Genomic DNA, 281,402 nt, shown 5'->3' on the forward strand with positions numbered 1-281,402 from the left:
CGTGGCACTGGGGCTCCTTGGGCACCATCTCGAATCGCTGCCCCATGGTCTCTGTGTGAGATTTCCCCTCTGAAGGTCAGGGAGTGGCCCCATTTCCTCACTCTCCTCCTGGCAGGCCCAGTGCGGCCGTGAGCTGTGTCCCCATGTGGCGAAATTGCCAACTCCAGTCCTGCTGTGTCTAGCTCCTCACCCCCACCCAATTTTAAATGCACTCACCTGGCTGCAGTGGTCGGGGCTGCGGGTTGGCAGACACCCCACTCACCCCCATTGCAGACTGGATCCCGTGGGCAGAAGAGCAGAGGTGCCCACGTGCCCGATCCCCGGGCCCGAACAAACCCAGACCAAGCTCCTGGCGAGGGAGGTGACTCCCACCTGAAGCAGGTGGGCGGGGCCTGCCGGGGTGCCAGGGGTTCACAGCAGGGGCTGGGAAGGTGGCCTCTGGGGCCCTGGGGGGCAGCCCCTCCTGCTGGGGACACAGGGAGCAACCAGTCCCACGGGAAGCGGGTGCTGCCCCTTCCGGGGGGTGCAGGACATCACTGGGTGTGGCTGAACCAGGGAACGTGACCAGCTCACAGAAAACCCCGATTTCCACGCAGAGAAGTTGCAGCTTCATTCTGCGTGTGGTCCCTCCACATCCTCTCTGGAGGCCACGAGGGGCTGTCACTGAAGGAGACGGACGGGGGACATCCCGGGTGGTGGCAGGAAGGAAGGTGGAGACAGCGCTGCAGCGGCTTACGGACCCCTGAAGTAACGGGCAAGGTCAGTGCCGCCCTCAGTGGCTCAGCCCCCCCCCCCAGGCAGTGACACAGAGGACGCCGAATGCCTCCCAGGCGACTGCAGCGCCCCCACTCTCCCCTCCTCTGCACACCTCTGCTCCCCTGTCACCTGCACACGCACTTGGGGCCAGGTGGCTTTTCACTGCCACTGCTGGATGACAAAGGCCGGGGGCTCAGGCTGCTCCTCTGTCGCTGCACAAGAGGAGATGAGCCCCTGCCCTGCCCCGGCCGCTGCAGAGAAAGCTGGGACCCCGGGAGAGCCCCTGTCTCTGCACAGCTCGCCTTGTCCTCTCCTGGGCAGCCTCCTCGTGTCACCCCTTTCCTAACTTCTGTCATTTTGCACTTGCCCTGCCAGCTCTTTAGCCTCAGAGCTCTTTAGCCATCCTTTGATGAAGACATTGAAATGCCATTCTCGGAGCAAAATCCTAGAACAATGCATATTGGCAGCTGAAAGCGATATGAACTGAGGCCCCTTCCTAGCCAGAAAATTGGACGCAGACGCTGGCTGCCACCCGCGTCTCACCGCACCAACCTCCTGTGCAAAGGCACTGTGGCAGCTACATCGCCCTCCTAAGACGGCGGCCTTGGAACTCCTGTGGCACAGGTCGGCCCTCCCCTTCCCTGCAGAGGTCTCCATAGAGACAGCGGGCAGCTACTTACTTAGAGTTTCCGCTCTCTAAATGCCCAGTGCTGGGTTATTCACAATCTAGTTGTGGAAATAAGCTGATGCTTATGCCCACTAAACCACAGCTACAAAAAGAAGACAAAAACATGGAAGAACTAGCTAGTAAATAGCACGGTGCTTATTAAGAAGCAGAGGTGTAAAAAAAAGGAGAAAGGTGTGCATGGAGGCGGGGCAGTTCAGAGAAGCTTCTGGGAAGAGGTGGTGATCATACCAGGCTTTGGAACAACCAGAATGTGACGTTTTCACGACTCCGTCAACGAACAGAAGGAAGAAACGAATCAAGGACATTTTCGAGCTCGTGTGTGCGTCTCTACCATTTACTGAGCACGTTACATACGTGATACTGAACCATCGTGACCCCTTCTATGCAGCTGTCCTCACCATTCCGGTTTGGGGCTCCCCCTCCTGTGCCAGCCCTGCAGGTCACCCCTTCCTGCACACTCCGGGGGCGGGACCCGCTCCCCAGGAGGCAGCCCAGGGAGCCAGGCCTCGGCAGGTCTGCAGGATTCCGCACTGGCTTCCAAGCCGGGGACCGACACAGGCTGCAAGACGCGCACCAGGTGCAGCTGTGACGTCCTTTCCACTCTTGCCCTTGCTCAGCCTCAGGACAGATGGCTGGAGCCCCTCCTGCCGCAGGCCACAGGCCCACTCCGGTGACCCCTGCGGCCTCAGGTGGACGCGGAGCTGCACCCAGACCCCTGCGCAGGGGCCTGCTGCACAGCTGCACATGCTCCGGGGTGGTCTCCCGCGTCACAGCCCTTAATCACGTCTGCTAAGTCCCTTTCGGCATGCGGGGGACACAGTCACGGGTTCTGGGATGAGGGTAAGGGCAACACTGGGCCACTGTTCAGCCAGCCAGTCTCATTATTGTCGTCATTCAGTCACCAGCAGTGAGGTGGAGGGAGCGGGGAGGGGCGGCAGCAGATCAGCCAGGCCCTGCAGGGCTCCGCAACCGACCTCTGGCCTTTGCACTTTGCCCTCGGGCCTCTGCTCTAGCGCTGCATTCTCTGCAGGGAGGGCCGAGAAGCGCCTTCCACGACACAGCCTGGTCCTCTGCCTTGGTTGCGTGCACGCTGCGTGAGGACAGACAACGTGCATTCCGTTCCCGTTTTGCAGGGGCCGCGAGAGCCGGGCGTCGGCGGGTGCTGCCTGTTGAACTGTGTCCTCCACAAGGACGTGTTGGGGCCCCGACTCCTGACACCTGTGACAGTGACCTTATTTGGAAATAGGGTCTTGGCAGATGTCGTCGGGTTAAGGTGAGGTCAGGGTGGCTGGGGCGGGGGCAGGGCGGGGCGCCCTTAGAAGGACGGGGACACACAGACACGGAGGGAGGAAGGCCATGGGACGCCGGAGGCAGAGACTGGAGTGACGCAGCCGCAAGCCGAGGAGTCCTGCCGTGGACGGCAGCCGCGGGGAACGAGGAGAGAGCCGTGGGCCGGGGTCCGCAGAGACCCCGGCAGCCAACCTGCGACACCTTGACTCTGCACCTCTGGCCTCAGCACTGTGAGGGAGGACAGTCCCGTAGTTTGGAGCCCCAGGTTCGAGGCCACTTGTTACAGCAGCCCAGGAAGGGGATGGGGCAGGACACGGGGCCTGTGCGTGCGCACCTGCGGGTCTCACGCCCAGTCGCTACGGGAACCACAGCTGAGCTGGCGGCAGAGGTTGTCCTGGCCCGCCCCGCCAGCCCCCACCCTGCAGGTTTCCTCCCTCCGCCTACAAGTGGGGGCACCCTTCAACCTTGGTAGAACCTTGCAGCAGCTGCCCCCCATTTAAATAATATTTTAACTTAAAAAATAGACATTTAAAAATTCACATAATTAAAGTGAAAATGCAGCGATGGTTGCCACCTTGCTGTCCATCCTTCCAGGCTCTCTCTCTCCCCAGCCGAAACAAGCACAGTGGTCGCGCCCTTACTGGGGATAGTCGTTTGGCTCAAAACCCCTGCCACGTGTTTTATAGGGGTCGTCTCATCTCCACCGTACAGCGGTCCAGCCGTAATGACTGCCTTTCGAACGTGAGGATCGGAGAGGGTAAGAAACTTGCCCAAGGTCACCCCCAGGATTCACCTGCAAAGCCAGCGATATCCATCTCAGTGCAACCGAATGTCCTCACCCCGGGCAGATCCCTCTGCAAACCGCAGTTGGTTCCCTGGGCCGGCGGCACCACGCCCCTCCGCCCCGGGCGGGAGGGAGGTCAGCTTCCCAGCTTTCTCCTCCGCAGGTCTCGGACCCAGGCCACGGGGTGTGACCCGCGTGGTGTGTGGGGAGCCTCGGCACACAGGCAGCTGGCCAAGACCCCTCCCTGACCGAACCTGAGTCGGGCTCCTCTGACCCCCTTCCCACCCAGCCTCGACCTCGGATTCCTTGCCTGTGGCCACGGAGAACCCTCCCGCCCTTGCTACCAGATCGGCTTCCTCATCCCCACCATCGACCTCTAAATCCCTGGCCTGTCTGGGGCAAGAACCCCCTGCCCTGGATGCCTAATCGAGTTAGTAATATTCCATCCACTGCTGCCCCCGCACTGCTCACTGGCCATAAATCCCCAGTTGTCCCGGCTGCGTTTGGATCGAGCTCAGTTCTATACTAAAGTCTTTTCCTACTGCAGCAGCCCGAATAAAACCTGCCTTGCTGCTTTCTACATGTGTCAGATACAAGATTATTCTCCTACCAATTTCTCCTACCTATTTCTTTTGGGTAGTTGCTGAAGGAGACTTTGCCGGCAGAGAATGTGCGTTCTAGGGCCTTAGTGCACCTTGCTGAGTTGCTCTGCACAAAGAGAAGAAACGGGTCGGCCTGCGTGCCCGCCGGCAGCAGGTGCTGGGGGAGGCCCTGGTTTGCTCGGCCCCTTTCTTCCAGGGCTGGCTCCTGGGCTCCCTCATGTCGCTGATATTCTGCAGCTAAACCTGATCTCTGCAGTGACATCCCCCAGCTGGCCTCCCAGCCCCCTCCTTCCCACTGCCCCAGTGGAGGCTTAGAAAGTGCTTCCCCACGTCTTTAATTATAGCGTCAACAAATGCCCCGACTGCAGTGGTGAGGCTATTTTTGCTCTTTCCCTGGGAGGTTTTGTCTGGCTGTCTCCCCAGGTGCGAGGCCCTGCGCTGGGCAGGCTTCACCCCTCAGATGTGGGGTCATCCGGACTCCAGTGCCTGTGGCTTTCCAGAGCCTGGCCGGGATCTCCCGGCGGACAGGCCTGGGCTAGGAGGCTCCCACCAGCCCGCTGCCTGGCGCCCCTAGAAGGGGCTTTGCCCTGGGGTCTGTGAGTTTGGATGGGAAGAACATTACACCTTCATTTTTATTAATCCCTCCTTTCCCTTAGTGATGGTAGAGACACGCACAGTAGCTGTGACTTTGTGCACAGGGAAAGCGATGGCATTTTCACATCTCAAGTGAGCCATTGCTGGTATCGCTAAACATCCTTCATGCACGCCACCACGTAGGAACCACGGGGCTGCCACGCCCTCTGCCAGCCGCATGTGTGGCATTCGTCTTCCCGCCCTGCGACCGGGCAAGGGGCCGGCAGGGATCAGCCCGCTGTGTCCCCCGTGAAGAAGATATTCATAACAGAATTTTCATGAAAGTGGTTTACTTTGTAATCTTGAGTATTTCATGTTAAGAATTTAAAAGCTGTTTTCTGAACAGGGCTCCACAGGTGCCGCTGGATGCCGGGGGACCCATGGCCCAGAAGCTGTGACAAACGCCCGCCCCACAGGCGGGAGGGTCCCCTCCGCAGCTCAAGGACAGCCTGAGGTCACTTAAAGGTGGAGGCGACTCCCAGGGGCCCAGGAAACAGACCAGGGCATGGGGAGGCCGGACGGGTCCTTTCTGAACAGAAAATCGGAGGTTGGACGCGCCAGGGCTCCCTAAGTCCTGCCCTGCCATGAATCCACATCCTGTCTGCACCGGAAAAACTGTGCGAGCTGTTTCCCCACATGTCTGATAGGTGCGATTTGTGCACTTTTTTATTGGCTTTATTGAGGTACAACTGACATACAATAAACTGCACAGATTTAAAGTGTGCAATTTGGTAGGTTGTGACATGTGCACATGCTCACGAAGCCACCACCACTGTCCTGGTGACCAGCACGACTTTCCTTGCACCTCTTGGAAGTTCTTCTGCTCACTGCACCCTGGCTCTTCCCTCCATTCCAGGCAACTATTGACCTATTTTTGGCCGCTGTAGATTAGTTTGTGCTTCCAACAGTTTTATGCAAATGGCTCCTTTCACTGAGCATGGTGATGTTGAGAGAGTAGGGGGAAATAACCTTGGCTTGATCTTTTCTGCCAAAGTGTCAGGAAGTAACACACTTCCACATGTCTTACTGTGCCTGACTAGCCCCCCCCCCCAACTTCAAACATTTACTACACTAAGAGCCCCTACCTCCTCTTCTTTTGTGTCTTAGCAACACACCTTAGCCAATCGGGTAAGAACAAGATTGTGTGGTCGAAATCTCTGCCAATGGGATGAGACACAGCCATAGGTCTGCATGAGGGATAAAAAGGTAAGGACCCCCTGTAGTGCACACTGGCTGGCTGCTCTTGCTGCCACTAGGTGCCCTTCTGATCAGAAGTAAAGGTTTTGCCTTGCCGAGCCAGTTTGCAGTGTCTGACTATTTTCTTAACGACACCACGGATCATTTCTAACAAGAGTCATCCATGTCCCTTTGAGCATCCACAGCTCACTCCTCTGCACTGCTGAGCAGGAGCCCACAGTGTGGACACACCATTTGTTCACTTACTCACTTGTTGGTGGCCGCCTGGGTTTTCCCTGGTTTTTGACTTTTACAGATAAAGTTAAGAACGTTTCTGTACATGTCTTAGTGTGGACGCCTTCCCATCTCTTGGGTAAGTGTGGGTGCAGGGAACAGCTGGGTCATATAGTAGGTGGATGTTTGGTCTTTCAAAGTCCTGTTCCATCCTACATCCCACCAGCGGTAGATGAGGGTTCCAGATCTCCCATGTCCTCACCAGCACTCACCAAGGCCAAGCCTTTTGACAGGCCTGTTACATCTATTCATTTTAAAAGGTGTTCAGTGATGTCTCATTGGGGTGATAACTGTATTTTCCTGGGGACTAAATGATACTGAACATTTTTACATGCTTGTTCATCACACTATGTCTTCTTTGGTGAGCTAGCCTTTCAAATCTTTTCCCCATTTATTTAATTGGGTTGATTATTGACTTATGACTGAGTTTTGAGATTTCTTTAGATATTCTGGATATAAGTTTTTTTTTAATCAGATATGATTTGAAATTATTTTCTCAGTCTGTGGTTTGTTATTTCATTCTCTTAATGGTGTCTTTGGAAGAGGAGAAGTTCTTAATCTTTTTTTTTTTTTTTGAGACAGAGTCTCACTCTGTCACCAGGGCAAGAGAGCGATGGTGTCATCGTAGCTCACTGCAACATCAAACTCCTGGGCTCAAGTGATCCTCCTGCCTCATCCTCCTGAGTAGCTGGGACTACAGGTGCAGGCTACCATGCCCAGCTAATTTTTCTGTTGCTCAGGCTGATCTCGAACTCCTGAACTCAAGTGATCCTCCCACCTTGGACTTCCAGAGTGCTAGGATTACAGGCGTGAGCCACTGTGCTGAGCCTTTAATCCTAATGAAATCTAATTTACCTAATTTTTTTAGAAGAGATTATTTCAAATTGATACTTTTTCATTTGGTAGAATTCACCAATGAAGTCATATGGGATTAGACTTTTTCTTCCAGGAGGGTTTTAACTACAAATTAAATGTCTTTAATATGTAATATTCACGATATCTGTTTTTCTTAAGTCATCTTTGGTAGTTTATGTTTTTTAAACCATATGTCCACTGCATTTAAGTTGTCAAATTTATTGACAAAAAGTTGTTCACAACATCTCATTACTATCTTTTTAATATCTGGGAAATTTATAGGGATGTCATTTCTCTCAGTTCTGATTTTGTTAATTCATTTCTTCTCTCTCTTTTTCCTGATCAATCTGCCTAGAGATTTATCAATTTTATTGATCTTTAAGAAGAAAAACTTTTGTTTTTTAATGAGTTTATTTATTGTTCTTCTGTTTTCTATTTCATTGATTTCTGATTCATTGTATTTTCATTTTCATTCAGTTCAAAATACTTTTTAATATACCTATTGATTTCTTCTTTAATTCATGTATTATTAGAAAGTATTCTATTTTGTTTCCAAATATTTGAGGATTTTCCAGGTAGCTTTCTGTTATCAATTTCTAATTTAAATCTATTGTGGCCAGAGAACATACTTAGTATTACCTGAATCCTTTTAATTTGTTGAGACTTGTTTTGTGGTCTAGAATATGGTTTATCTTAGTAAATACTCTGTGTGAACTTGCAAAAGGTATGTGTTATGTTGTAGAGTGGAGTGTTTTATAAATATGAATTTGCTAATAGTGTTGTTCAAATCTCCCATATCCTTGCTGGTTTTCTGACACTTATTCTATCAATTACTGAGAGGGAGGCATTGACACTTCTGAGTATAGTTGTGAATTTTTCTATTTCTCCTTGCAGATCTATCAGCTTTTGCTTCATGTGTTTTAGAAGCTCTATTATTAAGTGCATAAATGTTGAGGGTGATTATGCCCCTTATGAACTTACCCCTTTATCATTATTAATAAAACTTCTTTATCTCTGATGGTATCTTGTATGAAATCTTTGTCTTTTAGCAATACAGCCCAAACAGCTTTCTTTTGATTAGTGTTAGCATTATATATCTTTTTAATATCCATTTACTTTTAACCTATATGTGTCTTTATATTTAGAATGAGTTTCTATAGTTGGGGCTTGCTTATTTACCTACTCTGTCAATGCCTGTGTTTTAATGAGAGTGTTTAGGCCATTTACATTTAATGTTTTCAATCTACTATCTTGCTATTTTTCCTAATTATCCTATATATTCTTTGTTCCCTTTGTTCTCTTTTTCAGCTTTTTAAACTCTTTGTTCCCTTTGTTCTCTTTTTTAGCTTTTTAAAAAAATCAACTGGATTTTTAGAAAATTTTATTTTTCTCTTTGTTGGCTGGTTATAACCCTTTCTCATGACATTCATTGGTTGCTTTGGGGTTTATGGTATACATCTTTAGCTTGTCAAAGTCTACCTTTGTGTAATATATCCATTTTCCTACAGTATAAGAACCTTACAACAGTGTATTTCCAGTCCCCCCCCCATCCTTTGTGCTATTGCTTTCATACATTTTACGTCCACACATGTTATAAACTCCAGAATACATTTTGTTCTTAGACGCAGATTTTATATGGTCTCATTTTCTTTCATTCTTTCTGCTTGAAGGACTTCCTTTAACATTTCTTTCGTTCAGATCTGATAATGATGAATTGTTTCAGGTTTTGCATGTCTGAGAAAATTATGTTACCTTCATTTTCTATGAATTGAAGCAGATATTTTTACTGCTAAAGAATTCCAGTCTGACAATTGTGCTTTTCTTTCAGACTTTAAAGATACTGCTCCACTCTTCCTTTAGCTTGTTCCAGACAAAAGTTCTGCTGCCATTTTTTGTTCTTCTGTATGTAATGTGTCTTTTATTCCTGGCTACCTTTAAGATTTTCTCTTCATTATTGGTTTAAAGAAATTTGATTATTTTGTGCCTTGATATAATTGTTTTATGGTTTTTCTTGTGTGTGTGTGCTTGGGGTTCATTGAGATTCTTGGATCTGTGGATTTCTAGTTTTTGTCAAATTCAGAAAATGTGTTTGTTTTATTTCTTCAAATCTTTTTCCTTCTCTTTCCTCTCCTTTACAGACTCCACTTACATAGATATTACTTTGCTTGAATTTGTGCTCACTTACTGATGCTCTGTTACTTTTTTCAGTCATTTTCTTCTGTATGTTTTATTTTGTAAAATTTCTATTGCTATGTCTTAACTTTCACTAATCTTTATTCTTCTATGTGGATTCTGCCATTAATCCTATCCTGCACATATTTCATCTTAGATATTGTCGTTTTCATGCCTAGAATTTTGATTTGGTTCTTTTTTTTTTATATCTTCTGTGTCTCTACTTAATATGTTTATTATTCTATTTCTAGAACATATGGAATTATGTTATACTAACTGCTTAGTGTCCTTATCTAATAATTATATTATTTATGCCATTTGTGGGGTCACTTCCAATTGGTTGATTTTTCAACTTAGTATGTATTTGTTTGCTTTTTTGCATGCCTGCTAAGTTTTGGTTAGATGCTAGACATCATGAATTTTACCTTATTGGATTCACACACACACACACACACACACACACACACACACACACACATATAAAATTCTTGAGCTTATTCTGAGACACAGTTACTTGGAAATAATTTATTTTCTTGGGTCTTGCTTTCAAGCTTTTTCAAATGAAAACAGAGCCCCAGGATTTAGTCTCGGGCTAACTTTCCTTGCAACTGAGGCAATGTTCCTCTGCGTGTGCTGCTTGGCACCCTGTGACTTGTGACGACCTACACTCGAGCTGAGGGAAGCAGGCATGAGTCCTGGTCCTGCTTTATCTCCCAGGATTCCTCCTTGTAGTCATGTTGGGTGATTGGGTGATTCCTCCTGGCCTCAGGTAGTTTCTTCACATATACTTGCTGAGTCACTGAGAATCTGAGGGGACCCATCACCGATTTCTGAAGTTCTCAGTGCAGCTGTCTTGTCCTCCGTACTCTGCATTGGACTGTGCATGCCTTGGCGTCCCTGAACGCCCAGCTCTGTCCCCCCGCTTTAGAAGACCTCCAGGTCCCCCTTCCTGGGCTGCAACTGAACACTCCCTCCAGGCAGGAAGGGAGAACAGCCACAGGGCTCACCTGTGCGCCCTCACACCATCCAGAGCGTGTTTCTTTTCTTGTCTGATGTCCCAACCATTGCTTAATACATCTTGTCCAGGTTTTTCTTTTTTCTTTTCTTTTCTTTCCTTCTTTTGTTTTTTAAAGCTGTCTCAGGAGGGAGCGTGCTCTGGTTCCTGTTACTATCTTGGCTGGAAGCTACATTTCTTTTTTCTTTGCTTCAGTCAAGAGAAAGTTTTGCTGGAAACATTTATTCAACAAATATTTATTTACTGACTGTCAATACGCCTGGCTGTGGCTTGGACACGGGGAGGTGTAGCCATGAATAAAAACAGACAGGATTCCTGCCCTCAGACGCGAGAGAGACATTGAATGATTCTCACAATTAGCGGTTTAATTACAGTTGGGATAAGTAAGGGTTATAAAAGCTGACAGCGCCCCAGCCGTTGTGGTAAAGTCAATGCGATGGTTATTTATGAGGGTACAGTTTGGAAAACGCACCGTGACGCGTTCATCACGGCACGGATGTGGGTCCGAAGGGGCTCTCGGATTCCCCAGGCGGGAAATGAGGCGAGCCTGGCTAAATGGCGCAGGCGCGGAGGACGAAGAGGAGGACCTAGAACACCTTGATCCCTACCTGCTCCTGTCCCCTTGGGGAGGGGGATACTGCCCCCTGCCAGCTGGGGACCGCAGCCACCTCACTTCAGCAGACAGCCCGGCAGACATGCCTCGGCACACACGTGCCACGCCTGGTGCCGGGCGCTGAGGATGGAGCAGCCAGTGGCACCAGTGAGCTTCTTCCATCGGGGAGGAAAGTGTGACAAGGTGCCAGGGGTCGGGAAAGATGGACCGAGGATGTGACAGGTCACATGTGAAGTGGAACAGGATGGCAGTTACGGTGGTGCAGGTGGTGAGAGGGAGGGAGGAGAGGAACGAAGGCTCGGCTCTGGGGCAGGAGGGCACACGCAACCTGGGAAGAAGGGAGGGGTGGCAAGTGCCGGGACAGGGACTGGACAGAGGGGTCCTGAGAGTGCCTTCCCTTGGGTAGTGACTGAGCATCCACACCTATGAAGAAGGATCTAGGTGTCTTGGTTGAATGGGAAGCTGGCTTGGGACAAGGAGCAGGTTGGAGGAACCTGAGATTACATAGATTGAAATCCCTCATTTGTCTAGGTCATCTCTTAAAATTGGAACAAAGACATTCCCGCTTCCACATTCCAGGCGCTGGGGATCCAACCGGGAAGCTCACGGCCAGGTGAACAGGTAAGTGCTACGCCTGCTCAGGGCTGTCCCAGTGTGCTGTAGGAGATCCCAATGAGGACCTGGGACTGGGGGCGACTCGGTTTCTCCTCCACTGTGACTAGGACAAGACGCAGACACAGGGCCTTCACCTGCACACCTGCTCTCTCCCTGCCCCAGCAGAGAAAATGGAGATGTTCGGGGACTCCAAGACTTAAACAGGAGAATCACTCGGAAGTGCCTGCTCCTTGGTGACTGTGTTGACCAGGAGGAGGACAAAGTTGCACAGGAACCAGGGAGGAAAGTGCCCCAGGCCAGCTCTCCCACCGAGAAGCATAGATCAGTTCCCTGGACAGCCCAGGCCCAGCCCAGCTCTGCCCCGCCTCGTCCTCTGCACTGGACCCGAGCAGTTCACCAGGGCCCGGGCGGGACCTTGGCACAGGGAAGAAACTTCTACCGTGGCAAACTCGCCAGACACCACCTGCGATCGGGCTGCTGGTCTCCAGGGACTACAGACGCGGCAACAAACTCCTGTAGCTGGGCCGTTCCGTTTTTCCTTTCCTCCCTCCTGCGTAGCCCAGATACTCAAACCATCATCACAGAAGCAGCCGGGGGGCCTATTCTTCCCCACCCCGCCCTTTAGGTGGGAAAAGGAGGCCCAGAGATGAGGAGGGCTCCCCTGGGGTCCCACAGGGAGCTAAAGACGTAGCTGGGACTAGACTCCCCCAAGTCCCCCAATGTCCAGCCCCGACTGGCTCCTCCCTGGCCCACATGCCCGGTCCCTTCCTGAGCCAGGAGTCTGCCTGGCCGTGCCCTCTCGACCCCAGTGCACGTGACTGGCCCTTCGTTCCCCAGTGCCATTGATGTCCTCGTCCCAAACTGTCCTGAAGAGCGTCAACCCAGCAGCACTCGGCCCTGGCTGGCAGGACCCACTTACATTTATTATTCACACCAGGGAGGCTTTAGGAGAGGCTGGGCGCCCATCGACCAGGAAGTATAATTATTGTTTCATTAAAGATTGATTACACATGTGGCCGGTCATTTAAATAATAGCTGTGCTGACACCGTTAATTGAATGACGAACGATCCCACCCTTGCTCCTCTGAGTTAATGCTGAGAGGCGATGCCAGCACTTCCCTCTGCCCCGAGGTCGGACAGGGACCAGAGAAGGGCGGGCAAAGCTCACAAACGATGGCAGCTTGAGGGTCAGAGACGCCAGGCGGGGACGCGCCAGCCCGACCACGTGCTCACGGTTCACGCGGACACTCACGGCTGCCAAGAACTCAGTCAACTTTAACTGTCTCCATGAGAAACTTAATTTCAATTTAATAAGACAGATACTGTGTGTGGTTTAATGTCGCTTCATCATTAAAAGCAGATTGGTGGGGGCTGAGGGCGCCGGACGGCCCCTGGAGGGATGGAGAGATCAGCGTGGTCCTGCCAGAACGGACTGCGCACCGCGGCTGGGGGAGCCAGGGGGAGGCAGCCAGGTGTGCGTGCATCCATCCACGGGTCCCTGCATCCACTCGCAGCGCACCTGTCCCGAGTCCTTTGCCGTGAAGGGGTAAGCGCGGGAGACAGAACACAGGGCCCTCGCCCTCCCCAGCCCCCAGCCAGGCGGGGAGGGAGGACATCGCTCATTTCCCGCCAATTCCCAGGCTGGGGCAGGGGCAGAGCCCGGCGCTGGGCAGGCGCATCCCAGGCCCAGGAGGCCCCCAGGGCAGCGGCACTTAACAGGCGCCACGGGGACCAGAGTCCCCACTCAGTGTCACTGGAGGCACCGTTTCCCGCAGCCGCCGGCCTCGCTCTTCATTTCCTTGCGTTGGGTGAAGCCAGCGCCTGAACTGAGTTGCCGCGACTAACAGCAGATGCGGGGAAGCGCGCGGCCACGCCCTGCGCAGTGAGGCGCCCAGACCGGGGGCAGGAGCTGCGGGGGATGGGCACGGGCGGGGCCGCTGCTCTGCACAGTTAGGACGTCCCTGGTGCCTGGGGACACTGGGGAGGGACGCAGCGGGGGAGCAGGCGGGTCCCTGAAGTTCTGCCGAGATCTGGGCTTTGTGTTTTCCTCTCCAATCATTGAGTTCTTATCCATTGAGTAGCCAACAATTGCTCTGTGGAAGCACATCTTGAGGTCAAATAAGAGAGTATATATAATAAAGAAGTGGCCTGATTATGTCTCTCTCTCTCCTTTTTTTTTTTTTTTTTTTTAAGGAAAAGGGACTAAAATGCAGCACTGTGGAAAATTAAAATCTTGAGAAGGCAGCGTTAGAAAAATACCAATTTGCCTCCCAAGCGGCCCTTCCTCCTTGAATAATCAGACAAGATACTGCTCCGCGCAGGCTGGGTTTGCTGAGGCTGCGGTTTGGGGCTCCAGGAGGGAGCTTCCTCGCTGGCGGCCCAGCACCGGGGACAGGCCTGCCGGGCCACCCTGCTTCCCGCTCTGAGTTGCCAGCGGCCGCCCACGCCAGGGCCCAGGCCGGCCACAGACACACTCTCTGCAAACCGGAGAAGCTGTCCCCTTCTCACGGCAGGGAGTCTGGACAGGGAGGGGCATGGGTGCAGGGGGTGCCCCGAGGAGCTGCATTCTCTCCGGCCGGGACGCGGTGGGGACGGACGGCAGGAGGGGCCGATCCTTCCTTCAAGGCCAAGCGGCAACACAGGTGTTGCGCGAGAGCGTTTTGATGTGTCTTTTAAAGTCTATGACAAACGAAAGCAGCCCTGTCGTAAAGAGCGAGTGGGTAAGGTTCCGGGTGGGGGCGCCCTGCCGGGTGGCAGCTTCCCTCCCTTCCCCCTTGCAGTAGCTCTGGGGGAGGCACTGCGCTGTCCCCTGCTACAGGAGGAACTGGAGACGCGGGGACGGTCCAATGTCCCCCGAGGAGGCTTGGCAGTGGGGCCCACACAGCTGGAAGCTTTCTCACGGTCACTGTTCTCAGCCTGGGGTGAGGGGTTGGGCACCCCGCCGGCCCCATCTGGGCTGGGAGCACTTTGGAGCCTGTTGATTGTTTTCACCTTGGGTGACCCGGCTGCAAAGCCACTCCAGGACCAGAGCCGCACAGGGTGTCTGCAGAGCCCATGGAGCCCCTCTGGGCGGCCTCTGGGCACAGAGGAGGCAGGGGGCCCGGACCTGGGGGAGTGGGAGATGGGAGGCCCAGCGCCACGGGAAGGGAACAGCAGCCCAGGCCTCTGCTGCCACTGCCCACCATGCCCTGCAAAGCCACCGTCCCCACCAGGGCTGTGGCTGCTAAGTGCAGAGCAGGCCCAGCCGGCTCCCTGCAGCTGGGAGTCCCCTCCCTCTCCCCTCCGTCCCCCAGAGCAAAGGGGGGGGGCACACAGGGCCTGCAAGTGCCACTCTTGAGTCTCGCTCTGTGGGAGACTTGGGCTGGAAAGTGGTTCTTGGATAGGCTGCGGCCTCAGGCCATTAGGCGCCTGCCCGGCCCAGCACATCGGGTCGGGATGGGCTGGGAAGGCCCATTAGCTCAGCAGGCGGCACGTTCCAAGGCCGAGGAGGACGCTCCCGTCCGGCTCATTAACCTCGTTTCCTCCCCTCCCAGCCCATCTGGACTTGCTCCTCTCACCTAGCACCAGGCCCATTTCCGCCCCGCTAATGCCCCAGGAGAGCAGCCCTGCGCCAGGCAGGTGGGAGGTGAGATGGGAAAACGCAGCCCTCGGAGAGCCGGGCGTCCCCGGTGGCCCCCTGCAGCAGCGTGGGGAACCGATGGCGCCGTCCTCTCTCTGCTCACTGTGGAGTCTCTGGAGGTCCCGGCCCTGGCGTCAGCACAACCACTTTAGGGACATTATTTCCCCAGTTTTAAAAGCCACGCGTGTCGATCGTAGAAGGCCACACAGCAGACTGAAGCCTGAGTCCCTTTGCTCCACTCTGTGCCCGGCACCGGGGATGCCTGTGCGGCTGGCACAGGTGGCACGGCTGGCACAGGTGGCATGGCTGGCATGGCTGGCACAGCTGGCACAGGTGGCATGGCTGGCATGGCCGGCACAGCTGGCACAGCTGGCACAGCTGGCACGTCTAGCACAGGTGGCACAGCTGGCACGGTTGGCACATGTGGCATGACTGGCACGGCTGGCACAGGTGGCACAGCTGGCACGGCTGGCACAGGTGACATGGCTGGCACGGTTGGCACAGCTGGCACAGGTAGCATGCCTGGCATATATGGCACGGTTGGCACAGCTGGCACAGGTGGCATGCCTGGCATATCTGGCACAGGTGGCACAGCTGGCACAGCTGGCATGTCTGGCACAGGTGGCACAGCTGGCACAGCTGGCATAGCTGGCACAGCTGGCATGTCTGGCACAGCTGGCACAGGTGGCACAGCTGGTATGCCTGGCACAGCTAGCACAGCTGGCACAGGTGGCACAGCTGGTATGCCTGGCACAGCTAGCACAGGTGGCATGGCTGGCACAGGTGGCACATCTAGCACAGCTGGCACAGGTGGCACAGCTGGCACAGGGCCAGCCAAGCAGCAGTTCCAGTGGCTCCCCAAGGCCCGTGTTCCAGACCCAGGTCCTGGCACAGGGATGGCGCAAGGGCTGGCCAGACCCTGTTGGCAGGGCAAGGGGCAGGCCTGGTGCCACAGAGCCACCCGAGAGACTGGGTCGAGGTGTGACACCCACGCTGTCAGGCTGCCGGGCCTGGGCGGATCCGTTCTGACTGCACTGGTGGGCTGGAGTCCCCACCCCTCCCTCGCACAGATGGCGCATTTGTCACCTACTGCTGGGTGGCAAGTCACCTTAGCCAATCACCTTAACCTTCCTGTCTCACGGTGTCTGCGTGTCAGGGATCGCGGGCAGCTGAGCGGGTGGCTCTGCCCCGGTCTGTCACGGAGCTGCAGTCAAGCTGTGGGCGGGGCGAGGGCAGGGCTGGGCCGGAAGAGCCGCTCACCTGCCGAGGGGGTTCCAGCTGCACCCCGTGTGGACCTCCCGGCGGGCTGTTCCCTGTCCTCCCAGCGCAGCAGCCGGCTTCCCCGGGAGCAGCCGGCCCCCGAGCGAGCAGGGACAGGCTGCAGCGCCGGGCGAGGCCCACTCTGAGCAGTCACACGGGGTCACCCGTCCTCCGTCCAGCCTGAGGAGCCAGTCAGTCCCGCCGCCGCCAAGGGGAGGCCGGTGCAGCCCCACCTCTTGCAGCTGGGCTCGCCAACAAAATCGTGGCCAGATTTTAGAATTTCCGTGAACAACTTTCCATATTTCTCTATGCTGGCTAATGCCTGCAGATATAAACGTTTAATTTTTATAAATTGTATGATATTATGTAATCTCTACTGAATCCTGATATTTTCATTCAACCATATCAAGGAGAAGAGCCAATGTCTGGAATTTCGGAGAGGCATCATTGTTTTTGGCATTTCAAACGTTGCATTTCCAACAGCACAGTGCCCCAGTCTGTGTTTATTAAATAAATGGATGCTAGACCAACGCCTGGTGCCACCATTCAAATATTCAATTCATCGCCCGTGGGGCGTTGCAGTTGGATTCAGTGTTCTTTGATTTTAAGCAGACCGCAGGTAAACACCGTGCGGAGACGCTGCCGCTCCGGCCGCTCTCCCCCCAGGCAGCTCTGCGTGTGTCGGGGTCTGGGCAGTGGAACCCGAGAGGGAGGGCTGCGTTCCCCTTCCAGGTTGGCCGTAAAACCTCTGGTTGTCACTATCTGTCAGGAGGAGCAGCTGAGCTCTGGGGGCTGTCTGTGCCGGCAGTGAGCCCACCACGCCGGCACGCCCTCACCCAGGGAGCTCCTGAGACCTTCTCCGAGGGGGCTGGGCGGGGTCACAGGGCTTGCGTGCATCCTCGGTGTGGACCCACATGTCAGACTGCCCTCCACACGTGGCCGTGTACCCTCCCAGGCTTTTTCCGTGGCCCTGCCCCGGCTCCTGCAGGTGCTCCACAAACAAGGCAAGGTGTGGCTCCCCCAGGCAAGCTCACCAGAGCTCGGGTCCTTCCTGTTCTCTGGTGCTGGTCGTGCGTCCCTCCCCTCCTGGACAGGGCACTGCCTCGATGGCCCGCCTGGTTCTGCTCAGCACTGTCACCAATATCCAAGGAGCTGCTCCATGTAACCCGGAGCAGTGGACACCTGGGGCTGCCCTGCGCACAGGGCCAGGCTACCTCTGTTCCTGCTGTGGCCATGCTGTCCTGCTGACCGGTGGCTCTGTCCCAGCCTCCTCCATGGCACCGGGCTCCTGGCAGGCAGCTCTGCCTTGGTCCAGCCTAGCACCCAGTAGGAGCTGGTGACATGTATGGTGAAAATGGCTAAAAGCAAGAGTGAGCCAGTGAGCGAGAAGCCACCCCACCCCCAGATTCCCAGGGTAACGCCCTTAAGCCCCAGGATGTCAGGATGGGACACATTTTGGAGACAGGACTTTTCCAGAGGTACCTACGTTAAAATGAGGCCACCAGGGTGGGTCCGAATCCAGTCTGACTTATGAGTGTCCTTACAAGAAGAGGAAATGAGGACACGGCCACCCACAGAGGACGGACCCTGTGGAGACACAGGCGAAGACGCCGCCCACGAGCCAGGAGAGAAGGCTCCGGCGTGATCCGCCCCGCGGCACCTTGATCTCGGGCTTGCACCTTCAGAACCGGGAGATACATTCCCGCTGCCTGAGCCGCGGTCTGCCGTGTGCTTTGTGTGGTGCAAGCGCATTGCACGGGGGGCTTTGCACACGCCGGGGCATGTGGCAGAGGGGGGAGGGCCAACGCCTTCGGTGCGCAGAGGATCAAGGGGCTCCTGTCACAGGTTCCGCCCGCCCTGCCAGGGCCCCGCTCCCACCTGCCGTCCGGGTCTCTTGCTTGGAGCCCGCTGGTTTGCCCTCATTAGCTGCTCTGGATCCCACTTTTAGTGCTTTTATTTCCACACCTCTGAGTCGTCAGCACATTTCATGTCAGCGCCAGTACGAGCCGAGAAGGCCAATTATTCCCCATTTGGAACAAGTTCCCTCCAGCGTGAAGAACTTCACATAAAAAGTTGTTCATTTTATTTCAGGCAACTTGGAGAGAAGTTACGCCCCATGATGCATTATAGGGGAAAAGGTGCAAGCAAATGTGTGCATGCGTGTGTGTATGTGTGCTTGGCGTGTGGATATATGTCCACGGAATGCACGAAGGAGCCGGGCTGCAGACACACATGGCCCACAGGGCCTCCCGTTTGCTGGGGGAGTCACAGGAGACCGGGGGCTGAATTTGGGCTCAGCCCCTTTCTGCACGATCAAGGAAGGGTCAGTTACTTAACCCCTCTGGGCCTCAGTTTCCCCATCTGCATATGTGTGGGTAATGACCATTTCCATCTCAGACGCATAAAGGGATAGACACGGTGTCCACCTGGGCAGTCGGCCAGCTGCGCTGCCACTACCATCCTTATATGGCTTGTCCCTTCTGATAATCCGTGAGGCAGGTGGGACAGAGCTTTTTAATGTGCCCATTGTGCAGAAGAGGAAAGTGAGGCTCAAAAATGCTAGGGGTGTGCTGAGCCGGGGCTCAAATTTCATGGTCTTCCGATTTCAAGCACGCTGCTCTATAGGACAGGTGGGACAGACCCCAGCCCCGGGGCAGGTGACAGCAGCCACCTGGCCTGGACCACGGAGGCCATGAGCGCTACCCAAAGAAAGGGCATGCCTCCCACAGGCGTGACTGACGTGGGAGATAGTTGCCTCAAATCAGCACGTGCTAATAGTCACCTTCGTGTCCTGAGCAAGTCACCGAAGAGTTTCGTCAAGGGCGTGCATTTGCTTCTGTGGCCTTTAAAAAGCCCAATTAAAGTTTATAGCTTCGGATGTGGGAGCTCACCTCCCCCTGATCGTGAAGTCTGCAGGTGGAGTGGTCTCGGGAGGGGACCTTGCTTCCCTCCTCCCGCTGGCCCCAGCGCCAGCCTGACCGCCGGCCTCCCGGGAGGGCTCGGCAGCGGGCCGGGCCGGGCAGAGGAGCACGCACAGAGCGGGCCAGGCGAGCCCGCACGTCTCTCTGCTATTGCACAAGGAGCCTCAACGGGCCAGATGTGTGACTGCCGCACCGTGGCCAAGGTCCGGTCCCGGCCCCGAGGGCAGGGCTGCAGAGCACCTGTACTGGAGACTGCTGGAGTGGGTGGGACACAGGCATCGGGGTCCCCAAAGGAGCTCCTGGCTGGGATCATGACGGCGACGAACACGTCCGTCACCTCCCGCTGAGGGTGTGTCTGCAAACTGTGGGAGCATCACGGAGGCCCATTTGCTGTGACGTGCCAGCCAGTAGCTGCAGGACCCCGCACGGTAGAGAGAAGAGCTGGCAGGGCCCGTCGGTGAGCCGAGCACCCTGCAGGGCAGAGGCCAGACAGATTCCCGGCCATGCCTGCAGCGGCTGGCGACGCAGCTGGGGAGGAACTGCCAGGAGCCAGCGTGTCCACCGACAGGCGTCCAGGTGGAGAGCAGGAGGCAGAACGGGAGCTGGGCAGCCCACAGGAGGGGGCCGGGGAGGCCGTGGGCCTGGCAGGGACACAGAAGCAGGGGCAGGACTGGGACGTGGGAACTACCTACTGTATCACCTACCAGGGCACCGTGGACTTGGTCGGAAGCCGAAAGAGAAGGCCTCTTGAAGCAACGCAGTTGACGTCCTCGTCAGTAGGTGTGGGGACAATTAATTGGCACATTATTCTGAGCTCCAAACAGACGACCAGCAATCCGGGTCCTGGCCCAGCTTGCCACCAGCCTCTGCACGCCCCTGGTCACGGCCACGCCTGGCCTCCCCTGCCCTCCCAGGAAGCCAAGAGGTTGGAGAGTTGGCTCCCAAGGCAGGTCGGCTGGAAAGTTCTCTGATTTTGTGACACAGCGTGACGTCAGCCAGGCAGGGGCAGCGGGGCTGAGGGGTCCTGGTGCCCAGCTGAGGGCTGACTGTCCACAGGGACCGTCCGCCTCCCTGGAACGTGGCAAGGCCTTGCCGCCGGGCGCCTGTCGCCCTCTCCCCTGTCACTCGGATAGGGGCAGCCCCTGTGTGGAGGAGCGCTCCCTCTCCGCCCGGGTCCTGGCTCGTGCCAGGAACGAGCAATTTCTAAGGGCCTTTGCGGATCAGGGGCGCGAGCTCTGCGCTAGAGCCATGCGGGGAGCAAAGGGCGGCAGTGTCCCCCTGTCGGGACCACACCCAGGTGCAGAGAGGCCGGGACCTCCTTCCTGGGCCAGCCTCAGGTCCCCTCCTCCAAGCAGCTTTGACAGAGCCCTGGGTACACCTGCAAAGCACACGCCGCCACGGTGCTGCGGGGGAAAGGTCACGCCGCCCTTGCCTGTTCAGCCTGGCTCTGCAGAAAGGGCCTAATTACTAATTAAAATCCGGGCGGCTCGCGCCGGAATACTAATCCGTACAGCTGCATCTCACCGCACCCCCTAAGGATCAGGGCGGAGGGGAGGGGAGGGGAGGGCAGGCGTTGCTTTTCCCCGGTTTCGTGTTTCCGGCCTGGGACAGCCCCTCTCCTCTGCTTCTCAGAGCCCCTGCGGAGGGCTGGACTCACTCTTTCCTGGGGCCACAGGCAGAGGTGGGGCGTCCCAGAGGGTCAGGGCCTCTGCCCCCCCCCCCACTTCTTGCTTCTGCCCAAGGAAACCCCTCCGGCCAGGAGAGCCCAGCTCGGGCCTGGCCTGGGAGGGGGCGTGTTCCCTCTGAAGGGTCCGGCAGGCTTTGCCCAGGGGTCCCCACGGTGACCTGGGGTGAGGGCCCGTGGAGGAGCATCTCCCGGATCTAGAAAAGCGCACTTTCCCCAGCTCTGCGCGTGGGGCGGGTGAGCAGGGCAGTTTGAGCGGCTGGAGGGTCGGGCTGGCTGGCAGCGGGAGGGCCTGGCCACCCTGGCCCAGCCCGGGTCTCGCTTGCGCCACCGTCTCCTTTGTCCCCTGCACCCATGACCGTGGCCACGGCTGGCTCGTCCTCACGCTTCAGGCCCCCGTGGATGCTGTTCGCAGAGAGAACCTGGCCGCCCCCCCTCCTGACAGAGCCCCCCCCCCCCCGCTGTAGGCCTTGGGGGCCTCCCCCTTTGTTTTGCTCAGGGCCTTTGTCACCGTCTGAGATGGACTTGCACGGTCAAGGGGGCTCATCCTGCCCCCGGGATTGGCAGCTGCGTTGCAGCAGAGCCCTGCTTGGCTTGCTCACAGTCAGCTTGAGACGCCAGCCCCCAACACCTCGATGAACGGGCGAGGGAATGAATGATCAGCCCCTGCCACTGGTACGGGGGCCAAAGAGTACGGCGGGCGCTGCATGGGGGCGCAGGGCTAGACCGGGAGCTGCAGCCACGGCCAAGGTGGCGTGGGAGAACCCTGTCTGGAGCATGGCTGCCCAGGGATGCCTCACCCTGCACCAGCAGGGAAGAACCTCCCTGAGGTCTTGGAAGGAGGGCCGGCCAAGGTGGCTGTAGTATAGATCCACCCCTCTGCTCACTGGCTCCAAGATCCCCCGGGGCAGCCAGAGGCCGGGGCCGCACCCCATCTGCAAGGCCCGGGGGGCATGAGGGGCTCTGGAAGCCCCGTCACCACCCCGGCCGGAGGCACCTGCCTTCCCCTCAGGGTGATCATCAGCTAGGCGCTGGCGGACAGCTCCCGTCCCATGCAAGAGTGCTCCCTGGTGCTCCAAGTGCTTCAGGAATGAGGACTTGGGTCACCCCGCCAGGCCGGGAGCCCACTGAGGGCCCAGGGAACGTGGACAGCAATGGAAAAAGGTAGTTGTAACACCAGCCATGGCCATATGGCCGGTTATAGCACCAGGTGCGTGTTACGAGTTATTCCTCGCCTAGATTGTTCGGACTAGAATCTGTTTGTATTTCATCAGCCTCTTCCGTGTCCCTGCTGTGTCCCTGAGGCTGCACGGACAGCGAGGACCTTCTGTCTCCGTGGTGGGCAGCCCCCAAGATGGCCCCATGACCCCCGTGGGTACTTGTGGCCTTTGCAGTCCCCTCCCCAGGTGTGGGCTGGACCCAGGGCCCCACTTGTGATGGATGGTTAGACTGTGACAAGTGGGGTGTCACCTCCGTGACCAGAGACTGGGTTACACAAAGACCGTGGCCTGCACTTAGTGTGCCCACCGTGCTTCCTCTCTCCGGGAGGATCAAGCAGCCACGTTGTGGCCCCACAGAGAGACTCAAGCCAACAGCCACGTGCGAGAGCTTGGGAGAGGATCCTGTCCCCCGCCCCCTGCTGTGGGAGCCTTCGCTGCTGCCCCAGAGACGCCCTGAGCTGCTGGCACAGGCTGAGCCACGCCCGGTCGCTGCTCTCCTGTCGGGGTGGGGAGGGGACGCTTTGTGGACGTGGCAGCAGCCAGACCCGTGGAACAACTGCTGCTGCTGCGGCTTCCTCTGCGGGTTCTCACACCCGGCCAGGCGTGTCCTCGAGCACCTGGTGAAGGGCCCAGCTCCCCTGAGGGTTCTCACACCTGGCCAGGCGTGTCCTCGAGCACCTGGTGAAGGGCCCAGCTCCCCTGCGGGTTCCCACACCCGGCCAGGCGTGTCCTCGAGGGCCTGGTGAAGGGCCCAGCTCCCCTGCGGGGCCTCAGCGTGGGCGAGGCGGTGGCAGTGAGATGCCCTGCAGGGGACGGTCCCCGCAGTCTCCAGGGTGTCCTGACCCCACCAGACAGGAGCTGTCGGTCCCGCCGCCCCACTGAACCGGCTGCAGCACCGACAGACAGGCGCCTCCGCAGACCGCGGTGGCGTGAGGGCAATCCCACCCCAAACCCCCCAGGTCCGTCTCCCGGTGGTTCTGCTTCTCTGGTCAAAGCCTCATGGGACCTGATCCCCGCACGGTGAAGCCTGCGCCGCTGCTCCCGCAGGCGAGAAGGCAGCGCCTCGGGTGTGCGGCAGCCGCTGAGGGCAGCCGCAACGTCCAGCCGGCCGGACCTTCCGGGGAAGGCGTCGCACGGGACACGTGAAATTCACAGGATTGGCTGCGCCTTCTAGCACAGACACCAAGCCCCTGCCCAGTGGGCTGTGTGCCCTGAGGGCCAGGACCTGTGACCAGAGACACGTGTGTGCACATGGCGTGTGCATACACACAGACACCCCCAGACAGATACACAGACACACACATAGACACGTGTGCACATGATGTGTGCATACACACAGACACTCCCAGACAGACACACAGACACACACAGACACACACACAGAAACACGTGTGCACATGGTGTGTGCATACACACAGACACCCCCAGACAGACACACACATAGATACACACACAGAGACACATGTGCACATGGTGTGTGCATACACACAGACACCCCGAGACAGACACACAGACACTCCCAGACAGACATACAGAGAGACACGTGTGTGCACACGGCATGTGCATATCCCCAGACAGACACACAGAGACATGTGTGTTCACATGACATATGCATACACACAGACACCCCCAGACAGACACACAGACACTCCCAGACAGACACACACATAGACACACACAAACACAGAGACACGCGTGTGCACGTGGCCTGTGCATACACACGGGCACCCCCAGACACACAGGGACACGGACACACACACAGAGACACATGGACAGACACACAGATGTGCATATAGGGACACACACCCATAGACACACAGATGTACCCATGCACACAGACGGGAAGGCTCACTGCAGCCTCGTGTAAAATTTTTAACCCCAGGCTGGGAAAATCGGTCCCTTGAAGGGAGCACTACAGACGCTTGTCTTCCTGGATTCTTTGAAGCTTCAGGGGAGACAGGGGTCTCAGAACTCGCCATCCCACCTTGCCGTTGACAAACGGCGAAGGACTCCTCGCTGTGGATGCAGTTTAAAGGGAGGCTGGCGCCTGAGTGGCGTGAACACCCGGGAACACGTGTCTCCTTCGGCGTGGCGCCCACAGCGTGGAGCGTGTCTCCTACGGACGGTCCAGGCTGCCGCCCCAGTGCCTCCCCCCCCACCCTCCCCCGGGAGACAGCGTGGATGCCCAAGCCGAGATGGCACAGACGCCCCCGACTTGGGCCGTGACCCCCTCCTGGGAGCTCCTTCGTGGCAAAGGCAGACCAGGGGACAAGGAGGCTGCCACTCTACAACGTGGACTGCACCAGCGGGGAGCACATGGGAGCATCTGGAACCCCCTGCGGGTGGAGAGGAACCACCCACCCCTGCCTCCCGAGAGGGGCGGGGCGTAAGGTGCAGGGAAGGCCGGCGTCTCGCCACGCCCAGAACCAGCCTCACTCATCATCTGCCAGCGTGTGCACCTCCGTCATCTGGGCTCCATCCGAGACCCCGCAATGAATGGGGCGGTGGGACTCAAAACGCTTGTTTGAAGACCAAGACTGCATCGAAAACACGTATTTGTGCATTAACTGTCACCTTCCTCTGGCTCCAGGGCACCCCGAGCCATGGCTGCGTGGCAGGGTCCCCAGTCCTGCAAGTCCTCTGGCTCCGCCCACTCGGCCAGGCAGACGACTGCCACGTGTGGCTCGGACAGGGGTACAGGCCACACGGCTTCCCCAGACCCAGGTCCCCATGGGGCCGTGGGGGCAGCTCTCTGAACCCAGGAGGCCTGAGCGCCAGGGTGCAGGGCGTCTACCTGTGTTTTATCCTTCTCCCCCAGTGCCAGGCGCCTGATAGGAGCTCATTACATAGTCACTGAATAAGTGAGCTTTGCATGAATTTAATAAAAGCTCTGCAGAGTCGGTGCTCCCAGACTTCATTTCTCCCTCCTGACACTTGATGGCTGTTAAATCAGAACGCGTGGTCTACCTCCTTCCCTCCATCCGTTCTCCCGACACTGCACGCCTAAGGACTCTTGACAGCTACGAGAACAAAAGTGGGTGGTGTCTGAATGCATTTGGGGACATTTGCACAGGGCTCCTTCGCCCCGGTAATCAGGTCTCGCCCTGATTGCCGCGTGGGAGGTTATTCTGCCGTGGGACTTGGGCACAGGCACCCAGGTTTGGCCCTGACACTGCAACTTCAGACAATGAGTTGAGCGTGGGAAGCAGCTGGAGGGTTTGGTTTGACGTCTGGAAGAAGTCAGGACAGCGGGGGGTGGCAGGTGAGCATGAAGCGGGCAGAGAAAGCGTGCAGGGCTGTGGGCATTCTTGGTCGCTCAAAGGCCTGCTGAGAGTGCAGAGGAGGGCTTCGCTTCGGCACCATTTGTTTCGTCAGGAGATAAAACACGGAGTTTCCGTACGACCTGGCCATTGCACCCCTATGTACATACAAAAGAGAAGTGAGAGCCTATGTTCACATAAAAACTCGTGCATGAATGTTCACAACAGCATTATTTATAATAGCCAAAAAGTAGAAACAACCCAAATGCCCACTAACTGGCTGATAAATAAACAAAAATGCAGTATATGCATACAATGGAATATTACCTGGCAACAGGAAGGCACGGAGTGCTAGTACTCGCCATAGCACGGATGAACCTTCAAACTGTGCCAGGCGGTGAAGCCAGGCACAAAGACCACATAGCACATGACTCCATTTGTACAAAATGTCCAGACTGGGCACAGCCATAGGGACAGAAAGTGAGTAGTAGTTGTCTGGGGCTCGGGTAGGACTCAGAGGAGGGGTGGGATGGGGGAGGGACTGCTAATAAACACAGGATTGCTTTTGGGGGAGATGATGAAAATACTCTAGAATCAGACTGGGCTGATGGCCGTGCAGCTCTGCGAACACACTATACTAAAAACCTGGGAATTGTGCTGTGCGAATGGTAAATTTCACGGTGCGTGAATTACATCTCAATAAAGCTGTTGATAAAAACCACAGTGGTCAAGAAAGACTCTACGCCTACCCACGGCGGAAGTCCCACTGTGCGGCGGAGCACAGCACCCGTGCGCCGAGCAGGGCTGCCGCTCCTGGTGAGCCAGGCCTGCAGGGGCAGGCGGGACACCAGCCCCCCAGCATCGGCAGGCCATGTGTGCTTCGGACGTGGATGGGAACGTGCACTCTCTTCTCCTTTCCTTTTTAGATCTGAGATACAATTGAATGTCATAAAAGGCATAGGTCTTAATTTAATAAATGTTAAGAGTCATAGGCACCACTGCAACCATCTCCCTAAAACCCCCGATTATGGAAAGTTTCCGTCACCCCAGAAAGCTCCCTCCAGCCCCTCTCCAGGCAGCCCCCGGCCCCAGCAACCCGCCCACCTCGTGGTCCTCATCACCGCGACTTGTCTCGCCGGCTCTAGAAAGCTCACAAATGGGACCACGCGGTGCTTTTGTGTCTGGCTTCCTCCACGGAGCTACACGCTGTTCCCTTCCATCATTGAGTATGTTCCAGCAAAACCGAATCAGCAGTTATCTGTTCTCCTAGTGGCAGGCGCTTGGGCTTTTCCAGTTGGGGTTATCATGGATAAAACTGCTCTGAATATTCCTAGACACGCCTTTTTGAGGGTACGGCTTCCGTTTCTCTTGGGCACGTCCTGAGAGTGGAATCGCTGGGTGTCGAGAGCCCCCCCATATGGATGTCTTGACAGCAGGGGTCCCCTCTGACCCCTCCCTGCATTTCCCATGCCCCGTTCCCCGCCCGGCACAAAGAAGGGCCCTATTCATCCATTCGTGCATTCAGCGGACGTCCCTAGTGCTTGCAAGAACGCAGACCTGGATGGACGAGAGGATCACTGACCTTGTGCTCCCGATGCTCACGTTCTCATGGGGAAGAAGAGGAGATAAACAAACAGACAGTAAACAGGGAGATAAAGCTAAGCCCAGGGAGAAGCACCCAGGCCAACAGGACGGAGGGTGGTGAGGCCAGACCCAGCGGTGCGTCCCGGTGAGGAAAGCACAGACCGGCTTTGCGGGGCCCTCTCTCCAGCCCCGGCCCGGGCCCCCAGCTCTGCACAACGCTGTCCCTGCTTGGTGACCCGTTCTCTGCGCCGGTTCAGGTGGAAGTGGGCGTGGGGCTGAGGGAAGTGCCTGCCTCTGCCTGCTGCGCCCGCGAGCCCTGCACCCTCCCCTCCCAACCAGAGCGTGGGGTGGTCGTGGCGAAGGAGCAAGAGAAGGCGGGACGGTCTCCAAGCCTCCTGCACTTCTGCCCAGTGCACAGGACGAATGTGCAGAGCACGGGGCGCGGGTCGGTTAGCAGAGGACCTGTGTCCTCCCTGAGAGCCGAAGGAGGGGACACCCTCTGGCTGGAGGGAACTGCAGCAGAGCCTGCGCCTCCAAAGCCCCTGGCATGACAGTTTCCTGCCACTCCTGTCCTCGTCTTTAAAGAAGTATGTCAGCTCCCACTGCGGCCCTGAGCCCTGCAGGGTGAGGAGGAAGAGGGCAGGGCACACATCACAACTGGGCACACAGGAAACAGTGTCAGAAAAGAGTCCACCTGCTCACCTGACCACTGGGCGTACGACCAGCGGCCACACTGGAGCAGGGGCCACCCAGACCTTGCTGCGGCCGCAGGCCAGCCTCGCCAGCAGGCACTCTGTGGGCCCCGGCGGCAGCCAGCTGTGGCCCTCTCCAGGGGCGGGCACGCCAGCGATGCCCCTCCCAGGGCCATTTGGAGAAACACGATTTTTGTCGCTGCTGTTGCTGTTCCCTAACACAGGTTGGTCTGGGCCCTCCGACGGGGCAGTTTATAGAGGCTGTCAATTGGTGGGTTTCTAGGGAAACCTGCCGGGACAGAACTTGGGTTTCAGGGACGGATCTGAGGCAGACATGCCCTAGAAGTGCCCCGAGCTCTGGTAACATCACTTGCTTCCTGCCATTTACGAGCACAGGGTGCTCTGAATGCATGCTTCCAAATCCAGGGCAGGGCCAGCGTGGCTCCGTGCCTCAACTGCGCGAGAGCCACGTGGGGCTGCCCGGGAGACACCCCCGGCCCCGGGGAGGGCCCAGCCCCTCCCGCCAGAGGCAGCAGTTCTTGGGCACACCCGACAGGCTCCCCTGTGAGTGCTGCGTAAAGATCAGGAAACATTTACCATCCCCCCGTGGCCCCAGGAGGAGGAGGGAGCAGGAGAGAGCCACGGGGTTAGAGCCCAGCCCTGCAGGCAGGACTTGACCTTGTGTAGGGAGCTCAAGGGCGAGCTCAGTTTCCCACGTATATAATGGGTTTGAGGGTCGACCCAAGGTGAGAGACACCTGAGTCCACGCAGGGGGCGCCGCCCAGTGGCCCTGAGCTACGCAGGATGCGGGCAGACTGGCCACGGGGTCAGGGAGCAGGTGAAGCCACGGCTGGTGGGAGAGCCCAGCGGGGAAGGGGGGGTCCAGGTCAGTGGGAAAGTGCAGCGCTCTGACACGATCTGGAATCTGAGCCAGAGCACCGCAGCGGAGGCTGAACCAAAACGTGCTCAGTAAAAAGATGGGAAGGAAGGATCACACGTGCTAACAGCAGTTATTCCTAGGTGCTTTTTAATTTTCGCTGTTAATTTTCTGCATTTCGCCAAACTTTCTATAATGAGCACGTGTGGCCTTTATAATCAGAAGACTGAAAAAAATCACCGTGATCAAAGCCGCACTCATCAGAGCTGCTGCTCCTCGCGGTTTGCGCACACGCCGGGCGGTTCCGGCTGTTAGCGTGTTAGCTCATCCCCGCGCCTGCAGGTGAGAAGGGCACGGGTGGAGGAAGTGGTGCCGGGTCACGTGGCTGGGGACTGCAGAGCTGCATTCCTTGGTCACACACTGACTTTTCGATGTCACCTGGGTTAACGGCACCCAGCAGTACTTACAGAACGCTGTGGTCTGGACCGACTGTGCCTCCCCAGACAGAGTCCCGGGGGGGTCTGTCCGCCATCAGTGACGGGCCCCCACTGCCCCCGAGCTGGGCCAGACAGCACCCCGTCCCCCGGCTCTTCCCCCCAGGGCCAGGGCGGGGGTCCCAGAAGCAGGAGGTGCAGGTGAGGCAGGCCCCAGGTGGGCACCACAGGGTGAGCTGAAGGGCTTCAGCGAGGCACGGACGGGGGCAGCCGGTGGACCCATAGACCATGGCTTGCTGTCTGTGGCCTCCACGGTGCCTTGGCCGCCCTGGGAGGGCGGATGACCCCGCAGTGGCCACGACCCCCAGGAGGGATCATGGGGTGGGACCTACTTGGGGGCCAGGAAGACCCGTCTAAGCCACAGTGACTCGTCCAGCGGCAGGTGACACAGGGCCCGCAGCTGCGCCAGGCAGGGCGGGGCGCTTTTGTCCAATCGGAGCTGAATCTTCCAGGCCCATGACTCTTGGGACCTGGTGTCAATGTCCCCACAGCCCGCAAGGCAGCTGCGCCATCTGAGAAACCTAGTGGCCCTGAGAAACAGGGGATCGTGCAGGCAGCGCTGGCAGCTGAGGGCCAGGACGCCCACAGGGGCTCCTCGGGAAGGGAGGGGACTTCTAGCGTTTTCCCAGGGAGCTGAAGCCCCACAGCTGCTGTTGCTGCTGTTGCTGCCTCCAGGGACGCCGGGTGGGGCTTCCGGTGGGGCTTGGTGTCTGCATGTGAGAAACCTGTGTGGAGCCTGGCACAGAGCTGGGGGGGCCGTGCCCCCCGGGGTGGCCGAGCTCAAGGTGCTTGGTCCCTCCCTGCTTCCTCATCTGTCACATGGGGGCCCAGCCCACCCCCCCACGGAGCTCCTGGGGGACACAGAAGCTGCGGTCTGTGGAGCAGACGTGAGTGGCTGTCACCACGGAGTCTGTCCGTGCCCAGCATCCTTGGAGACAGATGGCAGGAGCCTCCCTGGCTGGGGGTGAGGCTGTGGCCGCTCTGGGGGCTCGGGGCTCTGCCGCCTGTGCCATCTTCCCTGGGGTTCTGCACTTGGCGTTGGTGGGTCACACCCTCTCTGTGCCCAGATTCACAGACTAAGATGGAGGTGACTCCGTGGTGACCATGGCTGGGTTCTCTCTACCTCCCAAAGAGCGCTGCCCTGTAGGAGACAGACCCAGACAGGGACCGTATGTGTCAGCGAGTGTGCCTCGCCCTGCAGGGACGGTGGTGGCCACACTGGCTCTGCCCAGTCCCCCCGGGTGACCCAAGGAGACCCTGCCAGTGCCGCAGGACCCAGGAGAGAAAGGGGCAAAAGAGGTGAGGAGTGTGGGAGTGTGACCGTGCCTCTGTGTGGGGTGTCCCTGCACACCCCGCATGTGCGGGCACCCGTGGGCTCCCGAGGGGAAGGGTGAAAGGTCCAGGCACAGATGCCCAGGGCAGCCCGAAGGGGAGACCCTGCCCCCCGCTGCCCCGTCCTGGGGTCTGAGTGCAGCCCGGTCAAGGTCCCTGCCTGGCTGCCCGGGGAGGTCACCTCTCCAGGACAAGCTCTGCAAATCTAGCCCTGTTTCTTCCACCCTGGGTGAGCCGAATTTGAGTCAAGGCCCAGGGAAAAGCCTAAGGCAGAGTTTCGGAACTGTCCTTGCAGTTGGTGAGGACATTTTCATGACAAAAAGGGCATCTTAGAACAAATGGCCTTCTTCAGATAGAGTCGGGTTCCTGCCGGGAGAGGCCTAGTGCTGCTGCAGATCTGGAGGGGGTCACTGGGGACCAGCCACCAGGCAAGGCCACCTGGGGCCCCTGGGTGACACCCAGTGTGCCCACCGGTCTGCCCCCAACTGGTGGTCCCAGATGGACTGGACTCAGCTCAAGGGAGGAGTCAGACACCATGAGGCCACCCCTCTGCCCAGCCACAACTCATGTCCTGAGAAGTGACCCGGCCACCCTTTCGGGGGCCTCAGACTGTGACATTTGGGAAAACCAAGGAGTGGGCTTCCAGAAGTGGCCCCAACCCCATCCCATCCGAACCCCAGCATGTGGCAGCTTCCTCAGGGCCATGGCTGCCTCTCTCAGGACAGGTGTCCCTGCTGGGCATGGCCACCTGCAAATCTCCGTCTGGGAGGCTCAGCGGGTCTGAGCCAGAGGAGAGGCGGAGATGAGCCACACGCAGGTGAGCCACTCCCGGCCTTCACGTCTGCAGACACCTGGCTCAGAGCCGGAGCCTGGTTAGAGTGTCTTGTGATAGGGACACTTCCCTGCCGTCTACCCTCCAGGTGGCCCTCCCAGGACCACTGCAGCTCCGCCCCAGGGAGGGAATGGAGAGAGGGTCTCCTGGCAGAAATTAGGGACCCAAGACCTTATGCACCTGTGACCAGCCAAGTGTCCTGGGTCAATCACTTTCCTCACTCCATGCCTCAGTTTCCCCATTTGTGCAAAGAGGATCCTTCCGTGTTCTTTGAGGTCCAAGATCAGGCCTTACAAGAGTAAGGTCAGGCCATCTGGTGACAAAGAGTGTGCAAGGTGGCACAGCGAGGCTTCGCCAGCCTGCCTGCCTTTCTGGTTTTCTTCCCTCTTCTGAAACCCCTGCTCGCTGTTTCTGCCCCACCACCCACCAGCTGCCCAGAAAGGTCCCCAGCCTGCCAGGTAGGGAGAGGGAGACTTGTGATGAGGTCACCTGAGCTCAGGTGGGATCTGCATCCCTGAAGAGGAGCTTTGAGGGAGAGCAGTGCTGCCCAGGGCTGGGTTCCCGCGGATGGCTGCTCAGGCACGGGCGGGGCACCTGTGCTGAGGCCGGGCACAGGGAGGGGAAGGGAGCGTTTCCCCGGGGGGCTCTCAGGGGCAGCAGGCAGGTTCAGGAGACGCTCAGCCAAGAGCCGGACATACCAGGGCTCAGTTCAGCCTCGACCTCCCCTCATTGAATTTCCCCGACATCTGTGGGCCTCAGTTTCCCCATCTTTAAAGGGGGGCTGCAGCGCCTGGGCAGCGAGGCTGGGTGGGATGCACTGGCCTGGCCCGCTGCCAGGGTCTCTCTGCCCACACCTGAAGCTCCTCAGACACCGGGTCTGGGGGCAGCGGCAGATCCAGCCAGAAAGGTGGGCAGAGGCTGTGGCCAGCCTTCCAGAGGAGGGATCAATCAGTCCCGGGGCAAGGCTGCACCACTGCAGGACGAGTTTCCGAAGTCTACCCCCAGACCCCCTGACCCCCCGACCCCTGGCTCACTTAATAAGGCTCTCGGCAAAGGCAGCGCGTGAGCCCCAGGCTGCCCGCCCCTTGCCAAGCTGCCCACGGCTTTCCTCCGAGCTTCCCCGTGCAGTCCCGTCAGCCACGGGCAGAGAAGCAAAGCACACACTTGAGGCTGGCGAGGCCCCGCCAGGGACAGGAGGCGGGGGGCGGGGAGGAGGCAGAGTCTGCAGGCTGAGCCCCTGGGAGACCGGCCGGTTGCAAGGGCCGAACTGGCCCAGCAGACTCGATGGGTTCCTTTCCCAGACGGAGTCCTGTCTCCCCACGCCCTACAGGGTCTCCATGGCGGCAGGTGGTGGCATCTCATTCCCACCTCCACCTGGAGGGGCTGGCAGGCTAGGGGAGGGGAGGGGAGTCCAAGCCCCAGGCCCGGCCTGCAAAGCCTCCCTGCTGAGCCTCCCTGCTGGCTTCTCCTGCCTCCCACAAGGCCTCAGGAAGCCACAACGCCCTCGCCAGCCCTGACTCTCTTTCCCCGTTTGGGAGATCATCTGAGACCCAGGCCTAGTTGGATCCAAGTGAGGCTGTCATTCCCTCTGGGCCACCCAGGAGATGAGGGCAAGGTGTGCCTCCACCCACCCACCTGTCCATCACCCACCTGAGCAGGGCAGGAGGGCAGAGAGGAACAGTGGGGTGCCATGGGGACATGTAAATTGGCCGCCAGCCCTGCCCACCATAAGGCCCCCGCTTCCTGGCGGACCACATGGGCATGCGTCAGGATCCTCAAATGAGCAAATGCACCCACAGCCGTGAGGTGCGGCTGGGTCCCCATCCCCCAGGTGGGTCTCAGCTATGGGTAGGCAGCACCAGTCTGGGCAGGTGCCCCAGGCCCCCAGCATCTCTGGGGTGGAGTGCCTCCTTCCGGGAAGGTCCGGGCTGTTGTCGCCTCATTTACAGGTGTGGCAATGGAGACTCCAAGAAAGAAATTGCCTAGAAAGAAATTGCCTAAGGTCACACGCCGAGGACAGGTGTGAGGCAGGCCAGCAGACCTGCCCCGGGAGCCCTCCCTATCCAAGATGCCCTGTGGCCTCCGTTTCCACCAGGAAGGGCCCAGGGACAGTGGCTATCCCGCACCCCGGGGGAGAAACACCACTTCCCAGGGTCTGCGAGGCCGCCTGGCCCAGAGCAGATTGTGCTCAGAGGACAGTGTGTGGGGAGGGCCCAGCTCGCTCCAAAATCTCCTCCCGCCCTCAGTTTCCCCCTGTGTCAAATGCCAGGCTCTGAGCTAGACTGTGTGACTGCAGAAAACATCGCAGAGAAGCCCTGATTCAGAAAAGCACGCACCCCCCTACACAACACACACTTGGAACTGGCCCCGCCACCCGCCCCTCGGCAGGTCACCCCAGTGTGCTGCTCGTCTCCTGGCCCCGCCGGACACACAGGTCACCTTCGAGCCTCGGTGGCAGGTGCAGGGCAGTCTGCTCCACGGCAACGGCTGTGGCACCGTGGGGCAACAGAAATGATTTAATTTATTGCCGGTCCCAAGAATAGGGGGAAACAATAACAATTCTGTCTTGAGCACCGAGAGGGCGTTATTCACAGCCGCGAACTTTCGCAGCAATCTGAATGCAAAACAGGATGTGCCGTATTTATAGCATTTTGTCCCAGTTGGAAAGGAAGGCGTTTGAGAGCAACACGGCGCTTTCCTTTAAACTGCTCGCTGAGAAAATGGCAAGACAGTCAGCGTTCCGGGGCGGCCGGGAAGATGTGCGGTACCGGAGAAGGCGGAGCAGAGCCACGCGTGAGGGGTCAGAGTCAGCGGCAGCCCGCGCCGAGCAGCGCCGGGGGGCTTTCTTCTTATTTAAAATAACATCTCTATTGATTCCCGCATCCTTGCCCTGCGAGCTGGGGACGCAGGGAGAGGCTCCGTGGACGGGCCCCCAGGGCAGGAAGCCTCGCCCCTTCCCGAGCGAGCCCCTAGGGACCCCCTCCGCTCTGCACCACGGCGGGCGGGCAGCCGGCACAGCGGACTCAGTTTCCCTGCTCTTGAGAAGGGAACCAGCGCTGCTCTCCCCTGGGGGCTGAGATGATTAATGAACAGCGGAGGAGAGCTCTGCAGATGAAAAATGTCCCCGCCGTCCCGGGGATTAATCATATAATGCGTGTTCCATAACTTCGTGGAGACTTAATTACCTGGAGTCGACAAAATGATTTTCCCCTGGCTCCTCTCGGGAGGAAGCGGTCCCATTCTGGAGCCTGCGGTACAGATTCTCGGCACAGAATCAAAGCCCTCTTTTGCGGCAACAGAAAGCTCGGGAGTGTTTTTATAGAACGAGCGAGGACAAAAGCGGCCCCCGCGGGCACCGGTGCTCAGAATCTGGGGGCAGAGCAGGGAGGGACAGAAGTGGCTCCTATTTTGTGATTTAAAAGAATAGGACTTGGTCCTGTTTCCTCGCCAGCCCACCGAGAAGAGTCCCTGGGCCCCTAGACAGCCTGCCCCAAGGCACGGGGGCGAGGGGTGTGAGGCTGGCCTCCCCTAGGTGTGGCCGCTGTGCCGTCCCAGCTGGAGCCCTCCAGCTAGTTTTCGGGGCATGACCCCAAGGCCCTTCATCAGAGAGTCTTGGGGGCAGGGGACTTGCCCTGTTGGCCCGCCCTGAGGCGATAACCACTGGGCTCCCCTCCCCGCTTATCTGAAGGTCTGTCCTAGGCACACACAAGTCAGACTCCCTGTAGCTTCCCGAATGTGCCGCTCACACGTGAGCTGGTGGCCCTGTGCTCTGTCACTAGGAGGGTTCACGTGGCTCAGGCTGGTCATTCTTTGGTGACTGTGAAGCTTATGGGGGCCCCTTCACTGCAGAGTGTCCCGCAGTCTTCCCGCCTCTGGAAAGGAGACATTTGAGCTACTCTGAAAGATCAGATGCAGGTTTTGCTCCTATTTTTTTGCACCTGGTAATTAAAGTAATAAATTCCCACTGCATAAGCTTTGAAAAGCAAGGAGAAATAATCTAAGAAGCAGGGAAGCCATGCCGAAGGCATCGTCCAGGGACACGGTGGGATTTGGGGGGTGGGGGGTGAAGGCATCGTCCAGGGACACGGTGGGATTTGGGGGTGGGGGAGGAAGGCATCGTCCAGGGACACAGTGGGATTTGGGGGGTGGGGGAGGAAGGCATCGTCCAGGGACACGGTGGGATTTGGGGGTGGGGGTGATGTGCCATCCCTGGCAATGAGAGGACAGGGCTAAATTCGGCACAGCGGCGGTTAACAGGCAAAAGCAAGTGCCCAGGGCAGGTGCACTGGCCAGGCAAGGCCCAGGGGCGGCGGGTGGGTGCCCGGGAGAGGCCCCGTGGCGGTGCCCACACACCAGGCGACGGCAGTCAGGACCGGCCCGGGAAGAGCTGGGTACACAGGGCCTAGAGGCTGCCGGGGGCGACCTGACTCCAGCAGGACGGCGTGGTGGGTCTGAGCAGGGGTGCCACAACCCCCCACGGAGTGGACGCGGCTGGCAGGGGCCGCAGAGGGTGGGGCAGCGGTCCTGGAGGGCAGGGACGTGGTGGGTTCCCGGGCACCGAGGAGGTAAAGCCGCTGGAACGTGGGGCAGACTGGACGCGGGTGTGGGGGTGTCTGATGGTCTTCCCTCCTCCCCCTTGCAGCTGCGGCAGCCGGAGCTGGGGGTGGCCAGCGAGAGGCGGAGCCATCCTGCTCACTGTGGGGCTTCCCCAGAGGACTCCGGCGCCACAGCTTCTAGGGGCTCCCGCGTGCCGGCGGTGGGTGGCTGTCAGAGCAGTGTGCACCCCGCCCCGGGCATGCTCTCCGCTGGGGACTTTGCCGTCAGAGTGGGGCCGGCGTGGTGCCCACCCCACAGATGCGGAGACCAGCCCGGGAGCAGGGCCCTCACGGCCAGCCGCCCGTGGGCTCCAGCTCCAGTTTCGGGGCCCAGCTCCTCGGGACCCCGTTTCCAGGGTGGATGGACAAACTGCCTCCCCCGACAGGGCCTCTGCTCTGTCACCTGCAAAGTGGGAATGATGGCAGGACCTTCCAGAAGGCCGCCAGGGCCTCCATAGCAGAGTTTCTCGCTCCTCCTCGTCTGCCCCTTGGCAGAGCTGACCAGGCAACCCGGCCCTTCCACCAGCAAGACCGTGGCCTTGGACTCCCCGCCGCCAGGGCAGTGAGGGGCCGCACCCACTGCTCTGGGCCCTTGCAGGGCTCTGGCGGGCAGGGAAGCCAGTCCTAGTCCGGCCCACGGTTTGCGTTTGCAGCCACTGGGCCGAGCAGGGAAGAGCCTCACTGACCGCGTAGGAGCCTCCGCTCCCCCCTGTGAGATCCTGCACCGGCCGACCCATCGCTGGCAGCCGTAGTGCAGAAAGGACCGTGCGGCCGCGCCCTGACGGCAGCCTGCCCGAGAGCCCGGGCGGCACCCCCGGCCCCAGCCTGGCATCTCTCAAAGGCCTGAAGCCCATCCCGAGCTCCAGCCCAGGAACAAAACCCCCCACCTTGCCTGCCGGCTGGGCCGCGGCAACCTCCCAGGACCCCAGATGCACCCTGCAGAGCACTGTCCTCCCGCCTCGGGTCCCAGCGCGTCAGCCAGGGGCCGGGGATCCCTGGATTGAGTCAGCCAGCTCCCCGGTTTACTCATCTCTTTGCTAGTGGAAGCATGTTCGAAAGGGAGGGGAAAAAACAAACAAAACCCTTCCTTAAAGGTTAAGCTTGCTGCTCTTTAGAGAGAGTAAATTATCTCAATCAGGGAATCTTTGTCACCCTCCCAGCTGAGCTAAACCGGAGAGATGCGATGGGAGGACACAGGGCTCCTTCGGAAGGTGAGCCGGGGTCTCGGGGTTCCCAGGGGGGCTCTGGGGTCAGGACCCCCCTCCTTGCAGAGCAGAGGGCGTGAGGTCGGGGAAAGGCCACTCACTCGGCTGTCAGCACCGTGCCAGGGAGCGTCAAGGCACGCCACCTTCTATAGTTAGGTCACCGTGAATACTACTGACGTCAACGGTGGCTGCAGCCTGTGTCTAAACAGCCACCTGCTCTGCAGTGGCCCGAGGCCCCAACACAGGCTCAGGACTAAGTAAAGACACCCCCGGGGCCACCCTGGCATCCGCACCCTCCGGGACCGAACGCCCTCCTCCGCGCCTGTCCCTGCAGGTCGGCTGCCCAGGCCTCGGTCCCCTTGCTCACAGGAAAGGGAGCTGAAGAGGTCTCGATGTCTAGACCACCCCGGGATCCGCGACAGTCTCTGTCGGGCGCGCGGGAGCCGTGCGTGGCTGCACCCCGACTTTCCGTGGGGAGGACTTGCAGGTGGAGGGACCGTCGCGGATGCCACCACGGCGTGTGTCATCCCAGACGGTAACCGCAGCAGCTCCTGGCTCACAAGGCTCAAAAGGGGAAACTTTCACCTTCCTCGGGGCCGGGGAGTCAGCCAGTTCCCAACGGCGGTTCTGGTCTAAACGAAGAGATGACTCGGGGGTCCGCACTGCGCCGGGGACAGCCAGGAGGCACGCGCCGACCTCGTCTCACTTCTTATTTGCTGCTCCTTTTGAAACGTCTCTTCCCGGAGCACTCTGGGGAAATCACACAAGCAAAGTGCTTGAGAAACAGGCTTACAAGGTTGTAACCTGCTTCCCCAGCTTGCTGCTCAGATTCGGACATTTCTAGAAGGATTCTTACACTTAGAGTGACCTGGCCAGGGCTGAAGGGTTTCCCGGACATGGGACATTCACTGCTGGGATGGTGACAGTCCCTGAGCCCTGGTCATGCCCCTCGCCAGGATGACTGACAGGTGGCCAGCCAATCAGTCTTCCCTGGGATTCCTCTCCTGGGGTGGGCGGGCACACCCTCTCTTGCCCCCACCCCTGGGGTTCACAGAACAGAATGGAGGTGACTCAGTGGTGGCCGCAGCTGGGCTCTCTCTACCTCCCAGAGAGCACCCTTCTGCAGCAGGAGAGCAAGCCCCAGACAGGGACCGTGTGCACACGCGTGTGCACGCGTGAGCCTGCAAACCCGCCTGCCCACCCACAGCTGCCTCTTGTGGCCAGGACCAGGGATGCTGGGAGGATGGAAGGAGCCTCGGGGCTGGCGTCCCACCCGCTACCACAGAGGGGCTGCTCGGGGATGAGGGAGGCAGAGGAGCAGGTATTCACATGCAATAAATATTTCATTCCACCCAGGGCCTCTCCTGCAGCGTCGTGTATCCGAGATTAGTTTATACATTCCACCCACATCACAATACCCTTCAGCAAGGTTAATCCTGTCCTAATGCGAGTTTAAAAATTAAATCCACTTCGACGAACAAATGTCCTGGGCAGCCTCATCCCATCCTTTTACGCAGAGTAAATATGTTTGCGCAGCGGCTCGGGGAAGCAGGCTCCGATCGGGTAACACACGCGCCCAACACGGCTGCCCGCCCCCGGCCCGTGCATTATATATGACAGGTCCCGTCTAGCCCCGCCACCACGCCGGCGAGCGGGCAGCGGCCTGTCAGCGCGTTTAAATCGAGAGCAAAACAGATTGCGTGCCGGCTCCTGAGAACAGAAAGCGGCAGAATAATTTTCATTTTAAGGACAGCTAGTTTAGCTTAGGCGAGAACATGCTCCTGGATCTTTTTTGTCTACCCGAAAGCTTAAAAAAAAATATATATATATATATATGTAAAAGTAAACAAGAACCACAAAAAACCCCACCCTGCACGCCCCAATCTGCCTACTTACTTCCCCACTTTGTTCCCTGGAGTTTCCAGGGGTGACAAGCACCTCTCCCCTACGCAGAGCTGAAGGGGGGCACCGTGGGGTTTGTTTCCGAGTTCTAGGGTTTGTTGGCTCAGTTAAGATTTTAAACATGGGACTCGGGGAGCGGGGCTCCCGCACGGAGAGCCGGCCTTGTTCATGTCCCGGGGACGCTGGAGCGTTCTAACGGGGATTATCTGCCTCCCGAGATATAAATTCCAATTTACTCCGACACAAACTATTACCCTGCAAACACTGGTCATCTGTCTTCAGGTGCCCGGCGGATACCCGGCGCCGGCGTCATCATCTCTGGGAAATTAAAACGGGCCTGGGGGTGAGGGGCGCTTCCTGCCCGAGCCCCAGCACCCCCCGCCCAGAGGCCGGCTGCCCTCGGCAGTTCCAGGTCTGAGTTTCCCCCTCGGGCTGCGCTGCCCGGTGGCCTCGCTGTCGACCCTTGCTCCTCGCTGGAGCTGCCCAGCGCCCCTCGATCCGTGACTGCAAGGGGCTCCCCAGAAGCCGCTGCTCTGCCAGCCGGGGGTCCGGCAGGGAGGAGGGGGCGAGCTGGGAGCGGGAAAGGGGGAAGACGAGGAGCCCGTTCTACTTAGTGAAGCATCCCAAGAATGGAAAAACCAGCACCACATGTACTCACCAACCAGCAAATTGGTATTAACGGATCGACACCTAAGTGGACATATAGGAGTAACATTTATCGTGTGTCGGGTGGGTGGGACGGGGGGAGGAGGGGATGGGTATATACATACGTGATGAGTGAGATGTGCACCGTCTGGGGGATGGACACGCTTGAAGCGCTAACTCGAGGGGGGAGGAGGGCCATGGGCAATATATGTAACCTTAACATCTGTACCCCCATAATATGCTGAAATTAAAAAAAAAAAACTTCTCTTTGGGAAAAAAAAGTGTTGATTGTAATGGCTTCTATTTTGATTAATAAAGATGTATTTGAACCTTAAAAAAAAAAAAGGAAAAAGACAAAGGAAGGGGGAAGCAGCGGGCGGGCCCCGACCCACCCTGAAATACCAGGAAGAGAAGTCGCCCTGTCAAGGTTTTCGGCGTCAGCCCTCCCCAGGTGTCTAAGGACCCCGGGCCGGGTCCCTGGGTGTCGGGGACGCCCAGCGGCGGCACTGTCTTCCCAGAACAGTGTTCTTGAGACGTAACTCGCACCCCATACGATTCCCTGTTCAAAGGGCACAATTCCATGGTTTTTGGCATATTTGAAGAACTGTGCGGCCATCGCCATGTTCCAGTCTTAGGACATGGTCACCACCTAGAGAAAGCCCCTCGCTTTGCTGTCATCGCTCGGGCCCCCTCTCCCCCAGGCCGCTGGCAGGGGCGAATCCACTTTCTGCCTCTATGGATTCGCCCCTCTCTGGGCGCATCTTGTAAACAGTCTTGACCATGGGGTCTGGCCTCTCTGGCTCAGCGCGCTTTGAAGGGCCCTCCGCAGGGTGGCGTGAGTCGGACTCTGCCCCTCCTAGGATCCCCGGGACTCCGCCTATGGGCGGGCCACACCTCGTTCGGCCTGGCGTCCACTGTTTGGTTGTTATGACTAATGCAGCAATGAGCACCGTGTGCAGGGGTTTGTGTGGATGTGTGTGCTTTCGTTTCTCTCGGAACACACCTGGGAGGGGCGTTGCCGGCCTGTGGCAACCCACGTGCGAGGAGCAGCCAGCCTGGGTCCCGTCTCACGCTCCGCCTGCTGGGCACGCTCCTCCCTTTGCCGGGCCGTGAGCACTGGGACAGAGCCCCCCACCCCGGGCCAGTGTGGCTGTCCCCGGGCCCGATTCCTACGCAGGAGCTGGGGGCCTGTTCCGTGAGACCCGCGTAACAACACTCTCACCAGGAGGCTCCACAGACTCCACGCCCTCGGACGGGAAGGCCCAGTGCCGCAGAGATGCCAGGTGTCTGCAGATGAACCCGCAGACTCAGTGCGATCCCAGCCAAAAGCGAGGGATTCAAAAGTGAGCTAAGATTTAAGGTCCACGAATAGACAGCTGTATCGACTTACATAAGAAGAGTTAAGGCGGTGGGCTTGTCCTGTGAGACAGTGAGACGTCCTGCAAAGATGCGGAAAGGAACACCAGGCGGTGTGGCCACAGAGCATGGGCCAGAGCCAGGAGCTCAGGCACACGGCCCGCACTGACCTCCCGTGGGAAGTTCAGGCCCCACGAAGGTGGCCCCACAGAACACGCGTTTGGGGAGACGGTTGCTCGCTGCACCAACGGCATTAATGAACCCCCAAAACCATACGGGCTGAGTCAGTGGAGAGAGAGCCGGTTGGATGGAACGAGACATTTGCAGCGTCTTAAGCCAACAGATGATGCGTACCCGGAGTTCGAGGCGTACGCTGTGAGAGGCAGCCCCAGTAGAAAAAAGAAAAAAGATGGGCAAAAGCTAGGAGCGGACGGTTTATACGAGTTAAAGTCACACTGGTGGCCGTGAAGCTAACGAGTCTGGGCAAGAGGTTGCAAGTCTCCGGCAACACTTGGAAAGCTGGGCGCTCAGGGTCGGTGGGGAGGCGTGGGATCCCGCACGGCCCCCCACTGGGGGCAAAGCCGTTCTGAACAGTCCAGCCTCACTTGGCCAAATCAAGATGAATTTGACCCAGAAATCCCAGTCTCGGTGTGCGCCAGGGGGACTCTGGCTCAGGTCCCCCGGGGGCTTCACTGCGGCCCTGGCGGTGGAGGGGGAGGTGGGCCAGAGCCCCCCGCCCGCCAGGCCGGGCAGGCGGACGGGGAAAGGCCACGGACGCTCCAGGGGCAGACTCGCCTGCGGAAAGAACGCAAGGGACCAAATTAGACACGCCGCGGCGGGGCTGGCAAAAGCCGCACGCGCACACTGCCGGGGAGAGGGAGGTGGGATTGGGAGGAGGTGCGACAAATGCCCCATTTACCTAAGTTAAAACATACGGATTCGTTTTGCAAGAACACGGCTAAAATATAAAGATGCCCACTGAGCAGACGGAAATGGGTGCTCAGGCGTGGAGAGGCGTGGGGAGGGAGCGTGGGGGCGGGAGGGAGAGAGGAAGGAGCGGGCGAGGACAGGAGGGCTGGTGCCCCAGCCCTGGGCCTTCCAGGTGGGTTTTCCACCTCCCGGTGTTTGCGGAGCCCCTGGCATCGCCCACCCTGCACCCTGCTCTCTGCAGCAGCGGCCCCACTACGCCTCCCGGGAGGCTCCCGGGGCACCCAGTCCACCACGCTGTCCTGGAGGCCCCGAAAGAGGACTGCGCCCCATCTGGGCGCTCCCTTGCTGGGGGGCCGCGGTGCATTTTCATTGCATGGCAACAGCTCTTCTTCATCTAATAATAGACTCCCCACGTCACAGTGTGAGGCCCACTGCCCTGCCGGCCGACGGGCGTGGTGTCCCTGGGGGGTGGGCACGGTCCGGGGGAAGGACCCACCCCCACCCCCGCTGGCCAGCCTCACTGTCTGGTCTCCAACTCGATCCTTTCTCCGGCCGCAGCCCCAGCAGGTGTGCGCGGCAAGAGCCAGCGGTGCTTGGCGTCCCCAGAGTGGAGGCAGGGACAGGCAGGGAGCCCGCGGCCCTGACGCAGCCCCCTGCCCCCTGCCTGTGGCGGGAACAGCGGGTGGCACCTACGTGTCCTATCCACTTTGCAAAACATTTTATTTTAAACTTCCTTTTTATGGTGAACTATAACACCCGTCACCAAAGTGCATAAACCAAATGTGCGCCACCCCCACGAAGCCCTGGCCAGCCCCCACGTCCCTTCCCGATCCAGAGGCGGCCTCTTTCGGGGGGGGGCAGGGGGGAGCAGCCGTCTGGGCGGCGCGAAGTCTGCCTTTCTCTCGCTGCCGCGGTGCGCAGTGCCGTCCTCACGCTGCCGCTGGGTCCTCCCGGCTTTAGCACTCAGCCCAGACTCAGGCGACACCCTCTCTCCGCGCGGCCGGCCTTCCTTCTCCCTCCACTTGTGTGTGAGTTTCTTTTTTTCTTCTTCTTCTTTTATTTTTTATTTTATTTTATTTTATTTTTTTGAGACAAGAGCCTAGGTTTTATTTTTTATTTATTTATTTTTTTGAGACAGAGTCTCACTTTGTTGCCCAGGCTAGAGTGAGTGCCGTGGCATCAGCCTAGCTCACAGCAACCTCAAACTCCTGGGCTCAAGCAATCCTCCTGCCTCAGCCTCCCGAGTAGCTGGGACTACAGGCATGCGCCACCATGCCCGGCTAGTTTTTTCTATATATATTAGTTGGCCAATTAATTTCTTTCTATTTATAGTAGAGACGGGGTCTCACTCTTGCTCAGGCTGGTTTCGAACTCCTGACCTCTAGCAATCCGCCCGCCTCGGCCTCCCAGAGAGCTAGGATTACAGGCGTGAGCCACCGCGCCCGGCCTGTGCGTGAATTTCAACAAGGCTCTTGCACGACGCTACGATTTGTTCACTTTAGCTGCTGAAAAGGGGTCCCCGGTATGAACACACCTCAGCCGATGGGCCCCTCCGCTGCGGATGACACTAGGGTCCCCGTCCCTAGCAGGGACGGGAAATGCCTGCACCTGTCTCCTCCGCGCCTGCACACGCCTTTCTGCTGGGTAGCACTGGCGTGAAGATCGCAGTGACAGAGCACGCTGGTCATGCAGAGCTCTTGAAGGTACCGCAGTGCTACACGACAGTCCCCCTTTCTTACACTCTCTCACCAAAACCTTGCGTAGCTTGCCGCTCTGCAAATGTTTAAGCCTAGGGTGGTTTCTCGCGTGGTTTTCATTTCTGTGATCACTAACGAAGTCGAGCATGTTTTCATGTTTCTATTTTCTATTAAATATTCTCTTTTTTAAGCGTCTGTCAGAGTCACATTCCCACTCTCCAGGGGGTGGTCGATTTGTAGAAACTCTTCATTCTGGATAAGAGGCCACACGGTCACTTCCGTGTGAGATACCACGCCCCACCCTGTGGCTTCTCTTTCCAGTCTCTCGGTGGTGTATTTCACAAATAAGACAAATGGTCTTAATTCCGATATCAATTTATAGACTTTTCCTTTACGGTTAGTGACTTTCCGTTCTGTGTCAAATACCTCCAGGGTTCTTTGATAGCTTATGATATGGTCTGCGACTGCCTCACCTTTCACAGTTGGATCTACAAGTCTGCGAACATTGATATATATATATATATATATATTTTTTTTTTTTTTGGTATGATGAAAGTCAAGTTTCATTTCTTGATTTTCCGTCTGGATATTCAGTCATGCACACCCTTTACCGAAGGTGCCTGCTTTCCTCTTTCTCTGCAGAGCGGCCGTGGCCGCCAAAGGTCAGTCTCTGCCTGGGCTCGTGTCTGGACACTCCAGCCGGTTCTGTCGGTTTATTGTGTCCCCGAGTCAGTGCCTCCCTGTCCCAACTGCTGTGGCTCCGTAGCCCTCACTAGCACCACGCAGGCAAATCGGCCTCTTGTTCTTGCTCCACAGTCTCTTGGCTGTCAGCCCTTTGCCTTTTATATACATTTTAAATTTTCACCTTACCAAATTAGCACAAAGAAATCGGCATTTAATTGATAACGTATCGAATCTCTAGATCAATTAGGGAGAAATGAATTATCTCTATGATATTGTGTTTTCTGATCCATGAACATAGACTATTCCGCCTATTAAACTTTGATCTTCCTTTAGGCCTCTCAGTCCCTACTGGTTAGTTTTCTACACAGAAGACCAGCATATATTTTGTTATATTTACTCACCGTTGTTTGACGTTGGTATTGCCACTGCAGACTTCTTAAATTTTATTTTTAAAATTCTTTATGGCTAGTTTTTAAAAGCACAATTTGTGTTTTGCTAAACTTATTTGTTCTGCTAGTTTATCTTTAGAATCTCTTGGATTTTCTACTTACTGAATCATGTCTTCTGAAAATAACAACTTCGTATCTGCCTTTCCAATCTTCCTACATCTTCGTTTTCCTGCCTGCTGCACTGGGCGGCAGTGACGTCCAATACAACCTCGCCCAGACTAGTGACCACAGCATTCTCCTTTGTTCTCACTTATCTCTGGGGATGTTTTCCAATTTTTACCATTAATTATGCTGTGACTTCAGTATTTGCAGCTTCTGCAGATCTGGGTCTACACTCTATTATTTCTGTTGATTCTTATGTGTGTGTTATCTTTTATTCTCATGAGTCTGGTTATCTTCGATTGTCTTCTGGCATTTAATCTGAAAAAATAATGACCTAGAACAATGCTACTCTTTTTCAGAGAAGATTTTTATTGGTTTCGGCTTAGAACCTGAGGGCATTGCAAATATAATTTCAGGAGCTGAGATTTTTTTTCCTGGGACACTTAGATGTCTCCAACCCAGTTTGCAGCCCACAAGGAGCCTGGACATTGCTCATCCAGCCTACCCCCAGGGTGCAGCCCCCATGGATCCCAACCCCACATCCATGCCCTCGGCAAGCTCTGCATCCCAACCTTTGACCTTTACTGATGCAAGATTGTGAAAATAACTGCCCAACTTTTCAGCTGTCATTGGGGATTAACAAATCTCTGTTGCAAAGGAGGCCCCAAATACTGGTTTCACTTCTCTAAGGTCTCTGTCCTTCCCTCCCTGCCAGGCAATCCCGTCCTGCATGGTTGGCTCGACTACGCCTTCAAGCAAATCCCTCTTTTAATGTTTTGTCTGCTTGTCCTCAGTAGGACGGGATGGTCCCACATGCCTAAACTACCATTGCCAGGAGTCAAATGACTCTCATTGATCCAACTTTAAGATATTTTAACACGTCAGAATCTTGCATGCTTTTATATTCTTAGGCCCACATACTCTTGGGAACATTGACTTGATGTCTGGCTGCCTTGCTGGCATTGAACCTGAAATAATCCCACTGACAATGCAAAGGAAAGAAAGTCCCCTCACACCTAGAGGGCTGCTGGCAGGTGCAGTTGAGGGACATAGACCTGCTGGCTCTCTCCCTGTCCTGACTCAACCCTGGGTGACTCTCGCTCCTGAACTGGCTCTCCTCCGAGAAAGGAGGCTGCACCACCGATGTCCAGCCTTGTCCCGCCTGGTGCTCAGGGAGACTAAATGGCGTCTGAGTCAATGAAACTTATCCCCCTGCCCCCACCAGGAGGCCGAAGCCACCCATAGAAGTATGCAAAGTCTAGCATTGCAGTCTACAGAGGCTGGACAAAAAGTCCTATGTCCTCCTGAGCCACCCACTGCTTTGCTAAGCCCCTTGTCAGGCCATCAATCCACTTCTCTCCTACCTAGGTTGTAAACCCCAGCTACACGCACTGGGCCAGAGAAACAGCAAACCAAAAACAGCTCCTCTCTCTGCTCCTCCCCTCCTGTGACCACTCGGCTCTTCTTAGTGCCGGCACTAAGATGCACAAGATGCAGATACGGCCTCAAAGATTTGGGGGGACATGAAGTATCTTCACCTTCAGGTGTAAGGAACAGGAGCGACCCCAGTGATCCACAGGGCTCCAGACACTGGGTTCCAACGCCCGGCTCTTACTAGCTACGTGACTTCAATTTCTCCACCTGTAGTTGTCAGATAATTTGCTCTGCTCCCTGGGACTGGTGCGAGGATCATGAGATGTCAGCGGCACTCGGGACGCAAGAGGTGCTCAGCACGTTTTTCTCTCCCTCCCTGTTGACTGCCCAAGGACTGGCTCAAACCCTGAATTTTCTGGAAATCAGACAAGGCGGGAAACCTCCTTCCACAGAACCTTCCTTCTCTCAGGGTATTGCTTGGGTGTAGCTGGGAATGAGGAGGGGGCTTGGGGGGGGGTGAGGGGGCTTTAATTAAGCTACAAACCAGGCAGACTCTTTCCGGAGGGCTGGGGAGCTCTCTGGACTAGGAACAGGGCATCTTCGTAGGGACGTGAGCCCAGCTAAGCATCGTGGCTCGCGGGGACCTTGCTGGAAGGAAATGTCCCGCCTGTTGGTGCAACTGAGCAACCTGTAGGAAGCAGGTGTCCCCAGGGGAACTGAGAAAGCACAGCCCGTCACTAGGGCTGCTTTCCCTGCCCTGTAAGAGCTGGAGCCTCCTTGGAGTCGCAGACCGGAGGGCAGGGCAGAGTCGCCATGACCCCGGTTGTCCTATTCCTGCACCTCAAGGACCTGCCTGCCTGGGCTGCTGACACCTGTCCAAGTGAGATGAACACAGGTTTCCTGCTCTGTGAAAGCGGCCAACAACCCGCCTATGAGCCACCCCGGGTGTCCCAGGCCAAGCCCTCGCACCGGCCGGCTTGGGAACACGCCCAGCCGCTCGGCTCCCCGCGCAGGTGCGGAGGGGGGTGCTCAGGGAAGCCGCGGTCTCGGAGGGCGAGGAGACGGGCTGAGCTCTGAGTCCATCAGGATCCCTGAAAGCCTGGGATTTGCCCCGTGGAGACCCACAGACAGCTCCAGACTCCATCACCGAGAAGGAAGAAAATATTGTCGACTTCTTCTGTCTTCTTAAGGGCCCATGCGAGAGGCACTCTGGGATTTTTCTAATCCGGGGGCCTCACGGGCGAGCGGGCGGGGTTTGTTGGAATGTCTGATCTCCGGCCCTTCCCCAGAGAGTCTGTCTGACCCAGGGGACACGGGCGGGGCCGGAAGGCAGCGACTGCTCCTTGCCCATGCGGAGCGGCCGGCTCTGTGACCACGCGACAGTGACGACAGTGTTCCTGAGGACAGCCGGCCGCCGCAGCGCGGGACTTATTTATGGGGGAAACATAAATAGTAAATTGCAGTCTGCTCTGGGGGAGCGCAGGAGGGAAACGTACGCCCAGTGGCAGCTGCCGGGTCTCCCCGGGAGAGCACAGCCTGGTTCCGTGTTTGCCGAGTTCTCCCTCAGGAGCGCACGTGCCAATCTTGTCATCCACAAAGTTTAAAATGTGTTTTTCAAACACGGAGACAATCTCTGTCCGGTCCCAGCAGAGCCACAGCTCGCTCTGGGTCCCCGGGGCAGACCCGTCCTCTCTCCCGGGGACCCGGGAGACCCCTTGGCAGCCCAGTCGCTCTGTGACCACGTGCCAAGGTCGGGCAGCGAAAACCGCACTCCCAGGCCCGCCCTCCGGCCGAGGCTGGTGGCTCTGGCTGCAGCCACCTGTCCAGACCCGATGTCGCCAAGGGGGCAGGTGCCCTCGGTTCTGGTCGCTGGCTTCCCTACAGGCCTGAGGGCATCAGGCTCAGGGCGATGGCACTGACCCGGCATTCGTGTCTCTGTGCAGAGGTGACGCTGCTGGGCCTGGAGGGCTCCGACAAGCTCAGCATCCTCCGAGGCTGCCCGGGGCTGCCCGGAGCCCCCGGGCCCAAGGGAGAGGCGGGTGCCCATGGAGGGAGAGGTAGGTGCTTCCAGGGGTGGGTGGCAAGAATGGGGGGGTGTCTCCTGCTCTTCTGAACTTGGATGCCGAGGGGGGGATGCCCACTGGGCCCGGGAGCCTTGGTCTGGGCCCACCTCACAGCCAGGGGCAGCGCCGACCCCAGGGTCCAGCGGGGGCTCTGGACGTGCTCGGGCGGGGGCTGCTGTTCCAGCTGGTTCCGGAGCTGCGTCCTGCGCATTTCTGCAGGGCGGTTGCCGAGGCCTTGGCTCCCTGGCAGCTTCACGTGAGCCCTGGCGAGACTCCGCAGTGCGTGTTCCTCCCTAGTCTCGCCCAGACGTGGTGCCCACTGTCTTCTCCCCCCAGCTCAGATGAGGAAACTGAGTCCCAGAGGGGCCAGGACCTGCTAGGCTCACACTCCAGTGAGGAGGGGAGCTGGGATTTGTCCAGGCCAGCTTCAAGCCATGGCTGGCACCTCCCGCCACCTGCCCAGGGTGGCTTTGGGTACTTGGTGCAAGGCAGATGGCACTAAAATCTCAAAAAGGAAGCTGCCCTGGGGGTGAGCTCCTTGTGCCTGGAGGTGACCAAGGTGATGCCTGCACAGCACTTGGTGAGGACGTCCCAGTGGGGATGGGACAAGCTTGGATGTACCCGTGCATGGCACATTCTCCAAGGTGTCCAGGCTCAAGGTTTCTGTGGGCAGGGCTGGGTCAGGTACTATGTGCATGATTCCCATCATGGACCCAAGAACAGGACTTCTGTCCCCTGTGCCCTACTGAGGGGACAGCAGGGAGGAGGCTCTTCCTGTGGCAGGAGAGGCTGACTTCCCTGGGGCCAGGTGTCTACCAGTGTGCAAGCTGGCTAAGGTGCTCCAAAGCAGGATCCAGCCCCCATGCCCCCTCCCAGCCCACAGGGACAGTGAGGACACTGGGGCTGCCCCTCCTGGGGGCATCAGGGCAAGCAAGGGCTGGGCTCTGGGCCCAGGCACACATGGTGGGTGGCACCGGGTCACTGGGTGGTCTTCAGCCCCCTACTGAGGCCAATAACACTGGCCTAGGAGGCCACATGGCTGCTGGCGTCCCCTCTCTGGTCAGACCCCGTGTGCAGCGCTGAGCCACGGCTCCAGGAGCTTGGCCACGCTGCGGAGCCCCATCCTCCCTCCTGGGACTCTGCTCTGGAGGCCGCCCCTCTCTCTGCGGGAACCCAGCAGGACAGGTTCTCTGAGCACAGGCTCCTGTTCCAGGGCCTGGTCCCCAGCTAGACAGCTGAGCTCTGGGAGAGGACAGGGACCCGGACTCACGGTCAACACAGCGTGACGCCAGGTTGTAACAAAGAGCAAACGGGAGCTGGGGACGCCCCTCCCTGAGCCCGAGCCAGGCGCAGGCCTGGCCATCAGCACCCGCCACTGTGCAGGCTCTGTCACCCCCTGTGGCACCACCAGGCTGCGTCCGGGTCCGAGATCTGAGGGTCCCTGGGACCAGAGTTCGCGCAGGGCGCAGGACCCTGCTGCCTGGGGCGAAGGTTCCCAGGAGAACAGTTCAGGTCCTGTTTTCTCAGTGATGCGTGTTTGCATTTTGCAGGAGAAGCAGGTCCCGCCGGAGCCCCTGGGAAGGCAGGACTCCTGGCTCAAAGGTGAGGAGGGGACAACCAGGGGGAGGCCCGAGCAGGACGCTCAGGCCTGTATGTGAAGGAGGGAGGGACAGATAAGGACAGAAAGGGAGAGAGAGGGACCTGGTGGTATCAAGGCCTTGGTGTCCCCTTGCCCGGCACCTGGATCCTGACCTCCTAAGGCCTTAGTGCGCCAGAGTGTGGTGCCCGGGGCAGGAGGCCAGGACTGTGCCGGGCTGGCTGCTGCCTTCCCACGGCCCCCCACCCCCACCCCAGAGCAGCTCTGCTGCGGGGAACCAGAGCGGGGGTGTGGTGGGGTCCCTGGGCTGAGGTGACACTCTGGGGTCTCTCTCATGTTCCCACCTCTCTCTGCAGGAGACCGCGGGGAGAAAAGTGAGCTGGCTGCGTCCCAGGAAGGGCTCTCAGATGCCCCGTAACCCTGGGTGGAGGGGCTCGGCCACAAGTCCCTGTCACTCTGGGCACCTTTGTCTTAGCGCCGATGGCTGCGAGGAGGGCAGGCAGGAGGGGGCGTGTGCACTAGCGTGGCAGGGCGGGGCTTTGCCAAGGGGGCTCGCTCCTGCAGAGGTGGGCTCTGGGCTCCAGGCGTGGGGCAAAGGAACCTCTGTGTCCAACAGGGCCCGTGGCCTCTGACTGCTGAGGCGGGTCCCAGCTGCCTCCATTTGGACCACAGGTGAGACACCTACTAGATGGGGTGAGGAGACACCTGCCTCTCAGCCAGCCTGCCCAGCTGGGCCAGGACAACTGGAATCCGCTGATCTCTCAGTCCAGGGAGGCTGCGGCTAACCGGTGGCTGTGGCCAAGAGAGCAGGCCACGTCCTGGAGGGGGGCCCCATGACTTCTCGGGGTGGGGGTGGGGTGTCAGCTTCAGTTGCTTCCCCAGGAAGGAACCCTGGAGGGAGTACGGCCCCATCTGCCTTCCCTGCCCCCATCGCCTCCCAACCCCACACAGTCTTCCCACCATGCATTCATTCATTCATTCATTCATTCAGTGGCAACTCACTGAGTGCATGCTGCAGGTCAGGCCGGGCAGGGGAGACTCTGCCTGAGGACACTGACGCTCCAGTGGTTGAGGGGTGACCAACACCCGCAAGGCGAGGGTATGGTACGGGTGCTCAGAGGGTCTGGAACCGAGGAGAGGGGGAAAACTATGAGTGCGTGTGTGCACGTGGCATGCTGTGAGGTGCATGTGTGCAGCAGTGGTTCAAATGCTCCTCAGGTGACCGGGACCCCTGCAGGTTCCCTCTGCCTGGAGACTTGCAGGGCGGGTGGGGAGGGGCATTGCAGGTCGAGGAACAGCGGGGCAAAGGCTCAGAGGCAGGGCCGTGCTGGCAGGTCGAGGAGGGAAGGAGGCCGCTGTGGCCCGAGCAGAGCAGAGGCGGAGACAGCCACGGACCGAGGGCTGCGGGGACCTGGGCTTGGCGGCCACGGGGTGGCTCCCAGCGCTCACTGTGGGAGGTGAGGAGACCCCAGCGGGTGTTGGAGCCGTGATGTGTCCCCCCCATCTCGTGCATTTTATCAGGCTCACCTGGGGCCTGTGCAGAGTCGAGGGGACCGGCCACAACTTGGGCGAGGGTTGATGGCAGTGCGGACCACGGTGAGAACAGGTTGGGTCCTGTGAATTTCAAAGACGGAGGTGACAGGATTTGCTGAGAAGAGGGGGTAGGAGGTGAGAGGAGGGGATCTGCGTAGGCTGCCTTCGCTGGGCTCGAGTTGGCGTGAGGGCCCCGGAGCCTCCTTTGGGCGCTGGGATCTGCTAGAGCTCGCCTCTGCAAACGGCTGGCGGGCGCAAGGCGAGAGCCCTGTGAGGGCCCAGCTATAAATGAGGCCCGGACCCAGCTACAAGTAATGACAATGACTAGCCACCGTCCCCTGTTGGCTTCTCTCTAACTGCCACTCTGGAGCCACACGGCCGGTGGTCACAGACGCTCGGCTTTCTCCGTAGATAGCACCACCGTCTGGAAACCTAGCGGCAGTTTCTGAGTATCTTCCAGGCCCTGCCTTCCAGTGGAGCGGCTGACCCTCCCAGACCGCGGCCCATGCGCAAGGGCTGCCTCAACTGGCCGTGCGACCCCACCCAAGAACCGGGTCAGCACAGGAGACAATTTCTACACCCCTATGGCCCCCCACCCCCAGCCCAGCCAATAGGCAGACTCGATTGCCTGCGCCAAACCGTCTTTAAAAACCCTGTCCCCGAGTTCTCAGGGAGGCGGATTGGGAAATTTCTCCTGCCCCCCCCCCGCCCCGTGGTATGAGGATTAAACTCTGTCTCCGCGGCAGAGCCTGCGTCCCCGCACCAGCTTCCTCCTGGGCGGAGGGCGGGTGAACCTGGCTGGCGGCAGCCATTCTCCTTCCCCACCAGGAAAGCGTCACCTGCCAGGGCTCTCCCGGGAGTGAACGCCTCACCGACAGCCACCAGCACATCCCGCGAGAAACATCCGGCTTCAGCTTTCCAAATCCACGAATGGCGATCGCGTGGGCCGGGGAGGCGTGGGACTCCGGGCATGTGCCCAGAACTGGCGTGTTCAGCAGTGAGGGTCCCACTGCCCTTTGGGACTGTCTCAGATTCCTCCGAAAACTGGAAACCACTAGCCGGGGAGTTCCTCGGGCCAGGACTGTGGAAGAGGCAGGTCCTGGCGACGGGAGACGGACCGAGAACGCCACACTTAGTGTCCGTGCTGCTCACCCCTGCTCGGCAAATCGTCCAACACGCAGGGCTCACACAGCCCACACGCGTCACCGCACAGCTTCTGAGGGCAGGGCCCTCCTCTGCGTGGGGGCGGGCACTAGTGCACCTGCAGGCTGACACCCCACCCTGTGCAGGAGGGGGCACCGGCACACCTGCAGGCTGACACCCCGCCCTGTGCAGGAGGGGGCACCAGCGCACCTGCAGGCTGACACCCCGCCCTGTGCAGGAGGGGGCACCAGCGCACCTGCAGGCTGACACCCCGCCCTGTGCAGGAGGGGGCACCAGCGTACCTGCAGGCTGACACCCCACCCTGTGCAGGAGGGGGCACCGGCACACCTGCAGGCTGACACCCCACCCTGTGCAGGAGGGGGCACCGGCACACCTGCAGGCTGACACCCCGCCCTGTGCAGGAGGGGGCACCGGCGCACCTGCAGGCTGACACCCCGCCCTGTGCAGGAGGGGGCACCAGCGTACCTGCAGGCTGACACCCCACCCTGTGCAGGAGGGGGCACCAGCACACCTGCAGGCTGACACCCCACCCTGTGCAGGAGGGGGCACCGGCACACCTGCAGGCTGACACCCCGCCCTGTGCAGGAGGGGGCACCAGCACACCTGCAGGCTGACACCCCACCCTGTGCAGGAGGGGGCACCAGCGCACCTGCAGGCAGACACCCCGCCCTGTGTGATGACATGATAACTGTGAATTTGTTTGTCTACTCGTTTATTTGCTATCTTCCCTCAATAAAACATTTCCCAAGAGGACGCTGCGGGGACTTGTCTGTCTTGTTCCCCGCTGTGTTACAGGACATAATCCGCGCCTGGCACGTAGTAGGTGCTTATTAAATAAATATAAGGATTTTTCCCTCCGATTGTGAAGCCAGAACACGCTGGAAGCCAAATGCCTGTGTGGCCCAGGGACGCCTCCCAGGTCAGCAGCAGGGCAGCCCTGCACGCAAGGAAGCCAGTCACAGGACGTTAATTTCTGGTCGTTGTCCCTGGATTGATCTGTTATTGACTATGCAAATGACCTCGTGCAGGGGTCAGGCGGGTCTGAGTCCTGCGCTGGAGCTGTGTGGACGAGGCCGGGGCTGAGGAAGGTGCCAGAGCCCGGCTTCTGAGCCACCCACCTGGATGCAAAGAGCCTGCTGGGAGCCAGGGCAGGTGTCGGGAATGGACGGGAGGCAGAGGGGAGCTGTGCGGCCCCAAGCTAGCCTCTTCCCTTCTCTGGGCCTCAGTTTCCCCACCTGGGGCGGCTGACCTGTGCCTGGTCCTCGTTCCTCTGTGGGGTTTTATTTGCTCGGCTTTATTTAATTTCTTGCACATAGAAGTTCACTCAGTGTGTTGTTACCTTGTTGATGAAAAAGATCAATTCAAATGTAATTTGTCCGTTCATTAACATTACAACTTCATAAGTTCAGCGCTTCCGCAAGCCTTTAAATATGGCTTAGAAACCCTGTTCTATCTGCAACAGGCATGTTTTCACGACTTCCTTTAAGAGGTCCCGTTCCCTTCACTGACTTAGTTAATTTAGCAGCTTTAAACATTGTAATTGCATTTCCAAAATTAATGTATTTAAATTTATGTCTTAGCATTTCAGTTGTCTACCTTTAATGAAACCTTCTGAATATAAGCTAATTTTTTAAAGAAATCTAATAGTTTAAACATAAGAATGTGACAAACTTGGGGAAAGTCTCTTAAACGTTCCCAAACTGTACATCCACCCAGCAAGATTTCCACCTCAAATCACTAACTCGTTCGATGACTCAACCTCACATTTTTAATTGGATCATCAGGCTGTGGCTGTAATAGGCCAAAGACTCTTGAGCATTGCGGATTCTCTGAATGCCAAGCTGACATGGATTTCTTTACGCTGAAATAGTCACACTATGAATTGCAATCGCTGGAACCCGTCTAGCTTTAGGCAGACATAGTTATATCTGCTCAGGACGGCGGTCACCACGCAGGCAGCCCCGGTGACCGAGGACCTGGGAAGGTGGGCAGGCTGCCGTGGGCGTCCAGCGAATGCCCCGACAGCCCAGTGTCTCTGTGTTTGTCCTGCTTCGACGCCAGGCCTGGCGTGGCCGTGACAGCTGCGGGCTGGGACCATATCTCCATCCTGGCCTCAGCTTCCACCCCCCTGCAGACCCCACTCCCCTGCCTCTCCCTCCTGGGCCTGCCCCCCCTCCCATCCCTTCCCTGCCCGGGGCCCCGGGGCCCATGTCCGTCCCGGTCCCCTCCCAGGCCCCCGGAACCGCCAGGAGCTGCTCAGCCAGGGCCACGTCCTGAGCAGCTGGCACACCGTCTACCTGCCCGACTGCAGGCCCTGCCCGTCCTCTGCGACATGCACACGGACGGAGGGGGCTGGGCCGTGAGTGCGAGGAGGGTCCGGGCAGGGCGGCCTGGGAGTCCTAGAGACCGGCTCTATGCCTGGCGGGAGAACACTCTGGAATTCTCTGCTCCCCTCCGAGTCCCAGGGAGACCCCCTTCCCTGAGGATGAGGAGAATCAGAAATGAGGAGGAGATGACCCGTGGGTGAAAGTCCAGCCCACAGGGTGAGGCTCGGAGGGGGTCCGCTGCCCTCCTGCTGTGCGGCGTTGGCCTTGTTGCCTGCCCTTTCTGAGCCTCCATTTCCCCCTTCTTCTCGTGGGGTCTGAGATGAGACCGGGTGGCTGTGCTGCGGCGCCGGCCTGCAGTGCTCTGAGAACTGTCAATTCCTGCTCCAGGGGAGGCCGGGGCCGCCTGTGCCGGGGTCGTCAGCCCGGCCTCCCGTGTCCCGTCCTGGCTTCCGCGCAGGTTTTCCAGCGCAGGGTGGACGGCTCCGTGGACTTCTCCCGGGACTGGGCAACGTACAAGCGGGGCTTCGGCAGCCAGCTGGGGGAGTTCTGGCTGGGGAACGACAACATCCACAGCCTGACCGCCCAGGGTAGGGCCGGGCCGGGGCTGGGCTGGCCTGTGCCTGGATGGAGCTGCCCTGTCCCTTAGACTGAGCCACCTGGAACGTGGGACCCGTCCCCTGGGCCTGCAGGGGTCCGACTGTGAGTGCACAGGTCACACTGTGACGTCCCAGGACGTTCATTCCCTGCTGTGGCCCCAGAGCGCTGGGATCAGAGGGTGTTCGAGCTTTGGGGTGAAGGCCTCTGCCAGGCTGGTGGCACCTGCGCCTTAGACGCTGAGACTGGGATCGAGAGACAGACCTTCCCCGCCTCCCACGGCGTCTGTCTTTGCAGCGGCACATCGACCCCAGGGAAACCCCTCCCCTGCCTTTTCCAGCTCTGGCTTTGACAGGCCCCCAGACGGCCACACTCACCCGAGTGAGAGGTCTTCACCCACCCTGGGGTCGTGGCATTGGCTTCCCCACTGGCCCTGAGGCCGCCTGCAGCTGTGGGCACCTGCCCCGTGGGCTCCACTCAGGTGCCTCAATCTCGCGAAACCACCTGCAGGGTCGCTTCTTGCCCTGCCGTGTTCGAGGCCTCTGCCTTGGCAGCAGAGCTGACACCCTGAGGCTGCGCAGATGGGCGATTTTCAGGCCCGGCCTATGAAATCGCAGGGAAGACGGAGACATAGGGGCCATCCCCGAGGGTCTCACGCTGGCAAGGAATTTCCCTACGTTCCCAGCGCGTTTGTCTGGGATGCCCGGCTCACACATCCCTTAACAATTCATCCGACTTCACCTCTCAGGCCTGGTGACAGAAGATCACCCGGCCGGGACCTCTAAATCTTTCTCCAGCAGGAACCTGCGAGCTCCGTGTGCACCTGCTGGGCTCCCAGGGCGTGCGCCACCTCGCCGAGTATAGCTCGTTGCAGGTGGCCGGGCAGGGCGACGAGTCCAAGCTGGTCCTGGGCGCCTCTGTCAAGGGCAATGCAGGTGCGTGTGGTCTGGGCTTCGGAGCGGGGTCTGGGAGGCAGAGGCAACCTGGCTCCGTGTCCCCTGGGGACCGTGGGCTGCAGACCTCACCTCTCCGAGCCCGGTCACCCCGTCCATCACGTGGACCTAACGCCTGTGTCTCTGTAGCGTTTGACCACGGGACACAGCTGGGTGACACGCCTATGGCTGTGCCTGCCACACGGCAAGCTGAGTGCAGCCTGAGACACTGACCATTGTCACACCTGGAAGAAGGTGGTCATTTCCCACAAGGCCTGAGAAACCCGTTTCCCAAACTGTGTTCTATGGAACACCAGCCCCGTGGGGTATTCTTTACTAGAAAGGACTCAGACCATGGGATTTGGGGGGACATTTCTGCCAGAGCATCCGAGTGGGGAATTCCCAAGGCACATCCTCTCTGCACACGAGGCCTGTCTCCCTGCTGTGCCCAGAGCTGCACAGAGCAAGGGGCTCCCTGGGGGACTTCAGTGACAGCAGCCTTGCAGTTTGCACACCCCTTTTCCACGCTCGATCCTGTGGGAGACCTCCGGGGAGGGAAGGAGAGCGGGCGGCAGCACCCCGCTGTGTAGGCGGCACAGCAAGGCCGCAGGACGCACCGTGGGCCCTGGGTGAGGCTGGCCGCTCCCGCCCAGGGACCACCAGGGCAGAGGCAAGGTGCAGGCTGGAGGTGGGGGCGCTCCCGGGGAGAGAATGGTCCCGATAGTTCTGGGGACCCCTGGAAGAAGGAGAAAAGGGTTGTGGGGACGAATTCCCAGACCAGGCGGGGAGAGATTTCTTTTTGCTCTCCTGTAGCCCAACGCCCGGGCAGGTGGCCGGGGCACCTGGGGCCGCAGCTGCTGCAGCTTTGCGGTGGGGCTGGCGCCAGCCGGGGCGGGAGCAGGGCCAGGGCGGGGCCTCACGAGGGCCGGGCTGCTTCTAACAGCCACAGACCCTGCATTTTCCCTGAGCAGGTGACTGACTCTCTGATGTTCTACAACAGCACGTTCTTCTCCACCAAAGACCGGGACGACGACCTGAGTGCTTCCAGCTGCCCCGAGACGTGCCGGAGGGCTGGTGGTACTGGGACTGTCACGAGTCTAACCTCAACGGTTGCGACCTCCGGGGGGGGGGGCACGAGAGCTACGCCAACGGCATCAACTGGAAGACGGGCAAAGGGCAAAGATACAGCTACGGGGTGTCGGAGACGAAGGTGCGGCTCACCTAGCCCGCCGGGCCTCCTCCGCACGCACCTGCAGGGGAGCCACACCCGAGGGCGCGGCGGCATCAGACGTCCCCCTGTGTCCCCAGCGGGAGCATGCTCTTGCCACGCTCCGTGACTGGTCCTTCGCCCCTGCCCCGTAAACCCGTCACACACGCCCCACAACCCCGCCGGAGGGAGACCTGCGCTCCTAAAATATGTTTGCTGTCCGACACGTTTTTCCAGACCAAATGTGTGTTCCTTGAGCACCCCAGGCTTTGAGCGTTTTCCCGCCTCTGTTAAACAGCAGAGTGGGGACGCCCACCCAGCAGGCGGCATGACTGACGGCCAAGGAGGCTGGGTGGCTTTTACGTGGACTGCCAACGTCCCTTCATCGATGTGGGGTGACACCTCCCCCAACTCCCGAGTCTCTCGTGGGCCCTTGCGGCTCGCTCACAGCACTGGACACGTCTTTAAGAAGGTTGCTGTGGCCTAGCACACGCTCACAAACGGGGGACGTTAGTTACCAGGGACGCCTTTCCTCTTCCCGCCACGGCGGGGTGGGTGCGCTGGGCGTCTGCCCGCTGCAAAGAGATGGAAACCTGACCCCGGTCCCGGGGGAGGAAGGAGCACGCGGGGCAGCTGGCAGCCGGCGTAGAAGGACAGAGGGGTCCTTCTGCACCAAAGATTCCCTGCCCTGACACGCATGAACACGTCCACGGCAGAGACTGTGCTGATATGATTAGGCGTGTAGACCTGGAGGCGGGCCATCTCGGATTAGCCAGGTGGCAGTGGGGCGCCGAAGCCCTCGGCTCCGGGGCGCTGCAGGCCTGCAGGCGGGAGCCGCACCGGCCTTCCGGAAGCCGAGGGAGACGAGAGTCCCCCATCTCGCCACACGGGAGGTTTCTCGGGACGTAAGAGGCACCAGGCACAGAGGGGACATTGATGAGTGTGACCATGTTCGAATCCAGAACGTCTGCCGCCAAAGGACACTTTGGGAGAATAAAACGGAAGTCACGCAGGGGCAGAGCCGCTGTGCTAATGTGCATCTTTAGTTTTCTCCTGTTGCTGCAACCAGTCGCCATGAGCGTCGTGGTTTAAAGCAACAGGCATTGGTTCCCTGGCAGCTCTGTGGGTCAGGAGTCCCACGGAGGTCTCACCGGGCTAGACCTGGGCTATCTGCGGGGTTGGGTCCTTTGGGCGGCTCTGGGGAAGAACCTGTGCTCTCGCCAGCTTCCCCGGGCCACTGGCTCCCCTTGGCTGGGCCCTTCCTCCAAGTTCAAAGCCAGTAGCGCCACATATCCCCCTCTGAGCGCAGCCAGGAACGGTTCTCCACGCTGGCGACCCACGCAATCAGATTGCACCCGCCCCACTGCCACCTGGCTGATCCGAGATGGCACGCCTCCAGGTCTACACGCCTAATCACATCAGCACGGTCTCTCTGCCGTGGACGAGTTCATGCGTGTCAGGGCAGGGACTCTTTGGTGCAGAGGGCAAGGGGGTAGTATCCTGCCCACCACAACCAATAAAATATCAATCACAGGCGCGTATCTGAAAGAACTCCTGCCAAAAAAAAAAAAAAAAAAAAAGCTTCAAATAAAAAATAATTTTTAAAAATGTCCAGAGATGATTAATATAATGAAAGCCATAGAATTATGACTTTTGTGTTGGGGAATCTGGACAGATTTGATATTGCATTCTCTTATAATGTTTAAAGAATTTGGCCTATTATAAAGAAAGTTTCATAAATCCAATCCAAAATGTGTAATTAGCTAATTGACTTAGTTTTACACTATTACAAGGAAGTCTTAGTACATTTATACAAACAGTATTGGAATATTTAAGAGACTTTGGGCTCGTTGAATTTCTAAGTTTAGTTATTAGATTTCTTAAAATTAATGAGTGCTAAGAAGGTTTTGTTCATCAGACAGCTGAAATACTTAAGAAGAAATCTGAATACATTCCACTTATAATTGCCATCTAAAATATCTGAAGGGATTTAATGAACTCAATTAGCAGTATCCAAAAGCCCTTAAAAGGTAACTATGAAGATTTGCAGGTCTTATAAATAGAGAAACCAGAACTGTAAGCCAAACTTAAAATATTAAAGACAAATTTTTTTTTTTTAATTTATAGCTTTCAGAAACTAACCATTAATTTGAAGAAGCAAAGCAAACCTATAAAGAGTCTTTCCTAATCAACCAATTTTTTCCCAAACTCACATCATCAAAACTCAGTGAGTCTTTGTGATCTGAGGGATGAAAGGAAATGCGTGAGAAGACAGCAGAGCCTCTTCCTCTCCGGTCCGTGATGCTCTTCTCAGCGGGGGGCAGGGTGGTCTCCCAGGCCGGAGTGCAGGCACGGCCCCATCCAGCAACACCTTGCTTGGCCTTTGTGGCCATCCACACAGTGTTGTTTTTTGTTCCTTTTTCTTTCCTCGTTGTCCACCTTTCGTACTAGTTGAATATTTTTATGACCCCATCTTCCCTCTATTAGCTTATAACTTGTCCATTCCTTTCTTATTCTTTGGTTTATATGCTTGAGATTGCAATGTGTTTCCTGGACTTTCTACAGTTTAATGCAAATTATTCCTTCTCCCACTTTGCCAACAAAGACCTTAACCACTTTTAACGACATTGAACCCCTTCCTGCCTTTGTTGTCACATACCCTAACCGCACATTTGTTTCCAACCTCACGATCCTTATTCAGAGGGGTTTCTTTAAATATTTGAATTGACTTTTGGTTCAGACCACTCTCACCTGTGTTCTGAGGGGGCATGCAGCCCGCAGAAGAGAGGGCATGGGTGGGGCAGGCTCAGCTGTCACCTCTGCCCACGTGATGTGCTGCCACACGGTTTCCTGCCAAGCGTCATTGTCCGAATGGACAGGAAGGGCTCCAGGTATCCCCCGCTGAGAGCTGGGTTTCAAAGATCTGGGGTGGGGCCTCTGAAGAGTCTCCCAGGCGGCTGTGATGGGCAGCCAGGCGTGGGGACCGCTAAGGTGTGAGTTTCAGAGAGCCGGCTGGCGGCTTGATGATCTCAGCGCAAGCAAACAAAAGCCGGAGACACTCTGGCTCATCGGAGCAAAACTCGCAGGAGCGAAGACAGCATTTCCTGGAAAGGGAAAGGGAGCCGCGCAAATTGGCGCAGACAGGTTCCCGTTAGCATCCACGCTCCCACGGCCCGGACGGGCAGGGACGTCACCCGGCCGCTCACAGCCCTGAGCTTCTCGGGCGGGAAACGCCCGCTTAGCTACGGAGGTGCCACGCCTGGAGCCAGGCGTGCCTGACGTGTGGTGGTCTGGGGTTTTGGGGGGTTGCTTTTTGGTTTCTCAGATATGCATTCTGCATTCTTTCTGGCAACACTGGTGCAGGACCTCGGAACCCCTGCCGTGCAGTTCGCTTGGCCCCCTCAAAATCCAGCTCTTCCGGAAAAGCAGAGCTGGGCTTGACAAGAGGAAGACCTTTCCATGTCAGCAGCGGTCCGGGCCGGCTGGGCTGGCGGCCGTCCAGGATGGCGGTGAGCCTCCTGCACCTGCGGGTCTGCCCGGAGCTGTGGGGGCAGCGGCTCCAGTCCTGGGTGAGGGGACGGACCACGGCAGCCGCGCCTCGCCTGCCAGTTCTAAGGCTCGATGGTTTGTATCTGGACCCAATCAAGGTCAAGAGCACCCTCCTGTCGGAGAGGGCTCTGGATTCGGGCAGCCCCGTCTGCTGCCCCGGGACAGATGGACTGTTCCAGATTGCTCCGGCCCTGCTTCCTGGCGGGACTTGTGCCACATCTCGGGTGGGTGCGTGGGACTCCCCGCCTCCTGTGAAGCTCCGGGAATCAGATAACTGGCCGCCCCCCGCCCATATGGCCTCAGCTGATTAGTCACAGTGACAGCGACAACCAAGCAGGGTAGCCCAAGTGCGGCCACAGAACTGGGGAGGCGGGGCTGGCACGGAGCCCGGAGTGCGCTTTAGAACCGGCAGGAGGAAGGAGGCCTCTTCTCTTCTGCCCTGTACCCCTGCCCTCACCCGGCCACCTCCCTGCAAAGCTAAGGAGCAGCAGCTGCTGGAACAGACAGCCGCAGGGTCTCAGGCCCCGAACAGTGACAGCCCCTTTCTTGCTGCGGTTTCTAGCGTGGACGAGGAGGGAGAGCCGCTCTGCAGGGACGCGAGGAGCCGGGTCCCCTCGCCGCGTGGCTCCGTGTCTTCTCTCCCCGAGACACGTCTCCACTCGGATGTGTTTCGTGGCTCATTGTCCCGTACCTGCCGTCGTAGGCCCGTCTGCCTGCCTTGACGTTGCAGCTGGGCAGGAAGGAGCTTTGCTGCAAGGCTGAATCATTTTGTCCAAAAATACATCTCGCTGGTCTTTGTTACTCAACAGCTCTGAAAATCTCATCTCGCACTGTGCAGGGTCTATAAATGTTCAGGCATCCTCCAGCCCCCAGCCCGGCCAGACCTCCAGTTCCTGGAGTCTTCATTCCGTTTTTAGTCCTGCTTGCAAACTGCTCTCCTCTTCCCCAAGCTCTTCCGTCTCTTGTACTGCCTTGTGGGGCGTCTCACCCCGTCTCAGCTGTGCGGCGCGGCCTGGCCACAGTGCCGAGGCCGGGAGGAGAGAGGGGCAGGGCAGGCCGCGGGGCTCTCGGGGCCCGTGGGAAGCGGTTTCTCGTGGCTACAGGGCAAGCCGTGCAGAGGTGACGGTGTTTGCCACCAATTCTAAAGCCACCACTGACATAACAGCTTTCAACACAGTCAAGCCACAGCAAGTGCGTTCCCGGACCGCCATGGAATTAATCATTATAGAAATAAAAACGAGAAAGAAAGAATTCTAGAAAATCTGTACAAAATCCTCGATATCTGGATACTAAATAACATTCTTCTAAATAACACATGGTCCACAGGAGAGGTCCATGTGAAGTTGGGAGAATTATGTCCCAGGAGAAGTTAGGAAGAATGCTGAAGGGAGCAGGACCACAAGTGCGAGAGACCGCGCTCGGGAGGGAATCACAGCCCCGCGCCGTGCGGAGGAAGGCAGCCCCGATCGATCCTCAGCTCCCACCTGGAGAAAGCAGGGGACGAAAAGCAATTTAAATCCAAAGTGAGGAGAAGAGAGCGAATAATAATGAAAAAGAACAGAAAATAGATGGAGAAAATCAATGTAACCAAAAGCTAATTCTCTGAGGTCAATAAAATTTGTAAACCTCTAGCCAGACCAGACTGAGAAAAAAATGAGAGAGAGAGAGAGAGGAAGAGAGAGAGAGAGAGGGAGAGAGGGAGAGAGAGAGAAACACAAAATATCGCGGCCAGGAAGAGAGAGATGATGTCCCTCCATAATCAGCAGATATTAAAAGCGACAGAAGATATCACGAACAATTTTACGCCGATACGTTGGACAAGAGAAATGAGCGATTTCCTTGAACCACCAAAGTCACATACACAACCTGAGCAACCCTAGACGTAGAAAATAAACTGAAATTGTCACTAAGGCTCTATTTTTATTATAAAGAACCTTTATCAAGACACTGCAGCACTGACGTGAAAGCAGACAGACAAACCAACGGAACAGAACAGACCGTCCACAAAGCAACTTCCAGGCCCAGTGTCTTCACTGGTGAAGTCCACCAAACATCCACACTCTTCCTGAAAACCAGAAAGCTAGAACTCCCTCCCCACTCATTCAGAGACCAGCATTCCCCCTACAGCAAAACTAGAAAAAAAAAATCATTGCAAGAATAAAACAAATATAGACCAGTATCCCCCACGAACACAGATACGACAATTCCAGGCAAAATCTTAGCAAATCGAACCCAGCAACATATTAAAAGAATCTATCATGAGCCAGTAAGGCTCAGTCCGGGACGGAAGGCTGGTTCACCATTTGAAAATCAATGTCATTCTTCATCTTAGTAAACTAACAAAGGAAAACCATACTATCATCTCAAAAACAAACAAACAAAAAGACCTTGGAAACATAGTTGATAAGCTCTGTCCATTCTAGACTTTTGGACAGGCTCTGAGCAAGCAAGGAGTGGAAGGCAACAAGCTACCACGTCTTGTTGTCTTTTCTGATCGCTTTCATTATCTCATAGTTCTGTGGGCCAGGTGTCCACACACAGCTTAACGGAGTCCCCGGCTGAGGGTCTCCAGGTGTCAGCCGGGGCCATGGTCACGTCGGAGGTTCAACTACGGGGTGATCTTTCAGCTCACCCAGTTCGTTGGCAGAAGCCAGTCCCTTGCGGTTGTAGGAGCGAGGAATTCATTTCTTGCAGGTCGGTGGCTGGAGGATGCCTGTAACTCCTGTCCCGTGGGCTTCCCCGGCGTGGCTACTTCCTCCCTCCAAGACGACAAGGGAGAGAGACTCCGGCAAGACCGGCAAGGGAAGAACCGCCGTCTCGTGCAAAGTGATCGTGTGCACACAACGGCACACCCAAGGCCTCTTCCCTATCCCCTGTTGCTGGAAGCGGCCACGGCCTGTCTGCACTCGAGGGGAGGGGATCGGGCCAGGCTGTGAGCAGCTCGGTGCAAAACAATCAATTGGTGTCGGTTTCCGCCTCTCACTCTGTGGCAATTCATTACGGCGGCGATAGAAAACCAATACTCCCTACATCGTGATAAAGGGCTCGTGTTCAGAACACAGAAAGAACTCTTGGCGCCCAGGGAAAAGAAAGCAAACCATCTAATTTTTAAAGGCAGGTACACGGTCTGGAAAGATGCTTCTCTGAGGACGGCGTGCGGACGGCAATAAGCACGTGGAAAGAGGCTCGAGTCGCCACTCACGAGGAAAACGCGAACGACGCCACCGTCAGACTTCACCGCGCCCCGTGAAAGTGGCCATAAGGACCCACGGTTCCTGGGACTGAGCAGGGTGAGGAGGGCCCGGTCTGCCCGGCGCTGCTGGAGGGAACGGCGCAGCCACGGCAGAAAACCGCTTTGCAACTCCGTGGCCCACTGCCCACGCGCCTCCCGTGGGATCCGGTCGTCTCCGCTCCTGCGCGTGCTCCCGGGAGAAGTGACAACATACATCCACACGGAGACTCGTGCACGAGTGCTCCACGGTGTGACTTGTGCTGGCTGCAGACTGGAAGCGACCTGAACGTCCACAGCCAGCGAATGGCGAACAACCGCCGTCTGTTGGTGCGTGGCGCAGCACGCGGCGGCGCGGCGGCAGGAGCTGGCGGCTGCGCGCTGCCACGTGGGCGGGCGCACCTCCGAGCAGGTCCGCTGAGGGAGAGGCTAGACGGCAGAGTGCACGCACGCACTCCATGCTTTTATTTAGACACAATTCTAGAAAAGGCAGCTAATCTGTAGTGACAGGGAGATCAGATCTTGCCTGGGGACACAGAGGGTGGGGCCGGCTGGGGGGCTGGACGGCCAAGGGGCCTGCGGAAACTTCCGGGCGCGGCGGATATGTCGGCTGCCTTGGCCGTGGTCACGGTTTCCCAGGCGCATCTGCAGGAACTACTCAAGCTGGACACTTTAGAGACGGCGCCTTGTCTCATGTCCAGGAGGCCCCATGGGCCCTCACGAAAGTGGCCACTTCCCAGGTGTCCTTGAGGCTTTTCCTCCTGGTCGAAGGGCGATCGGCCCACCTGCCCGGCACCGCGCACCTGCCAGCGACCACACCCTCCCCTCAGCACCTGGTCCCTGCCCAGGCAGGAGCGGACGTGCACCTTTCACAGTTCCCACGGTCCTGGAGGGAGGGGACCCTGGAGCCAGGAGAGGGAAAGAGTGAAGAGCTGCGCGTGGACCAGGTTCACGGTTACCTGTGAGTGAACCCTGCCCTCTCTGTTCCCCCCACTTCCTGGTTCAGGACGACCGTGTCACCCGGATGGCGAGCCCCCTCGGTGTCAGGGGCATGCCCTCCACCACACCACAGAGCCAGGGAGGACACGGGGCCATCAGGCCAGGGTGCAGCCCGCCACCCCAGAGACCACGGGCCCCAAACGCTACCCCACGTGACCGGCCTGTGCGAGCCCACAGACAGAGCCGCAAAACCGACTCTCGGTGCTAAGCCTGGAGCCACAGCCTGCTCATTCTGAGCACATGCTCTGAATAAATTAGAGGAGGGTGCTGACAGCAGTCATCACACCAGGCCCGCCCACTCCCGGTGCTTCTGTGGGGCTCAAAAACTAAAATAAGTAAAAAGCACATCAGAAAGCAAAATCCAGGGGCCCCCGCAGTGGAGGATAGGGCTGGGAACTCCTGGACACGCTCCCCTACTCACCGTTTCCAGGCCAAGACGTGGCCCTGGTGGCCGAGAGTCCCAGCCCCCGGCCAGCCCAGGGATCCCTGTGCCTGTCACAGGGCCAGGTGGGCATGGCTCCAGGCGGCTGAGTCAGAGCCAGGGCCCCGGAGGCCCACCTGCCTCGGGGAGCATGTGGCGGGAGCCGCGGACTCCCACGCAGAGCTAGGGCCGGCAGAACTCGGGAAGCTGGCATCTGCTGTCCCATGGCTGGGGCTGGGCTGGGAGGTTTGCCAGGTGCCACCTCCACATCAACTCCTTCAGGCCAGGCTGCCCCTGGGAGGGATGACCCCGGCCCAGCGGGGGCCTGTCCCCAGGGAAGGCCAGGAGTGGACAGGCAGCTCACGGGAGTCAGAGCCGAGCCAACCTCCCAGGTCTGGGGCGAATCGACCCCACCCGGAACCTTCCAGCCACCGGCGTTGGTGGCCCCTCCCACGCAGGCCGGGCTGCCACGCAGACAGTGGAGCTCGGGAGAGGCGCAGCGCACACTCGAGGGGCGTGTCCGTGTGCATGTCGGCCTGCATGTTGCAGACAGGAGCCGAGTCTCATCCCAGCTCCCTGCACATGTTAACGCGCTGCAGCCCCTCCGCAGGTGTGTGCACGTGTTAACACGGCCATAGCCCCTCCGCAGGTGTGTGCATGTGTAACACAGCCACAGCCCCTCCGCAGGTGTGTGCACGTGTTAACACGGCCACAGCCCCTCTGCAGGTGTGTGCACGTGTTAACACGGCCATAGCCCCTCCATAGGTGTGTGCACGTGTAACACAGCCACAGCCCCTCCATAGGTGTGTGCACGTGTTAACATGGCCACAGCCCCTCCATAGGTGTGTGCACGTGTTAACACAGCCACAGCCCCTCCATAGGTGTGTGCACGTGTTAACACGGCCACAGCCCTTCCATAGGTGTGTGCACGTGTTAACACGGCCACAGCCCCTCCGCAGGTGTGTGCACATGTAACACGGCCACAGCCCCTCCCAGGTGTGTGCACGTGTTAACACAGCCACAGCCCCTCCACAGGTGTGTGCACGTGTTAACACAGTCACAGCCCCTCCATAGGTGTGTGCACGTGTTAACACGGCCACAGCCCCTCCACAGGTGTATGCACATGTTAACGAGGCCACAGCCCCTCCACAGGTGTATGCACATGTTATCGAGGCCACAGCCCCTCCACAGGTGTATGCACATGTTAACGAGGCCACAGCCCCTCCACAGGTGTGTGCACATGTTAACACAGCCACAGCCCCTCCACAGGTGTATGCGCATGTTAACGAGGCCACAGCCCCTCCGCAGGTGTGTGCACGTGTTAACGAGGCCATAGCCCCTCCGCAGGTGTATGCACGTGTTAACACAGCCACAGCCCCTCCGCAGGTGTGTGCACCTATTAACGAGGCCATAGCCCCTCCGCAGGTGTATGCACGTGTTAATGAGGCCATAGCCCCTCCGCAGGTGTATGCACGTGTTAACACAGCCACAGCCCCTCCGCAGGTGTGTGCACCTATTAACGAGGCCATAGCCCCTCCGCAGGTGTGTGCACGTGTTAACACAGCCACAGCCCCTCCGCAGGTGTGTGCACCTATTAACGAGGCCACAGCCCCTCCGCAGGTGTGTGCACGTGTTAACACGGCCACAGCCCCTCCTAGGTCTTTGCTAGAGGCTCAAAGGTCTCCAGGGGTCACAGATTGAGAAATGTCATCTTAGCTAAACAGCACACAGGACCCAGCAGCATTCCCACCTCGGGGTGGAATCGGGCAGAGGAAAGGCAGAAGACGCTGGGAGGAGACAGACAGAGACACAGGGGCGAAGCCGGATACCCAGAGGAAGGGGAGTCCTGCGGGGCTGGCAGCCCACCCAGGGCAGCCCTTGGGGGAAACGACCCCAGTCCGGGAGGGCTGCCCTCCCTCTGCCGTGAGGGAGCTGTCTGGGCAACCGGCAGGAACGGAGGCGTTGCCAGTGCTTGTGCGATGACAGCCTTGTGGGCACGGCCCTCCGTCCCCTCCCGAGAGGACGCTCTGGAGGAAGGAAGGCCTCCCCTCTCCCGAGTGTGGGGAGCAGCAGCGCCCGCCTGCCTCACTTAGTCCTCGGTTTATCTCTGATGAGGGACCCACAGGCACAGTGAGCGAGGATGTCCCAGGGACCCAGGACTGCAAGTGGCAGGAAGCCTGGGCCCTGCAGGTCAGGGGGACAGCTGGGCATAGAGGCTGGGGACAGGCGCCGTCACCTCTGAGTGCAGGGCCTGCAGACTTCCGTAAAGGGCCGACTACACAGACCGTGGGGTTGCAGGTCACTCGGTCTGTGTTCCAACTACTCTGCATTGCCTGTCGCTTGACAGCTACGTGGGGAAATGGAAACAAGCCACGGACGACGTGGCAGCCATGGGCACGGCCGTGGGCAATAACGTTTTATTTGCAAACAGCCACCGAGTGTCCTGCTTTGTCCACGCCTGTCCTGGTCAGTCGGAGACTTTCCCAGCCCTAAGGACATCTATGCCACCCGCAGTGCCAGACCACAGGACAGCAAGAGCACTGGGAGAGCCATGGGGACATGGCCAGTGATGAGGCAACACAATGACAAAGGTGTCCCACGTTTGTCTTTATTGGTAGCGTGTTGCCGCGAGGTCCGGCGCGACAGTGGCCCTGGGGACGGGGGAATGCACAGAACTCTGCGGGTCGCAGCCCACAGCAACGAGTTGAAGCCCTTTCACTCCCACCATGACAGTGGCCAAGATCCCAGGTGTCCTTCCTTTAGAGGGCTCAGGGATCCGCCCCCCTCCGGCCAGCCTGTTGGGGACCTCCTGGTCAGAGTCCCGCGCTGGTGAGCCGCACCTTCATCTCCGACACCTTGTAGCTGTAGTTGTACCCTTTCCCCGTCTTCCAGTTGATGCCGTTGGCAAAGCTCCCGTGAGACCCCCCGAGGTAGAGACCGTTTAGGTTTGACAAGTGACAAGAGTCATGCCACCAGGCTCCTTGGTACTGCACAGCGCAGTTTTCACCAACACTGTCGTTGTCTTGGTCTTTGGTGGAGAAGGGGAAGTTGTTGTGGTATGTCAGAGAATCGCCTGCTCAGAAGAAAAATGCAGAATGCTGCACATAGTGCCAGGAAGCCCAGAACCTGGGCCCAGCTTAGAGCTGCCACGTCCAGGTGGCCACGCTGTGCGCTGCACAACTCAAGGCACACCACTCAGTGAACTCTTGCTCTGCGGGCACAGTAGCCTTGGCACCCCCTTGTCTGGTCTGCGCCTGCCAGCAAACAGGAATTCTCTCACTTAGAGAGGGGGCCGTCCTCCAAGGAGAGCCCCGTGTGGCATAGAGTGGGAATTCGGTCCCTGCAGAAATGCACTGAAGTTTCATCTTTTCCCAGCATCTGTCCGTACCGGGAGCAATTAATTAATAGTAGCGGCCATTTACCGCACTTTTGTTAGATGCATTTCACAGTCTCCGTAAGTACAATTAACCGTGGGTAAATTATCTTAGCGTCTGGATGAAGAGCCTGGTTCGGAGAGGTTAAGTCACCAAGACGTCACACGGCAGAGGCAGAGCCAGGACGCCAAGCGGGTCTCTCTGCCTCCCAGACCCCGCCCCGCCGCGGGGGCCCTGCCCGGCGCAGACACGCACCTGCGCTGCCCTCCACGAAGGCGCCCAGGACCAGCTTGTACTTCTCCGCCTCACTCTCCACCTTGAACGAGCTGTACTTGGCGAAGTGGCGCGTGCCTTCGAAGTCCACCAGGTCCACGCGGAGCTCGCTGGTGCCTGTCGGGGGAGGGTGTCGGGTCCCAGCAGAAGGGCCCCCCTGCCTTCCGGCACGGGAGATGGGAATTCGCCTAAGGTTTTTTTTTTTTTTGGGGGGGGGAGTGTCTGAAGTTGGCATCCGAGGGAAATTCCCTCAAGTTCACGACAAAGGCCTTTGTCGTATGAGGGACCTTGGAGACCAACTTCCCTCTGGTCGATCCTCTGCACCCAAAATTGCTCCACTCCAACTTATCTGATGTGACGAAATGTTGCTTCGAAACCACTGTTTCCCTGTAACGGGCTGTGAAGCCGTCACTAGCCCAGAACAGGGAACTGATCTCGTCCTTCCTTTATCTGGAAGGGGCCCGGCACCCGAGTAACCGGCCACCGGGGAGGGAGGAACAACATTCCCCAGGGTCAAGGACAATCTGATGCTCGGGTGGTGGGCAGGGACACAGACAGTGTTCTCCTTCCCCCAGGAGCCGCTGGCCCGGCTGTCAGGGTGCGAGGACCAGCCCAGAGGGGAGTGACTCTCCTGAGATGGCAGCTCCAGGAGGAGGAGAGTGGGAGGAGGAAAAGGAACCGGAGTTTGGCCACGCCCCAGAGGCCACTACGTCCCTGTTCACTCTCAGCTTCTAGGGTGCAGGTGGCACCCAGCCTGGCAGAGGCCTTCGCCCCAAACCTCAGGGGCCGCAGCAGGGAATGAACGTCCTGGGACATCACAGTGTGTGACCTATGTGCTCACAGTCGGACCCCTGCAGGCCCAGGGGACGGGTAACACGTTCCAGGTGGCCCAGTCTAAGGGACAAGGCTGCTCTAAGCCCAGCCCAGCCCTGGCCCGGCCCTACCCTGAGCGGTCAGGCTGTGGATGTTGTCGTTCCCCAGCCAGAACTCCCCCAGCCGGCTGCCGAAGCCCCGCTTGTACGCCGCCCAGTCCCGGTAGAAGTCCACGGAGCCGTCCACCCTGCGCTGGAAAACCTGCGCGGAAGCCGGGACGGGACACGGGAGGCTGGGCTGACGTCCCCGGCACAAGGGGCCCCGGCCTCCCCGGGGGCAGGAATTGACTGCTCCTGTCAATCAGAGCACTGCAGGCCAGTGCCACAGCACAGCCACCTGGTCTCATCTCAGACCCCATGAGAGGAAGGGGGAAATGGAGGCTCAGAGAGGGCAGGCAACAAGGCCAACGCTGCACGGCACCGGGGCAGTAGACCCCATCCGAGCCTCACCCTGTGGGCTGGACTTTCACCCTTGGGTCACCTCATCCTCATTTCTGATTCTCCTCATCCTCAAGGAAGGGGGTCTCCCTGGGACTTGGAAGAAGTCCAAGAGAGAATTCCAGAGAATTCCAGAGTGTTCTCCCGCCAGGCATAGAGCTGGTCTCCAGGACTCCCAGGCCGCCCTGCCCGGACCCTCCGCGCACTCACGGTCCAGCCCCCGCCGTCCGTGTCCATGTCGCAGAGCACGGGCAGGGGCCTGCAGTCGGGCAGGTAGACGGTGTGCCAGCCGCTCAGGACGTGGCCCTGGCTGAGCAGCTCCTGGCAGTTCCGAGGGCCTGGGAGGGAACCGGGATGGACATGGGCCCCGGAGCCCCGGGCAGGACAGCGGTGGCAGGGGGAGGGGGCAGGCCCAGGAGGGAGAGGCAGGGGAGTGGGGTCTGCAGGGCGGGTGGACACGGAGACCAGGACGGAGACATGGCCCCGGCCCCCAGCTGTCACGTCTACGCCAGGCCCTGGGCCTCTCAGCTCCCAGCACGGCCCCCGCACAGTGTCCCGGGGCCTGGCCTTTGGGGCAGACGATGACACATAAGCAAAGCGCCATGGGATGTGCCGGTTCTCCAGGCAGCGGCTGCCAGAGGCCGCGTGTCCCAGGGAGCCCGGCAGGTGCGCAGAGCTCCGTCCTGGGCTCCCCAGCGAGGGGCTGGCGCGGGGTGGGGGGCGATCACCCACCTGTGGCACACGACTGAGTCTGGGCAGCATCCCCTGTTCGTGGGGAGAGAGGAGACACTCGTCACGAGGGGGAGCTCGGAGCCCGGTCCCCACCAGCCCGACGGCTCCTGGACACAGTGGAGCAGGGACTCGCAGCGCCCCAGGTGCTCCCTGCACGGTCACCTCCAGCTCCGACTAGGGCCACGGGGCTGCCTCACTGGAGAGGCACAGCTGGCCCCCCCGTCCCTGCCTCCTGGGGGCCATGGTGGCAGCGCCCATCCTGCAGCGCCCACTGGCCACGCTGGCCTCCCGCCCTGGTCGCAGCCGGTCAGCTCTTCCCGGCCCGGGTCATTCCTGCTCAGACGCGTCTGCGCCTCAGAGTCAGGTCACCGCGGGGACCCTGCCGGCGGCACCGGTGCTCGGGCCTGTGCCCCAGGCCTGTCCTTTTTGCTGTAGACACGGGAGTCTTGTGATTTTTTGATTTTTACTATTTTTTAAATAAATGAACATATTAGACAAAACTTTAAAGAGGTCAAATGACCACATCTAAATGTCCTAATCGTGTGGCCTTGCCCATCACTGGGGCAACGGCTGGCAGATGCCACGCTTGAGACCCAGGGGCTCTGAGTACCCAGTGCATGGGGTCCTCCCACTGTCCCCACACAGCCCAGAGGGACAGGGACCTGGGGCTGAGCACCCCCACCGGGGTTATGGGGCATCCGAGAGCCCTTCCCGGGTCGCGGCCGGCTCACCTTTCTCCCCGCGCTGCCCCTTCTCCCCGCGGTCTCCTGCAGAGGGAGGCGGGAGGATGAGAGAGTCACCCAGATTGTCACCTCAGCCCAGGGACCCCACCGACTCTGGGTTCTGCTCAGCAGAGCTGCTCCGGGGGCCGTGGGAAGGCAGCAGCCAGCCCGGCACAGTCCCAGCCTCTTGCCCCAGGGGGCCACACACTGGTGCACCAAGGACTTAGGACATCAGGATCCAGGTGCAGGGCAAGGGGACACGGAGGCCTTGGCACCACCAGGTCCCTCTCTCTCCCTCTCTGCCCCTCTCTATCCCTCCCTCCTTCACACACAGTCCCGAGCATCCTGCTCAGGCCTCCCCCTCGTTGTCCCCTCCTCACCTTTGGGCCCGGGGGGTCCTGCCTTCCCAGGGGCTCCGGCGGGACCTGGTTCTCCTGTGAAATGCAAACACGCGTCACTGAGAAAACGGGACCTGAACTGTTCTCCTGGGAACCTTCGCCCCCCGCAGCAGGGTCCTGAGCCCTGCGCCCACTCTGGTCCCAGGGACCCTCAGATCTCGGGCCCGGACATGGCCTGCACAGTGGCGGGTGCTGGTGGCCAGGCCTGCACCTGGGCTCGGGCTCTGGTTGGGTGTCCCCAGCTCCCGTCTGCTCTTTGGGGCAACCTGGGTGCCATGCTGTGTTGACCATGAGGCCGGGTCCCTGTCCCTGGGCAGGCGCCGGCCTGCTCTCATTGGGCGGGAGGTGCCAGCCATGCCTGAAGCTGGCCCGGGCGAGTCTCAGCTCCCCTCCTCACTGGAGTGTGAGCCCAGCAGGTCCTGGCCCCTCTGGGACTCAGTTTCCTCGTCTGAGCTGGGGGGAGAAGACAGTGGGCACCACGTCTGGGCAAGACTAGGGAGGAACACGCACTGCAGAGTCTCGCCAGGGCTCATGTGAAGCTGCCAGGGAGCCAAGGCCTCGGCAACCGCCCTACAGAAATGCGCAGGACGCAGCTCCGGAACCAGCTGGAACAGCAGCCCCCGCCCGAGCACGTCCAGAGCCCCCGCTGGACCCTGGGGTCGGCGCTGCCCCTGGCTGTGAGGTGGGCCCAGACCACGGCTCCCGGTCCCAGTGGGCGTCACCCCCCTCGGCATCCAAGTTCAGAAGAGCAGGAGACAACCCCCAATTCTTGCCACCCACCCCTGGAAGCACCTACCTCTCCCTCCATGGGTGCCTGCCTCTCCCTTGGGCCCGGGGGCTCCGGGCAGCCCCGGGCAGCCTCGGAGGATGCTGAGCTTCTCGGAGCCCTCCAGGCCCAGCAGCGTCACCTCTGCACAGAGACAGGAGTGCCGGGTCAGTGCCGTCGCCCTGGGCCTGATGCCCTCAGGCCTGCAGGGAAGCCAGCGACCGGAACCGAGGGCACCTGCCCCCTTGGCGATATCGGGTCTGGACAGGTGGCTACAGCCAGAGCCACCAGCCTCGGCCGGAGGGTGGGCCTGGGAGTGCGGTTTCCCACTGTGGTGGGCACTTGGTCTGTGCTCCCCCCGGGGCACTGGTCGGGCAGGGAAGTGATGCCCTGACCCGGAGGCCACCCTGCCTGAGGGCAACCCCCTCCTGGGTGCCATGCGTCCTGGGCACGTCAGCTTCCCCTCTGTCCTCTCAGCTGCCACGTGGGGGTTGTAGCAGGGCTATGGCAAGGGCTCGATTATAGGACAAAATTTTAAAAATGTTATGCAATTCAAGACCTTTAGGACAAGCGTCACTAACAGTAGGTAGTTTCAATAAATATTGACAATAAATATTTCTAGGAAACTCAGGGAATTTATGTTCACGCCAGTATTTTCGCTGCCCGACCTTGGCACGTGGTCACAGAGTGACCGGGCTGCCAAGGGGTCTCCCAGGTCCCCGGGAAAGAGGGTGGGTCTGCCCCGGGGACCCAGAGCGAGCTGTGGCTCTGCTGGGACTGGACAGAGATTGTTTCTGTGTTTGGAAAATACGTTTTAAATTTTGTGGGTGACAATTTTAACACGTGCTCCTGAGAGACAACATAGAAAATAAGGAACAAAGGCATGCAGTCCCCGGCAGGCACGGAGTTTTGACCTTTTGTGCAGTTTGGGTACGTCCTTACCCCTTGCTCACTATTCAGAGCAATTATAGACTTTTGTTTTCTATTTCCTTAGTTTTGCTCATTAAAAAGAGTTCTTAATAATTTTAGACAATTAGGGGGAAAGGCACGTTTAGCGAAGAAAATTAACTCACGGTAACATAAGCAGCGGAGGGGCAGGCATTCTAGGTCTTTCTCTGCAGTGACATGGCAACCGTCATTTGCCCTGGGCCACCATGAACGCGTGAGGGACCGTGGTGCCCACTGGGACCTGTGCCAGTGCTCACCTGTGCTGCGCTCACAGCTACGTCCTCAGTGTGGCCAAGCAGCAGGTGAGACAGAGCCTCCCGGGGGTTGCGCCCAGGGCTGGAGCTGCTGGGGGGCACTTTGAGGGCCCCCAGGAGCCCAACGGAAGGAGGTCTGGAGCCCGAGCAGACCTGGGCACCCACACTGTGCCATGTCAGGGCAACAGTGGGAGCCCTGTCCCCAGAGCCAGGCAGATCGCAGACTGGACGACCTACTGTTCTGGGCCTGACTCTGCGGGCCGTGCCAGGCTGGGAGGCCAGAAACGGTCATCACAGCCCCAAACCTGACCAGGGCCTGCCCCAGGCCAGCACCCTGCACACACTCCACGTCCTGGCGCGGGTGAGGCCCCGCTGGCCCTGCAGACGGAGCCCAGGCGAGGTCTGCAGGCTGCGCACCTGGCTTTGCACCCGGCCGGGCTAGCTCCAGGGTTCTGCTCACAGCCCCGTGTGAGGCTGCACCTGCTTCTTTGAGAGTCTGTCTCCTCTTTTTAACAGTGGCCTTTTGAAAAGGAATAAGGGCGGAACGTTGACAAGGAGCTTCCAGCTAGGACTGGCATGCAGTGGTCAGTAAGTGGCCATCAGCTCCCAGGGACACGATCCCTCTGCTCACCTGGGGTCTGACTCACCTGGACAGGTGTCGGCAGCCAGGGCCGTGGTGCACAGGAAGGGGATGACCAGGAGGACAGGCGTGGCCATGGCGGCTCAGCTCTACCTCTCTGGTCTCTGCCACGGAAGGGGCTCCCTGGCTTTTATGGGGCTGCGGCCACTCCCTGTCACCTCTGGCTCCGTTTCCCTTCCCCGGTGGGGGCGGGCACTTCCTCCCGCTGGCCTGGTGGCACCAAGTGGAGGCGGAGACGACCCAGCACCCACTCCTTCCACAGGCCCCACACGCTTCCTGTCAACGGCCTCACTTCCCAGCAGGGACACGCTCTACCCCGCAAGGGGCCTCCCCAGGGCCCGTGTGCGTCTTTAGAGGAGGCCCAGCCCAGCCCCTGGGCCCTGCTGTGCCAGGAGCACTCCCTGAGGAGTCAGGAGGAAGGGAGTGTTTGTGATCCAGCTCTTGAGCCATTCGCTTGCAGGACATGGGCTTCCGGTGCATGGAAGTTGGGGGATGTCCCATGTTGGGGGGATGGCTCCCAGGGGCTTGGTGCCAACCGTAGCAGACCTGCGACTGGTGGGAAGTGGCACGGCCAGGCTGGGAGATTGGCAGAGGAGGTGACAGCTCGGGTCCGGCCCCAGTGCATCGGGGCTGTGGATGCAGGACTGCGATTCAGGCTGCAGCAGCTTCAGAGCAGCAATTGCTCCCAGGGGCCACTGGACATTCCACCACCACCCCACCCCGTGGAGAGGACAGGCTGGACTGGCCCAGGTTTGGACGCTTTGTCTACATAGCTCAGAGAAGGGCTCAAACCTCAAGCAATGGCTCGCCTTGGGGTTAGTCCCATTAGAGACAGAGGTGGCCAGTGTGCCCCAACTCCCACCCACCAGCAGCCCCCACACAGGTGTCGAAAGGATTGGAATCAGTGACCCGAGTCAGACAAACCCACGTGACACTCAGGCTCCACAGTGTATGCCAGTTCCGTGGGCCTGGGAATCTGAAGCCGTTCAGAGACCTTTACTTTGACTTTCAAGAGCCGAGGAGCTGCCAGACCCCGTACGGGCAGAGCGTGGCCGGGAGAGGCAGGCTCCGGGGAAGAGCAGAAACAGAACCCAGAGGCGTGGCCTCCCTCCTGCCACCTTCTCTCCGTGGCCTGGCGTTGAGGCAGGACAAACACAGAGACACTGGGCTGTCGGGGCATTCGCTGGACGCCCACGGCAGCCTGCCCACCTTCCCAGGTCCTCGGTCACCGGGGCTGCCTGCGTGGTGACTGCCGTCCTGAGCAGATATAACTCTGTCTGCCTAGAGCTAGACGGGTTCCAGCGACTGCAATTCATAGTGTGACTATTTCAGCGTAAAGAAATCCATGTCAGCTTGGCATTCAGAGAATCCGCAATGCTCAAGAGTCTTTGGCCTATTACAGCCACAACCTGATGATCCAATTAAAAATGTGAGGTTGAGTCATCGAACGAGTTAGTGATTTGAGGGGGAAATCTTGCTGGGTGGATGTACAGTTTGGGAACGTTTAAGAGACTTTCCCCAAGTTCGTCACATTCTTATGTTTAAACTATTAGATTTCTTTAAAAAATTAGCTTATATTCAGAAGGTTTTATTAAAGGTAGACAACTGAAATGCTAAGGCATAAATTTAAATACATTAATTTTGGAAATGCAATTACAATGTTTAAAGCTGCTAAATTAACTAAGTCAGTGAAGGGACCGAGGCCTCTTAAAGGAAGTCGTGAAAACGTGCCTGTTGCAGATAGAACAGGGTTTCTAAGCCAAATTTAAAGGCTTGCAGAAGCGCTAAACGTATGAAGTTGTAAGTTTAATGAACGGACAAATTACATTTGAATTGATCTTTTTCATCAACAAGGTAACAACGCACTGAGTGATCTTCTCTGTGTAAGAAATTAAATAAAGCCGAGCAAATAAAACCCCACAGAGGAACGAGGACCAGGCACAGGTCAGCCGCTGCAGGTGGGGAAACTGAGGCCAGAGAAGCGAAGAGGCTAGCTTGGGCTGCACAGCTCCCCTCTGCCTCCTGTCCATTCCCGACACCTGCCCTGGCGCCCAGCAGGCTCTTTGCATCCAGGTGGGTGGCTCAGAAGCCGGGCTCTGGCACCTTCCTCAGCCCCGGCCTCGTCCACACGGCTCCAGCGCAGGACTCAGACCCGCCTCACCCCTGCATGAGGTCATTTGCATAGTCAATAACAGATCAATCCAGGGACAACGACCAGAAACTAACGTCCTGTGACTGGCTTCCTTGCGTGCAGGGCTGCCCTGCTGCTGACCTGGGAGGCGTCCCTGGGCCACACAGGCATTTGGCTTCCAGAGTGTTCTGGCTTCACAATCGGAGGGAAAAATCCTTATATTTACTCAATAAGCACCTACTACGTGCCAGGCGCAGTTTACGTCCTGTAACACAGCGGGGAACAAGACAGACAAGTCCCCGCGGCGTGCTCTTGGGAACTGTTCTATTGAGGGAAGACGGCAAATAACCAAGTAGACAAACAAATTCACAGTTATCATGTCATCATCTACAGCTCGAGAAAGCAACGTGGGCTACAAAGGAAGTATAAGTACCGTGTATCATTAACGTGACATAAACGGAAATCTCTGTGGGCTAACACACACACGCACACAAACATGTACTCACACACAAACACACACACACACGCACACAAACATGTACTCACACACAAACACAAACACACACACATGCACACAAACATGTACTCACACACAAACACACACACACGTACACACACACACAGAAAGTCTATCTCTCGCTCCCTTAAGAGAACACTGTGAGTGCCCCACATCAGCCAGCGTCCCTCCCACAGTGATTTTGGTCTCAGCTGCCTCTGGCACACGGCTCTGCCACCTTCCATGCCAGGCCCCTGCCCTGAGCGTCACCTCCATTCCAGCCACCTGTAAGTGAGCACCGAGGCGGGGCTTCTGCAGGCTGGTGGTGCCGCCTCTCCCTTCCACCCGCCACCCCTTGGCCCGACTGTGCCGCACGCAGCCCGGTGAGCACAGGGCATACTGGGAAATGCCTGGCTATGGCCGAAGAAGGGGAAGCGGGTGTTGCTGAGCTCAGGGGAACGGGCTGAGGTCATCTCAAGGTCACCATTTGCCTGGAATATGTTTTGCATCCATTCGCTCTCATCCTGTTTGTCCCTGAGAGCATTTCTGGCAAACAGCGTGTCCCGGCGTCCTGCTGTGCTTTTAGCCTTCCTGACCACCCGCCTCGAATGTGCGGGTGATTGACGTTAACGCAGTTATTAGCGTGGCTCTGTGGGGTCCGCCGTCTCGCCATTTATCCTGTGTCCTGCCCGTCCTCTCCCGCCACCGTCCTTTAGGTTGGTCGAGAATGTTTTGCACCTCGCGCTGTCCCCTGCGTGGCCTTTCCAGTTCTCCCTCTCTGCACCCTCGTGGGCGGCTGCTCCGGGGACCACGATGCTCATTCCCGCTTGTCACCGTGTCCCTCACACGGCGATGACGCCACGTCTCACGAAACAGAGGAAGCTTACCGCAATCCTTTTCCTGTTAAGAGATTTTGCTTCTACATGTATAATGAACCTGAAAACATATAACTATTATTTTCATTTTTAAAATTTCAAATTGTCTTTTAACAACAGTTTTTAATGAGGGGAAATTATTCTGAAGACACCCTCAGATTGACCCCTTCCTCTCCCCTCCCCTCCCCAGGCATCAGCACGTCCACCCGGCCACATTCCTTTCTCGAGACCTTCCTGCCGCGTTGCTGGGGTGTGGTCTGCAGGCCGCAGACTCCCCCGGCTTTCGCCCAGCTGAAAGTGTCTCTGCTCTGGTGACATTTAAGAAGTTAAAGGCTGGAGTCAGACATGCGATATTTGGGGTAATGTCTGACAGAAAGAGGGAAAGATCTGGGTGGATTTAAGAAACATCGAGGAGGCCGGGGCACCAGAGAACAGTAAGGGAGATGATTGGTAGGAACAAGTGTGGAAGGTACTGACTGTGCAGGTGTGCTGGTGCCCGCCCCCACACAGGGTGGGGTGTCTGCCTGCAGGTGCGCTGGTGCCCCCTCCTGCATAGGGCGGGGTGTCTGCCTGCAGGTGTGCCGGTGCCCCCTCCTGCACAGGGCGGGGTGTCAGCCTGCAGGTGCGCTGGTGCCCCTCCTGCACAGGGCGGGGTGTCTGCCTGCAGGTGCGCTGGTGCCCCCTCCTGCACAGGGCGGGGTGTCTGCCTGCAGGTGTGCCGGTGCCCCCTCCTGCACAGGGCGGGGTGTCTGCCTGCAGGTGCGCTGGTGCCCCCTCCTGCACAGGGCGGGGTGTCTGCCTGCAGGTGCGCTGGTGCCCCCTCCTGCACAGGGCGGGGTGTCTGCCTGCAGGTGCGCTGGTGCCCGCCCCCGCACAGAGGAGGGGACACTAAGTGTGGCGCTCTCGGTCCGTCTCCCCTCGCCAGGACCTGCCTCTTCCACAGTCCTGGCCCGAGGAACTCCCCGGCTAGTGGTTTCCAGTTTTCGGAGGAATCTGAGACAGTCCCAAAGGGCAGTGGGACCCTCACTGCTGAACACGCCAGTTCTGGGCACATGCCCGGAGTCCCACGCCTCCCGGCCCACGCGATCGCCATTCGTGGATTTGGAAAGCTGAAGCCGGATGTTTCTCGCGGGATGTGCTGGTGGCTGTCGGTGGGGCGTTCACTCCCGGGAGAGCCCTGGCAGGTGACGCTTTCCTGGCCGGGGACGAGAACAGCTGCCGCCAGCCAGGTTCCCTCGCCCTCTGCCCAGGAGGAAGCCGGCGCGGGGACGCAGGCTCTGCCGCGGAGACAGAGTTTAATCCGCGTAGCACTGGGGGGGGGGGGCAGGAGAGATTTCCCAATCCGCCTCCCTGAGAACTCGGGGACAGGGTTTTTAAAGACGGTTTAGTGCAGGCAATCGAGTCTGCTAATCGGCTGGGCAGGGGGTCGGGGGAGCCATAGGGGTGTAGAAATTGTCTCCTCTGCTGACCAGGTTCTTGGGTGGGGTCGCACGGCCAGTTGAGGCAGCCCCTGCGCATGGGCCGCGGTCTGGGAGGGTCCGCCGCTCCACTGGAAGGCGGGGCCTGGAATATACTCAGAAACTGCCGCTAGGTTTCCAGACGGTGGTGCTATCTACGGAGAAAGCCGAGCGTCTCTGACCACCGGCCGTGTGGCTCCAGAGTGGCAGTTAGAGAGAAGCCAACAGGGGACGGTGGCTAGTCATTGTCATTACTTGTAGCTGGGCCCGGGCCTCATTTATAGCTGAGCCCTCACACGGCTCTCGCCTTGCGCCCGCCAGCCGTTTGCAGAGGTGGGCTCTAGCAGATCCCAGCGCCCAAAGGAGGCTCCGGGGCCCTCACGCCAACTGGAGCCCAGCGAAGGCAGCCTACACGTCCTTCCCGGCATGTCCCAGGTGTGTCGGGAGGAGGAAGAGGGTGGGGGAGGAGGCCCAGGCCTGGCCCCTCTGCACCTGTCAGCCTCTGCAGGCTGAGGGGGTGGTGACAACGGTCTGCAGAGCCCGGGCAGGGTCTTCCAGGCCTCAGACTCTACCGGACACCTGGCCAGGCTGTCCCTGAGCCCCGTGCATCTGCAGGGACTGTTTTGGAGCAGCAACGTCCCCTGTCCCGCTGGGGGCAGGTCAGGATGGGTTCTGGGACCCGAGGCGAAGTAGGACAATCTTGTCTTCCTGTCCCACTGGCTGACTTCCCAGAGGAAACCCGACAAATGTCCACGACTCCCGTGCCGGTGGTGCCTCGGTGCTCACCCAGGGCTGTGTCACCTCGCGCTGGGCCCTGCTTCCCCCACGTCCCGAGTCTCAGTGGGACAGCTGAGCACCCACCACTCCAGACAGCCGTATGGCCTTCACTGGGTGTCCTTGTCACCCCTGTGGGTTGAACCCTGGGGGTTGTCCACTCGCCCTCTGTTGAGATAGTCAGGAGGATGAAGTCGCCTTTGTGAGACGGTGGGATCAGCAAGAACGACTCCTGTCCGTGCTCCAGATGGGCTTGTTATTAGAAGTATTCAAATCTGACCACGGCATCTACATAATACGTTTTATGTGTATGTAAAATGTGCATTTTATGTATGTATGTAAAATATGTGTAACATTAAGTAAGCACGCCTATAACTTTATTCAGTGTGACGTACTGGATCCCTGTGTGTCAGATTTTGGCACTGGGGCTCATCGCAGCTCTTGGTTCAACCCACTTGGCTCTGAGGGGTGTTCTCAGCCTGCGGAGGTCTGGGCGGGTGGGGACGGACGTGGTGTTGTCTTTGTGTGACCGAAGAGAAGTGGGTCCCAAGCACAGCTGCTCACAGGGACCAGGGGTTCGGTGCAGGACTTAAAACACCGCAGGTCCGACTCCCAGCCCCATGTGCCCTCTTGTGCACCTGTGCAGGTGTGTGTGTGTGTGTGTGTGTGTGTGTGTGTATGTGCATGATTTAAACACCACAGGTCCGTCCCCCAGACCCATGTGCCATCTTGTGCACGTGTGCAGGTGTGTGTGCATATGTGTGCATGTGTGTGCGTGTGTGGCATGTGTTCATGTGTGTGTGGGCATTTGTGTGTTCATGTGTACATGTGTGCATGTGAGTGTGGAATATATGGATGTGTGTGTTCTTGTGCACATGTATGCGTGTGGGGGCATGTGTGTTCATGTGCACATGTGGATGCATGTGTGTGTGTGCATGTGCATGTGCCCCTGCAGTACTGCTGGGAGATCTGGCCCATGGTCTAAGTGCCCCCAGGTCCCCTCGGCTCTGCTCTGCACAGGCCCCAAGTGAGCCTGACAAAATGCAGGGGGGCCACATCACGGCTCCAACACCCGCTGGGGTCTCCTCCCTCCTGCAGTGGAAGCTGGGAGCCACCCCATGGCCACTCCCTGGTGGGGGGCTCCCCCGCCCACACCCGAGGGGAATTCCGTGGGCGCGCAGCCCCTGGGGCTGAGCAGTTTTCTGGCCTCGTGCTGCTCCTGACGCTTTCAGGGTTGCTGTAGGTCCCAGTCACCGACTCCCCAGACCCGGCTGGAGGCTCTGTCTGCAGGACACCTCGGGATGCCACCAGCTCCCGGCTGTGGGATCCAGGCGCTCCACACGTGACACCCGTGCCACGGGGCCACCGGACTCTGCTGCGGGGACCTCGGTCCCAGCAGGCTTTGACGACTGCCAGGGTCCGGCTCCTGAGCCGCCGTCTCCAGCTCGTTCAGATCTATCGCGGCCACCTTCATCCAGCCCGAGACGTCAAGACGCGAACGTGCTGCTCAGATTCACCTCGAGTTTTAATTGGCATTTGTTCCTCAAAGCATCTCAGCATTTCTCAGTTTGGTCTTTAAAATGTTGATGTGGAGAAACAGTTGCTTCCTCCAGCCTTGCAGAGGCTTGACGTGTGGACCGTTTCCTGCGGTCCTTTCCGGGGCTTGTCTCTGCCGCTAAGGCCTTGCCAAGTGCAGTCAGGAGCCGCCCGTGTCACCGTCACCGTGTTTCCGGCCTCTTCCCCTAAGGCTACGAGTGATTGGTCCGTGATGTGCCCACAAGCTGTCACGTCACCCAACGGCAGTTTCAAGGGATGCTCCGGCCCGAGGCAGGGCTTAGCAGCCCTCTGTCCACCTGTGCTCTGTCCTGGGACGGCAGGCCCCACGTCCTCCCCTGACCTGGGCAACGCTGCAGGTTTCCCTCCTGCTGTGGCTCTATCGCAGCCCCCGTCCCCCACAGTGGCAATTTTTACAGGATTCAGGACCGCCGAGTCGGTGGCTCTTAAGCTTGAACATGCATCAGTCACCCGGTGGGCGTGTTAAAACGCAGCGTACCAGGTCCGCTCCCAAAGCCTCTGACTCAGCTCAGGAAGCCGCACGGCTAACAAGGCGATGCCCCCGCTCCCCGCTGGCGCAGCCGGTCTAGGCGAGGCCGCAGTGACGAACAGCCCCCGACTAAGACAACGGTGCCTGTCCTGCTCCCGCTGCAAGTCCAGGCAGCCGGCCCGAGGCTCACTCAGGGGTCCCGCTAGTGGTGCAGATCATGGCAGATGACACGCAGGAGTGGACTGCTCCGTCAGGAAGTCACATGTGTGCCTCCTGTGTGCTCAAGGTCATCGCCTGAGAAGAGCCCCCTGTCCCCGGTCCCGTCCCCAGCCGCAGGGCCCAGGGCGTCTGCCCCTGCTGACGTACAGCTGTGCAGGACGGAGAGCCAGGTGCACGCCGTGGCCTGGACGCCCACATCCCCGGCAGGCCTCGTGGCTGGCGCCCCAGGGAAGACAGCTGTCCACGGCCAGCCCCTGCCACTCCTGAGGGAAGAGCTTCACCCGAGGGTGGCTGGGGCAGCCCGTTCCCCCCTCGTTCTGTGCTCACCGCCATGGTTTTGGGCCCTCCTGGCATCCTGGGGCCACTGTGCACAGTGAGCATGGGTTTGATGCAAGGAAGGGGCCTGGTCACACGGTAAGAAGACAGCCAATCACACCTCTTCACGGTGGAAACAGGAAACTCCATTTATTGAAAAAAAAACTATTACAATTATTCCTTCGTTACACAGGCTTAAAATAGTTTGAAGCACCCTTCCCTGGGCATTACAGTTAAAACGTACGACATGTCTCTGGGATTTTTAGGAGATGTACAGCCTGTCATTGGACATCATATTTTAAAGGGCCTGACGTCCTGGAATCTTCACCGCAAGTTTTCTGCTTGCCGTTTTTCCTTCTCACCAACATCTGTCCAATTATATTTATTGGGAGGAAAAAATGAAATTACGCCAGAAGACTTTCTGCAAATATAAGAAGTAACTTTATTGCAATATACCGTAGCTAAAGTGGTCTGGGGAGAAGGGGACACATTTTGAACTTCCGTACGAATCACAAAGACCATGGAGGGACCGACAGAGGAAGAAAATGACAAAATGAAAAGAACAAATCCGGTGGGGTGAGAAATCAAAACAGAATCACATGACCTAGACAAAACCCACAGGGCATCACGTGACAATCCTCGGGTATGGCTTTTGTTTTGAAGAGAGGAAGGTGACAGTCACTACCGACGCTGACATCCTGGGCTCCAGAGACTCTCCAAGCCGGACTTTTCTTTGGCAACAGCAAGGCTTGGTTTTCCAGGACACTCGGAAATCCGTGCGGGTGACGTTTTGCTCGTCCTGGCTGGCTTTGCCGCGGTTTCCGGAGCCAGTTCCAAGGAGGCGGGGTGGAGGGCGGACAGCACCAGGGCCGGGGCAGCCCCCAGGGACCCGGACCCCTCTTCCCACGGTGGAAGGAAAGGGCGTGGCGCGGGGCCACTTTTCACAGTGACGGGCTCACCTTTCCCGGCTGCCCCCGCGGGTCCTCCTGCACAGGGATGAGAGGTTCCCAGAGCGCACCTTCCGGAAACCCGCGTCCAGGACGTGTGCAGATGGCGACCGAATTGCTTACGTGGGAAAGAAGAGCCGCCGCAGCCCTGCAGAGACGCGCAGGGTCAATTGCACATTTCTCTGTCCACCAAGGCCGCGTCGCGGGCGGCCGGGCGGAGACAGCGCGGGGGACGACCCAACGGCTTCCATTCCGGTCTCGGAACAGACACAGGAATTAGCACCACAAACATTCGGCACCCGAATACAGTCTGCCACGGTCACACCGCGCACAGGCAAGAAGAGTCTTTTTGTTTTGGGCGTGTGTGGTTTCCGGATCGTGTAGGCACAGCCCCGGACTCGCAGCGGGCCTCGAGGGAGCTCGCCGCCACCGCCCGGCGGGAAGGAGGGTGGCCTGCGTCTACCGCAGAGTCCCCGGCAAGAACTCAGACTGTGCAGGCAGAGCCAGGAAGAGGGAAGCAGGGAGGAGGAGGCCCGGCCAGGTGCCCCAGCGTTGCCTTCAAGGAGGTCTTAAACAGATAGCACCACAAAAGAGAAGTGTAAAAAATCAGCACCAGTTTCGTTGAATCATCACCTACAGAAAGTGTGGTTTCCCTGCCCTGGACACTCTCCCGTCAGGCTGTGCAGGAAGGAAAATGGGAGGAGGGAGCAGTTGAAATTAACTGAAGCCTGGAGTTTCATCTAAGTGCATGAAGAAAAAGGCAGACGCATCAAATTCTTTTTTCCTCCCCATTAAAAAATACAACTCTAGAGCCAATGGAGCCATGGTCTGCAAGGGGCGCTGGTACCTGCTCTTCCGCTGCAGCGAGGCCTGGCTGCCGGCACCTTCCGATCCACGGCACGTTCCCGGCGGGGCCGGGCGGGGGCCTGCCCACTTCTGACCGGAACTGGGCTGCACCCCCCAGTCCCCCCTCCCCCCACGTTCTTTCCTGGGGGGCTGAGGCCGGGTTCCGTGCGTGATTGAAAGCCAGGCACACTTAACATTTATAACAATACAATACAAATATTTACTTAAAACTCACAAAAACATAAGCACCTTTAATCCATCGGAAAGGCACATGCAGAAAATGACATTTGGCCTCGGAATGGATTGTGTTGAGGGTCGTTAAAAACAGAGGCTTTGGTGACGGTGGGTGACCTTTACCGGGCTCGCCTCGGAACACTTTTGAAGGTCAAGGGAAATACACATCTTCAAGTTGAATTTAAAAACAAAAAAGTGACATCCCAACACGGCAGCCCCTCCCCCGCCCCTGCGAATTACTGGTGGTCAGGACATCCAGGCGGTTGGGGGCGGGAGGCGCGGCCCCCGCCCCTCCCTGTGGCGTGTGGCGCAGGCCGGGTGGGCTCGGCCCCAGGCTGTGGTGCAGCTAGGTCATGTGATTCGGCTCCGGGGTGGGACGCGGCGCTTCCCTCTGTTCTCCCTCTGGGCGTGGGGTCCGGCGCCCGGGGGTCCGAGGCGCGGATGAAGTCGGGCGGGAGGGGAGCGAGAAACCTTCACTGTCCAGGATCGGAGTGTGCACGGGACACTCAGGAACGACGTGCTGAGGTCACGAGGTTGCGCTGGGGAGACCCGGGCTCGGCGGCTCCTAGCCCATGAAGCAAGCCGGCCCCACCTCAAATCCGAATTTCTGTGACGCTTCGCCGAAGTCATTGAACATGATGTCCACGATGGGCACTTGCTCCACTTTGGGGGTGTCGATCTCCAGAACCGTCTTCTGGTAGCCTTTCTTGGTCTGGGGGAGGGGACACAGGCAGGCGGAGGTTCAGCACAGGGGGGCCCCCAGGGGTTGCCCATCACCCCCACCCCTGCATGGCTCCGAAACCCAGGAGGGTGTCCTGCCCCCCCCTCCCGCCCCTGCACCCCGACCCCCGAGCAGGCAGCGATTCACCCTGTTCCTTTGGGTAGTGCTGGAGGGCACACACTTCCCAGGGCTTGTGCTAACCCACAGCCGCCCCTCGAGGTGAAGGGCCTCCCCTGAGACTTCCCACACAGCCCGGAGGCACGAGGCAGGTGGAGGCCCAACCCACCCCCACGGCCCGGCCCACTGCGGCGGGTTCTGCTTCCAGGCAGCACCGCCAGGCCCCAGGACGGGCCACGGACAGGCGGGGCCCCCTGCAAAATGAAAATCGGGGCTCGTGCTCAAAAGTGCAGGATTCCCAGATGGCACCAGCAGAACGCTGGGCCAAGCGATGGCCCTTGTCACACCCGTGAGTCTGGCCCTGCCCTAAGGCACTCAGTGGGCTGGGTCACCCGGAAGTGAGAAGATGCTTGCTGTTCACAAGTGTGGGAAGGAGAGGGGACCCCACACACCATGTGGCGCAGGGGAGCACTGGGTAAACCGAGGCACAGGGTGACAGGGACAGCGCCCCGAATGTGAGGCCTGCAGGACGACTCAGCTCCCACCCCTTTCTCAGACCCGTCGGGCAGGAGGTAAGCCCAGGAGGCCAGGTCTCCCAGAACACAGGGAGCAAAGGTGCAGGAGCACCGGTCCCCAAAGCCACCCAAACTCAACTGAGCCTTCGGGACACTCACGAGTGAGGCAGAACTGGCCCCGTCACCCCACAAGTTCCCTGTGTCTGGGTCTTTCCCAGGAAACACACGGGATTCCGCCTGCCGACCCGTCTTGGACAAGTGGCTTTCGCTGCCTCCAACCGAGCCGAGACTTAAGCGATCTCAGCTGGACCTGGGCCCGGGAAGCCTCTCCCTCCGCTGCCCGATCCCCAGGAAAAGCCACCCGAGGGCAGAGCAAGCCGGAGCCAGCGGGGACTCCGTCCGGGGGGCAGCGTCTCTGGGACGCACCCAGCAGAGGTTGCTGGCACAGACCCCGAGGCCAGAGACCCCAGCATCACTCCTGCCTCTGCCGTTGTTCGCCTTCCTGACCGGGGAGGAAGGCAGGGCCCGGCAGGCTGCACTCGCCACTGCCTCGTCTCCTGTTTGCGTCCCCCAGGCGACAGTGTTAGGAGGAAGGGCGTCTGGGAGGTACCCAGGTGGCGGGTGGCGCCCTGGCACCTTGTACAAGAGGCCCCCGCTCTGCCTCTGCAACCCAGGAGACCCTCACCAGACCCTGACCCTGCTGGCGCCCGACCGCAGACTTCAAGCCTCCAGAACTGTCAGAAATAATCGCCTGCTGTTGACAAGCCACCAGGCCCATGGCCATTTGCTAGGCAGCCCAGACCCTGAGCAAGACATTCCCGCATTTCCGACTCGAGTGAGGCAAGTGCCTGTTGCTCCAGGCTGATAAACGTGGAGGGCTAACGTGTTACAAGCAACAAATGGACCCGTGCATGCTGCGTGACTCAGTTTCCTCAGCGTGCACAGGGGGACACCACCTTCACAGAGAAGGTGGGGCAATGGCATGCACCTCGTCTATGCTGCCCGCGAGCCTGGCTCCGGCTCTCGAGCGTCCATGACGTCACCTTCGCGGTTCACTCTCCTCCAGCCCTCGTCCTCCCCTCACCCCTGCCTTGGCGGGAGCCTCTCTCCTCGCCGCGGCGGGCTCAGGCCGGGATTGTTTGAGAGCCGGGATCAGAGCGGCAGAGGGAACACGGGCTCTGGGGGAGCCTGTCGGCCCTGCACAGCGCCGACCCCACGCCAGAGCCCTGGAGTCCCTGGGTCCAGGGCGGGTCCAGAACCCGAGTCTTGTTCAGCAGTCGCTCAGACAGTTATGACCTACGTGGGGTCCAGCCAGCCTTTGGGAGACGCTGTCCCGAAGCATGTCACCATACGGCGGCTCAGGAACACAGCAGCGCAAACACTCGGGTTTCAGGGCAGCCCTGCCCTGTCTGCGGCCTGGAGCCTGCCTGGAGGCCGTGGGGGGAGGCCGGGGGCCAGGTGCAGCGTGCTGCTGCTGGGAAGGAGAGACAGGCGGCAGCGGCTGGGCATGTCATCCAAGGCCACCATGTGCTCTAGTTGTGAAGCCTGGGGAGGCCGCTGACCTCTCCGCCCTGCCTCCAAGCTGGCAGAGAGGTGCCGGAGACCCCTCTGCCTGTCCGGCCCACGTCCTCTAGCCTCTGCGCCCTGGCCCAGTCCGACCCAGGGAACCAAACGAGATGGCCCGGCCCGGCCTGGGCTTCACAGGGACAGTGCTGTCACGGGGAGCCGTGTGACCCCAGAGACGGGGCGAGGAGCCAGCGAGCCGCCTGGCAGGACAGCATCGGCCCAGCCCCCACTGTCCCCCCCGCCACCCCCGCCCCGGGACGGCGAGCCAACGGGCCACCTTGGGGACAGCATCGGCCTCTCCCACCGGGGACATCGGCGTTTGCCGAGCGGGCGGGTGATTTCACCTGGATTTACGGGGCCCCCTGCTCCAATTACCAGAGCGCTGAGACGGGGCGCATTTAGAGCCGGCCGCCGAGCGAGCTGTTACCCCGTTATTCCGGGGGCATAAATAACCATTACGGGTGGCGACGGCCCCCAAGGGCACACAAAGCCGCGCAAACAGCAGGATTTATGTGCCGCGGCTCCTGGCCCTCTTGCCGGGTGATTTGTGCCTCTCTGCGGGCCCGTGCAGAGCCCCGTCAATCAGGCTCCCTGGCCGAATGGCGCCCGCCTGCGCAACGCCAATTTCCCGGCCGCCGTTATTAAAATATGAATCAAGCAGGCCTCGGGGCTGAGGCAGGTCTTCCCAAGTTCCGGGCGGTGGGGCCTCCTGCAGGCGCCCCGTAATTAAATGGGAGGGCTGTGACTTTTCACCACGGCGGAACTCGTCAGGGGTCTGGGGTGGGCAGGACGCCCAGGGGTCCGGCCGCTTCCCCACACGCCGGTCCCCACAGGCGCCCCGCACCCACCGCAGCGCCCTTCCTTCCACCGGCGTCTCCCTCCTCCCGCTGCAGGGCTGCCGCTTTGGGGTACATGGGGGGGACGCAGGAGCCAGGTCCTCCGGGCCTCGCGTCAGGGGAAGCCCTTGGAGACCCCTGCAAATCTTGACGGTTCTTTGTGCAGAACCGCGGTTCCACAGGGGCAGATTTTGACCCCAAGGGACATGCGGGAATGTCTGGGGACATTTTTAGCTGTCGTAATTGGGTAGGGGGCTGCCGCCGGCGTCCAGTGGGTAGAGGCTGGGGGTGCCGCTAAACGTGCTCCGACACCCGGCACAGCCCCCCCACGGAAGAATCACCCGGCCTTGAATGTCAGAGCTGCTGAGGCAGGGAAACTGCTCTAGAACCAAGTCTCCTCTGCGTGACTTAAGGGGCCAAAACTAGGAAATGACAGGTGGGCGTCAAGGACAAGCCAACAGTGTCTCAATTCTCAGAAGAGCTTCCTGATACTGAGACTTTGCAACCAAGGCCAGGGCTGTCTCAGGAGGTAGTGAGGTCCCTGTCAATGGAGGCATTCAAGGGGCAGCTATGCCAGGAAGGGGCTATGGTGGGAAGAATGCTAAAGTGGGAATCAGGAGACTCAGCTCTGCCATTCCCTCTCTCTGGGGCTCAGGTTTTGCACCTGTAAACTACAGTGAAGATGCAGATCGGTGGTTCCCACTCAGAGGGGGCAGGAGTTTCCAGGGGCGTTTGGCTCATGGAGGCTGGCCATGCCGAGCGCCCTGTAAACCGGTGGCCATGATGCCCCAGATGCTGACAGCACCCCAACACCACTAGCAGCTGCCGAGCCAGAGGAGGGGACTTTCGCTCGTGAAGTCAGAAAGACATGAGCCTGGCCCAGGCCCAGGAGGCAGGCAGGGCCAGGAGCCTGGGTTCCAGGCCCAACAGCATTGCTAGAAACTTCTGGGGCCTCCCAGTTTTGCAGTTGGCATGAGTAGGGGTGGGAGTTTCCTGAGAAACCGGGACGGAAGAAGTTGAATCTTCCAGGAAGCTCTTAAGAGCAGCGGGAACCTGTCCTAGCCAGGGTAGGAAGCCAGGGCCGGCCTGCCCTCTAACTTCGAGGTTCTTAACAGATGTGTCTTTCCATTGCCTTCCAGGGAATGTTCTCCTCCCTGGAAATCTGTGCTGTTCCTTTCATCAGGTGACACATACTGGGCCAGCCAGAGTGTTTCCCTTTTTGCCAAGGAAGCCAGGGAGCTCGAAGCCTAATGCAGGGCTCTATCTGCTCGGGTCCTGCCTCTCTTCTATAGGTTCCTGATTTCTCGTCACCTCCATGCTTACTTACTGCCTTGCACTTGGGGGCCCATGTTGTCTAAAAATAGTCACAGGAGCAGGGGTCACATCTGGGGCTTGTGGTGTGTCAGATGCAATTCTGAGCTCTTTCTAGGCAGGATTTGATGTGCTCCCCGGAAAGCTCCGGGAGGCAGGCGCCGTGCTGTCCTCGTTTGGGGAAGGCAGAGGTGCACTCAGGAAGCAGCGCGGGGCGCGTGTCAGAACAGGTGCACATGCTACAGGTGGGGCGCACTGGTGTTCTGGGATGGCCTTTCCCAGGAACGGGCTCCCGACCTCACACGGGGAGGGTCTGTGCATTCCACAGTCGGCCCCGGGGCACCGGCTCAGACCAATCCCGGAGGGCGGCTGCGCGGGGAGAGAGGCCGAGACTGGGTGAAGACACCCCTGCCACGCGTGGCCTGCCACGCCCCGTCCCAGCATGGCTCTAAACTCAAAGCAGCCCTAGGCGGTCAGAGCTGATCCCTTTAGAGGGCAAAGGAGCTAGACTCATCAGGACTCAGGGCCCGGCGCTCCCCGGGGCCGGGCAGGGGGGAGGCAGGACCGACCGGCACCCGGGTCCGCCTGGCACCAAGTCCTGCTCTCAGGGTTCCCAGGCATCCCGGGCCCTGAGTCAACACCGCTGTCTCGCACTGCCCTGGCCCCGCCCCTGCTCGGAGCCCCAGCAGGCTCACTCGGGACAGGTGTGCAAGCCGGAGGTGCCGAGGGGGGCAGCGGGGTCGGGTGGGAACCCCAGCGCCAGCCCCGACCGGCCTCGAGGGCTCAGCAAGCCGCTCCCCACGCGGCCCCAGACCCGAGCCATTGAGCAGAGCCCCCCTCCAGCGGGAGACGGCCTCGCGTGTGCCGGGCACCGGGAGAGCTGCTGACCTCGGCCACGGCGGGTGCTACCGCCACTCTCAGAGTCTGCAGAGCACTTCCTGGGGTGGCCGCATGCTCGCAAGCAAGCCCAGAGGCAGTCCCAGCCCCCGCAGAAAAGATCTGCCAGGGAGAGGGAGGCCCCGAGTTCCGAGCTGGAACCCACGACGGGTCTTCAACTCTTTGCCCCATGTCACTCCCAGGGACAGCGAGGAACCCAGGACCCTGGCTTTTCCTGCCAGGCCTCCGAGTTCCTTCCTGACCCACAGCACTATATGGAAGGTTCCAGAAGCTCTGGCTACGTATGCTCAGGATTCCAGGTTTTCTGGCAACCTGGGGGCCCTCCCTGCCCCTCCAGCAGGCAGCTTGGGGCCCGGCACACAGCAGACCCCCCTGGCGGGGTGCTGAGCGGGCACCGGGCCCCACAGATGCACAGGGTGGGGGATGTCACCCAGGGTGGGGGCCCGGGATACTCACCGCGCAACCGTCCACCAGGGCGCGGATGTAGGGGCTGTTGTCGTAGGACATCTCCTCGTCGTTGGAGCCCAGGAAGCGGATGGCCTTGTCGTAGCTGCCTGTGGCTGCGTCCTGCCAGGCCACCGACTGGTAGCAGTTGTAGGTGAGGTTCTGGTGGGCGGAGGCGCTCAGCAGCCGCAGGAAGGTCATCTGCACCACGCCCACGGGGTTGCCCTCGGCGTCCACGTAGGAGAGCTGGGGGAGGGGGAGAGGAAGGGTCAGGGGTCAGCGGGGCAGGGACACACACGGCAGCAAAGCCACAGTGCGCACCACGCCGGGGGTCACCTGCGTCCAGTCTCCTGGAGGGCACTGCCTGGAAGCACGCTATGCCCACAGACCTCCCGAGGCCAGTGCCCTCCGGCTCTCTCGGGGGCTCCCAGGACCACAGTGAGCCAGGCCCCATTCCTTCAGGGACCTAAACGACCCAGCCACTCCTCTCGGCCACTCTTCCCTTAAGGGACGGCCTCCCAGGGCAGCAAGCAGGCCTGCCTGCGGCCGGGGCTCCGGCAGCTGCCTTGCTGTCTGGAAGGGGCAGCCCAGGACTCTGGTGACAGGGTTGCCACTGAGCGTCCCCGCCCTACGGCAAGTCCCGGGGAGGCTCTAGGGGAAGACAACCGGCTACATCATCAGTGGCTTCTTGGGCGTCACCAGCTGGGTACCCAAAGCTGGGCTGTCAGCTCAGCCAGCCGGGGGGCTGGTGCAGCGAGTCCCAAGAGATGTGTCTCAACTCCGGCATCTCTTTTGCAAACTCGAGCTGCCCCAAACACTTGTTGGTGCCGGGGGCCCCCCAAAATGGTGCCTGAGCCTCTCTCCCCACCCCAGCAGGCCCCCGAAGGCCCCTCTGCAGGGAAGGCCTGGCTGAGCAGGGCTAGGCCCGTCCCGTCTGCAGCGTCGGGGACTGGAGAAGACAAACTCCAGCGTCTGAGACCAGCTGTCCCCACCCTTGGGCAGCTGCCACCCCAATTCTGCTTCAGACCCTGTCCGAGCCCGCCCCAAGAGACCCGCGTTGAACACGTGAGGAAGTAAATCCACATGCCAGGAGTGCGTGGGCGTGGAGTGTGGGGAGAAGGGGGACACACTTCATAACCCGCTTTTTGAACAGCTCCGGCTAGAGAGAACCGAGGTAAAGAGGGTGGCCGGCCCTTCCCGCCAGGGCCCCGGGACACGCCGGGCCCCCAAGCCGTCGGCAACCTCCACACGCGTGGTCGGGGCAATGGCAGCCTCGGGCGGCCGTTGAGGAGGAAAGCGAGATACCAACCGCAGTCTGCGCGTCCGGAGCTCGTCTGGGTGGCAAGTGACTGACTGGAGGAGGAGGAGGCATGCGCGGGGAGGCGTGGCAGCGCCGCCAGGAAGGACCCCAAGCCCCCGCGCCCACCCGGCCTGCGTGGAGCCCAGACCCCCGCGGCCAGACGCCGCCCTCCTGCGGGGAGGGGTCGCCGCAGCGTGGCCTCAGCGTGGCACGGGCCGGGCAGCCCCTGCAGGGAGAGCCCGAGCCCTTCCAGGGGGGACCCCCGCCGGCCTCCTGCCCGCTGGGGAAGCTCCCAGAGCGAGAGGCGAGGGCCTGCGAGGGGCCCAGAGGCCAGCGGGCATCTCCCCGCCCCCACCAGTGTCTGACGCCGGCCGCAGTCGGAGGAGGCCACGTGGGCGGCGGCCACGGTGGCTATTTCATTACTGCTTCGTCTGAGTGGGGAAGGTAGACATTTTCCATTTTCCCATTTTGGAGGGCGGGGTGAGCGCCGTCACGGGAGGGGAGGCGGGGCTGCGCGCAGGCAGTAACAGCAGGACCACAGGACGGGCCCTGCCTTCGCCCCCACGGCCCCTTCCCTGCCTGCTCTTTTTTTTTTTTTTTTTTTTGAGACAGAGTCTCGCTTTGTTGCCCAGGCTAGAGTGAGTGCCGTGGCGTCAGCCTAGCTCACAGCAACCTCAAACTCCTGGGCTCAAGCAATCCTTCTGCCTCAGCCTCCCAAGTAGCTGGGACTACAGGCATGCGCCACCATGCCTGGCTCATTTTCCTATATATATTAGTTGGCCAATTAATTTCTTTCTATTTACAGTAGAGACAGGGTCTGGCTCTTGCTCAGGCTGGTTTCGAACTCCTGACCTTGAGCAATCCGCCCGCCTCGGCCTCCCAGAGAGCTAGGATTACAGGCTTGAGCCACCGCGCCCGGCCTCCTGCCTGCTCCTTTATGCCATGTCCCCACCTCTGTCCACCCCGGCCGGGTGGCCCTGGCCACTGGCCTCCTCCGAGTGCGGCCCGTGCAGGTGCATCTGTGCACCGGCAGCTCGTGGGAGGGGGAGCGAGGCGGGAAGAGACAAGGTGGGGAGCGAGGAGGACAGGGCGCCGGGGCCGCGGTGCAGCACACAGAGGAAGCCCCGCACACGCGGGCCAGCGCGCAAACCGTGAGCGTCGGGCAGCAGCTGGAATGGCTTGAACATCAACAAGGGCATGAGATGCTAACACTAGCCAGGAAGTGTCCAGGTTAAGGGACGACAGGTTTCGGAGGCCTGGACAGCGCCAAAGTGGCCAGAAGCCACTGTTCTCTGAATCCCTGGGCGGGGGGGCGTGGCCTCTGCACCCTCCCAGGGAGGCCAGGGCAGGTGCGGTCGGGGTGCAGTGACAGGGCCGACGGTCAGGCCGGAAGCCACATACATGACCCAGGCTGGCTCCCAGGTGAGAAGGGATGTCTTTCCCAGGCCCCCGGGGAATGGGGCCACCAGATCCCAGGAAGGGAACGAAGGGGAATATGGGCTCTGATGGCACTGGGCACTCTGCATTCTGGAAGCTTCCCACCAGATCCCAGGTAGGGAATGAAGGGGAATTTGGGCTCTGATGGCACCAGGTACTGTCTGCATTCTGGAAGCTTCCCACCAGATCCCAGGCAGGGAATGAAGGGGAATCTGGGCTCTGATGGCACTGGGTACTGTCTGCATTCTGGAAACTTCCCACCAGATCCCAGGCAGGGAATGAAGGGGAATCTGGGCTCTGATGGCACCAGGTACTGTCTGCATTCTGGAAGCTTCCCACCAGATCCCAGGCAGGGAATGAAGGGGAATCTGGGCTCTGATGGCACTGGGTATTGTCTGCATTCTGGAAGCTTCCCACCAGATCTCAGGTAGGGAACGAAGGGAAATCTGGGCTCTGATGGCACCAGGAGCCTGTCTGCATTCTGGAAGCTTCTCACCAGATCCCAGGAAGGGAACGAAGGGGAATCTGGGCTCTGATGGCAGCAGAAGCCTGTCTGCGTTCTGGAAGCTTCTCACCAGATCCCAGGAAGGGAACGAAGGGAAATCGGCTCTGATGGAACCAGGAGCCTGTCTGTATTCTGGAAGCTTGATCCCCTAGCTTGCTGGAAACCAGCATAGAACTTGGCCTTTATTCCAGAAAAGGGCGCAAATCACACCCGCGACATGCAGGGAACATGCTCCCTGGAGCGGGGGCAGCGCTGGGCCCACACCTTAGTCCAGACTGGCTTTCGGTGTCTGTGCTGGCCACAAAACACCCGGTGTGGGTCTTTCAGGGAATGCCGAGTTGTCCTCCTTTGGGGGATGGGTTATGTAATTATGCACGCCCCCCCCCAAGGAGTTAGAACACAAGCAACACAGTCCTGTAGGGTGCAGCTGAGAGCCGCACGGCCGGGTGGGCCGTCAGGGGTCCCTGGGCCGCAGGAAGAGGGGACGGCCGGCCTGGGTCCCGGCAAGAACTCGGAATAGCAGGGAGGTCCAGGATCCGATTCCTCTGACCTGCCGCTGGGCTTAGCGGAGCCCCCCATCCCTAGAGTGTCTGACCTCAGCTCCCAGGCGGTGGGGGCTGTACAATTGTAGGCAGTGGCCGGGCCTGGCGCGGGGCTCACACCCAGCTCCGGGCACCCCAAGTCTAGACCGAAAGCCAACCGCCCACTCCAGGCTAGGGTGAAGGCTCCCGGGGATGGGGAGGGTGGGAGGAGGGGACTCCACACCCAGCCGAATCTCGCGGTCACGTGACGCGCCAAAGGGCGAGAGCAGGTGTGGCTCGTGTGTCCCATGCAGAGGCGTGAGCCAGCCCGAGCCGCCGTGAGCCAGCCGTGTCGCAAGCACGCAGCGCCCGGTGGCGGGCCGGGCGGCCACTTACCAGGGACCCTCGCTTGTACTGACTATACCAGGTGGAAGGCTGCTCTTTGGGCCAGCGGGCCATTTTACTCTGCAAGATACGAGACGGGCGCGGTTAAAGCGACAACCGCGCGGGGCCGAGTGGCGCCTTACCAGTTTCCCGCGCTTGAATTCACTGAACCAGGAACCCGGGTTCTCTTTGGGCCAAGAAGTGATTCTGGCCTAAACGCCGGCAGGGGAGGCAGGAGGAGAGAAACAGAAAAGGAAAGGGTTACTCTTCCCGCCTCCAGAGGCCCCGCGCCCCGGCCCACGCTGGCGTCGCCAGGCGGCAGCCTTGGCTGAGGGGCCCCTCGCCCCGGAGCCCCGGGAGCCCAGGCCCTGGGGACAGACGGGGACGATGGAGATGAGGATGACGGCAGCCCAGGGTGACCACGGGGGCCAGCGCCGGCCAGGGCGCCCCGAGGGCAGGTCGCACCCTGCGCTGAGCAGGCCTCCTGCGTCTGGCCTCCAGCTCGGCGCTGGGGAACCGCAGGAAATGCCCGTTGGGCGAGTGAATGAATGAATGAATGAATGACCCAACGATGGAGCCTCAGACAGTGCTGAAGGTAACGAAAGCCAACATGTCCTGAGGGGCAAGGGAGATGCGGGCATCGGCTCCTATCCTCACTGCCTGGGGCCGCACCCACTGTGCATGTGTGTGCGTATATGTGTGGTATGTGCATTTGTACTGTGTCCGTGTGTGGTGTGGTTCTTGGTGTGGCATGTGTGTGTGGTGTGGTATGGGGTGTGCGTGTGCGTGGGGTGTGTGCATCTGTATCATGTTTGTGTGTACGTGGTATGTATAGTGTGGTGTGTGGAACATGTATGTGTCACATGTATATATATGTGTGATATGCATGTGGTATGTGCATCTATATTGTGTTTGTGTGTAAGTGGCATGGCTTGTGGTGTGGTGTGTATGTGTGGTGTGGTTTGTGGCATGGTGTGTGTATGTGTGTAGTATGAGCATTTGTATTGCGTGTGTGTGGTGTGGCGTGTGCTGTAGTGTGGTTTGAGGTGTGGTGCTTGTGTGTGGTGTAGTTTGTCATGTGGGGTGTGTGTGTGGTGTGGTTTGTCATATATGGCATGTATGTGGTGTGGTATGGCATGGTGTGCATGTGTTGTTTATGGTGTGGTGTGTGTGTGTGTGGTGTGGTATGGCATGGTGTGTGTGTGTGTGGTATGAGCATTTGTACTGTGTGTGTGGTGTGGTATGGCATGGTGTGCGTGTGTTGTTTATGGTGTGGTGTGTGTATGTGTGTGGTATGAGCATTTGTACTGTGTGTGTGTGGTGTGGTATGGCATGGTGTGCGTGTGTTGTTTATGGTGTGGTGTGTGTATGTGTGTGGTATGAGCATTTGTACTGTGTGTGTGTGGTGTGGTATGGCATGGTGTGTGTGGTGTGGTTTGTGGCATGGTGTGTGTGTGCGTGTGATGTGTGTGGTGGAGTCTTCTCCAGGACTGGGGACCGGGGCCTCCTCCAGGTCACCCGCGGGTCTCCAGTTGACAGGAGACAAGGCCCGCCCCTCCAGTGCCTTCCTGGAACCGCAGCACAAGCCAACAGCTTCATCACAAGGGACAGCCCTGCCCTCCTGGGAGCTCCCACTGGGGTTTGCTGAGCCTGCAGATATGCAGGATGCTGTGGGATGCATGGATGGATGGATGGACGGACGGGCGGACGATTGAGCCCTTCCTCTTGGAGGGAGACCTGCTTCCTGCACAAGCAGGAACAAGGCACCGCAGCTACCCGGGGATTTACTTGCTGCAGGTGTGGAGAGAAGGAGCCCAGGGGTGGCCTGTCCCAGCCTGGGGGGACGCAGGTCCCACGGGGCCCAGGCCCCAGTCACTCGTGGTGAGGAAGCACAAGTCTGATTCCTTATCGACTCCCCAGCTTTCTCCTCCGAGGGGGCCTTGTGCCAGGAGAGCCAGGAAAGGGACCCCCTGGAGGAAAAGGGGTGTCCAACCTGCCTCTTGCCCCACCCAGAACTCTGCCACCCTCCCTTGTTTCCACGTCTGCTGCTGTCAATGCCAAGCTCGGTGACATGACAGTAACTTCCTCCCGGGACAGTCCAGAGGTGGGGCCAGGGTGAGCTTCGCCCCCCAGCCTCCTGCTGTGGACCTGCAGTTCCAAGGAGGCCTGTGGCCCAGGGCCACCAGGGAGGGTCTGTTTGCTCTGGGCCTAGCGGCCATGGCCCAGCCCGGGACACCTGGCGGGAAGAGCAAGGAGCTGTGGGTCACCGGGAGGCCTCACGCCGCTGCGAACGCCAGCCACGGCCGCCCAGGAAGCCTCTGTGCTTCGGGGAGTCTGTCCCGTGAGTTCCCCGGCAGCGAGGCCATTTGCAGGGGACAGACCGAGAAGGAGGGGTGAGAAGCAGTGTCCTTCTAACTGAGCTCCTTCCTGGGCCTCTGGCCGGAGGGAAGGAGACAAGAACCCAGACGGAAGGTCCTTATGCGAGATTCCTCTCTCCGCAGCACAGGCCGGCTGCTAGGAAAGCAGGTTCTCGAGGATTTATAACGTCAAGGCGGGGGAGGGGACACGTGCCCCGAGAGCCCCACAAATCTCCCAGCCGGTGTGCCGGGTGCGCCAGCAGGCCCCGACCCCAGGGGGTGCCGGCGCTTACCGTGTTTAGGCGTGATTTAGGGAGCCATGGGGTGGCGGTCCCCGGGGAGAACTCAGCAGCTCTCCCTCTGGCAGGAACTGCTCCTTCGGGGCCCTGAGGCCATTAGGAAGCTGCAGCCGTGGAGCACGGCACACGCATGTGCTGGGCCCGCTCGGCTAACACGTCGTGGCCTCCAGAGGACAGCTGCCTCCATCTGGGGTCACGTGACAAGAGCGAGGCTCCAAGGGGGACCTTATGGAGGAGCTGTCTGCTCAGGCCCGTGCCGGCTTGAAGGCTGGAGTGCTAGTCCTCTTCCCGGTTAGAGAAGGGACCTTGTCCTCCTCCCTGTCCTGGGCCAACATGGTCCCCGCCTCAGGTGCACACTTGAGGGACAACACAAGCTTGTGCACACGAATGCCTGCCTCACCTGCACATCTGTGTGCGCACGCACCTGTCCACACAAACTCCTGTCGCAGAGCTGCGGCCCTTGAGGGGCTATTTAAGTGGGATTCCACAAAATCTCAATGACTCAGAACCAAGCTACTCACCCCTAATTCCTCGCTATTATAGACAGACTTTAAAATAAAGCACTTGGTAGGGACTGGAGCTAACCCCGTGGAAATAAGCTGGTGCTGAGAATTCAGGCAAGGGGTAGCTTCTAGAAGTCTTTGGGTCACTTTATTATACTTGTCCCCAAATTCCCTCAGAGGGGTTTAGGAGGGTCTCACTGAGTCACCTGAGAGAGGTGACACCCAGAGGTTGAAGTCCCCACACTGGGTGGCAGGTGGAAAATCCTCAGCCTTCTGGATCCCTAGGCTGCATAAACCCACTGTACTGAAAAAAGTATCTTCCTAAAACAACTTCAGGCCTACTTCTAGAAGAACACTCTCACTTAGGAAACTGCCGTGTACACGAGAAACATCTGGAGCCCTGAGCCTTCCTGTCTTGGGCCGAAGGGGCGAGCAGGGGACGCAGGGACTCACCCCCTCCGACTTCTTGTCCGGGAAGACGCATGTCGACCCTCCGGCTGTGAAGTTGCAGTAAACTTTGAAGGAGTCCCTGGAGCACCCTTGGTTGGGATCTACCCAGTATTCACCTGGATTTCAGGGACAGGCAGGGAGGCAGAGTCACGAGAACGGCTCCCCGGGTGGTTCCGGAAGCCGCTGGGACGTTCCAGTCCCGCAGGTAAAATGCCGGCCGGCAACACAACGCCACTAACACGGGACCCACTAACACGGGGCTTGTTTCACGGCGGGGCCGTGAAGAGACACGTGGCCACTCCTTCACCAAGAACCCAGCTGGAGTGTGCGGCAGGTTGCGCACATGTTCCAGTGCCGGGGGGGGGGGGAGACCGGCCCACTCTCTGGGTGGACAGAAGTGCAGAGAATGTTCCGGAGTGAACTCTGGCAGCTCATGCAGGTGGGATCAGAGCCCACTGGAGCTACAGACTCCCTGGGATCCCGCAGGAGAAGCCTCCGCGCTCCCCGGAGGGAAGGCGGCAGCAGGTGCGGGACGCGCCGACCGCCAGGGGGAGTTGGGGGCTTGGCGGCAGACCGAGGGTAAGGCCTGCTCGCTCGTGCACGGGTCGGACACCGACCCCGACGCCCGCCCTCACTCGGGCCTTGCTGGGTGCCGGCCCAAAGCACGTCGTGGGCGGGCTCAGGTCACTGCCCTCTCACAGGGAGTCTTCACTCCCATTCAACAGATCGGAACACGAGGCCGGGGCAGCCTACCCGCCCAAACATGGCAAAGATGAGACTGGAACCCGGCAGTCTGGCCTCACCGCCTTGGCCTCTTTTCCCTGCCTCCTGGGACCGCACTGCCTCCCCCCTGCAATGCCCCTGTGAGGTCAACCAGGGGGAGCCCCCTGCTCTGCACCCCAAGACGGGAGGCGGTGCCTGGCCGGGCAGTCCTGGCCAGTCTGCCTGTCCGGGGGCCCCCGTGGGGCCAGCCCGCCCGCCCGCGCTCACCGTCGGGGAAGTCGGGGTGGCAGAGCTGCAGGTCCTTGCAGGTGCGGGCGGGGTTCTGCTGCGTGCCCAGCGGCCGCTTCATCTGCTCGATCTCCAGCTTCAGCGAGTTGAGCGAGCCGAAGATCTCCTCCATGCCGTCCGCGTAGTCCGCGTAGCTCTCGCCGGCCCCGTCGTCCAGCAGCTGGCTGGCGTCGATGTTGCGCCGCGTCCTGGACGCCTGGATCGGCAGGGGCTGGATGACCTCGCCCGGGGGGCCCTGGGGTGCAGGACAGGGCAGCGGTGGGTGGCAGGGGACCACAGGGGGCCCAGGGTGGCGGGGGCCACCGGGCACCTGGGCTGCACAGACATCTGTCTATCCCGGCACTGCTCTCTTCCCTCTTCCCTGGCTCTGGAGCATTCCACGCCCATCCCCCTGCTGGGCTCCTGCCTGCACTGAGCTCCTCTCCCTGAGCCTTGTCCTGGCCGCCCCGAGGCCCGGCCCCTCCCGCCTCTGTGGCCTCGGGCCCTGTCTGCCATTCTGTCCTCAGTTGGACCAAAGGCCGAGTCTTGCGGAAAGCGATGGGATCTCCCATCTCCTGTCCCTGCAGCCCGCTGGGGCTGGGCACAGCGGGGCCAGTGAGGGCTGCTGACCCAAGAGCCCCTCACTTCCAGGCAGCCCGAGCGGGCAGACATTGCACGGCCAAAGGGGGCGTCCCTGGTGTGCTCACCACAGCTGGTTTACACACGCTTCAACCTGCACCTGGGGGCCGGCCTGGTGCACTCCATATGCACGCACACGCACGTACCATACGTGCATGCTCTCTCTCTGTCTCTCTCTCTCTCTCACCTGGCCCACTGTGCTTCCCAAGGCCAGTTGGCCTGTGAGCCCCCTCAACAGGCCTGTGTGACTCATTTTCCCCCACTGCACCCCCAGGCATGCAGTGTGGGTTTCATCAAGTCTCAGGAGGAAGCCCCGCAAACAGACGCATCCCGAGATGCCCACTCAGCGGGCCAGAACCCCACCAGCCTCCCCCTTTCCAAGGGCTACGTACCGGCGGGCCGGGGGGTCCAGGGTGGCCTGCCTCACCCTTTGGGCCAGTTGGACCCTGAGGAAGGAGAAGAGAACCAACACCTGGTCACAGAGGCACGAGATGACTTTGAATCCACCCTCGGTTCTAGAATGGTCCCCGGAAACCCGTGTGGGGGCGGGATGGGGACGGCAGAGACCCCTCCATGCTCCTGCATGCCCTGAGATGGGAACTCGGGGGACAGGGTCCTTCCTACGCAGGGGAAAGTGGCCCGAGCGCCTGGTCTGAGACATGCCCGGGCAGTGTGGAGAGGGAGGAGGAGCCCAAGAGCAGGGCCGCCCTGAGCGCAGGCTGGCATCCACGGCGGTTCTCTCGCAAGGGGACCACGCCCTGCCCCGCCGCCCGGTCAGGGCAGCGCAGTGCTTACCGAGGAGCCCTTAGCACCTTTTGGACCCGGTGGACCCTGCAGGAGCGGAAGACACAGGGTTAGAGAGCCGGCCCCGCACCTCTGCACCTTGCACCAACGGCCCTGCCCAACCTGGGCTTCGCCCCCTGGTGCCCGTGCCCCGCCCACAAGTCTGCGTCCGTCCGCACTTGCCTGGCGGAGGCAGGGCAAGGCCAGGGCTTGGCCGGCGCTCACCCCACAGACAGGCACGGGCTGCCCTGCATGCCTGCCGAGCGGGAAGTCACAGCTCAGGCGGCCACCGAAGGACAGGGCAAAAGAGTGTGTCCTGGCCTCGGCAGGGTGGACAGATGCGCTCTGCCTCCTCTTCCCACATACAGCAGGGGCGGGGCCGGCCTCAGGGCAGCCAGGGGCCCCCTTGGGACACACGACCCCCCTTGGGACACACGTCCCCCCTTGGGACACACGACCTCCCTTGGGACACACGACCCCCCTTGGGACACACGTCCCCCCTTGGGACACACGACCTCCCTTGGGACACACGACCCCCCTTGGGACACACGTCCCCCCTTGGGACACACGACCTCCCTTGGGACACACGACCCCCCTTGGGACACACGACCCCCCTTGGGACACACGACCCCCCTTGGGACACACGTCCTCCAGGCCCAGCCCGTACAGACTGGGTAGGGGCAAGTAGAGGCGCAGACCTCCAGGATGCCCTTGGAGTACTATCTCCTGGCAATGTGTGGGGCCCCAGGCTGGGGAGCCAGAGGAGGGGACCCCAACTTCTCAGGTCTGGGTCATGCTGGCCTGCTCCTGCAGACTGGGGGGCCTGGAGAGCCAGACACTGCCCCCCACCTCCCCTAAATGCCCACAGACCGCAGACAAGTGTCCTCATTTCCTGACGAGCCCAGAGCCAGAGGCTCCTCCCCACCCAGAGCCCCAACCAGAACCCAGGGCCCAGCGACCCCACTTCCTTGCTCCTGTCATTTAAAACCCCAGTGGGGGGTTCATGGGCAAATGTACCCTGGGGTCCCTGTTCTGCTGTCTACGGGACTGTACGTAACCCTCCAGCCCCACACCAAGGCCCTGAACTGCTCACCCCTGCCCCCCGCCCCCCACCCCACCCAGATACACACCGGCAAGCCAGGGGGGCCAGGGGGCCCGAGCGGGCCGGAAGGACCAGTGATACCCTGAAAAAGAGCAGAGAATGAAGTCCATCACCCTCAGAAGATGAGGAACCGTGGTGCGGTGCAGTGCCAGGTCCCCTCTGGCCCGTCACAGCCTGTGTCTGGCTGCTCTCCAGTCCTGGGGCCGGAGCACTGTCCAGGGAGCCGTCCCCCCGGGCTGGCCTGAGTATCCAGCCCACGGCTGACAGCCCCCAGCGCTGCTGCCCCGTCCAGGCTGGAAGGACTCTCTTGCACCCGCAGGGCCATGGGGAGGTGACTTTCTGTGGGTTGAGACACCCCTTTTCATGCTTTGTGTGAAACACAGAAACGATCGCTTGGACACCCCGGCCCAGACTTGAACCCCGCCTCTGTCTCTGTTCATGGCGTGGGGCTCCCCGCTAAAGAAGCCCAGGTAGGTGGTCTTTCCCTTTCTGTCTGTCCTGCCCAGCCCCTGCACCTGAGCCCCAGATTCCGCACAGACTGTCCCGGGCTTAAGCCGTGAGCCAGGGTGGTGGAAGGCCGGCAGCCTGCTGTCACCGGGGAGCCTTCCTCCCCATCCTTGGGCGTGCAGGGACGACTCTGGCTTCGGGCCACTTTGAGCAGTGCACAGATCCTCCGGCCCGCACCTCTGGGTCAGCACCTGCCACCGGCAGCACGGCCAGGACCACGGTGTGGGGCGGGGCGCGTGAGCCAGGAGGGTGGACACAGAGGGGTGCTTTCCCTGTGGCTGTGGGGACCTGGATTCCTCCCTGATACTCAGGGTGGCCGGGCCACCGTGCCCTGGGCCAGAGCGCTGCTCTGAGGGTGCTGCTGTGGCTTGGGGACACTGGCCGGTGGGAAACGCTCATTGGCCCAGGAGGACGACGGCCCATGGCAGGGTTTCCAACAAGCTCTGCCCCCCAACACCACCCTGCAGCCACCCAGGGCCCAGCGAGGGGTCCACTGTGCTCCCAGCCGAGGGGACTCTGCTTGCTCCTGCTCTGTCCCCTGCGTCCTGACACCTGCCAGGCCCGGCACGGGTGGAAGTGGGCACGGCTTGCTGGACACATGTGTGCCGTGCACACCTTCCTGGGACGTGGCGATTTCCCAGGCTAGATGAGGACACGTGGCCCTCATGGCGGAAGAGCAGAGACACAGCGTGTCCCCTCATCCCCTCTCCTGCCTCCGGGGCACATGCCACCCTTCCCAGGCCAGGCTATGTCCACGTGACTCCCAGTCGCAGGGCAGGGGGAACTGTCTGGCTAGGGGTCCCCGGGCTGTGGTTTGCAGAGGCTGCAAACTGCAGCAGCTACAGTGGCTTCCAGGAAAATCTGGGGCCCGCTGCGTGCATCTGGGGCAGGGCAGGAGGAGGGGCACGGACACCCAGGCACTGCTCAGCGATGCTGGCAGATGCCACCAACAACCATTGTGTCCTCCTGGGCACTGGTGGGGTCAGAGGCTCCTGCCCGCTCAGAGTTGGAGACACGTGCTCTGATTGAGTCCCTCCAGCTCTGAGGCCACCACGGCAACGCGGAGGGAGCACCGGCTGCCGGTCAGCGCAGCTCCCCATGCCCTGGGGGAGAGCCCGGTCCCGAAACAGTCCCCGTCTGCGAAGTAGGACGCCTGGGTCTGGGGACACGAGAACGCCCCTCCAGGCTCCTGCCGGCCCCAGGTCCTCTGGGGAGGAGAGTCCGGGGTTCTTAGCTGCTTCTTGCCAGCCCAGGGCAAGAGGACGACTCACGCACCTGTTCTCCCTTAGGACCGGCCGAGCCCTGGGGGCCGGGGAGGCCACGGTCGCCCTTCTCGCCCTGTTCACCCGGAGGTCCGATGAGCCCGATCAGGCCGGGATGACCCTGTTGGCGAGCAAAGACACAGAGGGGTGCTCGCCTCACACCTGGCTACGGCGGGCCCATGGGCGCCACGGCACAGCCCTGCCACGGAAGCCACGGAGCCACGGGCGAGCCACCAGTGAGCATCTCCTGGAAGGAACAAACTCAATAGACAGGTCGAAGACAAACCACAGGCACAAGTCACACCTGGAAACAGACAGAGATACAGACACAGCCCAGAGGGACGGAAGGGCTGCTCCAGCATGGCAATTTTTACGCCTGTCTTTCTACTTGTGTCCCCTCTCCTCTGTGGACGGTGAGTGCGTGCACCTGCTCTTACAAGGAACCGAAACTTTGTGGAAGGACACAGAAGGAAAGCCACAGAGAATCACGGAGACTGTAATCATTTGTTATTTCCTTTAAAATGAAAAGTCTACAGCATGTGCTTTATATGGGTTGTTTATGTTTTTCTACATGCTCATGAGCCCATAGAAAGCTCTGGAAGGATTCCCCAGCTGTCCCTGTTTTGGGACTTGGGGTGGGCGGGGCAGACATTAGATGGAGAAGAGACCTCATCGTCTTCTTTACATACACCTGTTTGGCTGGTGAGTACATTTTACGTTTGTAAATAAGTCAATGTAAGTAGCAAAAAATCACCACCTGTTAAAAATGAATTAAAAAGCGAACGGGCTCTGTCCCGCTGCAGAACCCACACACCCCCACCTCGGGGAGGGCTGAGACCACCGTGTCCAGGGCCAGCAGCTGCTCCTGGGGTACCCAACGCCCTCCAGCCGGGGCCTGGGCGCCAGCCAGAAGGTTCTGTGCCAGCTCTCGGGGCCGTGGGGACCTCCCAAACTGCCCGGGCTCCCTGCAGGTAGGGACGAGCCCCAGAGCAGAGCCCATCTCCCTTTGCTGGGGTGCCTGAGGTCCCCTTACCTTTTCACCTTTGGGACCAGAGTCTCCTTTAAGGCCGGGGAGTCCTGGAGGACCCTATGGGAGGAGGCAGAGGGGTCAGAGTCCTCATCCTCATCCCGGAAGGTTTAGGTGGCAAGCCCGCCCCCACTGCCCTGGGGAATGTCACTCACCAGGGGGCCGGGGGGACCGTCCGGGCCTGGGGACCCCGGGAGACCTTGTTCACCCTGAAACACAGAGACCCCCAGGTGAGTGCCCGGGCCCCACGCCTCCGCCCTCGGCAGCCCCTGCACCCGCCCAGGCCCACGCAGCCCACTCACCACGGGGCCCGGGATCCCGCGTAGGCCGTCGGGCCCCGGCTTCCCAGGGGCACCCTGCGGGCCGATGGGGCCAGTCTTCCCGGGGGGGCCTTCCAGGCCGGCTTCTCCCTGCAGGGCAGCGAGCACGGAGGGGCATCGGAGGCTGCTCCACTCCCCCACACTGCTACGGGGGCTGCCCTGGCCCACGCTCCACCCTGCTAACTTTCTCAGCCCACGGCTGCCCAGCCGCCCCCGACCACGCCAACCACGGCCACTATTTCCCACGCAAGGGTGGAGCCTGGAGACCCCCACCGCTGTGTCATTTAACGACAGGCATCCCCAGAAGGGAGGTGACGGTACCATCCCAGGCCCACTGGTCACCTCACTTCGAGGATGGCCTCCTGTGTGCTCCGGCGGCCAGGCCCTGTGCTCCCTGCATGGGCCCCCGTCTTTCCCTCAGCCCCCTGCGGTGGGCACTGTCATCATGCCCCGTTGCAGGGGTGGGCAGCTGCAGTGTGGCCGGCCCTCTGGCACAGTGGGACTCAGCCCTGGGACCCCCAACACCCACACCTGCTCGCCCCCCTCCAGCAGGCTGCTGGGTGCCAGGACCAGACACCCGTGCCCCGAGCCCCCACCTGCTGCCTCCTGCAGAGAGAACCAGCTCTCTTGCACAGGCTGCCCGGGAGCCAGGACCCCTGAGGCCACTCCCAGGCCGTGTCACCTCCTCTGTCCACATGTTGCCCCTCCCACCCACCGCTCCCCTCTGGAAGGCCTATGTATGGCCCGGCCCGGCCGAAACGTTACCTTGGCTCCTTTCTCTCCCTGTCTGCCTTCAGGGCCTGCGGGGCCCGGGGGACCCTGGAACAAGCAAGAGAACAACAGTGGCTTGTGTGGCCTGCAGGAGCGGAGGGATGAGCTCAGCACGTGGACGCAGACAGGCCCGGGCCCCGGGGAGGGGCGCGGGGTGTGGGTCTGCCCCTGGCTGCCACCAACGTGAGTCCCGAGGACCCCAGTCCCTGAGAAAGGCCCTGCAGGCCGTCTGCAGAAGCGTTTGGTGCCGTGAGTGCTGGGTGGCCTCCCGCACCTGGGCGCACACCAGGCAGCTCCGTTCATCGCAGCACCGGGAAATGACTAGACCGTCCCCTGTGCAAAGAATGCCTTGACATTTGTCCCGAGTTTTGCGTAAAATCTGAGCCGGGGAAAGGGAGTCTCTCAGCTCTGTGGCTGCTGTTCCCCCAGGATGGATATTTCGGATGGTGTCAGCGCTGGCACATGGCCCAGCGGCTCTGCAGCCAGACGATGCAGCAGGAAGTTGAGTGCAGGACATACTCGGAACGCAAGCACCTTCCCCACCCGGGCTGCTCTGAGCACCCCGGCCCCAGCCAAGACGTGAGCCAAGACGGTGAGGGAGGCAGGGCGGCGGGGGGCCCGGGGGGGGAACGCGTGTCATGCAGGGCGTTGACACCAAGGACGTCACTTGCAGAACTATTTACCCTTTTTCCTGGAGGCCCGGACGGACCTGGCTCGCCGGTAGGGCCCGGGGATCCCTGGTGTTGGAGAAAGAACACACGGAGCATTAGCAGCAGGGCCTGTTAGATGAAACCGTGGCAAACCACCCAGAGCTTCAATCTAATCTCTCCTCGGCCAGCACGTGAGGTCCCAAGAGAGGGTCTCCCGGGGCTTCTCTGCTGCAGCCTCCACGCTGATGAGCACACAGCCCCGGCTCGCGGTTTGGCCGCTTGTTGGGGGAGAGCTCTCCCAGGATGGGCGTGATCCTCACTGCAGCCTGGCAAGGGGCGTCCTTAGCATCCCCTCACGAAGAAGTGGGGACACGTACCGTCCCCAGGGCAAAGGCCAGGACGTGGAGAAATGGGAACACCTGTCGGAGAATCTGGCCCCAGAGCTGTGTCCCTAACCCTTTCTTTGCACAGCTGCCCACGGCAAACCAGTGACACAGAACTTTTGCTCCTGGGTCCATGATTCCTGGAAGCAGTTTGCCCTGGGGGGTGCAGGAGGGGCGAGGGAGGCCCGAGAGGCCTCAGGGGTCCCCTCCAAGCCGCATCCTGCCCAGGGGCCTGCTGGAGTCCATCCATCCCAGGGAGATAGTCTTGGCTCGAGGCAGTGTTTACAGCACTCTGCAATGTCTGGTGCGAGCTCAGTCAGGCAGGGAGGGCCCCGTGGGTGGGGTGCTCAGCCAGAGAGGATAGGGGTTCAGGTACAGGGAAACAAACACTGCCGCTACTGCCGGGCGTGGGGCCGGGTCCTGCGAGCCCGGGCGCCGTGAGCAAAATCACTGCCAGGACTGAACGTGCCAGGACCGAGCACGCACTTCCCATTCTGAAAAGGGTCCACAGCTTTTAACCGACCCTCAGATGGAGCCTGCAAGCCACTGCCCCAGCTGGGAATCACACGGGGGGCTGGGCTCAGGCTTTTCTCAGAAATGAACCGAGCGAGCTGCAAGGTGCCGGGAGCACACGGGCACCTTCCACCACGAAGCCGGGTCGGGCTGCGGACTCACCGTCTGCCCAGGTTCACCGTCGTCTCCTTTGTCACCAGGGGGACCGTCTTGACCCTGCGGGGACAGAACCAGGCTCCTGCTCTCTTCTAGATGGCACCCTGAGTTCACCCACTAGTGCCCCACTGCATCCTCAGCCCTTCCCAGATCAGAGCCACCCTGGCCCCAGCACACGGCTGCTCAAGGGGGGACACCCTGAGTTCACCCACTAGTGCCCCAATGCATCCTCAGCCCTTCCCAGATCAGAGCCACCCTGGCCCCAGCACACGGCTGCTCAAGGGGGGACACCCTGAGTTCACCCACTAGTGCCCCACTGCATCCTCAGCCCTTCCCAGATCAGAGCCACCCTGGCCCCAGCACACGGCTGCTCAAGGGGTGACACGGTTTCTCCACCCGATCATCGGGAGGTGACGGCCGCCCCAGCGAGGACTCGGCGAAAAGAAGCCAGAAGAAAGGGGAAGGTGATAGAGGGACTTTGCCCTCCTGGACACCTACCGCAGGGCCGGGCTCTCCGGGGGGGCCGGGATCTCCAGGAAAACCCACTGGGCCCTAAAAAGGAGAGAGAGGCAGGCACGACCATCAGCAACCTGCCGAGACCACACTCGGCCACACGGTCACTGCCCCAGAAAACCACCTGCCGCCGTCCGGCTCCTAGAGCAGTCCGACAATTCTGACACCTCAAGGGACCCCGTGACCCGGAAGCCCTGTCACGTGCAGTGACGCCAACAAGCCTGGCCGGGGGCGGGCAGAGCAGGGCTCAGCCGGTCTCTTGCTGTCCAGAGGCACTCGAGGGGCAGGCGTGCTGCCCACACGTCCACTCCCGGGAGCTCCAGGCAGAGCCCGAAGCCTGGGCCTTCAGGCTCCTAGAACATCCCTCTCCGAAGCCACTCCTGAGGCCTAATCGGGCAGGCCAGAGGCGGGGCACCCCCCGGGGGTGACTGCTGTGTGCGTGCACGTCGGCGGCTGCTAGTCTGTGTAGGTGACCCTCCCTCCAGAGGCTTTCTCCTCTACCCACCTCTGCTCTTTCTCACCTCCGCCATGTCGCTTGGCAGCTGGCGTGCAAACCTCTAGACTTTGGAGAAACTACCCCAAGACATGCAACAGGCCCATAGCCATTCCCAGAGCAAAGCACGCCCTGCCGACAGGTCCGGATGCTCTGGGATGCGCGGACCCTCGGCCCCACTCTGTGGGCCCCCAGCATCACAGAAGTACTCACGGGGCTGCCTTTGGGGCCGTCGTCTCCGGGAGGGCCTTTGGGTCCAGGGGGTCCAGCAGCACCAGAAGGGCCGGACTCGCCCTTCTCTCCCCTTTCTCCTTTGGGTCCCTGGAGGGCAGAGCCAGGGTCCAGCTTTCAGGGCTGGCATGGCAGGCACCGGCCTGGGGGACAGCCACAGCCCCGTGTGCACCCGAGATGGGCGGAGGGGCCCTGGCTTTCCAGGGCTCTCTGGGGCCAAGATGCAGCTCTCAGGGAGGGACCAACTCCCGGGTGAGATGGCGGGCAGGACCACGGTGCTCAGGTGGGGGTGGCAGCTAAACACCCAGGAGGCCTTGGCCACCTGCTGCCCCAGCTGCCGCCTGGGCCCAAAACCACCCTCGGGCTGGCTGCACAGTGAATGTTGGTGTGATGGGGTGACAACACTTGCCCCCCGTTTACGGCAGCCCGAGAAAGGGCCTGGGACATCACTGACAGCAGCCACTGCCGGTCACTAGTCACAGGCGGTCACTAAAGTCTGTGCATGTGCGCACAAACACACATGCACACACGTGCTCACTCCCCGACAACATGCCCTCTTGTTTACGTAACTCTGAGGTGGGCATATCATATAACTCCCATTTTATGAATGGGGAAACTGAGGCAAGGCCAGGGCTTCTGATCCAGCACCTGTCCGCACGGCCGCTCGGGCGAGTCCCACCCCCACGCAGAGTCACTCACCGGAGGGCCTCCTTCTCCCGGAAGGCCAGGCTCTCCCGCTTCGCCAGGCTCACCCTAGGGAGACACGCGGCACCGTTAGGCGCTGATGGGAACCGCGGCCCCAGCACCAAGCACCTGCCAAATCCCACCTGCAGGCCGCCGGGTACCGGGGACCCAGGGGTTAGTGGGACAGCGGCCAGTCCCCAGACGGCTCCCCGGAATGGAGGGGGCACATGATGGACACAGGGAGGGTCCCCAGACCGCTCCCCGGATTGGAGGGGGCACGTGATAGACACAGGGAGGGTCCCCAGATGGCTCCCCGGATTGGAGGGGGCATGTGATGGACATAGGGAGGGTCCCCAGAGGGCTCCTCGGATTGGAGGGGGCACGTGATGGACACAAGGAGGGTCCCCAGACGGCTCCCCGGATTGGAGGGGGCACGTGATGGACACAGGGAGGGTCCCCAGATGGCTCCCCGGATTGGAGGGGGGCACGTGATGGACATAGGGAGGGTCCCCAGATGGCTCCCCGGATTGGAGGGGGCACATGATGGACACAGGGAGGGTCCCCAGACGGCTCCCCGGATTGGAGGGGGCACGTGATGGACACAGGGAGGGTCCCCAGACGGCTCCCCGGATTGGAGGGGGCACGTGATGGACACAGGGAGGGTGTGCGGACTGTAGGGGATGCGGTGGTCTAGGAAGACTTTCCCGAGAACTAAGCCCCGAGGGCTTTGTGGAGTGATGAGAAGCGAGGTGGGCAGACGGGACAGTGTTCCACTTGGGGACAGCAGGGCAGAGGCAGGGAGAAAGCCGCACCCACCCCTCAGGGCCACGGCCACCGGGACGGACACAGGGAAGGGGGCGTGGGCAGGGGCAGCCAAGGGACGGTGGGAGAAAGATGCCGCCATCCCCCGTGGGCACGGCAGGGAGTATTTCTCTTTAATATCTGTATCACAAAAAATGAGCAGTGATTGAAAGCTTCTTTCAATTTCATGGCCGATGTCAGAAAGAAAGCTCTGGAAACGGCCCATAGGGACTCGAGTGCACAGGTGCACCTTCCTGTCTGCCCTCTTGTCCAGAGGAGCAAAGGAAAGTACCTTACCATCAGGCAGACTCAGCAGCACTGGCATGGAGTCCCACCTAGCACATGTGCATACACACACACAGATGTGCACACACAAAAGGCACACATAGGCACACAGATGCACACACATGAACACATGCATGCCCAAATGCACTCATGCACATTCATGGACACACATGCACACACATGCACACATAGCCACACACAGGTCCATCATGTTCCTTGAGTCATCCCAAGGGCTTAGGCCCTAAAATCCACCAGATCAAATGGAGAGGCCCCAGGCTATGAGGAAAGAATTCGGCGGAAGTGGAAACTGGAGGCACGGACACTCCACACTCCCAGGACTGGATGAAACTTCCACCCTTGCTAAATCTGGGGAAGGTGGCGGGGGCTCTGCTGGTGGGGTGCAGAAGGCTGCCACCAGTGAACACGGCAGAGCTGCGAGTTCCATTTCACGAATCTTCTTCTAAGTTTCCAAATGTGTTTGCTAGGAACGACTCAGCCAAGCCTTTGCACACTTCTGCGTGGACACACACGTGTACACACATGCACACACCTCAGTCACAGCTCTGCTACTGCAACGGGCACGAGGCCTTACCTTCTCCCCGACAGCACCAGGGTTTCCTATTCCGCCCGGAGGGCCTTGTGGCCCGTCAGCACCTGGAGCTCCGGAGGGTCCTCGGGGGCCGGGGGGACCTGGGGGGCCCTAGGGACAGGGGGAGGCCATTGAGCCCAGAGGAAACGCAGACTTCCCCAAACGTCAGCCGGCTGCCGCCCCGGCAAGGTCTCGGCGTCCAGACACACTCACCATCTGGCCCACGTCTCCGGTCTCACCCTTCTCGCCTGGGGGTCCCGGCAAGCCCTGGAACGGGGAACGCGCGGTCAGGCCCTGCGCTGTCAGACACACACAGCTCTCACCCTCGCCCCGACTCGAGGCGCTGAGCCTCCAAAGGCCCTGCAACATGCCGCTGCGAGCCCAGCTACCCACAAAGACGTCCCGGTTCCAAGGCTCAGAGCCAGCCCGAGGACACCGTCAGGGAAGAACGCAAAGATTTATGACAAAGGTGCTTACGGCCGGTCCCATAAAGCAGTAAAACCTAATGAGCCAACAGCAGGGAGACGCCTGGATAAATTATGTCACCACCAGATGCCGGGTTACTGCGTAGTGACTAAAAATCATGTTTCCCAAATAAATAAAAAGCCGTTTGTTCAAAGCACATTTAACAACATTCAGCACACCTCAAAACATAAGATGGAGAGAGCGGCGTACAATTTTCTACGTAACATACGACAGAATTTGGATTTTGCAAAAACCGAACAAAATTACGTGTGCGCCTGCACGTACATGAATGCACAAGTTTAAAAGGCATGGGAGGCCGGGCACGGTGGCTCATGCCTATAATCCTAGCACTCTGGGAGGCCAAGGCGGGCGGATCATTTGAGCTCAGGAGTTCAAGACCAGCCTGGGCAAGAGCGAGACCTCATCTCTATAAAAAATAGAAAGAAATTAATTGGACAACTAAAAATATAGAGAAAAAAATAATTAGTCAGGCATGGTGGTGTGTGCCTGTAGTCCCAGCTACTTGGGAGGCTGAGGCAGGAGGATTGCTTGAGCCCAGGAGTTTGAGGTTGCTGTAAGCTAGGCTGACGCCACAGCACTCACTCTAGCCCGGGCAACACAGTGAGACTGTCTCCAAAAAAAAAAAAAAAAAAAAAAAAAAAGGCATAGGAATGAAATGTACCCACATGTTTGTAGTTTATTTCTAGGTGACATTTAGAAGTCATTTTTTTTCTAATGAATTATCAGTTTCTACAATGAGCATGGACATACATGCAACTGTTTAAATAAGAGCAGTAACCTGGGGATGCCTGGAATTCTGGGAATTTTCAGCATTCTGATCGGATGGGGGCCCAGCCAGTGCCCCCATTCTTAAAAAGCCAGGCGAGGGGGGCATCTGAAGTGGACCCCATGTGGGGAAACCCCAGCACTCACCTGCAGTCCCACTGGCCCGGGGGGACCAGGAAAACCTCGGGGACCCTCATCGCCCTTCTGCCCGAACAGGCCCTGCTGGCCGCGGGGACCTGGCTCGCCGTCCGCTCCCTGCGGGGAAACCATTGAGCCGCGGTGAGGACCTGTCACGGCACCACGGTGGCCCGAGGGGTGCGGGGCTTTCCCACGGTCGCCGGCCGCAGATACTCACGGAGGGGCCTGGCTGTCCGATGGGGCCCTGGGGACCCGTTGGCCCGGGAGGACCCTGCGGGGAGCAAGACAGAAGCGGGGGTTGTTCTCAAATCTCGGATGAGGCCGAGGGAGGGGGCGGACCGTGTCCCGCCCGGACTGGGAACAGTCAGCTCGGGGTGGGGGTAGGGGGGGCTGATGCACCCGAGGTCATTGGTTCAGACCCCAAACGTGTCATTCACCAGAGGGAACACCAACACGATGGTGCGGGCCATGCCGCAGGCCCTGGGAAGTGGGTCAGGATCTTGGTTCGGCCCCGGGCATATCGCTATGGTGACAGAGGCAGCTGCTCCCAACGTCTCCCGAGAGCCCACTGGGCATCACCCCGGGGCCACCACCCACCCGAAGCATGAGCACGCGAGACCCCACTCGACAAGGATATGGCAGCACACAGCTCATCCAAGGCACTCGAGCCCCACCCTGCACAAGCCGCTGTCATGCGCTGCCTTCCAGAAACCGCCAGCCCAGAGGACGCGGGAGGAGGAAAGCAAGCAGGAGCAGGAGCCCACGTGGTGGGCAGGACGCGGCCCAGGGGCAGGGCTCCCAGGAGCAGGGCTCTTTCCTGCCCGGAATCTACATATTGTGGGGGGCAGACTGCTTGGAGAGCAGGAGACCCTTCCCGCCATCGGGAAGGAGCCGCTAGGACAGGGACGGGCTTTTGTAAGAACACACTAGTATTTCTGAACAGGTGAAAGAACAAAAACAGGGGAAATTAGCAGGTGGTCCATGGCGCTGCCCCTGCCAGAGTATTCTGGTTTCTTCAGCCTCCAGGGCTACGAGCAGGTTGCAGAACCGAAAATCTCAGGCACGGAATTGCCCGGTTGGCTGCAGGCCACCACACCTGGGAATGCCCCCTGCTCACTGTGACACCGGGAGGTTCACTCGCAGATACGCACACAGGAACACACACAGAGGATCTCCAAAAACACACACTCGAGATTTCAGCCACGTGTTCTATCGGTCATCAGCCACGTCAGTCGGGACCACGAGTGGCCCTGAGCACGTGGCCAGCCCGTGGCGTGGCGCTGCCGCTTACCTGTTCACCTTTGTCTCCCTTGCTGCCCTTCTGTCCCGGCTCCCCGATCTCGCCCTGCGGGGAGATGTGGAAGGTTCCGTTAGACGCCCACAGCCTGCTCAGACCATTCCCGTGCCCCGGGATTAATCCCCCTGGGAAGAACAGCGTCCTCTGCAGGCAGCCCTGTAAGCTTCCTAGGAGGAAATGCTCCCGCACATTAATTTGATTTCCTTTTCAAGATAAGGGCTAAAAGGGACGAGGTCTGATCTGATCTGATGCTGTTTTGACTTGAAAATATGGGAAAGGCCGAATTGAAATCATTTGCTTTTCCAGATCGGACTGCTAACATGACAAAACAACAACAGGCAATGCGGTCACTGTGTTTCCACGGAAGTTATTAAAATCCTCTCCGGGGTTTCTGCCGGGGCAAGGCTGTCTTCCACCGAGATGCAAGGCGTCACCTATGCGGCGGTGACAAAGTCAGAAATGTCACCAGAGAGCTATCATAAACGGAAAGTTAGCCGAAGAGCTAAGCTTCGCTGTGTTCATTAAGTGAAGTATAAAGACAAGGTCCTGCGATAATAGCGTGAGGATTATAAAGCACATTCCTAATGGCAGGGAGCCCTGATAATGCGAGCGAAGACATTTAAAAATAGATGTCGAGTAAAACCTCAGGACAGCGGCTGCGCGGGCTCAGAATGGAAATGCTCGGTGGGGGCGGGGAGCACCTGCGTGCTCTGGACTCAGCGGCACGTTGGAGGCGGCCCCGAGAGGCCACACGAGGCAAGCGGCTTCCGAGCGCGCACGGGCAGGCCAGGGAGTTCATTCCCTGCCTCCACGTGTGTGCTGCTCTATCGTCCTCTCTCGCCGCGACTGCAGGGGGTCCCCGGCTGGGCCTGCCGGCTGCCCGGGCCCGCGGGCGTCCCGCCGCCCCCTCTCCCCGCTGGCTGGCCTGTCCGGGCGTGGCCGAGCGTCACTCTGCACGCTTACCTTGTCCCCGTCTTCTCCGGGAGGCCCCACGGGGCCGGCTGGGCCGGGGAGCCCCACGGGACCCTGGAGACCATCTCGGCCGGCGGGGCCTTGTGGGCCCTTCTCACCCTGGGGGACAGAAGACGCCTGGTCACACGTGGCTCCGGCGTGGGAACCTCCCGCCAGCAGCTCATCACCCCAGGGGGACTCCTGGGCGGGAAGGTGGGTGCTCCTGCAAGTGCCCGTCACCGCAACCCGGGGGGCTCCAGCCAGAACTTCTGCTGCCTCACTCCACTCAGTCCACACTCATCCTATGAAGCGGGGAAACTGAGGCATGGTTAGAGCCTGGATTCAAACCCGGCCAACCAAATTCCTGAGCCTGTGCCTGGATTATCTAAGCCAGTGAGCAGGAGGGCCTGTGCGCCAGCCTCCGCCAACTTTCTGGCTCTTTATATTCTCTGCAGGCATCATCTCTGCACACACACACACACACATGAATATGCATGTACACACATACAGACATGCACCAAAGGACGTGCATGCACACATGTCCATATATGTGTACATACGCACGAACAAGCACACTGCCGTGAATGTTCACACGCACACATGAATATGCACGCACTGGTACACACATACGCACCGGGCATGGACGCGCACACGGATGTGCATAGACACCCCCATTATTTCGCATCCGTATAACTTTGATTCATTTTCCTCCTCACTGCCCTGTGGCAGTCTCCAGAGATCCCCACTGAGTTCCTACTTTCTCAGTTTTACCAGCCGTCACATGGCCCTGAGAGCCGCTTGAACTTTCTCGCCCCAGCAGGAATCCCTGCCCGCCAGCAGACACACAGACAGAGGGCCTACCCACTGGGGAGGGGCGCAGGGGAGAAAACGTGCGTCCGGTGTTTGGACCTAAACTCGACCGGCGTCTGTCCTGCGCCACCATCCCGTCCTACCATCTCTTCCCTGCACGACTCACTTCCGACTCCCCGGACTCGGTTTCATTCGTGCACACTTCTACCCTGCCGAGGCCAGAGAGTGCCTTGGCGAGGGGTCGGGCTTTCGTGGAACCGGCTTCCCACGTGGCTGGCCAGGTCGGGAGTTCTCGGAGACACCCCGACCTTTTCTTGACCTTTTGTCCTCTCTGCATCTGTTCCGGGGGAGCAGCAAGCTTCTCCGGGGACAGAGCTGCTCCGGCACGGTTTCTGCTTAAATATTTACTCTTGAAACAACCAACTGCACCGTGTCCCCTGACACCTGTGCACTCTGCCCACGTGCGCTGAATGACACCAATATGCTCCAGTTTTCCGGCTCGGAATCCAGCCGGATCCTGGGTCACCGAAACGGCCAGCAACATATTTATTGGACGGATTCTCAGCGGCGCAGATGTTCCCAGCGTGCCTTCTCGGGGGGCTCTCGCCCGGGGAGCACGGGCTGTGCTCTCCACCCACGGGCCTCTGTGAGCGAAACGCACAGGGCGAATCGCGCCTCCCCGACACAAACCCCTCGCTCACGTGCCTGACTCGATGGGACTCACCCGTGCTGAGATCTGCAGAAGCGCCCTCCCCCCCCCGCCTCTCCACCCTGAACGCAGGCTCCCCGGGCCTCCCCGAGTTGGGAAGGAGAAGGGGCTGAGCTGGACTTGGCGTCCGTGGCTCTCGGGACGCAGGGGCAGGCGGGAGGCCGCGGCACTGCGGGGCAGGGGTCAAACGTGGGAGAGCCGCTCCCGGACGTGAGGGTGTTGCGTGGGCTCTCTCTGGAGGGGCTGGCGGGAGGCGCCTCGGCAGGAAGGGGGGCTCATCCGCGACGGGGCAGCTCTCAGACACGCTCCTCCCTGCCCCTGGGGCTTCACAGAGCCGCAGGGTTCGGGGTTCACCGAGAGGCCGGCTTGTCGTGGGCACCGAGGACAAAGTCCTAGCTTCCCTTTGTCCGCCTCCCACCCTTCCTCGCTGGACAGCTCCGCTGCACGCCTGCCCCAGACCAACAGAGCGGGGTGCCCAGTCCCAGATGTCCTCCTTTCCCATGAAAAGACCAGCCGTGGGTTCGGGCCAGCAGGGAGGAGCGTCGCACACAGCACAGCTGTGTCCCATCCACACACGTGGCACCCGGAGGGGGACCAAGTCCAAGTCCACAGGGGACAGACTGCCTCCGGCCCCTCCCTCCTTCCGTCCGTCGGCACGTGCAGGTGTGGACAGGCCGAGCCCTGCCAGCATCACGCCCCCCGGGCCCCCCCAGCTCGGCCCCCTGGCTGCGAGAACGTGGCCGCCACTCGGACTCCTCCCCACAGACCTCAGTCAAGACACCTCCGGACACACACGTCCCGGAAGATGTTCCCCAAGTCCCCAGGGAAACACTCGTGGGGACGTCACAGGGGCAAGGGCAGGCTGGCCGGGAGGTCGACCCCAGCACCTCCCAGGGGAGGGCTCCCCCAAGCCAAGGCCGTACTTACGGGAGCCCCTTTCTCTCCAGCCGGCCCTGGAGGACCCTGGGGCCCAGGTCTCCCTGGAATTCCGATGGGCCCGGCAGCACCGGCTGGACCTCTCTCCCCCGGAGAGCCCTGGGAGGGGCAAGAAAATGGTCTGTTTCAAAAGCTGTCATACCTCCTGGACATGACCTCCCGAAGCACCCCTTCCTCACTCCAGAGCCCACTGTGGCTCCCCACGGCCCTCTGCACGCACAATCTCCGGGTCCAGCAGTGGAGGCGTGTGAGCCTTCGGGCCCTCTTAGCTCCTCTCCTCTCGTGTTCCAAGCTCACATGCCCCCCGCCCCCGACACCCGACAAGCCTTCCTCCCGAGCTTGCCTTCAGCGAGCCCCCTCCTCTAGGAGCCTGGCGCCCCTCCCGCCTTCAGGGCCTGTGGGCGCAGAGCTCACTTGCCCAGAGGCAGCGTTGCCCACGGGGGGTGGGCACCTGGCCTGATCTAGGGGTCACACGGAGAGGCCACTGCTGCCCAGGAGGCCGGCCCTGCACCCGCCTTTATCAGAGGAAAGGTGAGAGTCTGTGGTCATGCCACCTGGGGGGCGGGGGCAGCCCCCCACATGGCCCCCAAGGCCTCCAGACCACAGTTAGTGGCTGGGGAACGTGGAATCCTTAGGCCTCTCATACCCAGCATCATAAAGTGGGGAGGGGGCCCCCTAGTTTGACAGAGAGCAAGCAAAAATCCCTCCGCCAACAGGTCTGGGGAAAGGGCCTCGAGCCCGCGCAGGGCGGCTCCTACTGGGCAGCCGGCTCTAGAACGCACCCTGGGGCCCAGCCCCACTGGCCAGCCCAGACCCTCGAGAGGCTTGTGGGCTCCTCCTTGCTCTGCCTGGGAGAACGCTGGGCGGGCCACCCTGGTATCCCGTTTCCCATGTGACGTGCCCTGGGCCCCTTCCTCGTCCCGGCTGCCAGCTGGGGACATGCCGTCCACACCCTGCCGAAGGGCACCTTCTCCACCAGGTCCCCCGCGGGACCCAGGGTGGCCCGGGCAGCTGCTCGCCCTCTCGGCTGCCAGGACCCCACCGTCTGGCCCGGGGTGGGTTCCAAGGAAGAGACGGGACGAAAGCCTGTGACTCACCGCAGGGCCCGGGGGGCCGGGGGGGCCTTCGCTGCCTTTCAGTCCCAGAGCACCCTGCAAAGCACAATGGCCTGGGTCAAAGGCAAGAGGGGACAGACCCCTACCCAGGGCTGCACACTCCCGAGTTTACCCCCCGCCTGCCCCTCACTCACCACGGGGCCAGGAAGCCCCCGATCCCCAGGGAAGCCGCGCAGTCCTGGAGGGCCGTCTTTCCCGGGGATGCCGGCAGGGCCTGGGTCACCCTGGAAACAGAGATTAGCTTTCATGGGAGCCGGTGACGCAGACCTCCCGTCAGCCTCCGAGCGATGCCCGGATCAGGGCCTACTGGGGGCGAGGGCAGGACTTTTGATTCAAGGCCCACCTGGGACGTGGGCTGGACTGCGCCCTCCCTGGCCACTTGGCATAGAACGAATTTCTGAGTCTCAACTGGACTCACTGGCAGCCCACGTGCCGGAGCCCACGTGCCGGAGCCCACGCCAGAGAGCCACGCTCATCCGGCCGCCTCTGTGTGTGTATCCGGCCACCCACCGGACTCATCTGCCCCTCGCCACCTGAGCTCCCTGGAGCGCCAGAGCCCTTGCCCCAAAGTCCCGAGGGGCCACGGTGGGCCGAGTGGCAGCTGAGGGTGACCTCTGCCTCCCCGTACATCTGGTGCTCCTCACGAGACTGGGCCCAGATAAAGGAATCCACGGCTAAAAGCGCTAAAAGCACTGGCCTAAATGGCCTCGTCACACGAGGGACTCGCTCCAGCCTGAAAGCACATCCGAGAGGAGGCCCAGGGCCTTCCCCGAGGTGCATTAGGGTTTGGTATCTTCCAGCACTTTCTCTAGGGCCCAGCGTGGGAGCACAGGGGGTCTCCCCCAACCAGGGGTCAAGTGCCACTGCCCTCTTCCCATGCACAGAGCTTTCCTGGTGTCTAAGGCACACGCACGTGAGCGTGTGCTCACATACCCAAGTGTGCACGCACTTATTCGGGTATGTGCACGCACACACGCGTGCGACGTTTCATATACTTCTTTATTTGCTCTACTGTTTTCACGTTTACTCTTTTATGTGGTCACAGGAAAGGCCGGAGAGCCTGCATTTTCTGCATCTCCTACTGAGGAGCTGAAAAAGGAAGGGCTGTTTATATCCACGGGGACACGTAGGAAGCTCCGGCCACCCACCTGGGGCCCCCACACCAGAGGGGGGACACAAAGGGGACAGTTAGGGCTGACACTGAGAGGGGGCTAGACACACATTAGGTTTTCCCTTTTATAGTTTATTTTTCAGCCTCTCATGGTGAGGGATTTTTTTAAAGGATGATTTTCTACTAAATTGCCGTGGACATGCGGAGTGTAGGAGTGTGCCACTGTTTCTGGGAGTGGGGCTGGCGGCTGGGGAAGAGCAGCTGGCAGAGGGCGAGGGTGGTTTTGGCCCCTGAGGCCCGTCTCACACCCAGCGCTGTGCGGGCGGCTCAAATGCTTGTGCAAATCAAGAAATGGTGAGCTGGACTCGGGGCTTTAGAGCAAACTGGCGCAAAGAGCGTTTGTTTGAGGATTTTACTCATTTATCAGAAAAGAACACGAGAAAGCAGAGATAAAGTCCCCAAAATGACTCCTTAGGAAAAGCCCAGACTTGACACAGAATGTTCCAGAAACTCACCTTCGTCCCTTCTTTTCCAGCAAGGCCTGGGAGCCCCTGTTCACCCGGGGGGCCGGGGGGCCCAGGGTGGCCACGCTCCCCCATGGGGCCCGTTTCTCCTGTGGGACCCTAGGGGGAAACGAGCGTCAGCCACAAAACGGTTTCAAGAAGGTGACCTTCTCTTCCCCAAATCTCAGGACAGAGGGCAGGCAAAGGGCCCTCTGCAGGCCACCAAACCAGCATAGTGCTCTGGCAAAACCCAGAAGACCAAAGCAAATCCTGGCCCCGCCCTTCCATCCCCCTGCCCGGCACCTTCCGGGAGGCAGGGCAGGGCCTGCACTCCGGGGCTGCAGCCAGGACGGCTGAATCGGCCTTGGGAAAGGCTGGGGGTGGGAGCCATACTGGGGCGAGAGCCGCGTGCCCTTCAGTGCCTGGGCCGCAGCGGGTCCATATCTTACTTATCGATACATTAGGGTTGCCCTTTGCAAGAAGCAAGTCGACGGCTTCCCCCCTGTGTGGCCTCCTAAGGCCATCAGCCCTGCGCTGAGCCACTCCTCCCATTGACCTCCGGTGGTCAGACCCTCGGGCCCGGGGCCCTGGCAGGATCCGGTGGCAGGAGAGTCCGGCTGCCCTGGACGGACGCCCACAGCAAGGACAAGTGGACACGGCTGGGGTCTGTCCTGGGGCGAAGGCCCCGCGCCCGAGCCCAGCCCCGGCCTGGCCCCGACGGGACCACGAGCCGCAGGCAGGTGTGTGTGCTCTGCCTGCTGGGTCCTCGGTGCGCGTTGGATGCTCCACTCACTCTCTCTCCCCCCAGTGCGGTGTCTGCGCGGGGCGACCCTCCCGTGTTAACAACTTAGCGTTCTGTCTCAGCACATGCATCCCCAGAACCGTGGGGGGGCTGACACCTGAGCCACAGCCCTCCTGTGCAGGTGGGGGGTGCAGAGGACCCAGGGTCGAGGGATGAGGTAGCTCACCTGAGGGCCAACCACACCTGGGGGACCCGGAGGGCCGGTCTTGCCTTGGAAGCCCTGAGGAGAGAGAGTCACACACTGAGACTGCAGGAGGGGACCACGCCGCCCCCCCAACCCCACCCCGTCCCCAAACAGCGGATGTCCCAGATTTATTTGGGGGGGCCCAGCTTTGCGCTCATTTCGCGAAGCTAATGAAGCCAGGCAGCTGGTCTCACCAGCGGATCCTCGGCCGCCATTTCTGTGCTACAATCGCTCATCTTTGCGCGTCACTAAAGCGCTCGTTTTCCAAGCACACGCGGTGCCGTTCCTAGACTTGGGAGCTACCTCTGGGCTGTTTCTCATTAGTGGCTTTGCGGGACATGCCTGCTTTTGTCATTGAATGCCTCTGACGCACGCCAGGTGATTTTACCAGCATGTTCCTCTGCGTGCACTTGGAACGGGCAGGAGCAAGGACTGGCTGCCTCACACCCGGCAGCCTGGCTGCATTATTTTTAGCTCGATGCAACAGGAGCGTCTCATCTCTGCACGGTCATGTGTGTGCAGCAATCCTGGCCTGGTGTTGGGCGTCTGCTGTGCTTTTGCGCTCTCTTTCAAAGGAGAAAGAGCGAGAACCGTAGGCAACGTGAGAGTAATTTCTGGGCTGTCTGTAGAGCACGGCAGGTGTCAAATGAGATGCCACCTGCAGGTGCCACCTGATACTTGCGGGGACATGCAGATGTTCTGCCTGGAGGCCTTGGAGGGAAGCTCTAGACTCTGGAGAAGGAAGTGGCTGGCTCTGCAGCCACAGCGAGGACTGGAACGTGGGAGAAGCGGCCGGCCTGTGCTGACAGCTAGCATCCAAGGGCTTGGGAGTCCACACTCGGCTGCTGCGTGCGCGTGAGCCGATGGCAGATTCAGCTTCTCTGCAGATTCTAGGAGGGCTGTTTCCTTTAAGCCCAGCTCAGCTGTGTACAGCAGGCTAGTAACGATCATTTTTAATGCGGTATTCTCTGTAGCTTGCATTTACAGGGTCAGAAAGAAGGGGTGGCGGACAGGTTGGACCCCCTGCTCAGCGGACCAGGGGAAGAGTGCCCTGGGGGAGGCAGGAGGCTCAGTGAAGTCTTGCCACTGCCAGGGTTAACCACGGAAACGAGAAAGGCCTCCCTCTGGCCCACAGCCACCCACAGCTGCTGAGGATGGAATCTGTCCTCAGCTGTTCTCTGAGAATAGGCTTTTGGTTCACATTCAAAACAAGCAAGGGCCGCTCGCGTTTTCATTTCCAGAAGAAAGAAAAAAATCAACGCCCTAGGAGCCCACGGAGGAAACTTTATGTCCCAGGTCGGTCTCAGAGATGGGGGTGTCCACCGACATCATCCCAGCACCCCTGTGCCCAAGGAGGCAGCCGGAGGTGGCAGAAGGCGGCTGGGAAGTACACACCTAACTTGCTGAGCAAAGACAACTTGCTGAGCTAAATTATTGTACCAGCCTCTTTTCCAGAGTAACTCAGAGGGAGAAAGGCATATAATATGCAAAACTTTCTATCTTGTCTCCTTGCAAAGGCATTAGAGAAAAATATGCAAAGCTCAGAAGAAATGTTTTAATTTTTCTCTATAAACAAAAGAGCACGGTAATCCCCATTTATCAGTTGGCACTGCCACGCAGAACACGGGTGAAGGTATAATTAAAAGAGGTTTCATCACAATGAACCAAAGACAGGCAAAAGAGATTTTTCAAAAGAGCAGGTACCAAGAATATATTAAATACGGCATTCCAGAGCCCGTTTTCATGAGAAGGCTGACTTATGCTGGGAGAGGGTTCTGTAGGCTTTTGGCCACTAAGAAACTGGCTGCAGAGACAAAGGGGCGACCCTCGCACCCCGCTGCGTCTCTGACTCTCCCCGAGGGACATGCGTGCATCTGCACGATGCATCCTTTACACCGGATGACGCAGGTGCAAACACAGGTGTGGAACCCAGCACGGTGACAAGAACGTCACCTAGCACAAGTCCCGAGGTACTCAAAGCCCGGTGCCCCCAGGCTGCCAGTGTGACCAAGGGCACAGGTGTGCCAAAACCCTTTCGCAGGGCGTGCTTTCAGGGGAGCCCAGCCGGATGCCAGACGGTGGACAGGGCCAGGGAAGGATCACGTTTCTGCTAAATGCCTTTTCTCCCAGCTGGAAATGTTGGGGTCGTTCAGTGTCCAGAGGATACAGCCTAAACGTGCATTTCTAAAGGCATGGGCAAGCTCGAAGGTGAGCCTGTGATCGCAAAGATGCTCATCATGTGCACCACCCGTGGTCCCCAACTTTTTTGGAAGACAATTTTTCCATGAACTGAGGCCCCCCCACCCCGTGCAGGGACGTGGGAGACCAGCCAGCAAGGGCGGCAGCCCACGCACCCGGCACCACGACACTCACCGTCTCGCCTCTCTGTCCCGGGTGTCCTGGGAGCCCGTCCTTGCCTGGGGGACCCTGTAGAAAGAACCAAGGACATTTCACTCAGTTCTGAGAAGCACCTGCCTTCGGGATTTAATCCACGCCCGGCAACGGTCAGTCTCGCTTCCCTGGCTCTTGCTCCCGGAGCATCCCCCAGGAAAGGCAGCCGCCCAGCAGCCACAGTGACGGTGACCGCTGAACTGAGCAGTAGGGAGGAGCCCGTGCCAGGAGCCAACGTATCGCCTGCCCCACCCCACTGAGGGACGCGCTGTCACCGTCCTCGTCTCCGGGGGAGAAGCGGAGGCCGAAGGGCCAGTCGAGTCCCCAGGTGTCCTGGGACCCACCTGTGCCCAGCTCCAAAGTCAAACTGCCCCCACCCACCGCCCTCCACCATCTACTCGGTGACAGGCCACCCGGCAGGTGTCTTTTCTTTTTAGAGGGTTCTTAGGGGAAAGGCACTGGCCCTGGTGTGAGCCGAATTGCGCCCCCAAAAGAAACGTTGAAGTCCTAACCATGAAACCTAACCCGGAAACCGTGACTGTGACCTCATTTGAAGCAGGGCCTTTGCCAGTGTAAGCGAGTCAAGATGACGTCATATAGGGTTAGGGTGGGCCCCAGGTGGACCCCAACCCAGCAACCGGCGTCCTTATAGAGAGAGAGGTTTGAAGACACAGAGAGACAGGGAGGAGAAGGCCCACCAGGGTGACGTGTCCACAGGGGCACGTGGACTGTGTCCTGGGGGGCACAGCACTGACCCTGCCCGGAGCCACAGAAGGGACCGGCCCGCCGACACCGTGACTTCAGACTTGTGGCCTCCTGAGCCGACAGAGGGCAGTGGGCAGCCCTCCTGCCAGCCCCGCCAGGCTCTCCTCCTGCCCCCCTCTGCCCGCCTGCCCGCCTCGAGGAGCTCTGAGCTGCCCCTGGGAGAGACAAGCATGCCCAGGACATGCCAACTTCCGCCGTGCCCGCCCGGCGAGGAAGTGCGCGACTTACCGGGGGGCCCTTTGGTCCAGGAAACCCCGTGGGTCCTTGGGGTCCGTTGGGTCCCTGGGGACAGAGAATGGCCAGGTTGAGGACAGAGACCCTCCCTCCCCCCAGCAGGTTGGGGCCCCGAAGCTCCCTCCGTTGTCTTCCCGCGTGGCTGCTCTCTGCACGTGGGCATCGCTCCTCACTGCCCCCCAAATCCTCCCTCCATTGTCCCAGCCCCTCCCTAGCCACAGAGAAACAGGGGGGGGCCTAGTCAGGGTACTGAGGGGGCCAGGCCACAGGACAATGCCATAGGGCCACCTCCTGTCATCTCGGCCACCTCCCAAACCCCAAGACCGGGGCTGGGGTCTGCGTCTCTCATCGTTCCCGGGGACCACCCCCCCAACCAGGACCACAGGAAATTGCTCTCCTTAGCAGGGTCTGGCTGCACCCCCTTCCCCAGCCCAGCCCAGACAGCCGTGAAGAGGGGCCGAGTGACACCAGCTGCCTCCTGGGAGACGTCCCCAAGGCTCACGAAGCTTACCCGTTCACCAGGAGGGCCGGCCGGGCCATCACCTCCGGAGTTGCCCTTGGGAGGGAGGGAGAGAGGAAGCTTATCATCATGATCACTTGGATGCAAAGACTCCAGCCAAGATCAGGGAGACCTCCGGGCTGGTGCTGGCGGTGAGCACTCCCAAGGTCGCCCGGCCCTCGGTAAGGGCAGGGCGCCAGCGCTCCCCAGCGGCTCCCAACGCTGGCCCGGCCCCTGTCTGCAACGCACAGCTGACAATGAGCTGACTGCAACAGGGACCTGACATTTCCAGAACAGTCTTCCGAGTCAGACTAAGGCTGTGCTCCAGCCAGGAGGCACGGCAAGAAGTCACACAAAGGCAGAGCACAGGGATCTGCTGGAGGAGCCCCCACGGGACGGCGGCTGCCCAGGCCCTCACGGGAGAGCATCGGCTCACGGGCTGCGAGACCCACCCAGGGCTCATGGCAGAACAGCTATGGGAGTCTGGGCGGTGGATTCTGGGGGGCCGGGCGCTGTGCCCAGGGGCAGGCTCCTCAGCCGGAATCCACTGGGAGCCCTGCCCGGATGCCGGGGGACAACCTGCTCACGAAGCACGCACACGGCAGGCCCGGGCCCGGCATGCCGGAAAGCCCTTTCTCTAGGTTTCTGGTAAAGATCTCCGTGCAGCTTTCAAATCCCTTTGCAAAAAAGAAACAGGACGCCCCCCCACACCAGCCCTGGCAAGGCCGCCTCTGATCTGCCGTCGTGGGCAGCCCAGTCCTGCGAGCGTCACCCTCGGCCCCTCGATCCAATGTCACCCGACTCATCTAGAGGCTGCTGGAGGGGACGAGCTCCTTCTTAAGTACACCCCCAAAAAGTCTGTGTTTTTTTTTTTTAATGAACAAGGCCACGGACACCCCAGGGTGCTCCATGTCTCCGGTGGCAGCACTGTGACCTCGGTCCCGCCCACTACAGAGGAGACCAGGACATACCTTGGGGCCAGGCTTCCCGGTGATGCCCCGGGGGCCTCTCTCGCCCCTCGGACCCTGGACAGCGGGAGAGAAGAGAGGTCAGTTCAAGTCCGCAGACGCAGAGACACCGTCCCCGCTCCCCGAAGTGCTCCCCACAGTGCTCCCGGCTCCCACAGACAACAGGACGTTACCGTCGGGCCTCGCTGCCCCCTCGGTCCGGGCTTCCCGGGGATCCCCTAGAATCAGAGAAGGGGCGGATCAGTCACGCTCAAAGTGCCTGGCACTGCGTGGTGGCAGCCCTCGCCCGGGTGACGTAGAGACGGAGTCCCGGCAAGGCCAGGAGGGACACAGGCCTTCCCGGCCCCCGCCTTAGCCTTATTGTAGCAGGTGCCTCACCAGGGCAGGGAAGCCCACCCTGCAGCCCCCTGAGAACCCGGTTCCGTCCCTGCAGCCCGACAGGCCTTTACGAGCATCGTCCAAGCCCCTCTCCTTAAAGCATCTCCTCACCCCTCCGTCCCCATCTTCCTCCCTCCCTCCCTCCCTCCCTCTCGGTCTCCCCTCCTCAGCAGGAGGGAAATCATTATTGCAAGAAAAGAGAAGAAAGTCAACCCCTTTCATACATAATTTACTTTTGCTACAGTTAAGAATATTAGCCATTAAATTTTCAGCAGGCTCTGCCCATGGAGAAACCTGCAATTTAATATATAAATCTTGTATCCGAGAGTCACGTGCCCCTCCGCTAATAGAATTTAGACTCCTTTATCTGTGGTTGTTTTGCATCTTCCGAACCACAGAAAACAAATGCGCTGCATTTATTTTTCTCCAAAGCGAAGATGCAGCAGCTGGGAACGCACGGTTTCCCTGCAGGGCGGGGGCAGGGAAGGCACCCCCAGCTCCTCGTCCTGGATCGTATCCGGCCGCTAACGAGAGGGCCCGAGCGGATCCGTGTCACCCAAGGCCGCCTGACAAGCTTCCTCGCACCGCGTTCCGTGCATTTGCTGCCAGGACCAGAACCGCTTTCTGGAGCCTCCCATTTTGAAATGCGTTTAATAGAGCCATTTATAAACGATGAACTAATTATGCTGCTTTTTAACGACGCACTCCGGTTCCACCGCTTCAATTATATGGCAATGTCCTTTGGCCTCAAATAAATATTTGCACGCGAAAATTAACGAAACATCTGCTTTCTTCCGCCGCAGACGCGGCAGACGTTTCTCCTGTCTTCTCGACTGGCCACGCCCAGGCACCGCGACCTTGTTACGGAGCGTCCCGGGCAGGCCTGGGCAGCAGGGACTCCAGGAGTGGGGAGGACACAGCTGCCCAGCACCTCGCTCGGAGGAGAACAGAGGGTGACCAAATGTGTCGCATGGGCGGGGGCTCTCGACAGCGGCAACTTGCGAACGGGGAATGACTGAGTCAGGACCGGGGGAGGCCGTGGGACAAGCAAAGACAGAAAAGAAAACTCCTTTTCTCTTCCCTCTTAAGGCAGCTTAGAGGGAAAGTCCACTTGGGTAGAAAGGGAGGAAGCTGGTTTGCACTAACGGCCTAGAAGAGCTTTCCGGATCGAGGCTCTTAGCAGAGAGCCCTACTTTCTCAACAGCCGCCCTCCCTGGCCTCCACCTGCCCACCCCGTCACCGCCCGCCCGAGCCTGCAGAGCGCGGCCTGCGCTTAGCGCCAAAGGTCCCGCGCGCGCACGGCTGGCGGCTCAGCAGCGCAGCGCTGGCAGCAAAACGGTGAGACATGAGCAGGTCACTGCCTGGAGAACCAGCCGCTACCCGCCAAGGCCCCGCGCAAGCCACCTGGGCAGTGGCCGGGCTGTCCTTACCCTGCCGCCCTTCTCTCCGTTGGCACCAGGAAATCCAGGGAATCCAATGGAGCCCTGAAAGAGAGTCGGGGCAGAGGCATGAACGTGGGGACGGAAGATGGGTCACGTGGCACGTGCCACCTGGGGGAGGGGGCTGTCACAGCGCATGGCCTCTGACCCCAGCGCCACCCGCCCACCTATCTAACACCCACCCACCACCTCCCCGGCCTGCTCACACACCCTCCCATCCAGTTCCCCATCCATCTATCTACCCGCCCACCCGGCACCCACCCCCACCCACTCATCTGCTCAGTAAGTCATAACCTCCCAAGCGTTTTGCCGACTTCACAACTAAAATCCCAAAGTGAGTCTTTCTCGCCACCCTCCCCCTCACACCGTGTCTGCAAAGCGCTGGCAGGTGTTTCGGGGGAAAAGGGGACACGCACTACTAAGATTAACTGGAGCTGGGACGTGGGTCTCACATTGTGACACTGTGTTTGCTGTGCCTTGCTGCCACGCTTTGTTGTCTTCCCACAATACCGCTAAATACGGCAGGGCGGCTTGCAGAGCCAGAAATGGATGCAAATTGGTGCCTCGATTATAGCCTCTAGCAGCTATGTCATTCTAGAAATCGAGGTGCACACAGACAAAAGGTGAACTTGAGGACTTTGATCTGGCACATACCCAAACACCTCCCACGTGGGGGAAGAGGCGCAGAGCCCCACGGTGGACCCGGGACCGCGTCTGAGGCCCGCCCACCTGCCCACAACGCAGGTTACAGCCCTCGGCGGGCCTCTGCCCTCTGCGGGGCTCCACACCCTAAAATCTGACCTGAACTCCTGCCTGCGTCCATCGAGAGCCCACAGATTTGCAAACCTCGTGCTTCTCACGGGGGGCCTGAGCTCAGCCCGCCACACGCATGCCCACCCGCCAACCGGGGCAGGAGACTGGACCCAGAAAAGCCCCGCGGAGGGGACACAGAGCTCAGCTCAGGACCTGGGTCGAGTGCACACCAGCCCTCCGCTGCCTCCGGTCCTGCCCGAGGACACACCTGCGGTTTCCAAGTCCTGCCCACCCCTTTCCAAAAAGCTGCCCGAACTTGACTGCCGCCACCCTCCCATCTCTCTTAAACGTCTCCTCTCCTCTCCTCTCCCAAAGGGACATGCATTTAAAGAGGAAAAAACACGCCCATCAGCTCCTCTTCACCCACATCAGGGTGACAGTGCCGTGGTCAGCAGCCACGTCCCAGCCACGTACAACGCACAGCTGTGGAACACTGAACAAAACCCCTGGTTTGTAGCACGCGGCCGCTCCTGCACGTGGGTGCGTGGCCACACAGAGCGTGGACAGCAGCATTCCACGGGAAGGGCGGGAGGAGCGTTTCCCCAGCCCGGCGTGGAAATGCCCGGAGGCGCACCGCCCCACGGCCACCCGCCCGCGTGCGCACAAGGCCTCGGGTGAGACCCAGGGGCGCCGGCTAACAGGAGGCGTCCTAGGGCGCCCACGCAGATCTGAGCCACCGGACCGCGCTTCTGCTGTTAATGATGTCTCTAGTGCAGGCAGCTGGTTACTTTTTAAGGAAGAACCATGAATAATAAAATGCAGGATTTGAACAAAAACGTTTTCAATGATTTCCAAAGCCTCGAGGAGCTGTTTCACTTAAACCTGAACATGATTCCACACAAGAAAGGTTTCCCTTCCCTTTCATGCTCTATTATGAGCAAACAGCCCTCAAACGGCCCCAGCGAGCAGAGCCGAGAGGGGACCAGTGCGAGAGTTTGGGGTGTGGACAGAGGCCCCCAGCCGGGCGGCAGGTGCAGAGGACTGCAGGGCTGTGCCGCCCAGTCCAGGCAGGCTCTGGCCCCATCTCAGGCCCCCAGGCACCTCCGTGCACCTCGGCAAATTAACCCGCAGGCACCTGAGAGGCACCGTGTGTCACCCCTCCCCGCCCCCCATCACACAAGCCACTCGGGCAGCAGGATGGACGAGCAGGTGCAGGGATGGGGGGAGGGGCAGCGGAGCATCCCTACGGCGTCTACTGGGACACCTCGCACGGTCGCAAGTTACCTTGGGCCCTTGTCTTCCTGGGTAGCCGGGCAACCCCGGGACGCCGAGCTTTCCCTGGGGAGGAGGAAGTGCGGCATTAATGGAGAGCGTAGCATTCCCTGGGTCGTTTGCTCTGAGCACGGGAAAAGCCCGAGTGTCCTGGCAGGGGCTGGCGGTCCCCAAGGTCGGAGGGCGTGCATCACAGAGAGGCCCTGCCTGTTCTCTGGGACAGGGTCACCAAGCCCCCGGGGAGTAAGGGACACGGATCGGGGACTGAGAAGCAGGACAGGAGGCCGGCGCCACTGTGGACGCAGATGTGCTAGAGGCAAACGCCCTGGAGGGGAGCGCCTCTCTCTGGGAGTGTGTCGTCGCCCTTCTGCACGAGTCCCAGCGGCGGCGCAGGCCGGGCGGGCGGTGTGTGCCACCCCACGTGCTCATTCCCGCCGGGACTGAGGGTGGCAGGACGAGAGTGGGCAGCTGCTGGCCCCAGGCAGCCTCTGGCAGCTGGAAATGGCAGGCTGCCGTGCCTTCAGGACATGGTGGGGGACACTATTATCGCCCCCAGTGTGGAGGTGGGAACTCAACAAGGACTGGGGGCCCAGTGTGGGCAGCGGGGCGTGGACCCCCAAGCTTTGCGACTGCCTAGAAGAAGGAACTCCTCCAACAGAGGGCTCAGAGAGCCCCACTCAGGACCAGAGAGGCGTGGTCCATCCACCCCTGTTCCCTGGAGGGAGGGCCGGGGGCCTGGAGGAGCCTGTCCAGGAACCACCCCCACGCCTGGGGAAGGAAGGGCCCAGCTAAAGCATCTAGGGGGCAAAGAACCCTCCGGGCAGGGTCCGGCGTCCGGCACACGAACCTTCTCCCCAGGGGGCCCCAGAGGACCAGGGTCGCCATTGGGGCCTCCACGACCTTTTGGGCCTTCGGGGCCATCTTCTCCTCTGGGACCAGGCGGGCCGATCTCCCCCTGCAAGTCAGAAAAGAGGAGGTGAGGGAGACCCCCACAGCCACCCCCAGCACCATTCTGAGAATGAGGGGACAGGTCCCAGGCGCCGTGGTCAGAGCCACCGGCCATCCCAGCCTCACAGCGAGGCCGCTGAGCCGCTCCTCACGACCCCACAACACGAGCCCACTGCGCAGCAATTGCAGGGCTCCGCCGAGCGGGGCTGACGTGAGGTTTCCTGCTATTTATTTTCTCAAGGCTGCACACACTCCTACTTCCCAATTACCTTCTCTAAATTGAGTGCCTCTTGGCTAAAATAACTTTGGTTAACAATAGTGGCTCTGAATTGCTACTTCCCCAAATAGAGCAGAATGACTGCAGGTCGCTCTCTTCTTCTGAAAGCCCAGGAGGTATGGAAATGGACCACGGCCCTGCTTCCCCGTGGCCTGGGCGTGACAGGCACTCAGAGACAGAAGGGCTGAAATTCTGCCTGGTCCAACTTCCCCAAGTTACAGGTGTGTGTGGGGGTCTGGACCCCGACAAGGAATGGGGGCCCCGGGGCCAGCCAAGGCTGCCAGCACGCCAGGGCCCAGTCTCTAAAAGCCCGGCCCGGCGCTGTGTCTCCTGGGCCCTGCTCTGCTCATCTGCTTCCGAGAGCAGCCCTAGAACCACCGTGGACCCCACAGCGAGAACGTGCATCACGTCGATAAAGCAAAAGAGAAGTAACTTCCTGATTCTTAGGCTCTGATCTGTCTGCAGGCGGAGAACTCTCTCCCCCTAAGGAGTGCTCCTCTTGTTTTGCGAAATAACCCTTCGCTTATGCATAGAGCACCCACAAAGCGCGGGGCGCTGGCTCTGCCCTCCGGGAGAACTAAGTTCTCCCGAGCCCACCCGCTTGTCCCCAGCCCGAGTCCCGAACCCGGCGTCCTCACCCGGTCTCCCTTGATGCCCATGTCTCCTTTAAATCCAGGAAAGCCGTCTTCACCCTGCACAGGGACGAGAGGAGGCCTCAGTCCAGGCACAAGAACGCACCTCCCGGCCTGCCCCTCGCCGAGCCGCACTCGGCACCAGACCCCAGTGTCACCAGCATTGTCACTGGGCAGGGCGGATTGGGGCGCCCGGCCCTTGCGAATGGCTTTCCCCTTAGCCCTTTGCACTCCCAGACATAAGCTCTGTGGGCCTGGCTGGCTCAGTGCCCGGCAGCTGGAGGGCCTCGGGCTGGTCTTGGGGGCCCAGCTTGACGCTGAACTTCCTGCATGACGGGGCCTCAGCGCTCAGTGCCCAAGCTCCGGGCATCGTTTCTCAGAGCAGGTCTGCCCTATCTCCCGAGTGCCGCAGGCCCCGATGGATGAGTGGGGTGACGCTGGAGGAGGCAGCTGGGAGGAAATGCCTCCCAGACCAGCCTGCTGGTAGCTGCTGGTGCGGCCGATGGGCGCAGGGACAGGCTCTACGAGGGGAGAGCGCCCCACCGGACACCACCCGGGGCAGCAGCGGTGGCTGCATTTCACAGGGAGCTGGGCCATCAATGCTGTGTGTGAATTTGGGGATTCGCAAGCGAGGCTGTCAGAGGTCAGCGGCCTGCTGTCCACTCGGGTCCCAGGTCTGGACTTTCCCCGACCAGGACATCAGAGTGAAGCCCCCAGAATGTCCTCCAGGGCAGGGCTGGCACCCGGGGGCGCGACCGTGCTCGGGCCTCTCTCTGGGGAATCAGCGACCACATCTTGGGCCAGGAAGAGCAAACGGACAGGCTCAGGGGACCCAGCCAGGTCACAGACATCCAAGTGCCAGCCGGGAGGTCACGCCCAGAGGGAGGAGCTTTCTGTGACGTGGTGACAATCCTGTTCTCCCTGGCCAGCCACAGCCCCAAGAGCTTTGTCCATGGTGTTCATAAAGTGCTGGCAACTTATCGGCAGTGGCCACAAGCGATACAAAAGGTCCACAAAGACGATTCCTCACCACTGCCCCTCCCTCCCCCGGCTGGTCTCTGGCTGCCTACGTGGCCCTTGGGGACAGCAGCGTGGTGGCCCTCCTGGCGAGAAGGCATGACCATGCCCTCAAGCAGCCCTGTCTCTGGCTAGGGACAAATGTGACCAGACACAGCAGCAAGGCGGGGATGCTGGGAAGTCACCTTCAAAAGGAAAGAAGGTCCCCCTTGCGGGAGCCACCGCAGGGACGAGTGGGACAGGAGTCCTGGGACTCGGGGGCCTGCAAACAGCCCCATGGGGCACCAGCTGATCTGTGCGGGACGTGCCCGTCCCTAAACCCGGCGGGCTCCACTTAGAAAGCAGCGCCCTTGGGGCGGCCGAGTCGCTGCTCAGAGGCTGCCCCGGATCGCAGGCTCGGAGCATGCCCGTGGCAGACACGCTCTGGACAGCGCCAGGACCGCGCGAGCCTCTTTGCCGCCCTCCCAAAGGGCAGCCGGCCGGGCCTGGATTCTCAGCAGACGCCACCAAGCAAGGACATCTTAGCTGGTGCGTTACGTCCGCTCCAGACGTGGCCCCTCGATGTTCCACCTTGGGAACGGTTCTCCAGCTGGCAGATCCCGTGGGAAAGGGCCCAAGCGGCGTCTTCCACGGGTGCCAAGCCGAGCCTCGGCACGTGCACCGCCCCAGCATGGGTAAGCAGACACCAGGCACACGCACGCCAGCCCATGCTGAAACCCCGCATGGTTGGGAAACCCCGCAGTCTGCCCAGCCAAGGGGTCTAAGCGTCGTAGGGAAAACACGTCCCGTGACTGCGCTGAGTGGCAGGAAGACCCGCAGTAAGGGGAGACGGGGAGCGGGCACAGAGCGATGCAGCCCCCGGAACCCGAATCTGTGCCTTCAGCGAGCACTGAACTTGGCTCTGAACTCCCTTCCACCAACATGAAAAGGTGACAGTGGCCAGGCACGTAGCTCCCCACTGTTCAGAATGCCACGCCGTGGGGTGTGTCGAATGTTCCAACTGGCAGCCCATGGTGGCACTTTTTAGTTTTTTTTTTTTTTTTTTTTTTTTTTGAGACAGGGTCTCACTCTGTTGCCCAGGCTAGAGTGAGTGCCGTGGCGTCAGCCTCGCTCACAGCAACCTCAAACTCCTGGGCTCAAGCGATCCTCCTGCCTCAGCCCCCCGAGTAGCTGGGACTACAGGCATGCGCCACCATGCCCGGCTAATTTTTTCTATATATATTAGTTGGCCAATTAATTTCTTTCTATTTGTAATAGAGACGGGGTCTCGCTCTTGCTCAGGCTGGTTTTGAACTCCTGACCTCGAGCAATCCGCCTGCCTCGGCCTGCCAGAGTGCTAGGATGACAGGTGTGAGCCACCGCACCCGGCCCTTTTTAGCTTTTTTTTAACCAGAATGATCCATCCAGGCCTGACCTCCCCCCCACGGTCTGAGCTACACCGTATGCTAATCAGCGTCGCCCATCACAAAGCCAGGCTGGCCACGCCCACGCAGCTGCCGGTCCTGGTGGCACCAGGTACATTCTGCCCTCCGAGCCATGTGGAGCCCGGGGGGGCCCGCCTGTCTCCATCCCTGCCCTCCTCTGTGGCACCATGTGGATTCCTGCAGTCACAGGGCCACCCAGGGAAGATCAGACAGCAAAATGGACCTTTTGCCACCTGCCTCCTTTCCGCCTGGGAAGGGAACGTGGGGCAGAAAGTGTCTGCTGGCCTCGGGGACAGTGGCGGGCTGTGCATCGCTGCCGGGGCAGGGGCCGGGCCTTCTCCTTGGGCAGAGGCGCCAAGCCCAGACCCACTCGCCCCGCCACGAGACGTGCCCCACAGTACCCAGGGCCCGTCCCCTGCAACTTGTTGTGTTTCCCTTTGCAAACAGACACATCTTCACTTCCCCTCCACACACAGGCGGCATCCAGCCCGGCTTGCTCTACAAGCCCGCTCTGGCCTGGCCGGGCGGGGGACACTCACCTTCTCACCCTTCGTGCCCTTCAGGCCACGGATGCCGTCCGCCCCCTGCAGCAAGGGAAGGAAGGAGAGAGCAGTTAGGAGCTGGAGCCTGCACCGAGCGCCCACAGGAGCAGCTCTGAGCCCGAAGCACTGAGAAAGGCTCAGCTCTCATGGCAGAGGGATGAGCCCACCGCCGCCCCCTCGGACAGGCGCCCGGGCGCACGTTTCCGTCAAAGTAGGAAGGTCCCCCATCCTTACACAGGCTGCACCAAGGCCCAGATCACCTGTCATTCCTGGGCTGACCTCCACGGACCTCTCCCTGCAACCTGAGAGGCCCAAACCCGCCCTGGCCCTGCCCAGGGCCCACGGCCCGCAGCCAACACCCCCGTCTCGGGGCCCTCCCGTTCCCCACGCTAATGTCCCAGAGGTTTGGGGAGCAAGCGGGACGTGGCGTCCAGGTCAGGCCAACCCGTCCACGTCCCAGGCCCTGCTCTGTGGCCTCTGACAATGTCCCAGATGTCTTCGTGCCTCCGTTTCCTCATTTGGGAAGTAGCAATGAGGACCATCCTTACCTGGTTACCGCTGCCGGGCGGGGCACACCTGTGAGGCCTACAGGACAGCGCCAGGCACGCAGCAGGTGTGCGACAAACAGTAGCTGTGTGCCATCTGGTTATTGTGATTCAGCGTTATCATTAATGTGTGACACGCTGTAACATCGTCAATTAATGATCACAACACTCATTGCGGCTGTAATCGGCGGAGGACACACCGTCTCACCTCCCTTCTAAACAGGGACTCTCAGGGCAGGCCTGGGCCACTTCCCGACGTTCCCACTGTGCCGAGAGCCTCGGCCGGTGGAGGTAAAGTCCGTGGAAGGGAATTACGCAGCCTCGCCCTCACTATTGGCACCTCCTGGCCTCAGACCTACAGAGACTGAGCGCTGAGTCCACTGGCTACCTCGGGCCACCTGCCCACGGAGCGCCAGGAGAGGCCAGGCTGCAGGACCCGGGGCTGCCGGCTGCCCTCTTGTGGCCGGCGCTTCCCACGGACCTTGCCGTTCTGGCCATTGCCTGGGTCCCGGGCAGGGCGGGGACAGGGAGGGCTGCGCACCGCGGTGCTCTGCCGCACTGCGGCTGGGCAGGGACTGCAGGGCCTGGCCCGCCCGGAGGTGTGGGAGGGCTGGGCCAGGCGCATGCCCACGCTCCCTGTCCACAATGACGCCGGCTCCGCGCTCTGCCAGGCCGTTACGGCTGATGGAGAGGCACCTGGCGCAGGGGTCCAGGGCGCAGGGCAGGGACGCCGGAAGGCGGGGGCCGGAGGAAGCTGGGCAGCTCAGAGTGGCTCTCGCTCAGTCCTCCTGACACTGGACACACTAACGTGGATGGACACCACGGTGCCGGGCTCGGCCCTCGGGACGGCGGGAACAGCTGCGGAGACGGCACGGCCCGGGCAGGGAGGCCGGCGCCAAGCGAGCTCCTCTATGCTCTCGTCCCCCTGAGCCTCTTATGGGATGGGGAGTTCAAAACGCAGAGGAAACAACGCAGAAACGGAGTGTGCGTCATGAGCATGCGTGTTGGGCAGGGACAACAGCAGGCGCTAAAATCATCCGGGCCCCAAACCTCCCAAGGTGGCAAGCTGGGACTCAGTTTAGCCCACTGCCTCCAGGCCCGCGGTCTCCAGGCACTTTCTGTTTTGATTCCTAGCAGGGTGCCTTCTTCCAAAGTCGCCCCAGCCAGAAGCCCCCAAGGGCACAGAGAACAGGTGGAGCTGCCGGGCAGACGGGGGCTGGGGGCACGCAGGGCCCACCTGCCGTCCCACTGCGGCCAGGTTCGCCCCAGAGCAGGGTTTCAGAGCAGCTCTGGAGCCCCACGCAGTAGGACGCGTTAGGAGAGAAAGGAGGGATTTCCGTTTTCAGGGCAGTTTTGAATTCTCTCCACGCTTGTTAAGAAAGATAGCAATTTTAGATTCTACTTGCTTCCTCTGAAGCGCAGATAAAAATCGCAGGTGTGGCTGAGGAGACAGACGCTTCAGCCAACACGGGGACCCAGGTTTAACCTGTGCGGTGACGTTTGCTCCTATTGCTGGCGCTGTCTGGGTGTAGCCCCCCTCCCTCCTGCGAGTCCAAGGATGGGTTTGCGCGGTTGGCGTTTCTTTCCAGTAGCGCTAAACACGCTGGCACAGAGTGGGGGAGTCCAGCACCCACTCTCCTCTCTCCGGCTGAGAGGGCTGGGGGACACCACCCCCCTGCCCTGCCTGTCCTTATGAAAACAAGGAGACCGGACAAGCACTAAGACGCCTCCCAGGCCTGAGTGCTACCACTGCATGGTCCACGTCAGAGGAACGGGACCGACCAGACAGAAACAGGGTTCTCAGCTGCAGAACCGCCGACACTTGGGCCAGAGAGTCCTTGTCGTGGGGGGCTGTTGCATGCATATAGGGGCTCAGCAGCACCCCTGGCTTCTGCCCATTAGGGGGTCTTCTGGCAACCCACCAGCGGCGGCGGCTCCCCGAGGAGGGGTGGGTGTGACTTTGCTGACGGTTAGGCTCACACGCATGGCCCTTCGGGAGGACAAGGACAGAAGGAAACCCAGAGGAAGGTGAAAGGCCAGTGATATCAAGGGAACACAAAGAACCTGCTATGAACTGAGCATCTGTGTCCCCCAAATCCGTTTGGTGAACCCTAATAACGAGCACGGCAGGATTAAGAGGCGGGGCCTTTGGCAGGTGCCTGGGTCATGCGGGTGGAGCCCTTAAGTGAGGCTGGGTTTCTGCCCCTTCCGCCAGGGGGACATGGTAGCGCACGCAGCCTAGCAACCGCAGAGCTGCCGCGCCAGACACGGAGTGAGCGGTGTCCCCGACTTGGACTTCCCGGCCTCTAGAACGGTACGAGATAATTTTCTGCTGTCTATCAGCTACCCAGTCGATGGTATTTTTGTGATAGCAGCCTGAACAAAGACAAAATCCTTTCTCAGGAGGAAGGTGGGGCTTTGGTGGAAAGTAACTAGATCTCTCTCTAGGGACCGTCTCTAACGGCAACTGTGTGGCCAGCCCACCGCCGCCGCCATTCGGGCCGAGGCTCATTAGGCAGTTGGCGCCACCCACCTTCTCTAGCGCCTGGGAGTACAGGAATCTAGCTCCCCAGTGACAACCGTTTTAAACCTGGGTTTTCCTTCCGCCCTCTGCTTCCAAGTCTCCCTGATTGCTCATGTCATGAGTGAATTTTAATCAGACAGACACGGTAAGAGCATTCTTCATAAACATTTCACAGCAAACACCTTTCTAGCTCACAGCAGCGGCGTTGTGCCATTAGCCATGCACGGGAGCTGGCGAGGGCTCTCGCTACGCGAGAAGAATTTGTAAGATACCCGTGCGCGGGACTCACATAATCAGCGTTTCTGCTAAATCGCCACCCTCATAAAAGTCGCCAGGCGCTTTGCTGGTAAAAACGGGCTTTAGGGAGAAACCTGACCGGCTCTAGGCTCCCAACCACTGGGAGGTCTCTCTTCAGCCACTCTCGAACTTGGAACATCCTGGATCCTGGCCAGTGGGAGGCGGGGGCCCCCGGGGACAAGGATGAGGCACTTAATCAGGAATCAGCACGTCTGGGCTGAGTCCTCCCTGACCGCAATGCCGACTTCAGTGCAATTTGGGACAAATCGCTGAAGACTGAGGTCTCGGGCTCCCCATCCTCCAGCCCCAGGGCTGCCCCACGCTTCCCACGTGCAGCCATGAAGGTGCGGCACGCTTGGAACTGCAGGTGCAGCAGGGGGGCTCGGCGGTGTGTCTGTACGAATCCCTCCAGCTGTGAACTGGCTGTTTAACACGCACACACACATGCACGCACACGCATGTATCCTCCTTCATAGCATGCTAAAATCACTTTGAAGGAAAGGATCACCGTGAGTGTTTCTGTGAGGCTTTAAGACGCTGCAACGTCTCAGAGAAAGGAGAGAGCCTGTCCACGTACGTCCGCAGGGGGACGCCCCTCTGCACGCAGACAGGCCGACGTGTCCAGAGAGCAGTGCGGCTCCAGAGCGACACGGCCCCCGGCAGACACCGCGAGTTTGCTGCTGCAGCGGGGACCCGTGTTCCGGATGCCATCTGGAGCTCTGCAGCCTGTGTGACAAGGTCCCAGGAAGAGCCCCTCGTGGCAGAAACCCGACCGTGAGTAAATGGGCGTTTCTTGCGAACCTCATCTCACAACAGCGCCGGCCCGCCCTGGTGTATCCACGGGGACAGACTCTCTCTCTCACTTTTTGAATGTGCAATGTCTCGGAAGGAAGGTTTCCGAGCTGCCCCAGGAAGGAGGCCGAGCTCTGCCACCCGAGAGGAGGGCCCCAGAAGCCCGACGATGGAGACGCTAACAGAGGCACGCGGCAAAAGGACGCACTCCTGTCCTGACAGATGGCCACCGGCGTGCCAGCAGCTTTGTCACAGGGTGGCTGGAGACCGTGCCCACGCCCAGTCAGCCCTCCCAACTCAGGCAGGCCACATCCCCCAGCTCGGGCCCACTGTCCTGGGACCCAGCGTCCTCACGTGGGACTGGGAGGAACGGGCCACTGCAGTTTAGGCCGGAGGGAGGTTTAACCACAGAGGAACCGCTGAAAACCAGGCAAGCCATGCCCCGCAGGAGGACCTGCAACTGCGTGGCTCTCTCTCACCTTGACTCCGCGAGGACCTGGGTAGCCGATGGGACCCTGGGGGCCAGGCGGACCCTGAAATGAAAGGGAAAAGCCCATTGTCGCCACGTCAGGTGGGGCTGCCTGGTCCACTCCAGTGAGCTCCTGGGTCCTTCCGGCAGGAGTGGAGCTCAGCCACCCCAGCTGAATCCCTCCTGCTGTGGACACCTCTGCCCCACGCCAGGTGCAGCCAGGTCAGCAGCCCAGGAATTAAGGGGTGGGCTGGGGATCGGAGCCCGTGAAAGGCCGGCGCTGCTGTGCTGGAAGCACACACTTGTCCCTGAAAATATGCAACCCAAGCCCAGGGACTCCAGGAAGAAACAGGAGAGTCTCTGGCTGGGAGCAGGGGACAAGGGCTGGCTGTCCGGGAAGGGACATCCTCCCATAGTCGGAGGGCCTTGGCCAGGGCCGTCCGCAGCTCCCCAGGGCAGGGCGCCCTTGGTCCTGGTGGGGCAGCAGCCGCACCTCCCACTGGAGAGGACCCGGAGAGGATGGGCGCGGTGGGCGCCTGTGCCAGGCTGCAGCTCCGTGGGGCCGGGCGCGGGCTGCCCGGCTCCTGCCCCTTCTCGAGCGGGATGCCCAACCCTCGGCAGAACCGAGCTCGGCCGGTGCCGGGGAAGGAGGCAACGCCTCCCGCTCAGGCTGAGAAGCCAGTTCTCGGAACGGCCCGTGTGTGCAGCGGGCTCCAGGCGCAGGCTGCTCGGCGCAGCCCCGGGCTCAGAGTGGGGGGCGGGCGTGGCAAGTACCCACCTGACCTCCTTTCTCTCCTGGAGGGCCTTCTTTGCCAGGGTGCCCCTGTCACGAAAGAAAAGGCCCCAGTCAGTCACCCGCCACCTAAGCAAGCAGCATAGAACAAGGCCGTGGTGGCCGACGTCCCCCCACGTCCTTCCCTGGCCAGGGACAGGGTGGGCGCCAAGTCCAGGGTGGCCGGAGGGCGGCCAAGCCCAGCCCTGAGCCTCGGCTCTCTCATCTATCTGCACAATGGGCATAGCAGGCCAACAGCCAGAGCCTGTGGTGGTGGCGGGAATGGGCACAGCTGGCGTGCACGGTGGCTCCTGGCCCAGCCCGCCCTGCTGTACAGACTCCACAGGCCATGGCGTGTGGTTGGGGACGGGGACAATGAAGGCGCCTGCTGGAGGTCCCCTGGCAACAGGAACCTGGGAGTAAGGAGCTGGGCCCGGATGCTGGGCCTCCACACTCCGGGACCGGACGCTGGGCCCCCACACTCCGGGACCAGCAGCCACGGCGTGGAGTTCGGGCTCCAGGCAGCCCGAACCTGGAGTGTCTGTCTGCAGGGGGAGCCGGAGGACGGGCAAGGAGGCCACCTGCCTGACGGGGCCCCAGCGTGTCCCCAGGTCCCCCGGTCACCACCCCGTCTACCTGGGCCGGACCCATCTCGTTCCCAGGGATGCGGGTTTCCCTGAGTTTCCGACACAGGCCTGTCACTAGGAGCCTCAGAGCTCACAGTCGGGTAGCCAAGCGTACGTGACAAAAGCAGAAAGACCAACGTTTGCCGTGTGGAGAGACAGTTCCACCAACAAGGATTCCAGCAAAGAGACTGTGCAGTGTGGCCAGGTGGCTGGCAGGGCAGGGTCTGACTCTACTGGATACACCCGACCTGCTGTGTGTCCTTGGGAATGTCACTTGCCCTCTCTGGGCCTCCACTTCCTCACATGTAAAATGAAGAGTATGGATTAGGTGCTCTTTTACCTTGAGCATCCTAAAGATCTAGGACTCTGTTTCTAGATATGGCAGTGCTAAAGAGACCCAAGTCTCTTCGATAAATGATCTGTGTGTGGCTTTTTTCTTTTTTTTCTTTTTTTATAGAGACAGGGTCTCTCACTCTGTCACCCAGGCTAGAGTGTGTTGGCACGATCATAGCTCAGTTACTACAGCCTCTAACTCCTGGGCTCAAGCGATCATCCCACTTCAGTCTCCAGAGCAGCTAGCACTATAGGTGTGTGCCACCACACCCAGCTAAAGTTTTTATTTTTGTAGGTGTGGGGTCTCACTGTGTTGCCCAGTCTGATATGGAACTACTGGGCTCAAGAAATCGCCCACCTCAGCCTCTCAAAATGCTGGGATTACAGGCGTAAGACACTGCGCCCAGCTTTGAGTGTGGTTTCTAAATTCATATCAGTTGTACAGTCGGATTTGAAGCCTTTGCAAAAATAGCCTATCTGGATGGCAAAGCGAGTCGGGGTGCAAAAGTTCCCTTTTGGGGAGCCCGTGGCATGGGGCGTCTTTGAGAAAACTCAGGCACCGGTAGGACCACGCCTGCTGCTCTGGTCTGGAGGGGCACCCTTGGCTCCCATGAGGCTGTCACCAAACGAGGCTCCCAGCACCAGCACCTCCTGGTGGCAGGGCTGGACGCAGGGATTGGAGCGGGGTCCCGTTTCGGGGGCCAGGAGTGGCTCTTTGTGGGCCTTGTTGCATTTCCACCAAACACAGACATTCTTCTGTTAAGGGACTTGGGGTGGGGGCATCTGTGGGCGGCTGCGTGCCGGCTCCAGAGGGAGGCGCCCGGGGCAGCCCCGCACAGGGTCACTGCGGGAGGCCAGCACCCTCGTCACGTGACACTCCCCAGTCCAGGCTGGAGACAGGAGAGGGCCTGCACCGGAGCCACCGCGCAGACTGGCCAGCGGCCGGAAAGCACCAAGACTGCCCGTGACCGTAACGGCCAGTGAACGCTGGCGGGCGGCACTATTGTGACGAGCATTCGGGCTGAGGGCAAATTGTTTCAGATACATGCTAAGACTATCCGGCGTCCTCAAACTACGGCCCGAGGGCCACATGCGGCCCGCCGAGGACATTCGTCCGGCCCGCCGGGTGTTTTTGCCGCCGCTGCCTGTCCTGCTTAGCAGCCGCCGACTCACCCCGGGCCCGCAGTGCGCATGGAATGTGCACCGCGCTATCCAACGGCCCTCCAGCGGTCTGGGGGACACTGCACTGGCCCCCTGTTTAAAAAGTTTGAGGACCCCTGTATAATAAGTTGTGGTTATAGGACAAGAGTAACCGGGAGCGGCGAGCGTGGGGCGTGGTCATTAAAACAGTCTGAACAGAAAGGGACTGAAAGGAACGAGGACAAGATGATGAGGGTGATGGATCTTTCTGCGGCGAGGGGGTGGAACCTTTTCCTCCTTCTCTCCACTTGTTTGCATTTTCCAATACTCTGCGATGAGCATCACTTTTATAATGGAAAAATAATAAAGCCTAAATTATTTGTATTAGATATTTTTTTCTGATTAAAAATGTAATATATGTTCATTGCAGGCAATTAGGCGAGTGGAGAGGAAATTAAAGCCCTTCATAACCTCAGCAGGCGGAGGACTGTGGCTAATTGCATGATGCAGACCCTCCACGCTACTTTCCCCGCATATATGCATGCGGAATTGCCACCGCCTGATATATTTTTAATTTAACATTATATTGTGAGCATTTTCTCATGTCACGGAATATTCGTTGAAATTCAATTTTTACTGGCTCTGTAATATTCCGCTGAACCGTAATTCATTTAGCTATTTCCCCGTTGTGTGCCATCAGGAATTATTTAACAATATATTTCAGCGTATTGAGTCTGCTTTGCTGCTTCGAAACACCTTATACTTCTTGATGGGTTTTAAATTAATCTTCCTTTTTTTCAAAACCAAATCCAAAGCAATACGAAGGGGGAAAAAAATAATCCCTATTGTGCTACCTCTCTAAAGGAGAATTTTTTAAATCTTTTTTTTTTTTCTTACAAATTCTCATAAAGCAACCGGATCCGTGTCTTCAGGCTGACCCACGGTTTCCCTTCTGTTTGAAGCACCTTCAAGCGTGAATTGGCACAGCCAGGTCCCAAAATACAGTCACGATTTTAAAGGTTTAAATGTAGGTTGGGGAGGAAAAATGGGGAGTGTATGAGGGACAGGCTGCTGGCCGCACGGGCAGGGGGCACCTCAAAGCCCCCCGTTCCCCCACACAATACGAAGGGAAACTGGGGACCCTCACTCACTGGGGGCTCCAATGTGGGGCGGGGTTCCCGGGCAGGACCAGGCAGGTCAGCCGAAGGCGCAGGAGAACAGTCGGGGCAGGGAAGAGGGGTGCAGCCCACCCCACCCCAGCACAGCCCCCCCCAGGGCCCCGGGCCTGGCCACTCGCATCACGCACTGGGGCACAGGAGCAGGAAGCACGGCAGGAAGGACACCCGTCAACCTGTCGTCAGCAGCGTCACCCGTGCAGACGAGATCACAGGTGGTTTCCGATTGGTTGCCATTTTATTTATTCTCCTAATTTTCCCTAACAAGATGTGCTATTTTTATAATTAGGAGATGCAATTAAATATAAACGCGCGTTAAAGGACACAAATGACCCATTGGAAAGGATTAATCACTCGGTGCTCAGCGCACTCAGCAAACTCCCACGTGGCCAGGTGGCTGCAGGTCCCCGGCGTGGCCCCCACGGCGTGAGAACCACACTCGCTCGCGTCACGGAAGGGCGACTGTGATTTGTGACTCACCGGACCAGATGATTATCAGCCGCGTGGGGAGCAGGCCCCGACCAATTGTCAGCATATTTAACTTTCTTGTTTCGCTTTTAATGGCCTTATTAAAGCCATAAAATACACTGTGTTTTAAATAATTAATTTGGCTAATCTCGTCTCCTGAAACAGGCTTTCGGCATCAACCGAATACTCAAAAAACAGATGAAAAAAACCCCAGCAGCAACTCACAGAGGGTGGCGGGGAGAGGTTCACACCCATCACACACACACACACACGTGTGCACACAGGCACGCTTGCACACACGTGTCCCGAGCGTTTCCCACTTCCCCACGCCGCCCCTCCGCACAGCCTGGCCGCAGATTGGATCTGTCACTCACCCGCCGTTTCCAGGCGGAATCTAATTTAGCTCCACAGCTGTGCGCCCGCACATTGCAGACGCATCCGCTCGCCGCCCTCCCCCCTGCGTGCGCAAGGACACTAAAAATACACGCGGCCTGCCCTGCCTCCCCGCTCCCAACACGGGGGCCGCACGCGGTGGCCCGGTGCCCGGCCCAGCCCTGCTCATTGTTCGGAGCTCGAGGCTGAGTTCCGGCAATTAAACAGCGCACCCTGGTAAGCAATCAACGTTCCGCTCCGGCTGAAACACGCCATGCAAAGCGTGTCTGAAACCCAACCATCTCCGAGCAGCCAAGCTGCAGACCAGACGGGTCTCCATCGACTGAGCCCAGAAAGGGTAAACGAGGTCCAGTGGCCCCCGGGGAGCCGGGGTCCTCGGCCCCGCAGACGGGGGCAGTGTGGGGAGGGAGCGAGGGGGCAGGGCTACTCACCGGGGGGCCGTCGGCACCGGGCATTCCTGGGAGGCCTGGTTTTCCCAAGGGGCCCTAGAACAAACCAGAGGTCCGTGAGGAGACACCTGGGCTTGCCCCACCTCTCTGCACAAACCCACAGTCACTACTCAACATCCCGGCTGCACCAACACTTGTCCAGAGGCGTGGGCAGGGGCGCCGTGCCCCCTCCCGCCAGCCGGAAGCAGCACCCACGGGGGGGCTGCCTCACCTCCTGCTGCCCCCAGCACCTTTGGGCTTTACCGTGAGAGCCAACCCGCCCCCCAAGTGTTCCGCCCCCTCGTCCCGACGTCCGCCTGCTCAGACCCATGTCCCAGGAGCCCTTCCCGCAGGCCAGGAAGGATCCTCCTGTCCTTCCTCATGTGTCATGCAAACACCCCGGGGCCTGGCGCAGTGGCCCAGCCAGGGCAGGTCACCGTCCCTTAGGCAGAAGGGGGTCCCAATCCCCGCAGCAGCCCAGCCCTCTGCACTCCCAGGGATGCTGTGACCAGCGTCACCCCTAGAGGTGCTGCCTGAGCCGCCCAGTGGCCTGGCTAAGGCACGAGCTCCAAAAGGGCAAATGCTTCCAGCTCTCAGAACTCCAGGGCCAAGGACCCAGTAGGTGCTGGAGATATATTTAGGGTTGCCAAATTTAGCAAAACAAAACAACTCAAACAACAACATACAGTTCAAACGTAACTGGGTGTCCGGTATTATTTTTCTTGTTAAATCTGGCAACGCCTATACACACTAGAGAATGAATGGACAGATAAGTTTATGAATCAATGAGGAACAAAACTCCAAGGTCTTCCTCATGCCTGTCGCTCAGTTCCTAGGACTCTGAGCTTCAGAGCCCCTGGGGGACACTGAGGCACGTGCTGTGGGCCAGCAACGACAGAGGTCCCCCAGGGCCTGGGCCAGGAAGTGCACCTGCAGGCAGAAGGCCGCCCCCACCATGCAGCCCCAACCCACCTACCTTTTCTCCTGGAGGGCCGATTGCACCCTGGGGGCCTGGAAGACCCTAGGAGGGGAAGACAGGAAGGTGAGGGGACTGCCTGAGTCACCACCTTCCCTGCCACCCCTCATCTCCCCACCGACCGGCTCCCTCATCCGGGCAGCCTTCCCTCCGGGCAAGGTGAGGGGCTGCGAGTTGGAAGGGGTAGAGCCCCCGTGGCTGTTCCCAGGGAACCGGGCTGGAGACCCCTCCCTCCGCCCGGGTCTGATGCCAGAGCCACCTTCCCCAGGCTCACTTACCTGGGCACCTGGGTTACCCTGCTGTCCCGGGGGGCCAGGCTCTCCCTGGGGACCCTACAGGAGACAAAAGCAAAGGCACCGGAGTGGGCTCTGGGAACTGCACCCCCTTCCTTGGGGCCTGGTCCTCGCCCCCCAGTCCTGGCCTCTCCTCCTTTCAAACTGCTCCCGAGTGCCTGAGGCCCATGGCGGGGGCCATGCCCTGGGGCGGCCGGGAGGGAAACGGCAGGTGGGTCCCGCCGCAGGGAACAGAGCCAGGACTTGGCACCCCCGAGGCTGCTGGCGTTGATGCAGACACAGTGAGCACTACACTGTGAGTCTACAGTGCAAACACACCCGGACACCCGTCCAGGAAGGGACACGCAAAAGGAGCTGACCAGAAGCATTTTATCCGCCAGAAAACTTCCAGATCACCCTGTCATGCTTCCGTCCCCCAGTGCCCTTGAAGCAGACGTGGGTGTCCGGGAGATGGGTCTCCCGGCGTTGGAAGGTGACACGTTCATCCCCAGCAGTGAGAACGTGATCTCCCCCACGCCTGTGCTGACCTGCCCCGACCGTGTGGATCCGGGGCCGGCTCCCGGCTTTGGGCACCGCCGCTCTGCGCTAGAGGCAGCACCAGGGCGGCGGCGTGTCTGTGCCCCCCCCTCGCCCTCCCAGCTACGTGGACGGCAATAGCCCCGCCCGGCCGGGCAAGGAGCACGCCAGGGGACGTCACCCGGGTCCCGGGGACTTACCACGTTTCCTTTGGGGCCTGTTTGGCCATCCATACCCGTGACGCCCTGCAGCAGGTTTAAAAAGAGAAAACATACACTGAATGCGGAAGAATTAACAACGCCCAAAGGGAAAATCCCCCACCAACCGGTGTGTCAGACAACGGCGCAGTCTGTGGGGAAGGGGAGCAACTTGATCCCAAATCCCTTCCCTGGAGAGTCCAGCAGCCCAGTAGCCCTCCGCTAAGGCCCGACGGAGCTGCCAGGCCCCAGATCCCACGGGGCAGGCCCCGAGTCCCAGAAAAGCGGGTCAGAGGGCTGATGAGGTACAGGCACAGGCCCTGGTCTGGGGGAGCCGCCCCCTGGGGCAGCCCCCCCCCCAACCATGGGCTTCTCCTCCTTCTAGAACCGTCACAGGAGCTGCTGGGAGCTCTTGCAAGCAGGGAGGAGACATGGCACCCTGGGCTCCTGCTTATCACCCCGACGGCACTCGCTATGTGCCGGAAATGAACGCAGCCCACGTGCAAGGGGGCTGCCAGGCCGGCCAGCCTCGGGCCCCCACTGCAGGCCCGCACCGTGGGAGCTGGGTGTTTTGCGTGTGAGCATTAAAGACCTGCTCACACTTCACGCCAGCTGCAGGCGGGTGTGCAGAGAGGTCAGCACACATTCGCTGCCCCAGTGAGTAGCTGAGTAGCAGCTGAGTAGCGGGGTCTCCAGGGCCGTGATGGGGACAGACATGCAGATAGGTGACAGGACTTACGGGAGGTCCGGGAGGGCCTGGGGGCCCCTTGGGCCCAAGCAGACCACGTGGCCCCTGCGAGAGGAAAAAGCAAAGGAAGTTTCAACTCAGCCAGGAATCCCAGCCTCTGCTCCCTGTCCCAGGCAGACCCTGGGCCCTGCCGGCCCCGGCGCCTCCCAGAGCCTTGGCTGGTGACTCGGGTCTCCGTGTGCCCCAGGAGAGTGACCGAGACACCCTCTCGACCTGCTTCATCCCCTCACCCCATCCCCATCAGCACCGGGAACCAGGGCGGTGCCTGGAGCTGGGGGGGCTCAGGGAGGGCATTGGGCAGCACCCCCAGGGAAAGGGGCCTTTCAAATCCCCCGCACTTCTGACACCTGCTCCTGCTGGGGGCTCGGGGCTGGCGAGCACAAAAGCTCTCCCGGAGAAGTGCCACACAATGACACCCCACGGCATGGAGCGCTCCTGCCCAACTCCTGCTCCCAGCTCCCTCTCCAATCCCTTTCTGCAATGACACTGGGATCAGAGGCTGCAGGGCGGGGAGGCAGGAGAAACTAGGTCTCCGATGGGAGCCTCCCGCCGGGATGCGTGCAGGGGAAGCGTGGAGCTCAGATCTTTTTTCCGGGACGGCCACGGTGGCTGAGAGCAGGGAGGGGCATGGGAGAAGAGACCCTCACCCCACGGGCAGCACGGACTGAGGCCCTGCTGCACCTAGGACAGTTACGAGACTCCTGAGCTGAGCGGCAGTCCCTGCCGGCCGCGATAACCCCGCCTTGCTGTGAGGGCTTAACCAGCCTGCACCGGAGGCACACGGACCACAAGTGCCCTTAATTTTAATAGCATCTTTTCAGATTCAATAGAGGAGAATCCTTGTCATGCTCATTGCCCCTTAAACGTTTCCTTCGTTATTTTAATACCTAGTCCCATAAATGTTTTTTAGAAGCTAATAGCCCAGAAGGTATTGCTGCTCAGACGTGTGTTGAGGAGACAGCGCCGTGGAGCTCTCCTCCGCAGCTAGCCGGACAGCGAGGAGACGATTTAGTCCCCCATGAATCACAAACGCCGACCCCGGCCCTCCGCGATGCGGCGTGGGTGATATTTCCCACCCATTAGCACCGCCGGATGCTCACAGCTGTGCCGACTCTCGTAATGACAAAAGAGACAATTTAAAGCAACACTAAATGAAAAGTGATTAATGTCCTTTTCTCATGGAGGAAATTTGCTTTGGGCCTAAATCCGAGCCAGCTTAGGGAAAAGAGCTTCGTGCAGCTGCGGCGTGGACCCTACCTCGGGCCCCAGACCCCCCCAGGTCCCTCAAGGGCCCCCACTTCCTCCCGCAGGAAAGGCCCAGGCCGGGTCCTGGGGCCGCCCGGCCAGCCGGCCCCTCGCTGCCTCTCTCCTTCCCCAGGGAAACACCCCGATTTGGCTGTTCTGGGGTCCGAGCCCCCTAATCTGAACTCGAGTGGCTCCAGGGCAGCCTGTTGCCACGCCGACCACCCACAGTCCCGCCGGGCGGTGCACTTACGGGCTCCCCGGGCAGCCCCCTGGGCCCGACTTCTCCATCGTCGCCCTGTGGGGGGAAAAAGGCAAGATTTTAGGGACAAGCTGTAAAGCGTGGACCCCAGAGAGACCATGTTCCTGCAGCCGTGGAGAAGGAGTCTCTGGCCTGGGGCTGCTTCAGCGTGGGCTAGATTTGCCCGTCCCCGCACCCGCAGGGAAGGCCCGCAACGTCCTCACTGCGAGGTGTGCGGACCCTGCAGACGACAGGCGCAGCCTGGGTGCTGAGACACCTGCTCGGGAGCTCACAGGCCACAGCTCCAGGGGGAAGCTGGGCAGAAAGACCACCTAACTCCAAGGGTTGGTTCCCTCATCCACGGCGTGCACTTGAGTAGGGCACCAGGGCAGAGCCACAAGATCCCCGGGCCACCTCCTGGGGAGACAAAGGACTCGGCCTGAAGCGCACACCAAGAAGAGCCTTTTCCCTGAGGCTCCAGAAAGGCGTGCTCCCCTATGTCCACCGGCTCACACCCAGGGCTGCTCGCAAGCACGCTGTGCCTGGTTAAGGCACTGCCTCTCCCTCTGGCCCCCTGCACGAACAAGCACTTGTGCTCACACACAGCCTACTCAAATGCAGGTGCACACACACCCCCACACACCCTGTTCATGCACAGTCATACACACAGCCACGCACACATGCCTGTGCACACACACAGCCATGCACATATATGTGTGCACACATATACCCACATGCATACACAGTCATGCCTACATGCCTGCACACAAATGCACACATACACCTCGTGCACCCACATGCATACACAGTCATGCCTACGTGCATGCACACAGGTACACACACCCCGTGCACCCACATGCATACAGTCATGCCTGCACACAGGTACACACATACACCCAGTGCACCCACATGCATACACAGTCATGCTTGCACATAAGCACACACATACACCCCATGCACCCACATGCATACAGTCATGCCTGCACACAGGCACACACATACACCCCATGCACCAACATGCATACACTGTCATGCTTACATGCATGCACACAGGTGCACACATACACCCCATGCACCCACATGCATACAGTCATGCCTACGTGCATACACACAGGTGCACACATACGCCCTGTGCATGTACATGCACACAGTCACACACATGCATGCACACACATGTCTCCTCTGAATCAAGAAGCACAGGCATCTAGAAGGATCCCTCTCTCCGTCCTCATCTTGCAGCGGACCGTGCTGATGCCCAGGCAGGAGAGGTGCCCTGACAGCGTCAGCCTGCAAGCTGGTGAGACAGAAAGGCCACTGCCGCCTGCTCCTCTTCCCCACTTCCCGAGCCTTCTCCCTAAAACACCCCTAACACCCGAAGCCATTGTCCCAGTGACTGGGGTGCATGGGGGAGGAGTCCATCTGCACAGTGGCCCAGACATGGCGCCAGCCTCCAGCCCCACAAGGGTGCGCAGAAGATCCCCAGAGCTCCAGGTACACATGCCCCGGGCCCCGAAGCCCCACCCCAGTCCCTGCGCCCACACGGAGAACAGCTCCCCTCCCATGTCATCCAAATGGTCGGTCACCTGCTCCCTCCACCTATAGGGCCACAGAGAGCTTCTTCCTACCCCCCAGCCTGCTCTGCCCCCCCAAATCCCTGCGCTGGCCCCTGCATGCCTCCCCTTGGCTCCCCGCCCAGAGGAGGTGAGCCGACACGCTGGGCCCCGTGAGATCTCTGGCATCTTTCCTCCCAGGGGCCGGACACCCATCTCCTGCGTTGGAGGTGCCCTTTTTGATGCCTGTGAGTGGTGACCCCAGCTCCACCCGTCAATGGGAAGGACAGAGCCAGTGGGAACGCCTGCGATTGGCGCTATCTCCAATGCACCAAGCCGCCTGGCAGCACGCGACCACTTGGCGCACTCGGGAGTCCCTCCCTGCTCCCCGCCACCCTCCCCACGCGCCAGCCACATGCCTTTCTCCCATGGCCGTTCTGCCGGCTCACGGAGGAGCAGGGCAGGCGGGTGCAGCTGGAGCGCCGACGGGATACCTACCCTTTCTCCGTCCTCTCCCGGAGGCCCCGGCGGACCAGAAGGACCAGGGTCACCCTAGGAAGCAAACGGGGCCAGCGTTAGCCACTCCCAAGCAGGCCCCCAGGTCTCCCCCTTTGTTCGTGTCGAATTCTGACAGGGAGACTCCCACGAGCTCGGAAGAACCCTCCGGTGGGGGGGCAGTTCTTTCGGAGACGGCGTCTGCCGAGCCGAGGGCCCAGCGGCGAGACTCTCACCTCGGTCTCGCCCGGCGGCCCCGTGCTGAGAGGGTTGCTAGACGGGGCACTCAGTGGGCTGGGGGTGGGGGGACAGACACACGGGCACCCTGGGGACACTGATCCGGGCTCGCCTTGACCGGAATCTCCGGGGAGCAGGGCACAGCGGCACCCCATCCCCGCACCCCTGGGAAGAGCCACCAGCTCATGGCTGCAGAACTTGTGTGCAGTCGGTGCTCACTGTGTGCGCATCAGTCAGTCCAGACGACTGGCAGTGAGTTGGGGGCCACCCTCGTGGCTGTACAGTTCCCACGTGGTTGTTGGAGAATGCGGACACAGCTGCTTTGGATTCACGGCAGCAGCCTCATTCCGGCACGTTCCGGCACGGAGATGATTCTTACTGGCCAATCAGTGAACCGTGTGCGTGCCTGTGTGTGTGTGCCTGTGTATATGTGTGTGTGGGGGAGTGGGTGTGTGCCTCTGTGTGTACACATGCATGCATGTGCCTGTACGTCCTCAATGTGCTAACACAAAAGAGGCATCAAAGACGTCTACGTCAAAAGAAAGCAGGTGACAGAGAAAGCGTCTGACAGCCACAGAGCGCCGCCATGTCGAGTACACCCCACATGGGAGGAGAAGACCGGGCAGGTGGCCAGGTGTGGCCCTCGCCCTCCCACTGCTCCTTAACAGGAACAGCCGCTGGGAACCGGCGCCAAGCCCTGGGCCACCTCTCACAGTGCAGAGTCCTCAGCAGCCCCCTCTCCCGAGATGCAAAGGGTCCCGGGAAACGCACACGGATTTCTGCAAGGAGGACCCACCCTCACCCCTGCTACGCCCCTGCAGTGACTGGGCCCACCTGGCTCACTCACCACAAGCTGCAGACGGGAAATCCAATTTCTCTGGGCTAACAGAGACGTCACCTTGGGGTTCACTTGCGTGTGCTGCCCCTCGTGAGATTAGCTGAGTGACTATCTTGTAACGGAGGGGACCCGGCCCGTGTGGGAAACCTGAGGCTGTCTGGAAGGGCCCTCCAGAACCCCCTCCGCTGCACAATCGTGCCGACCGCCTGCTGAGAACACACTTACCCTTTGGCCCTTCTCACCCGGCAGCCCCGCCAGGCCATCAAAACCTCGGTCACCCTGCAAGGAGCACAGAAAGGCCACTTCAGACACCACCGCGCAGGCGCAGGCGCAGTGGTGGCCGCCCTTCCTTGGGCCGTGTGTCACGCAGCAGCGTCCATGCACCCCGGGCCCCGGGTGATTGGCGGCCACCGGCCAGCCCTCCCGCCACAGCCAACCTCTTCTCCCCAGACACCAACACGGGCTGCAAAGGGAGAGGTGGCTTTTGTCCCCGAGTCCCAGGCCGCGGGCCTCGATGGGTCCTTCTCCGAGCATGCCGGACAGCTGCTGTGGAGTCAGTGCGCACGTGGGAGCCATCGGGAGCGCAGGGACCTGTCTGCTCCGCGCGGCACCCTCGGTGCCGGGAGGCCGGCCGGGCGCAGAAGCGCCCACGCTCTTTGGCGGGGGACTGGCGCTGCTGGCCCTCGGCACCCTGGCTCCCTGGCCGGCAGGAGCAGCGCCCCATCTCACGGGTGTTGCAGACCACGAGGGTGATGACAAGGGTAGGATATTTTAGGGTTTTGGTAATTTTGTTGCTGAAGGAAGACCGCAGTCTACTGAGACAGAGCCAGTGAGACCGCACTCTCCGTCCATCTCCCCGGTCTCGCCTTAGCTCAGGACTCACGGGAAGCACCTTGGACTTCAGCCAGGACCGTTCACCGGGGGACAGGGGTGGTGGACACCCGGCATTTGGTGATGACCCAGTCTCCGTCCCTCATCTGCATAAGAGCCGCCATCCCCACTGTGGGCCCCTCCTTGGAGAAGGTCACCCATGCCCCCCGGCACCTCCTATGGTCTTGGGCAAAAGCGTCCAGCAGCTGAGAAGGGGGAAGGGCCAGGAATGGGGCAGGCGCTGCACACCGAGTCCGGGCAGAGCTGGACAGGCTGGCGCCCGGCAGCGGTGTGTGGCAGGGGTGGGTGTCGGCGGCCCCAGCAACGAGCTCCCAGTGCGGGCTTGCTCCTGCTCCTGCACTCACCACGGCAACCCCCAGGAGCCCGGACACCCCCAGCCTGGACAACACGACCTCCTGCCCCTGGACCTGGGCTTGCCCCTGCCTGCGTGGCCTCATCCCCCAAGCCTTCAGGAACGGTGTCACGGCTGGGCTGCCACCCCCACCCGGGCTCACCCGCTCGACAGGAGCAAACTTCCCGCTAAGGAAACTAACCGCGACGGCCACACGTGCTTCTGAAACGCAGCACCCCTGCCCACCCCGACCCTGGGCTCCATGTCAAATGCCGGAGTTGTCTGACCCAAGCTAGTCATCACTTGTCATCACAGGCACAGCCGTCTCATGACAGCATCTCGGTCCTGTCATCGGCGTGACCACAGGGACGGACGATGGGGACCAAGGCACCGGGGCACCAGAGGGCAAGCGGCAGCCTACCTTGGGGCCGGTTTGTCCCGGCATTCCTCTGGCTCCGTCACTCCCGGCCCGACCCTGGAACAGAGGAAAACCGTCAACACGAAAGAGCCCGACGCCACCGAGGCCCCCGGGCAGCGCACGCACCCCGGGACACAGAGTGGCCCTCTGGGGCAGCTGCCTCAGGGGTGAACATGCCCTTCGAATGGGGGGGAGCAGCCTGCCTCGTGTGGCCGAGCCGGGCCTGCACCTCAAGTCCCCGCCGAGGGGGCAGCCCCACCCCGGACCTGGGCGCCGTCAGCCCGAACTGTCACCGGCCACCAGGTCACAGCGCCGCACACTCACCCGTCTTCCGGGCTTCCCCGTCGGACCTGGCGGGCCCTGCACGCCTCGGGGACCCTGCCAGGAGTCAGAGGACACAGGGTCAGAGGTGTGTCTGTATTTTCAGAGGAAGGAGCAAAGCCGTGTCCCTGTGAGTGCCGACCCAGCCCGTGGCTCGTGGTCCCGGCTGCCAGCACGCGGGCGTCTGGGGGAACGCCGCATGGATCTGCCCGAGCCGGCGGGCAAGGGACAGAAGACACAGCCAGCCGCGGCGTCGGCGGCTTCTGCTCCACTCTCGGTGTTGCATAAAGGGACGGCAATTCCCACCCATTTCCCTGAAGACATCCAGCCACTGGGCACCGTGCCCGAGAACAGGGACGCCCTCCAGCGGGCAACGGCAAGGCTGCCACGTACCTGCGGCCCCATGTCTCCCGGCTCACCCTTCAGTCCTCCGCTCCCAGGAGGGCCCTAGGGGACAGTTGTGGGTTAACACCTGCTCAGAGGAGGGACGGGCCAGGTGAGGGCTGTGGGGGATGGGGACGGGGGGGAGGGTTGGGGAGCTACATGTGGATCTGCCCTGGGGGCCCGCACGCGGCACTCGGGACCCACAGCCCGACCCGCCTGCCTTGAACAGAACCGGCCCGGGAATCTGTCTGGATCACTTCCCAGTGTGGAATGAAATTCCAGACTGGGGAGCCCAGGAGAACCACAGCGCCCCAGGAGACATTTCTCTCTCCCGACACACCTGACTGCAGTCCCTCAAAGTCCCCGGCCTCGGGCAGTGAATGTGTGCACATCGTCAGCGCGAGACCCCCGTCAGTGCAAGACCCCCCGGGATGCGGGCAGCAGATGCCCACTCGGCCTCTGTGAGCCCGGACCGAGCCCAGCCCCCACGGCACCGAAATCCCGCACCTCCTTGCAAACTCCCGCTGCGTGGAGACCCCAAACCCAGCCCCGGTGCCCGCCCCCGCGTCTGCACCTGGGCGCCCTGGGCACACGCCCTGCGTGTCTCGTGCACCAAGGACCCAGGTGAGAGCTGAGCGGGGGCCACGGGGCCAGCGCAGGGCTGGCTGGACACGCTGTGGTCGGCCCCAGGCTGGGTGACTCTGGCTCTAGCGCAGGCTGCAAAGTTTATCGGGCCCCGGAAGAAAGAGGCTCGGGTCCCTGGTCCATGAGGCAACGTCACGGCCAGTGTAAGAAGGGACCTCTGGGACTTCCCCAGGCCCCTGGCCGCCAAGGCCCTGTCCCTCTAATGGGCCACACCTGCCTACAGAGGTGTCCCTGATGGTAAGCGTGGGGATCACCGCTCACGGAGTGTCCCCTGTAGGGCGCACTTGGGGCTCAAAGTGCAGGGGTGACAAGGGCCCGTCTCCCCCCGCCCCGCTCCTCCAGGCCCCGTCTGGTTTGGGACGGGGTGGCGGCTGTTTCCCAGGGACCGCTGATGTCAGCTCTCCCTGGGACTCTGCTGAGTGGCCCTGAGGCACTCTTGCGCCCCCCACCCCCACAAGGGGCTGGGGCAGCACCAGGCCACCGTGTCCCTGCTGGCCACCCTGCTGGGACCAGATGCTCCCTGTGTCCATGCAACTGCACGGCCACCCACCACCATCCACTGCGGACACGGGCAAGGGCCGCCCCTACGGGGCACGGCTCCCAGATCTGCTGATGACTTACCACAGGGCCGGGTCTCCCCGTGAGACCCATTGGGCCAGCCGGTCCCCTCAGTGCCAGCTGCAAAGGAAGACGGCACATACTGAGAAAGAGGCCAGCAGGGAAGGGGCAGACTGGACAGGGAAGGGACAGAGGCTCTGCGGGCAAAGGTCCCCTGACCTCCCGGGAGCCCACCCACCCACTCCCGTGGGGCAATCCGTACCAGCCGAGTGCAGCTGGGGTCGGCACCCGCCTCCTCCCTTTGGGGACCCCATAGCTCCTTCCTCTCTGTCCCCCCCAACACGGTGAGGGCCAATCTCCACCCTTCGCCCTTGGCTGAACTGGAACAAGCCTCGCTGTCTAGGTGGGGTGGGGGGGTGTCCCCACGAAGCGAGGTCCTGTCACGACACACTTTGTTTCCTGGGACGCACTTTGAGCACATTCCAGCGACCCGTTAGGTGTTTGGGGAAAGGGGGTGGGGAACCCACACTGCCCCAGGCTGTCACCCATGACCCCATCCTGATGTGACCCCACCTGCCACCCCAAGAACCGCTTCTGCTCCCGCTGCTACGTGACTCTGTTTCCCCGGCAAGATGCCGTTTTTTTTTATTGTGGAAGACTATTTTGCATTATGAAATCTATAAGCCCCTCACCACTCAGCTTCAATTAAAATACCTGCAGATAAGCGGCCGGCCAGGCGGGCCCAAGTCAATAAATCTGGGACAGGTAATGGGGCTGGTTACGCACCGTGTTGCATCACTCGGGCAATTTGTTCCATAGCAACAACTCGATGCTTACCCTGTCCTGCAATTACCCTGCGCTCTGCTCATTAGCATCTACTCCAGCAGCTCCAGAGCCACATAAATATTCCTCCAACAAGGGACATTTAGCAGCTTCCTCCACTGCAGGATCTCCCACCCACCCAGCCCGCAGGGCAGCGTCTATTCCTGCCCCGGGCGATCTCAGCAGCTCGCTAATTAGCTGGCTTGCAACAAGGAAGCAAAGGCTTGTCTGCAGACCCTACCCGTTGGGACCCCCCAGGGCGAGAGCCAGAGGCTCTGGGGTCCAGGTGCCCAGCCGTGCCCAGCCCCAGCCCAGGAGCTCGAGTCAGCCCCGGGCACCGCTCCCAGGAGCTGCCGGGGTTTCTCTCTGCATCCCGGGAGCCCCACAGAGAGCCCACATACAGGGGAGGGGGGCAACCAGGGTGGAAGTGGGCCCGTCCGGTCAGAGGTAACCGGGGGGCACAGAGGCCCTCACAAAGTCGGAACCTGGACCCTCCGAGAGGATGAGGAGCCCCGAGAAACCTCTGCATTCTTCATGCTCACAGGACACGGAGGACTGGATGTTCCCACGCTCCAGACCCCACAGGCGGGCACGCAGCGTCAGGGAGGCACCTGCCCCCCAACAGGCCCTGAGCCAGGCCCCAGTCCCGTCAGCCCAGGCGCTGGGCCCCGACCCGCCAGCACCCGGGACCCGCGCATACTCACCCTGGCCTGCTGCAGGATGGCCTGCGCCTGGGACTCCTGGGCTGAGACCATGGGGCCTTTGGAGCCTGCGTCACCACCACCGCCAAATCGGAACTGCAGGTGCAAGATGAGGGTCACCCAGGCGCACTCACACGGCGCCCAGGCCAAGGCCACGCCCACGGTCCCCTTGGGTGACCGCAGAGCCTTGGAGGGTCTGGTGTGGAACCCTCTGGCCCCAGACCCCACTGCAAACACCGTCCACCCCAGGGGTGTGGAACTGCCCCGACCCCCATCAAGCTCAGCCCCAGGGACACCTGGAGACCCCCCCTCCCTGTGTCCAGGAAGCCCTTTCTGGTGTGCAGAGCGTCTCACCCCGCGACCCCACAGCCCCCGGGTACTGCTGAGAACAGCCAAGGGCAGGAGGGAGTGGCCACATGGAGGAGGCCTGAGAAAGACGTCCCTGCCCCACGACAGGGTCCCCTGACCGTGCCCAGCCCCCGAGTGCCACATGGACGGGCAGCGCGGGGTCTCTGCAGCAAACCTCAGTCACAAGACTGACGCACGAGACCAGCTGGCGCCCTGGGAGAGGCCCCCACCCTCCCGGCCGGCTCCCCATGGAGGAGATGGTCTCGTCCCCTCAGCAGACCCCAAGCTCAGGGGAAGTCAAGTTCAGGGAGGCCTGAGTGGCGGGTGGGTGGGACGCCCACAAGCTTTCTTTCAGCCAGAGGGACCCATTCCCTCTTGGAGCTGAACCCCTGCCAGCGCCCGGGGACAGGCGGGTGCCCTGTCCTCCTAGCCCATCCGCCTCGCCAGTGGGACACCCTGAGGACCCCAGCTGGCAGAGCCTGGGCGTCGGGTGGCTCAAGGCTATCCTGGCACTCCCGCCTGTAAAATGTGCCCTGGGAGTAAAATGGAGATGGGGCCTGCATCAGGGACCCCAAGAAAAAGCCTGAGAACCAAATGTCACCGTCTCCCACATCTGTCCTGGAAAGGGGGGGTCCCTGTGAGCTTCCCGCCTTCTCCCCATGGCCCGTCGAGAGGGCTGAGGGGCTGGGGTGCTCGGAGCTGAGCGGCAGGGAGGTGCGCCGGCGGGTGACTGCCCACCACGGGGCACTCACACTGGGGGCCCCTCGAGCCGCCCCGCACCCCGGGCCCGTGTGTGAAGCGGGGCTCAGAGGGCCTCCTCCTCCACTCTGCCATGGACGCAGCCGCAGGGGCCTGGGCCTCATTTGGACACGGTGCTTAGGTCCTAATCTAGAAAGTTCTGGAGTAAAACCACTGGGGCTACAAAAGATGACATAGGACCAAGGAGGTGGCTTCCAAGGCCACACCTGGGCTGTCCCCCGCTGACAGGCACCGGCTGGTCCCCCTGGGAGCTGAGCGCCCGACCCCGCATGGCAGGGAGGGAGAAAGGCCGCCCACGCCAAGAGCACAGTTTCACGAGCTCCCCCCGAGCGGTCCCGTCCCCCCAGCCGCCCGCCCCACAGGCCAGGTACTCACCGGCAGCATGAGCATGGTCCCGGGGGGGCCGGGCAGGCCATCGGCCCCAGGAAGGCCTGGGCGTCCAGGGGGACCCTGTGGACGGGGGCAAGTAGGCTGGGTCAGCGAGCTGCCAGGGCTGTGGTGAGAATGGGGGGGAGGAAGACGTAGCCTGCCCGGGAAACACCCTGAAAGTGCACAGAGGGTGCAGGACCCCACGGCATGGAATGTTCCAGAAACCCCAGCCCAGAGAAGGGAGGGACACAGCTATGAGCTGAGGATCAGGAAAGGCAGAGGGTGGGGAGGGATGGAGGCCTGGCTGGATCTGGAGGAATTCAGGGAGAGCAGAGGCAGGAGGGCGCCTGCCGCAGGCGTGGGCAGGAGCCCCGCAGAGACCACTGGGGGTGGACATGTCAGCCCGTCATTCCAGGAACCCCCCCTTCCTGGTTTTACACCAACAGGAAGCGAGAACTGGACGCTCAAAGGCCCAGTTCCGCTTGTGCTGCCAGCGAGGGGCTCAGCCTTCACCTGGCTGCACCCCGCGGCCTGCGGCTGCTCGGACAGAAGCCGGGACCGGGCGTCCACCTGCTGGGACAGACGCGTACGGCAATGCAGACGACGCTGCACCCTCCCCAGACCCGGCTAGTCTGGTCTCTAAGGCAGGACCCGGCAGACATCCCAGGACTGGATTCTCTACAGAAATCCACCCAGTTTCAGGACCGTGCGAATGCAAAACCAGCGAGGGGCTCATTTCATTGCCCGCCATTCCGCTAGCGCAGGCAGACCCCCGAGGGCTCGCAGGACCCCAGGGCCACACTCCAGGGTAACTGACCCGTGGCGGCGGCAGCAGCAGCGCTCAGGTGCGGCAGTGAGATGCTCTCAGGGAGGAAACGTGAGATTCGTTCCCAATTCCCAGCCGGGAAGACAAAGAACCTGAGTGGTTCTTCGGGAACTCTCCAGAAGGGTGACATCACCTGGGCCTGAGCCAAAGCTCGCCTGCCTTTCCTTAGCAGCTATGGTTTTACAACACGAGAAATAATTCATGTTTTTGTGAAACGCACAACACAGATTCATACAGCGAAAGTGAAGTCCCCTTTGTGTCCAGACGTAACCAGGGCCGAAGCTCTGTCCTGCAGACAGGAGGAGCTGGAAACACACACGTGTGCCGGGCACACGCCAACGCACCTGCCACCCTGCAGAGTGCGGTTTGGGAGGAGGTTTCTCTCTACTTTAGTGGCAATGTCCCTCCCCAGTGTCCTGCAGTCTGCTCTTTCTCCTCATTGCAAATTACAGCCCATTTCCATAGCCTTCTCCATTTCCACGCCGCCTTGGCACCTCCCAGGCACCACGGCCCCTGCCCCAGTCCCCGGGAGCCTGGCCTCGAACCACCACCGTAAGGCTCCGGAGAGAGTGACAGACTCCTGTGGCCTGTGGGGCTCCCCACCCACCTGCCACCACCAAGAGGGGAAAAGGCCCAGGCTTCTCTTCTTCCTGCTTTGACCAAACCCCAGCCTGGGAAGGTGCAAGTAAGGAAAACAAGAGGTGAGGGTGCCTGGCCTTTGCTCTGTGCCAGCGCCACGTCTCTATGTTACTTGATCAGTTGGCCTCCAAATCAGTGCCCCCCTTGGCCAAGCAAGAGTGTCCTGAAAGCTGGCACAGAAGGGCCCTGTGCCACGCCTGTGCCAGGTGAAGAAAGAAGGCCCCCACTTCCGAACTAAGAAATCGCTGGTGTCTAGCAGGGTTTTCCCCGAGGCCGTCCAGGCATCTGTCTCCTGCACACAGAGGACAGGGCAGAGTGACCAGATGCATCTGCTGCCGCTGCAGATCCGGGCCCCGACACTGAGCCTGTGACCCTCAGCTCAGCCTCAGCAGGAGGCGCGGGGCACCCTGCCAGGCTGGGGACGTGGCACACGGTCCCTACAGGGCCGCCGTGTTGGAGTGAACCTAGACCATGTATGAGTGTGAGCATGTGCGTGTGAGTGTGCATGTGAGCCTCTCTGAGAAGCTCTGTCAGGATGTGCCGACCACTCTCCAGGTACAAGGACAGACTGGAACTACATGTCCTGTCCCCAGGTAGCCAGGAGACACGGGGACAGATAAATCCCAAGCCGCTTGCCTGCCCCGCCGCGGCTCTTCTCGAAGCTAATTCCTCCTGAGCTGGACGTCAGCACGTCTGTCCCTGGACTCGCCCTGTCTGTCCCGTTGCCAGCAACCTGGCCTGCGCCCCTTCCCCGACTCGCCCCTGGTGTGCACCCAGCAGTGGGTGGGGGAGTGACAGGCGGCAGGCAGCGCCCCAAGGCTGGTCCCAGAGAGAACGCACAGCGCCTAGGAACCTCACTGTCCAGCCGGGGGTAGTAACCGCTATCCTGCAGGGCTTGGCTCACAAACCTTCTCGAAGCACAGAAAATGTATTCGGGCAAAACCCAGCCTAACCTGGAAACGTAACAAGGACGGCCAGAGGCGGGAGCCCCGCCAGACATGGGGACGGTGGATCCACAGTGCGGGCTGGTGGCGTTACTGCCAGGCTGCACATGGGGGTCATGCCGGCGTGGCCTCCCCCAGGGCATGAAATGCGCCCCCATCACGCAGGGAGTGGGGTCCCTATGCACAGTGCTGAAGACCCACCTGGGAACAGCCTCTGTTCTGGCCCTGAGACGTCCAGGAAGGAAACCTGCGGGGCCTCCCAGGGGCAGACCCAAGCCTCCGGGAGGCCGCTCAGAGACCCAGAGGGCAGGTCATTGCTTTAACAAAAATGATAAAACGTGCCACAGATGGGAATCTGCACAAAGTCTACCCCGCGAGCAGCAGACTGCGAGGCCAGCGGCACCAGCTGGAACTCCCGGAGGCAATTAGAAGGTAAGTGAGCTGATTTCCAAATGAAAACTTTAAACTGTCCGGAGGGCTGCTGAGATGCAGAAGTATTTTAGCCACAGCATCCCGAAAAGAGCCACTAAACTGGACTGCGTGCGCTGGGCTGCCTGAGACACCAGCGTGCTCGAGGGGTGAGCAGGGAAGAAGGCATCCCCTCGGAGATGCTCGAGCACACAACATTTCTTTGGCAGGCACACTGACGTGGGGTGCCGGCGAGCAGCGCCGAGCCCATCCCCGTCTTCCGGGCACGTCTGTTGAGGCCGCGGGCGAGGCGCCTGGGAGTCCTGGGAAGGAAGGACCCCTCCATCTTCCACGCCAGCCCCACCTGTCCGTCCTCCCCGACCCGCCCGAGGTGGCCAGGGCAGGGCTCTGCAGAATACACGGTGCTCAGCCCCCACAGGGACACAGCTGCCACCACGGGGTTATTGGGAATGTTCTCAAACGCAATTCGCAAATGCACAGCTCCGGGTGCTGCAGACCTGGCCCGTCAACAGCCCTCCAGGAATCCCAAAAGAGCAGGACACGTATGGAAATGCACTAGCAAGTGGCATGCATAACGGCCACCCAGCCCAGCACCTCCCTCGGGGACACCCAGCTCTGTCTGTGGTTCTCTTCTGAGCCTGAGAGCAAGAGCAGGCGCCTCTCTGTGTGGGTGCCAGGAGATCTGGGCTCAAGCCCAGTGGCACCTCCATCTCCCCGAGGGACCCCGGCAACCCCACCCTTGGCCGCCTGCCTGTCTGTCAACCGAGGAAGCTAGGTAGGGTGATGGCTCAGGCCCCTTTTCAACTCTGTCACTGCACAGTAGCAGGAAAGGCTTCACGGAGCCAGCAGTGCAGACGCAGCCCAGAGTGCAGCCCGGAAGAGAGGGAGAGCCATGGGGGCAGGAGGGACTGGGAAAAGGGAGCGGCCACCAGGGCCCCGTCCAGTGGAAGCCCGGGGCCGGGGCAACAGCGGCGGGTCCCGGGCACAAGATGCCCCGATGGGATGCCAATGGGTGCAGGGCGCTCACAGCTGCCCAGGGTGTGCCTGCAGGGAGCATGGTGCAGGGAGGAGGACACGGGAAACGCAGTCGGGGGCCTGTCCTTGAGGAACTTACCGTACAGTTAGGAGGAGAAGGGAGGGAGCAAAGGGAGGGGCGGGAGTCAATCCGCAAAGGGTCAGAGGAAGAGGAGGAAGAGCTGCAGTCTCAGCACGGGACGGCTGGGTTGGCGGAGGGGGGAGGAAGCTTCCAGACCATGCAGGGAAAAGCCCTCCCAGACAGACAGGCGATGGAGACCAAGCAGGTGACAGGGAACAGAATACGCCGCCCCAAGCCGTGCCACGGTGGTGTGAGCACTGCTCTGTACAGACGACAAATGAGAACCGACAGCCGCAGGGACGGCCCCCCTACGTCCCTCCTGCCAAAGCCGGGCTGCCACCTCCCGTGTGAAGGCCCACAGTCCCCATCCTGCCACCCACCCTCCCCGGCCCTGCTCCTGATCCGCTCTGGGAGAGTGGCCACCCGCCTGGGGCAGCACAGACCTCTCTGACAACCTCACCTGCCACCTGGTCACTTTCCCATGGACTGTCACCCCTCGAAGCCCAAGGGCCCCTTCCTTGGTCGAGCCACTTCTGCACCTCGCATGTCACACGCCCCCAAGTCCAGCCACTTGCTTTGCTTTTCACTGCGTGTCTGAGACGCCCCCGTGCCCATGAGACTAGAGGCACTAATAAAATTGTACACCTGTCCTCCGATCACTCTGTCTCTTGTCAGCTCAGCAGGCCCCAGACGCTGAACCTCAGAGGGCAGAGAAAGTTTCCCCTCTCTGACATGGGGACCCTGAGGTTGCCCGCTGGCAGGCAGCAGGGCAGGGTGCCGACCCCACGCCCAGGGACCGCGTGAAATCCTTGCGCTCAGAGCAAGCTGCACTGGGGGGCAGGGCCAGCATCCCAAGCAGGGCGGGCTTGAGCCCGGCCCAAGAAGGGGGCAGCACCCGGCTCCCAGCAACACTCTCCCACGTGGGAGGGCCCGGGGAGGCCAGTGGCTGCAGGTGTCCCCAGACTCCAAGGACAGCAGGCTCTGGGGGACTTGGCTTCCCGGCTGACCCCAGCCTCCGTGCCCTTGCTCCTGGCCCCTGACTTGCATGTAAGGGCATTAGCTACTGAAACCAATGTAGTCTACTGTTGGGGCCACTGGCTCCTCCAGCAGAGCAGCTGGCTCAGGCCGCAGTTCCCCGAGGCACGGGCAGGGCCACCTGCCTCTGGCCCTGAGCCAGGTCCAGCCCAAAGCCAGGGGCCAAGGGGAGGGTGTCCTTCCAGCTCACACCACTGGGTTCCCAGCGCTAGGCCAGTGCCAGCACCATGGGCGCTCGGGAGAAATCCGTGTGACGGACAGACAGACAGACGGAGGAGCGGACACTCAGCAACAGGGGTCAATGGGTGACGTCAGTGTGGCCATCACCCCATCCTACATCTAAGGGGAGAAAGCAGAGTCCCTCAACGCTGTGCAGCCCACCCTCATTAGCATGTAGACTCAGCCACACGCGTGAGTCCACCCGATGGTGGCTCTGCAGGGGCGACTCGGCCACTGCCCCGTCTCACTTGGATCTGCGGGGAGGGGTCTCCAGAGCGAGCTGGGGCAGGCTGCCGCCCCCACCAGCATAACTCGAGCCGTGCAAGAACAGCAGCCATCCCTGTGGCCTGTCTGGGGCCGGGGCACCGTGGCAGAGGCCGGAGGCACGTGAGGATCAGCCTTAACGGGGCCAGCCATGGCCCCAACTCCTGCCACGTCCCTCGCTACAGAGCGAGACCGCCCTCCTCTGGGCGCCCAAAGCCCTAGCCGTGAGAGGCAAATTTGCGGAGAATCTTCCTGTGCGGCCCTGTCTGACCGGGGTCTCTCCGAGGTCGCCCAGACACAGAACGACAGCTCCTCTCCCCTCGCTAACCCAAATCCCACTCCTCCAAAGACCACCCTCGGCGCTCACCTGGCCCCTCCCCAGCACGTGCCCCATGAAAGGTAAGGAGCTCCCCCGGCTCCTGGCACCTGCCCTTGTCTGGTCTGCTCCTCCTTCCCCCACCCTAGGAGGACGGGGCTCCTGGGAGAACCTGGAGGCCCCGGCTGTGACTTACTCTCCCGGAACCCCCAAGTCTTCCTGGGGCTACGGGGCCTCTCACGGCCCTGAGCGTTGCTGCGAAGCCACCAGGCACTGACACAAGACGCGCCAGACAAGTCCCTGCACAGCTGCCCCTGGAGAGTCCCTGGCCGTGGGCCCCCTGACGCTACCCACCACCCCCCATGTGACCCAGTCCAGCCCTCCGTCCGCCCCCCAAACACCTGCACGGTCCACACCCCGCTCCAGGCAGCGGGCCAGGACTGGGGGTAAACACCCCCAGGAGCCACACACGCCTGCTCCTCTCATCCCGCTGGACCACCCGCTTGCAGCTGCTGGTCCTATCGTGTCACACTCACGCTCATCAGGACAGGCAAAACACGGCAGCAGAAAAAGAAAACACGGCGGCCGGGCCACAGGGACCCTCAAGGCTGCAGTACCCAGAGCGCCCGCCAGGTGTCACACGGAATCGCGGCGGCACGGCTTCACCTCCCTCCTGGGACGCAAGGACTCGTCCTCTGACCCAGAGCAGGAGGGTGAGCGGGGAGGGACGAGGCCAGCCAAGCTCCCCAGCAGGGGAGGGGATGAGGTGGACCCCGTGCAGCGGGGCTGTGCCAGGCAGGGACAGACACGGCCCAGGAGCTCTGCAGCTGTCCCTGCCGTGCGCCACCCCTTGGTGGCCTCGCCAGCCTGCTGGGCTCACGCTTCCTGGAACCGCCTGCCCCGGCATGGGGCTGAGCCAAGGCGACCTCTGGGGCTGTCTTTAGAGGAAGGGGTGGTGTTAGCAGCACGCGGGTTCGAGGCAATTTGAAGAAGGAGATCAATGTGCCCGCTGTCACCTCCACACCCAGGGGACAAATGGCCACGGACAGGGAGGAAGCAGGGACAGCCCCACCGGGCCGTAATCATGGGGACCCGAGTCAACCTCTTACCCTTTCTCCAGGGTCACCGACTTGGCCTACGGGACCAGTAGTTCCTGGAGGTCCAGGAAGACCCTAGAATGAAAAATAAAATCAGGACGGAGTTAAAGACGCAGGACAGGCAAAGTCCTCCCCCTCCCCCACCTGGCTCAGCTAGGGTACAGGTGGGAGCCGGGGACCCCTGGGCTCTAGGGTGTCTGCAGCAGTGGCCCAGCCCCCCTTTTCCATCCAAGACATTTGAGGGGTGTCACCAACCCTGCCCCTGCCAAGAAGTGCCTCCCACAAGTCACAGGAAAACAAAAGGTGATACTCACGGCGGGGCCCTCCGGGCCAGGCGGCCCCTCCACCAGCATGCCCTGCAAGAGACGGGGAGGGGGCGCGTGAGACCACCTGCCCTCCCACACCCGGACCCAGCTGCCTGCACAGCCTCCAGCTGGGGGGCTGGGAGGCCCACAGACCCCGGGCCCTGGGCAGCTGCTGGCTGTCCTGGTGGGGTCTCCAAGGGGGCTGTGCTGGGGGCCACAGTGACTGTCGCCCTGGCGCCCCGAGGTGGAACAAGCAGCCCTGGCCAGGGACTGACAGGCTCCTGTAAGAGCTGCAGCAAGAGGAGCACCTGAAGATGCCACGACGGGGCAGAGGGACCCGCCCCCCAGGCTGCCTGGTCTGCCTGAGGGAGGGGTGGACCCCGGACACGGGGCCCTGGTGCATCCGGGGAGATGAGGGCAAGAGGCATCGCAGGCCCCAGGCTGGATTTCCGTCCCTGGCCAGGACAACTGTCAGGCCTGGTGCTGTGACCTCCAGCCTTCTCCTCCCCCTGGGTGGTAAATGCTTCCTCCCATGCGCATAGCAGCCTCCCAGACCACATGGGACACCTGGCCACGTCCACCTGGGTGCTCGGCTGCCCTCCCTGCCCAGCCACTGCCCTCACCAGCCACGGCCCACCTGCTCGAGCCCCCACCTCACTCGCTCCAACCCCAAATGGGGACAAGGCCTCCTGCCCCTCAGTTGCCTGCACCCCAGGAGAGGCAACGTGGACAGTGACCTGGGCAGTGACGTGGGCAGTTATGTGAGCAGTGACATGGACAGTGATGTGGGCAGTGATGTGTACAGTGATGTGGGCAATGACGTGGGCAGTGACGTGGGCAGTGATGTGGGCAGTGATGTGGGCAATTATGTGAGCAGTGACGTGGGCAGTGACGTGGGCAGTGATGTGGGCAGTGATGTGGGCAGTGATGTGGGCAGTGATGTGGGCAGTTATATGGGCAGTGACGTGGGCAGTGATGTGGGCAGTGATGTGGTCAGTGATGTGGGCAATTATGTGGGCAGTGATGTGGGCAGTGACGTGGGCGGTTACATGAGCGGTGATGTGGGCAGTTATGTGGGCAGTTATATGGGCAGTGACGTGGGCAGTGATGTGGACAATGACGTGGGCAGTGATGTGAGCAGTGACATGAGCAGTGACGTGGACAATGATGTGGGCAGTGACATGGGCAGTGACATGAGCAGTGACGTGACCAGTTATGTGAGCAGTGACGTGGGCAGTTATGTGAGCAGTGACGTGGGCAGTGACATGGGCAGTGACGTGGGCAGTAACATGGGCAGTGACATGGGCAGCAGCGGGAGTGGGGGCTGCAGCTCCCTGCTGGACAGAGCCCCCTGGCCTGGCAAGCACTCCCTGCTCTGGGACCCCCATCTCCAGCCCCCCACCCCAAGGCAGGGCTTCTCTCTTCACTTCTGACCCATCAATGCCAGGCTCGGGCCCCCCCACTGCCCTACGTGTCCTCCACGTTCCATGCCCACTTCGGGGGGTCTGAGGTGACCTGCTCCCACCCAGGGAGGGAAAGGGAACCCCGCCCGGCAGGATCTGGGCACTGAGAAGGCAGCGGGACGGCACTGGCCGTCCTGGGACCAGGCACGCTGGGCTGGACCCTGCTAGGCGGCTTCTCTTGCATACTGCGTGGTGTGGCCACGAGTGGGGTGATAAACAGTGACATCACCTCCCCGTTAATTCTTGTGACCCCCCCCCCAGCAGGGTGAGAGGGCACATGGCCCAGGGGAAGGTCTCCGTGCCTCCCCATCTTCCAGACCAAGGGGAAATGGGAACGGGTGCACTCGGGCGTGAGTTTGCTGTGAAACAGAGCAGCCCTCTGGGGAAACGTGGCAAGTGCCGTGGACTGCACGTGGCCCTCAAAGTTCACGCTAGGAACTGCATCCTCAGGGCCACAGCGTGGAGAGGTGGAGCCTTCTAGAGGAGGCCAGGCTGTGCAGTCTGCCTTCAAGCACGGACTAAGGCCGTATCGCCGGAGCGGGTTCGTTATAAAAGGCTGGGTTTGGCTCCCTTCTCTCTCTCCTGCCTTCTGCCGTGACATGACGCAGCCCGCGGCCCTCGCCAGGCGCCCGTGCCATGCTCGTGAGCGACCCAGCCTCCAGAGCCACGGGCCAAAGAACTTCCCCTAATTGTCAATTACCCAGCCTGGGGTGCTCAAAACGGCTAAGACAACACACCGCCAGGGAGCGGAAGGGTTTGCCCGGCCAGGGGAGTACAGGCCGCCAGCAGGCTGGTCGCCAGGCTGGTGACAGAAGACACAGGCAGGGGGCTGCAGAGCTCCCCGGCACCCCCATTCTGCCCACCAAGGGTCCCCGGTCCCCAGGAAGATGTATGCTGTGTCTGCACAGATGTACATTCAGAGAAACACTTGTGCGTGTGATGCGCACAGAGTTCAGCCAAACAGCATCCTACACCCCAGCTTCCCCTCTTCCCCCGACAGACACGGCAGGGGAGGCTCCGCAAACGAGCTGGGATTCAGCGGGAAACCGCTGGCCACGCAGGGCCGGGGGCTGCAGCTGTCTTCCCAGACACACGCGCCGTTGTTCTCGGGGAACTGGGGCAAGGCCGGGCGGGATCTCCCTGGAGAGCCATCCCAGATGGCTGCAACTCGGCACGGGAAGGAAGCTGGGAATGGCTGGGTGGACGGGTCCAGCGTGGGGGTGGATTCCTGCACCTTTCCGGGCAAAGCTGTGGCCCGTTCCACACCCACCACCACAGCCCACCACCACTGCCAGCCACAAGGGTCACCAGGACAGCGGCATGGTGGGAGGGGGCTCGCTAACCTGAAAGTATTGCATCACATCCTGGTAATTTGCCACGAGAGCACTTAGGTGCTCTCACCACAGAGAAAACAAGAAAGGGCATGAGGTGACAGGTGTGTCACTTTGCTCAAGGTAGCAGTCGCTCCACCGTATACATGTACACCAAGGTGAGCATAGCAAACATCGATAATCACATGCAAATTAGAAAAAGAAATAAAAGATCTCAGACTTTGCTGGAGTCAAAACAATTCTCAACCAAGGTCCACCCATCTGTTAAACAACATATTGAAGAAAGAAAAAAAACAACAGCAGAAGGTGGAGATGGAGATTTGGACGCCCACCGCCGGCCTACGGCCCTGGGTCTGGCCCTCCCCGGGGCCTGAGGCCCAGCGCCGCCAGAGCAATGGGGCTGAGAAACCTGCCTCCCCCAGCTGAGCGGGTTATTCTCGTCCTTTCGAGGAGCCTCTGGCCCTGCAGCCGGGGAGTGGGCGCTGGCTCTGGGAGGGAAGGAGCCCGGCACGTGCGTGGAGCGGGTGCACCGCCCGAGAGGGGCACCGTGTGGGCAGGTGCCGGGAGGACGGGAGAGGCGTCTCCCAGGACTGGGCCATCTGTGCGCGTGCGGCTGAGCTCCGAGGACATCTGGCGATGCCCGGGTTGAGAAATTCCAACTATGTGTGTGATCTCTCCGGGGACCGCCAAAGGCCCCGGGACACTCCGAGGGGCTGGGAAAGAGCCAATGCCGGCCGGGGGAGGGGATCTTTGCTCAATGCATCCAGATGGCCCTGTTTTCTCCCCAGCGCAGGTGAGACGGGTTTTCTGGAGACCTGGCGTGTGGGCTGGACGCCTCCACTGCCTCAGCCCCTGCTCCGGCCCACCCTTGCCCACCGCCCTGCCAGCTGCTCACGGCGCATCGCGCCTGCGGGGTGTCAGGCCCCTGACCTCGGCCCCTCTGAGACCCCAGGGTGGCCCCTGGGGATGAGGACGTCCCAGCACAGGGAGGGCCCCCACCAAGCCCCCCGACCCAGGAGGGGCATCTGGAACGTCCCCCGCATTTCAAGACCCCGAGTCGCCCCTGACCCCGTCACCTAACACGGTGGTTTCACCCAACTGCATTTCAGCACAGGGCGGCTTTGTTTCATTCCCTTGACAAGACTCTGTAAACAGTGCTCCACGTTTCAGCAAACGTACTCCAGGCCATTGCGTAAAGGCGTGGAGAGGTGGAGCCTCGGCTGGCTGTTCCCACCCCACGGCCACCTCAGACTGACAGCGAACCCCAGCCCGCCACCACCCGCCTCCTTCTAGAACGTTCCGAGTCCTTTTTATACCAGGTGAGACCGACACCGTGAGGCGCCCAGACGTGTGTCCAGGGCAGAGTCGTGGTGACCAGTGCATACCCGCCCACTCCCTGGAGGCCTAGAACATTCCCCCACCCGGGGCTCTTCCCGAGTCTCAGTGACGGCAGGGTGTGCAGCCCGGGAGGTGGGGCGGCCCCTGCCCCACCCGGCGCACAGCTGCAGGCGCCCGGGGGCCTGGTCGCACCCGCACGCCCCACGCCCCCAGCAGTGGCCGCCCGTCCCGGGAGGGGCAGGAGGACGTCCTCACCGGCTCGATGATCGCTGGCTCTCCCTTCTGGCCTTTCTCACCGCGAGGCCCTCCGATCTGGGGACGGCAAGGCACAGAGGGAGAGAGAATGAGAGACAGAAAGGGAAAAGAAAGTCCAGGTGATGCAAAACCCCGGTGAGGCAGCAAAGCCAGGGCGCCTCTCTCAGCCGGCCAGCGCGAGCGAGACAGTGCCCCGAGGCCACACGGCCGGTGGGAGAATGGATGGCCCTCTCTCAGCCAGCCAGCGCGAGCGAGACAGTGCCCCGAGGCCACACGGCCGGTGGGAGAATGGACGGCCCTCTCTCAGCCAGGCCAGCGCGAGTGAAACAGTGCCCCGAGGCCACACGGCCGGTGGGAGAATGGACGGCCCTCTCTCAGCCGGCCAGCACGAGCGAGACAGTGTCCTGAGGCCACACGGCCGGTGGGAGAATGGACGGTGCCTCTCTCAGCCGGCCAGCGCGAGCGAGACAGTGCCCCGAGGCCACACAGCCGGTGGGAGAATGGACGGCCCTCTCTCAGCCGGCCAGCGCGAGTGAGACAGTGCCCTGAGGCCACACGGCCGGTGGGAGAATGGACGGCGGCTGCGGGGCCAGGTGAGGATGCAGACTGTGCCGCCCCGCCCCACTCCTCCCCATCGCACCCCGAACGCCGAGATCTTTCCACGGCTTTGGGATGGTGCACACACCCCTCCGCCTGCCCCGGGCGGCGCACCCGCCCGCTCACCCCTTCGTAGATGGTGTCCTGGTTCGCCGGCATCCCCGGCCCGATCTCCGAGGGGGAGATGGTGGGGTCGTAGAACGGGTCGTAGTAGTTCTCGTCCAGGTTCCGGATGGTTTCCTCGGTGAACTCCCCCTCCGAGTCGTCCCTGCCTTCCCCTGGAGATGGAGCTGGCTGCAGGGGACAGGAGGGAGCAGCAGCGTCACCCGGGAGGGCGCGGCCTCTGACAGGCGCCGTGCCCGGCACCGCGGACGCCAGGCCAGCTGGACAGAGACGACCCCCTCCTCGGGCTCCAGGTCCAGCACCCTCAGGACTTCAAGGCCGCACAACTGGAATCTGGAGTCCCACTGTGGGACGAGGTCCTGCGGCCCCTGGGAGCCACTTTGCCACCTCCTTCCTCCCACGACGGGGAACATCAACCCACACCTGCCCAGGCGCCATGGCACCCCATTGCAGCTGCGCCACATACCCAGGGCCTCCGAGTCTCGAGACAACACATCCCTGACCCCACGACCACAGACGCAGGGGGTTGGACCCATTGGACGGGGCGTCCTCCCGGCACCAAAGAACCCAGCATCCCATGGGCACCATCTCTGGGCGCCGGTGACACTCTGTGCGGTAGGAGACCCCGCCCCAGTCCAAAGCCCCACCGGCCTGGCGGCGGGCAGTGCCAGGGCTGTGTTGTAAGTGAGCACCCGAGACCCAGAGAGGAGAGGTCACACTCCAAGGTCACGGGCAGGATTTCGGGCCAGTCTTCCTGAGGACCAGTGACCACCGATGCCCAGCCTCATGGTCACAGCTGTCTGCCCAGATCCTGGCTCACGAGCCTGACCACCCCCGGCCACAGGCTGGGACTCTCTGTCCACGCAGGCCCCTACTTGTAAGTCTCCACCCGAGCCCAGGGAGACTTGCGGGCGAGGGCCAGTTCGCAGGGGAGAGCACTGAGTAACTCAGCGCGTCGGGGATTCCGAACCTGCCCGGCAACGGCATCCCCCGGGGAGCCTGAGACAGCCCCGCTGCAAAGAGCCAAGGGCCAGGGCTGGCGGGCGAGGGGACACAGGGGCCACCCACGGACGCCCCGGGTGGAACGGAGCAAGGAGGCAGCTCGGGGTCCTGACCCAGCCCCGGCCCTTCCGCCCTCCCCTGGACCAAGCCGGCCAGAAGGGAAGAAATTACGTTGGAGGCGTTGGCGGCGTTGGCAGTGTCCACAGTGCTGGTGGGGGTCTCGGCGCCCGCGCTGGGGCCGGTGGGCTGGTCGGGGCTCCCCACGCCCTCGCCGTAGCTGAGGTCGTCGTAAGGCGAGGGGGGCGTGTAGTAGTCCTCGCTGGGCACGTAGTCGTAGTCCACTATGCCAGGGTCCTCGTCCTCCCCAGCCCTCTGGCTGGTCTCGGGTGCGGGGGCCGCGTCCGTGGGGGGCAGGGTCAGCTCCTGGGCACCAAGGGCAGGGACGCGGAGTCAGGGCCACGGCGGGCGCCCTAACTCCTCTGAGCGGGAGAGCAGGTGGCAGAGCCAGGCCTACGGGCCGATCAAGAGGCCTGTGGACCCGGGACAAAGCGGCCTGTGTCCACCCAGGTGCCCCGAAGGGGGACGGCCCGCCCACCAGCCCAATCAGAGAGCTGGGAATGGCTTGAGGCCACCTGGTTCCACCTAAGAAAAGAGCGAAGCGTATCTCGAAATTTAAGAGCCCAAAGTAGCAGAACGTTCCAGGCTCTTCCAGCAACGTTGGACATCCAGGGCATCTCCCCCCCCAAGAAGGACGCACTGACGGACACTCACAACCGATCACGGACGTGTGCCGAGCACGTCACGGCCTCCCTCCCCACGGTGCCCTCCGTCACGCTCCTGCCCCAAGCCGGGCACTCCTGGGCACGTCCCCTGGGGCGTCTCACCGCCGCTGGCACTCGCTCCAAGCCCTCCCGCACCCCAGAGCCCAGGCGACGGCAGCACGGGGCGGGGAGGACCCTGGGACCCGCCTCGGACCACGCCGTGACCCATCGGGGAGCCCTGAGCTCACAGCTCGCACGGCAGCTGCGCCGCCGGCCGAGGAACCCGAGACCCGAACTCATCCCGGGGCTCCTCAGGCCTGGTGGACACAGGACGGGCACCAAGGGCCAGTGACCGGCCACGCGGTGGGAGCCACATCCCGGCACAGCTCCCATCTCCAGATGTCAGCACGGAGGAAAGCCCAGCGCTGCCCGTGAGCGCAAAGCTCCGGCACGACCACCTCCAGCCTCCCCCTCCCGCCTCCCGCCTCTTCCGGCCTCGGCCTCCCTGCGCCGCACCCAGCCCAGCCCCCGCGTGGCCCAGACCTCGGGGATCTCGGTGGTCTCTCTTGCAGCTTCCACGGGCTTCTTGGTGGGGGCGGGCTCCTTCCCCAGGTCGTCCGGGTCCTCGTAGTAGGGATACTCGTAGTAATAGGTCTCACCCTCGCCGTCCCCTTCCGGGTACTGAAAGAGTGGATTTTGGCCACGTGAGGCGGGAGCACAGCCTGCCTGGCTCTCCACCCTCCTGCCCGGCTGGGAAGAGTGACACCACCAAGTCCTGCTGCAGGTCCTGGATGGGGTCCTTCCCTCCCAGCCCCTCAGGAGGCTGAGCCAGCCCTGCCAGAGGCCCAAGAGAAGAAAAGTCCCCTTGAGCAGAAGAAGCTGAACCCTAATGGTGGAGACATGTCACCCTCTGGAGCCCAGGGCTAGGACACGCAACCGAACGGTGGCTTCACCTGGCTTTGCAGCTGCCACTGAGCTCCCGGCCCACAGCCCGAGCTACAAAGCCCAGGGACCACAGGAGGGCCCTCACAGGGACAGAGAGAAGGTCCTGCCCTCAGAAGCAGGAGGGGCCGGCAGGAAGGCCTGGGCTGCAGGAACTCAGCCGCAACTCCCTCTAGCCCCATCCTTGGGGTCTGTAAGACGTGGCCCGGCCCACAGGATCCTAACCTTCGTGAAAGCCACCCATCCTTCTCTTCCGACTAGAGGTGAGAAGGAAGCCCGAGGAGAACACACAGCAGGATTTAGCATCACTTAGCAAAGGTGAGTCAGACTTGGCCAGGGGTAGTAGGGGATTTTCATGTTGAGGCAGCAAAACCGCCAGTGAGGGAGACCGGGTGTGGCTGGGGCGTGGGGCCAGAGGGTGAGGAAGGCCAACCTGCGGCCACAGTGGGCCCCATCAGAGGGACAGAGTGTCAGGCACATCACTGCCACTGTGGGGTCAGAGGACCGGCCATTCTACGGTGGACACTCGTAAGCCGTGTTCTCTCTGATGAGCTGCGGACGTCCCCCCCAGCAGATGGGGTCCACGGGGCTCCTGCAGCAGCCCTGTGCACACACGCCCCTCAGGGACATAAGCCGGGAGGTGAGAGACACCTGGCCTGACTCATCTAGGAACACGTTTGAGAGGGTCAAGGAGAGGGTTAGCGATGACAGCCTCTGCATCTCCGTCACCGAGGAGTCACCTGTGCAGTAAGGTGAGTCAGACATCCCACGATTCACCCCCAGGTCCACTCGCACGCTCACCCGGCAGGTTTGCTTAAATGCAGGGTCCCATGGCCCGTGCGCCCTCCACAATTACCCTGCCTGCAGGACCCACCCCCTCCCAGCAGTCTGCCCATGGCCCCACCATGAACCCAGCCGGAGCCGACTCACATATTCATCTGGATTGGGGTCCTGCGACTGTGGGGTGTCAGGGACCGCAGTGTCACAGTCGGGGCTGTAGTGCTCGCAGTAGTCGTAAGCTGCCCGGTGGTCTGAGACAAAGAGCAGCTGCTGGATGTCACCCTGGAGAAGGACAGAAGCTCGTGAACAAGCAGCACATAGGACACTCACATGGGGGACGGGAGACCCAGCCTTGGAACGGAGAGAAGCCCAGGCCAAACCGCAAGGGGAGTTTGTCCTCAGAGCCAGACTCCCTGGAAGCTGCAGCCCACAAAAGCTGTTCTAGCTAGGCTGGTCCATCCATCCATCCACCCACCCACTCATTCATCCATCCGTCCATTCTTCCATCCATCCATTCATCCACCCACCCACTCATTCATCCATCCGTCCATTCTTCCATCCATCCATCCATCCATCCATCCATCCATCCATCCATCCATCCATCCATCCACCTACTCATTCATCCATCCGTCCATTCTTCCATCCATCCGTCCACCCATCCACGCATCCATCTATCCACTCATCCATCCATCCATCCATCCTCTCATCTACCCATCCATCTATGCATCCACTCTTCCATACATCCACCCATCCATCTATCCACTCATCGATCCACTCACCCCTCCATCCATCCGTCCTCTCATCTATCCATCCATCAATCCATCCACTCATCCATCCATCCACTCATCCATCCACCCACCCACCCACCCATCCATCCACTCATCCATCCATCCATCCATCCATCCACCCACCCACCCACTCATTCATCCATCTGTCCATTCTTCCATCCATCCACCCACCCACCCATCCATCTATCCACTCATCCATCCAACCATCCATCCTCTCATCTATCTACCCATCCATCTATGCATCCACTCTTCCATACATCCACCCATCCATCTATCCACTCATCGATCCACTCACCCCTCCATCCATCTGTCCTCTCATCTATCCACCCATCCATCAATCCATCCATCCACCCATCCATCCATCCACTCATCCATCCACCCACCCACCCACCCATCCATCCACTCATCCATCCACCCACCCACCCACCCATCCATCCACTCATCCATCCACCCACCCACCCATCCATCCACCCATCCATCCATCCATCCATCCATCCATCCATCCATCCACCCACCCACTCATTCATCCATCTGTCCATTCTTCCATCCATCCATCCATCCACCCACCCACCCATCCATCTATCCACTCATCCATCCAACCATCCATCCACTCATCCATCCATCCACTCATCCATCCACCCACCCACCCACCCACCCATCCATCCACTCATCCATCCACCCACCCACCCACCCACCCATCCATCCACCCATCCATCCATCCATCCATCCATCCACCCACCCACTCATTCATCCATCTGTCCATTCTTCCATCCATCCATCCATCCACCCACCCACCCATCCATCTATCCACTCATCCATCCATCTACCCATCCACCCACTCATTCATCCATCCATCCATTCTTCTATCCATCCATCCACCCATCTATGCATCCATCTACCGACTCATCCATCCATCCACTCATCCATCCATCCACTCATCCATACATCTACCCATCCATCTATCCACTCATCCATCCACTCACCCCTCCATCCATCTGTCCTCTCATCTATCCACCCATCCATCTATCCATCCACTCATCCATCTACCCATATATCCACTCATCCATCTATCCATCCACTCATCCATCCATCCTCTCATCTATCCACCCATCCATCCATCCACTCATCCTGCCAGCCACCCATCCATCCACTCATCCATCCATCCACTCATCTATCCATCCACCCACTCATCCATCCATCCATCCACCTATCCACCCACTCATCCATCCATTCATCCAACTATCCATCCACTCATCTATCCATCCACCCACTCATCCATCCATCCATCTACCTATCCACCCACTCATCCATCCATTCATCCAACTATCCATCCACTCATCCACCTATCCATCCACTCATCCATCCACCCAACCATTCACTCATCCATCTGCTCATCCATCCATCCATCCATCCATCCATCCATCCATCCACCCATCCACCCATCCATTCTTCCATCCATTCACTCAACAGCCATTACTGTGCACCTACTTAGCTCCAGCCACTGCATCACACACTGGAGATGCAGCTATGACCCAGATCCACTGCCTTATGGTGCCCGCATTCTCCCCCAGGGCACCACTGACCTGTCTGTGCCCCACTGATAGCTCACATCTGCCCAGACACCATAGTCACCGGGCTTCCTCTAATGCTCCCATGGGTCCCACAGCCTCTCTCTAGCCAGCAGCTCCTAACGGGCAGAGCCTTGAGTGGAGTCAGGGAACGCAGCGCCCTAAGCCCAACCCAAAGGAGCTGGTGACCACCCGGCACATGTCAGAACCACACGCCCCAGCAAGGAAGCTGCACCCTTCCTGCCTTCTGTTTGCTGAAGCGTGTGAGCCCTTCTCTGCCGGACGCTGAGCTGTGCCCACAAGAAAAAGGGAGGCACATGAAGGGAACAGGTGTGGCCTCCCGTCTGTGGGACCATGGCAGTGCTGCAGGGACCTGTCATCTGAAGTCACTAAGTGAGGGTCCACGGATGGCCCCGCGGCTGTGAAGCAGGGTGCCGGAGGTGGGCACTGCCCCGGGACAGGATCCACTGCCCTCCCCGCTTCCCGAAGGCTCTGTGGGAAACTGGCCCAGAGATGGGCTAAGGTGGGGTGACTCACTCTCAGAACTGGGGGGGCAGCCTCAGTGCAGAAAAGCCAGGCCCTACCTGGTCCCTGAGGCTGGTCCCAAATGCTCGGGCCCCGCCCCTGGGTTTAGAAACCTCGAATGATGTGTGAGGAGCTCGGACCTCAGAACTGCCCCAAGCAGACCTGACGGGCGGGCAGGGCGTGGGGAGTGACCCCAGACAGCTGCCGGCCACCGCCCTGCCAGGGACCCGCATCACAGCAACACAGGGACGTCTCCGGGGAAACAGGAGAGGAACCAACGCCCAAAGTAGACGCGCTCTGCGTGTTGCTGCTTCCCATGCCACTTGCCTGCCCCTCTCTCTCCACCCCTCTCTCCACCCCTCTCTCTCTCCATCTCTCCACCCCTCTCTCTCTCCACCCGTCTCTCCATCCCTCTCCCTCCACCCTTTTCTCCACCCCTCTCTCCACTCCTCTCTCTCTCCATCTCTCCACCCCTCTCTCTCTCCACCCGTCTCTCCATCCCTCTCCCTCCACCCCTCTCTCTCCATCTCTCCACCCCTCTCTCCACCCCTCTCTTTCTCCATCTCTCCACCTCTCTCTACACCTTTCTAACTCTCTCTCCACACTTCTCTCCATATCTCTCTCTCCACCCCTCTATCTCTCCACCCCTCTCTCTACACCTCTCTACACCCCTCTCTCTACCCCCCTCTCTCCACTCTTCTCTCTCCACCTCTCTCTCTCCACCCCTCTCTCCCCACCCCTCTCTCCACCCCTCTCTCTCTCCATCTCTCTCTCTCCACTCCTCTCTCCACCCCTCTCTCTCTCCATCTCTCTCTCTCCACCCCTCTCTCCACCCCTCTCTCTCTCCATCTCTCTCTCTCCACTCCTCTCTCCACCCCTCTCTCTCTCCATCTCTCTCTCTCCACCCCTCTCTCCACCCCTCTCTCTCTCCATCTCTCTCTCTCCACCCCTCTCTCTCTCCATCTCTCTCTCTCTCCACCCCTCTCTCCACCTCTCTCTCCACCCTCTCTCTCTACCCCTCTCTCTCTCTCTCTCTCTCTCTCTCTCTGTATCTCTCTCCCCACCCCTCTCTCCCCACCCCTCTGTTGCTCCACCCCTCTCTCTCCTTCCCCCTCTCTCTGCTCTCCTCCTTCCCTCCCTCCCTGCATGTCAGAGGCTCTTGGCCCATGCTGTAAACTCCCCAGCAGACGAGAACCATATGACAGGAACAGTGAATCAAAACCACACATTTTTATTAAGCAACACGACTTCTGGTTCAAATTTCATCCAATTCAAATAAAATATTTTTTCCTTTCAACTGGCAACTCGACATCTGAATCTATAACCTCCAAATGCACTTCATGGCGGGAGAAGCCTCGCAGCCGTGGCCCTGGCACTCAGGTCCCCCTCCATCTAGCAGCCACGGGGCTGCCTCCTGCAGAACCCCACGCTCCACGGGCCTCGGGCGTGCCCTGCCCACTCTCGCACCCCAGTGCCCGGCACAGCGGCCACACCTCGAGGGCCCTGCGCTGGCCTCAGTGGGCACACCCCGCCCACGCACGCCCCACGGCGACCAAGTCCCAAGCCTGGGTAGGAAACACTCACGGCAGGCAGGAAGCCGGACGCGCCCCAGTGCCCAGCCCGGCTCCCTGGCCTGCCGCCACCTGCCCACACTGCGCACAATGGGCACGAAGCCCTTCATCCCCAGGGACAACCCCCCCAGCCGCCTCCCCAGCTGCTCCTGCTGGTTTAAAACCATCTGTTCACCAAATCCTCGAGTGGAACTTCACGCCGCAAAACGTGCCTATTTGTCCTGTGGGAATGTCCACCAAAGCGCAGGGGGTCTAAGGGGAGAGAAACTGCCGCAAAGCCACCTGCGGGACTCTGGTGAGACCACCTGCCTCTGCCCTGGGCCACCCGGTCACCGCACAGTGCGGAGCCAGGCCCGGAGGACTCCGGGATCCGGGTGCCTGGGTCTCTCGGGGGCTGCACTCGGTCAACTGTTCTGAGCAAGATGAGGCCGCAGCTGATCCAAAAGCACCGACGGGGGCCAGAGGGGCCAGAGGTGAGCAGGCAGCCCTCAAGAGCCGGGGCACAGGGCAGCCCTGGGTGGGGTGCCGCAGGGCACCCCCTAAAGTGTTCCTGAATCCCTGAAACCCTTGTGCGTCCCCGACCCGGCGAATGTTGTGATGGATCCCGGCTGGAGAGAAGGCCCGGCCTCCTGCCCATTCTCGGTCACACACGTGTCCCGACGCCACGAACCCTGGGCCCGAGAGACTCGCTGCCACGGGTCTGGGCGCCTGGGATTCAGGAGCCAGGAAAGCCCCAGAGATTTCAGGACGCGGCCAGAACTGGACCCGCCGCTCGAGGGCAAGAACACCTCCTGCGTCCCCAGCGGGACCTCGGGAATTCCTTCCGGAACATTAAACGAGAGGCTCCTCTCTGGACACAGTGAGGGGCGTGTGGAGACTGCCCGGCCCGGCTGTCCGCCAGCCAGGCAGCCCCAGGCGGGGGCAGCCCCACATAGACGGGGAACCTCGGCCTCCCTCCCGCCCCAGCCTGCTGCGGGGACCAGACAGCCCTGCCGGAAGCTCAGAAAAGCCCTCAGCAGGACCCTGCCACCCACTGGACTCCTCCTCATCGTGATCAGATGCAACCTCAGCATCCTTCTCAACCCAGGGCTTTTGGAAGCCGCTACCCAATGCCCAGGAGATGGTGCGCCACCCCGGACACCCCAATCTGATATGTAGCACCTTTCAGATGTAAAACTAATGGTCGTAACTCCATGGCTGTATTTTGAGAGCATTTCCATGGGGCCTCGTGTGGCACGAGGCTCCCAACTACAGACTGAGACTCGTTTAATAAGCCTGCCCCCTCGGCGAAGCCTTGCACGGCACTTGCCGGCGGGTGGCCCCTGCGTGGGCTTGGTGTGTCAGTGTTTTAGGGGGACAGGGACGGGCGCTGGATCCTGGGCTGCCGCACAACGCTTGGTGACAGCCACAGGGACCACACAGAGACGCCTTGGGCTGCAGCCCCACAGGACCCAACACGGGGGGGGGGGGGAGGTGAGGCGGCTGCAGGCCGGGATTTGCCCAGCGGGCTGCACCCAGGCCCTTCCCTGCCGCGTGGGTGGGCCCTGCCCCCGGCACCTGCAGAAAGGCCAGCTGCTCCCCTCGCCCGCCAGCACCCAGCAGTCCCCGGAACCAGCCGGACACCCAGCCCACAGTGGCCAGTGGTTCCCGTCAGATGTCACGTCCAACTGATGGATGCCACTGCACACTTCCCCCGTCCCTGGCCCGCATGACAGACGTGACCCCCACCTTCCCTGGAACCACTCCTTCTTCCAGCTTCCTCCCCTTCCTGGCTCCTTTCTCCCCATCCACCCTCCTGCCAACAATCACGGCCGCGCCTCCCTGTGCCGGCCTCCCGCCCTGCATGCAGTGTGATGGGCCACGGAGCCCTGAGGTGAGGCTGTGAGGTGCTGCGTCTCACTCTCTACTGTCCACTGTCTTCTCCTGGAACTTTCCGGCCCTCCTGCAGGGCCGAACAGCCCCCAGACACAGGTGAGGCAGCCAAGCAACCCACAGCCCACCAGCAGGCCGGCAGCAGGACCTGGGGTCGCCTGCTGTGTGTGTGACCCTGTTCGTACCCCTGCATGTGTGTATGTGTGTGTGATATGTGTGCACCTGTGTACACATGTGCATGCCTGTGTATGGTATGGTGTTTGTACAGGTGCATGTGTACACATGTGCATATATGTGTTCGTGTGTGTACGAATTTGTATGCCATCATATCTGTGCATGTGTGCACTTGTATGTATACGTACATGTGTCTGGTATGTGTTGCATGCATGGGTGCACACAGAGCAGGCTGCTGACTGCAGAGGGCTCTGGCAGTGACACCGAGGTGCCCAGGACTCAGTCCCCTCCCTCAACAACAGCCCAGGGGCCCTAAGGCTGCTGGACTGACCCTGCCCCATATCCGAGCGCCAACGTGACAGCCTGTGTCAGCACATCAGACTCTCTGCACGCGCTGTCCGCGCCTTGGGAAAGGCCCCGTGTCCCATGGCGACCCTGCTCCCAGCCCTCTGTTGCGTCTGGGCGAAAGCGACTCACACATGGGCCCCCCACGCCCCATCCTCACAGCCCCTCCAGCAGCGGGGCCTCCTTTCCACGCTCCCTTCCCCACTGCACAGAGGCACACGCAGGGGGTCAGAGGGGCAGGGCACTCTTGCAGGACACATGTGCTGTTACGGTCCCAGAGCCGCGTGGCACAAGTCCAGGCCATGGTGCCAAGTCACACGTCCTGCACATGGGACGACCTTGGGACCCCACTCCCCACACCCCGCCGCATCGTCCCCGGCCCCTAGGAGCAGGGCCAGGCACCTGCCCAGTCCTCCAGGTGAGTTCAGGCCGCCCCTGCTCCCAGGCTGAGCCCTTCCACCCGCACAGCCGGCCCGCGGCCTCCCAAAGCAGCTGCCCAGAGAAGCAGGTGGCGGGCGTTTTAACGCCACCCCTGGCCCTGACAACGGACCACCGCTTCCCCCTTTTACACGCCTGTTTTCTGCCCCCTGCCAGGTCCATACATCTCTGCCAAGTGCCCGGAAGTTTCCGCCGCTGTGCCCAGTGGTCATCACGGCCATCCCGCTCCGCTGCGCAGCCCCTGGGCCCTCGGCGACATCAGTGGCCCGTGTGCCTGTGCAAGGAGGCCAGGCGGCCCAGGAAACCGTCCCGCTCGACCTCGGCAGGGGCATGTTGTCCTTGGCTCTGGCAGGGCCGGGAGCATTTTGCTGAGAGAATCAGTTCTGCCTTTTCCGATAACGAGATTGAATCCACGCTGCGCTTCTGCTATGAGCCGAGGAAACTGCGACGTCTTCACTGCAGAGCTTTGCAGCCCTGGGGGCTGCGGAGCCGGAAACGTGAGCTCGCCGGACTGGAGAGGCTCTGCTGCCAGGGCCGCCCCGGCCACGCCGTGGCCTCTCCCTCTGATCGCCTCCCTCCCGCCGGCTAATTCTGCACTCCCCTCTCAACCCAATGCCCCGTCCCCCGGGACAGCCAGCACGGCCTGGCACCCGGGCCCCCTCCCTGTCCAACCCAAACGGGCTCCGCGGGGATCCCGGCTGAGCACTCCGCTTGCCCGCCCTGCGGACTTTATCATCTAATTTTAGCCACAGCACTCCGTGCTCGTACACGGAGAGGCGCAGATCATCTGAGAAGACAAGCCCTGCTTGTTGGAGGCCGCGGGTGAGTCGTTAGGCGAGTGTGTCGTCCGGGGAGCAAAACCAAGAGGGAAGCGCCATGTGCCCAGCTGCCCGCCGGCCCCGGCCACATGTCTCGCCGGCGCCCGGGTCCCAGGCCTGGCGGGAGGGCCACACCTGCCAACCCCCTTGCAACATGCAGCCCAGGGGAAAGTGAGTGAAAGTGCTGACTGCAGCCTAGAGAGGGTCCGGGGGGCCCAGCTGCTGTCACGGGAGGGGGGGACATGGACCCTGGGGCACCTGGGGAGGGGGCGGCATCCAGCCCTGGGCCTCCGCAAACAGGAGCCGGGGTGTGGCTGCGCTTCCCCATGGTAACAAGTGACAGATGCAGCCCCACATGGACAGGGCACCCCCCTCCCCCTGTGGGCCTTCACACCTGCCCGGGGCCTGCTGGACTCTAAGACAGACGCGGCCAGGACAGACTGGCGGGAGCCACGGCCCCTTCCCCCCCCACCCACCCCCCAGCCACCTCCTGATGTCCTCGGGGCTTCACGTGGGAGAGGCCGCCAGATTGTCCTGTTCCAGCTCTCACGGGCCTGAACACGTCACACTCACAATCTTGCTTCGATATTTTCCATCCAGAAGTCACACAGGATTTAAAAACAAAGTGCCCCAGGCCAGAGGAGGTCTAAACAATCTTTTCCATGATGCTCAGAGCCCCTGCGGAGTCTGAGAATCAGTCTGACACTATTAACGTGAGTGTTTAAAGAAATATTTTCACATGCTTGCAAAACTATGTCCTGCCATGTCCCCCTTGTGCACATGTGTGCGCCCAGCCCCTCGAGTCCCAGTCCAAGGCCCACCTGTGGCCATCAGCCTGGGATGTCTAGGGCTGAGTCCACTCACAACTGCCCTGGGCGGCAGGAATGCCACACCTGTGGCAGGGTGGGCGGCACACATGTGGGGATGCGTGGCTGATGTGGGCTCTAAAGCTGGCCACATTAGCTGACTGAGCGGGAGAGGCTCCGTCTCCAGACCGAGGGACAGGAGGACGGCCCCCTCCTCAAAGGCTCACCGTCCTCTAAAGGCCATGGGCCTCACGGACAAAGGCACACACCTGTCACCGGGGCAGTGCACGAGCGCGCTGTTCCATCCTTTTCCGCAGCCAGACTTTCAGAGCAGCAGCCCTGCAGGAGCGGTGTTCCCCGGAACACGGGGCATGGCTGAGCACGGGCACACGCACCCCCAAGCCCTCTGGAAGGGGGGCATGCCACCCTGGGCACCGCTGCTCAGAGGAAGCTGGTGCAGGGATGCGGTGTGAGCCACAGGTGGCCAGAGCGCTCACCCCTCCCTTGTCAAGGTGAGGACTTAAGCACGGAACTGATGGCTCCAGGCCCCATTTGCAGGTAAAAGAGGGTAATGAGATCCACCCTGCAGGAGCGTCCTAAGGACTGGATGGGGTCGCAACTGCAGGACACTGCCCACGTCAATCCATGCCACCAGCACAACCAAGACCACAGCCATGACCATACTGCCACCGTCATTGTCGTCCCCTCCACCATCGTCACCTCCACCACAATGACATCACACCATTCCATCATCACCACCACTGCCATCATCAGCACTAACCTCACACATTACTATCACCACCATCATCACCGTCATCCTCACCATCGTCACCTTCACTACCATCACCAGCAGCAGCATACCCACCACAGTGAACATCACCACCACCTCCACCACCACCTCCACCACCATCATCTCTACCATCATCACTATCATCCTAACTAACACCATCATCACCACCATCACCATCTCCACCATCATTATCACCACTTTCATCTCCACCATCATCACCACCATCCTCACTAACACTATCATCACCACCATCACCACCACCATCATCACTATCATCCTCACTAACACCATCATCACCACCATCACCATCTCTACCATCATCATTACCACTTTCATCTCCACCATCATCATCACCACTTTCATCTCCACCATCATCATCACCACCTTCATCATCACCATCATCCTCACTACCACACACATCATCATCACCATCATCCTCGCCACCACACACGGGGCACGTGCACTACAGGCCTGCGCCCAGTCCCCAGGGCATCACCTGCCTGGCCCCCAAGACTGTCTGCTCTGGGTCTCCCCAAGGCGAGGGAAAGGCAGGGTGCACCGACCCCAAGCGGACTGTCCAAGGTCACGGAGGCTGTTTCTCTCCAGGCACCAAAGGGCAGACTGAGCAAGTCCCGCCCCAGAGGACCGTGGCCATGGCAGGGCCATACCCACTTTGGGAGCTCTTCTCCCTGCCCCCCAAGGTGGTCCCCTCCATCCCCCTCAACCGCACCCAACAAACAGGGCGGCAGCAGCAAGACGGGGTGTGCCGCTGCTGCTGAGAATTATAACTACAACAATACTACACACCGACCCCCAGCCGTGTTCAGCGGCACAGCACGTGGGCTCTCCTTGAAGGGTGACCGGGGGGCAGCACTGGCATATGGCACGGGCCCTGCAGGACGGGCTCCCCCAGGCCTCCCCTCCTTTCCTCCAGACCATGAGCCTCACATCCCTGTTTTCTAGATGAGGAAGCTGAGCCCAGGCTTGCCAAGGCCGTCGGAACGGCAAGTGGGGGCCAGGGCTCGCCTGCAGCCCCCAACCCCGGCCACCACGCTCAGGAGAAGCCCCACGACGTCACGGCAGGACCCCCGGCCCATCGGCCAGCAGTGGCAGCTCCCAGGCTCAGGCTGCGGCTGCCCCGGCCACGGGCCCCTCCTGCAGAAGGCACCCTGCCCCCCGGGAAGGCGCTGGCCTCCACCTGCCGCCCACATGATGCTGCTGCTCCAGAGGCCGTCCCTCCCGTGACTCCCCAGCACTGCGGGTCCCTCCCCGGAGCCCATCCTCTCGGCACCTGCCCATCAGAACGCCCACTGCAGCCTGGCGTGAGACATGGGACGGGGCCGGCTGGGAGCCCAGGCCTGCTGCTCACGGTTTCCACAGGACACACTCAGAGCCCCCCTGGCCCGGCAGCGGGAGGGGCCGGGTCCCACGCCAGCCTGACTCTGTGGGGTCTCCCTGGATCCCTCCTCACCGGGTCCCCTGGGAGGGCAAACCTTCCACGGCTGCTGCCAACAACTTCCCTCAACACGGATCACTGAGCTCGGTGGCTGGCACCCGCCCAGCGGGCTCCCGGCCACCTGTGCGAGGCAGCCGGCCAGGCCCACGTGCCACCCCGCCTCCCAGCCCAGCCTTCCTGGACCAGAACCAGAGATGAGAACGCACCTCCCGTTTCTACCTGCACAGCGGCCTCAGGAGGGCAGTCGGTCGCCCAGCCGCGCCAGGGAGCTGCACCCAGGCTGCCCCGACCACCCCTCCCGCCACCCTGCCACCTCCTCAGCACAACCCGGCAGGCCACACAGGCGCCTGGGTTGGAAACCAGCCAGCCAGCCACGCCAGAGGCTGACCCCAAGCCCACGTGCGCTATGAGAACTCTACACGGGAGAGGAGCCCCTTGTCTGTGCTGGTCTGGGGAAGTGGCTGAGTGGTGGCCCCGAAAAGACACACCCAAGTATCACCGAACTCCCAGAACCTGTATTCACAGGAGACCTCCTCTGGAAACAAGGGTCTCTGCAGACAGAATTAATTAACGATCTCAAAACGAGAACATCCCAGATTAGGGTGGGCCCTAAACCCAACGACAAGTGTCCTTACAGGAGACACAGGGAGCAGAGGAGAGGCTGAGTGACGATGGAGGCGGGGGTTGGGGCGATGCGGCCACAAGCCAAGGAGCACCTGGGCCACCAGGAGCCAGAAGAGGCAGGAAGGATCCTCCCCTGGAGGCTCCAGAAGGAGGGTGGCCCTGCGACACCTGGATCTTGGAATTCTTGCCTCCGGAACCGGGAGCAACTATATCCCTGTTGTGTTCCCAGCAAGCCATGATCATGTGTTGCGGCAGTGACCAGACGTGAGACCCTGAGCCTATGTCCTTCCACGCTGCGTCCCCACACCCAGCCCGGGGGGCCCTCGGCAAGCAGGGGAGGGACGGAGGGATCCCAGAAGGACCTGGAGGCTCAGGGGGGCCGGCTTGGGACGCTAGTGCGGGGCCGTGGACCTGGGCCTCCGACGGCTTCTGCAGCCGGGCCGCAGGAAGGCGGTCCCCGGGCGCAGAGGACTCCCGCACGGCCCAGCGGGTAGGAGCGTGCCCCCTCGGCAAAGGCCTCATTCCCGGCCGGGAGAGCGAAACTCCAGGAAAGAACGTGTCAGTGGAAAAGCCAGACCCCTGGAAAAAGGGAATCAGGGATTAGGTAAAGCACTTGCTGTTTTCCAAAGGCTGAAAGGAGGGCAGACGGATGGAGGACCATTAGCTGCGCGGACAGGATGCCATCACTTTTCCCGCCGGCACCCAGGGGTTTTGCAGGGAAAGCGCGAGTTTATGGTCTGTTTGGTCTTGTTGCCCCTTGAAACATTCAACAGCTTAAAAGCATGTTTGGCTCCGAGCCCAGAACTGGCTGGCTGTCCCCGTGGGGGGGGGGCAGGGGGGTTGTCCTCCCCCACGGCCCCCCTCCCTGTCACGGCTCACTCAAAGAGGGGGTCCTTCCAGCGTGGCACCCCACGGCAGAGGCCCTCCTGCGGCCGGGCACCCAGGCCCTGCCTGTCCCCATGTCCCCTGCCTAGTCCACCCCCAGACCCTCCACGTGGAGTGCTGCCACGTGGCACAGAGTCCGCTGGGGCAGTGGCCAGGCAGCCCCACGCTCCACCCACAGCCGTGGAGGGTGCTGGGACAGAGTCCCTGTCATGCACAAGAAGGACAGCCCTGGGAGCCTCAGCCCTTGCAAACAGCTTGTGCAGACTCTTCCTAGAAGGTTCCAGGGCTTCACAGACCTCACGGGCCAGGGGACTCGGGTGTTCTCAGGGCCTGTGCAGGGCTCTGGAGACAGAGCACCAGAGGCCCGGAGCAAGGCCAGGCACCGCGGCACCATCGGGGCAGCCCGGGCCCAACCTCCTGCCTCTGGCCCCCGGGATCCCACCCAGCTGGGGAAGGGCCCACTCGGCTGCCGTTTCGCTAGGTGACCTTTGGCAAGCGACTTGGTCTCCCTGGCGCTGGCTTCCCGAGCTGCGCGGTGGCGGCGAGACCCCCTGTTCCCGGGCGCGTGGAGGCTGCGGAGGCCGCTGCCTCGCCTCTCGCTTGGCTACGTCTGTCCTGCCACTCACTGAAAGGAAACTCGCACGCCCGGCCCGTGCCAGACGCCAAGCGCTCTCTCTGGCTGTCGTGTGTTTCCGAAAACACAAAGCCGGTTCCCGACTAAGCCTGGATTAAAAGGAGACTTCCCTGCACCGGCGGCTCTGGCTCCCCTCCCCTGCCGCTCCCTGCACGGTGGCCCGGCCGGCCCAGCCTCTCCCCCACCTCGGGGGTCGGGGAGCTGTGCCCCGGGACACCAACCGGCCCACCGTGCCATGCTCGCCGGCCCCGGGGCACAGGTACAGCAGGGAGGAGGGACAAGACTGAGGTTGTGCAGGTTCCCAGGATGCGGCCCCAGCAGCCCCGGCACACTGTCCCCTGGGGACACGCTGGCAGGGAGAGCGGCGCGGCCACATCGCAAGGCAGACGGCAAAGCGATGGCCCAGGGAGCCGCCCGAGCCCCCAGCTCACACCGCCCGTCCTGCGGGATGGAGCCAGGATGGGGCCCAGCCTAGCGGTCTCCTGCCGGCCTCACAGGGGCTCTGCCAGGGAAGCAGCACAGCGGCCCACCAGGGGACCCCTGAGATGGCAGGTGTGGGCACAGGCCGGAGGCGGCCGTGGGGCGCTAACCCTGCTCAGGTTTGCGTGACCCTCAGACGGTTCCTTCCCGGGGGTTCCTGGCGTCTCCGTCCTCACCAGGGCTCAGTGCCCTCATCGTTACGGCAGGAGTCACCTGCCTGTGCAGGTGAGTCCAAAAAGCCGAGAACGGACGGTTGGTGACTGTGCCACCGTGGAGAGAGCAAGCCTCGCTCACGCTGCCGACGCTGCCCCTGACGCTGGCAAGCCAACGCCGGCCACATCCACAGAGCAGCTCCGACCACCCAGGGCCTGGGTCAGGGTGGGTCCCTGCGGCCTTCAGAGGGGCCAGCATCTGACGCAGACTCTGTTTCACCGCCCGAAACCCCCCAGTCCTGCCCTGGCACCCCCATCTTACAGAAGGGGACACTGGGCGCCAAGTCCTCATCGGGGAAGGAAGGGAGTGGAGTCAAGGCCCACGGCCCCTCGGGCAAGCGCGCGGCCCATGCACGTCACTTCCTCCCGGCTGGCTTTGCGAGCGGCTGGAGTGTCCAACCTCGCCGGACGGCCAGGTGGCCCCACCAGAGCCAGACTGAGACCAGGCTGGGGCGGCAGGGAGGCCCAGGCCCGTGGGAGCCGGTGGCCCAGTGTCTGTACCCAGGGAGCCTGCAGGCGCGGTGCCGCGGGCTAACGCGCTCTGTCCTGCAGGAAACGCACTGAGCTCCTCCCCGAGGGTCTCCCCCCAGCTCCGTCCCTCAAGGGCGCCTCACTCTGGACACAGGGCCTCTGTGCACCCCGGGCAAAACCCCAGAGCCCTGTTTAAACAAACTCTCTAGAGCTGGGTAAGTCCCTGTTTGGAAACAGCCCTCAACCCAAACTCGGTGCGTGTGTTCCAGCCGGGACGCGGCCGGCCACCACGGGCACCAGAGTCCTCCCGGCTCAGCCGAGGCTTCACGGAGCCACGGGACAGATGGCTTTCCACAAGCAGAGTCGTCTTCAGGGCAGGAGCCGGGCCGCTGGAGAAATGGTTTTCTGCAGGGCCAGCCTTTCTCTGCAAGAGCCTTCCCGGGAAGGCCAGCACTTAAAAAATGAGAGGCGCCGTTACGTGCAAGTTGCTAGAACGCAAAGCATTAAATCACTTTGCTTCAAGGGAAATAAAAATTCTGTTTTGCTTGCAGTGAGACGAGAAGTGGCCGGGACTCTGAGGCCAGCTCACCAGCTTTGTCATAACTAGGACAGGGTCTCACGGCTAGGACAGGGTGGGGCTCCGGCCAGACCCCTGGCCTCGTGCTTACGGACTCTCGCCATGCATGTGCTTACGGGAAAACAGCCTTTCCTGCTCAGAGAATCGAGGAAGCAGCATTTGTTTCAGGATCCTAATTTTTTTTTTTTTTAAACAGAGTCTTACTCTGTTGCCCGAGCTGGAGTGCCGTGGCGTCAGCCTAGCTCACAGCAACCTCCAACTCCTGGGCTCAAGCGATCCTCCTGCCTCAGCCTCCCGAGTAGCTGGGACTACAGGCATGTGCCGCCATGCCTGGCTAATTTTTTCTATATATATATATTAGTTGGCCAATTAATTTCTTTCTATTTTTAGTAGTAGAGACAGGATCTCGCTCTTGCTCAGGCTGGTTTCAAACTCCTGACCTTGAGTGATCCGCCTGCCTCGGCCTCCCAGAAGGATCCTAATATATTTTTTTTAATTATGTAAAATTTTTTCCTGAATCTTTACAGTAAAAAGTACACGTGAGCACCCAGAAAGCACTAGCTGTCACAGAGATCCGGCATAGCAGGGAAGAACAACCATGCAATAAGTTCACTGAATGATGCCACCCTGCGGCGGCCTCAGCACACCCCCCCACCTCCAGATCCAGGACCTCAACCGCAGGAGAGTGGGCAGCGGTGGCAGCAGCAGCCCTGGCTCCCAGCCGCAGAGCAGCACCTGCGCCAGGTGAGCTCCCACGACGCCCCAGGTGCTGCGCCTGCTGTCCACCTTTCACGGTGAGAGCTGGCCAAGGCCACCTGCTTGGCCCAGATTCTCCCACCAGACTGGCGCTGGGCCCCATCCGTGCGACCCCTGAGCCAGCTCTGAGCCCCGGCTCCCCAGGAGGGGCGGCGTCCTGCCCGGCCGAGGACAGCCCGGCGTCCCTTAGCTCATTCCCATCTCGGCGAGTCCCGTCAGAAGCGTGCCCGGAGGGTGCCTCTCGATCCGTGGCACACATTGGCAGCGCCAGCAGGACCCACGTGCCCGCCCCGCCCTGCTGAACCCCAGGCTGCCGCTTGCAGGAAACCTGAGCTGCGGGTGATGCCAGCCCCACCCACCCCGCCTCCTCCCCGGGGGCCTCCCTGTGTCCACACGGCAGTGGCTGCCTTGGGCTTTCCCGGGCTGCCAGCGTGGGCCGCTGGCCCTGCCTTCCCCTCCACCCGGCTCCACGCTGGACCATCACCTGCCACGCAGCTACCTGTCTCCAGGGCCGGCCTCGCGGGAGGTGGCGTGCCTGTGCTTTGCCCCATTAGACCTTGGGGAGTCTTTGCCACAGCTCCAGGAGGACCACATGCGTGATCCCACTTTATAGACGGAAAACCCGGCGCACAGAGGCAGCTTGGCCTACGCCCAACGCCAAGGCGCGACAGAGCTGAGCGTCCAGCCCGGGTTGTGCCGACCGACCTCTGCCACGGTGACACCGCGGTACCCACTGCCGATTTACGGACAGCTGAGGCTGTGGAATTTCACTCTCCGTGCATGCTGAAGTCGCAGGGCCGGTGGGTACGGCCGCCCCGGTGCCTGCCAGCAGACGTCGCCGCCGTTACCGCAGAAGTAGAACGAGCACACGTATGTATGTCTCCATCGAGTGCCCTTGGCAGAGCCCCAAGACTGAGTCAACACCGTTCCTGTCCGGTGGCCCCCGAGTCACGGAGAAGACACACAGCCTCCAGGACCCCGCCTCAGACATGAAACAGGGAGGGCGGGACGCAGGAGGGCCTCCAACCGCCACCAAGCATGCCAGGGCTTCCAGGGCGCTACGCTGGCTCTCAGGCACTCCAGGAAGAAACACTGCCCTGTCCTGTCTCTGGGGCCCCGGCGGAGGAAACCCGGGAGCCAGGGTTGCCGTCGGAAACCACCCAGCCCGGGGTTTTCAGACCCACCCGAGCGGCACAGGCCTTGGTGCACACGGAATCCTCTGCAAAGGCCAATTTGTGCAAAAGGAAAAGAGCCCAGCAGGGGGGCCTGGCTGCCCCCGGCCCAAGCCGAGGGTGCATCAGTCCCTGAGTGCTCCTGGGAAACAGTCTCCCGGGCCCTGCACGGACCGCTGTCCCGGCTCCTCAGGAGGCAGGGCCCTGGAACCCGCTGCAAGAGGCCCCACGTGACTCTGTGGCCCTCCCCTGGGCAGCGGGGACCGCTGGTCACCTGCTTCCTGTGCTCCCACGAAGCCTCAGGCTGAGCCCCAGGCCACGAAGGCTCCACGGCCGGAGTGGAGGCCCCAGAGCCCACCCTGCCCGGCCCCCTGGACCCCAGGCTCAGACGCAGCCCCCGGGAAGCAGGGCTCTGGCTGGACGCCGCTGGGTCAGGGCACCCCTGGGGGGTCGGCAGGGTCCTCCTGGTGCACCACGCAGTGGCCAGCTCCACCCTCCGAGTCCCCGAGCGCGACCACCCCCTTCCCAGCACGGTCTTAGACGCAGGAGAGCAGAAGCCGTGTCTCCACAAGCCTGGGGTCCAGGCTGGCCAGAGCCCCGTGTCCCCCCACGCTGGCACCAGGAGGCACACGTCAGGCCCCTGGGACCAGGGCGGCCTGCAGACGGCGGCAGGTGTGGCCCCTCCATGTCCACGGGCCACACCCCCCCTCGGGACAGCGGCAGAGGCTTCCGGCCAACAGACCCCGCGACCACGCCGGACGGAAGAGACGGGCCCCGGGCGGCACGGGGCGCAGCGCCGCTCACCTCGAACACCTCCTCGTCCAGGATGCGCGTCCCGAACACGATGATGCCGTTGACGTCCACCATGGGGTGGTCGCTGCGGTCCAGGAACTTGGTGCTCTTCTTCTTGCAGTCGAGGATCAGCGTGACGTTCTTCTTGTGGACGCTGAGGGCGATCCGGTGCCACCTGCAGGGAAAGGGACAGCCCGGGGTGAGGAGCGGCTTGCGGGGCTGAACGCCAATCCCGGGCCCTGCGCAGACCCCGAGAGACACAGGGTCGGGGGGAGCCCCGCTGCGGCACGGCCGGGCCTCTGGGCTCCGACGAGTCCGGGCACTGACCCCAGCAGCACCATGTGCCGCGGGGAGAGCCACTGAAACCCCGAAAACCTCGGAATTCCCGTCTCCAGATGGGGACAGCTGTGTGAACCCCGTGAGCTCCTCGGGAGGCCCAAGCTCACAGGGGGGGGACGGGTGTGGAGCTCTCAGCACGGGGCGCGCTCCCAGCAGCAGCTGTCACAGCCCTGGGGCGGCCGCCACATCTGGGCACTGGCCCCGGACTGCCAGTCCTATGTCTGAACCCCGATGCGAGCCACAGAGAAGACTGGGTCTTCACGGGGGCAGTCTTCACGAGGGACACAGAGGCACAGACTGTCAAGGACCGTGAGGTCTTCAGAGACTGCCACCCACGACCTCGTATGTGTTCGCCACGCACAAGGTGACTGCCGCCCACCAGCGTCTGGGTGTGCACCCACCGGAGAATTCCGGCAAGACGTGCCTTCGTTTCCTACCATCCACTCCCACGTCTACCGCGTGTGCATCCTTAAAGATGCCTCAGATCCTGCCTGGAGCGTGCCGAGCCTCAACACACAACCTCCTATGTCCCTGCTGACGCCAAGTGGCTGGCGTTGTCGACCTGCTTCCATGCATTTTACAAAGGGGGAGCAGAGACCCAGGGAGAGAGAAGACCCCCCACGCACAGGCACGGGGGACGAGCTGGGCGTCCGCTCCAGCAGGGGGACAGGGCTCCCAACCGGCCACTTACTTGCCATCCGACAGGTTGATGCCCCTAAAGAGGGGGTAGTCCTCCGGCCCCGGCTTCCCCGTGTGGTCCTCGTAGAGGAAGACCGGAGAGCGTCCCATCTCCAGGCCAATCTGCTGGATGCCCTGCTCGTTGTAGATGGAGACCAGGAAGGCCTGGCTGCCCTTCTTGGCTTTCACAGTGGTGAGGATGGAGAAGTCCTCGGGAAAGGCAGACGCTGCGGCAGAGGACAGGGATGAGGATGCAGGCAGGAAGGCCCCACCCACACCCGGCCTCGGCTGCCTGCAGGCGAACCGACTCAGGGACCTGGCAAGCTTTGCCACAGCCACCTGCTGCACAGCTGCGCTTTGATCGAACTGTTCCTGCAGCCCTCTCCTACTGCCACTTGGCCAAGCCAGCGCCCTCCAAGGTCAATTCAAAGGCAACTCCTCCATGAAACTGGACTGGTCCTTCCAGCCGGGAGCCCTCACGTCCTGTCCTCAGTTCCTGCACCTAAGTACATCTGCACAGAACCCCCAGGTAGCACCTCCTAGACTGTGGGGTCCTCTGGGCAGAGGCTGTCCCTGATGCCCCCGTGTGCCCTCCACGCGTCCAGGCATCCAGCACTCCCTGCAGGCAGGAGGGAGGCGGGAGGGAGAGGGAAGGAAAGAGGAAGCGGCAAGGAAGGCAACAGGGGCGGGACCACGGCTAGAACAGCGCTTTCTGGTATTTCCTGGTCCGCATGCAAAACACAGAGAAAGTAGAAATAAATCAAAAGACTGCAATCCAAACTTAAAAATAAAAAAATCCTAGTCTGTTGGCAGGAGGAAACGCCCCCCACACATGGGCCGGAAACAGTCGGGGGTGACTAAGGGCAGAGCCCTCGGTCCACGGGCATGCCAGGAAACCTCCGCGCCGACCCCGGGGGTGAGGGCAGCCCCCACACGCGTGCCGCGTGTGACCTGCAGTCCTGCCAGGAGCCCGGCGCTGGCGGACGGCCGCGTGGCCACTCGGAGCACGGTCGGGTCGGCATCCATCCAAGTCGGTGCTGCTGAGCCGGCCAGAGCGCGGCCCGGGGAGGTGGCAACACAGGCACACTGAGGGGACGGGGACCTGCTCACACTCGCTGAACCTCCGCAGGGCTTGAAGACGAGGAGAATCCACCCCCAGAGCCACCCTCTGGGTCAACCAGATGGCCCCGGAGGCCCTCGGCCCCTGCCGGGTGGCAGAGCAGGGCTGGGCGGGTGGCGCACGGCAGCTATCCGGGAGCGCCCTCTGCTGATGGAATCGTGGCACAGCGGGGCCATGCACCTCTCTGGGAACAGGGACCCAGGTGCCCTCTTGGGAGAGGGGACAGCCAAGGCCCCCACGCCCAACAGCGGCCTGAGACGCCCAGGGGGGCAGAGGAGGACACCGCCGGCCCCAGCCCCTGCACCCTCTGTGGGACACGGGGCGGAGAGACCCCCAGACGGCCAGTAGAGAGGGAGGCCCAGGCCCTCCGGACTGTTAAACCAACCAGGGCCCCCGAGGCCAGCCCAGAGCGCTGCTGAGACCTCGGGGCTGCGACCCAGCTGAGGAAGCGCCACGTGGCGTCTCGACCCCTCGCGGAGGTGCTGACCCGGAGGCCCAGGGCTCCCGGCTGGGGGTCAGGCGCCCTGTGTGGACACACGGATGCCCTGGTCTGTGTGCCCGGCTCACAGCCATGATGCAGCTGTCCTCTGTCCCCGCAGGCCTGGGTCACATGTGGGCCTGGGTCACAGGCGGGCCTGCCTCAGGTCCCCACCCCCATGCTGAGGGACAGCTTCAAGCGATGGGTGACAACGGTCAATGCAGCCACCCAAGGAAAGGCAGGTGCCACCGAGGGGCGGGTACGGCTGCCCCGCACAGCTGGGCAGGAAGCCGTCAGGGAGGAGATTTGTTGGGGCCCCCACTGCCAGCCAGCCGTCAGCTTCACCCCGACCCCCAAGTGCGGGGATGTGGGCGGGAATCTGCGACGACGGCCTGAGCGGGTACCCCGTGGTGGGGGCAAGACCCCCGTGCACACCCGCGGTGGGAGACCCCGCGGGCAAGGCCAGCTGCAGGGTCTCGGGGGCCCCACGAGGTCCCCAGAGTGAGCGGGCACCACAGCCCAGGGCGGAGCTGGGCTGGGCACCCAGGTCCCCACTGCCCCCAGGTGGGTGGCGCAGCCGTTAGCCACCCCCTCGCCTCGCTCTCGCCGCAGAGGGTCCCCTGACTCCCCACCCCCTCCCCAGGACGCCGCTGCGTCCCGTCCCGTACCCAGTACCGACAGTCATCGCTTTAAACAGCGAGAGAACGGGAAGGGGGAGCTCGTCTCCGCAGCGCGGCACACACACCGCGAGGACCACCAGCCTCCTCCTCCCGCGGCTCGTTAAGATGCCGTTTCCCAAGTTCCAGCATCGCTACGGTGACAAATCGTCTCAGCTCAGATAAAACCCGAGAGGATGAATCATGTTGGATATAAATCTCCCTCCTGGCAAAATAACAGTGGATTTATTGTCTCCGAAAGGTGGTCCACTGGCGTCACGCGGGACCCGGGACGCTGACGGGCGCCATGATCTACGTGGTCTGGGCTGCGCCGAACGCTCCGGGTTTCACTGCTCTGCGGGGAGCCGCAGGGGAGGGGTGGGCTCCCCAAGAGGCCAGTGACCCCCTGGTGGACTTCCCCTGCACCTCCCCCACGGCCCTGAGGCCAGAGCAGTTTTAGGTATACAGGAGGAGCCTAATAAATGCATTTGCCATGAAACTGAACCAACGGCTATTGGGCAGATTGATCCCTTGATTTGCTCGTGCGATCAGTAGGCACTAACTGGTCCCGTGTGCCAGGCTCTAGGGAGACACAGTCAGGACACATGTATGGCCCCTGTCCTCAGGAAGTGACATGTCCACAATGGAGACAAAAACAATAATACATTAATTAAATAATTGCAAAGTGTGCGGTAGGGGGAAGGAAGGACAGAGGATACAGGGGACACGAGATGACTTCAGGGCCGGGTTAACTCTGGCAGGTGGACGGGAACCTGGGAAGGGATGTTTCTGCTAGCCCCCTGGGGACACAGGCCACAGCGCCAGGCTGAGGGGTACCAAGTGCCAGGGCCAAGGGGAGGACCAAACAGAAGGAGACTCCTCAGCTTCGGAGCCACATCTGGACCACAGGTACGTGAGGACCCTGGGTAGGAAGCTGCCACCCGGCAGCCCCTGGTGGGAGAGGTGGTTCCGGGACCTCCAGTCTGGCCACCAGCCTTCGCTGCATTAGTTGTGGTCAGAAAATAGGTTCCAAAGCCCTGCGCTAGTCCAACACAGAGAGGCACCTGGGTTCGGAGGCAGGGAGAAGAAGAAAGGTCCTCTAATCACAAACAGAATACCAGGGGCAGGACATCCCCAGCCAGGTGGGACCCTCACACCCTACTGCACAGGGGGCCCAGGGACAGGACATCACCCAGCCAGGTGGGACCCTCACACCCTACTGCACAGGGTGCCCAGGGGCAGGACATCCCCCAGCCAGGTGGGACCCTCACACTCTACTACACAGGGTGCCCAGGGGCAGGACATCCCCTACCCAGGTGGGACCCTCACACCCTACTACACAGGGTGCCCAGGGACAGGACATCCCCCAGCCAGGTGGGACCCTCACACCCTACTGCACAGGGTGCCCAGGGACAGGACATCCCCAGCCAGGTGGGACCCTCACACCCTACTGCACAGGGTGCCCAGGGACAGGACATCCCCTACCCAGGTGGGACCTTCACACCCTACTGCACAGGGTGCCCAGGGACAGGACATCCCCTACCCAGGTGGGACCCTCACACCCTACTGCACAGGGTGCCCAGGGGCAGGACATCCCCCAGCCAGGTGGGACCCTCACACCCAGCTGCACAGGGTGCCCAGGGACAGGACATCCCCCAGCCTGGTGGGACCCTCACACCCTACTGCACAGGGTGCCCAGGGACAGGACATCCCCTACCCAGGTGAGACCCTCACACCCTACTGCACAGGGTGCCCAGGGGCAGGACATCCCCCAGCCAGGTGGGACCCTCACACCCTACTGCACAGGGTGCCCAGGGACAGGACATCCCCTACCCAGGTGAGACCCTCACACCCTACTGCACAGGGTGCCCAGGGGCAGGACATCCCCCAGCCAGGTGGGACCCTCACACCCTACCGCACAGGGTGCCCAGGGACAGGACATCCCCCAGCCAGGTGGGACCCTCACACCCTACTGCACAGGGTGCCCAGGGACAGGACATCCCCTACCCAGGTGAGACCCTCACACCCTACTGCACAGGGTGCCCAGGGGCAGGACATCCCCCAGCCAGGTGGGACCCTCACACCCTACTGCACAGGGTGCCCAGGGACAGGACATCCCCTACCCAGGTGAGACCCTCACACCCTACTGCACAGGGTGCCCAGGGGCAGGACATCCCCCAGCCAGGTGGGACCCTCACACCCTACCGCACAGGGTGCCCAGGGACAGGACATCCCCCAGCCAGGTGGGACCCTCACACCCTACCGCACAGGGTGCCCAGGGGCAGGACATCCCCCAGCCAGGTGGGACCCTCACACCCTACTGCACAGGGTGCCCAGGGACAGGACATCCCCTACCCAGGTGGGACCCTCACACCCTACTGCACAGGGTGCCCAGGGGCAGGACATCCCCCAGCCAGGTGGGACCCTCACACCCAGCTGCACAGGGTGCCCAGGGACAGGACATCCCCCAGCCTGGTGGGACCCTCACACCCTACTGCACAGGGTGCCCAGGGACAGGACATCCCCTACCCAGGTGAGACCCTCACACCCTACTGCACAGGGTGCCCAGGGGCAGGACATCCCCCAGCCAGGTGGGACCCTCACACCCTACTGCACAGGGTGCCCAGGGACAGGACATCCCCTACCCAGGTGAGACCCTCACACCCTACTGCACAGGGTGCCCAGGGGCAGGACATCCCCCAGCCAGGTGGGACCCTCACATCCTACTGCACATGGTGCCCAGGGACAGGACATCCCCTACCCAGGTGGGACCCTCACACCCTACTACACAGGGTGCCCAGGGACAGGACATCCCCCAGCCAGGTGGGACCCTCACACCCTACTGCACAGGGTGCCCAGGGGCAGGACATCCCCCAGCCAGGTGGGACCCTCACACCCTACTGCACAGGGTGCCCAGGGACAGGACATCCCCAGCCAGGTGGGACCCTCACACTCTACTACACAGGGTGCCCAGGGACAGGACATCCCCTACCCAGGTGGGACCCTCACACCCTACTGCACAGGGTGCCCAGGGGCAGGACATCCTCAGCCAGGTGGGACCCTCACACTCTACTACACAGGGTGCCCAGGGACAGGACATCCCCTACCCAGGTGGGACCCTCACACCCTACTGCACAGGGTGCCCAGGGGCAGGACATCCCCCAGCCTGGTGGGACCCTCACACCCTACTGCACAGGGTGCCCAGGGGCAGGACATCCCCCAGCCTGGTGGGACCCTCACACCCTACTACACAGGGTGCCCAGGGGCAGGACATCCCCCAGCCTGGTGGGACCCTCACACCCTACTGCACAGGGTGCCCAGGGACAGGACATCCCCCAGCCAGGTGGGACCCTCACACCCTACTGCACAGGGTGCCCAGGGGCAGGACATCCCCCAGCCTGGTGGGACCCTCACACCCTACTGCACAGGGTGTTCAGGGACAGGACATCCCCTACCCAGGTGGGACCCTCACACCCTACTGCACAGGGTGCCCAGGGGCAGGACATCCCCCAGCCAGGTGGGACCCTCACACCCTACTGCACAGGGTGTTCAGGGACAGGACATCCCCCAGCCAGGTGGGACCCTCACACCCTACTGCACAGGGTGCCCAGGGACAGGACATCCCCTACCTAGGTGGGACCCTCACACCCTACTGCACAGGGTGCCCAGGGACAGGACATCCCCCAGCCAGGTGGGACCCTCACACCCTACTGCACAGGGTGTTCAGGGGCAGGACATCCCCTACCCAGGTGGGACCCTCACACCCTACTGCACAGGGTGCCCAGGGGCAGGACATCCCCCAGCCTGGTGGGACCCTCACACCCTACTACACAGGGGGCCCAGGGGCAGGACATCCCCCAGCCAGGTGGGACCCTCACACCCTACTACACAGGGTGCCCAGGGGCAGGACATCCCCTACCCAGGTGGGACCCTCACACCCTACTGCACAGGGTGCCCAGGGACAGGACATCCCCCAGCCAGGTGGGACCCTCACACCCTACTGCACAGGGTGCCCAGGGACAGGACATCCCCCAGCCAGGTGGGACCCTCACACCCTACTGCACAGGGTGCCCAGGGGCAGGACATCCCCCAGCCAGGTGGGACCCTCACACCCTACTGCACAGGGTGCCCAGGGACAGGACATCCCCCAGCCAGGTGGGACCCTCACACCCTACTACACAGGGTGCCCAGGGACAGGACATCCCCTACCCAGGTGGGACCCTCACACCCTACTGCACAGGGTGCCCAGGGACAGGACATCCCCTACCCAGGTGGGACCCTCACACCCTACTGCACAGGGTGCCCAGGGACAGGACATCCCCTACCCAGGTGGGACCCTCACACCCTACTGCACAGGGTGCCCAGGGACAGGACATCCCCCAGCCAGGTGGGACCCTCACACCCTACTGCACAGGGTGCCCAGGGACAGGACATCCCCCAGCCAGGTGGGACCCTCACACCCTACTGCACAGGGTGCCCAGGGGCAGGACATCCCCCAGCCAGGTGGGACCCTCACACCCTACTGCACAGGGTGCCCAGGGGCAGGACATCCCCCAGCCAGGTGGGACCCTCACACCCTACTACACAGGGTGCCCAGGGACAGGACATCCCCTACCCAGGTGGGACCCTCACACCCTACTGCACAGGGTGCCCAGGGACAGGACATCCCCTACCCAGGTGGGACCCTCACACCCTACTGCACAGGGTGCCCAGGGACAGGACATCCCCTACCCAGGTGGGACCCTCACACCCTACTGCACAGGGTGCCCAGGGGCAGGACATCCCCCAGCCAGGTGGGACCCTCACACCCTACTGCACAGGGTGCCCAGGGACAGGACATCCCCAGCCAGGTGGGACCCTCACACCCTACTGCACAGGGTGCCCAGGGACAGGACATCCCCAGCCAGGTGGGACCCTCACACCCTACTGCACAGGGTGCCCAGGGACAGGACATCCCCTACCCAGGTGGGACCCTCACACCCTACTGCACAGGGTGCCCAGGGACAGGACATCCCCTACCCAGGTGGGACCCTCACACCCTACTACACAGGGGGCCCAGGGGCAGGACATCCCCAGCCAGGTGGGACCCTCACACCCTACTGCACAGGGTGCCCAGGGACAGGACATCCCCTACCCAGGTGGGACCCTCACACCCTACTGTACAGGGTGCCCAGGGACAGGACATCCCCTACCCAGGTGGGACCCTCACACCCTACTGCACAGGGTGCCCAGGGACAGGACATCCCCCAGCCAGGTGGGACCCTCACACCCTACTGCACAGGGTCCTCAGGGGCAGGACATCCCCAGCCAGGTGGGACCCTCACACCCTACTGCACAGGGTGCCCAGGGACAGGACATCCCCCAGCCAGGTGGGACCCTCACACCCTACTGCACAGGGTGCCCAGGGGCAGGACATCCCCCAGCCAGGTGGGACCCTCACACCCTACTGCACAGGGTGCCCAGGGGCAGGACATCCCCCAGCCAGGTGGGACCCTCACACCCTACTGCACAGGGTACCCAGGGACAGGACATCCCCCAGCCTGGTGGGACCGTCACACCCTACTGCACAGGGTCCCGGCTGCCTAACCTGAGGTGACATCCCCGCTGCAGGCAGAGCAGGACAGGGGCTGGGGACCCCCACCGGTGAGCAGGCCCCAGCCCCCTCCCCTTTGCTGGCCGCCCCAACGTCACCCTCTGGGCTCCGCCTAGTCCTTGGGGGGCCTGGTCCACCCTCATCAGGACCATCTGCCTCCCGCTGTTGGGAAAATCTCTGGCGTGGAGTCGTGCTCCCTGGTCCGAGGGGTCTCAGAACCCAGGGTACGGGGTCCAGGGCGACTAGAAAGGCTCTGGAGTCAGGGAGGAACGCGGCCGCTGTCCCACCCTGGGTGCAGGCAACACTCAGAGGGCGGCCGAGGGCGTCTCCTCGGGAAGTGCTGCCGTGCAGGACCTTGACCCTCCCGGCCGGTCTGTCTGTCTGTGGCTATGTCCCGGTGCCCAGGTCGCGGGTGACCCGTGCAGCTGCTGGACAGGGGAGTGGGTGGGGTTGGAGGTCAGGGCTGGGAGGAGGGCAGCCCACGTCCTGGCGGAGGCCAAGCCCCACTGTGACCCCAACGCGCTTGGCCTGCCAGGGGTGCGCAGCATCTTCAGGGCACCCGGACAGCCCGCTCCGGAGGATTTCGGGGAGTCTCTTGTCAGGGAAGTCAGCCACCTAGGCTTGGGCTGCCCTCGCGCTAAGAGGCATTTGCAGACGTCCGTTTATGCCCAGTCAGGTCACCTGGGCCACAGCACCCCTCCCCTGCGGCTGCCGAGCAGGCCCGGCTCCGAAACCCAGCGGCCACGGCCGCTCCTCGCGGATGAGTGTGCTGTGGTTGCCGGCCCCACTGGCGCTCAGACTGGCCCTCACGAGACGGCCGCCCTGGGACCCCGCTGGTCCCCTGGAAACAGCTGTCTCACGCGTGGACCGCACACGCTCAGCGCTTTTCAAACAGACGGCCTGAAACGGGCCGTCCACATCCCTCCTCGGAAGTAGGTGCAAGTCAGCCGGGCAGGGGGGATCAAAGCAGGAAGCAGGACGGTGGCCCGAGTGCTCCCAGGGCCGGGACAGAAAGGAGCAGGGCCTCGGTGGGGCCACCGGGTCTGAAGCAGCGGGGCTCACAGTCCCGCGTCTGTAACGCTGTGCCCTGACCCAACACCTGGGGACTCCACGGAAAGCCCGACCCAACCAGCTCTGGAGCCACCTCCAGGCTTTCCCCGTCCATGGGGCAGTCGCAGGTCCGGACCGTCCTGCTGTCCTAGCTGGTTATTACCACAGGGCCCGGCAGGTGCACTCTGACCACGTCCGAGGACTCAGAAAACAACACGGGCTTGAAAACACATTCCCGGCATAGCACTCAGCAGCCGGCGCTGGATTCCCGGTAATCGCCCGTATTCCTGAGAGCCTGCGCTGTTTCTTGCCGCCCAATAGTCCAGCAGGGAGCAGACTGCACGGACACAAATTCCAGCAGGTTTCTTGCAGGTGCCCTAGAATCAGGTGACAGGTGAGACTGGGCAACTGGTGGAAGATGCCCCAGGGCCAGGCGTCCCCTTCCCACAGCGTGCCCCGGCAGTGCCCCGGTCACCGAGCCACACAGCTGGCGTTCGCGCTAAGGCTCAGAGTCCACGCTGGCTTCAGCAATCAGCTCTCCAGAGCCCTTCCCTGGAGCCAGGATCTAGGTCAGGAATCCTAAGCCTGGGGCCAAGAGGGAGGAGGCAGAAAAGCGCAACTTCCTGGCAAAGGCGCAAATGATTCCAAATCGCTGCCCGATTCCAAAGGATACGGAATCTCCCCCGAAAGGTTGAGAACCGCGCCTCCAGGCACAAGGAAAAACCAAGTCCCTGCAGGTCTTTGCAAGGCAAGGTCGTCCTTCCTGACAAGTTAGGTGTTCTAAGGCCAGGTGTCCCCAGCCCGGTGTCAGCCCTCTGATACCCGAAGGCAGCTCTGTCTGAGACCCGAGGCTGCCGAGCTGCAAGGCAGGGGCTCGGCCCTCTCAGTTATTCCCTCCAACCAAAATGACATTCCTGAGAAGAACTGGCCCTGATCTCTCACGGACGACCTGACAGTCTCGATGTTTGCAAAGGAAGGATGAGAAAACAGTCGGGGGCAAGCGCTCAGAGCAGGAGGGTCAGAGGAGGTGACAGCCCGGACCACGGAGGAGGGTGGCCTTCAGGGCCCCAGCGGGGACACATGGTTAACAGAGACCTCATTGACTCATTAAAAACTGCCCTGGCTCTGGGCTCAATATCGGGGTCACGTCCAGGTCACCAGAAAGACGGTGCACTCTCTTCTAATAATTAAAAAACGCCTCCTAGAGGGAATTCCTCTGCCCAAGGTCCCCTGGTCCCTGCCTTGTCTGAATCAGAAAGAGGAGCTCGTCTTAGGCCAAGCCCCAGCACGTGCCGAGGCAGGGGACGAGGTCATCCATCGTTGCATACGTGTCCAGATGAGCCCGGAGGGTCTAATTGACTCCAGTGCTGTGGGGAGGGGACACTGTGCCCATGGCCGGGTGGCGGGGACAACCTGGACGCTGCACCTTAGCCGATACCACGGCTTTCTGCTCAGGTATATAATTAAGAGCAGCGGTCGGGCGCTTGGCAATCGATTCTCATTAAAAGCCTCTGCTCTCCTGCCAGGAGTCACGGTGTCTGATTCATGCGTCTCTTGGTGTCATTGCCCCCAATTAAGCCTCTGCCTGGGAGTGCTTCCTTTCCCAGGACCCCGAGGTCCCTCTTAACCCGGACCCCGGGAACCGCCCGTCTCCCTTTCCCACGTGGAGTCCCGGTGGCCCGTTGCAACAGGAGACACAGCCCTGCGCCCACCCGCGCCCACCCTCGGAACTCTGTTCTCCCCGCACGGAAATGGGCCCGGCTCACGGCGGGGGGCTTCCTGGAAAACCCGGCACGGAAGCGTGCGTCTCTCACCCGGGTACAGCTGCTTGGTGGGTGCGCTGAGCTGCGCGTCTTTGGTGACTCTGTAAGCAACGTCCGGGCCTGTGGAGGACCGCCGGGACGCACAGAAACCCGTGGTCTTCGTTATCCCGTCGGGCAGGTTGTGAAAGTCTAGAACCTTCAGCAGATCTGCTGGCTGAGCTGAAATGACAGAGGAGGAGTGGGGTTAGCCACAGAGAGGAAGGGAGCAGCCCCCGGAGCGCCCCGGAGGGCTGAGATGGCCCCAGCCAGACGCTGGCCACCGCCCCGCCCTGCACCGGCTCGCGTTTCTGACGTCCGGAAGCCACCGAGCCCCAGCGCAGCGCCAGGAGCTGGGAGAGGCAGCGTGTCGCGCCGGGGAGAAGGGTCCCACCCCTGTCCTGCAAGCAGCCACCCCCCGCCAGGAGCAAACCCTCCTGACCACTCCGCCTTCCTCGTTCCACGCTTGCTCCTTCACCCCCAAATCCTCAGGGGCAAGAGCCACCCAACCCCCCAGCCCCCCGATGCCCCTTCTCAGAGGCCACGTGGGGAGGCAGCTCCAGACACAAGCGGGCAGGCCTCGGAAGGCCCCGCTGGCAGGACCGTCTTTAGAGAGCGTGGCTGGGCGAGACGGGAGTGACTGACAGCTCGAGAATCTGCCCTGCGACTTCTAGAGTCTCACTGCCGGAGCCACCGCTAAGCAGGACGAAAGGAAATGTCATTGGCACATGCCCCCCTCGTTATCCCATTAAAGTGCAATTTCCCCGTAGCAGTTTACAGCAGGTGCTTAGTGCCCGTCTGCCCCAGACCTGCACCCACCGACATCACTCAACAACGCGGAGCAGAGAGCAAGTGAGGAGCAGGCCCTGCCCCCTCCGGAAAGTTCCTGACCCTCAATCCGGGGCCCCTCAGAGAAGGGCAGGGAGAAGCCGACACCGCCCCCAGCCACCCGAAGCCCTGACATTTGCGGTGAGCTCAAGAGTTACCCCCAAACACAGACCTCAGCCTCCACCTGCCAGCACCTCCTTCCCACGCCACCAGGACCCCAGACCCACGGCCACCACCAGGCACCTGTCCTGAACCAGGTGAGTTTCACCTGGAAAGTCCAGCTCATGCCACCACAAGCAAGAGGCTCCCTCGGAGTCCGGGCGTCACGGTGACAGAACAAGTGGGCCTGGGCTGGGGCGCCACCCTGGGGCAGGTAGGAGCCCACCGGCCAGTACCCACCTGCCCATGGGTGTGGACGGGGCTGGCCACACCCCTTCTGCCAGGCAATCAGAGCACGACGCTACCTTATCTCAGTTGATCGGCTGGGGATGGACAGGTGCCCGGGCCAGGCCAGGGGGGCTCCATCCTGGGGCTTTTTCCTTTGGGAAGGAGGGTCCCTCCCTGCTCTGCTGGCTCCAAACACAGAAGAGGAAGCTAGAGCTGGGGACAGCCGTCTCCCAGGGGTAGGGGTGCTCAGAGAGAGACTCCTGCCACACTGCTTGGGCAGCTGGATCAAGCTGTGCCTGAAGGTGCTCATCTACACAAACTAATATGTTCATTCTTATGCTCAGGCCAATCGGGGTCAGGTTCCAACATCTGCCTCTGAAACTCGAGTGCCCATCCCTGGGTGCAGCAGGGTGAGGCAGGCCTGCCCCGAGAGCTGGGCTCTCGACCTTCAGCTCACTGACTCCCTGGCTTCCTCACCAGGTGGGTGCCACTACGCACCTGACGCTGGCTCAACAGGAAACTCTCGCTTGTTTCTCAAGGGAGGGAGACCTGGAGGTGGGAAGGAACGGCCAGAGCAGGTGGAACCCTGCAGCCAGCTGCGCCTGGGCACCGCCACCGCCGGGGAAGGCAGGTGCTGGCGACAGCCAGGCAGCTCCACTGCGTGTCCGAGCAGGCCCTTAGCAAGAGCCCCGCCCAGCCTGAGGACCTGTTCCCCCCCCCCCAGAAGGCAGGCCTGGGAGGGGAGCAGGCGTGGGCCACACTGCGCGGGCCACACACACACGCAGAGCGGGCCGGGCTCTGAAGGAGCCGGCGTGGGGTCAGAGCTGCACTTCTCCATCACGAAGCGCCCCCGGTGCCCGGATCCCAGACTTGCGAGGTCCCGGCCTTTGGGGGCACCACCTCTACAACGCGGCTTTGCTGCCGTCCTCTGTCAGGGCCATCAAGAAACCAGGGCACGGAGGGCTGAGGACTTGCCACTTCAGCATGGAAACTGCCCAAAGTTGGGGGCAGCGTGGGGACCCAGGACACTTGGGGCCAGGCGTCCAGGCCGGCCTCTGCTGGTTTGCAGAGTCACCGCCTCCCAGGGCCCCTAGATTTCCTGGGTGGCTCTCCGCTGCCACCAGGGCCCAGCCCACCCAGCAAGTCAGTCCCTCAGGCACCTGAGCCGCCCCCACTGGCTGTCCCCAAGCCCCCCGCGGGGCTCTCATCCCTGGGCACAGGTGCCTGGTGTGGCTCCAGGGCACAGCCCCAGGCCTGGACTCGGCCGTGGGAAGCCACGCCGGCACCGGCTGCCGGACACCTGCCGAGGATGACACAGCGCCCGGCCCTGGGTTGGCTCTCAGACCCGCTTCCAAGCTGGGCGGTGGCCAGGGCAGGACATCAGGGATCCGGCCGAGGCGTCCTGGACCCGCATCACAACAGCCCGTGATGCTCTTCCCAGACCGCGGGCTCGCGGGCCTGTTTTCCCCATCGCCGAAGGCACAGAGCTGTTTTCCAGCAGGCCCTGCGGGCATGTTCTCGGGCCTCTGCTGCAGCAGTTTAAAAGGCCACCTGACCTCTCCCAGGCCCGGTGCCACCCTCCTGCTGGCCAGCGGATTCCTGTGCCAGAGCTAAAAAAAAAATTAACTTCTTAAAAAGGTGCGGGGAGGCCTGAGAGGCATCTGACAGTGCAGGCTCCGTGCCACCTTCCTCCCCTTCTCCACCAGGACGAGAACCCCTCCGGACTCGGCACCTGCGAGCAGGTGGGTGCGGGCGTGAAGCCGGCGTCACCCCCTGCCAGGGACGAGCTCGGTGGGTGAGGCCAGGGAGGACGCCGGGCGCCCCTCGCTCAGTCCTGTGCTCTTGGCCCGGCACACACGGGCCCCCGCCCTCGTGCTCGCCCCTCCCGACGGCGGGCAGGAAAACATGCCCAGCGGTTCCTGCGGGACTCGCCGTGCGTCCCAGTGCTCGGAGCAGACAGAGACGGCATTGCCCGTTCGGGGTCCGCACCCAGCATGGGGCCCATTCTGCCACGAGAGGGTCCTGCGAAGTCCCCGGAGGCACCCAAGACCCACAAACAAGCCATCTGCAAACATCTCCTGACACAAAAGTTGTGCTGCTTCCACGTATCCCTCGCCGTGACTGGCTCACTCTGCAATCAGTCCCCAGGGAGCAGCAGGTGCCCCGCCCTGCCTTGGCCACCCGAGACCCCGTCCCCCTACAAGCTCCTTCTGCTCTACAGAGTCTGGAAGCTAAGAACTACATTTCCCAGATGCCCTTGCAACAAGGATTTGGGACGCAAATTAGATTCTACCAATCAGGGAGCCTCCCCTGGAGCTGGAAATGTGAGAGGAAGGTGGCAGGGCCACACGGAGGCACCAGCAGGCAGAGGCAGTCCTGGGGTCTGGGCGGCATACCTGCCAGGGCCCTGGGACCGGTGGGTTCTCGCAGTCTGGGTGGCAGCCTCACCATGTGGTGCTACCCCGAACGGTAATGGAGTGGGGCCGCCGTGGCAGATGTCTCAGAGACTGTGCCATCACCGGATTCCCTGCATTCAAACCCTTCCCCCAAACAGCCTGCTCCCTGCCTGCTGTGTGCACGGAGCCTGCCTGTGACCAGAAGCCACCCTGGGGTCACCCACGAGGGGAGGGGCCCCACAGGAGGCCACTGGCACAGTCTTTGCCTCGGAGGACGAGTTTACCTGGCCCAGGAGGCAGGAGCCCTGCCGAGGCTTTGGCGAGATCGTGTCCTCGTGAACATGTCCAGGAACAGCCCCTCGCCCCCTCCTGCAGTTGGTGGCCTTCCCTGCACTTTCACAAGTGGAGACGCTTGTCACTAAATCACCAGCATCCTCGGGGCCCATGCGAATGGGGTCATAAGCAGGTGCCACATCCTCAGACTCACAGAGGGATGGACACAGGCGAGGTCAATTCTAAAGCAGGAGGAGGTGATCGGGAAAGAATCGGGAAACAAGTAGTGGAGTTCTGGGTGCCAGGTACTATGGAAGGCAACAGAGATCCTGTAAGAAATGCAGGTGACCATGCCGGCACACGGGAGGAGCTCAACACGGACATGTGGGATGGACAGATGGATGGACAGGTGGGTGGATGGATGAGAGAGTGGATGGATGGACAGGTGGGTGGATGGATGGGAGAGTGGATGGATGGGTGGGTGGGTGGATGGATGGATGGATGGATGAGCAGATCAATGGATGGATGGATGCATGGATGGATGGATGGATGAGTGGATGGATGGATTAATGGATGGATAGACCAGTGGGTGGATGGATGGGAAAGTGGATGGATGGGTGGACCAGTGGGTGGGTGGATGGATGGATGGATGGAAGAGTGGATGGATGGATGAATGGATGGATGGACCAGTGGATGCATAGATGGGAGAGCGGATGGATGGATGGAAGAGTGGATGGATGGATGGGAGAGTGGATGGATGGATGGATGGATGAATGGATGAGCAGATGGATAGATGAACAGATGGATGGATGGGTGTAAGAGCAGATGGATGGATGAGCAGATGGATGTAAGAGTGGATGGATGGATGGATGGATGGATGGATGGATGGATGGATGAACACATGGATGGGAGAGTGCATGGATGGGAGAGTGGATGAATGGATGGATGAATGGATAAGCAGATGGATAGATGAACAGATGGATGGATGGATGTAAGAGCAGATGGATGGATGGATGGATGGATAGATGGATGGATGGATGGATGGAAGAGAAGATGGATGGGAGAGTGTATGGATGGGAGAGCGGATGAATGGATGGATGGATGGACCAGTGGGTGGATGGATGGGAGAGCGGATGGATGGATGGATGGATGGATGGATGGACCAGTGGGTGGATGGATGGGAGAGTGGATGGGTGAGTGGGTGGGTGGGTGGATGGATGGATGGATGGATGGAAGAGTGGATGGATGGATGGATGGATGGAAGAGTGGATGGATGGATGGATGGATGGATGGATGGATGGATGGATGGATGGAAGAGCGGATGGATGGATGGACCAGTGGGTAGATGGATGGGAGAGCAGATGAATGGATTTATGGATAGATGGGTGGGTGGATGGATGGGAGAGTGTATCAATGGATAGATGGATGGATGGATGGATGGATGGATCGATCGATCAATCGATCGATCGATGGATGCGTAGGTGAGTGGTACACATCAGGAGCTTGGGGTGCCAGAGACAGATTTTTCAGCAAGCTAAGTGCTTAAGCATTCCACCACCCAACGGCAATGTTTCCACTCTCTGCACAGGGACAACCTCCCCTCTCCCAGCAGGGATTCCCACAGCGCCCACAGAAGCCGGAGGCCCTGTGCTCCTCCAGAGCTAAGACCTGAGATGACTGAGCTCCCCTGAGGCCTGCCACCCTCTCACTCCACAGCTGCAGGACCTGAGGTGCCGGAGCTCCTATCCAGTGACTGCAGACTCAGCACCAAGGCACTGCTGGCAGGGACCACCAGCTGGCCAAGTGACCCCCGCATGAGGAACCAGAGATGACGGTCTAAAACAGACACAGTGAGGTACAATGGCATGGCCCTGGGTTCTACCTGAGGCCTGACACACACAGCCCTGCTGGAGGATGGTCCTGGGCAGCCCACGCCACAGCTGGGGACAGCGTCACCTGGCAGGTGGCTTCCTGCTTCCACTGCCCAGAGCTGCACCGCAGGGTGGAGACCAGAGCCCCACAAAGTCAGGGCCAGTCACCAAGCTCACTGCCACATTGGGAAGTGGCCGCCCTGACCCACCGAAAAACACCCATCCACTTCCAACTGCTCTGCCCGACATCAAAGCCCTCACCTACACCCGTGGCCTGGCGGGATTTCCACAGAGCCCTGGCTCTCAGCGGCCCAACCTCTCACCAGTGCCACCGTCCCGGTGCGTCAGAGCAGTGTCCCCTGGGGTTGTGCAGCGCACAGCAAGAGCTTCCTCTCCCAGCCCCGGGCCTTGCCGCAAGGACTTTTGCACCCCTAGGTCCTCGATGGGCACAGCAGGGAGCAGGGTGTGGACCTGGACAGGGCTGGCCTGGAACCCGGCTCTGCCCCTCCACAGTGCAGGCCCTGGCCCTCAACATTGGCTGCGGGTCTCGGAGGATCACAGGCAGGAAGAGATGCAGGGACTGCCTGGCAAGACCTGGCACCTGGAAAGGTCTTGCTGTCCCCACCCCCCACCCCGCCAGCCTTTGCTAAAGTGTCTCTGACCACCTGTCGGGCTCACCCGTCCCAGAGCCTTTAGGGCCTAAGCCAGGCCCACATGGGGACAGCCACACGCCCAACACGCTGTCTGTCATGGGGTGAGGACACAGCCCATAAGCCCAGCCGGGACCCTGTTTCTACCTTCCCCCCTGATGGCAGCACCGAGCAGGCCCCATGGTGCCTGCATGCTTGCCCATAACTTCTGGCTCACTGTTTCCATTTCTAAGAACGAAGGACCCACCCAAACAGCCCCCTGGGGGAGGTTTCACTGACAGAGACTGCCGGCTGCATCGGGCTTGTTAGCATACAATGCTCTCTGCGGGTCACTGGTGCAAGTCACCCACCTGGCTGGCCCCGCTCCATCCCCGGGGTGAGCCTGGCATGGATCTCAGATTCCCCCATATGGGAGCCGTGGCCCTGGGCAAAGGGGGTCCCACCTTGGAGGCTCCCTGGCTGGGGCAGGGCTGGCGGGAGTCCGGTGGCTGCCTGGAGCATGTGGGCAGTGCTGGCTCAGCTGCACGCAGCTTGAGATCAGACCACCAGACAACACCGGGCCACCTCCCCAGCGCCCCCACGCAGCCCCACAAAGCAGGGCACAGGGCAGGGAGGGACTGTGGGCTGCAGGCTGTGGCCCCAGGGACTGCTTTCCAATGACCAGACAAGGGGGCCCAGAGACATAGTTGCAGCAGGCTCCCAGCTAGGACGCCACAGCATCGTGCTTCACAGCCGGTGGAATGAACGGGCAGGGGAATCGGTGTGTGCCTGAAGGAATCAGGAGCACCGTCATCCCGAACACCCTGGTGATAAATCTCAATTTCTCAGAGCTTGGGCACCAACATCCACCTGACACTTCCCCGGCCTGCCTGGGAGGCCTCGCTCTCCTCCAAGACCAGAAGCGAAGGGCCGTGTCTCATCCCCATGGCAACCGCCTCCCAGGCAGACACTCTGCTCTGGGCCCGGCACCCCTGCAGAGGGGACCTGCCTGGAGGAGCGGCGGGTGCTCTCGGCAGTGCAGACGTGAGGGCCTCCCAGGTCCTCCGGGGGTGAGGCCGCTCAGGACAGAGCCCAGAGGGGAGCCGCTGCCCAGCCCAGCGCCAGCAAGGCAGGGAAAGTGCCTCGGGCCTGGCCCGACGCCCAGGCCGGGCTGGAGAACACGTGGGCAGCCGTGACCTTCTCCCTCGCCCAGGCCAAAGGCGCTCCTCTCCCGGCCAGCAAGGGCTCTGAGAAGCCGTTTTATGGTGAAAGTTCAGCTGGCATCACCCCACTTGGACACACTGTGACGATGGAGGGGCCACAGCGGGAGGCAACTCCCTCATGCACCTGATCTGGGACGGGCCAGGGCCGCCCACCTCCCACCTGCCCCTGAGGCTGGCCTGGGGTCTGGACACCCGGCACTTCCACGTCCCCCTGCACACTGGCCAGACGCCGGCTGGTGCCTTCTGCAAGGTGCATGCACACGCGCCTGCCCCCGCCCTGAACCCGCAGGCACCCACGGTCCAGCTGGTGACACCGCCAGACGGAAAGATCACCCCCGATGCTCACACACTGCTGCCCGGCGGCAAGCCATGCCCAATTGAGGACCCAGCGGAGGGACGGGCCCACCAGGCTGCCATGTGCAGACACAAAGGACCCTGCGAGGGGACTGACACAGCAGCCGTGCACACTCCGGGGCCACGCAGGGATGCTCCGGGCATGGGCCACCCGCCCACCGCAGGGCAGCACTCGCCAGACGCAGCGGAGAGTCCCAGGTGAAGACAAGGCCAGGCCACCTCTGTGACTGGCTCCCGCTGCACAGACCAGACCCAAGACTCCACATTGAGAACTGGGAGGAAACGCCGGCGGCCAGGGGACAACCCACCTGGAGGAAGTGCGGGACACGCCCACTTCCCAGCGCACCTGCGCAGCAGCTTCTTGTGCAGCCGTCGCTGCCCTCCACCTGTCTGTCGCAATAGATACGTCCCTCTAGCCCTGTCCTGTCTCAAAGGACTGTGAGCAGGACAGAACAGAACGTCACCAGGGACACCCTGCCCGCAGCCATCTGCCGGAGATGCACACCGCCGGGCACACGGGCACTGCCAGCAGGAGTGTCCCACTGCAGAAGCAGAGCCTGCGAGCTTGGCGGGGGGCCGGGTGAGTGATCCAGGTCTCCTCACGGTAAGTAATCACCTTGTCCTGGAGGACAGGGGGTGGGGGTGGCGCTAGCAGCCAGATTCCACCTGCTGGGGTTGGTCGTGTTTGCACAGGTCAGCTCCGCGCAGTCCACATGCTTCCAGGAGGACCCAGAGGGTGGGTGGCTGCCACGGGCCCCGGTGGTAACACTGGCAGAGGGGTGGGGACAGGCTCATGTCATCCATCTCTGCGCCCCAGGCCTCACCCAAGCCTGGCTCCCAAGAAGGACTCAAAAAGCCATGCTAAGGAGGGAGGGCAGGCACGAGACAACTGCGGAACAGCACCAGCTTTGGATCAGACTTTCACGGGCCCGGCTGACCCACATGCCTCCTTGCAATGGACAAGTGGCAACAGCACTGGCTCAGCTGGGCCACCACAGGGCGCTCACTCACTCAGTCATTTTCCACCGAGCACCCGTTACAAAGCAGGCCCAGGTTGAAGGTCCACACCATCTCTGAACTAACCCTTCTGCCTTTCCAGAGTCAGGGCAAGACCCTGGCCCCACCGACCGGAGCATTTCCAAAAAGCCTGTCCCCACCGGGGGGACACGGGCTTCCTGCATGTTCTGGTGGAGACGTCAGGCCTTAGGAGGCAATGACAGACATCTTCCTCTATACTGAAATGCACAAGGGAACCAGGTACAAGGACAGACCCTAAAGCCATGAGCAGCTCCACCACGCAGGGCCTCAGTTTCCCCGCTGTAAAGCAGGTATAATAGCAGGACTAGCCTCGCCCAGGACACTGTGAATGGCAGCTGAAGTTAGCAGCTCTGATGAGGCTGGACACTCAGGCTGTGTCCCACCCTGGTGTTATTTTGACTAGTTAAAGTGACATCTAAGAGAGACCCTTTGCCTAAAGAAGTTTAAGGAGAGCGAGAGGCCCCCACAAACTGTGATGAACCTCCACTGCCTGGTCCCTCTGTGTCTCCCCAGCACCCCTCCCCACCACCTCAGATGCCCCCAGCACTAGACCAGCAGGAGGGGCTCCAAGGACCTGCTGTTCCCTGGACTGTGAGCTCCATACCCTTAACCACAGTGGGAGGAGAGAGCTCAGCCCAGGGCAGATGGTCAGTGCACAAAGAAAGGAAGGAAGACACAAGCAAGGCAGCTAACAAGCAGAGCAAGGAACAAAATCAACAAACCCACCAATAAACAGATGATCAAACCAACCAGTGAGCAAATGAAGGAATGACTCAACCAATAAACCAGTGAAGGAACAAGCCAACCAACCAACCAATGAACAAATGAACCAACCAACCAACCAATGAACACGAGCAAACCAACCAATGAACAAATGAACCAACCAACCAACCAACCAACCAACCAACCAATGAACACATGAAAGAACAAATGAACACACCAACAAAGGAACAAGTGAATCAACAAACCAACCAATAAATAAAGGAAGGAACAATTGAACAAATCAACCAATGGACAAATGACAGAAAGGTGCATTCTGTGGACTCAAGATAAACACCTGCAACAGAAGCAAGCTTTGGGGCAGCACTGGACGTACACATGCATGGACCTGGCGTTGCCCCTTTAGGGCCGAATCCTGCAGAGTTTTATGTTGTGCAAGGACACCCCAGGCCGGCTTGCAACAGCCAAGAACTGGAAACACGGTAAATGCTCACCAGTCAGGGACTGGTGAAGCCAACCAAGTTGCATCTGTGAAAGGCACTGCAGGGGCTGGACAGAAAGGGGTGGATCTAGATGGCCCAACACGGAACGACAGTGGAGACACATCACTAAGTGGAAATAGCAAGTCGTGGAAACATCTGTAAAGCAGCACCCCTCTTATGTCAAAATAAACGAAAGATGTCCATGTGATCTGAAAACACACCATGTAAACACACAAGAAAAAAGTTCAGATCGATACCAGTCAAAGAGCTAACTCTGGGGCAGGGGTGAGATTTGGTAGAATCATGGAAGGGAATGCCTGCTTGTCACCCTCCAGTACATCTGCTTCTGAAAAACCGGGAAAGTGTATATCCACGTAAAAAAAATTTTGCCTAATTTCATTAACAACAACAACAAAAAAAAATGCAGAAGCAAAAATTTAAAGTGTGGCAGTTAAAAAATGGCCACAAACTCCTGAAGGCAAGGTGGCCTCTGTGACGGGGTGACCAGCGGAATGTGATAGAAGCAACACAGTGCCAGCTCCCAGATCTGGGCATCGAGAAACTGGCGCGTTCTACTTCCCGTGTCTCTTGGAACCCAGACACCATGCTGTGGGGAAGCCCAAGCAGCCCTTGGAGGGTCCCAGGAGAAGAGTAACCCAGGCCCCCGGGCCAACAGCCGCAGGGTGGCTCCCGGCCGACAGCCAGGGCCAACGGCCAAGCACGTGGGAAAGCTGCCTCGGAAATGGATCCTTCGGCCCCGGTAACGCTGCTCAAACTGAAGCCACGTGGAAGCCAACAAGCTCTGCCCAAAATGCCGATTCCCAACCAAAACGAGAGCTTGCTATTGTCCGGAGACATTAAGTTTGGGGTAACTTTCATGCAGCAGTAGATAGCCACAACAAAAAGGAATAAACAGGGAGACATAGTTACAACAGACACACGGAGACACTCTTGCAACAGCAGAGGAGAGGAACTAACTGCAAGCCATGTTCAGTGTCACTAGCAGTTAAATAAATCCAGATGAAGTCAAGATCCTTTGTCTCCCGTCAAACTTGCAATATTTACATACACACACACACACACACACACACACACTTTTGAGACAGAGTCTCACTCTGTCACCCTGGGTAGAGTGCATGTTGTCATCGTAGCTCACTGCAGCCTCAAACTCCTGGGCTCAAGCGATCCTCCTGCCTCAGCCTCCGGAGTAGCTGAGACTACAGGGACAGGCCACCTCACACAGCTAATTTTTTCTATTTTTAGTAGAGACGGGGATCTCGCTCTTGCTCAGGCTGGTCCCGAACTCCCGACCTCAAGCGATCCGCCCGCCTCGGCCTCCCAGAGTGCTAGGATTACAGGCGTGAGCCACCGCGCCCGGCCCAAAATATTTTTTTAACGGACCCAATTTTGACAAGGATGCCAATTCTCATTCGGTACACATGGGAGTCTGAATTGACACCGTTCAGGAGACAGTTTGACACTTGGTACTGAAAGTATTAGAGGCATTCATTGCCTCCATTCACCTGTGGGCTTTTACCTTTGACACCCAGCAGAGAGTCGCACAGTGCTGACCGCGGCAACTCTGTGCGGCACCAAAGCAACTTCGAAAGCAAACGAGTGTTCCGACCCGCAGAGACTAAATGCACTATGGTGCACTCTGCATAGCGGGACGTCGCAAGCCACTAATGCAGATCTTAATATCACATTAACATTTATTTTATTATTAACATTAATATTTATTATTAATTATTAATATGCATAAGGGGATATTTAATCATGTAAGGAAATGCTCATGGTGCTTTTCTCTCACGTTAAGTCAGGTTTGCGGGGGAATAGTTTACACACAGCACAATTCACTCTTTTTAAGTGTGCAGTTCGGTGAGTTCTGATAAATGGATAATCCCGCAGCCCGTGGTTCCCATATCCTCGCCAGCACTTATGCATGTGGTGGGCTCTCCTATGGCTTTAATCTGTGTTTCTGTGGCAGCCGATGCTGATAAACATCTTCCCAGGTGCATGCCGGCCTTTCCTATGTCTTCTTTTAGGAAACATCTGTGCAAACCCTTTGCCCAGTTTTAAACTGGGTCACTTGCCTTCTTGAGTGAAGTTGCAATCACATTTTATATATTCCAGACATAAGTTCCTTATCAGATGTGTGTTTTGCAAATATTTTATTCCAATCTTATTACTTTTCCATTTTCTCAGCAGTGCTTTTTGAAGAGCATAAGGTTTTACTTTAATAAAGTCTTGATCTATTAGCTTTTTTTTTTTTTATTTGTCTTTCATGGCTCATAGGTTTTGTGTCCTTATAAATCTTTGCCTAACTTGAGGTCAGAAAACTCAAGATTTTCTTTTTTATTTTATCCTTTATATTAATAGTTTTATTCTTTTCTTTCTTTATTTTTTTTCAGTGAAACATTGGAAGTGTATATATTAATAGTTTTAAATTGTACATTTAGATCTATGATCCATCTTAGTTTTCATATATTATTTGAGGTAAGGGTCAAGGTGTATTTTATTGCAACTGGAAGCCCAATTATTTCAGCACCATTTGTTGCTTAAGATGATCCTTTCCTCATTGAATTATCTTAGGACTTTTTTAGAACATCAGATGATTGTTTATATGTGAGTCTATTTCTGGACCCTGTTCTGTTCCACTGGTCTGCGTGTCTTTCTGTCAACACTACATGCCTGGATCACGGTAGCTCTAGACTAAGTCATAAAATCACATAGCACAAGCCTGCCAGGGGTCTTCCTTTTCAAAATTGTTGTGATTCTTTTAGGTCCTTTGCATTTCCATGTAAATTTCAGAATTATCTTGTCAATCTCTATTTTTAAAAAGCCCTTTTGGATTTTAATTGACATTACATTAAATCTGTAGATCGGTTTGGGAGAAAATAATATCTTAATACTGAGTCTTCTGGTCTGTGAGAATGGTATAGCTCTGCATTTCTTTAGACCTTTGATTTCTCTAAGAAATATTTTATAATTTTCAGTGATAGATGTTGCACATCTTTGTTTAATATATCTCTTGAACATTTTGTATTTTGATGCAATTGTCATGGCTTTTTAAATTTCTATTTCCAACTGTTCATTGCTACTACCTAGAAATACAATTAATGTTTATATATTGACTTTATACCCTGTCACCATGATAAACTTATTAGTTCTAGAAGTTAATTTGTAGATGGCTTAAAATTTTTTTACATAGTCAATGAAGTGGCCTGCAAATACAGTTTACTTCTGCCTTTCTAATCTATATGCCTTTTATTTTATTTTCTTGCCTTATTCTGTGGGCTAGGACTGCATAGAGTTGGACAGGGTGACAGACATCCACACCTCGTTCCTGATCTTGGAGGAAAGAACTCAGCATGTAAATTTCACATAGACGTCCTTTATCAGGGCCAGGGGGTTCCCTTTTATTCCCCATTTCCTGAGATTTGCTCAATATATTTTAAGCTTAAAATTATTACAAAGTAGTATGTCATCCCAATTTTGTGCATACAGACATAGAACAAATAATAGGAAATAAATATAGCAAAATGTTCCTTTAGTAATTTCTTTGGCTGCACTTAATAGAAGCCAGTATCATCATTGTCACTATCATCATCATCATCATCACCACCGTCATCATCATCATCCTCACCACCATCACCACCATCATCATCACCCTCACCACCATCACCACCATCATCATAATCATAATGGTTTAAACAAGTCAGGGATTATGCTTATTTTTATTTTCTTCTTTATACTTTTTGGTAGTTTTAACATTTCTATGACGAACATGTACTGCTTTTATGACAGATTAACGGAACAATAAATGCCAGTTAACATGCAGCAGGAAAGGGCATTACCTAGCTAAATATCAGCCTCTCTGTGTGTCCACCTGAAACTGCAGACAGTCACAGACCTCCCGGCCTGTGCCCTGGCAACGGGCGCTTCTTAACAGGCCTTTACAAAACAAAACCGCATGCACACGCCCCAGGAATGCCTCCATTCCCAGGGCCGTGACATCGGAAGTGGGCCACCCCACACCGTGAGTCCTCCAGGGCCCCGTGGTCAGGCCCAGGTGCAGCTCACACGTGCCCTTTCGGGCTAAGACGTGGACAAAGACCAGCGTGCCCGCTGGCTCTCGGCTCCTCCCCCAGCCCGGGAGCGCGCTGGCATTTATTTGCCTTGGATTCCCGTCGGAACAGACAGCTTCAGATAGAGAAGGAAATTGGCCCCCGGATAAGGTTTAACACCCTTCGAACGCTGCAAAGCAAACAACGGGATAGATGAAGTTAAAAGGAAGACATTTCCAGCCACACACGACGGCCACGCTGTCCACTCAGCCCCTTCACACACGTCTAGAGACGCTGCTCCCTCGCAGGTGCAAATGGTGCTCCCAGAGCCCAGGCGGCCCGCGTTCCTGGTACAGTTTGTTGGTCCTGTGGACTCGGCTCTGAAACGATTTCATTCAAGTATGTGATGCAAGTGAAAGACAATGCACTGGGTCACTCCAACCTTTGCAGGAATATTTGACATGACTTCCCCCGGGACCGGAAGGCCTTCCCAATTACCAGAGCTATGTATGCAAGCTTGCAAAACGCTCTCGGACTCAAAACCAGCAGCGCGGGCGGTGAACGAACACAGAACTGGGTAAGGACCGTAGAAAGGGCCCCCAAAGATGCACCACAAATTGGGGGCAGAACTCAGAACCTGCTTCCACCCACAAGCCTGCAGCACCAGTCCCCGCTGAACGCCCGGGGCCCCAGGCTCAGCGGGCTAATGAAGCCAAGTGTGTGCAGCTGCACGGAGCTCATTTTCACAATGGGAACCTCATCCATCCTGCTGCCCCGAACTAGACAGGCAGAGGTAAGAGCAGCCCCTCTGTGGGCCCTTCTCTCACGCATCTCTGGGCAGCCCCAGACATCAGCTCCATCCCACCCCACACCCTGGGGGTGCTCCAGGGTAGAACGTAGGCCCCAAGCATTTCACCCAGTGTGACCATCCGGCGGGGAGGAAGCCCTAGAACCTGCAGCGCCCTGGCATCGCTGTCTACTCCATCAGCCACGGCAGGGACTCAGCAAGTGCACAGATGGCCAGAGAGAGGGAGAAGGACAGAGGAAGAAATTAGCATCTATTGAATGTCCACAAGACATTCTAGAACATTCCAGGAGGTTCTAGAAGATGCTGTTACGTTTTCTAAGTGGAAAGAGGGATATAAAGCCCTAAAAACACATGAGTTATTATTGCTATTAATAATTCAACTCCACATGACAACCTTGCAGAGCAGTCAGTACTGCTCCCTTCTCCAGGTGAGGAAACCGGAACTCACCTAAAGACACGGGGGGCGTGGGGCATGCCGCGGGCCCAGTGAATGGCCAAGCCAGGTCTCAGGCATGAATAACAGCTCGCTCTGCCTCTCCAGGAGCAGAGTGGGGGCAGTGATTGGCTTGCCGGGGTGAGCAGCCCCGGTTATCTAACCCGGGGCCCACCTGGGTCTAACAGCTGAGGACAATGCTGCCCAGGGCCTGGTAGCCCCGGTGGTAATTCCGGCGATAATTGCCTGCAGGTTGGAATGTGATTCTGCAATAAAAGGGCATTAAAATGGCCCTAGGCTTGGATGCCGTGAGTCAACGTCTAGGAATCCACCCCAAGGAAAGAATCAGAGAGGCAGAAAGGACTTACCAGAAAGATGTTCATCCAAGTGTTATTTATAACAGCAACAGCTGGAAGCGGCCCAAACCCAACACGAGAGGAACAGTTAAGCAAACTGTAAAGCAAGCGCACAATGGCGTGCCCAGCAGCCACTGGGGTGTTTACAGAGTTTACAAGGATGGGGGGAGGGGTCCCTGTCTAAAGGCAGGACACAACACTGTGTCTATACAGTGTAGACACAGTGTCTACACCAGCTGTGTCTACACCAGCTCACCATGTACAGGAAAAATGTGAGGAAAGGGAAAGAAAAAGTCATTTTGATATTTCCCAAATTTGCTATAAGGACTATTTTTATAGTCAACGAAAGTTAACAAAGTTATTTGGAGAAACAGTAGAACCTCTGACTCTATAAGCAAATATCCCAGAACCTGTGGACTTTCCTCCTCCCAGTTCTCACCCTAGTTTTCCGACGTGGTTCTGCCAGCAGGGTGCTTCCCTCCCTTCCCTACCGTCCACGCCCGGCCTCCGCAGAGAGCCCCACTCTCGACTCCTGAAAGGCACTCAGCACCTCGCCAGTGTTCCGGCTACACCAGCTACCGCTGCTGCAACTGGATTTCGCTTGCCTCTCAGCTCGAGCCAACAAACACAGCTTGAGAATCCAGCTGTGTCTGGTGCTATTCTGAGCCCGGCAGAAGCTGAAGTGAGTCAGCCCGTCCTTGCCCTCATGGAGCCCTGGTGTAGACAGCAGAAGTCTGAGGTGTTCGTAAACCACCGTCATGCAAAATGCAAAGTGCTACTGCAGATGGGGCGGCCCAGTGCTGTGATGGAAGGAAGGAAGGATGGATAGATGAGTAAATGAAGGAATGGGTGGATGAGTGAATGGATGGATGGTGGATGAACGGAAGGATGGTGGATGGGTGGATGGATGGATCGATGGTGAATGGGTGAGTTGATGGGTGAATGGATGGAAGGATGGATGGAAGGATGGTGGATGGGAGAATGGATAGATAGATGGATCAGTGACCGCATGGATTTATGGTTTGCATGGCTGGGTGAGTGGGTGGGTGGATGGATATATGGGTGGGTGAGTGATTGGATATATTTATGGTCTGGATCAATGGATGGTTGAATGGATAGGTAGGTGGATAAGTGGATGGACAGAGGGATGGGTGGATTAACAGTATGGATGGACAGGTGGGTGGATGGACTGAGAGTTGGATGAATGGGTGGGTGAGTGATTGGAAGGAAGCATGGTTTGGGAGATGGATGGGTGTATGGACAGGAGGGTGGCTGTGTGGGTAGATTAATGGGTGGGTAAGAGAGCAATGCAGCTTTGCTAATTCAAACTGAAGTTAAGGAACCCAGGGCCTCATTTCTTGCTGTTCTCTCTCTCCTGCTAGCCCAACTCGTGCTATGCTGTAGTCAAGCGAGACCCCTCACTCCAACACAGAGATCACACAGCACCAAGGCCTTTGCACATTCTGTTCCCCATACATGGATTCCTTCTCTTCCTGACGCCCACTCCTGGTGAATCCCTACCCATCCTGCAGACCTCAGCTCGACAACTCCACGTCTGAGAAAGACTTCCTTGAGCCCCACACCAGACTGGGGGCCCTCCTGGGTACTCATTCTTATTGTATGATATTTGACCACTTTTGGCCAACAGACGGCAATTTCACATGGGTCACAAGGTCCTCTGATCGACTGATCCCAGCAGAACTGAGGACTTGAGGGCAGGGCCACACTCATGCTTGGGCTTCCAGCATTTGGTGCCATGACTAACCCCAAGTGCCAGGCCCATCCATAAACTGTCAGAGGAACAGGTGCACGAAGGATCTAAACTCCTGCCCCACCCCACCCCCACCCCCACAGCTCCTGTTCCAAACAACAGACCAGCTCGGGTTCTCCTGGTAGGAGCAACAGTGGCTGAAGTTTGGGGTAAAATTTCACATTCCCGCAGAAACCTCGTAGAAACAAGACATAAAGGGCCTAGGGAGTGAGTGGGGATTTCGGCTTTTTTTCTAGGACAAAGGGATCTCTGTTGGCCACACACAGCCTCTTCCCCTATGGCCAGGCACCTGTCACCCCTTCCCCTGACTGTCCACACCTGGGGCTTCCAGGTGAGGGACCCTCAAGCCTCATGTCTGGGCTGGCTCCTCAGGAGGCAGGGTACCTCCGAGCAGAGAATCAGCTGGCAAGGGAGACTGCAAGGACACCTGTGACTCAGCACTGTGGAAAGGGACAAGCCCAGTGACAGCAGGTGGCCCTGCTGCTGGACACCAAGGTGAGATGGGCCCAGCCAGAGCCAACATCAATGATGATGTGGACAGCCACGTGGCCCTGGTCGGAGTCCGTCGGGATGGGGCAGGGTTACAAGTGACAGCCGAACCAGGTGTGCTGGGGGGTACCTATGGGTCAGAGGTCACAGGCCACACCCACCTGCACACCTTCAATTGCTGAGCCCTAACACTTCCCCCTGCAAACGCTAGCGCTAGAGCATCCTTGGGCTACTCGTGTTTTTTCCCACTGACCCCCCCCCCAAGCCCAGACTCCACAGCCCCCGGGCCTGAGAGGGCCTGGAGGTGTTTGCAAAGCCCGGTGCCTGCAGAACGGGCTGTAGGCAGGTGCCATGCTCAGCCAGGCTGCTGCAGGTTGGGCTAAGGTACAACGCAAGTGCATCCACTCTGAGGGGGGCACCAGACGGAGGCGGGCGCTGCACCTCGCAGAGGTTCTGGGCTGGATCCAGGACCTCCAGCTCCCGGCCGCAGGGTTCTGGGCAGCCCCTCCCTGTCCCTGGTTTCTTAGACAAACTGATTATCATGCCTGCCCAGAGGATGAAAACATAACGTCTATGGAGCTCAGTGCCCGACCCACAGGAGTGCTCCAAAAGTGGCCATGTCACTGTGCCACCACCTGTCATCCTCCCTGGGGTCCTGTGGTTCCCACCCTGGTTCCCCCCTGGTTCCCACCCTGAGCAGTTTCGAGTTGTTCTTCAAAGGCAACATGACATGTGTGCCACGAAAGGAGAAAATGGTGAATTTAACAAAGGACCAGAGTCTTACGCCATTGCACAGATGAAGAAACTGAGTCCAAAAGAGTCCCCCCCACCACCACCACCACCGAAAATCTTACAGAGTCGGTGCCCGGCCAGGGCCAGCCCAGGCTCAGGTCCCCACACTCACTCACCAGCAGAAGGAGAGGGACGAGGCAGCTGGCCACGCCCCACCCCCAGGCACCCCAGTGAGGGATTCCCCTTGCAGGGAAGGGCCGACTCACTTCCCCGCCCTGCAGGCAAACAGTAGGCAAAGGCCTTGGCCCTGAGGGCCCTCGGCCACCCGGGAGGGAGGCAGACGGCAGAGCGCGCCAGGCTGGGACCTGCCCAGACCAGCACAACCTTTGTGTCCCTGAGGGTGAGCCCCCTAAACCCACCCACACCCAGTGACACCAAGGTACAAGCTGCTCCGCAAAGGGAGACTTCTCCTCCCCACACAGATCCGCCTGAGCCCAAAATCCGCCCCCCGAGGAACAGGGCCACGTGCCAAAGCGCAGCGACCCAGGAGCCTGCACGGAGCCCGCAGACCCAGGCCCCGTCTCTCGGCCCCCAACTTACTAAATGATTCCGGTACATGTATGTGCGGCCTCAGTTTCCCTGCCCATAAAATGAGTGGACGGAGATTACTGAGGACCATTTCAGTTCCAAAAAATCTCTAGGGGGACGCTCCTGTTTCCAAAGCGCTACTAAATGACACACGTGCAGTCAATCCAGTCTCTTCCTGCATTGGTCCTGTTGTCTCGTCTTTGTCCTTCTTTAAAATTTCTTTTATAACACCTCAGCTTGTTTTAATGGACTGAGTCATTTCGGCCAAAAGGCACACAGTTCCCAGAGCGGCCTGCCCCGTCGCTGTCCTCTACACGCCTGTCAGCCGCCTGCTGAAGCAAAGCATCCGCCACGCCCAAAAGGTGCAGGTGGGAACCTCAGCCCCCCGCCCCCGCCCCACACCTGGCCGCCCACCCTAGAGAAAAGCATGCAGCCTCCTTATAACCCGCGCGAATACGAGCCTAGATTTGTGTGTCTCGTCTTTCAACAGAGGTGGGACTCTATTGCGAGGAACGTCCTTCACCTTCCTTTGCTCTACTTAACGCGTCTTTGAGGTCGGTCCAGTGCGGCAGACGGCAGGCCATCCAGGCTCTGCGTTCTCAGCCGCTGCATCTCGTCTGTTCTGTGGCTACACTGCCACGAACCTCGATGGCTCCTCCTCCTCCTCCTCCTCCTCCTCCTCCTCCTCCTCACGAGCATTTGGAGATTGGGGTCCTTCGCTCCTCGGAGAGCGCTGCACCACGGTTCCCACGCAGCCGGGTCTCTGCCTGCCCGCGCGCGTCTGGGGGGCCCATGCCAAGGGCCAGCGCCGCCGTGCCAAAGAGCAGGTGCGCTTTAATAGACGGAGAGAAATCGACCGCCAGGGGCCTTTCGGGAAGGCCATGAGGACTCCCCCGCCCCTCACTGGGGCTGTTCTCAGGTGTATCCCGGGCCCATCGCCCCTGGGATCCACCTGCGTTCCCTCCTTATAAGCTTAAACATCTTCCCGCAGGTTTAAAAGTGACTTGTCTTTTCTTTCCTGGGAACTGTTCCTGCGTTTGGGCCATTTCTGTGCTCGGTGACGGCCCTTTCCTCGCTGGTCTGTAGGAGCTCCTTGCATGTCAGCCCTCTCTGTCATGCATGCTCGTGTTCTTTTCTTACGGTGATTAGTTGTTTATTTGGTTTTCTCTTGTACAGGCAAAAAAAAAAAATCTTGACTTTTTATGGAGTCCATTTTTTTTTTCCTTTTATAACTTCTGGGGTTTACACCGTACTTGGAACGGCTTCCCCACTCTGAGATTATAAAACTCAGTCTCCCATGTTTTCTTCTAGTAGTTTTATGGTTTCATTTTTAAAGCTCACATCTCCGGTCCATCTGGAAAGCTTCCTGGTGCAAGAGCGAGGCAGGATCCAAGCCCTCCTTCCCAGATGGCCTCTGCGCTCTGCCAGCCCCGCTCGGTGACTCACCCTCTCTTCCCCGCCAAGGTGAGAGCCCGGCTCTGCAGGCAAAGGCTGCGCACCCCCGGCTGACTGGCTCTCATGGGGTGGGGGGGCTGCTCACCCAGCCCCTGAGAGGCTCCCCGACCAGGTGCAGCCCAGGGAGGCCCCCGGGTGAAGCGCGCACGGCAGGCCTCCTCTACGGCATCAGAACAGGGGAAGTGGCCCGAACGCCCGGTGACGGGAGACACTTTAAAGTAATCGGCTTTTTGCAGCGGTCACCAATGATAACAGAATGTCCACACACCGAAGTGAGGGGAGAAAGTCCGAATCCGCCCTGTTCAGACTCCGAGGCCTTTACCTTCAGGGAGGGCCGCTTGGGACAGAGGCCCTGGGGCCGTGTCCATGGGGACCGTGTTCCCGGACCGCCACCCTGAGGCATGGCCCTCCATCCTCCACTCTTCGTACTCAGACCCCGTGGAATCTGAGTCTGGGGACTGTGAGTGATCTTTATATTCTTCTTTATATGTTTTTGTATTTTCCTAAATGACCCTAATGAAATGCATCCTTTTCATTAAATGTACATACGTGTGTGTGTGTGTGTGTGCAATGAAAGAAGGAAGAGGAGGGAGAGGAAAATGCTCACGCAAGGGGGTCTCTTCCTCCCACCGAGTGCCCGTGGTCCTCCCCAGCAGGCTCAGCCGACGGCTCAGCACAGCGGCCTCCTTGTGCACCTCCGGCCGGGGGACTCCCCTCGGGCGCCCTGGTGTCGGGGCTCGCTCCCCAGCCCCAAGAGCCCCCAGCCCAGCCTCGGACAGGCACAGCGTCCTCGGGACAGCAGGGGGTGGGGTGTGAGGGAGATGGGGTGTGTCTTGTCCTGGAAAATGCCATGGGCTGACTCCAGGATGGGGCGTGTCCAGATTTCCAAAGCCTCAGGGCACGCCCCGTCCTCCAGGGGCACCCCCGTCTTCTCCCCTCGGCCAGACTGGGAGCTGTTCAAGCCAGGGCCTCCACCGGCATGGCCCTGTGCAGACAGCAGGTGCTCAAGAAACACCAAGTCACCTTTGGGGAAGGTGGCCTCTTCCACCAGCCCCTTGGCAAAGCTACCACATGTGGACATGACACATGCCCACAAACATGTGTGCCAAGTTCAATCTAGGAGCAGTATCTGCAGTCAATCTCCAAGCACGGGCCCTGACGGGACAGGCGGGCACAGAGCAGGTGTGCAGCAGACGTTTACTGGGTCCGGCGAACCAGGTCGACACGGCTCTCCTACAGCTAACGGCTTTGGAGCTCAGAGTTACAGACTCTGGCGCAAACTCCATGGCCCGAGGAAGACGTGATTAACAACAGACTCGGGGCCCCGTCTTCCAGAGCGGAGCGTTTCGTGCGAGTTAGCTCACTCCCATCCCCCTGGCGGCTGCCGCACCCCGCCTGTCTGAGCTGTGGCAGGCCAGGCCGGGAAGCAGATCAGAGGAGAGATAAGGGGAGCTAGCGCAGCCGTCCTCCCATCTGGCCGTTCTCGCGCCAGCCCTCACTCCCACCCTCACACCATCCCCCCAGGAACACGGCTGTCCCCGTTGGAGGGCTCGACAGTCCTTGGCAGAAAGTCCCACGCACCCAGCTACGGGTCAGCCGGGGTGCTGGAGGGGGCTGGGGGCCCTGCTGGCACCGGCAGGCCTGAGAACGCCAGCTTCAGAGCGTCCCGGGCTGCCAGGCATGTCCAAGGGGGAAGGAAGGAGGCGGCCGGACTGGGCGAGAAATCAGCTGAGTCGTCAGAGAAAAATGTGCGAAATGCTGAGCCTGACATGTCCCAGGGAGGGTGGCCAGCCCCAGCCCCACAGATGTCAGGACCATCCCTGGGTGAGTTATGCTGTGGCTGTTGACATGCCTGGAGAAATCAGACCAGGAAATATTTTAATAGGTGACTAGAAAGAGTCCAGACTACCTTCTCCAGAGGAATTCCTTTTTTGGGGCCAAGATATTGACCAGGCATCGAAGTTTATGGGGAAAGGCACATGCCGGAGCCCAGTGCTTTCATGTGGGCTCAAAGTCATGGAAACCAACGATGGGCGAGGAGCCAGCCCCAGCCTCTGCACACACAGCCACGCCAGGGACGGGCTGGGAGCAAGGACGTGTCTGTGTGCAGGGGCAGAGCGAGAGGGCACGCCCCGTGACCCGCTGCATGACCCCGGAGCAGAAGCAATCCGAGGCGAGGGCTGGGAAGGGAAGAAGTGGTCTGAGGAAGAACAGGCGGAAGCCGACAGCAACCGAAGAATTCCCAAACCTGGCTGCAGGCGTTTCCCGGAGTTATTTACAGGGTGAGACGCTTGATCCCCCGGAATTAAAGGAGTTTGGGTTGAAAGGGCCTGGGAGGTCCATCGGGAGAGATTACAGAGCTGGGGCTGGCGGGGCGAGGTGGGGCTGGCGCAAGGGGCAGGGGTGGCAATGGCGCAGCAGGGAGGGCCCTGGAGTGGCCGAGCACTGTGGCCGAGTCTCGGCCCGCTAACTGATGGCCCTGACCCCTGGGCAAGCCCACCTGGAGGCAGGAGAACCATCCTGACCTCGCAGGGCTGCCGGGTGCAGTGAAACACCACAGGCACAAAAGGCATCACGCCGCCAGCCATGTGCCCGCCTGACTGGACGTGGGGGGGCTGGAACCTGCCTTGGCACACATCACGCCTGCTGCAAACCGGGACTCTGCCCGGGGAGCCCCTGAAAGATCTGGGGTGGTTCGAAGAGCGACGTGAGGCGCACGCTGAGTCAGACTAACGGCAGACGTGGGGTGATCAGGGGAGCCCTGGGCCCACAGATCCCGATGGGACGGGCACTGCTGGCCGGGTTCCCTGGGCCGAGCACCAGGAGGGCGTCCCCCACACCTCCCCGGGCACCCTCCCTGAGCTCCCCCCTGAGCCAGCCTCTCCGGGGCCACCAGCACAGCATGCTCTCTGCCAGGCAGTGAGCTGGGGCCACCCGCCACCCTCCCCCAGGAGAGCCCAGGCAGCCGTGGCCAGGGCTTCCTGCCCTCTAACATGCGTCACCCTCCTCAGGAGGCCATCCCAGGACACAGCAGTGCTCCGGGTTGGCGTCACCCTCGTACTTTACACGGCACTGTCAATCCTACCCGACAGCTGTTCACGGAGCACCGCACGCTGCAGGCACCGAGGAAAGTAAGAGATGCAAGAGACCCCGCTGGTTCCATGGAGGTCTCAACTGCACCTCCTCAGACTCCCACCACACACCCACGAGGCAGGCAGACATTGAGGCAGGCAGACATCAGCAGCTCTGCTGCACAGGTGAGGACTGCGGCAAAGGAGACAGGTGGTGGCAGACTGAGGTCGTGCTGCGGGTATAGTTCCACCTCCCCCGCCAAGCTATGTCTGGACAATGTCTACTAGAGCTGGGGTGCAATGCCGCCCTCGGCCTCCAGGTGGAGCCCTCCCCTCGTGGCCTCCCTCTGCCACTTAAGTTGGAGGCTCCAGCGTGGTTACAAGAACCAGGGCCTTGCTTTGCCGCTGCTGACTGTGCATTCCGGCCACCGAGGTGACCCGCACCTAGACGTGCCCGGGACACCACACATGCAGGATGATCCCTATGCCCTTCGTTTCAAATAAATTGAAACTCCCTGACTTTTCCTGAATCTGTCCGGCACAAGCAGTAGCAGCAGGTGGGCTACCCAGGCACCAAAGTTTTGAAGGACTTTGACAGTTCTTTAGGAATTGGGTCCTCTGTAAGGGAAACCGAGGTTAGAACTCTGCTGAGCCCGGTCCTCGGCAGGCCCTCGGCACACGGGACCATCGTTTTGCTGATGAGACAAAGGGCAGCTCAGAACTCAGGCCTGCCGCTGCTTTGCTCAAGGTTTGCATCCTTCTTTTCGGAAGCGCAGATGGTTTAAAGGTGTGGATCGGTCCAGTCCCGGTCCAGTCCCCGACCCAGGAGCACCTGTGACGGAGCTGCAGCAGCGCAGCCCTGGGAACATCTGCTCGGTGGCTCCTCCCCCACCCCGGCAGTGCCCAGCTCCCCCCCCCCACCCCGACCCCTACCCCCGTCCTTATCTGTCACAGCATCTGGCCAGCTGCCCGGTGCAGCCTTCACCGCCTGTCGGCTGATACTGAACAGGCAGCACCTACCTGGCTGTAATCCTCCCCTATCACTCTTTCCTTCCCGCTAAGATGGAAAAAATGACTCAGATGGGGCGGCTTACCCCTTAAACAAACAGTCCTCCACAGCTGGACGCAGATCTCATCCAAGACAGCACGGGGAGGACCCTGCGGAGCCCTGGGCTCGGGGTGGCTTTGGAAAGTGGGAGCTGAGCAAGGGGCAGCAGAAGGCCCCGCTCCCTCCTGAGACCCCCAGGCAGGGCCGAGGAGCCCTGGGAGGTCGGGGAGGACGAGGGCTGTTTGTGGGTGGAGTCGCCGGGTCTCACCGGCCTCCTCCTCTTCTCTCTCAGCCTCTGTTGCGGGGATGAAGACCCCAGAGAAAAAAACAAAGGCGATTGTGCTGCCAGCCGGGACCGAACCCCCTCCCTTGGCTGCGCGGTGCTCTCTGGAGGCCGGCTCTCGGCGCTCGGCCTGTGCCCCCGAGGCTGAGCAAAATCCAACTCCCACAACGCAGATGCTGTTTTAAAGCCTCCACCTCTGCCGCTTACTAGCCGTAGGACTTGTGTGTGCCTCTGTTTTCTCACCTGTAAAGTGGGCTGATACCCTTTGCCTTGGAAAGATGTCAGCAGGATAAAACAAAATGTGAAAGCCCTTAGGGTAAGGTAAAAAAAAAAAAAAGGAAAAAAAGCAAAACAAAAAAAACAACCAACCCAGAGAGTCTTACTTCACCTGCAGAGAACATTCCTAAGCAACCCCCCCATCACTGTCCCGTGTTCTTTCCACCTTAATCCACACCTGGGAGCTGGCCCGGAGCCCGAGCGCCCAGCGGCTCTCCAGCCTGCCCCGACCACAGGGCTTCCTCGACGGGGAGGCAGCCGCCTGCCCCTCTCCCTGGGAACAGAGCAGAAGGGGCGTCAGCTCCCACTGAGGATGCCCCACGTGACTTTGGCCCCCACGCTCCTGCCCTTGCACCACAGCCCTCCCCAGAGCCCGCAGAGCGCTCCAGGGCCAGGCAGCTGTTTGCAATCCCGCTGCTCCGGCCCCAGGAAAGGGAGGTGCAGCGTGTCCATGCAGGGAGGGGGGCCCAGGGCGTGCAGGGCGTGCAGGGACAGGCGGCGTGTGTGCGGCCCCTCCCCAGGCCGGCCGGCAGCAGTGCAGAGACGGGCGGGCCTGAGAGGGAGAAGAAGAGGACGTCTCCACTGGTCTCCGCTGTGGCACTTTCCTAACCACCGATGAGCAAGGAAGCATTAAGACGTCCTCAAGCCCTGTGTTTATGGGGTGACGAATGAACCGCGGGTTTGCCAGCTTCCAGCACCTTCCATCGTGGATGCCACCTGCCTGCAGAGGGGAGCTGCCCACCACTAGAGGTGTTTGGCCAATGCTGGCCCTCAGAGCCTGCCCGGAACAGCAAGGTCCCGACTTAGAAGTCCTGAGACTCCTCTTCCAGCCCCCCGAGGCCAAGAAAAGACCTTCCTGGTGTGAACACAACCCCCTGGTGGAGATCCAAGACGGCCAGGGTCCTTTCCCCAGTGACCGGACACCAGGCGCAGCCCATGGCAGCAGGCAGCGTCGCCACGCCTGGCCCATCACCTGGCATCAAAGCCAGTCCAAGGGCCAGGACTCCCAGGGTCCGGCTCCCCAGGAACCCCCACATCTTCCGAGTGTATCCGTCTGCAAAATGGCCCAAGGCCAGAGGCCAGACCCGAGAGCCCTCCCAGAAAGCATCCAGTTCCTTCTGCAGAAGTCTGGGAGCGTTCCTGCCAGGCCCCTGCACTCCCGGGCGGAGGAAGTGCATGTGGAGAAACTCCCGGAATCGGCTGCAACCCCTCCCCCCACCCCCTCACGTTATCTGCAAAGTGCACCCCAACCACCGATGAGCCCTGGGTCACCGGCAGAGCCCCTGAACCTGCAAAGAGCAGTTGTATTTCTTCTTTCACACTTTGCAGAAACTACAATGACTGCCACCCAGCCACTGCCAATAATGACAACAGCAATGTAAAATAGTAACAATTTGTAACAATCATCGTTACACAGTAATAACTATAACCACAGCAACGGCAGCAGCAAGCACTGTTATCAACACCACGGTGGCACCTGCTGGCTTCACTGAGCTCAGGCTGCGTCCTGCATGCTGGCCCGCAAAGGGCTTCACGTCCACACCGACACCACTTCCTTCCACCCTTGCGGCTGCCCTTCCAGGCAGGCAGTGCTGCTGCCTCTGATCAGAGCTGGCAGATGAGCCGGGGTCCAAACCCGCTGTCGTGGCCCCCACGCCCAGTGTCCCTGCTCACCCTGCCTCCCTCCTCACCCCTGAACTTGCTTTCGAAGGTCAGAGAGCCAGCTGTGAGTGGCGATAGGGCCAGGCCCTCCTCAAGGACTGAGGGCACCAGAGGGAGGTAGGGACCCTCCCATCTGCTGTGCCCAGTGTTGCCCAAAGTGCCCTCAGCCGGGCACCCGCAGCAGAGCATGGGGGCGAGCCAGGGAGCTCCTGAAACTGCAGGCCCTTGGAACCCAAATCTGCAAGGCCGGCCGCTGTGTGGAGGCCCCGGGCTCCACCCCTGGCTCTCGTCTTCCGGCCTGCCTGCTGAGCCCCCTCCGAGCCCACCGTCCCTCTCTGCTCCCGTCAACCCCAGAAAACAGCAGGCAACTCCAGGCCAGGGTCACAGATGCAGAGAACTCCAAGCCTCTGCAAAACAGCAGTGCAGCTGCCGTCTGGGGACCAGCACTCGTGCCAGGACATTCCTGGAGGGGGGAGCCCCTGCCGCCGGTGCCAAGGGCTCCGACAAGCCCACGTCCTGAAGTGGCCACAGAAGGACAGCCTGGGTGGGGCTTTCCTGGCAGCGGGGGCAATTACCCCACATCTCCCCTCGTGCCCCGGACGCCAGGCGCCCTCTCTGAGTCCTCACCCCCGACCTACAGGCTGGGTCAAACCCGGCCACACGTTGTCACCTCTGCTGCTTGGCCGCAGCCAGCTCTCAGCAGCAGCCTGAGTCCCCAGAGACAGGGAGTCACCCAGCCCTGAGCCCAGGAGGGTCCCTGGCTCTGGTCAGGCCCCACAGGGCAGTTTGCTCAGTAAAGCGAAGGCTGCACCTGACAGCAGACGGGGAGGTGTCCTCTTGTGTCAGGAGTGTCCACTCTAGGACCTGCCGGGCTGGCAGAGGAGTCCAGAGCCCACTCCCTCAGCCCAGCTCACGCCGTCCCTGGACCTACATAAGGCCACATGCTGGTCCCTCAGGTGGCTCCTGTGGCACCTTAACAACCCCGAGCAGCTCAGCTTCATCATGGCACGAGTGAGCTCCGGCATGCCACCTACACGGAGGCCACCCCTGTCTACTAGTCACGCATTTAACACAGTGACAGTAAAGACCACGGCCGGCGCTGTGGAAGTCCCTCGTGAGCGGTCTACACGTGCAAATTCCCACAGTCCTTACGGCATGCCTCTGAAACATTATTGTCATGCTCATTTGATAGATGGGGAAACTGAGGCACACAGCGGCACTACTGGGTGCTTTAGCCGCGCCGAGCCCAGGCACTCGGGGACGGGCACACAAGTGAGCTGAGTGGCTGGGGACGTGGGAAGCAGCGGCCCCTCCCGGCGTGGGATCGGGTGAGTTTTGAGTAGGAGCCCTCGTCTTTCCGAGACTCGCGCCGAGACGGTTACAGGACAAGGGAGGGGACGTCAGGGATCCTGCTCGACACCGCCGGGGTGGTGGAGGGGCCTGGGTGGGCGGCTGGCTGGAGCAAGGCTGGCCCCAGGGGAGCCCGTGTGGAACGCAGGGTTTGCTGGGCTGTGTTTGAACTTTCCCGTAACAACAACAACAACAATAATAATAATAGACTCTCACAGCCAAAGCCCTGGGAAACCCCTCAACTCCAAGCCCGTCCCGCCCGGGCTCCCTCTGCTCCCTGAGACCTGCCCAGGCGGCAGTCTGCAGGATCGGGGCTCTGTCCCTTGGAGAAGAGCACACAGGCCCCGAGGGGGGGCGGAGAGACGGCATCACAGCCCCCTGCTGAGGGTGAGGCCGCCCTGGAGGAGGGAGGCAGGAGGGGTTCGCACACACCCCTCTCTCCCAGCTGGGCGCCTCTCCCTGGAGCTCCCCTCCCGCCCCGACCACCACCGTCTGTGCAGAAACACAAGCCACGTGGATCAAGGGTGCTGAGCCGCTAGTGGCTTTCAAAGTGTGCCCCGCCCCAACCCCCAGCATCTACGTGGTCTGCAAATTCCTTAGAAACGCCGTTTCCAGGGCCCCACCCCAGGCCTCCTGAGTCAGAGACAATCTGTGCTTTAAGAGCCCCCCGGAGGGTTCGGCTACACGGCCTACACCACAGAGAGAAGCCAGGACCCAGGCTACGCGAGGACGCCCCCTCTTGTCTGGCTGACAGATTCACGACTCTAAGACCACGGGAGGGGCCACGGAGTCTCAGCTTTGCTCCCTCCACGCCAGGGTTCCTCACGGCAGCACCCGGGACACCAGGGGTCGGCGCGGTCTTTGTGGCCAGGGGGTGGTGTCCTGTGCACTTAGCGGCCATGAGATGCCAGCAGCACCCCACCCCCATTGTGACCATCAGAAAACATCTGCAGACATGGCCACATGCCCCCTGGGGGCAAAAGGGCCCAGGGCTCAGAACCCCTGCAGTCTACCTGTCCCAGGTGCAGGACACTGGCCTCCCCAGACAGGCAGCCGCCCCCTCGCCTCCCTCCCACCTCCAGCTACCCACGCAGAGCATCTCCTCGCCTCTCCCAGCAGTGCCACCACCGGCTGTCCCCTGCTGTCACCAGCCGGCCATCCCCAGGTGAATGGCGTCACCACTACACAGGCCCAAGGATGCGCCATGTGCTTCCAGTATCCAGCTGAGCTATGTCCACTGCCCAAGCAGTAATTTTTTGAGCTACACAAGCATTATGGAAACCATGAACCTAAATAATGTTAATAAAAATAATTCCAGGGAAAAGAACTACAGCTGGAAATCCTGACCCTGCCCTTCTACCCAGGAACGTGCCCATCACCCCATCATGCCCTTTTGTCGGCCAAGCGTGTTGAGCAATGTGGGGCCGCTTTCTCCCTCTTTCCAAAAAGCTTCCCAGGACGTCACCAGCCCCCTCCTGCGGGAGAAGGAAGAGCGATGTTTACAAGGAACGCGGGCCCCACTTTCTCTTTCCCTCCTTTCCCCAGAGAAGAGCACAGAACAGGCACGGGAGGAGGAAGCAGCACCACTGCTCAGCATTTCAGATCATCCCCAAAGGGAACCAGAAAATTCTGGAAAAGGCAGGAGAAGAGAAGGAACAGCAAAGACGGATCCCGTACCCTCACCGAGGACAGGGCCCTGGGACGGCCGTGAGGACAGGAGGAATCGCCTCGCCCAGGAAGGCCCCTCGAGAACGTGGCTCAGCTTCCCAAGGCCAAACTGAGCTCGAGGCTGGGGGGCGCGCCCCTCTGTCCCTTGCCACCAGCACACCTGCACCCTCCCCTCATGCAGGCTCTCCGGCGCCAGGCAGCCCCTCCCACCCCAGGCTCGTCTGCTGCCCCCACAACAGGCCCCAATAACTGACCCCAGTGGGCCAGGGCCCCGAGCCCAGTGGGCGTACGGCCGGACCACCGTCCTCTCCAAGAGGAAGGCCTCGATGTCCAGCAAGATGAAACCACGGCTGTGCTCGCTAGTGCACATTCTTATGTATCGAAAAGACAGAAGGAGAAACCGAGGCAGAGTCTCCATGCTTCGCCATTGGCAGGGGCCACAGCTGTCTCTCTGAAGCACAGACAGACGGGCTGTCCCACAGCAAACAAAGGCGGGAAGCGGCTGAGCCACACCCCCTCACCTGGCTTCGAGAATGGGCTGGCGGCCACTGTCTCAGCGCACATGGCTGTCACGACAGGCACCAAAGCGTAAGCCGCGCTCGTCACTGGGAGGTGGAGGGTGCTTTCCGTGCTTTTGTGCCAGCCGGACTTGAAGAGCTAGACCTGCACATCTGCAGATGGGGCTGCCCCACCTGGCGAGGAAGGCTGGCCGGGGACCACAGGTGCCGCACAGGCAGCACCCGACAGCAGGGTCTGGTGTAAATATGCACAGGGGCCAGAGAGAGAACACGAACGGCAAAGTGCCATGTGCATCTATCCACAGTGCCTACCTGCACACCCGCCAGAGGTGCACCCCACAGCGCTCCAATGGGGGGCAGGCTGCAGCCACACCGTGGAAAAGCAAACTGCTTTCTGATTGGCTGGGGCCCGTAGGTGCCTCCCTCTGATTGGCCAATGCCCCAGGAGCTGGTAGGTGCCACCCTCTGATTGGCCAATGCCCCAGGCGCTGGTAGGTGCCACCCTCTGATTGGCCAATGCCCCAGGCGCTGGTAGGTGCCACCCTCTGATTGGCCAATGCCCCAGGCGCTGGCAGGTGCCACCCTCTGATTGGCCCATGGCCACGTCCGCTTTAACTGCACTTTGCTGGACAAAAATTGCGCCTGTTCAGCTGTCTGACTCGCCCGCTGCGCGAGAGGCTCCTTGTAGGGCAGAGGCGGCTCCCCCGCTGCTCAGCTGTGCACCCTCGAGGGCCAAACTCGTGCTGGAGGTATGTAAACGCTGCAGGGCAAAACCGCTGACACGCCCGCTTTCTTCACTCGTGCTCCCTCTGCACACCTGCATGGCAGGGTCCACCTGGAGCGGCACAAGGCCCCGTCGGCGTCCCCACAGCACGAGGGTGGCAGTCGCTCCACGCCTCCCACTTAGGTTGCAATGCTCGCCCTTTCTCGCTGGGAGACCGCTGCTTCCCCAACGCCAGCGTCAGAGTTTTCAACTTAAGCCACTCCGCCACATGCATGTATTTTGATGTCACTTTGTGGCATTTATTTACAAGAAGTGGGGGACCACCAGAATCCCTGCCGCTGAGGTGCGGCAGGAAAGAAAGGGACACAAGAGGGACTCTCCGCCAGAGAGCACAGGCCCCGGGGACAGAAGACAGGGGCATCCTCCGTTTCGTGGACGGAGCCGTCCCCGCTCGCAGGCTGGGCTCCTGCCCCCGGGGCTCCGAGTCATCCAGTTTTGAGAAAAGTGGGTCAGACTGCGGTTCCATTACTTAGGTCTGAGTCACCGAAGGATGGTGACATTTGCTGCTAATGTGGGGTTAGTACTTAGGTTGAGAATCTTCCAGAATAACTACTGTGCTGATAGGAGGCTGATGGCCGAGACTGTCTGACACGGCTGACACGGGGTGACCTGCCTCCCCTACGCCGCACAGGCGGCACGTGTCCGTCCACTCGCTCTGCGGACTCCAGCGGCCTCGAGCTGGGCTGACGCGGAAACAGCACCTGAGCCGGCTCAGCTCCCTCCGCCCGGCCTCGAACGCACCCTCTGAACCGGGCCTGGCCGGGACCGCACAAGGACACCCGTCCACGGCTCGGGCTCAGAACCTCGGAGGTAGCCCTGAGTGACCCGAGGAAGTCACCGGTGGATGCTTCCCACGTTACCTGTTCTCCCGCTTACCTGGGAGGGAGGAACCCCGCGCCCTTCTCTGCACAGCGGGGGAGCCCGGGCCAGCGAGCAGAGGCCGAGACCCCATAACCTCAGCCTCCAGCTGCACTGCAGCCCCTGGGTGGTGACAGTGACAACGGGGGCTCTCGCTGTGCTTACAGGGGCATGCACTGAGCCCTCACAAAAGTCCTGCTGCAGCTGTGCCATCGCCCCCTTCTCACAGTGGGGAAACTGAGGCACGGGTGTGTGTGTGTGTGAAATGCAGAGCTGGGAGGAGCTGGAGCCTGGACAGGAGCCCAGGCTGTGTATCCGGGCTGCCCGCCCTTCCCCGTCACGCCATACCCGGGTCTGCGTGCCGTGTCCCGTGGCAGCTGCAGCTCTGCCTGCGATCAGGGCCAGAGCAGACTCCACCTCCAGGCTCTCGAGATCCAAGAGCCAAGCCAGAAAGTCTCAAACTAGCCATTTGGCAAAGTGCTGACACCAGATGAGTCGATTCTATGGGAGAATATAAATAGAGGGGAAAGCAGCAGCCATGCTATAACATCGCCCTCCTGTGAGCAAAAACAGACACATCAAGTTGCCGGAGCTGCTGGCCCAGCCTGCCCTGCGGCAGACCCAGAGCCGTGCGGTCACCCAGAGGGCTCCATGGCCACGTACCAGCTCTTCCTCTCCCATCCGGCAGGCGGAGGGGCCCGGTGAGGAGAGAGACATCACCGTGCCATGAGCTCCCCAAACGTACAGGGCCCTGCATGCACACGCAAGTCAGGACAGCTGTGTGAACACATGTGCATGAACATGCGTGTGCGTGCACACTCACACACACAGTATACCCACAAATACACAGACGTGTCATACGCACAGACACAAAAACACACAGGCACACACAGACACATGGATCACACGCCATGCAAACGTGCACATTATACACACATGCTCTCACCCGAGTACAGCCCTAGCATCTGCTTGTCAAGCATTTCTGCACACATGGCCTTGCGTGACCTGCACAAGGACCCCATGGGTTTACGTGGGACAGTGCACCCACTGTGCAGATGGACCCCTCTGGTGGATCAGAGCCTTCGGGGGTCCCACCAGTGGCCAGTGCCACCCCGTGCCCAGAGACGCCTCCCTCTACTGTGCTTCGGAACAGCTGTGTGATGAGGATTACGGAAGCACTGTGACTTGTCCGTTTGCAAACACACCACTCGAAAGGGGACTTGCGGTCATGTCCTGCACTCACGGGGTGCTCACTGCAGGTCAGGCGCTCCACGGAGCAATTTGCGGGTATCGCCACGATGAACCTTCACAGCCACCCCTCAAATTGAGAAATGCGACCCTCCCGTTTACAGGAGGGAAAACTGCAGCGCGGAGACTTGTCCCAGCCCAGCCGGCCCGAAAGCCTCGCAGATGCGGCGAAATAAAGTCTGCACATTACGTGCTGCGACTGCCCATGCTACCCCGGGGCTCAGCAGCTGGTTGTCAAGGAATGTCCCCTCCCACATCTGACCACCTGACATCCCGCACAGGTACCCCAAATTGTCACCAGAAGCCCTGCATCCCTAGCCGAGGCTGTCTGTCACCTGTCCTCGGGGCTGTGCAGACCACCCTCGCTGTGCCAGGGGGCCCTCCCGCCCCAGTGCAGGGAAGTGGGAGGAGTGGGGCAGAGAAGGGGTTAATGAAGCGCCCAGCACCCACCCCTGGCTTCCCCTGGGGGCACTTGCGTTCTCCTAGCAAGGGGCTCTGGGGGCAAACGGGTACTGGGGCGCCGGCAGCCAGCCGTGTTAACGAGGGGCTTTCCAGGCAGGGGAAGTGGCCCGGGAGAACTCTGGGACAGGGGTTGGAGTGTCCTGCCAGGAGGGAGGGACGAAGGGCGAGATTAAAACCAGAGGTGGACGAGGGCCAGCTAAGGAGACTCCTTTCTGCAACAAAAGGAGGGGAAAGCCAGTGCACTGTCAGCGTGTCCTATACGGGCCACAGTGTCTGCCTGTCAGACTGGGTGCCTGGGAGAGAATGAGGGGTCCCCCCCACCCCCGTGAACCTCTGTCTCCCCATAGCCCTCAGGCCCCGAGGACGCCTGCAGAGGCCTCTTTAGCTAAGAGGAGGGGACTGTGGCCAATCAGGTCCCTCCTCTAGAAGGCACTGGAGTAAAAAAAATTAAAATAAAAAAATAACGGGGAGGGAGGGAAGGAAGGAAGGGGCAAGGAGGGAGGGTAGAAAGGAGCCTGGACTCCCTGTTGGCCAAATGGAACACCTCCCTCAGGGCCTGTTCAGACTGGGCCCAGGCCGGGACTGCGCTCAGGGCACGGGGCCTCTCCCTGGGGACGGGATAAACGGACGTGAAACGAGAAGATAAAACTGCAACAAGGCTGAGTGGTGTGCCAGGCAGGAGGGTAGACAGACCTGCCCGGGGTCCCTCGGTCCCCACCAGGCCTGTGTGAGGACCCAGCGAGAAGATGTGGCCGGTGCTCAACACGGCCGGGCAAGTGCCAGAAAACCCATCCCATATGTCACTGTCTCCAAAGGCTCTTCCCAGAGCCATGTGACGTGACAGGGAGGGACAGATCCCGAGAGGCTCCTGAGTGGGTGTCCTCGGGGGAGTGGGGGGCTCATCCTTGGCCTCCGGGGGCTGCTCTCTGTCACTGTTAGCAAGTGGGGTGCAGGGTCTGCTCCCCACACCCCCTGCTCCAGCCCACAAAGTCTCTACCCCAGGAGGCCGGGACGGGGCGGTCCGGGCAGGAGACGGGCCAGACAGCTGGGAGGCAGGGACCAGGCTGGCATCAGCTGTGCTCCGCTAAGGGCGTGGCGGTGGGGAGAGTCCAGAAATATCTGAAGGGTGGGGTGAAGGGGCCGGCTCTGGCCAGCACCCCAGAAACAGCCTGGGAGCAGCATCTCTGTAGGAGAGACAGAGAGCCTGGCACCAGAAGGACTCTCCTGCCCCGGGCCACTGTTGGGTGGTCCCAGCCCTGCCCCGAACCACAACTCCGAGCCCTCGGGCCACTGAGATCTGGACCAGAGGAGGGAGGGGGCTCCAGGGCTGGGGGAGTCACCCGGCTTCTGACCCCTCCCACCTCTGTTCTTTCATGGGGAGCAGGAGGGAGGGGGAGAGGATGGAAAAGGATGTCTTTCCAGCCAACTTGATTGAGTCAGAGGAAATTTAACCATTTGCTATCTGTCAAGTCTCACAGAACTTGGCCGACTCACCCACAAATTATTGCAAAAAGCGGTCACGTGACCGTAGTCTACCAATGGGGTGCCAAGGAGATGACCTCAATTTCCAAATATTGGGGTCATGTTTCATTTCCCATACTCTCCTTCCCCGTTACAACGTTAAGCAGCCCCAAATGCAATCTTACTTTTCATTCCTTCACACACTTGGCCTAGAAGAAGGTAGGAAAAAGAGCCATGTTCAGAGAAAACTCGGAAAACATCTGGCAAGTCCCAAGATGGAGAGGAGAAAAGGCCGGCGCCGGGGACCCCCCCCTCGCCTGCATCTGCAGAGGATGACTTCCAAGCCGTCCCACCCTGGCTGGTGGAGAGGGGTTTGCAGACCCCACCAGGAAAAGCGGCTTCTTCACGGGCTTCTAGACGTCTGTTTTGAGAAAGACAAAATGTCCAACTGCACAGCCAGCTGCCCGGTGCCATCCTGGCAGCTCCACAGATGGGGGGAGGGGGGAGGAGGCGGGGGAGGGACGAACGCAGGGTCCCCCAGCTGCACCGCCAGCCCCGGCCTTCTGGGTGACGATTCCCCTGCAGGATTCCCTTCCAAGCCCCTGGGGATAACCCCACGGGGGCACTGAGACAAAGCCAAGTCCCCAGGCAATGGCGTGGTCCCCTGACCACATCCTCCTCCTCCTCCTCCTCTCCACCCCACTCTTTTGTGAACCTCTATTGTCCCCCACCTTCAACTAACCCCTGGGGAAACGCAAGGCCAGTTAGCCCAGGGTCCCTGGAGAGTTGGTGGCAGCCCCGGATAAGACCCAGGTCCTGGGAGCCCAGTCGGGCTCCTCACTCCTCCCCGGCAGCCCGGAGCAGCCCCACACCCGGACTCCTCAGGCACACCAGCCCAGCGAGCAGTGACCGTGCCAGGAAAAAAGGAAAGGAATCGTTTAATTGGCAAGTGGGACGCAGAATGATTCTCGCTTGTCTTCCCATCGCAAAGTAGGGAAAGCAGCCTGCTCCCTGGGGGACAGCTAGCTGGCCCAGCTGGCCACGGAGCCCGCTGTCCCTTCTCTTGGAACCAGCTCTGAGCCTTCGTCTCCTCACCTGCCCGTGGGGAGTCAGGGCACCTTCCAGGGCTTTGGGCTCTGATGTCTGAGGGTCTGTGAAGATCCACCCCAGAGCGGCCCCCGAAGGTGACACCTGGGAAAACACACCCCAGGCAGGTAGCTGTGCCACAGAGCCCGAACTGCGGTGAGAACCCAGGCAGGGCACAGCAGTCAGCACCCGCCTGGCGGAACACCCCCCCTCCCCCAGGAAGGAGCGCTCCTTCCAAGGGCTGACCCCTGGCAGAAGGAATCCCACATCTGCATGTCATCCGGACCACTCACAGCCCTGCCTCCAAGACCAGCTCCTGGCTCTGCTCCAGGCATACAATCTCTGCGCAGGGAACCTAAGAAAAGCTGCCTCCCTGGGTACAGGAGGTCTGGGGCTGTGGGATTGGGAGCAGGGCTGGTCTGCCACCCTGCAAGGCTCCCAGCGCTACTGAGCACTCAGGTGGCCAGGACTGCGAGAAACCCTGGCCCCAGGGAGAGCAGGGAGCCAGCCCAGCCTAGAGGGAGAGCACGCCTGGGGCAAGTCCGGCGCTGGGGGCCGAAGCTTTAGGGATTCCCCCCACCCCGGGAGCCCTGCAGGACGAGTCCAGATTTGAGGACGGTGACTCTAGGGGGCGGCCCTGTCCGGCTTTCAGCAGAGGAAGTTCTGCTGTGGGCTGTGTGGGCAGAGCTGGGCGCCTGTGATGTGGGAGGGAGAACGCAAGGTTTCGGGACAAAAGTTTGCCCGCCTCGTGGACAACCCCTCTGGCCGGTCCAACTCGCAGCCCCACCCGGCCCGCGCGTTTGGGGGCTGTGGCGGCGCGTCTCCCCTCTGGGCCCCCAGCCAATGGCATTCGCTGTCTCGGCCGTGCATTCCACAGGCCAAGGGGGAAAGTTCGCAGGCGCGGAAGAGGCGGGCGAAAGCGCCAGGGATGACAGCGCGCCCGGGCCGCGCGCCCCGTCCAGCAGCCCCGCGCGCTCGCGCCCTTACCTGCGCGGCTCGGAGGCGGCGCCCACAGCAGCAGCAGCAGCAGCAGCAGCGGCAGCGGCGGGGGCAGCAGCGGGGCGCCCGGGCGGCGCGCTTTCCAGCGGGTGTGGACGTCCATGCCGGCGGGGCGCGGGCCGGGGCGCACGGGGACGCACGGGGGCACGGGGCTCGGCCCGGGCGGCGGACTCAGCAGGGACCGCGCCACTTCAGGAGGGCATGGGGAGCTCGGCGCCTGCCCGTTCTCCTTTGTGACGGCGGCTCTTCTGGAAGGGGCGGCTGGCGCGCTCGCCCACGGGCGGGAGGGCTCGATTCTGGCCCGCGGGGCGGCCGGGACCCCGCTTGGCTCGCTCACCCTCGCCTCCTCCTCCTCCTCCCGCAACTCCTTCTCGCCTCCTCCTCGCCGCCGCCGCCCCGCGACCCGCTCCCCGTGGGCGCTCCGCTCGAGTGAGGTCCTGCGCCAGCCGCGGGGACGAGGAGTGCGGACCTCGCCTTGGGCGCCGTGCACTTTTTTCCCCCTTTCCTCCCTCCCTCTCTCCTGGCAGGCAGCCGCGGAGGCTGTCGATCCCGGAGGCCCGCAGCAAATCAGAGCCCGGCGCTGCAGCTCGGCCCGGCCAGCCCCCGCCTCCCACTGGGCGCCGCGGGCGAGGGGTGGGGACAGCGGGCGAGTCGCGGCGAGGAAGGGGCTGGCCCGGGGCGGGAGCGGACGTGGGGCGGGCGCGGCGCCCCTGCTCCTTCTCCGAGCGGGCGGCGGCCGGGGCGGCCTTGGGGCGCAGCTGCCCACCCAGGTCCCCGTCTCTTCTCTCCCCAGGTGCCCGCACCTGGCCGAGCGCCAAGACCCAGTGCGGAGGGGCCGCAAAGTTTGATCTCTTCGAGTTCGAAAGAAAGAGCTGCGGCTCACCCCGCCTAACTTTTTCATTAACGGGGAGGAACTCAGAGCTCCTCTTCTGGGTGGAGACTAAACTTCCACTCCAGCCAGATCGGGGCGCCCAAGACTGTGGCGACGTGTCAACCCGGACAGAGGACCTTCCACCTCCCTCTTAACTGCAGATTGACACGGGACCCCAGTTAGGGTCTCCTGTCCCAAGAGGTCCCAAGCCTCCATGTACTTGGACACCCACCGAACATCTGGGTTATTAATCAGGCGAAGTTTGGCTCTGCTGTCCGGCCCTCCCCCAGACCCCTTCCCCTGGCTCCTGCCTACTCCCTGGTGGCCTCTCCGCAATAAAAAGGAAACCAAAGAAGACCTCCCCTCTGGGAGTTGACAGCTGGCTCAGCAGAGGGCATTCCTGATCTGCTGCCCGGGGGAGGAGCCGCCGCCTGCCCCTCCCGCCTGCGCTGCTTCCAGCCCTTCCAGGTCTCTATGGCAGGAGGCCTGCCCGGCCCTGGGTGCTGGGTGGGCGCCTCCCCCTCGGACTTCCCCAAGCCCAGGGGGCCTCTCCGCACTTCTTCCCGGAGGGCTGCAGGGTTGTTGTTACAAGGAGGAATGGAAGTGAATTAGGACGGCTTTTCCAACCCCAAGCCATCCCCATCCCCTTTGAGCAAACAATCCAGCCAGCAATGCCAGACAGGGCCGGGACTCCCCTCTCCAGTTACATCTCCAGACTGGGCGTGAAATTCCTCAAATGCCCTCGAATCCCCAACGTTCTGGAAACAGGAGACGAGGAAGGCAGGCAGAGGTTAAGTGTGCTGGGATGGCCCTGAGCCGGCCCCTGAGCGGGGTGGCAGGCAGGTCCCCGGAGCTCCCTAGTGGCTAAGCTTTCAGCCTCCGAACCTGCCACATGTGCTCCTGCAGGTGTTCGGTGTTGCACAGGACAAGAATGAGAAGGTCTGCGCGCACGACAGGGAGGGTGCCAAGCAAATGTTATATTTGGTTTTGAGATTTCTTTGTTATTTGATTATTTGATATTTGGTTTTGAGATTTCTTTGTTATTTGATTATTTTTTACAACTTGGAGAGATCATATATGTGATGGGGGAAATGTGTGTGTATGTGAGTTGAGAGCGTGTGTGCATATGTATATGTTGAGTGTGGGGGTGTGCACGTGTGAAAGAAGTGTGTGCATGTGTGTATGTGCATGTGCATGGGTGTGCATGTGCGTGCATGTATGTGTGCATGGTGAAGGGGTGCGTGTGTTGGATCAGCTGTGGCGCTGGGGCTTTTGCTCCCTGTGCCCCTCAGTGAGTGAGCAGTTCCATCTAACACTCCCTGAGCACCAGCCCACGTGGCCCCTGCAGTGTCCCCACACCCACCGGCAAAGAAGGCCAGCTGTCCCCTAAAGACAGGGGTGCTGACACAGGTCAGTGGCCTGATTATCTGGAGAGAGTGCAGACCCTCTGATCCCAGCCTTCGGAGTGTTGTCCTTTTCCCCAAAGACACCTGGTCTCCTTTTCCAACAGTCATGCGTGTGCATCAGTGCTGGTCAGCCAGCCCTCCGGACACCCGTAACTCAGAACCAGCGTCTGAACTTTGGCCTGGGTTAGCACAGCTAGTCCCTCAAGAGCTGAAAGCCAAGTGACCACCCCAAGATCTGACCTCCCAGCAACAATAAGAAGACACAGGCTTGCCACTCGGGATGCAGCAGCCGGGACAGAGGCATTTTATCCTCTCCTGGAGAGCAAGTGGCAGAGTGGCTTGCCTCCCGGAGGGGCTGTCTTCTTTGGTGTCCTCTGCATTGTGAGCAGCACCTCCCACGTCACGCCTGCACGTGCGACGGTAGGGCATGCTGTTGGCGTTTGTCCGTGCCAAACGGACAAACGTTTGGCGTTTCCCCGTGTCGGGGAAACTGGTGGTCACAGGGGGTAAGGAACTTCCCAAGGTACCGACTCATCCGTAGGAGAGTCCGGATTGGAACCCGGGTCTCCACTCTCATAGCCCAGCACACATGCTGCCTGTCTCCACACGTCATCTGGACCAGACACCTGCCCGCAGACCCTCCTGCCCGGACTCGGGCACCAGTGACTGGGGGAGGTTGTCCCAAATCCCACATCCCCCTGCGCCCTCCCACAGCAGATTAGACGGAGTGCTTGGAGAACTGTTTACTGCACAGGCTCCTCGCTCTAGGGAGTCTGCAGTGAGCCCGGCGCCTGAGCCCCTTGCACCCTGGCCTCACGGGCAGTGGCGTGACTCCAACGCCCGCGTGGGATGGCCCGTGGTGTGCACCTGTGTCTTCCTCTCTTCTCTAATTGATCCCACTTTCCTGTGCAGGCCCTCCCTGGGCACCGACTCCTGCGTGCGCTGGCCATGGGAGGGGCCGTCCTGCTCCAGGGCCCTCAGCCCCGCTGCCCACACCCTGTGTGTTTCCCATGGCACCTGCAGGGAGCGGGGCAGGCGGGTGTGCCCTGCACTTCGCTCCCAGGGGCTCCCTGCCCAACTTCCCTTCCATGCCCTGTTTCCTCTCATTTACTTCGTAAGCCATGATCTCCGAGAAGGCACCCCTGGCAGGCAGCAGGCGTTGCCCTCTCACGGAGCTGACGGCCCCCCACCCATCCTAAGGGGTCACACCAGCCTCCCCGAGTCACTGCCTGGCAGGAAATGGCCAGCCCCTCCCCAGGGCAAAGCGCTCGAGGGGCGGCCAGGGTCTCCCGCGCCTTCCCCCGGGCGAGAGCTCCAGCCCGGAGGAGGAGACGGAGGGAGCCAGGTAGCCCCTCTTTGTGGAGCGCCTGGACGCAGGTGTCTGCTTGCCCTCTGGGAGTTCATGGTCCACTGAGGCGGCCCGGGAGGGCCTGGCCGAGTGCCTGGAGCTGCCCATGCTGTCCCAAGCAGGGGACACCTTAGGGCACGAGTTCCCCCGCTGCTGCCCAAGGAGAAGCCCCCAAACCTGCATCCTGCACCGGTGGCCACAGCGGCAGCCTTCAGCTGGCGTCCTGGGACCCGGCCAACTCCGAGTCACACAGACTTCCACTAGCGTCCCAGTGGCCCAGGCACGAGCCATGCGACCTTGGGCAAGTGAGTTCCCCTCTCTGAGCCTCAGTTTGTTAGCTGTGAGCTGGGGACAAGGAAACTGACCTCTGGGGACCCCTGTGAAGCTTAGATGAGAAGACAGGGAGGAGGCCTGGCTGGGTGCTGGGTGCTGGGCGTCCCCTCCCCTCCCCTCTGCCTACATCCTGAAGCCAGGCGCTCTTCTGTCCCTGACCCTCCAAGACTTCTGTTCTCCCTCCAGGGCACGAATTTACCTGCATCATCTCACTCAGTCCAGCAGCAACCCTTTGGAATAGGAAGAAACGGAGGTTCAGGGAGGTCAAACTATTCACGCGAGGTTGCACAGCCAAGCCCAGACTGGATCCCAGATCTTCCTGACCCGGCCCTTAGCCACCGTGCGCCCCTGCGCCCCACAAGCAGCGTGGACCAGGGAGGACCTGAGGGCTGGCCAAGGCAGAGGGTGAGTCCTGCTGGCTGCAGAAGTCCCGACCCCATGCGCCCCGGTTTGCCTCTGACCCCTCGGCCTTGACCCAAGCAACGCAAGCTGCGGCTTCTCAGCAGAAAGGGGCCCTGCTCTGCCCACAGAGACCCGAGACTGTCCCTCTGTGCCAGGGTGTGGGGAAGAAGGGAGGGGGCCCCTTGAATCCCAGTGTCATCTCTGAACAGCTACGTGGAAAAGTGACCACGTTCAAGGCCTCGGACAAAGCGTGTCCCTTGTCACCTTGTTTTTGAGCATTCTTCGTCCTGTGTCCTCCCAGTGGAGGAGAGAGCAGGGGACCGAGGGCAGCTCCTGGGGTTGCCGGGCCCCCGTGCCTGAGTCGCCGGGCTGCCGTGACAAGGCGCTGCAGGCTGGGAGGCTTAAGCAACAGGAATTTATCCTTTCGCAGTCCTGGCGGCTGGAAGTCCAAGATCCAGGTGTGGGCAGGGCTGGGTCCACCTGAGGCCTCCCTCCCTGGCTCGTAGATGCCGCCTTCTCCTGTGTCCTCCCGTGGTCGTCCCTCTGTGGGTGTCTGTGCCTTACTCTCCTCTCTTACAAGGACACCGGCCAGATGGAGGACGGCCCACACTGATGCTCCCATTCTGACTTAAAAATCTCCTTGCAGGCCCTGTCTCCAAACGGTCACACTCCGGGGCTGAGGGGGCCATGGACTCCTGGGGGTGCGAGTCAGCCCGTTACATGCCCGCAATCCCCCCCTCGACGGCCTTCTGCAGAGACCCAGGGACTGAGGGGCCCTGCTTTCCGGGACAATAGGGGGTTTAGCTACCTAAGGCCCCTCCTGCTGCGTGGGGGCAGGGGGCAGGGGGTGGTGACCTGGTCCAGCAGGAGGGACCTCCGACTGAATGTGCTGCCACTCTGGCCACTTGTCCCCTTTAGCACATGTCACTGAGCCTCTCCTCAGTGGCACTGTCCACCCGGGGGTGAGAGCGGGGCTGTGGGGAGGCCCCAGAGCGCAGGTTCAGACACATCCACCTCTTCCAAAAGGCTCCCAGCCCGATCCAGAGCCTCCCTCTCTTCCTCCTTCCCCACAACTTGCCTGTCCTTTTCTGTGAATGGGGTGGGCCCCGGGCAGCAACGGGAGCACCCTCTTAGCTGGAGGCGGAGGGGCACAGGTGAATAAATTGGAGGCTTTGTGACAAGTGTTTCTGAGAGCAGGTGTGCACGAAGGCAGGTGTGCACAGGGCCAGGTGTGTAGGGAAGCAGGTGTGCACAAGGGCAGGTGTGCACAGGGGCAGGTGTGCATGGGGGCAGATGTGTACAGGAGCAGGTGTGCACAGGGGCAGGTGTGCACCAGGCCAGGTGTGCACAGGGGCAGGTATGCATGGGAGCAGGTGTGTATAGGGGCAGGTGTGCACAGGGGCAGGTGTGCACAGGGGCAGGTATGCATGGGGCCAGGTGTGCACAGGGGCAGGTGTGTATAGGGGCAGGTGTGTAAGGGAGCAGGTATGCACAAGGGCAGGTGTGCACAGGGGCAGGTGTGCATGGGGGCAGGTGTGTACAGGAGCAGGTGTGCACAGGGGCAGGTGTGCACCAGGCCAGGTGTGCACAGGGGCACACAGTCAAGCATTGTCAGTGGGAAACAGGCCTTGGGACCCTGCGTGGTCCGGTCTGTGTTCCCTCTGCCTCTGGAGAAGCAGCCGCAGGTCCGACATCGGCCCCACCTGAAGTCCGTGCACCATCAAGACACAACAGTGAGTGAGACTGAGTGAAGCCAGCTAGGAAGGGCCCCGGGCCCTAGTCCTAGAGTTCACACTGAACCCCAGGGCCCACGGTTCCGTCTACACTGCTGTGGGCTTAGCTAAAATGGTTTGTGCATGGACCCCTCCCGTGTGCCTAAACCTCCACCGGGCTAGTGGGAGTTACGGATTTCAGGGGGCTGACTTCAAGGGGACTTAGGAAGTGAAGGCTTCTTCCTTCCCCTGACCCCAGCCTCCCCGATCCCAGAGTGGAGCAAACACTCTCTTCCCCTCACAGAGCTCCCAGCCAGGACTCCACGGCGCCGGGCCCCAGCCCAGTCAGTGGCACCCACACCAGCAAGACCAAACCTACACATCTAACAGGGGCTAGAGCATCTGTTGAGGGGCCAGGAAGCAGGGCTCTCACCAGCCGCGGCTGGGGAGCCGGCCCTCACCGTGGAGTACAGGGACAGCAAGCATAAGTCACCGAGGACCCAGGGCTGCGACACAGATGGGGAAGGCAGCCCTGCATCCCCACGCTGCGCGGCTGCGTCCACGTCCTGTCCGTGAGGGCCTGGCGTTACTGGGCCTGAATGTCCCATCAGCTGCCAAGTAAACCTCCCCAAACTATGGAGTTTCCAGGCGAAACCGCCCACGACAAGCACCAAACCGACTTTAGACATACAGATGAGCCTCGGTTAACCCAGACAGCGTGTGCCACACTCGTTTTGCACACTGCGACTGGCTGGGCGGGCACCTCCAGGACAGCAGTTCACAGATAAAGGTGGCGCTTGCAGCCCAGGAAAAACGCTGGCTGGAGAGATCCCCGTGGACTCTCGTAGAGCCCTGTCTGCACAGGAGGAGTGAGACGCCCCAGGGGCCAACGGGATCGTCCAGATGCACACAGCATTTCTAGGGTGTCTGTGACCTGCCCCACATGGGGAGCCCCCTGGATCGTTCCTGGCACAAGCACCCATGGACCCCCGAGCAGGTGGCCCCCTGGGTGTCGGTGTCTCACCCGGGACTCGAGGCTGCAGCTTTCCCAGTCTGGCCGGAGCCCTTCTCCGGGAACCGGGGCAGGTGCACACCCTGCACAGGTCGCTGTGAGGGACACCTGAGATGCCTTGTGGATGGTTCCAGGCACAGAGGAGGTGCTCAGAAAAGGCTCCACCTGCCCCCATCCGAGGACTGGTTGTGGGAAGGTCCGAGGTCCCGTCGCCTTGCTGGGATGTGGGTCAACTGCGAGGGGCCGTCCCTGCTCCAGGGCCCTGCAGGAGGGGCCCTCTGAAGCTGCCCTCGCCCCCCCACCAGCCTCGTGTCCAGAGCCCCCCAGGAACCCTAAAGCCTCAGCGACAGATGGCTGCAGGGCTCGGGGTGGGTGCTGGGGGGGGGCAGCGGCAGGTGTAGGAGCACATCCCAGGCCCAGCCAGGGAGAGGAGATCCCCCGGGGGAGGTGACATTGCAGCTCAGACCAAAAAGGACACGGAATGGGGCAGCTCAGAGTTGGTACTGGCCCTCCGGTTGCCACCCTGGACTCTCCTCGCAACTGCAGAGGGAGGCCCGTGCCAGGCCCAGAGGAAGGCGCTTCTGGGCGCGCAATGGAAAGGCAAGCAGAGGCCTTGGGGGCCCCTGGGGGGCTGGAGGCGGCGGGCGGGCTGTGGGCACAGGGCAGGGCAGGCCAGGCAGGGGGTCTGGACTTGTACCAAGAGGAACAGGGACGTGCAGAGGGCTTTAGGAGGAGAAGGCTGTGTCAGAACTGCATTCTGGAAAGATCTCTGACCTCCCTGTGGGGAATTGCTTAGAGGGACAAGATGTGGGGGCCTAAGTCAGAGGCAGCCGTGGCTTCCTGGAGCAGGGAGCAGGAGAGGGGCGAGCGGGCAGCGGACGGACTTGGCAGGAGTGAGGGCCACCCTTGTCCATCGAGGCCTTCCTCCGGGACACGGCCAGCTGCCGAGCATGCAGGTCAGGCACTATATGGCCCCCTCCAGCGCCCACGGGAGGTAGGCACCGCTCCCCCACCCCCCGCCTGTTCTCAGACTGGGAAGAGTGGAAGGATGGAGTTCCAGCCGGGACCCGTCCCCCACACGAGCACCTCCTCTCCTGGTCCTCGGCAGGGTGGCCCCCAGCCCCACCTCCGCCTGGCCCCGAGAGGGAGTCCAAGACCTCTGCTCCTATTCGACAGACAGAAACACCAAGGCCTGGAGAGGGGACTGCCTTGTCTCAGGTGGCAAACCGGCGTGTCCAGCCAGGTCTGTCCAGAGCCCCCATGCCCACTGCAGAGTCCGAGCAGGCGTCCTTCCCCCCTGAGAAGCAGGGCAGCCTGCTGTTCACACCTGTGTCCTGGAAACACTTCCCAGCCCAACTTCAGTGAAGCCCCCTCAAAAACCACCCCCTTCCTTGCAGCCCCGGCCGGTTCCTCAGCACGGTGCTAAGAGGTGTCGTAGATTCGTGGTCTTATCCCACCCCCCACCGATGCCATGTGGCAGGAACCGACAGTCAAGACACCCAGGACCTAGGACGTCGGGTGGCGTGCGGGCCGTCGTACTGCGAGGACCCGGGTCCCCCGAGTGCAGGGAGCCCGCCTGGACCTCCCTGGTTTTGGGCTTCGCCGTGGGATGCACGCTTCTGTGCAGGGCACACCTGGGGGGTAACCGGAGCCTCGTGCGGGGCTAACCTCTGGGTGTTTCACGCACGTCCCACGAGCTCACGCCCCGCCTCTCGGGGCGGTGGGGCCGTTCCGGGCCGGACGCTGTTCCCGCAGGCTGCTGGGTGGAACCAGCCGAGCTTATCTTTGAAAGTTCTAGTCCGAGGGCCCTGGCAGCTTCGTCTCGGCCCTTGCATTCGTGTCCTGGAGCTGCCACAACAAAGTGGCTTCAAACAACAGAAACGCTTCTCTCCTGGTTCCGCAGAAGTCAAGACTCAGGCGTCAAGGGCTGTGCTCCGGGGCCCCTCCAGAGGCGGCAGGGAGGGTCCCCACGGCCTCTGCAGTGTCCCCGCGGACCCCCCTGCGTCTTCCCGCCCTGTCGTCTTCAGGGTGTGCCTGCTGTCAGTCTCCTCGGCCTCCCTCCTGCACGGACGCTGCGATGGCACTCGGGGCCCGCCTGGCGGGTCCAGGGCGACCTCCGCCTCTCGGGGTCCTTAACTCGGCCCCGTCTGCCAGGCCCTTTCCAAGGAAGGTGGCGTCACAGCTCCAGGGTTAGAACGCAGCCCTACGTTTTCGGCCGCCGTGCAGCCCACTGCCGTCCTGGACACGATGAAACAGGCCCACGTGCCCACGCGCTCCCGCCCCCGGGGGCCAGGAAGACGGCGGGGCAGCGACCGCCAGGGCTGGGAACGAGGGGCCAGTGGTTCCTGCTGCCCAGCCAGGTCCCGGGGCAGAGACCCGTCCCCAGCGGGAGGGCACAGGCTGGCAACGGGACAGGGGGCTGGGGCGGAGGCCGCCTGCGATGGCGCGTCGCTCGGGTGAGACACATGCCGTCCGGGACTGTTGTTTTTTCCAGTAGCCTCCAGTCTTATTTGTTTTCCTTTGTAGTGTTGAACCCGTGTTTTCAATGGAAACCCATGTTTTCAATGGAACTATCTCCCAGATTAGATTCTCTTCCATAAGAGGAATTTAAAATGAGTCTCCCAACTGGAGTGGAACCCAGGAGTCGTATTTATTCCGTCCTCAGAATCGCTGGGCCTGGTCCGCCGCCGGGGCTGCCGGTGACTGCGCAGCTCAGGGCAGGAAGAGGAGGAGGAGGGAGGCCCACGCACACGGCAGCTTGCAGGGGGCTCCCACGCTCGGGGGTTGGAGCACTCGCGGCCACCGAGTGCCCAGGTCGAGGGCCGGGATGGCATTCCGGGCCCGTCCCCTCCAGGTGCGTGCTCTTTCCACTCGCCCCTCCAGCCGCAGTGGTGCTGCCTGGGAGGCAGCTGACGCCCGGGGCCTGTGGGTGCACAGGATGGGGGCGCGCATGGGGAGGGTGGGGAACCCTGGGAAAGGCTGGCTGTGGTGGCCACACTGGGTCCCAAAGAGGGGGCCACGTCCCAACCACTGGAGCCCGGGAACGGGAGCTTGTTTGGGAAAGGGGCCTTGGCAGGTACGAGTGAGTTAAGACTCTGAGGTGCAGAGGTCACTCCGGGCTGGCCAGGTGGGCCCCAAATGCCATCACCGAGTCCTCACAAGAGGGGGCAGGGATTGGAACGAAGCAGCCACAAGCCAAGAACACTGGAGCCACCGAAGCTGGAGAAGGCAGGGAGGACCCCCCTCTTCCTCCAAGGAGCCCCCAGAGGCAGCGTGGCCCTGCGGCATCCAGACTTCCAACTTCTGGGCTCCAGAGCCCTGGGAGGAGGTACTCTGTCATTTTAGTCACCTAGCTTGTGGCATCATGTCACATGAGCAGCCACAGGACACGAATGTGCTGTCCCTGGGGGTCTCCCACTCCCCCGTGCAAATGCCCGAAGCTCGGGGCTGTGGGAGCCCAGTGGCCCCCCACCGCCAGGCGTGGCAACCCGTCTCCACCCTCCTGCTGCCCCCCCAGATCTCCTCTCCCGGCAGTAACTGCCACCCCTCTTCTGCTCCCGGGCGCAGCTGTCCCGGGGACCTGGCATCGGGCGCTGGGCACCCGTCGGGGGCACCTCGGACTCTCCAACCTGCCTGAGCTCGGAAAGCGCCAGCTCTGGGGCCCGAGTCCCCCGTGCCCGCCCGCGTCCCACCTCTCGGCTCGGGAAAGCCCGAGCCTGGTGCCAAGGAGAATGAAACGGGATGTTGTGCGGCGTTAATGAGACCCTGGGCTGGGGCATCTCCGGGCTGCCGCCCCCCGGGGAGACACTTCCCTGCAGCAGGGCGCCCCGCCAAAGCCCCTGCCCGATCAGGAATTTTCCCCGCTTTGAAGCCGTGGGCCGGTGCCAGTTTGGAACATGGCAGTCCAGCCGCTTGCGGGAGCATGAAAGCAGAGCGCAGACAGTAAATGCTGGCAGAGGTCGGGTTCTCTTTATTTTTGTCAACAAGGAGATTTGCCCTAATGGGAACCAGCAGCATCCAGGCTGCAGATTTTCCATCCCGCAGGTCCCAGCAGCCGCAGCCTGGCGGCCCACCCCCCGCAGGGCAGCGGGGGGCTCTGGGGACAGTGGGATGGAGGGAAGGAGCTGGGGACAGGGAGAGCATCCCGGGGAGAGGGGCTGCAGCACGCAGCAGGGCTGCCCCCTCTCTCTCCTGGCATCTCCCCCTTCCTGCAGACTGTCCTCCGCTGTGGGCTCCATGGTGCCCCCTGCAGCTCCCTCTCTGCAAACTGACCTAGGGGAGGATGCTGACACCCCTCCCTCCTTGTACGAGGGAGCCATGCAGAACACATGTGCTTGGGCAAGGTACTGAGCCTCAGTTTCCCTATCTGTAAAATTGGGGGACTCGTGGGGTTGTCATGAGGATTCCGCGAGATACTGGGCGCCCTTACGCCCTGGCCCCCCAAAAAAGGCACCCAACTCCCACTTGCTGGGTGTGTCGGTGGGGCTGGGCCTGGACGGGGCGGGCCGGCAGGGAGGCTCTCAGTCGCACGCGTGTTGCGGACCAGGACGGCCGGCGTGCAGACCCCAGAGGCCCGGACACCGGTCACAACCGCAGGGCTGATGGCAGCCCCTTCCCCACGGTCCCGGGAACCAAGCCACCTAGAATGGCCTCTCCCTTTCCCCCCCAGACCTGGCAGCCCTAATCTGGACCGCGAGGTCAGTCCTCTTCCCAGATGTCCCTAAGGAGGGTGCGGAGCTGAGCAGCAGCCGGCAGCAAGTGTCTCCTCCCAGCGCTGTGTCCGTGTCGGCCGCGGCGGGAGTGCGTACCCCGGAGAGGCGGGCGGACGCTACAGACCACGGCCTCCTCCCAGGGGTGAGCCCCTGGCCCCTAACGCCCTGCGGGGCCCCCGAGAGCCGCTCCTGACGTGGCCCGCCCTCCTGGGGCCCCGCGGTGGCCGCTGTCTGTCTCCCAGCCCTCGCCGTGCTGTGTCGGCCCTCGGGGGAGGATGGGAAGCAGAACCGTCCCGTTATCCATTTTAAAAGCCCGGATTTCCTGCGAGGCGGCCATCTGCTCGCTGGAGAAGCCGTCTTCCCCGCAGCTGCCTTGGGAGACTTGGAGGCCGTCCCGCGGGACGGGAGCCGCCCCATGTGGCCGGGAGGAGGAGGGGACAGGCACCGCGGGTGCACGTCTGGGGGACAGTTTCCTCTCTCTCCACGTGAGTCTCGAGCCCAGGCGCCCTCCCCAGCCCGTTTCTCTAGTCCCAGGCCCCCACGGCTCCGCGCACTGAGAGCGGGGAGGGACTTTCATGTCAGCAAAGGCCCCTTCGCCCCATGACTGACGTGCCCGGCCCCTCCGGTTTCTGCCACCCTGAGGTCCTCCCAGGCAATGCAGAACACGCACCGTCCTTTGCACAGGCCTGGCAGGAATCTTGTGCTTGGTGACCCCACGTCCCAGCCCACATTTGCATCAAATCGTGGAACCCCAGGGCCAGGGGCCTCTCGGAGGTGAGCCGTTGAAGGCGGCACTGTCACTGGGTGGCTTCCTGCGTCTAGCCGAGGGGCTGCACAGGGGACCTCGGGGCCTGGGGCTGCCTAGGTCAGCAGCCAAGCTGTGGCCTTCACTCCCACCCGAGACTGGACGTCCTGCGTACAGAATGTGCCGTTTCGTTCTGTTTTGTTTACTTTTTAAGCAAATTTAAACAACAAGTGGTAGATTTAAAACTGGGTCGACTAGCAGTCTGTGGGGGCAGTGATCGTGTTTGCCTGACAAGGAGTTAATGTCGCAGAGAAAAGATGGGGATTATCCAGGGAACACAAATATTTCCTCGGCTTGTTGTTCACAGTTTGCACGATGTTTCAGACGCATCATTTATTTCGCACCTCTCGGGAAGCCTGAGAAGAGAGTCAGGGGGGCGCGGGGCACAGAGGCTGCCCGGAACCCCAAACCCCGGCGCCGTGGGGGGTGCCGCCCAGAGGAGAGCTCGGAGCTCGGAGCTCCTGGCCGCAGTTTCAGCCCGATTCCCTGCAGAGCAGCTACGGTGCAAGTAACGGATTCTGCGAGCGAGCGTCTAGTATCTGCCAGGCACTGGGACATAAAACTGTGTTCCATTCTCGCAGCACCCCTGGGACGTGGACACCACCAGCCCCCCCACACGCACACACACACACGGGACCCAGAGCTTAGGGAGGGAGGAGCTGTCCAGGCTGGAGTCAAATCAAGTCTTCCCGGCCCCCCCCGGCCAGCCTTGCTGTCAGTCTGTCTTCACGCCTCCACACCTGCCTGGCTTGGGGAACTGAGCAGCCCTCCCCTGCGCCGAGCCCACTTTCTGGCTTGCACTGGGGTCGGGCAAAGCCCCGCTGCGTGTTAAGGGGGAGGTGCAGGCTCACTTTCAGACGCACAAGCAGGTGTGAGGCTGGGAGGGTGCTGGCTGCAGAGCCAGGACGGCCCGACACGATGGTGACCTACTTTCCCTCTTCCTCTCCGGACGAGACTGACTGCTCGGTAGAGACCGTGCCCCCGTCCGCAGCACCGAGGCGCCCCCCAGGCCGAATGAGTCAATGGCAGGAAAGTCTCCGTCACTCCCAGCGATGAGCAATCCCACTGGCTGCGGGGCGTCTGCAGGGACAGACGGCTCCCTTCTCTGCAGAGGAGACCGTGTCCAACGCCTGGAGAATGAGGAAGTCAACAGGCCTCACGCCCCGGCCCCCTGGCAGGGCCAGCCGGTGACTAAGGGCTGTGGACTCATGCAGACCTGGAGGTCTGTGGACCCTGAACTGGCAGAGGCTGGGTCCGGGTGGTGCAGGGGACAGGAACACGGCGTCGTGCCGGGCACCCTGCGGAGGGAAGGCCGGAGGGTGGCTCGGATGGCCTTGGCCTTTCTGTGACAATGTGGCGGCCACTATAGGGCTTCTGAGCTGTCAACAGTCCCCTTGTGCATGAGGTCGGCCAGTGGAATCGATGGGGGTGTCGGGGGGGAGTGTGGTTCTTTCTTACAGGATTTGAGGAATTTTTCATTTCAGCTTCTGGAGAAAGGATCTCTCGGAGAATTTGAAAGCCCAGATAGAAAACAGAGCTGAAGCTGCCCCTGTTCTTCCTACAGCGCCAGGGGCACTTGCAAACGGTCTGAGTGGCAGATGAATAAACTCTTGCACGTCCATCCTGGCCCATTGTATGACCTCAGGGCACTTGTTTGTCCTGTCTGGACTTCAGCCTCCTCCCCCCCCCCACCCCGGGGTCCTGGCTAGGGCAAAACCAGGAAACCACGCTGGGCATCTCTCCCGAGCTGGCCCGTGGCACGTGCTCCACGGGGCAAGGCTGTAAGGCGTGGACCGGGGCTTAACGAGCTCAGCGGACGTGCACCTGCGCTGTGCCGTGCGGCACCCGCCAGCCTGCTGTGGCTATTTCATCACAATGTAAAAGTCATTACAATCCAACAAAATGTAAATTCAGTCCCTCAGTCACAGGAGCTGCATACACTTCAAGTGTCCGATGGCCACACGTGCTCAGTGGCTACCAATCGCCCCACGGATATAGAATGCCTCCCTGGGTGCAGAGTTCCGCTGGACACCGGCAGCATCGGTCTGGAATGTCGGGAGGCCCTCAATCAGCGGGGGCCCCTGGTAAAAATGCACATCCTGCACCCCCTGCAGACAGTCTACACCGAGGAGTCCAGGTCCTGGTGCCCAGGACGGCAGGATCAGCCGTGGCGCCCCCGTCTGTGAACCTGCAGGTGCTTTTCCCCAGTGATGCCGGGGCTGGCAGACACCGTGACAGCAGCGTGCCCAGGCCCACGGCTGGGGAGGGAGCTGCCCACCCCCGGGGCTTCTGTCACCCCTGTCTGTCCCTGATGAACCCCAAAGGCTCTGTCCCCCAGGCCACCTGAATCTTCAAGGCCCCCACATTTGCTGGGTGAAAGGGGCTCATGCCCTTGGCTCCCAGGGACCTGAAAGCTACAGTTCGCTGCACTCTGGGCACCGGCATGAGAACCCGTCACCTCCCCGTCAAGCCCAGAGGCTCAGAAACACGGTGCTTGTCGTGGGGCCCGCGTGTGGACACAGTGCACAGAAACACATCCCCAGCCCCCCGGCGTTTCCATGGCGATGACTGTCAAACGGAGGGGACCTGGCAAGGGAGCCGGGGCCCAGCTTCTTGAAAACTCATCATGGATCGCCGGCTGGAGCCAGGCTTGGCTTCTACATAACTGGTGTTTATTTCTGTCCATTTGCAGCTTGCACGGTCTGCTCTGGGTGCACTTGAACCCTGGAAAAGCCGTCAGTGTGACCCGGAGGGGAGCCCCAGCTGCTGGACCGGGCGGCTGCCAGGCCCCGCGCTTCCCCTCCAGGCTGCCCACCGCGGCCAGAGAACCTTCCGCAGCTACCTCGAGCCCACGCGGTCTCCGGTCCAAAGCCGGCCACTTTCACATGCCCAAAAGTGGATTCCACGTGACATCGGGTGGCTCCGGGTCCCCATTCAGTCGTCGGATCTCAGAAGTCGCCAGACCTGGACCCGCTCGGCCCCCGGAGGCAGCACAGCCACAAGGTGGGGCGAGCAGGGCCCTGCCTCAGTGGGCTCAGCCTGGTGACACCCTTGTCAGCAGCCCCGAGATGCCTGTCTCACACAGAGGCAGCCGTGTGCACCCAGAGAGCCGAGGCTGGTTCTGGGGGAGGAAGTGGGGCCGGACCGGGGGAGGATGACAAGCAATGGAGGGGGAGGGGGCAGGGGCGGGAGGGAGGGACAAAGGCTTTGCGGAGCGGAACACTTGCGCCGCATGCGTGGCAGGAGGGGCACAGGGCTCCTAGAAGTCAGACTGTGCACAAACGCAGGAGCTGCCTGGGCCGTGGGAGGATGGAAAGGGCGTGGAAGGCGCCGGTGGGCACTGCCTGCTAATCACAAGGGCCTTGCCTGCCATCGCTCCTGTGACTTTTGTCCCCAACTCGTTAAAATGAATTAAAAGCTCCAGCCAGCTTCCCCGTGTGCCCTCTGCTCCGTGGGTTCCTGCCCAGGCCCTGGCATTCGGGTGCCCTGAGAGGGGCCCCCAAAGGGCTCAGGGCTCTCAAACAGATGCAGAACCCCTTTGGGGTGCAGCTTGACACGCTCAGACCCCGGAGCCCCAGCGCCAGTGAACGACGCGGCTTCCTGCCAGCCGGGCTGCACCCCACCCGGGAAGCCTGGCGAGTCTGGAGCAAACAGGTGCCGATCCGGCCTCTCCAGGGCAGGCAGGTGCCAGCGGATCAGTCTTTGTCGTGGGCTGTCCCACGCACTGCGGGATGCTCGGCAGCAGCCTGGCCTCTGCCTATCCGATGCTGGCAGCACCCCTCTTCATAAGGAGCACCCCCAGACATGGCCACTTGTGTCCTGGGAGGACAACTATCCGTCGTTGAGAACCACGGACACCCATGGCACCGTGGGCCCCCGGTGGGGACTCTGCGGGCCACAGGCTGTGCTCACGCGCCCCAGCTCTTGCTCCAGGGACAGGGGCCCTCGCTCTGGCCCCTCGGCAGGTGCCCACAGGGCCACACCCTGAGAGGTTCAGGCCCCCGATCTGGAACGTGAGAAATCTCCTCCGTGAAGGGTGGGACGGGACCCCTCCGGCTTCTCCACCGTCACTCTCGGCTGTGTGGTGGACGTGTGGACACGGCCCCAAGTAGCACGAGAGTGACGGGCGTGGCTCTGCTCCACAGAATCTTTATGGACACTGAAATTTAAATCGCATGTAATTGTCATCTGTCATGAAATACTGTTCTCTCTATTCCATGCATTTGAAGGCGGAAAAACCACTGTCAGCTGGTGGGCGGCAGACACGGGCCTGGGTGGACCAGCCAGTGCTGTTGTGGACTGGCCCCCGCTGTGGCCCGAGCCCTCCTTCTGCAGATGAGCCCGCGGGCCTGTCCAGCGGCGTGCACCACAAGTGGCATTCGAGGGCAGCTGCCCCGTGCCGGGCTCCACCCCTATAGCTGCTGTCCGGCCGCACCTCGGAGCACACCTCCCGAGCAGGGAAGGGGGGGGAAGGTCAGGACACACTGGAAGCTCCAGTCCCCTCCCAGGCAAGGGTGGGATGCTGGTGAGCGGGAAAGGAGGCTGACATTGACGGAAAGAGCAGGGTTAATCCCTCTCTGTGGGCAGCGGGGCAGGGGCAGCTGCCTTATCAGAACTCGCTACTCCTCGTATCTGGCCGGAACAAAGATCACTCCCTTGTCGGGGGGAAGGGCATCTGCCAGGGCCTGTCTCAGCATCCGTGTGCTTGGCCCCGACACACAAAACGGGCCCGAGACACCCTCACCCCGAAGGACCCCCGTCCTCCGCGGCCCAGGCTGCCCTGCTCTCGGCTCAGCCCCGAACCCCTCCAAGGTGGCAATTTCATGCCCGTCCACAACTGGCACTTGCAGGTCAGAGGGGACAAGCCAAGAACCACAATTGCCGACTCGCCATCTGGGCTTGTGCGGCCGAGACGCAATTAGGATCCCAGCAGGGCAGGGCCTGGGCTGTCGCAGCGCAGGACACGTCAGCTGTGGTCGAGGGGGGCCATGGCTGTGTGGGCGGGCAGGGCAGGGCCGGCCTCAGAGAGGACAGGAAGGCAGCCCACGCGAGCCCGGCTGGTCAGAGCCAGGCCTGAGTGAGCCCCACCTCGCGTGTCTCTCGCTGGGTGCTGGCCGGGCTCTGCCCCTACCGTGCCCCAGTCTTGCAGAGAGAGAAGTGCAGACATGCACCCCACATGCACCCCAGGGTGTGCAAGCTGTGCAGAAGACGGCCCCTGCCGAGGACCTCCCCGTCACTTTGAAAAGCTGGACACACTGCAAAGACACTGCCCACTCTGTCCGTGCACATCATCCCGGAGGAGCCTGGGGCCCACGGGAACCCCGGTGAGGGCACCAGACCCAGGCAGGGCGCAAGGTGTCAGCTCAGCCCGGACGGGAAACCCCGGCCGGGAGGCCCCAGTGCTCGGTCGGTGCTCTGGGCTCTGCTTCCCTCCACCACAGAGGGAGGACGGGCCAGAAGGGTCTGGGTTTCAAACGCGATGTTGCCCTCCCCGACACCCAGTCTGAGCCAGGTCCACACACGCAGGCAGGCTCAGAGGATCACCCCCAGGAAACCGAGGCCACAGGGCACTGGGGACTTTGGCTCCAGATAGCTCCTGGCTCAAGTCCTGGCCCCCACCCGGTCACCCCACGTCTGAGCCTGCAAGTAAGCGCAGGTGGCCCCAAGCCTCAGGAGGTGGTCGGGGGTCCTGCCGGGCCCTGCCTCTCGGGTGGAAGCTGGCCACCCACTGGGTGGCTCTGGCCACGTCTCCCAGGCTGGGCTTCCTCTCGGTTTCCTCTGCCACCCCCCCCCCAGGGTCGGAGTAGGTCTGGTCTTTGTGCAGCCGCACTTCCCCTAATCCCGCAAGGCCGGGGTGGGCGGCCCAGTGCGATAGTCTTATCATCCCAGATGGGAGACAGCGCCCTCCGCCCCACACGTCAGAGGCTCGGGCGGAAGCTGCTCTTCGTCCTGCAGGGGTGGGGGCAGACCAGTCCCTGCACACGTGGACTTGGGTGTGGCAGGGTCCTGTCCACGCAGATCACTCCTGCAATGGACGGAAATATTTGCCACGTGCGGGCGTGGGGGGAGGCAGAGCGCCTGCCCCCTCCGTGTCCTCGGGGCCCCTCCCGGCAGGAAGCCCTCGAGTCTCAGCCTGGCCCTTATCCTCTCTGGCCCCGATCCAACCCTCGGCAGACCCTCCATCCATCCGCACCGGCCTTTGCTGGGCTCCCGCCATTTTCCAGGTGTTGTCACAAGCCCAGGGACTCCCAGGTGCCACCGTGCAACCCCCTCTGTCAGAGGACCCTGCTGCCTGGGGACAGAGACACAGGGACAGGGCTTCAGAGCCCCCCAGGGCAGAGGAGGGTGCCTGGGGGGGCAGGATCTCCCTCCCCCACAGCACGGCCTGCTGTCTGTTTCCTCCCCCACCCTGCTCAGGCAGCCTGGGCCACCGGGCAGGACCCAGAGCCCAGCCCCAGACCCTGTCCCACCCACCTCCCCTGCACGTGGCCCCCCACTGCCGTTGCAGACCAGGTGGGCGAGGGGCTCCGTCCCTGCCTGGGCACCCGTGGCCCCATGTCCGTGTCCACCCTGGTCTCAGGGATGGACCAGCAGGCTGGGCACGTCCAGGCGTCCTGCAGAAGGGAAGCGGATGAGCCTCAGGACAAACAAATGCTGATGAGTCTTAGGAAATGGAAAACATCAAATCCTTTTTCTGGCAAGAGAACCAAGAGCGGAGCTGGGGAAGCCAAGGAGGGTTCCGGCGCTGGCCGTCGGGCTCCAGAGCAGATGGTCGGCACATCAGGCCGCGGGGCCAGCGCCCGGCTCCTGCTGTCGGGAACCTGCTTGTGCCGGCTGCGGGCGGCTCGTGAAGCGCCCGGGTCCGAGGCTGGCACGTGGCGCAGGAGTGGCCGGGGTGGCGCAGGAGGAGGGGGCTCTGCAGGTGCCCTGCCTGGGCCTGAGGTCCAATGGCCAGGACCTGGCTAGGGGCACTCTAGGAACTGGACACCGGGCTGCAGGCGGCAGGCAGAGGCCCGGCGTCCAGAAGGCATGACGCTGGCGGAAGGGTGGGGTCTGGGGTCTCACAGTCTGGGTAGAGGGGCTGGCGGCCCTGCCAGGCAGGGGAGGTCTCCAGAGACCCATCACCCGCCCCAGCAGCCGGGGGCTTTGTCTGGAGGTAGCAGAAGGCGGGTGGTCCTGCACCAAGGGAGTCGCGGTCTCACGGTGCCCAGCAGGGGGGCCGCAGGGCCGGCACCACAAGGGCCCCGCGATTTCCGTCTTCTGTGCCGCCATCCTCACAGGGTCTCACAGCGGCAAACAAGCTGCACGCCCAGGCCCCGCGGCGGAAGAGCACTCGGTCCTTCTGACCTGCAGAGACGGTTTGAAGAGCTAAGGACCTTTCCCAGAAAAACCCTCTGCTCCTGCCCCACACATGCACAGAGAGCAAGAACGCAGCCCCCGTGACTGGCTGAAAGTCTGGGGCTGGGGACAGGGTCACCGCATGGGACAGTCCTCAGTCCTCCCCCTGGAATGACTGTCCCAAGGCCCAGAGTGACACTTCTCAGAACCTGTCTCATGAGAGACTTACCTCCACCCCAGTCCCAGGTCTGCTCCCGGGGGCTGTACCCCCAAATCAAGCTGTAGCCTGGAAGCCTCTCCCATAGGCTAAGACAGCCGCATTCTCTGAGCACATGGGTGACTCTGAAAAGGGTGAACCCCAGAGCTGTCAGCCAACAAGAAAAATCTGGATAAGAAATTACAAGACCTGCTAAAACTGTGTTTTAATAAGCTCTAAATCTAAAAAAACGGAAGAAAGCATGAAAAAAAAAAAAAAAAACCTCATCTGAGCAATACTTTAAGAAAAAAAAAAAAAAAGCTCTGGGCAAGACAGTTTTATGAGAGAGCTCTTCCAAAACGTTCAGAAGTCCTTATTAGAATTCTATCGTACTACAAGTTTTTATTCCCAGGCTGTGTAAATGGTTCTAGGTCACAAAAGGAATGAAAATTCTTCAATGCGTTTTATAGAACTGCAGAATCCTTTTTGTCAAAATCAAGCATAGGAAATAAAAACTCATGTGTGAGTGATTCAGCGGGTCAAGCACTGTTTGCAGCATTTTATTTGCTGAATGATAGCAGTATAATCCTCATTATCCACATTGCACGGAGGCACCGGAAAGTCAGATTACACGCCCAAGTTTGCTAGCTGGTTAGCAGCAAGAGCAGCACTCGGACCTGCAGGACGTATCCGAGAGCCTGAGATCTTAATTTCTGCAAAGCGCTGCCTCCCCACAACTGGCCTTGCAGGTAAGTTTGGATGTAAAAAGCCCCGATGAGAAGGGCGGGCAGCCACACCGCAGGTGCTCACTGGTTAACACACGGGGACCGAGTGGGGCGTGCCCCAGGCTTATGTGGAGGTGGTTTTTATCTTTATAAATTTAAAAAAGTTTTCGCTTAATAATGGGTGGATGAAAAATTGTACTTATTAAACAATTGTCTTATATGATTAAAAAAAAAAAAACTACAACAAAGACCCTCGTCACCAGCCCCAGGCTAGGACAGAGAACCCGCCCTCTGTGCCCACACCCAGCGTCACCCCCCTGTCCCCCAGAGGCAGCCACGTGCCCAACTGTATGCTGCTCATCCCCATGTCTTGAGAATGGTCTCAACACACACGGGGCATGCTTCAATTTGCATGCTTTCGAAGTACATATGAATGCGATCTTCCTCTAAGAATCTCTCTTCTTCATGTTTTGTTTTTTTTTTTATCCAGTATCTTATTTCTTTTTTTCTTTTTTTTTTTTTTGAGACAGAGTCTCGCTTTGTTGCCTAGGCTAGAGTGAGTGCCGTGGCATTAGCCTAGCTCACAGCAACCTCAAACTCCTGGGCTCAAGCGATCCTGCTGCCTCAGCCTCCCGAGTAGCTGGGACTACAGGCATGCGCCACCATGCCCGGCTAATTTTTTCTATATATATTAGTTGGCCAATTAATTTCTTTCTATTTATAGTAGAGACGGGGTCTCGCTCTTGCTCAGGCTGGTTTCGAACTCCTGACCTCGAGCAATCCGCCCTCCCAGAGAGCTAGGATTACAGGCGTGAGCCACCGCGCCCGGCCCAGTATCTTATTTCTGAAACTCATCTGTCTATCGGACACAGCCTTGGTTCGCTCATCTTTACTTTGGTGGGGTGTTTCATGCCGTGAATGTCACAACCACTTCCGGATCCATCGCGTCATCAGCGGGTGTGGGGCCGTCTTCCTCGCTTTGGCGTGGCACACTCGTGGCCCTGAGCGCTCGTGAGTGTCTGTCCTGACGTGGCAGCCACCTGACGTGGACTCGTGGGTCCTACGCGATAACGTTCCGTTGTTCTCCAAAGCAGTCCCATCGGTCTACGTTCCAAGCAGCAATTATACTTGTCGTTTCACATCCTTGACAAACCTGATAGTTCTATAATCTTTAGTTTTCACCAATGCAGTGTGTGTGAAAGGGTGCAACGTTTTGGATTTAGTGCAATTTCTTTATTACTAAGGACATTCATTGTCTTTTGATGTGTCTGTGGACCATTCAGTTTTCCTGTTTGGGGACGTGCCTATCTCAGGCACCTACTTTCATTTTTCTATACATTTTTTTTATCTTTTTATTGATTTATAGCAACTCATTTTAACCTTCAGGTAATACTTTTGGTTATACGGATTGCAGATACAATTTCTTAGCTGTAGGTTTGTTCCCCGCTCTCTGTGGGTTCTGTCGCATGAACAAAAGTGCTTATTCACTTTCCCCCTGCGGGTTTCACTGCTTTGGTTCAAGAAATTCTTCCCTACCCTGGGGTCAAAATATATTGTCCTATATTATCTTCTAAGAGTTGTGCAATTTTGCTTTTCAATGTAGATCTTTAATCAACAACTAATTAATTTTTATGAATAGTGGGGGCGGGGGTCCAGTTGTATTTATTTCTTTAGGCATGGGACATGCAACATTTCCATCACTCCGGAAGACTCCGTCCTGCCTTTCTAGGCTATACCCACCGCCAGAAGGAACCGCTACCCTCAGTGTGATCCCCACAGATCAGCCTTGCCTATTTGCAAATTCCAAATAAATGCAAGTCGACCGTGTGTGTTCTTTCGTGTCTGACTTCTTTTGCTGAGAACAGAGTTTGCAGATCCATCCATGTTACTGTGCGTGTCAACAGGTCGTTGGGTTTTTGTTTTGTTTTCTTTTGCTGGAAAATATTCCATGGTTTGCTCAGCCATCCTCGTTTGGTGGACATTGTTTCCAATTTGGAGCTATTATGGGTAAAGCTTCTACAATATGTGTTGCATGTGTGTGCGTATGTGTGCGTGTGTGTGCATGTGTGTTGCATGTGTGTGCATCTGTGTTTATGTTTGCATTTCTCTTGGACAGCTATCTAGAAGTAATTACTGGGTCATTTAGGTTTTAGCCATTCCAATGGGTACTTCCATCTCTTTATGGTTTACATTTGCACTTTACTGGTGATGAATTACGTTTAGTATCTTTCATGTTCCTGTTGGCTATTTAGTATCTTTATTATGAGGTTTTATTAATTTTTTAACTTTTAAGCTTAGGCTTTTTATCTTTTTATTAATCAGTTGTAGGAATTGTTTATATATTCTGGCCTAATTTCTTTGCAGACATTTACATTGTAGATATTTATTTTCTACTGATATGTCAATTGCTTTTACTTTCTTAGTGATTTTTTAATAGCATAGAGTTTAAATATTTATTCAATCCAATGTAAATTATCACTTTTATGTTTAGTGCCTTCTATATCTCGTTAAGCAATCTTTGCCTACCCCATGAAGGTATTCACTGGCATTACCTTTTAGAGACTTTATAGTTTTAGCTTTCACCATTAGGTTTATGACTCATGTTAAATTAATTTTGTTCATGTGTTGAAGTAAACGATCAAGGTTTTGTTTTGGTTTTCTTTTCTGCATAAATACCCAGTTCCTTCAACACCATTTACTGAAAAGACTTTCATTTTCCAAACTAAATTCAATGCCTGTGTATGAGTTTATTTCTAGGTTCCGTTTTGTTTAATTGTTCTATATATCTATTCCTACACTGAAGTCATCCCATCCTAATGACTGTAGCTTTATAAAAAGTTGTGAAATTTGGTAGTATAAATTCTGCAGCATTCTTCTTCTCCAAAATTATTTTTCCCACTTATTCTATGTCCTCTGCATTTCCATTTCCATTTTTAGAATCGATTTATAAATATCTGTAAAAAATCCTTTTGTTCATTCATTTCCCTCCTGTGTCGGCTTTTTAGTTAAATGGATATTTTAGAAATTGAAATGTAGACTCTTGATTCATTAGTCTTCTAGGTATATCATAGTCAAATGCTAACATTCATACATACATTCTTAAAAATTATCCAGGGGTGGGGACAGAGTATCTCCGAAGGAGCAACTGTAAACACAGTCAATGGCTGGCTTTTTAATAAGACTATAGAAACCAAAAGACAATGGAATGACATCTTTAGAGTGCTTTAAAAAAAATGTCAATACAGAATTCTTTAGCCAGTGAAAACGTCTTTCACAAATTGAAATGAAGTAAAGACACTGTCATACAATAGAAAGAAAGCTGGAAGAATATGTCACCGGCATGCACAGGCTGTCTGGAACTTGTCCACCCCCAGCCACGTAACATGAAAAATAGAGACATTTACTGTTGAAGATACAAGATAATGCGAGAAACATGGTACACAGGACAATGATGCCTCCGTCCCCTTCAAAGCGGGCACCTCAGGACCTCACGCAGTTCTCCCCGCGTCTCTTAACCTCGCCTGTCCTCTTCCACCATTCCCAGGTGTTCTGCTTTGCGGCAGGCCTTCCAGGACGTGGGTCACTCGCAAGAGAGTCTCGACCATCTTTGAAGGGCCCGCGCCGCGCTTTCCTTTGCCCCGCGCTGGTGGCCTGGTCCTGCGGGAGCCTTCCGAATCCTCCCAGCCGCTTCCGCGGAGGAAGGCCCGAGCCTAGAAGCGCAATGCGGCCTCGTTGCTCAACTCGCTCGGCCGTTTTGCGTGCGGCGGCCACGCGGCGCACCTGCTCGCTCCAGGGCAGCCAGCGCCCTGAGGACTGGCACGGCGAAGTCGTCACCGTTCACGCGCGTGTGTCCCAGTCCGCTCTCCTTGGCTGCCGGGTGACAGCGACGTGGCGACGAAAACGTCCTCATCATCATGTTAACGCGAACCATGGCTGGATACTTTCCGGACGGCCCTTGGCACAGTCGGCACAAGAAATATTGAGGGAAGTTCTTCAGGTGGAAGAAAAATCACCCCAGACAGAATCACAGAGCTGTGAGAAGACGTGAAGAGGCCCCCGCCACAAAGCGGATGCATATCAGTGTCTGCTATTTAAGACCACAGCAGTAACAGTGTCTCCTTGATATTAAATGCAGGTGAAGCAAAGCCTAAGACAGGAGCACAAAGGGCCTGGGCTGAGCGTGGATGGAGTGAGACTGGTGTGAGGCTCTTGCATTTGGGGACCACGTGGTTCAGTAAACCGTTTTTTCCGTAAGAGCCGTCTGATATTAGTGTAGCCGTGTCCTCTGTTGTTAGTATATACTTGGTCTGTTAACTTTCACCCTTTACTTTTCCACCTTTCTGTATCCTTATGTTTCAGGTAGGTCTCTTTTAAACAGCACACGATTGAATTTTTAAAAATACTGTTTGCCAATTTTTTGTCTTTTAATGCAGTTTTTAGTTCATTTACATTCACTTTAGCCGTGGATACGTAAATTTATGTCCACCATCGATTTCGTGCTTTTTATTGACCTCGGCTCTTTCGTTTCTTTTCCTTCTTTTTTCCACTTCCTGTGGATTGATCGAATGATTGTTTAAGTCCAGTGTTTTCCCTTTAAACTTATGCATACTACTTCTGCTGTTTTCATGGCTACCTCAGACATGTTAGCATGTACATTACATTTAACATATACATGAAAACTCAAGGTCAATCAACGTACTTACTTCCAAACAATAAAGATTTGACACATTTTGGTTTAAACCATTCCCTCTGCCTCCTGACTTTAATATCATTATAATTTTAAGGACTCTATACAGCATGTTTATTGTTTTGCACTGTCGGTATCTAGTTACTTTTGCCCACATACGTACCACTTTCCTCGTAAGTCTCACCTCCCACCTATGATTACTTTTATTCTGTCGGGGACCTTTATGGAAGAGTCATTCTTGTTTGTCTAAAAGCATTGTTATTTTGCCCATATTCTTGAAAGGTATTTCCTTTGGCTATGCAAACTCAAGGTAGACTTTCTCCACCTCCCACCTCCAAAAAAAAATAAATAAATAAAGATACGATTCCCCTCTCTTCTGGCTTCCACTGGTGATGTTGAAAATCCAAGTGTCATTCCTTTGTGGGAAATTTGTTTTCTCTCTCTGGCATTTTTAAGATCATCTCTTATTCTTTGGGGTTCTGCCTTTTCACTCTCATGTCTGCAGCTCTAGTGTGATTTTTACTTGTTTTGCTTTGGCTTTTTTACAGGGTTGATGAATATGAATATTAGGGTCTGTTACCAGTTCCTGGAAATTTTTTAGCCATTATTTCACCAAATATTGCCCCTTCCTCCTCTGACTGGATGTAAGTTAAGCTGTTTCACTCTGTTCCCATAATTCTTTTTTTTTTTTTTTTTTTTTTGAGACAGAGTTTCGCCTTGTTGTCCAGGCTAGAGTGAGTGCCGTGGCGTCAGCCTAGCTCACGGCAACCTCAAACTCCTGGGCTCAAGCAATCCTCCTGCCTCAGCCTCCCGAGTAGCTGGGACTACAGGCATGCGCCACCATGCCCGGCTAATTTTTTATATATATATCAGTTGGCCAATTAATTTCTTTCTATTTATAGTAGAGACGGGGTCTCGCTCTTGCTCAGGCTGGTTTTGAACTCCTGACCTTGAGCAATCCGCCCGCCTCGGCCTCCCAAGAGCTAGGATTACAGGCGTGAGCCACCGCGCCCGGCTGTTCCCATAATTCTTTATCTCTCTTTTATACCTTCTGCTTTTCGTTTCTGTGCTACCTTTAGGTGATTTCTACCGCTCTATCTCCCAGTTCGTTGATTCTCTCTTCAGTTACGTCTAGTCTGTAGTTAAACCCATCTACCGAGTTCTTGATTTCAATTAAAATGGTTTTCATTTTTAGTGACTATATTTGGCCCTTTTCTCAAAGCCGCTTGGTCCTTACTCATAATCTCTCCATCCGTTCTCACATTCGCCATCTCCTTTTTGATTCCTTTAGCCAAATTAAGCATACTTGTGTTATTGTTTAATACTTCCCATGTGCGAAGTGCTGCGGTTCCGATTCCTCCAGTTGTTTTGTTTTTGGTTTTCACTTGGATCTTCTTCCCGGGGCCTCTTCCTTTGTGTGTAATGTGATTTCGACTGTGAACTCAAACCACTTGCAAAAATTTGGGGGAATTATTTCAGGCCTGATTGGAAGCTAAGTTTCTGCAGAGAGGGTTTATGCTCCCTTCTTTCAAGGTGCTGCCAACCCATGACCACTCTAAACTAAATTTTGGGGATAAGGCCCTTCGGACCACCTAGGTGGTGTGAACTTGGGCTGCAAACCACGTGAGGACTGGCTTGCGGTTACAAATTCCAGGGAGATTTTTTTTCTCTCCGCAGTGCCAGATTCTTTGTAGATGGCCTTTTTGACTGCTGCAGGGCACGTGGGGGGCCGGGGGGTATGTCTAATTCACTCGCACTGGCTGAGTCCTCTGCAGTTGTGCCAGGGGCTCTATCTTAGCCCGTTTTCTGTTGCTTGTAACAGAATACCTGGAAATAAGGGATTATAAAGAAAAGGAGTTTATTTCTTGCAGCTAATGGAGGCTGAGAAGTCCAAGCTCAGGGATGGCATTTGGTGAGGACCTTCTTGCTGATGGGGGCAGCTCTCTGCAGGTGGCACAGGGCGCCCCATGGAGAGGGGCTGGGTGTGCGGACTCAGCTCAGTCTCTCTTCCTCCTCGTACAAAGCCACCAAGCCCACTCCCATAATTACCCACTAATCCATTAACTCGGTAATCTATGACTCTGTGGTCCTAAGAATGGATTAATCCATTCACGAGGGCAGAGCGCTCGCAACCCAGTCACCTGCCAGAGTCCCCGCCCGTCAGTACCACCACCAGTACCACCACCTGGGAGTTGAACCTCAACGTGAGTTCTGGAGGGGCAAACATTCCAACCACAGCAGACCCTATTAGAATCTCCTCACTGGGCAAGTCCTGGCCTTCGCTGTTTCCTGCACCTGGGACGGCCACAGGCACGGAGGCTGGCACTCACCTGAGACTGTCCTGGCAAAGACCTGCTCTGGCACCTGAGTTATGTGGCCTCCGAGAATCCCTTCTTTCTTGCCAGGAGGGCACTTTGACCAAGTGGTTTTATAGTTAATCTCAAAGAATAAACAGGTGAGAAACAGCCAAGCCATTTGGGGAAAAATAAACGGTGGGCATGCCACACACATTAATGTCCCGCATCTAATGTCCCCCATTAAAGCGTGGTCAAAAGCCCCACTAATATCAAACGTGTGGCACAATTAGAGGTCAGCAAAAACAAATATAAGATCTGGAAATTGACCTTGCATTTTAAATCGCTGGCAATAGAAAGAATTCGTCAGCAGATAACCAACGGTCGGAAAACCGTTAGCGTTTGGAAAAAGGCTCCGTTAGGGTTACAGTGTGCACCAAAGCCGAGGCCAGGTGACTCCAAGAGTCAAATGTAGAAAGTGAAAACACAGAGCGATATTAAAAGTGAAGAATAATATTTATACTATCCCCAGATGGGGAAGACATTGGTAAGCATAAAAAGCAAAGGAAGAAAACATGCAATAAAATAAAAAAGTATTTAAACTTCTGTTAGTAAAAGACCATGGTGAATCAAACTGCTGGGCAGAGACAAATGGAGGAAGCCCACGGGCTGATAACGTGAGACCCAGATTTATATCCTTTCCCGTTAAAGCACTCCTACAAAGTAGTAAAGCAGAGGTGCAAAGATGACATAAACAGAAAATTCACACCGAATATTGCTCAACGGGCTTTTGAGAGGAGTGCTCCAGTTCACGAATAATCAGAGACATGTGCATTGTGGAGAGCCCAGCTTCCAGGCTCACAGGGTTTGTGAGGGCCCACGGCGGCTGGCAGGGCCGGTGCCCGGCGCTCAGCGCTCCCGTGTTCTGGGGGACTGCTTGGCATCGTGTACCAACAGCTGTGAAAGGATCCCAGCGTTTTGACTTAGCAAGTCCCTTTGCACGGTTACCTCTCAGGCCAAGTAATATAATACGATCATTACCGGTAAAACAGTAACAAAATCAATATCCAACAATAGAAACTGGCGAGGCATATTATGGTATATCCAAAGAAAACGACACGTGATGAAACAGTCTTAAAAATTAGACCCTGGACAAAGGAACAAAGGAAACACAATGCAGCAAAGATCGTGGTTTTAACAACTGATACTAGAAAAACTGTACATTCTCGTGTAAAAAAAAGAAAAAATTATCTAGACACAGACCTATGTCTTGGCAAAAATCAACTCGAAATGGATGATAGACCTAAATTTAAGACATGAAAACTATAAAACTCCTAGAAGAGTTTTATAGGCCCTACCTAAGTGGCCTTGGGCAGGGTGGTGAGGTTTTGGATAAAATACCAAAGGCACAATTCACAAAAGGAATGATTAATGAACTTAAGTGAATCCAAATTAAAAACGTTTGCCTTTCAACTACCCCGTCAAGAGAAGGAGAAGGCAAGCCGCAGATCCTGAGAAAATATTTGCAAAAGCAACACCTCTGTGTGTTTTAGATCGCTGTCCAAAACATACAAAGAACTCTTCACACGTAGCAAGGAGAAAACTAACAGTCCAAGCTAAAAAGGGGCAAAGGATCTGAACAGGCACCTCACCCAAAAAGACACACACAGATGTTCGACGCCGCCTGCCGTTAGGGAAGTGCAGGCTGAAGCCACGACGCCACGCCGTCAGGATGGCGAGAATCCACAGCGCTGGCAGCGTCGCGTGCCGAGGCGGCCGTGGAGAGACAGGAACTGTCCTTCATTGCGGGGAGGATGCAAAATGAGGCAGCCACTTTGGGAGACAGTTTGGCAGCTTCTTACAGAACTAAACATACTCCCGCCCTACAATGACGCCATCACACTCCTTGGTAGTTATCCAAGGAAATTAGAATCTTGCGTCCACAAGGAAACATGCACGCGGATGTTCATAGCAGCATCAGTCCTAACTGCCGAAACTTGGGAGCAACCAGGATGTCCTTTGGTAAGGGGATGGACACATAAACCGTGGCATGTCCAAATCACGAAGTAGTATTCACAGCTAAAAGGAAGTGCGCTGTCGTGGTATGAAAAAGACACGGCAAACACTTAAATGCACATTACTAAGTGAAAGAATCCAACCTGAAAAGGACCTTACGATCCCAACCATAGGACATTCTGGAAAAGGCGAAAGCGTGGGGACAGTTGGAGAATGAAGTTGCAGCTGAGTGTGTGTGAACGGAAGTTGACTTCCAAGACAGACCCGGTCCAAATTCTCGCCCCTAGAAAGAGCTCAGCGCTGGGCAGTCGACCTCACCTTTTCCCGCAACGCGGTGTCTGGTGAAAGGGGGTGAGGGACCCCCAGGGGCTGCCTCGGGGAGACCCTAATAAACTGCCGGCATCTGGAGAGGCTCCGCGAGCTGCCAAGTGTGGCTCGATCATTCCTCCAAGTCCAAGCGAGAATCGCACCGACTCAGGGTGCGCCCAGAGTTGGTGCCAACACAACACAGATCCGGGGGCCCCAGGACCCCGCGAGAAGCCAAGGAGGAAAGTCCTGGGGCAGAGGACTATGGCAGAGGGGAGAGACCTGCATTCCAGCGCAAATTCTCTCCTCCTCCCTCTCTCCCCCGGACTCGGTTTTCTCTCCCCCACTTTTCCTTCCTTCCTTCCTTCCTTCCTTCCTTCCTTCCTTCCTTCCTTCCTTCCTTCCTTCCTTCCTTCCTTCCCTCTCTCCCTCCTTCCTTCCTTCCTTCCTTCCTTCCTTCCTTCCTTCCTTCCCTCTCTCCCTCCTTCCTTCCTTCCCTCTCTCTCTCCTTCCTTCCTTCCTTCCTTCCTTCCTTCCTTCCTTCCTTCCTTCCTTCCTTCCTTCCCTCTCTCCCTCCTTCCTTCCTTCCTTCCTTCCCTCTCTCCCTCCTTCCTTCCTTCCCTCTCTCCTTCCTTCCTTCCTTCCTTCCTTCCTTCCTTCCTTCCTTCCTTCCTTCCTTCCTTCCCTCTCTCCCTCCTTCCTTCCTTCCCTCTCTCTCTCCTTCCTTCCTTCCTTCCTTCCTTCATTCCCTCTCTCCCTCCCTCCTTCCTTCCTTCCTTCCTTCCTTCCTTCCCTCCTTCCTTCCTTCCCTCTCTCCCGCCTTCCTTCCCTCCTTCCTTCCTTCCCTCTCTCCCTCCTTCCTTCCTTCCTTCCTTCCTTCCCTCTTCCTTCCTTCCTTCCTTCCTTCCCTCTCTCCCTCCTTCCTTCCTTCCTTCCTTCCTTCCTTCCTTCCTTCCTTCCTTCCTTCCTTCCTTCCTTCCCTCTCTCCTTCCTTCCTTCCTTCCTTCCTTCCTTCCTTCCTTCCTTCCTTCCTTCCTTCCTTCCTTCCTTCCCTCCTTCCTTTCTTCCTTCCCTCCTCCCTCCCTCCCTCTCTCTCCCTCTTTCCTCTCTAATTATCCGCTCACTCAAACACCTACCAAGTGTCTCCTGCATCCCAGGTCTGCGCTAGGCCCGTGAAAAGGAGCCTGCCCCCAAGGAACGTCACTTGGGGGACAGCCACTCTTATCACCCGCGCTGCCACTCACTTCCACAGCCCTGGGCCTTCTGCTCCTCTGCCCCTCTGCCCTCACGCCTGGGGCCGAACCCCGGCCATGCTCAACGTCCCCTCGGGGACGTCCCTCCCCATCACGCCCAACTCCGCGACAAAGCACGCTGGGCCCGCTCCCATCATGGCCTCACAATGGCCGCCTTGTTGCCCCCTGGCCGTCCGAGGCCCGAGGGGACCCCTGCTTCTCCGTGGCCTTATCTGTCACCCCTGAGCTCCCGCCCATGACTGTCCCGCTCGCGGGATGAAAGGCGTGGGAGGAAAGGCCATGTTTCCATCCTCACGGGGAAGCCCAGCAGCAGCCGGTGAGACAAGAGCCATTCATTCCGCCCCGCCTGGTGAGAACCGAGCTCACAAGGGGCCGCTGGTCAGGGAGGCTGGCAAGGGTGTCGCGGCGGGGAAGGACAGGCCAGCTCGGTCTTTGTCAGGAGGCGGGACCATCACAGCCCGCGGCTGTCCTGTGGGCTCGGACGCTCACCGGGCTTGTCAAATAAAACCCATCGAGTGTGTCTTAAAGGAGCCGGCCGGCAGGGCGGGAGTTGATCGGCTATTTGCCTCTGTGCCCCCCATAAGGACAGGGCTCCACTTCAGGACGGGCTCCGTGTTTCCGGGTCTCCGTTCCGGGCGCCCCCCGAGGCGGGAGCCGGGAACCTCTCACACGGATCCCTCAGCCCCCCGTTTTCAGAGACTCCACTCGCCGGTCCAGGACGTGAGTCACACTTAGGGTTTGGGCAGAGTTGCAGACTCCAGGCCCACTGAGGTTTGGGGCCCGCCCCAGAGAGGGTGTCAGGGCTGGGGAAGGGGCGCTGGCCAGACGCTCTGCCCGAGGGCTCTGCCCGGGGGCGGAGGTGGGGGCGGAGGCTGCCCGGCTGAGGATCGGACTGAGTCACCGGCCAACATTCCCAGAAATCTCCATCATCCCATCAACCATCTCCAACCACAGGTACACGCGCCGACTCCCGGTTCTACAATTCCCTGTTCTCAAAGTATTTCTGGGAGTGTCCCCAAACCCCCAGAATAAAACCGTCCTTCCAGCAAGCACACAAAATTCCTACAGGGAATTACCACACACCCAGAGCGCTGGCCAGAGACCGGACAGGGGAGCTGGAGTCTGGCCACCAAGTCTGGTCATCTAGCGAGGGGGGAGGCAGCCCTCGAGAGACGGGAGCCACTTGTTCCTTTACAAACAGAGAAACTGAGGCCCGGAGAGGGAAAGGGAGCCCCCCCCACACAGGTCACAGGGCATTACCCAGCACACACCATGTGGCCTGCGTCTACTCTAGACATTTCCATCGTTAGGGTTTACTCCTGCAGGGCCCACTGAAGACACGCATGCAGTTTTCAGCTTTATACCCAAATTTGCAAGAATTCACCCCGTGACGCCCCTTTGCGAGTCTGCGTCTTGCTGTCCTGCCCAGCCAGACCTCACCCTCCCGGGACATCTCCCAGAGGCTGTGCTGCTCAGGGGGTGGGGGGGGGGTGGCCTTCTGTTGCCGTCACACACGCCGGCCACTCGCGGGCACGGAATTCAGGTTCACGGCCTTTATCCTTCACATTCCTTGAGATGTCGCTAGTCGTATTTTGTGCTGCAGAGAGATCTTGACACCAGCTTGATTTCTGCTCCTCCGTAAATACACATTTTTCCCTATCCCAGGAGGAAATGAACCACAAGAAAGGGCTGTGGTGTTTCCTACAAGAACTGAAGAGCAGCCCGGCCCAGGTCCCTCAGAAAACCCGCTCTCTGACTTCCTCCTGTCATCAGCCGGCTGTGCCCTTGAGTGGGGGCTTCACCCATTTCTGTAAGGAGATATGTGGGGCGCGGTGTCAACGCCATTACAAGTTGGCGCCTGTTTCCGGCTTTGCCTAGAGCAGCTAACAAGTTCAGCGCACGCACAATTGTCGGTTGCCCTGTGGCGCGAGAATGCAAACAAAGGGTCCTGATATGGACTAATGCTTTGGTGGCTCGACAGTTGAGCGGCCTATCGCAGCTTAGGGGTTGTGCTTCTGGGATATATAGCGGCCTGCGCGCTGCCGGGCTGGGTCTTCCGTATCATGTAAGTCTAAAGGGAACCCCATTAAAGCACTGTCAGAAGAACTCCAGTTGCCGCGTCTTCCTTGCTGGCGAGGCGGGCGCGACAGAGATAACGTTTCCTTCCTGTATCTGTCAGTGCAGGCTTGATTATGCCGGGGAACAAACATCCCCCAGCTTCGCCGCGGTTTCAAACAACGAGGGGGTGTCTCTCACTGCCTCGGAGGTCAGGGGGGCACTGTGCACCTCCCGACACCTGCACTCAGTGATCCTGGCCCCTGGGGGGTCACCTGCTTCCGTGGTAGAGGGCATGACGAGTGTTCCTTCTCTCCCGGAAGGTGGGGCTTCATCTGCTGCAGCAAGTCGCCCGGCCACCCTCCACTTCAACGGGGAGGAAGTGCTGTCCACCTCGCCCAGAAGTAGAGGGACCAGCACACTCCCTGCCAGGGGCCCTGTGAGGCGAGGAGACCCCGAGCCGACAGTCAGTGCACACCCAGGCATGCGCAAAGGGCAGGCAACACCGTGCCCCATGGACTCGCCCTGGCTGCCTAGCCGTCACCAACAGTTAACTTTATGGACGCTAGGACAGCCGGATGACGGGTCCCTCTCCGCTCCGGAACTCCCAGCAGCACACGGAGAGATGGCACCTGAAGGTGGCTTGGGGGCAGCGCGCACACCCAGGGGAGGAGCTCAGGGGGAGGCAGCAGAGGGCAGGGCCCGGCCAGCAGTGGAGTGGGGTCGCTCACCCTGCTTGCCTGTCACCTGCCCCTGTGGACTGTGTCTTCACCTCGTGCGGGTCGGGGGCCTTAATCCGCTCGGGGGTCACTAACGGTCACTGCTTTGAAAAGCAGGAATGTTACGACCTGGGAAGACAGGACTGTCTAATTTTCTAGATCCCCAGCTCCTTTTGATCTTTAAGAAGCTGATTTGTTTTATCTGAAGCTCAAGATGTAGCAGAACCCGGGGGGAGGGCTTTGTTTCAAGTGCAAAGCCCGGTGGAATGGGGCACGGCGTGCCCAGCGCAGCGCGGGGGCGGCCGGACCTTGCGTCCAGATGCTGCCTCTTCCCTTCCCTTGTGTGCCTGTGTCACCTCTGCTCGCCTCCCTCTCTCCCTCTCTCCCTCTCTCCCTCTCTGCTCTTCCTGTGTGTGCGTCTCTCTCTCCTGTCTCTCCCCGGCTGACGGCACACCCGTAACTAACTGCAAGGCCCCGCAGCCAGCATGCCGATGCCTGAAGGGTCCACGTTTTAGGTGTTCTGGGAAAGAACCACGCCCGCCCGCTCCCCGAGACAGGACAGGACTAGTGACTCCCGGGCTCACGCGGTCCCTGGCCCAGACCCCTCGGTCCCCAGCCAGGCGCGCTGGGAACTCCAGCCGCGGGCACAGAGGCCTCCCTGCTCATGGCACACGGGCTGCCGGGCTCTCCCCGTCCAGGAAGCCGGTAAACAAGCTGGCAGACTGCGCCGGGGACGGGCGGCTGATGACAATTGCAGACTCTGCTGGAACCGCCGGCCTGGGCGCCGAGAGACAGCAGGCGTCCCTTCCAGGGCCTCATGTTTTCCGCTCTTTCCCAGGAGAGTCTGCCCGATGGGGCCCCGCGTGGCCGTGACTCAGAGCGGCGTGGCGGTGGGGCCCTGTGGCACACGCACCCCGGCTGGGTCTGCTCCGCGGGAACCGTCTCTGGCGCAGGAGGCAGGAGAGGCACGTGCGTGTCCCCGGGCCCCGTGCGGGCCTGGTGGCAGCTCTCACGGCCAAACGCAGCCCTCCCCGACCGGCCACGCGGGGACTGGAGAGCCTGGGGTGTGCGCTCCTCCCGGGGCGGGCGTAGGGGAGGTGGGAGCCAGGCGACAGGGCCTAGAGAAACGTAGACACACATGTCCCCTCGTCCCCTCGGATCTCGGTAGGTTTGCAAAGCAGGGAAGTTTAGAGACGGAGGGAGGGCGGGGAGGGAGCGCTCCGGCTTTCGCAGGAAGGCAAGGACGGACGAGGAACAGAGAGGGAAAGGACGACCCCTTATCCGAGTCAGGAAGGGACCCGTGTGGGGTCTGCTGCCCAAGGGAATCCGGGCGCGCGGGCGGCCATCAGGCCAGGGCCTGCCCGGAAGGGGAGGACAGCGAACCCACGCCGTCTGCGAGCCTGGTGTTCGCCCTCCACGCCCGCGCCGTTACAGAGCGTGGAGCCCCACGGAGCACCGGGAGACACCACGGAGAATCCCGCCTGCCCTCGTTTCACAGATGGGGAAACCGAGGCACGCCCGGGCGAGACTCGCACAAGGCTCCAGTTCTGTCCACATCCCTGATTCTTAGTCTGGAATTTTTGTCTCTAAATCGTGGCCGTCTGGGGGGAAAGGTCAGCTGGGTGCAGAAGGCAGGGCTGGAGAACGGGAGCGGCTCTCCTGCCGCCGCCGAGGTTGAGTGCCGGCGTGGGCAGCGTGGCGCGTCACTCGGGGCCATCTTGACCCCCGGCGCTCCTGGGTGAACGTGGCGGGCAGACTTAGCAGAGCCACGGCTCACGAGGTGCAGGATGTCGCCGCACAACCCCGTCACGTCTCGCTCTGGGGACAGGTCCCCGGGGCTGTGCACACCCCCACGGCGAAGCCGGGCCCGGCACAGCCTTGTCACTCTGCGGCCCAGCGTCTGGGCTTCCCGCCCTGCTGCTGGGGCAGGGGATGCCTTAGAGCGTTAGACCAGGGAAGACGCCGCAGCCCGGCTGAGGACCCGGACCCTGGAGATGAAAGGGACCCTTCCCCGTAAGGGTGCCCGGGCCACCCACACGCTCCGGGGCTCAGAGTCCGATTTCATCCTCCCCCCCGGCCATCAGGTGGGCGTTCCTGTCCTGGGTTTACCGGGGGCAAAGTGGGAGTCCTGGGCCAAGTCCTGGGTCAGAAAACAGGAGTTCAGAACTCCAGGAGTACCTGGCTCCGAAGCCGAATCGCCTCCCTGCGCCCGTGGTGGCCTCCGTCTGCAGGGAGCTGGGCCAGGGTGCTGACGCCCGGCACAACATAAACGCGTCTCCAGGAGCCCTGCGCCAGCTGCCCGTGCACCGTGGAGCCCTCGGCAGGCACCCGCCCGGGCGGCAGTGGGCTCGCCGCTCCGTCCCGCCGGCTCACGAAGCCTGCCAGGGTCAGGGCTCAGGGGAGACACAGAACCAGTGGGGACGTGTGCAGGGATCTAGCACAAGGAACCGGCCTAGGGATGGGAGGCATACTAGCCAGGTGTGTGTGTGTGTGTGTGTGTGTGTGTGTGTGTGTGCCATGTTTCCCCGAAAATAAGACAGGGTCTTATACTCATTTTTCCTCCAGAAGACACCCTAGGGCTTATGTTCAGGGCATGTGTTGTTGTCCCCTCAGAACCTCAGCTTGCAGCACGCACAGGATGGCTGGGACCCGACAGGGGGAGCCGGCCTTGTTGGTGGGGCTGCCCGCACCTTTCCGGTCACCTCTGGGATAGCAGCTGTCACGACGGGGCGGATGAGAAGGGCCACTCATCTTCTTTCCCGCTCTGCAACGAAATGCACGGGTTGTGCAGATGCGCTGAGCAGCCACGCCCGTCACTAGGGCTTATTTTCATGGAAGGGCTGATATTGCGCACATGCTTAGAAATCCTGCCAGGGCTTATTTTATGGGTAGGTCTTATTTTCGGGGAAACACGGTATGTATGTGTGTATCTCCCCAGTAGGTTCTGCTAGTATACGTGAGAGGAGAGTCATTGCGGAGGCGGGGGAGTCCGTGACCTGCCGCTGTGAGCTGCAGACCAGGGAAGCCCGGGGTGTGATTCCGTCTGCGTCCGAAGGCCCGAGGACGAGGAGCACCGGTGTCGGGGGCCGGAGCCCTCGGTGTCCCAGCGTGAGACAGAGCGAGCTCCTCCAGCTCTGCGTTCCTTTTTCCCCACGCACCCAGCAGGCTGGAGGGGCCCGCCTACCCCGGGGGTCCCGGCTCTACTGGGTTCCCCCGCTCAGTGCTAGGCCCCCAGGAAGCACCTCACGCCCACACTCAGGATCGATGCTTCACCGGCTATCTGGCACCCCTGAGCCCAGTCCAGCCGACAGGTGAGAGGAACCGTCCCCTCCAGCCTCTCTCCAGACCTGACTTTCTTCCCGCCCTCTCTCGGGACCCCTGACGGCGCAGCAGGTGCAGCCCCTGCGACCCACCCTTAGCAGGGCAGGCCCGGCCTCCTCGCTGCCTGGGGAAGAAGGAACAGCGGCCGCGTGCCCAGCCCGGCACCGCCTCACTGCACGGCTCCCCTAACCGGAGGGCAGCTCCCCGCGTCCACGCCACCTCCCCGGCCCCCAGCAGCGTCAGCCCCCAGCCCTCCGGGAAGTAATGCCAAAGCCGGCATGTGGCCGAGGGGTGGCCTCGGCAGCAAACAGTAGACCGTGCTGTGAGGCCCACGTGGCCCCCGCCCGCTTCCCCACCCCTGCTGGTGTGGACCCCCCAAGACCAGCCCTTCTCGCTCCGGCCGGGCGCCCGGCAAGAGGCAGAGGCCGAACCAACCCGGTCCAGAGCGCAGTGCGAGCCTGGCCCTTGGGAGATGCTTCCAGAACATCTGCCGAGATGAGACTGGTCCTCAGAGGGCTCCTTCGAGGCCCTTTATTGATTAGGTCATTAGGCAAATGTTACGGGGCACGCTGTGTGTTAGATTCCATGGCGAACGTTAGGGAAGCCAGCCCGAAACAGAGAACAACAATGGGAAAAGGAAAGGAGGGAAGAAGGGAGAGGGAAGGGGAGAGAGAGGGGCCTCCTGACCAGGGAGGTCCACCGGGTGGGGGTAGGGGATGGATGGGGGAGCCTGGGGGGCTGCAGGGGTGAGGGTGACGGGACCCCCCAACCCGCAGCTCCTCCTCCCCCAGCGCTGAGGTCCCGCCCAGCCCTCTGGCCCTTTCAGGGCGATTCCTGGTCCCCGCGGGGGGTCTGCAGCTCCAAGGGTGTCCCGGGACAGCAACAGGGGGAGGACGGGGGCATGACTTCACTTGAACGTGGCGCCCACCCAGCCGGGCCTCTCCCAGCCGGGGCCTCCACGTGGGGCTTCCTGGGCCCCCACCCGAGAACCCCGCGTCCTGGGCCCGGCGTGCACGGCCCTGCCTGCGCCTGGGAACCCCAGGGGCCCCGGGGCCGGGCCGGGAGGGGGCGGCGAGGCCAGCCAGGGATGTTTGCTCGGTGAGTCAGCGCAGATGTGGCTCTGTCATGACACACACGTCCACGGAGGCAGGAGAGGCCTCTGCTCCCCACCCCCGAAAGGGGAGGCCCCGGGAGGGGGCAGGGAGGGCCGGCCGAGGACCGCGTCCTCGGAAGGGCTCTGCCCACTGGCCGGGGCCAGCGAGAGTCAGTGAGCATCTGCAGTGCGGAGAGTCCTGCTTCCCTCTGAGCGCCCAAGTCTGCTCCAGCGGGCGCGGCAGAGCTAGGCCCCCGTCGGCCCGCCT

General features: G+C 60.2%; 2 protein-coding genes across 3 annotated transcripts; both read right to left on the reverse strand.

The window, feature by feature from the left end:
* Nucleotides 1-68,410: 68,410 nt before the first annotated feature.
* Nucleotides 68,411-75,394, reverse strand: FCN2 (ficolin 2). The gene is made up of 9 exons (XM_012782110.3): nt 75,247-75,394; nt 73,428-73,541; nt 72,614-72,667; nt 72,243-72,278; nt 71,512-71,544; nt 70,990-71,117; nt 70,414-70,543; nt 69,452-69,586; nt 68,411-68,895 (listed from the first exon to the last, which is right to left on the reverse strand). The coding sequence occupies exons 1-9, from the start codon at nt 75,314-75,316 to the stop codon at nt 68,636-68,638; spliced, it is 960 nt and encodes a 319-aa protein (XP_012637564.1). The 5' UTR covers nt 75,317-75,394; the 3' UTR covers nt 68,411-68,635.
* An 8,574-nt stretch (nt 75,395-83,968) lies between these two features.
* Nucleotides 83,969-243,446, reverse strand: COL5A1 (collagen type V alpha 1 chain). 2 transcript variants are annotated; one of them, XM_012782112.2, is made up of 66 exons: nt 242,519-243,446; nt 204,872-205,039; nt 194,174-194,387; nt 193,156-193,318; nt 175,540-175,671; nt 174,211-174,348; nt 173,078-173,329; nt 171,908-172,075; nt 171,185-171,241; nt 166,807-166,848; nt 166,505-166,567; nt 159,634-159,708; nt 158,155-158,247; nt 156,692-156,748; nt 155,435-155,488; nt 155,045-155,098; nt 154,724-154,777; nt 153,306-153,359; nt 152,009-152,062; nt 149,973-150,017; nt 148,469-148,522; nt 147,733-147,777; nt 147,002-147,055; nt 146,724-146,768; nt 145,751-145,804; nt 141,191-141,235; nt 140,423-140,476; nt 135,783-135,827; nt 132,809-132,862; nt 131,793-131,900; nt 130,958-131,011; nt 128,912-128,965; nt 127,277-127,321; nt 127,107-127,160; nt 126,148-126,192; nt 125,631-125,684; nt 124,620-124,673; nt 122,229-122,282; nt 121,273-121,380; nt 119,781-119,870; nt 119,629-119,682; nt 118,523-118,630; nt 116,089-116,196; nt 115,120-115,173; nt 114,046-114,099; nt 113,838-113,945; nt 112,653-112,706; nt 112,443-112,550; nt 110,780-110,833; nt 110,063-110,170; nt 109,342-109,395; nt 108,850-108,903; nt 107,825-107,878; nt 107,136-107,189; nt 106,353-106,460; nt 106,206-106,259; nt 106,057-106,110; nt 105,037-105,144; nt 103,283-103,336; nt 102,165-102,200; nt 101,762-101,815; nt 100,731-100,986; nt 99,744-99,856; nt 96,144-96,212; nt 91,997-92,230; nt 83,969-86,289 (listed from the first exon to the last, which is right to left on the reverse strand). In XM_012782112.2, exons 1-66 carry the CDS (start codon nt 243,429-243,431, stop codon nt 86,143-86,145), a joined length of 6,333 nt encoding a protein of 2,110 aa, XP_012637566.2. In that variant the 5' UTR covers nt 243,432-243,446; the 3' UTR covers nt 83,969-86,142. The 2 variants fall into 2 exon arrangements, with proteins under 2 accessions (XP_012637566.2, XP_012637565.2); XM_012782111.2 differs by lacking the exon at nt 96,144-96,212 and adding an exon at nt 96,275-96,343.
* Nucleotides 243,447-281,402: the final 37,956 nt, after the last annotated feature.

Source organism: Microcebus murinus, chromosome 12 (assembly GCF_040939455.1).
Source record: "Microcebus murinus isolate Inina chromosome 12, M.murinus_Inina_mat1.0, whole genome shotgun sequence".
In the NCBI taxonomy this organism is placed as follows: domain Eukaryota; kingdom Metazoa; phylum Chordata; class Mammalia; order Primates; family Cheirogaleidae; genus Microcebus; species Microcebus murinus.

Bases quoted from the DNA above. Each gene is read 5' to 3' on its own strand.
- FCN2 (XM_012782110.3), bottom strand. From the start codon at position 75,316: ATGGCCACGCCTGTCCTCCTGGTCATCCCCTTCCTGTGCACCACGGCC. The intron at 71,545-72,242 runs GTGAGCCGGCCG...CCCCACGAACAG, and splicing joins GGGGCAGCGCGGGGAGAAAG to GGGATGCTGCCCAGACTCAG. The intron at 68,896-69,451 runs GTGCGTGTCTGC...TCTTCTGAGCAG, and splicing joins CTTCGTGGAGGGCAGCGCAG to GCGATTCTCTGACATACCAC.
- COL5A1 (XM_012782112.2), bottom strand. From the start codon at position 243,431: ATGAAAAAGTTAGGCGGGGTGAGCCGCAGCTCTTTCTTTCGAACTCGA. The intron at 106,461-107,135 runs GTAACGTTTCGG...GCTGCCCTGCAG, and splicing joins AGGGAGAGAAAGGAGCCAAG to GGAGAAGCCGGCCTGGAAGG. The intron at 106,260-106,352 runs GTGAGTGGGCTG...TCTGTGTTTCAG, and splicing joins GCGGGATCCCGGGCCCCGTG to GGTGAACAAGGTCTCCCGGG.